This window comes from Botryllus schlosseri, chromosome 10 (assembly GCF_051294905.1).
Source record: "Botryllus schlosseri isolate E-star chromosome 10, Bs_hap1, whole genome shotgun sequence".
Classification (NCBI taxonomy): Eukaryota; Metazoa; Chordata; class Ascidiacea; order Stolidobranchia; family Styelidae; genus Botryllus; species Botryllus schlosseri.
Genome location: NC_137245.1, coordinates 18,822,477 through 19,042,969, shown reverse-complemented (window position 1 = coordinate 19,042,969; position 220,493 = coordinate 18,822,477). Strand labels below are relative to the sequence as shown.

The window sequence follows — 220,493 nt, the reverse complement described above, 5'->3', positions numbered from 1 at the left end:
TGTTGGGACGACTCGAGTCAACTAGCTAAAATGACTTGAAATGACTCGGACTCGTAGTTTCACAAACGCAATTGGACTCGTGACTCGAAGCAAAGTTTTCTAATTTTTCAGGTCATCAACCAAGCATTCGGTGTCGACTAATTCGCAGTATACCTGTACAGTGCTCAAGCTCAGTACTCACCGTAACGAACTTCTTGTATGGTTTTATAGCCAACCGTTCCAACTTAAGCGTTTATGGCACTCGTCAATTGCACTGGTTAACAACATGAAAAATATATTCTTAGGCAGATCATCTTTAGGATTCGTTCCTGGGGTTTTCAAGGTTGCCGATTACGAGTATCACATTAGTTTTTCCAGATTGACTTTAGATTAGAAGATACGTATACCCCTGATTAGCCCAAACTACTGTATTTGCTCCCTAAGTTTTTCACTTGGTAGGAAGTAAATCGCAGCTTTTTTACTTTATACTGCGAATATATAGATAACACTGGTCAACACATATTTTTAGGCAGACAACGTAAGAGTGGTTTTGGGTTTTCCGAAGGACACTGCTTCCGAATATGACCTTAGTTTTTTCAAATTGACTCTTGTTGTGGAGATAACCCACGGGGCTATTTTGACAAAAATCTCCCATTTTTGCGGTAATAACTAGATATTAAATTGGTTCAGTCGTACTATAAAGTTTAGAAATTCAATCTACTTGTTATTTTTACTCACAGAAGACTCTTTTAAATCACAATACAGCATCAGCACTATATTTAGGGGTAATAGATTTTTCATAGTTACAGACTTTCACGGATATCACATATCAGGTACATACATAAACTCCAGTCATGTATATAAGTATACCTAGATACTCAAATAACGTGGCATTAATTCAATTAGTTTTACGTCAACCACTTATTGCAAATTTGAAAAAATCAGTTGGAATATAATTTTATTAATTTTGTTAACGCACAATTGTTTTTTGTACGATTTTCGCCCGTAAGCTTTTTAGTGCAGTTTGTCGAAAGGTTCCGGCAATGGTCTGCAATAATATGTTCAATTGTTCATCTCATCTGCCCTGATATCTTTCTTTTGTTGTTCTGATGTCTTGGTGGAACCTCTCCCCTTGCTAATGAACAAGATAATCTGGAAATATATCAAGATGACTGAACAGGGAGTGAACTTTTATGCTCATGTTTGTGCTCAAGTGTATGATATGCAGATACGAATTTTCGGACCAACTGTTTTTAGTTGGGTGCTTTGTGATCATCTGAAAAGTTTTATTTACTACATCCTAGGAGAAATTACATGCAGTGAACTCTTTCCTAATGTGAAACTGGAATCTTTCATTTTTATTCGAATATACCAGATACCAGATCTAAGATTCTCGTTTGATAGGGTTACTTGGTATACCCACTTTGTTGACTCAGCGGAAAATTATCCATTTACCAGTCAAAAGAAATGAGATGCCTATGAGTATTGAAGTTGAGCTTTTCAAGGACAAATTTTATAGTTTTATACTCCTCTTTAATTTTGGTAGAATGACCAATTGATATAGGAGGATATATGTTTTCCGTTGTGCAAAAGTACAATTTTTAGGCTGGACAAACTGCTTTTTTGACAAACAAATATGTCGCATCATGTCATGATAATATTGATAGAATAACTGAGAACGACATGACGGTTCTTCATAGTCAATTAACTATTTATGTGCAGTAAAAAAATTAGAAAAAACTACGATTTTCCTTCTACCAAGCGAAAAACGTAAGGGTAAATACAGCGATTTTGGGCTTTTTAGGGGTATAGATATCTTCTGACAAAGAGCCAATCGGACAAAACTAATCTGATATTCGTAATCAGCAACCTCAAAAACCACAGAAACGACTCTTATATGTTCTGCCTAAAAAAAATTTTCATATTGTTGACCGGTGTAATTGACTAGGAAGAACCACCATGTCGTCATCAGTTGTTCAATCAATATTAACATGAATGATGAGAGATCTCTGTTCGTCAAAAAAGCAGTTTGTCAAGCCTGAAAATCATACTTTTGCACAACGAAGGTATATTTTCTCCTCTACCAAGTGGTCATTCTACCAAGATGAGAGAGAGGAGTATAAAGCGATCAAATTTGTCCTTGAAAGGCTTAACTACAATACTCAGTCATATGCGTCTCATCCCTTTTGACTTGTAAATGGACAATTTCCTTGCTGTTTCAACAAAGTGGGAAGTATGCCTATCAAACGAGAAGCTTGAAGCTGGTATCTTCGATGGACCTGAGATTCGAATGCGGGTGCAAGATTCCAATTTCGCATCAGGAAAGGAGCTCACTGCATGGAATTCCTGCTAGGATGTGGTAAATAAAATTTTTCGGAGGATCGCAAAGCACCCAATTGCAAAGAGTGGGTCTAAAAATGGGTATCTGCACATGGAAATCATCAATTGTATTGTCACTACAAACTGGACGCTGTATATTAAACTCGCGCCTCCATCGCATGAGTGGTCACGGCAGTGGTCTTTGCGAGACGTGCAGCGTACCAGAGACTGTCGATGATTTTTATTGACGTGTTCTCGATACGATCACCAGAGACAATATTTAAAAACCGTAGCCGAACATAGCAGAGTGAGCTTTAACTTGGAATGTCTGTTAACTGATCCGCACATGGTTATTTCGATCTTAGAATTTGTTGTATTGAGTATAGACATATCTCATTTAACTATCGCTCCTCCCGGCCTAGTGCACAAGACCTTAGTAGTCGAACACCATAAAACCCCTTATACATACATACATACATACATACATACATACATACATACATACATACATACATACATACATACATACATACATACATACATACATACATACATACACACACACACATACATACATACATACATACATACATACATACATACATACATACATACATACATACATACATACATACATACATACATACATACATACATACATACATACATACAAGGGGGAAGGTTCCACCAAGACATCAAAACATTAAAAGAACGATATCAGGGTAGATGAGATGAACATATTATGCCAGAATATTGTTGGAACCTTTCGAGAGACTGCACTAAATTGCTTACAAGCGAAAATCGTACATGAATCAATATGCGGAGTCTTACACTTGTTGGAATTGAACCAAATTTGGTGTGCAGCGTTCTTTAGGGTAACCTGACAATATAATCAGTGACTGGATGGAATCCGGGAAAAAAAGTTAATTTTGAACAGCCCTACTGTTCAATAATAACTTTTTTACCGAATTCCAGCCATTCACTGATTAAATTGTCAGGTTACCCTAAAAAACGCTGCACGCCAAATTTGGTTCAATTCTGACAAGTATAAGACTCCGCAGATCCAATTAAAAATTTTAATTTATTAGGGAAAATTAAAAAAAAAATTCGAATATTTTCTGTCAACCCCATAAAATTGTTGAGCTGTCTTCAAAGATTTCGAACTTTTCCTCTCTCTTCAAAGACGATGCAAAACAAAGTTGCCTCGATTCCAACTAGTAGAAGCGGAGTTATTTGAGATTTTTGTTGATAATTCTCGGATTATCACCGATCAAGGATACGCCTACACTTGTACCTACCAGTTATCCCCAACCTTTTTTGGTGTCGGAGCCGCATTTCAAATTTCAGAGTACGGTTGGAGCCGCACGAATACACTCATTAGGTATAACAAAAATTTTAAAGCATGAAAGCACATACCAAAGAATAGCCTCACTAACAAGAAAAAAATACACAAATCAATTTAATGTCCAACTTGGCATTGGCTTTGAGCTTCAAGAAGGGTATCAAAGCGAGGCGTAACTGCAGAGAATGCAGTTCGCAAAAACTGCTTGAGGTGGTCATCTGTCAATCTATTGCAACATTAATTTTTGATTCTGGCCATTTTGCTAAAAAGTGCTTCACGTGTACATAAATTGATCACAATAGAGAATCGTTTATCTGGGTATTGGTTATCAAGTCGGGATACTTTGCCTCGGAACTTGACTTCAAAATTCCAAGTAAGTCTTCACTCTTAAATAATTGCTTGAGCTCGATATCTGACTGCATGTCTCGCAACTCAAGTTGAAAATTACTAGGGGGTGGTGGCCACATTATATGCGATAGCATTTGAAAACATTTTCATCATGGGCAAGCAAGCATTCATTCCGTCAATGCGTCGATTTTTGAATATGAAGTTAATTTTTGTTTGTTATAAATTGATTTTTTATTATTTTTGTGGGATTTTCAAACGTCAATGGGAGCCGCAAGAAGGCTAGCTAGGAGCCGCGGTTGTGAATCACTGATCTATACTTTAAGTTGCATTTAAAACAAACATGTTTAGAACAAGGCCCTTGCTTAAAACATGTTTTTTATTGTCTTTTTAAGCGATGACGTCACGAATATTCAATTGTGACGTCATAGGGGATTGACATTGACAATTGAAAATATATGGTAAGTATAGCTCCTTTGACAAAATATCTACGTACTATAGCTGTTGAACTGACTATTTTGAGGGTTCCAACCATCCCATATCGTATATGTCGGCTAAATCGGGTGATAATCATCGTCCGTAGGCTCATACAACATGTTTTTCGAAAGTATTGACACAATTATGGCATACAGCTGAACAGTATATTCATATTGAAATGAAACCGAATATTTTCGGCTGACACTCGTCAGGGGTAATCGTCAGCAACTAGTAGAGAATTGGAAAGAACATTGTATATCAACAATCCTATCAACATCGTATTATACAGTGCTCGCGTACCTTCTACATAAATTACGCGCGCTGCAGGCAGTCAAAAAACATTTCCGTCACTCATGACGTCATAATGACGTATTTGACCTATTCTAGCCGTAATAGCAAATACTATTAAACTAGGCATTATCAGCTAGGGTTAATGGGATGCATGGAATTGTTTTTTCACCACCAATCGCAAGAAGAACAACATAATAAAATAGCAGCAAACAAAAAACGTCAATTGTTTTAATGCTGCAATGGCTGCATTTGCTTATTTTCCACTAGCTCAGCGGTTCTCAAACTTTTTTAGACACGTCTCCGTTTATGATAGTGGAAAATTTCTCGCCCCGCTTATCGTCATATCACAAAATGCAACCAGAATGCTAGCAATCCCAACGAATAATTTGAAGGCATGGAAGATTATGACAGTTGATAAGAGAATTCTCAAATATGCTATTAGGACTATACACAGAGTAGAAACAATGAATTGGAAGTAAATCGCGCGAAGCGCGAAAAAAATTTGCAGTTGGCCGCAGCTTCGCGCCTCCCTTCAAATGCTTTCACGCCCCCCAGTTGGAGAACCACTGCACTAGCTGGTCGATGGGTGGCATATGTTTGCTCACAGCGCATCGAAAGTCATGTCGCAGTGATGCTACGATTCAAGTGCAGTTTTACTATTTTTTGCGTTCTAAATGCGAACACATTCACATCGCGATGACGTTACATGTCGACTTGGTGAAAAAGTGATATTGTTGCGAGTGAATATTGTTCTTGGGTTCGCCCTAACTTCGAATGAAATCATTGCACGACACCCCCGGAAACAACGAACACCTTGAGAACAACGGGAGTGCTATATCTGTGATTTTTCGAGTGTAGTGATTTTAGTACTTGCTTAATGATTAATGAATAATACGATACGCTGAATGGAAAATGATGAAGCTCTTTACCTCCAAGAAGCTCTTCGAATACAAAAGTGATAAGTTTCATCATTTTCATTTTGTTTAATAAAGTCCGGCTGGCTGGTGCGAATGAATTTTTTTTTAAAGTGCGAATGGAGCTCAAAAAGGTTGAAAAGCACTGATATAGGCTATCATTTCACAGAATTGGGGTTGAAATTGACAATATGACGCCACGTGACGTCATGAGGTTCACACCATCTCTATTACTTAGTTTAGCAGCTCAACGTATGTGAGGGTGATACATCGCGATACTGCGTGCATTCTCTACTTTCGTATCTCGATTCACAAGCGAATCAATCTGTACTTCAATTATACCTTGATTCGAAAACTAGTTTTCGCTTGACTCGAGTCACTTCCAAAAAATCGATTGACTTGACTTGAATTGACTTGACTCGAGTAAAAATTAGCAATGTCTCGATATGATTTTGTCTCGAAGGTATATTGTAGTGAGTGGTTCCCAAAACTGACTGTAAAAGAAGGCGACATGAATGAAATCTAAGGGGGAGCGAAATTTTTTAAATCATTGAGTGACATCAGAAACATCGATTGTGATGTAGGGGAATCGAATTAAGTCATAATCCTGATTTGAAAGTTCGTACGGACATTCGCGTCCTTCGCCATCACTCTGGCTATGCGTCCACGTCCACCTATATTTTTTGCTCTCTCAAAAACCGCAGGCTTTTTAAAGTTACAATTGAATAGTATATATTCATGTTGAAATGAACCCGAATATTTTCGAGGGGTAATCGTCAGCAACTGGAATTGGATAGCATTGTATATCAACAATCGTAACACTACACAAAATATGACGTCACCGGCATGAAATTTCGAATAACCGGGCCGAAGAGAGCGCTTAACCACAATGTACTATTTTTGGATGGTATGCGAGTTCGGTAAGAAAACTTTGTGTTGCGAATTATGACAAATTTCCTCGTGCCGTACCATTCCTTACGAGTTCGCGTGCCATCTAAAAATAGTGCATTGAGCTTATAAGCGCTCTCTTCGCCCCAATTATCTGAAACTTCATGCCTGTGACGTCATATTTTGTGATACGCTTGTTGATATACAATGTTCTTTCCAATTCTCTAATAGTTGCTCCCGATTACTCCTGGCGAATGTCAGCCAAAAATATTCGGGTTCATTTCAATTCTATATTGAAGTTCTGTACCCCGAAGAAGCTCTTCTGAAAGTTGTTTGTTTAGGGCTCAATGAAATTTTTGTAATATTGCAATCAACAGCTGGGCAGATCAACCAAGTACATAATCAATAGGCACTATGATGGTCGCACATAGTAAGCAAGGATCTCTAGAAATCCCTGATATTAGGGTTCCATTTTGGTGTCTGCTGGCTTAACACGGACTCTACATAAGACGAACCATAATGCATTTCAATTCCGTAACGCGTCCCTTCTGTCTCATCTACTGAATCACGAGCTCATTGAACAGATGTCATGGTTTAATCCAGTGCCGTATGCTTAGAATTAACGGGGCAGTTTTACCAGAATTCTGATGTGCGGCATTATCATATGTAAACTCATGGGAGGGAAACTGCTGGTGTATTCACGCCAAATATCTAAATGCCAAAAATGACCTTCATGCACGTCGAGAAACACTAAACGGCAATTAGTAAATCGAAATCTATAAGTTGCCAAAAGGACTCCATTGCATTTTTTCTAGCATGGCTTGAAACTCTCTATGTTGTTAGCCATTCGGGGTGAGTCGTGAAAATACTAAAGAAGTTATTCGTAAACAACTTCAGGCAATTGCAGCAAATTGTCTAAATTTCATTGCAAAGTAACTATATGTGTTTCTATACCAGAACAACGGGATTACGTTTGAATACTCCTTCTTTCCGCCGGGATATCTTTATCTCCGCTTATACCGCCTTAGGCCTAAAACTCGCAATCCTGAGTTTCATACTTGAAATTCAGATGTCAATCGCGACCGTTTCCAAGGATAGAACTGAGGAGAAGAAGAATGGATTTGTGGCGGATTTGAAACTAGATTGTAATTTAGAAGACCAGATGCTTTCGACAATTAGAAGACCCAATGTTTTCGAAGCTTGATATACGAAAGAGATGAAGTATATGCGGCCGATCTTAGGGGGAATTCTATTTGCCGCGACCTACTTCGTGTTGACGACGCTAGACTTTATCGTTTGTAGACACCAAATGAAATCAACGATCACTCTGCCTAAATCCTACGAAAGATCCAAATCGCCATGGATCCCAACAGAGTCAAGTGTTGGACAGTCAAATTTGGAACTCGACAAATGCATGGATGCCGAAGTTGACTGGACCAGTACAGTAAAACCCAAATACGAATTGGACCGGAATAAATTTCTAATACCAACTCTTCTCGGTGGACCTAACAATCAAATGATGGGGTTCCACCAGAGTGTTCTTTTGTCCTTGATTCTCAACAGGTAATATAATAGTTCGGTAATAATATCATCTAGTGTATACGCGCAATGGTGACATGATATTTCAATATTACGTTACTGAGCATTCAGTATATTGTATCTAGTGCACGGGTCTAACGACTACGACTAAGAAATCAAGTAACGTTATTCCACGACCGACCGTAAAACACAAGAAGGGAACAAAATTGGAGGTCCATATGACTATACATAGCCAATACTGAATAAGCAAATAGTTTTAAATATGCGTAACACATTATGGTAGACGGCTGTCCGCGTTTCCGCATTATGAACATGAACACTGAAGTAATACGTGGTTGATGCAGATGGTTGTAGCCACAATAATATGATTTAATAAAGTGCAACAGATTATATACAATAGCAAGTCGAGATCGGGGCACTGTCATGTATAATTGTATATAGTTACGTCTCACACACCTTTAAGCGTATAAAATATGCGAGGAGCGGCAACAGTGAACAAAAGCATTCTGGTACCTTGGGGCTACAACAATTATGTCATTTCCATTGCTAATTAATTCATAGTAAACTATTGTCACTTTGGAACTCCTATATTCGATGAACTCTAAGAACTAAGGCTATGAACTCCATATTATGATTAGCGATAACGGTTGATCGTTGTTTCGGCAAATCCTAGAATAGTAGCGCGATCTTGCTTCGAACAAGACATTGGTACGATGCGAAATTACGATATTTTTATGGTACCGCAGCGTAACTTTTCGGACTTCTTGCTAGGGATTTGGAAATGTCAATCAGTATTATGATGCAGAAGTGAAATAATACAGTCTACGTTGCTGACTGCGCCACCGCATAGAACAACTGTTGTCATAGGACGGCATAGGCAGTTTGTTTATTCTTTTACAGTATATCGACAACACTGAAAACTCCTTCGAGGTGTATTTGTAGAAGGATGTACGTTAGAAACTATTCTAAAAAGAGATATGCTATTCCACATGCATATACCTGCGGTAGAGCATTTTCATTCGAAGTCGATTTTTTTATTGGCAATGTAGTAAACTCATTTGAAGTGCTTTGTAAAAAGAATTTGATCCGAATTTATATTTTCGGGAGATATGCATATCACCGCTCTGAGGACATATTGTAGGGATGGTGTGAACCTCTGAAAGTTTCAGGTTCGTGTGAAAGCGAAGTTTTTTGAAAGGTCCTGTGTGAACGCGAACGTGAACCTCATGACGTCACGTGACGTCACATTGCTAATTCCAACCCTACATATCAGTGAAGTGATAGCCTATATTAATTTACGCGATACCTATAGCGACGACTCGGGCCACATAATGCTGAAGTACATATTGACGTATTAAACGTCGTCAAATGTATCAACTGGGGCAATCAAATGATATAATAATCCCATAAAATCAATAACTTCCGTCGCTTTGCCAACAATTTCGACGACGACTTGCAAGGGAATATAAGCTTAGGTCTTAACGGTCTAGACCAGACCGGACTATGTATTCGGCGTCTGAGTATTGCTACGTTGATATTGAGCAGAGTGTAAAACGGGTTTCTATACGTGTTAGCGATATTACCCCATTAACAAGTTATACAGCCACGCACGGATTTGGTTTTTTATGATACAATAAACATATGAAATCAATATTGACCCCGTACCCCTGCTAGATTTTTTGTATCAGACAACGATATCAACTTCATTGATTGGTTGAATAAGCACCATTCGCTGACTAGCCACATGACTGTAGCGTATTCGCCCTTGATATTGTGTGATTGCGGGTCAAGCTCCCAGCAAAAAGTCACTCAATATTCGAGCAAACTATTGTAACAAAGCAAGTAAAATTTTTGAGGTTGTCAAGGTGCATGCTCGTTTCGTGTTAATTTTTTTATGCTGCCAGCGCCATTCATATAGTGGCCCGCAGTTGAAATGCAATAAATTTCAACCAAAGATGTTATAATGAAGTGAAAATTGTAATATGTGAAAAGGGTTCACACTGCAGAACCTGCCAACGTTCGTTTGCGAACGTGAACCTCTAAATTTCTGAGGTTCACACACAGAACAGAACGCGAACATGAACCTCACGTTCACACCATCCCTAGTATATTGATTATAAGTTGGATTAAGTCGCATATTCCACTCGCGAATGATTTGCAGTGGGACCCTTGTTCCGTCAACATGTGTTCGTGCTCATTTTTACTTTTAATTGATGCATTGGGAGCGAAAATTGAATATCCATTCGTTATTTTGCTGCCGTGTTGCTGTACCGTGACCAATGTGCTCGTTCATCCGAAATGCGTATAATGTATTGCATGGTACGATAAAGATACGAAAGTACGGTGCGATATTTTATAATAACGTACCAGTCCGGCAAGAAAATAAATCGTGTTACGAATTAGGATAAATTTTATCGCGCCGTACCAATTCCCTGCCAACGAATGGTAGTATAATAGGCATGAACAATTATGGAGCGGATGTACGACTTTCCCTTAAGTTGGAGATTATGCGCTTAAATCGGTGACATGACAGATCATACACTGAGTTGCACATAAGCCATACAAGATAAAACAAAACCAGCTAAAACGTCATATGAAGTAAAAATTTGGTATCGAGGGACTAGACCGATGGAAACTTCATTGTCAATACTATGATATAGAGTGGGACAACTAAAACATTTTCAGCTTTTCCGAATTAGATTAGAATTAGCATTATAGCTACACAGTGTTTTCCAAATTCAACTAGACTTAGAAATATAGCTACGCGGTTTTTATAACTTAGATTCGAATTATCAGAATTATTAACTACACGAAAACTTGGAGATTGAATTAAGTTCAGTTCGTATCAAATCAGAGTTCTTTACCATCAGCATGAAAATGGCGAATGTTTGTACATCAAGCTTGACTCGTTTTGCACTGTACAGTTCTCCTATAGCATACTCAGGAAAACTAGTAATTAGATTAGAATTAAAATTAGAGCAAAGGAACATTTTACGAATTGGATTGGAATTAGATTTCCGGCGTTTCGCTCTAATTACTCTAATTACACAATCAACATTATCTAGTTGTCAAAGTCTGCTATGAGGGCTCCTCTTTATTCTCAGAACGCTTGTGATTCCTGTGTTTTACGAGCACTCAATTGACAATAAGTTCTACCTGAAAGCCGTTCCTGCGGAACACCGGATCAACATAGCGAAACTGCGAGGATTACTGTCAGTCATAACTCTGCGAGAAGCGGTAAGGCTATGCCGCTCCAGGATCGACACGATCTTCGCCGACAAATATTTCAACGTCGGGGTAAGTCTGAATTAGATGTTTAAAATATAGAAGGTTTGATTTCAGTGTTGTCCTTGGCTGATTTCGCGTTACAAATGTTTCGACGGGTGAGAGAGAGGGAGAGAAAGAGAGATGAGAAAGAATTTTTAACCGCGCGACTACACCAAACCTTACTTAGGCTAATTTCATTTTGGTACAATCTGCCAATGTTCCCATTTCGATTTCTTCAGCGGAAGGAGATTGCGCTACTGATGAGAGTTTACATGCAAACCGGACTTTCCGGAGTTAAACTAATCGACGGGGTCGGGGACGAAGAGATTCGAGCAATATCAGAATACATATACGGTGAAAAGGGTTACACCAGAAACGGTACGTGTATGTAATTTGGTATAATACTATAGGAAAAACTGCCAAAATCCGAATTGCCAAGTCTAAGGTATACTTTGTATCACTTCATACGTCGTTTGGAAATCTATACCGACAGATATGCGGGCATGTTAGCGTCTTCAGACAGCGTGCGAAAATCCGCGCCGTGATTATGAAGTGACTGCACACAGCGCGCTGGGGTCGGTATAGTGAACGTCGATATTCCGATTCGGCTGAGGGTTGTATAGGCTATATAATAAAGCAGGCAAATTTACCAGTCATTCCAAGGTTGGGTGGTTTCCACCTATTGTAATCTTATCTGGGATCAATTGGTAATATCATGGAAGATTTAGGGCTACTAGATGTGATCCAGTTGATCTATGCTGGAAGCCCAACAGCCAGCCACATCATGGATGGAGGATGTTTTGACAACGCAATCCGGCTCACCCCATCGATGCAGCTATCTATCGAAAAAATTGCCTTAACTGAGGATGAGCCTGGTGACATGAAGTCCTTCATGGAAAAGGCGGCTGATGGGGAAATGGGAGCCAGACACACCGAACCAGTAGTGCGAGGATTTGAGCGAAGGTTTGAAGAAACGTTCTATCGATTCGCAAAAACGGAAAGAACACCTGCACTTCGGGTGGAGTACCACTACTTGGCAGAAATGCCCAAGGTCTTTATCATGACTGAGTGACTCGCAGACCACAATGGGAATTTGTCCTGCATTGTTACCGAGATGCTTGACACCTGCAGGCCATCATCAGTGGTTCTCAAACTTATTTCCGCACGCCCCTAGATGATAGTCAAAAATTTCGCTCCCTCGCTTATCGTCACATCGAAAAATATTAAACATAGCAAGCAGAATGTTTGCATTCCCAATGCATTGTTTGGTGGTATGTGAAGTCGCGATTTCAGACTTCAAGAGCCATAAACATCACGGTTCAATAAACTTTGTACAGTCTGTGTGACGTAACTGTTATGTATCTGATCGCTGTTCAGTTTCGCCCTCGTTGCCTGCTTTGTATCAGTTGCTAATATTTTGACTATCAATCTTATTCAATCGTATTTACATCGCAATTTTTATAGATCCTAAAATAATTATTATGAATAGTCTGATTCGAAATTTGTAACTGTCCTCAAGGAAACACCGTCAAGTAAGTATATATTGATTTATCCGGTACTAAACAATTTGTGTTAATTCGCTGTGTATTAATGCTTTCAGAAAACCGTTTTTCGTCTGTGTAAAATAAAATCCAACGAAGCAGGCAGAAACGCGTCATCTTGGGGTGTTGGATAGGACAGTTATATATCCATTGTGTGTACGTGGAAGATTCCACCCCTCTTTCGCGGTTACATAAAGTTTTTTGACGATTCCACTCAACAAGTGCACCAATCAACAAAGAAAAACTCAACTGTTATTGTCATGGATTTCAACAACCAAACCAAAGATCCTGATCTGGATGTGACGCCGAGATGCGAAGAAGACAACAAAGTCACCAAAACAAAAGACAAACCAAAGTCTTCAAGGTCTCATGGTGCCAGATCAAAATCATCAGTTCAAACAAGATCCATGTCAAAGGCTTTAGAGCACAAATACTTGAAAGCAAAAAGTTCAAGCAAATCAAGTTCAAGTCATCGGTCATCAACAGGTACCGGTACTTCTACATCAAATCATTCAACTAAATCTCGCTATAGTGGAATGAATGTTGAAAATGTCGTAAATTATCACCGGAAACTGCAAGAAATAAGCTCTGCACGAGCAAAACAGGATATTGAAGATATTCAGGCTTCATTGAACACTGAAATACAATCAATTCAAAATCAAACTGCTTTGGCCCGAGCCAATCTACAAGAACAAAAAAAGAAGTTAGCAGAAGATCTACGAAAGAAACTAGACGAAGAAAAGAGGAAGTTGGAGGAAGAACAAAGGAAGTTGGAGGAAGAAGAACAAGAACTACAAAGACGGCAAAATCAACAATGTGAAATGATTAAACAAAGGATGCAGCAAAATGCTGACGAAACAGCTCGCCGTGTAAGACGAGAACATTTGCAAAATACATGTGAACTAGAACTAGAACTCACTAGACGAGGTGTATCAACGCAAAGTTCACCTCAACTGACAGCGGCAGAACTGCAGCCATCTGAAAACAGGAGCCTGGCTCCTCAAATAAGCAATGTTCCAGAACAACTACAGCAAGCAAGTGCTACTATTCAACCTACGAACAATGTAATAACTTCAACTGCTGAAGCGTCTACAAATGTCACTCCACCGATATCTTCAAATACTTCATACGCAGGTGTGGCTATTCCTTTTAATAGCATGTCTCACAGTTCTCGCCAAATGTCTAATGTTGTAGGCCTAAATGAGAATGTATGTGTGCGTGAAAGATCTAACAGTAATTGTGTGACTGCTCGTTTGAACGCATGCATTGCACCCAAAAATCAATCGCCTGTAATTGATGCCAAAAATAGTTGCCTTATTGTAGCACCTCCCATGATTGATACACGAATAACTCCTAATGTGCCTAGTTCCTTTGCATCTGGTAGCGTACAACCCTTTGTGCCAGCTTATTCAAATCAGGCAGCAACAGCAGGCTGCGCAGTTCAAACAACTGCAAACTCTGATCTCAATGTAAAGCCTAACCAACCGACAAACTTAATTCAATGTGAGAATCCGTATGTCATTCACCAGGTTAAACCCAGTGATCAAATTGTTCCATTAAAGTTGGAACCAAAATGTTTTAGTGGCGACCCAATTGAATTTGATACATTCAAGGAAATGATAAATGCTACTTTGAATCGTCAACCATGGTCGCAAAAGCAGAAGTTGATGCATCTTTTGCAATATACCCGTGGTATTGCCAATACTTTTGTTAAAGCTTGTGAGGATATGGAAAACTGCTTTGATGAAGCTCTTGCAGTATTGAGAGACAATTTTGGTCAACCGTTCCAAATAAGTGACCGCTACATAAACACTGTTATAAATGGCTCGAAACTCGTAGAAGGTGACAACGATTCTCTCCTCTTATTTCATGCATCGTTAACCGCCTGCACAAATAAGTTAACCAAATTTGGAAGAATTTGTGATGTTTCACGCTCCATGGTTGAACAAATTGCCGAGAGACTTCCCCCTTCTTGGCAGCCTGGTTGGAGAACCTTAGTGGCGGAGGTCACTTTTGACCTGAAAACCGAACTGACTGTTGAGCATGTAAATGACTATGTTCGCCAGAAAATTAGAGAAATCACTAGTAAATATACCAACCCTAATCATGAAATATCCAAGAAGCAAGTTACGGGTGTATTCAAAGCTGGCAAGCCAAAGGCATCATTCAGCACACAAGTTGTGACTCCAACATTGGAACTTTGCTTCATGTGCAACGAAAAGCATTTCTTGAATCAATGTACCCAGTTCCGCAAAATGCAGTATCCTGATCGCATTGAATTCGTCAAAACCAAAGGGCTCTGCTTCAAGTGTCTAAAGTCGGGACACTTCGGAAAAGCATGCAAACGCATTCAAGCTTGTATAAGGCCTGGTTGCAAAGGCAATCATACAACACTTCTTCACCCACCTGAAGAAAAGATAAAAGAGGTTGCTAACAAAACCTTGGATTCGGCAAATGAACAAATTGAAGGCCAAGGCAAAATTTCTGATTCAAAAGAAGCTACCTCTTTCTTCAGTGCTTCCTGCGATGACAATGAATATGATGATGATGAATGTGTGACTTTGAATGTAGTTCTGGCAAGACTACGGATCGTTGGCACTGACAAGTACATCGTCACCTTGGCATTGATTGATAATGCAAGCAATTGTTCATTCATATCTGAAGAACTGTTGAAACTACTCGGTCTCGCTGGGCCCGAGCGAAACGTAACTTTCCAAACAATCGAACCATCTAAAAATACCAAGAGGTCAACCATTGTTCGTGGTTTAGAGATTTCTGATTACGAGGGATCAGAATACGTACCTCTGAAGTCACTGATATCTACAGAGAAAATCGCTCTGGACAACGACCTGCGGCCAACACAAAGTGATGTACATCAATTTCAACAATTTGAAGACATTCCAATCCCAGATCTTTCTGGAGACATCGGTCTGCTGATTGGTAAAAACAACCCCAAAATTCATAAGCCTCTGGAAACTATATATGGACCTGAGGATTACTTCGCAGTGAAAAGTGCCATCGGATGGATGTTTACATGCCCAAAACAATCCGAACCTTTCAAACCTCACTCCTATTTCATTCAAACCAATCCAAACCCTTTGTGCAGGATGTGTCACGATGATGTCAATTCCATAGCAAATGACAAAACTGAACTCTCTGTAAATGATAAACTATTTATGGAAAAGGTGTCATCGACAATCCTACTTGACTCGAACGGGCACTACCAAATGGAATTACCATTGAAACATCCGGATTTAACACTGCCCGACAACAAACATCAAGCAAAACAAAGAATCAATTATCTGCAGAAAAGATTCCAAAAGGATCCAAAGTTCTTCGATGAATACAAAGTTTTCATGTCTGACATGATCACAAATGGATATGCCGAGAAGGTTCACAATGATGGGCCAGTTGGTAAAACCTGGTACCTGAGCCATCACGGTGTGTATCACCCTGAAAAGAAGACTATCCGCGTTGTTTTCGATGCATCTGCGAAATTCAATAACCTGGCGTTGAACGACCTTCTGTTACAGGGGCCAGACCTAACAAACAACCTTGTTGGTGTTTTATCGCGCTTTCGCAGAAATGAAGTTGCGATCCAAGGTGATGTTCGATCAATGTTTCACCAGGTTAAGGTTGATGAGTCTGATAGAGACCTGTTACGCTTCCTGTGGTGGAAGGATAATGACCCAAACCAACAACTTGAAACGTACCGCATGACTGTGTTTTTATTTGGGACTGTGAGCAGCCCTAGCTGTGCCAACTTTGCTCTACGAACTGTCGCTGAAGACAACAAAAATGCCTATGACATTGATGTCATAAATGCGGTTCAAAAGAACTTCTACGTTGATGATTTTCTTGATTCCTGTGAGGATACTCCTGCTGCAATTCGTCGTGTGGAAGATGTCAGCTCTCTGCTAAGCAAAGGTGGATTTGAACTGACAAAATGGGCAAGCAATTGCAGAGAAGTACTGGCAGCAATACCGGAATCAAACAGAGCCAAAAACCTGAAAAATATTGACTTGTTAACTGATGAGCTACCGATGGAGAAGACATTGGGGCTTGCGTGGAATATAGAAGATGATTCCTGGTGCTTCCGCGTCAAAGAAAAACACAAACCTTGTACCAGAAGAGGAATTCTGAGTATCGTGAACTCAATTTTTGATCCGCTGGGAATGGCGCAAACTATAGTGCAACCAATGAAGGTATTGATGCAGCACTTATGCAAAAATAGTTACAATTGGGATGACCCGTTACCTGAAGAAGCCAGAAAGATTTGGTGCGACTGGTTATCTCAACTACAGAAGCTTGAAAACTTTACGATTCCAAGATGTTTCAAACCGTCAAAGTTTGGACAGGTGACAAGAATCGAACTTCACCACTTCTCAGATGCCTCCGAGTTGTGCTATGGTGCAGTATCTTATCTGAGATATGTGAATGATGCAGGGGAGATTCACTGTTCTTTTGTCTGTGGAAAAACAAGACTCGCCCCCATCAAAGGTTCTACCATTCCGAGAATGGAGTTGTGCGCTGCAACAATATCTGCCAGTAATAACAAATTTCTGCTAAAAGAGCTGGACCTGCCTATTGACGATTCATACTTCTGGACTGATAGCACAACTGTTTTGCGATATCTCACAAACAAAGACAAAGCTTTCAAAACCTTTGTTGCGAACAGAATCAATATGATCAAAGAGTCTTCAGAATCATCAGACTGGAGATATGTACCTTCAAAACAAAACCCTGCTGATATTGCTTCTCGGGGCCAGACTGTTTCTGAATTCTTGACTTGCGACATGTGGAAATTCGGTCCAGAATTCTTGTGGAAAGATTCTTCGGAGTGGCCTCAACAACCAACATTTCTAGAGGAGTTGTCTTGTGATGACCCAGAAATCAAAAAGCCAAACAAATTGTGTTTTCTTACAATTACCACTCCAAATTCTGTTCTTGATGAACTCATCTCCAAGATCTCAAGCTGGACTCGACTGAAAAGGGTGCTCGCATGGGTCTTGCGCTTCAAAAATAATCTTCTTGCCAAAGCGAGAAACAAACAACCAAATGCAAAGCTGACAAACAAGGCATTGACTTTAACCGAAGTTAAAGCTGCTGAAAAAATGCTTATACGTCATGAGCAAACAAAGCACTTCTCTGAAGAAATAGAAAGACTGAAGACTGATGAACAAATCAAAAGATCCAGCCCGATCTACAAATTGCTACCATTTCTGGATAATGGGACCCTCCGGGTTGGAGGCAGAAATCAAAATGCTCCTATTGGTTACGACTCAAAACATCCGATAATCATTCCAAAAACGAGTCCAATTGCAGAATTGGTCATTCGAGATGCTCATGTTTCATGTGGCCACAGTGGCCGGGAATATGTTATAGCCCAAGTCAGAGAAAGATTTTGGATTGTCACAATCAATTCCAAAGTACGATCCGTTCTGAAAAATTGTGTCTCATGTAGGAAACGTCAACGAAAACCAGAATCTCAACAAATGTCTGATCTACCATCTGATAGATTAACTCCGAATGATCCGCCGTTCCACGCAGTTGCGGTTGACTGTTTTGGTCCGTTTTTGGTAAAGCGTGGTAGATCTGAATTGAAACGATATGGCGTTTTGTTCACTTGCCTAACCACTCGCGCTGTCCATATTGAAATTGCGAATAGTTTGGACACTGATTCTTTCATTATGGCACTGCGTCGCTGCATTGCACGCCGTGGACAAATCAGTTTGATACGGTCAGATAATGGCAGCAACTTCACATCTGGTGAGAAAGAGTTGAGGCAAAACATTTTAACTTGGAATCAAACAAAAATACAAGATTTTTTGGTGCAAAAACAAATAACTTGGTTCTTTCAGACCCCTTGTGCATCCAATCATGGTGGTGTATTTGAAAGACAAATTCGTACAGTGCGAAAGATTTTGGGTGCTTTGTGTGATGAACAAATTTTGTCTGATGAATCGCTATTAACATTGATGTGCGAATGTGAATCAATTATGAATAATCGCCCCATTTCAACTGTGTCTAGTGATCCACATGATTTGACCCCAATAACCCCCAACAGTCTATTGTTGTTGAAAGATAAACCCATGCTACCACCTGGTGTGTTCAATGTCAAAGATGTTTACTCCAGAAAAAGATGGAGACAAGTCCAGTACTTGGCTGATCTTTTTTGGACAAGGTGGAAGAAACAATACCTTCCACTACTTCAGATTCGCCAAAAATGGAATGAAAAGAAAAGAAATATCACTGTAGGTGATGTTGTGCTTGTGCTGGATCAAAACCTACCTCGTAACATGTGGTTGCTAGGTCGTGTGATTGAAACCCTACCTGACAAGTCTGGGTTGGTGAGAAGCGTGAGAGTCTTTACCAAAACGAATATTTTGAAACGACCCATAAACAAATTGGTGCTTCTCTGTGAAGCTCGTGACTGTTGAGAGCTGAAATTTGTTACAGTTTTTTGAGTATTGTAACCTTTCGTTTCTTTGTGCTTTCATTGTGCATTTGCAGCTGTGTAAAAATTGCCAAACTTGCATAAATTCAAATTTTCAATTTTTAAAGGGCCAGGATGAAGTCGCGATTTCAGACTTCAAGAGCCATAAACATCACGGTTCAATAAACTTTGTACAGTCTGTGTGACGTAACTGTTATGTATCTGATCGCTGTTCAGTTTCGCCCTCGTTGCCTGCTTTGTATCAGTTGCTAATATTTTGACTATCAATCTTATTCAATCGTATTTACATCGCAATTTTTATAGATCCTAAAATAATTATTATGAATAGTCTGATTCGAAATTTGTAACTGTCCTCAAGGAAACACCGTCAAGTAAGTATATATTGATTTATCCGGTACTAAACAATTTGTGTTAATTCGCTGTGTATTAATGCTTTCAGAAAACCGTTTTTCGTCTGTGTAAAATAAAATCCAACGAAGCAGGCAGAAACGCGTCATCTTGGGGTGTTGGATAGGACAGTTATATATCCATTGTGTGTACGTGGAAGATTCCACCCCTCTTTCGCGGTTACAGTATGGGAGGTATATTATGGCTGTTGAGACACTTCACAAATACGGAATTCCAGTTTCATACTTTATTAAACATAGCCACGTGTAATGATAGCACGTCGCTGCAACACACGGATATTTTAACTCCTTCTATTACCCCACTAGAGCTTAGCTCAAACCTATCTGATCATAACCTAATTCAACAACCAATGACAGCTACACGCATTTACCAGTTACTATTCATTCGGGGACATTTTTTTATTAGCGCAAGGTTCGGCATCACTCAAAATCTATTATCAGTGTTTGGGTGGTAGGGCGGAATAATGACACGTGAAATCGAAATATCGGCCTCATTAGGATAATTGCCATTGGTGAAACTTGGAAGTTTCAGCATGAATTCAACTCATTCCGAAGTTCAATAAAAATCATTTCTCTCAAGCGGCTTCGCGCCTCCCCTCAGATGCTTTCACACCCCCTCAGTTTGAGAACCACTAGAACGTCTGTCTGTCCAACCGCCCACGAGAACCATATTGGTGAGCTGAGCAGAGGAAGCATGAGCAACTGCTTTTAAGGCCACAGATGTTGGGTGCTCACTCTAGGTCAGGGGTTCTCAACCCGCGGCCCGCGGGCCGCATGCGGCCCGTAGAGGCTTTTTCTGTGGCCCACGAGATCTTTCAATATGATCGCAATTACTACCGGCAGAGTATTGTTGCATACGGTATCAATTTAGCTACTAAAGCTCTCTTATCGCTCCGTCTGTGTTTCGTTTGATTTATTCTCATTCATGTTTTCTGGTTTCATGATATGGTCGAGTTTAGATTCTTATTTTTCTGAATAGGTCTTCGGACAGCTCCATCTCGAGTTACACATATCACCTGATCTTAGAAAAAAGCGTTGCTAGCTAGGTCTCAGGCTAAGCAATCCATATTTTGAGGCATTGTTGAGATTGCCGACGACGTTAAAAACGCATGGTTCAAAATTGCTTGGTATATCGCTAAACCCATGAAATAGGTTAGAAAAGGTGTTTCTGCAACAAAACGTTACTATACTGTGCGAATCGCCGCTGTTTCCGGAATTTAGCAGCAAGGACAACTTCACCTAACAAATTTCGAAGCTGCAGTTGTCTGATTCAACCGTGACAAGAAGAGTAACAGCAATGTCAGTTGATCTTTTGTCGCATGCTTTGAAACACGTTGCCCCGTAGACTACTTTAACCTAGCATTGGACAAAGTCTACGGACATTGCAACGCTAATTGTATTGGGGTATTCTATCAGAGTGGATATATTTGTACACGTAATGCTGGCTGGGCAAACGTGGGGAGAGCGGACTAGCAAACAACATCAACCTAACAAAGCTGACTTCTGTAACTATTGGTGCAGGGCATCAGCCATGGAAGGAAAGGAGAATGGTTGATTGGTTTGCTCAGAAATTACCCCGGACATGAGATTTCTTCTCATATCACTGAGAGCCCAAAGTGACAATGGCCTCTGTAAAGAAAAAGTTACCGTAGTTTTATACTTGCTCGCTCACGCATTGAAACAGAGAGTTCAGTTCTCTGGTGCAAGGGTTTGAAGGTGCACATACCGACTTGGGAACGAATGCAATGCACGCTTCATGAAGGGATTTACTTGTTCCGTCGGAAGATGACACAATCACTAGAAACAGCAACTGAAAGCTTACGAACGCTGTCCATTATGCTGTAGAATGCATACAAACTAAATGCTGGGCTATATTAGCCTAAATATAATAGTATAGTCCACAAATATACGGTAATAATGTTCTGCGGCCCGCAGCGCTTTTTGCTGTTAAAATGCGGCCCGTTACGCAAGGAAAGTTGAGAACCCCTGCTCTAGGTCATCTGTCAGATGTCAACCGGAGAATAGAGGAGGACGTCAGTAGACATGTACCCGTTCACAGAGACCTTACCAGACACAGATGAAGCGAGATGCAGGGGCCATTGAACCTAAAATGGTTAGAGGAAATGAAGCCATTCGTCAACGATAAAGAAAAGGGGTTGATCGTGTATTCTTGAACTGGATTCACAAGTACGGGTGATGACGTAGTCGAAATGCCGAGGGGAAGCTGAAGTTAGGATGGCCATGCAGATCAACCTGGATGGAAAGTCAGTGACGTCGGCCATGGTTGTCATATCCAAGGGGAAAGCCCTGTCATCGCTAAGAAAATGTCCTAAGGTCAACAAGTAAAACATTCACATTAACTAATTGAAGTTGTACAACCGACTGATCATCTTCACCCAGCGGATTATGGCAGTTGATACAAACTTACAGTACGAGTTCACTCCTTTCCCGTTGTCGCTGTCCAGCAACAAAGATCAGAAGATGAACAAGGCAGAATTTTCAAATGCAACCATGAAGGCCTGAACTGATCAACTTGACTTGACTAACCAGCCATGCTGTACCCTTGTAATTGATGGCGAATGGCTTCTGTAGGCCTACATGGTGAAGTGGGAACAACGTCAGACATAACCGGCAATTGTCAGGAATAACCTGAGATACGTGCAGTATCTGGGCTGTTGCTTTCATAATGTCATTGTGGTCTTTGATGGTCACAGCAGCTCACCAAAAGATACTACATGTTCTCAAGGAAGACAGCGGCAGGAGTGATCAAACCAGAGACACTATACCCCTAATAGAAGGTGCAGATGCACAACGTTCACTCCGCGCGCACCTGCAGACCCGGGATTTGATTCTTTTACAGAACATGTCTCTGAACCTCAGCGATTACGGATGGACAATCGGCGTATATGGGTATGAGCCAGATCCAGTGCTGGAACCCATGGCACCTGATGAGCTATTGCAGTTCACAAGCTGTAATTGTCAAAAAGATTGCAACAAGATGCAACTGCAAGAAGAATGGGGTCATGTGTATTTCGCCCTGTGGAGTATGTAAAGGCGTTACCTGCAAAACTGCAGTCACGATGATGTTGAGTCTGAAGAAGGCTTAGACAATCTCTGTTGAAATGTCTGACATTGTGCATGAGAAATAACACTTCAGTAAACATAACTTGTGAAATAAAGTCTATTTTGCGCATACATATAGAAGTGGGTGTGGCGTTTTTCACAAACCAGAGCCTGTAGTGAAATATAAGTGTTTAAAATCAATGGAGAATTATGGAAAACCAATATTAAACCCGTCAAGTTACTTATAGGCGATAAATATACATTTTTTAATTTTTTAATTTTTTTTTAATTCGTCAAATTTAACAGCTTCTTTTGGAAGTTTCCCACAAGAGTTGAACTTCAACATTTTAACAGACGTTATTACACACCCTAACAAAGATATTGGTGAAGGAATTTTTTGGTAACAATATAGTTCACAGATTTTCATAAGTACTATACAGATAACCGCTAAAGTCACTATTGAGCTCTAAGGCTCACCAACACAACCATTTCTCGGGTTACAATGTGAACCGCCTGAAATAGCCCGTGTTGCACGGTAACAGAGTATCTGTTCGAAGGTTGTACCCATTTCTAATGTCGTTATAGTCATTTTACGTTAGCAACGTTTACGGTATAGACCAATGGTTCCCAACGTGGGCGATATTGCCCCCCAGGGGGCGATTTGTCGGTCCAGGGGGGCGAGAATAGCCAAGGGGGAGATAGGGGGGCGAAAACGGACGAAGGGGGCGATAGGGGGACAATGGCGCGTTGAAATGGCTATATTGGCGTCCATGACCGTAATTGCCACACCCAAACCCCCAATTGGGATGGGGGCCCGAGCTCGAAGGAGGCCCAAAATTTTTTCGTGAATTAACATTATTTATTTTGGAAATTTAGGCAACTTTTTCAAGAAATTCTCGCGCTACGCACCATTTCGTGGTCACATATTTCTTGCTTATTGGATACCCTTCCTCCAAGAAATAATACGCATGAGTTATAGAAATGGGCATCTCGGCGTCAGCCATTAACACACCATGACGCACCAAGACGTATGTAGTTTCAGGCCATGTAACATGCGACTCCGAAAAGTGTGCCAGAACGAGAAAATCTTGGCGAAAAAGGACTGACTTTATGCTGACCGACTTCGATATATATACGATATACATATATATTTAATTGTCCATAGGCGCCTAAATGGCTGGCGCCAAATGTTTCTGTCCTGGCAATCGGAACCCCACAACAAAATGCCATCTCGCAGAGAAAAAAATAATTGCCAGTGCAGAAATAATAATTGGAAATCGTGTGCGTCGTTTAGTTTAGTACGTATGGGCGATTTGAATATCTTTCGACATAGCAGACAGGCCACGAAATGTCATTACTTAACGAACTCATTATACCCACGGGTCCGCCCGAATATGTTCATTTGTTCAATTATTATTTACGGGCCATGCATTTTCCAAGACACCTTACTCAGTTTTACCGGTAAATCTTAATACATGAGCAGAGAGAGGATAAAAAAATTGACAGCAATACATATGCAATTCCGGATCATATTGACCGACGCAATCATGAATGATAGAAATTTTTCGCGCTTCGCGCGAATTAAGCCGTCTAACAATTTGTGTTGAGAAGTAGCGGTATAGAGGTACCAGGGGGTTGGTCTGAGGGGTGCAGAAGTTTGCTTTATCGCCGTATGGAGATGGGGGACAAGACCAACGTATTGGGGGGGGCTGACTAAGTGCTGTTACGGTCCTTTGGGAATCAAGTCGGAGAAATAACCTTTTTTGTTAGTCAACTCACCAAAATCTAGCTGGAAAAGTGTAATTTCGAGGTCGAGCCATAAAGTGGACCTTTTTTCTAAGTCCTCTCGCCGGTGATTTCAGTCTGTATGGCCATTTTTCGGTTCCTAATATTTGGGGGGCGATGATCGGTGTGGAGTTTGAAAAGGGGGCGATGAGTCGAAAAAGGTTGGTAACCACTGGTATAGACTATAGATACATCTTGCCATTTCGGCAGTATGCACTTTAAATTTAGAAATGTTGTTCACAATCTACGTTTTGACACTATTTCATTACTTTTTGACCTGACATTCCCTACTTCCACTTGAAGCAGTTTTGACATTTTTTGGGAATTGCTACTGCTACTTGTAATTGACTGGAAATTTCCGGCTTGACTTTTACTTCTACTAGATTAGCAACGCAAACTACTTTCACCATCTCTCCTTACTTCGCAGATTCTTTACGTAACCGACGATGGTGGCCAAAGAGCAAGTGGGGCAAGAGTTGGATTTATAATATCGTCGATAAAGGTATAACAAGCGTCTCTTAACTGTGAACTGCAACACGCCTACAACGTTTGCTAACTCCGCTTTCAGACAACCAACCAAACTTGCCGGTTCATCCGCAATCGGCACCCTCATCAAAAGTGTCCGACGCAAGGTCTAACTACGCATCAAATGCGAAATGCGCTCTGCACTGGTTCCCGTTCAGACAATACGGCTTCCCGCAATCGAAAATCAGTAAGTGCGTGTCGCTTCTCAGGTCGCAAAAATTCCCGTGATCCGGCTCCGTTTCAGCCACGAGCAAAGCCAGCGAACGCGTGGATCTGCGACATTTTACTGCCGACGATGGATGGAAGTTGTTCTCAGAGGTACTGCTGAACACGTGTGCGCCGGAGGCTGTCGGCGTTTGGTCCAAGAAGTTTCAGCATACATACCTGACTGCGGCGGGAGGAAATTACCTTGCATTTCATTGGAGATACGACACCGATGTGAGTAGAGTGGATATATTTGTATCGTGTATTAGGCCTAAAACTACATGATGATCGCGGGTACAATCGCTAGTGCACTATGCAAATACATCGGTGGAAAATACGGGCTCGTGTATCTATCAGATTTACACCATAGCGTAGGCACCATAGCGTAGGGTGCATATCAGGCTATCACCAGAAACGGAAACGACTCAAATGCACCTATAGTTTTGGAGATATATCTCAGGGGTGTAGCCCAATCAGTTTTCTTTGCGAGTGTCACAATTCTGTGACTTCTTGGTGTTGTTCACGAAAACAGATCCACTGCCTCCCTAGGACATATATACATAATAATTGGTGTATTTGACTCGTATTCACCCATTTGAATGGGTGTAAAAGCTAAACTCGGTACTGTAGAGAAATAGACAGAGGTGGTCAGTAACGAAGTACTTCAACTTTTTCGAACTACTCAAGTAGCTTTCTACTACTTGCGCTACTTACTCAAGTAATCCCAATTTCTCGCTACTTCTGTCTATTACGTAATATTTTGAGATCTACTTACTTACTTTCGCGATTTTCAGTTTGTCAAGTAGAAGTAGCATAATCATCCGATTAAAAAGACAGACTGAGGATACATTTTCCGCTTTACAAAAGTAGTATTTGTATTTCTCTTTTAATTCGTAGTATCAATACTTTGAATTCTAACTATAGTTCCAGTTCCTTCGTCTGGAGAACATACTTGTTGAAGCATAAAAGCAAATTACAGTATATAGCATTTTTACGATTCGCCATATCTTTTTATTAACTCATACTAATCGTGAAAAGTGTTAACACTGTATCCGATACAACTTCTCCTTGTTACTCTTCTACTAAACTACTGGCGTTGTAATACGGGGGACAGCGCCATGTCATGACATTTTCTAATACGGAGTGTTCGAGTAAACAAAAGATTATTATCGCATTTCCATAACAATACTGTCAATTGCATCCTATGATGGGGACGAATGCTTATGCTGTGGAAAATTTATACCTCCTGGGATGTATCAACATGAATCAAGCTCTCTGCACCTTTCACATTGCTCAACTCTCAGCTTTTGACAGTCCATGCGAACGTGTCATAACCGTTTTCAAAACAAATTACTTATTTACTTGAGTAGATGTAAAGCCAACCAATTCTACTTTTAGTTCAAGTAGTTTAGTTTACTTTTAAAAGTACTATTTCTCCTCATACTCGAGTAGATTTTTGAGTCGCTACTTCTACTTCTACTTGAATAGATTTCTTGACTACTTCGACCACCTCTGGCAATAGCTAGTGCCATTAATTGATTTGCACCATACGCTATGCATGGTTGCGGTTAAATACACGATTTCGGTTTAAAGTATGGTGGGTATCCTTTATATATATATAGCAATGGCGGTCTGCTTCAATTCATTTACCGTTTTAAAAAAATCATGAAATGGCAACTATATCGCCGCTAGAAATTTCACATGCAGTTGAATCATAGTCTCGGAAAGGAAATGCCAGGCTGATGCACACGACAACAATGTCGAATACGTATAGACACCTCCTATCTCACCAGCGGTAAATACAGTCGTATCGTGATAAAATCGCCAAAACAGGATTCTTTCCTTCGCAGGATTTCATGGGATACATCTGCAAGAACGGGGTTCGGCAAGAATTTTGTGAATCAGTGCGACAGGCCTCCAACTCATCGGCCATCGCAACTGCGATTTTGTCAAGAATATCTGAATTGGACCGTCGCTTCAAAGCGAAGATAGAATCGGTCTATGTAGCGGCTCCAGCAGCATTGGCCAATTTCACGCTGGAAATCGTGGGTTTATTCTCGAATGAGGATTTTGCGAGACGGACACTCCCCGACGACTTACCAATTCCGGCAATCGTCACATCAACGCAGTTGAAAGGGTTTGTGCTCCGCGAATATCGGTGAGTGATGTGATATTTCAGTTTTGATGTACATTGTACAGTTTGTACACTAAGAATGCATTCAAAGTTAATATCCTCTTTTATCTAATAGTTGTATAAGCCTTACATTATTACAATATTCGAAGAGCTTCTTGGAGGTACAGAACTTCAATATACAATTGAATAGTATATTCATATTGAAATGAACCCGAATATTTCATCTATTTGTAGTGTCGTAGTGTCAGTCGTGATAATACATGTTATTATAATTTCGAAAGTATGGTCCCCTATCTGTTAAAAGGCATGCGACCCCTCCGCCCAACTACTTAGTGCAACCACTTCAGACCTTTCACTTTGTGCTTCCACTCGTAGTAGTTTGAATATGTCTTGGAAATCTCAACAATACTATAGTTACTGGAGTGTTAGTAGAGAGTTTAATATATTTCCGACGAATATGCTATTAGGCGTAGCTAGCAGAATGAATGTTTTTTTTGTGGAATAGGAATTTGTTTTAAATAATGACATGACGGGATGACTATCGGTAGGACTATATCCGTTGTGACACAGTGGCATGAATGATGTCATAATATACATATCAAATATTTGAAGCAGTAACGGCAGATTGCGCCCTTGACTGCGCCTCCTGATTATACCAACACTTTTAAATGCGTGAGGTAAAATTGGTTTCTAGCTGATTATCACAACCATACAATCAGTGCCAAATGCGTTCATTCTATCGCATGTAATTCCACGCATTGCAATGCCGCGGGCGAAATGAAACCTCGCAAACCATGCTCAACACAAACAGTGACAAAATTGGCGAAACCATTCAACTTTTTTTTGTCACACGTTCCCACTCAGGGTTACCACAGCGGATCAGAGATTTGCCTGATAGTTTCGCTAAGTTTCACGCGGGGTGCCCTCCCTGGGGCAGCCCAACTCATTTTCTAATGCTTGGGCCTACGGTGATATGAATTTTGTGGATGGTTTTGTATGTGACAGTCGTCAATGCGGGTTGAACCCGCGCCTTAGGGATGGTGTGAACGCGTGGTTCACGTTCGCGTTCTGTGTGTGAACCTCGGAAATTTAGAGGTTCACGTTCACAAACGAACCTTGGTAGGTTCTGCACTGTGAACCTTTTTCATATATTACAATTACCACGTCATTATAACATATTTGGTTGAAACTTATTGTATTTCAACTGCGGGCCACTCCACGCATGTCGCTGGCAGCATAAAAAAGTAACACTAAACGAGCATGCACCATAGCAATCTCAAATATTTTACCTGATTTGTTACAAAGTTTGCTCGAAATATCCAGTTTTCTGTTTGTGAATATTTAGTGACTCTCAGCTGTAAGCTTGACCCGAAATCACACAACATCAAGAGCGAAATATACGCTACAGGTAGTCAGCTAATGACGCTTAGTCAACCAATTAATGAAATTGATATTGTTGTCTGATGCTAAAAATCTAGCAAGCGCACGGGGTCCATCTCGATTTCATAGGTTTATTGTATCATAAAAATCAAATCCGAGCGATTGGGGAGTTGCCCGTGTTGGCTACCGCTGTATAGCTTGTTAAAGGGGTAAAATCCGTTTTACACTCTGCGCAATATCAACGTATCAACACTCAGACGCTGAATACATTGCCCGGTCTGGCCTGGACCGTCATGGCGTAAGCATATATTCCCTTGCAAGTCCTCGTCGAAATTGTTGGCAAAGCGACGGAAGATATTGATTTTATGGGACTATATTATATCATTTGATTGCGCCAGTACACATGACGACGTTTAAAAAGTCAGTATGTACTTCAAAATTTTTGCATTATGTCGCCCGAGTCGTCGCTAGGTATCGTGTACATTAATATATTTCACTTCACTGAAATGGAGGGTTGGAATTAGCAATATGATGTCACGTGACGTCATGAGGTTCACGTTCGCGTTCACACAGAACCTTTCAAAAAGGTTCGCGCTCACGCGAACCTGAATCTTTCAGAGGTTCACACCATCCCTACCGTGCTTGCAGATTGCTCGGTGAGTTAAGGCAAAATTATTCAACGACACACTTAAAATTTCAGAAACTGCCCCCTGACAATTCCAAAACAACTCTCCGATACAATTTCCCAGCTGGAAATGGACATTTGCGTGGACAGCTACTCTTTCATGTGGTCGAGACAAAGCACGTGGTCAGGCAACGTGAAACAATATCGATTTTTAAATAATAAAGCGAAAACAAAAACTGACACCCCAAATACGGATTATGTTATTAGGATGATGCAAAGTGATCAAATGCGGAAAGAAGAAAGTTGAGTGATAAGGTCTACTGATGCTGCAGAACTGAACTGCTACTGACAGACTTACACACTGTTAGCGAGTAGAATGCGTATTGCACCGCCGGAATTTAATATAGACGTGCATGTGTACTTGGCTATTTTACGTCCACTGGTATGAATGCGACAACTGAATCCTGTACTATGCAAGATTTTTATTTTCAGCTTGGCCCACGAGTGAATTTCATTAGACCAACGTTCATAGGCTATCATACATGCGGCACCGTCTGTAAAACAGCGTAAAAGCTATGTGCCATCTTGCCCATTGAAATTAGGACCATATTTTCCGTCGTTGACGTCGTTTGCTTAGTTGGATTGTTAACTTGTTACTAAGTTTACCGAGAATTTGATATTTACCGTGTCTTTGGGTAAGAGTTGAAAAGTACTTGTGATAGAATATCTTCAACCTATAGAATTTCTTCGCGCAATACAAAAATCGGATTAATCACCAAAGTATGCATATCATTTTCAATTTAGATGGACAAACATGTTATCTATTTCAAACCACCTATTAAAGTGGTTCACAACCCTTTTCATCTAGTGGACTCCTTCGGCCGATATTTGGGGCGAAATCCCCCTAAAAATGCAGTCCAATGACTAAAAAAGGTCGTCTCTCCCGCGCAGGCATTGATGGCAAAAAAATCAAAGTATGCGCCTTGGCTCTAAACTTTAGAGTCTAAAGCAAGGCGCAGATATGCTCAGACTATTTCGGATGCGGACCGCAGGCCACTTCCGTTTCAATTGTTTATCACTCAGTGTACTGTTGTCTAGCTGGAAAGGTAAATTATTTTAAATAGGTCGTCACTTTCTGTTGTTGTAACATTGCGGTAAATTTGGTATGTATATTTTACGATCAAACTAACCGAAAAGCAATCGCATTTGATGACATTGAGTTAAATCGATTAATTTGGCATGTTTGTTCTCGATCGGGAAGATGTTGACTTAAAGCAATATATAAACACTTTTACTGTATCGGCCTCGTTGTGATGAATTTTTCCCGCTTATTAGCGATTTGGCCGAGAGGTTGTCGCGGACACAACAAAATCGTGTCGCGAACATCACATTTATCAAATCAGAGGGCGGATAAATTTTTACGAGAACGGAATATTTCAAAAAGCATTTAAAAATAGTTCTAGCATCATATCAGGCAAAAGGACTTTACATCTGGAACGGACTATTTTCATACTTTTCAGTTCTGCCATAATTAAGAAGTGTGGTGAGTCCAGGCTTACCTTCCTTGAGAATCTTTATGCCCTATTTCCCCGACAGATGCAAGATTTCCCATGGTTGGTAATTCCCCCCTGGTTGGGAATCACTGATCTATTACTTCGCTCCGTGCAGGAATATCAGACTATATTAGGGAGTATGGCTGGCCGTCGCACTTGATCGCCGCATGAGATTGCGAAACGGTGCGATATTCAGTTTTCCTGTTCTCCGGATCTCATGAAAAGCATAATCATGGATTTTTCTGGCGTGGCATTTCATTCTCCGGTATCTAAGTTGCATGCAGAACGTCAGAATAGATATATTTTGCATAAAACGTATTGTCTTGAATGATTTTCGTATTTCGTATTCCAGATACTTCAGTACTACACTGTATTGTCATGAATATTACAACGTAGGCCTATACGTCGTGCAATACTTTATACCGCAGTTGTTAGTACTGGGAGCTTTTTCAGTTCGTTATTTACGAGTACTGTTCAGTACGATAGACAGACACCCAAAAGCGATAACGAATTGTCCTTTTCCTTGTCAATAGCAAAGGCGGGTGAAGGTCATTCAGTGCGTTCACAAACGAATCACATTAGGCCTCGTTATTGAAAATGGCAAAGGCGTCATCCACGGTGCGATAGTACGTCAATGGTCGCTTCGTACTGACCATGGAAAACTGAATGGGATAGAACGGTAACTGCGTGGCCTGTCAATCATTTACGGTTGAATAACAATCAGTAGATAACGATCAATCAACCCCGAATTTTCGGTGGTTTGCCGTGATACTACGGCTTACGTAACAGCCATACATCGGGTGAAGCAACTGTCATTATTATCGTTAGCGTGACTAGTCTAAATTAATTTCATATAGTTACTGACTGCACGTCGCTATCAAGTTGAACATCGACGCCAGTGTCCTTTGTAGTTTCTAGTATGCTATAGTGCTGTGCAATGTGTATAGTATTTAGGCTACAATGCTACATGTTCGAATAGCATCATAAATTGGATAGTAATTGGTATGTATATCTAATATCCGACCAGCTTATGCCAACTCCGATCACTTTTGATCCATCAATACAGGATGGTGTTCAATTATATCGCTAGCAGCTAGAGCAGGGGTTCCCAAACTCTTTATGGTCGCAACCCCACCTCTCAATTTGGCGTGCTGGTTACTAAAAAAGGCTATAGTGAAGCTGGCGACTATATGTGCGCAGTAACTCGACAACCTCCCTCCTTATATTAAAAGAATCAATCAAGAATGTAGCAACGTATATTAGTCTTTTTAAGCGATTTCTATCTATATCCAATCGAAGTAGTCCAAGTTAAATAGATAGAAATACAGATAACGATCTATAAGTTATTATTCCACTGCGCCGAGCCTGCATGTGTGTATTATACTGTTAACTCATCTGCATAGCACTACCGGCACTTAGTTCTTGTTGAACGTCATATTGATTCTTATTATGCTCTCGACACTTAGTAGTTTCTGATATTCTCTTATATTTTTTCTGATTAACACATTCTATCTGCCCTATTAACTGTCTTCCTGTGCATCTTACACCGTGCCAAGGAGTTTACAAGTCATTCACTACATAACGTTATCAAGGTACATCATCATCATCATCATTGGTTTATTAGCAATTTTATCAGTTCCATACATCACAAAAATGCGATACAATGAAAAGATAGGCAGTTGTCGAAGCGACTTGGAGTAGTCTATGGAATCAGACACCCAACTTGCCCTAGGCAGGGGGTTTTCAACCCGCAGACGTTTATTTTTCGGTCCGCGACGTTTTTCGTTATGAACTCAATTACTACTGGGACAGTTATGGTACATATTGATTTAGCGACTTAGCTAAATTATCGCACCGTCTCTGTTTCATTTGATTACTCATTCCTTGGTTTGTTCTGATTTCTTGGTAGATGCTCGAGTTGATTGGTATTGTTTTGAATCGGTGTTCGGCTGGACGCTTTTTGAAGAGTGTTTCACTCACCGCGAATGGTTTGAACAGAAACGAGAACAAGGAACGGGAAATTAAACAGCAAAAATTGGATTCGTAACTCTGCGTGGAGAAATGAATCTGCTTGCTCAGATATAAATGGAAAACCAATGTGTCATATTTGTCGAAGAACAGTTGTCGTACTGCAGCGTAGTAGCTTAAAATGATACCACAATAGTTTCTTCTGCAGTTATACATATCGCCTGATCTTAGAAAACGTAACCAGCTAGGTGTCAAGCCGTAAAGGCGTTGTTAAAATTGCCGACGACGTTACAGACGCATCGTTCAAAATTGCTTGGTATATCGCTAAACCCCAAAAATATGCTACAGAATGTGTGATTTCAATAAACCTTTGTGTGAATATTCGCTGTTTCCGAATCTTAGCAGCAAGCACAACATCACCTGACAAATTTCGAAGCTACAGTTATCTGATTCAACCGTGACCAGAATAGTATCAGCAATGTCAGTCGATCTTTTATCGCATGTTCTGAAACAAATTGCAGCGTATTGACTCATTTTCGCCGCCTAGCATTGGACAAATCCACCGACTCCACGGACATTGCATAGCTAATTACATACTAATACACACTGAAAGAAAGGTAAAAGAAGATGCCACATACTGTCAATAATTACATTCAAAGTATTTTAGACAAGACAAGTTACTTACGATAATGATAATAGCACTTAAGTGACCCGTTGTACGCTGCTACGTAAGCCGAAGAATAACAGCAAACAATCGAGACATTCTGGCTTTACTGATTGGTATTCAACCGTAAATGATTGACAGGCCACGCAGTTACCGTTCTATCCCATTCAGTTTTCCATGTACTGACAAACAATATATTTCCGTGAAACCCCACAGAGATTACAGCCAGTATGAATTACAGACCCAGTGGCAACACCATCAGTTCGCTGGTACATGACGTTATTGAAACGATTCGATATCGCAGGTCGCCATGCGCAGCAGTTTTGACGAACGTTGATTAGGAGAAAGGGTGGAGATGGAAGATCACCACCACACAGTGCATTGTCACAAATGCCCGCGGTTTCTTCTACTGAGACCTTGGTGGACAGAATGAATCAGATGAGCTCACCACAAACACAAATACAGAAGAGACTTATTGGTTTTACTTTTGAATCCGTTTAAATCCCGTTAGTTTGCCAATAACTATTGAAAAGAGGCCCCCGAAAAGTCTTCGAGTTTAATGAATGTTTTATTACAATGGATGTTGTATTACCTATTAATTGATATAAGTATGTAAATTGAGAAGTTTACAATTATTATGATTTTGAGAAAGGCAGTGGCTACTCGTCCGGTACCGGACGAATAATTTTCTCAGGCTATTCGTCCGGCACCGTATGACGTAGGCCCGTTACTATGGAGACTGTATGCGTTTTGACAGGTTTCGGTTTTGTACATTATTTATTCGCATTTCTGGTTACTGATTTGAATGGTTACTGCTACTGATTTGAAGAGCTTCTTGGAGGTACAGAACTTCAATATACAATTAAATAGTATATTCATATTGAAATGAACCCGAATATTTTCGGCTGACACTCGTCAGGGGTAATCGTCAGCAACTAGTAGAGAATTGGAAAGAACATTGTATATCAACAATCGTATCACAAAATATGACGTCACCAGCGCTGGTGACGTCATATTTTGTGATACGATTGTTGATATACAATGTTCTTTCCAATTCTCTACTAGTTGCTGACGATTACCCCTGACGAGTGTCAGCCGAAAATATTCGGGTTCATTTCAATATGAATATACTATTTAATTGTTACTGATTTGTATGCTTATAATTATAGCTCCGAGGGAAAGTTTACGCCATACTAATAATTGCAAATTGCTGTCGTGACAGTACCAGAACTTGACGCCCACCTTTACCTTTACAAGAGATGTTCACCTACGCTTAATGAAGTAAGAACAAGTAGGATACTGATTTGTATGCTCATAATTGGAGCTCCGAGGGAATGTTTGCGCCATACGAAGAGTTCCAAAGTGCTATCGTTAAATAACCGGATGCAGTCAGAACACGAACGATTCGCTGAAATTCTTGCTGCCTCCACCTATTTCTGAACCCATGCAAGCGTCGTTGACCTAACCAATTGTACGTGAACTTGTACAGCTAAGACGGAATTGTCACCTCTGCTGTACTACGAGTACTCATACTTGATGTTGCTGCGCAGTAATGATTGGAATACCAACTGAGAGAGACTGTGCGTCTTTATTTTCATACAACAGAAATACAGAACAAATGGACAGCAGCATAATGATCATACAGAAAACATGTGCATGCACAGTATTTGGTGTCGGATAGGAGAGATTGATACAGCCTTGGAAGTCAAGTGGTGTGATAAAACCCGCATGAAACAAGTATATGCCTACATTGTCTCTGCATCATCCGTCTGTAACGAATTGTAGTTGAAAAGATGAAGAAAAATTAAATGATAGCAAATGAATCAATGTCTGGGCGAAGTAGGGCAACAGTGTTAATACGACTATCAGAGGTAATCAGGTAGGTCAAGAGTGTTATAACGGCGACAAGAGGTAATGAGGTATTTTTTTTATAATCTGCCATACAGCAATTCAAAGGTGGTAATCCATTCAAAATGATAGGTCAGTCGATAGATCTCTTGGTTAGGTCACAGCTATTAAATGGGCCCAAGTAGATATTTGCCTTCGACGAGGGTCTTGTATTAAGGGAGTGAACAACTTAAGCAGGTATGAAAAAGTCATCGAACACATACGACAAACTGTTCGAAAAATATTTGTGTATAACTTTCAATGTATATATGATCATTGGGTGTTAATCTGGTATGCATGCTGGCATTTCCGCACATTCCATATTGCAAGTGACAGTAAATGCTGTGCATACAATTTGCTGCTTCCAAGATATTTAAGCATTGATAGCGTGTTTTCACTGGGAACATCAATCATGAAAACTAACATTGAAGTACTTTCAATGTCAAAGTTGCCGCCACATATTTTTCTAACAGAGGCATCTATTATATTTTGCAGCGGCCACAGAACCATTTGTTTTGTTTCGGGGAAGTGTTTAATCCAGCACATAGGAGATGATCCCGGCTGAGACAGGAGTCGCAACGAATTGAATTGCTCTTTGTAAGTTGAAGGTCGCATACTCCACAGTACCAGTCCTTCTGACTATATTTACTTTGGAATGCCTTCATCACAGCAGCCCATCCATCACATGCGAAGTAATTCTTGATGTGGAGTATATTCACAGTCTCATCAAGGCAGCTGTTGGGGATGAGACGAGTGTCAGACGTGACAGACTTACTGCCCAATTTCTTTCCATACACTGCTTCATTAGTGTCAGATGGTGATACAAACCATGACAGCATCACTGTGAATGAGGCAGAAGTGAAATTTGCTGAGGTTCTGCATGAAATAAACTTACATCGGTCTCTGTTTTTAGGGTGTCTTTTTTTAAATGGAACTGGAGCGTCACATTTCTTCTTCTTCGGAAGGCCAAACACAGTTTGTTCCAAGCCTTATGGGCGTCCTCTTTTTTTTCAGTTTTGATGGCAGCTGAATGTTTGAAAGATCTGAAACAGCAAGATCAGTTTTATTATAGTGTAGCAAGATAAAGTTTGGATTAATTTGACACCAACCCGTGAACTTGTCTGGTGACATGGTGATTTTGCTACAGACTACGGACACTGCTGGTGTGCTATTTTCTGCATCACAGACTTCGGACACTGCTATAGCGCAATTTTCCGCATCTGAAGGTAAACAAACATGCAAACATCATGAAATTGCAACATACATCTAAATCCAGTGAGTATAGTGACCTGGTCTGTGATTTAAGATAATTTCTTTATTGTAATGAAATTGCAACAAATATCGGAGTTTATTGATACTGATATTTCCGCGAAAGCAGTCCTAATAACATGATGTCTGGTAGCTTAATTAACCTGGGATGTTGCTTGTGAATAGTGTATGTATGGTTGATTGATTGAATGAATGACTGATAGGCCTACATTACTTGGTGATGTAGTGTTGTCTGCAACTAATAGACTAGAATAACATTTTAAGTAAAATGCTAACTAACCTGACGTCTCAACAATCACCACCGTCTTTTCCTTCGCAGAGGCATGAGATCCATCTTTGTTAGAATCAACACAACCTACCAGAAACGGAGAGGATACAGAAATAAATATCAAGTGTTAATGAGTGCACAATAGACGTACTTGCTGTAGTGTTATTGGTCCCAGGTACAGAGGCAGTACCTGCTGTAGTGTTATTGGTCCCAGGTACAGAGGCAGTACCTGCTATAGTGTTATTGGTCCCAGGTACAGAGGCATGAGATCCATCTTTGTTAGAATCAACACAACCTACCAGAAACGGAGAGGATACAGAAATAAATATCAAGTGTTAATGAGTGCACAATGGACGTACCAGTACCTGCTGTAGTGTTATTGGTCCCAGGTACAGAGGCATGAGATCCATCTTTGTTAGAATCAACACAACCTACCAGAAACGGAGAGGATACAGAAATAAATATCAAGTGTTAATGAGTGCACAATAGACGTACCTGCTGTAGTGTTATTGGTCCCAGGTACAGACTTTCGTTGAAGGTTTATTGATTCAGTTTCTGTTATAAAAGTCGGTGTTATGAATTATAAATTTTTCTAAATTATCTATTAACCTTGTGTTTCAGCTGGGTTGCTGGTATACAATGCTACTGCACGTCCACTGCCCCATTCCTGCAGCAGTAGTTCCAACACTTCGATTTTGCTGTTGAATTCAGACATGGATGACTCGGATACGATCGAAGCTAATTTTTGGGCTATCAAATTGGCTCTTTTGAACTTTTGAAACTGTGACGTGATTGGCTTCGGCTTTGTGACATTAATCCCAAAGGCCCCAGCATGGAATTCAATTTCATGATCGGAGAGAACGTTATTGTTTATCCTGTAGTATTCGAGTGTCCACCGCACTGCACATAAATCTGGACAGAATAAGCTTCGAGAATATTGTCGACGAAAGCGGAAAATGTGATGGCAAGGTAATTTCATCGCAGTGGCGGCTCGTGACAATATCAGGTGGTGGGGCAAGGGCTGCAAGCGACTTTTTATCAAGATGACGTGACAATGGCGTTTTCCAACGTAAACAAGTAGGTTGTCAAGTCAAGGTTGTCAAGGTTGTCAGTAGGTTATCAAGATGACGTGACAATGGCGTTTTCCAACGTAAACAAGTAGGGTTACCATACGTCCTCTTTTAAGAGGATTTGTCCTCTTTTTTGACTTTTTTGAAAGTGTCCTCGGAGGACGCCCTTTTGTCCTCTTTTTTGAGATTTTGTCCGCTCCGGCGGGTATTTCGGAGTGAAAAACGGTTATTTTAGCTCTGGGTGGAAAGATGACCTTTTTTTAGTTATCCACCTAGCAATGCGGGAAGAAAAACGGTACTTTGAGCTCTGAGCGGAAAAGATGACCTTTTTTTTTAGTCAACCGATCACAAAGTGGGAAAAATTCACCGGTTTTTGAAAATTCTTCTCCGGTTTTGCAAGTCTCAAATTTCTGGAAAAGTGTCCTCTTTTTAGATTTCCAAAATATGGTAAGCCTATGTTACGGTAACATGAATTTCCCGACAACAGTGATTTTAACGTCTGTGCCACGAGAGGTCTGCCGGTGAGCTGTGACTTGAAGTGTGGTAACTGCGTAAACGGCGTACGGAACAAAGATTCAACACGGTTCATGTTCGCACTAGACCTGACTAATTATCTGCAGAAATGGAAATGACTATAACTCGAGAGATTGCGTAAGCCTAATTGGAAAGGTCAACGAGTTCGGACACCAACGCAATTGTTATCTCATACATTGGGCCTGTCATATTGAATCCAAAGCACCAGTCTGAAGAACTAAGAATAGCAGCCTCGGAAATTCGGTCTCAATACAGCATAGGAGATTTTGGCCTTGAAACTGGAGACTGTAACACGACACATATGGCTTTATTACTGTCTATAGGTCTGCTGCGAAATCGCATTTGAAAAATATATTACCGAATATATACGTGGATGAAAGCCGTAAACTTAGTACACTGTTACATGACATCATCGAGAAGTAGCCTCTGCCTCATGGCCCTTTTCGGTATGGTACACTGTCAAAATTAATGCGAATAGACCGAATTTTGCGTAAAATTTACTGAGGAATAGGCTGATCAAGTGATCAGCTGTTAGCCGCCATCGAAAACGAAATAGCTATCGCGCTTGACAGGGCGTTGTAAGCAAATGGCTTGAAGGCAACAATTTCACGGTGAAATTGACATCGGAGAATATAATATCAAAGTAAATATTTGAATGCAAATGAGAATGATATCATCATCTCGTCACCTATCTCAGTATGGAACACAGTTAACGTTACCACAGATACACCGGCTTTTGCGTGAAATCCGCAATGCGTTGTAGGCTAAAGTGTCAGATCAGAGCGCATCTCTACCATATTCGACCTTGATAACGAAATTACTGCCCTAATCATTGAGTGTCAACCTTGAGACTTGGCACAGCGTTCGATACTAAAATCAAAACACACCGTGCAAAAGCTCATGACAGATCTAGGTAAGGAGCATCGTTAAAATCAATAGAGACCAATACCGGCTTTGCGTAAAATCTGTTCGCGATAAATGACGAGTCGGCTCTCACTCGACTTAGGAAGCGAAATTACCACTAACATAGTTCAGTGACAAACTTAAAACTTAGTACAGCGTTCGATACTAACATTAAGACTTACCGTGCCAAATGTCATAACCTATCTCAGTATTGAACATCGTCAAAATCAATGGATACCAATACCGGCTTTTGAGTAAAATCTGTTTGCGATACATGTCGGATCAGCACACACTCAACTTCGGAAACGGAATTACTACCCTAAACTTTAAGTAGAAACCCTGAAACTTGAGGCAATGTTAAATAACACCATCACGACATGACACACCAAGTTTCAAGAGTTTTCATGGTGTGAAACACCATCAAAATCGACCTATACCAGCAAAGGTCGACTAAACGCATATGACGGTAACCGAGTTCAGATATAGATAAGATTGTTACATCACACCTTAGGGGCACAGACCTATTGTGCCCCGGTTGCTCGGTAATTTTATGAATAGGAGAGAGTAAATCCCCGTTTCTTTATTGTGCGCGGCTTTGAGAGAATAGACAGTGAAAGCTTGTTATGAGCGCTACCGGGGCATGCCCCGGCTAGGCATTCGCAAAGCGAAAACACAGAAGAGAATTCGATTTTCGCAGAGACTTCGCTATACATGGGCATTTACAAGCGAAAGGACAAGAAGAATATGATTTTCGCTGTGATTTCGGTATATATAGATTGTTGTGCGTCTATAAATGGTAAAGAATTGTTATTGAACAGAATTTTAGGTGGGGCAATGCCCCAGTTGCCCTATAGGACGAGCCGCCACTGCGTCAACCGAATATCTGATCATGTCAGATTGTTCGAGCGCCCTGCCCTGGCTTGCAGTCGCAACTTCAACATGTATCCTCGCCATAAGCTGGCTTATGAGATATTATTCTCCCTGTCTCGATTGAGTGAATTCGACGTCAACGTGTCATTCCTTTGGATACCCGTCCATGTGGGCATTCACGGCAATGAAGAAGCTGACAGATTGGCAAAGAATGTCTCCACCACCCCGCCAAGTTCCGAAGATATGCCGGCGCTCTCCGAACAAGAAGCCCGGCACATAGTACGTGGCCACTGCATGGCATTGTGGGACCAAGAATACCAGAGATCCGAAAACGGCCTTCGTTACAAGTCCTTCAACACTCAACAGTTCTGTTCTTGATCCTTCCCCTGGTTATGGTAATCGCCTTTATGATAGTGTAATCCTTCGATTGCAATCAGGTCATTGTCGATTAAATGGCCATTTATTTAAACTTGGAATGGTAGACTCTCCTGCGTGTTGTTACTGCCGCTACCCCAAAACTGTGGATCATTTCTTAATTATTTGCCCTAAATATGACTTTCATCGTTCATTTCTTATTGATAAACGTGTTCAATTAAAAGTGAATTTCTGTATTGATGATTTGCTCACTGATTCTCGTATAGTCGCGTATGTTGTTGAATTTGTGTTATCGTGCAACCGCTATTTATAACCGTAGTCTGTAATTTATTTCTGTTATTCTATTCTATTATGTTCGTACGTGCATCAATTTGTGTAATCGCCTTATCTCACCTGATTGATTCTACTGAATTGTGCTATTGATCATTATTTCGTGTTACCTCCTTTATTTGTGTACTATGCTTAATGACCGTGGTGCAAAAGGCCGTCAGGCGATAAGCGCCAATTTTTCTGTTTAATTAACAACAACAACAACCCTGATGATTGTGTGACAAACCTAGACCGTCAATGCATAAGCATATATTTCCTTGCAAGTCCTCGTCGAGAATGTTGGCAAAGCGACGAAAGATGATTTTATTGAATCGTTGGAGCATTTGATTGTTCCAGTTGATACATTTGGTGACGGTTAAAAAGTGCAAAAAAAGTGCATATATTTCGGCATTGTGGCCCGAGTCGTCGCTAGGTATCGTGCGGTACATTAATATATTACTTCACGGAAATGTAGAATTGAAATTTGCAATGCATATATTTCGGCATTGTGGCCCGAGTGTCGCTAGGTATCGTGCGGTACATTAATATATTACTTCACGGAAATGTAGAATTGAAATTTGCAATAAGACGACATATGACTTCATAGATTCGTGTTCACGTTCGCGTTCACATATAAAACCTTTCAAAAAGATTCACGTTCATACGAAACAGAAATTCTCATCCCTATTCACTTCCCAGGATTTGAATGAGCTTCGATAAAACGGAAGTTTGCGTTCGGCAGGGAGTCGGAGTTGGAGTTGCCTGTGGAGTCGGAGTTGGAGTTTCAACTAATTTTCGCTTAATGGAGTCGGAGTCTCTTTTTAACACGACTTGAAGTCGGAGTCGTTGAAAAGTATAGTGGCTGGAGTCGGAGTCGTGGAAAAAATGCTGACTAGAGTCGGAGTTTGTGAAAATGACCCTGACTCCGACTTCTTTATTATGAAAACAATTGCTTTCAAAGCTTTCAAAGCTATCTTTAAATTATTAATAATAACTAAAATAGTATTTTATGTACCATCAATCTCTGGTATTAGTGACAATATAGATAAAATTGGACATTATTTGCAAATTACAATTCAGTTGCATAAAGGAAGAAAATCGCAATATGCATCTTCGCGATGCAGGCACAAATTAATGCATTTTTTGGGAATGGTAGTGCTGTAGCTGGTGACCAGAGCGCTGAAATTTAATATACTTGGTCTTAATCGAAAGCTAGTGTCACACTGATTCCGAGAATATGGAATAAAATCTTGTCAGGGCAATGGAACCACCCCTAAACAGCTCGCAAAGTCTGAAAATCGGGATTGTTTCGACAATGGCAGCGCCGCGACACAATGAACATAACGATGGTCAATTTCATCAAGCGATTGTTTAGAACAATGCCGATTTTCAGACTTTGAGGGCTGTTTTGAGGTGGTTCCATTGCTCTGACAAAATTTTAATTTGTATTGTCGAAATCAGTGCGACACTAGCTTTCGATTAAGACCAGTTTTAATAATTTTCAGCGCTCTGGTCGCCAATTTCGTTTCTCACGAATGTTTAGTAGTGAGAGTGTGTGTGCTCGTATAATCAGTATAGTGTGTAATGAGAAAATTAGTAAGTTACATCTCTGTATAAGTTGCTGACTCATACACAAGAGCTATACTTCGATTGTTTTATCTACATTTTAATTGTACAAGATTGGATATATGTCATCTTTGAATGATTCATAAATATTAGGATATTTAAGAGTCCATGTTATAAAAACTTATAAAATATGAAAAAAGAAGGATATTTAGAAAGGCATTCTTTCATGCTAATTGCATAGTCAATAATTCAAGCTGTGGCACAATCAAACAATTTTGCATGCCATCGTTAATCATATGTTTGCATATGTTAAATGTTTGATGTTAATGGTTATATGATAGTCCTTTAAACGTCACTGTGGCATATCATTTTTGAAGTAAATTGGTAATACTGTTGGAGTCGGAGTTCTCTTAAGAAAATAGTCGGAGCCGGATTCGGAGTCGGTACGTTTAAAGACTCAGGAGTCGGAGTCGGTATATTGAAAATGTGTGGAGTCGGAGTTGGAGTCGGTATAATGAAAATGTCTGGAGACGGAGTTGGAGTCTGTGGCAAAGTTTACCGACTCCACAGCCCTGAACACGGGCCTTGTTAAAGTGACTGCCCAGTCAATCAATCATATCAAATACACGCAAATTACCCACAGTTATGTACGTACTTTGCACTTATATGAATGTATGGTCAACTTCATGGTCACTACACTACCCTGATTTTAAATAAGGTCATTGCAACACCTTCGTATTTTCCAACGGCATGTATCGCATTCTTCTTTCGTAGACTAATCGCATTTCTCTTGCCCAACAGCGGAATCTTGCATCGCGGCTTTGGACTTGGTCGAATCTTCTCCAGTTGCGATTGAACTGCTAGAAGCAGAATCGTGAAGAGACACGCCTTGCGGTTGGCAATCAACTGCCGCCAATTCGGCCGCAGATTTTTGCGAGAGAGAACTTTCTTTCCCAGTAGCAGGGTGTTCTATTGGCACATCTGACTTGACGCTACTCGCGGATTTCAGCGAAAGCGCGGGTTCTTCCGCATCTTTACCGGGTACGGTATGGTTGAGCACAGATTTTTGCGACGGAGAACGTTCCACTTCAGAAGAATCGTGTTCTATATGTACTTCTGACTTGACACTACTCGTGGATTTCAACGAGAGCGCGGTTTCTACCACATCTTTACCGGGATCGGAATGGTTAAGCACAGATTTCTGCGACGAAGAACGTTCCACTTCAGCGGAATCGTGTTCTCTATGTACCTCTGGCATGACGCTAGTCGTGGATTTCAGTGTGAGCGCCGTTTTTAACGCATCTTTACCGGACTCGGAAAGATTCTCAGCCGAGGCTGATTTCTTGACCTGAGACGCCGGAATGGAGACGTACGTCCAAACGGATTCCTGAGAAGATCTAACCTGAGCTTCATGACACTTGTCTTCGATAGCATCATATTCCTCGTCGTCCAAGTACCAATCGCTTATTGCTATTTCCCTGCTCTCGTTCATGGCCAGACATTCCAGTTCACTCCCGTCGTCGCTGACGTGATGTGCTTCAAACAGCTGCGACAGTGATGCTTCCTGGCTCGAACTTTTAACACTGTTATTAACATCGTGCCCTGATTTTGACGTTACGGTGACCTGCGAGAGTTCGCGTGCGGTTTCTGAAATCAAGCTCGCCTTCTCTCCGACTGTCGAATCGTCGCGACCGTTCTCAACCGCCTGCTCTGATGTTTCTTTGTGAAATTCGTGCGCGTATACTTTGCTGAAAGCGGACAATGAAAGTCACGTGAATGCGGGTATAAAGTAAGAGGTGGTCAAAGTAAAAGTAGAAATAATGCCGAGAAACTCTTCTCAATTACAATTAGACATAGCTCTTTAAAGGATACGTCAAGACCATTTCAAATGGAAGGTGAAAATGAAAGGGTCTGAAAAATTACTCAAGTGTATACACTAGTCCAGTGGTTCTCAACCTTTTTGGCTTCGCGGACCCCTTTTGGCCGTCACGAACCCTCGCGGACCCCCTCAAGTATTAGTTCAAATTTAGCTCGATTATGGTGCAATCGTCATCTCTCTTGTGCAAATATAAACTGTAGGCTTGTGATAAACTGTAACAAAACGACTTATTTTGAAATTAACATACTATTTATGTAGAAATTGGGTCGACTTTTATTATTTCAAAGCTAATTTTACAGCTGTATTTCTTGAAGTACGTGGTCGTGTCTTGAAGATCCGCGTCTTCGATTTGATATGAGCGATGAGTGATAAAAATCCATTTCAAAAAAGATAGAGGCAATGTTCCCTCTAAGCTACGCACGTGCGCAGTGTTGACATGGTCTCTGTGCACAGAAAATCTAACTTGCGCACAAAAAAATCCGAAAAGATGACCCTTTTTTTAGTCGTTACACACTGTTGTGCAAGGGTCTGCGCAGTGACTTGGTGAATGTGCGCACGACTCGTCGAAAATTAGCTGGAACGTTGGATGGAGGCTACTGCAATATTAACGCGGAACGCTTCCGACGATAGGCTACTTTTGGTGTGATCGCAACATTTATGGCACCAAAATGAACAAAAAATATTAATAATGAACATATTACGTCCAGCCTAGTCATTGTTATGTGGCATCTCATCTTGAAGTTATTCTGGAATAGTGGTTATGTAAATCACAGGATAAAAATCAATTTCGTGGCGAGGTTCCAATCCCTTTATCGGGACAAATAAGACGAAATACTTCAGAAATTTTCATTTCAAACGACTGTTCACTAATTAGATGAGACTGACAACTTCAAATCGAAAAGGGTTTGCAAACATTAACGAAGTCACCCTATTTGACCTTACTATCTCCATATTTTCATTTTTTTCCACAAACCCCACCAAAACGCCCCTAAACAGCAATATGTTCGTATCAGTAGGTTATTGGCAATTTGGCAATTAAAATGAATTTGCACAGTAGGATATTTCATGTGAGGCGATTATTATGATGATGTGAGTCATGAAGTTTTAGCGGTTGCGGTGCGAAACTACCTCATGCTTTCTCAAGCTATTAAAAGTTAAAATTAGGTTACCAATCATTTTGAAAATTTAGAGGTCTCGCGGACCCCCTGAAATTGCTTCGCGGACCCCTAGGGGTCCGCGGACCCCCGGTTGAGAACCACTGCACTAGTCTATGACTCACGATTGAACATGCAATGGTCAATAATGTATTTCTTCTATTATTTTGTAGTAGTCAAGTATGAGTATTGCATGCCTACTTGCTCAACACAATCGGGTGGTTATGTTTTAAACTAATTCCACTTCGTAATAACGGAATACATATTAGAAAATTGCACCTTCAATATGACGTGTCATTATAATCCTTTTGTATTAGTCGAGAAGGTGCCCATTGCAATTTCGAACAAAGCCACCCAAAATCTGCTGCCAATAATGAGTATGCTAATTGAAACTACTTACTCGGGTACTCTTGGCACCTCTTTTTCCACTTCAGAGTAGCAACACTAGGGCTACATTTGGGGTAAAAAATCAATTTAAAACAAACGTCTTTAAAACATGGCTCTTGTTTAAAACATGTTTTTTATTGTTTTTTTGTTTTGTTTTTTAGCCATGGCGTCACGAATATTCAATTGTTACGTCACAGTGGGTTGATATTGACAATTGAAAATATAGGGTAAATATGGCTCCTTCGACGAAAAGAGTTTCCAACCACTGTCTTAAACAGACCAAAAATATCTTCAACTAGGACTACATCTTTATGCAGCATTTTTACGGTCGGCGTTCTTCATCATCAGAACACCCATTCCGTACCAATGATCTATACCAGGGGTCGCCAACTCAAAACGGGTCGTGGGCCGCAAGAATGCAATATCGAGACAAAATATATGTCACCCTTTGAGCAAACGCGTATTTATTTAAAATCCTTAGGTCAGTACAACTCATTGCTCTCCAACATGAGCGACGGGCATAGTTACTACAAAAGAAGTAATCTTTTGATAAAGAAATAGCCTACATATAATCTACAACAAAAAGATCATTATCATCAATTTCATTTTATTTTGAACTATGAGCTGCGCAGCACAATACCTGACATTTACAACGCTTTTCAGGGACTTAAGGAATCGATATCGGGGCTAGAGAGACACTGTACTAGCTGATATACTGTCTCTTTGTAACGCTTGATCGTGTGGGTATCAATGTTGGGATGACTCGAGTCAACTTTTTCGCATAACTTGACTTGACTCGAGTCACTTTGCAAAAATGACTTGACTTGACTCGGCGCTTCAGAAATGTGGATTGACTCGCAGGGCTGTGGAGTCGGTAAATTTTACCACCGACTCCGGCTCCGACTCCACACATTTTCAATATACCGACTCCGACTCCGACTCCTGAGTCTTCAAACGTACCGACTCCGACTCCGACTCCTGGGTCTTTAAACGTACCGACTCCGACTTTCGACTCCGAGTCCAGCATTATTACCAATTTACTTCGAAAATTATATGCCGCATTGTCGGTTGAATGACTATCATACAACCATTAAACATATGCAAACATATGATTAACGGTGGCATGCTAAATTGTTTCATTGTGGCACAGTTCGAATTATCCACTATGCCATTAACACGAAGTTTTTATAACATGGACTCTCTAATATCCTGAAATGTATGAATCATTCATTCAAATATGGCAGATATCCAATACTGTATAATAAAAATTTAGATAAAAAATCCAAGTGTAGCTCTTGTGTATGAATCAGCAACTAATAAAGAGATTGAACTTACTAATTTTGTCATTGCACACTATCCTGATTACAAGCACACACACTCTTACTACTAATAGACATTGGTCATAAATGGAATTTAGTTAAGTAGTCGAAGACCATAGCCTATGTCTAGTCTACATGTACTTAATCAAGTATTCAAGGATTGGGACTCGCAGTCTTTCTTAATCATTTGTTCGACCCAAATAGCTAAGCTACACTACAAATATTTTTAATTTTGTCTAGTGGGAAGCATCGTTTGGTCATATTTACATCATTTTTTACAATTTTACAAAACCAGCCGATGCATTTGCTCTGTCACAGTATCATGGTATAATTCCAAAAATTGCATTAATTTTGACTGCATCGCGAAAACTCATCTTGCGATTTTCTTCCCCTCTGCAACTGAGTTGTAATTTGCAAGTAATGTCTAATTTTATCTATATCAGGGGTGGACAACTTTTTTGGCGAAAGGGACACCTGAGATTTACGAACCATTGCGTGGGCAACTGGAATGTTGATAACATTTTTTTAGTCGTCGATAGGAGCGAACCGAATTAGGTTATATTGCAAACAGGACTTATATTAATACGCTCTAAATTGATAACAATATCTCATGCAACTGTGCAGTGCGCAATCAGGCCCTGGTCGCGCGAAGCGCGAAATTTTTTTGCAAGATAACGACTGAATTAGGCTATATCAATAAATATGTCGCTAACATACATTGGGGGTCGCATCTGTATACTACTGGGCTCATTTGGCAAGGACAGGATTTTTCGACGTTTAGACGTAGCAAAATCGACGGTATCAGTGAACATGCCTCTATCATTTTGTGCAAATGTTTTGTCGACGATCTCGCTGCGAGTGCACAAGCGAAGCCGCATGTTGGACGACACGTTATCTCCTAATTGCGAATAGTTAGACTCAATTCGGTGAATAATATTATTCATAATTTTCAGAACGGTGCTCAAATACTGAATGCAAGATATCTAGTGACAATGAATCATGCGAAGTACCGAGAAAAATTTCAAGTCAAATAAATCTGCTATGAAATATTATACTTTATGGTCATCCACCGAAAATTACCCCGACTCCGACTCCGACTCCGACTCCACAGCCCTGTTGACTCGTGACTCGGAGCAAAATTTACGAGTCAATTTCAAGTCATCTAGTAATCGGTGTCGATTAAATCACTGCATCTTTTTGATGTTTGGATTGTTCGCGATACGCCGGTGTGACTTGTGAGAGCAATCAGTCATTCACTTATTGTACTTTTAACTGATCCTCCATTGTTGCATCACAACTAAATTGACCGAAAATGAAATGATCACAGCTTACGTTTATGTACTTGCTGTAGAATAATCTAATAGTAACCTATCTCTGTTTGTTAGACGGCTCAGTGCTTACATCGCGAAGTTCCCACCTTAGCCAACCTTCTTATATTATTTGAATCGAACGAATACAGTTTATGCGTTTATAATCTCACGGATGTGTAGATGGGTAGTGTATTGTACCATATCAATTTGTTTCAACTTCTCGGCGCTTCGTATTCGATCCTCTATTTTATTAGCAGCTTCAAGCGTGCGTGAGCGATACAACGCCTTTTTGCACGTATATTTAACTGAATACTTGTTATTTGATTCAAGATATATCACCAATCAATCTGTCATTCACACAGGTAGCAAAATGTAATGACTTTGAATCATCCCTCATACTTCGACAATCCAATTTGACTTGAATTGTGACTTGACTCGTGACTTGACTTGACTCGACTTGACTCAAGTCACCTCCAAAAACGAGTGACTTGACTTGACTCGAGTCACCTTCGAAAATTAATTGACTTGGCTTGACTCGAGTCAAAATGTGCAATGACTCGAGATGACTCGTGACTCGAAGGTAGTGACTTGATCCCAGTGACTTGATCCCAACACTGGTGGGTACCCCCTATGCGTCTCGGCCTTGTCAATTTCTGGAACATTGTGCGTCACGGCAATATGCCTATACATATCAGCTGATTCTCCCTTGATGGAATGCTGTTGCCATCGCCGAAGACGTTTCAATTATTGAGGAGTATGGACGTTGGGCACATGAAATAGCTTAGTTTCAAACAACAAGAGCAATATTTTTGAACTGAAATCAATTTCAGCATTTCAAAATGCTTGACTTAGCGTTTTCCTGAAATCTGAAATCAGATCGCGGACCGCAAAATAGGACATCGCGGGCCGCATGCAGCCCGCGGTCTGCGTGTTGGTGACCCCTGATCTATATTTACGTGCTGTACCTGTTGTACCGACGACGATTTCGAGGGTTCCAGCCACCCCACGTCGACTATATTGGGTGCAGATCGTCCGTGGGCTCATACCACATGTTTTTTCGTAAGTATTTGCATTATGGCATAATTAGACAGCGTTTGAAAAAACTGTTGTTTTGGAAAAGGCGTTTGTTTTGAACACTGTTTTAAGACATCGTTTGTTTTAAATGCAACCCTAAGCAAAACTGGCTACTTGGGTCAGATCTGATTAAAACTACAGCCATATCAATGAACAGCTGCTTAAAATTTTCTCAATAATGGTAGTAAGTCAACTGCACAAAGATGCTGAAACAGCGGTAGAGGCCAATCCTACATCGACTACATATAGAGTCCCAGTTCATCCAGTCAGAATATGCGAGCCACTTTTAAAACACAGCTGCTAGCGAAAGACCCCCCCCCCAGAATTGGGGAAATGACGTTTCTGTTTTGACTGGAATTAAATGCTGTGCACGAGAGAGACTTTTGAATTGAAATCAACGAACAAATTAGGCGTGTTGGTCAACAATACAGCCTCGTTTCAGTCGTCTATCTTGGACGTTGGTATAAATAAGAACCCCCATCGCAATAACACATGGAAATAGTTTTTTTCAACAAACTTTTCTCGTGTAGGCTACCACAAGCTGAAAAGGTTTGGGAACCACCGGTTTAGAATCTAAACTTTTTATGCATAAAATTGGCCGCGAGAAAAGAAGTTCTGGGAGCCCTTAACACTGTATGCTGATTGCTGACACATTTGTAGAACGCTATGCGTAGGATTGCGTTAATGTTTCAATCATTGGAATTGACAATAATCAGCTAGGAATATCTTGTAGATTTTAAAGATCACAAATATCAGTGGCGGCTCGTCCTATATGGCAACTGGGGAATTGTCCCACATAAAATTCTGTTCAATAACAATGATTTACCATTTATAGACGCTCAGCAAACAATATATACCGAAATCCCAGCGAAAAATCGCATTCTTTTTGTGCTTTCGCATGTAAATGTCCATACATAGCGACGTCTCTACGAAAATCGAATTATCTTCTGTGTTTTCGCTTTCTAAATGCCTAGCCGGTTTCCAAAGTTGACTGTGTGCTGATCCGTCATGCATCGCAAGCAGATTTTACTCAAAAGCGGGTTTTGGTCTCCATTGATTTTGACGATGTTCCATCCCGAGATCGGCCATGACATTTGACATAGTAAGTCTTAATGTTGGTATCGAACGCTGTACCAAGTTTAAAGTTTATCACCGAACTATGTGGGTGGTAATTTCGTTTCCTAAGTCGAGTGAGAGCTGACTCGCCATTTATCGCTAACAGATTTTACGCAAAACCGGTATTGGTCTCTATTGCTTTTAACGGTGCTCCATACCTAGATCGGTCATGAGCTTTTGGACAGTATGTCTTGATTTTAGTTTCGAACGCTGTGCCAAGTCCCGAGGTTGACACTCAATGATTAGGGCAGTAATTTCGTTATCGAGGTCGAGTATGGTAGAGATGTATACGCTGATCTGACACATAGGCCAAACTACCGCATTGCGGATTTCACGCAAAAGCCGGTGTTGGTCTGTGCTAATTCTAACTGTGTTTCATACTGAGATAGGTGATGAGATGATGATCTCATGAAACAGTTTACTAAGATTCTCGGTTTGCATTCAAATATTTGCTTTATTTGGTATTCTCCAATGTCAATTCCACCTTGAAATTGTGGCCTTCAAGCCATTTGCTTACAACTAGCGCGATAGCTATAGTTCGTTTTCGATGACGGCTAACAGCTGATCACTTGATCAGCCCATTCCTCAATATATTTGACGCAAAAATTGGTGTTTTTGCGCAAGACTCGGCCCTTATCAGCCTGGAAATTGTCCATTGATCTAATCGTACGCGGGAGGAAAGCACACTCTTACCTTTTTCCCAAGGTATTTCGAAAAAAATGAAAAAGCTGACGTATAAGCGATGATAAGGACCCCTTGTTATACACTTTTACCCAGCTGGTGCCAGGGGTGGTGTCTCTAGTTAGACCAAAATTGGGTATATCGTGATCTGAAGCATGTGGTCTACTGCAAACGGTGTGATAGTACCCGATGGTCGACATTGCCCGGCTCGAGTTGACTTGTTTATATTCCAATACATCTTTTTCCGAAGTATAGTAACCACTAATGAACTTCTAGTTGAAAAATCGCATTCTATCAACTTTGCTGTAGTAATTAGGTTCGATGCGTTAGATGTGCTCACGATTCTCAACGCTCTCATTCTGGGTATTCCAGATTTCAATGAACTCGTCATTGGACAATGAACGTTTTGCAACTATGATATCACGCTGCGCGCAATAGGCCTACTGCTACAAACGTTAAAATATGCAGGTATGAACTACTGCACTTCATATTTTCTTTCGAATAATTTGAAATACGTAAGCCTTGTTAACCGTGCCTAATGTCTCTACCCCATACAAACTGTGTGTGACCACCACGAAGTCACATTTTCACGTCGGAATACATATTGTGACGTCATTTAGACAATTAAAATCGCGTACACCCCTTGCCCCACCACCTGATATTGTCACGAGCCGCCACCGACAAAGATATAGAGAAGTCGAAACAATAGGATGGAACGTATAACGATACCCGCGAGAATATATCAGGCCAAACTTACTTTTTCCTAAATAACAGTACCAAAGCGATCACGACCAGGACAACAAAGATTCCAACAACAAGGCCACCCAGAGACGCACTCGACATTGCCGCACCAGAGCCTGAAATGTAAATGAAGGATAATAACATGGCAGAGCAGAACATGAATTTCCAGATCGTGGCCTGGATATTATTCCAGGGGGATTGAATGTAAAGATAAAAAATAATTCAAGACAAGCGGTTCAACCTATTTCCGAACCAAGTGCTGTGATAGCCTCCGTATGGTTGACTGTGAGCCCGTTGTAAGTGAAGATGTCTGTAGAGTCCTTGGCAACGCTGTTTTCATTGCAACAGACTTGGATTAATTCAAATAGACACGCCGTCATTTGGAAATTATTCATAACATTCATCAGGGAGATATCGCTCACTTTCACAAACGAATACGGTTTTTCTTGCAGTGACGTTCATATTTAGAATTTAGGGTGTCAAAATCCATACATGTGGCATGACAATCTTGAATCAACAGAAAATCAAGGGTGTCAAAATTACGGCTCAAGAGTCAATTCTGAAGAAGCGTATGATGGATCGGTAGTGTGATGAAAAATTCTCACCGGCTGCTTCTGTAAATTCCAAAGTTGTAGCTCGCTCTTTCGTGGTTCCTGATTTTGCAGTTGGTTCTACGACGGACTGTGAATTCATTACGGGGATAGCAGTTGGTTCTGCGATGGATTGCGTATTAGTTACGGGATAAGCGGTTGGTTCTGAAGTGGATTGCGAAGTGGTCACATGTACATTAGTCGATTGCGCAGTGGATTGCGGAGTAGTTACGGGACCAGTAGCTGGCTCTGAGGTGGATTGCAGTTTAGTTACAGGAACAATCGTTGGTTCTACAGTGGATTGCGTATTAGTTACGGGAGAAGCGGTCGGTTCTGCAGTGGATTGCGAAGTGGTCCCATGTACATTTGTCGATTGCGCAGTGGATTGCGGAGTAGTTACGGGACCGGTAACTGGCTCTAAGGTAGATGGCAGTGTAGTTACAGGGACAGTAGTTGGTGCGGCAGTGGATTGCGGAGTGGTTACAGGAACAGTAGTTGTTTCTGCAGCGGATTGCAGTGTTGTCGTGAAATCAGTTGTTGGTTCTGCAGTGGATTGCAGTGTTGTCGTGAAATCAGTTGTTGGTTCTGCAGTGGATTGCAGTGTTGTCGTGAAATCAGTTGTTGGTTCTGCAGTGGATTGCATTGTCGTCACGGCAGCAGCGGTTGATTCTGATTCCGTCGTCAAGGCAGCAGTAGTAGTAGTAGTTGGAGGACCTAAGAACCGAAAAAGTCATAATTAGAGGCAAGGTATGTTGACGCGATTCATTACTAAATTGCAACACTGCACCGTTCTTCCGCTTACATGAAGACTAAAATACCACCCTGAAACAAGTTACTTACCGGCGACGCATTCATAATCCATCATGAGATACTCCTGTCCAGAGGGGCAAGGAGTGCCAAAAATTGCGGTAGTAGCGCTGAGGAAACACGTGTTCTTTCCTTGACAAAATGACTTCACAAGAGACAAAGTATTGGAAGAGCCGCAAGTGGAGCTGACTGCGTTTCCACCACAACTAAAAAATAATCGGTCATTGGGGCGATTTTTCTTTACCTAAAAAACGGACGATTTTGACCTAAAAAAATTCTGGCGGACCGGTGGACTTTCAAAAATTGACATCAACCAAAAATCTATGCAACCGTTTTTTCGCAAGTATATGGTGCTAGAGCGTGACATTTTGAGGGTTTCGGTCGTAATTATTGATGTTCATGATGGTATTCATGTGATTTTACGGTAGTGAGTCTATGCTGAGTCGACCACTGAGAGTCGTGTATAGTCTTTCGCCGTGGGTAAACCGACTAAGTCAACTCGAATAATATTCTTCTCTTCGACAATATCGAGAGAAGAAACGTTTCGGTGTACAACCAAGTATCACCTTCTCCCGAATAAAGGCGAACGACCCGCAAACGGACTCAACCAACTCTAGGAATATACCGTTCTCCTTTAATTGAGATTACATATAAACTTATTTCAGTAAATGGTGGTTATTTTGATTTATTTTTTATTGTAGTTTTGCGAGGGTGGTGGTCCCGATAATAGAATCAATATACATAACACTAAATGGCACTGCGCGCGAAGAAAAATTTCAAATATTATAAATCTGCAAAAAAATATTAGTGTTGATGTTGATTTTCGAAAAATTTCTCAGCCTACTTAAAGCCTTCAAAATTCCGGACATTTGGGCATATTTTAGAATTTCCTCCCGGAGACAGTATTACCAATTTATTTCGAAAATTATATGCCACAGTGACGGTTAAATGACTATCTTATAATTAGGGAAATTCTTTTTACCTAAAAAACGAAAGATTTTTTCCTTAAAAAACATAATTTTGACCAAATTATGACCTAACGTGTGCAAATTAGGTGTTTTCCCACATAATGTTAGAATTGTACTACTTATCTTCATTTCTTGTTCGAACCGCCTGTCCTTTCTGGTTCGAACTGTCTATAGATAGATAGATAGATAGTCTTTTATTCGTCACATCAATAAATAAACAGTAAACGAAAACAAATATTGCGGAATAGACTGGGAGACGACGAGGGGCCGTTAGGCCTTCAGAGTCAGTCGCCACCCATTGGGAGTGTTTGATGCATATATGAATAATTTCGTGAAACATATATATTAAATCACACACATATATGCAGAGTCAAGATTCGGTGAATATATGACTAACGACACGATATTAAGCTTTAATAAAGGATAACAGAACACATGCATTGTATCCTTACAAAGTAGTTCGGCCTGAAAAAAAACTGGCCATATGAAGAATTCCAGTAGTTACATCACGTATTATAGTAGAAGTAATTAAAATCTGTTGTAGACAACGAAAGATACTTTCCTACATTCTCGGGTAGAATGTGTCTGTCCTTACTAAGTAGCTTGCCAAGAATAGATAAAGCACGTTCAACAGTAGCTGTTGTTGGCTGACAACACTGGAGTTGTGCGTGCGGGCACTGCTGGTGACATACCGTGTTACTTCATTCTGACAATGGTGTCTACATTACAATTTTTCATAATGCGCTTCTTGATATAAGAACCATGCAATGCCCGCACAATCTTGCTTCGGTTAGGATATTACGGTACGTTGAGCATAACACCATGTCAAGATTGTCAACCTATTACTTTTATTTGAATGTTTATGATTCACAATGTGCAGACAATGGGCAATCCACGACGGTGGGCCTATAAGGTAGGCTACAAGCTTTAAAATGTCAAATGATAAGTTCCCCTACAGTGCAAAATCTACAATACTAGCGAAATGAAGTTGTAAATTTTTTTTGACTCTGTCTACAATTTTGAAATGTCAAAAAAATTGGCCTACTTATAACCATTAAACATATACATACATTTGATTAACGATGGCATGCAAAATTGTTTCATTGTGGCACAGATCAAATTATTCGCTATGCAATTAACATGGGAGAATGAGTTTCTAACTATCCTTCCTTTCTCCTATTTTATAAGTTTTTGTGGCATAGGATATCCAATCCTGTATAATTAAGATGTAGATAAAACAATCGAAGTGCAACTCTAACGTGTATGAGTTAGCAACCAATACAGAGATGTAACTTACTAATCTCCTCATTACACAGTATACTGATTACAAGCACACACACACTTTAACTACTAATAAACATTGGTCAGAAACGAAATTCAGGAAGTAGTCAAATAGAAAATGTCTATTGTCTAGACCAGGGGTGGCCAACCTGCGGCCGTATAGAAGGAAGTTTTGTGTGGCCGTGGACACGTAATTCAATCAGTACGTGTTGGCGGTCGTTGACATGCAATTTGAATTTACGAAGTGACTCCCGATTTCTTGAGAGATTTTGATTATTCCCGAAATTTTCTTCGCGCTACGCGCGATTCAATGGTACGCCGAATAGGCCTACATTTTCCGGTCTGGCCTAAAGCGTAAGCTTATATTCCCTTGCAAGTCATCGTCGAAATTGTTGGCAAAGCGACGGAAGATATTGATTTTATGGGATTATTATCTCATTTGATTGCCCCAGTTGATACATTTGGCGACGTTTAAAACGTCAATATGTATTTCAGCATTGTGGCATTATGTGGCCTGAGTTGTCGCTAGGTATCGTGTACGTACATTCATATAGGCCAGGGGCGGGCCACTACTCCAGTCGGCGGGCCGGATATAGAAAAATTAGGCACTTGGCGGCACTGGCGTAGCAGCATGTGCTGCCGCCCCTGGCTCTCGCATAAAATGCCCCCCCCCCCACCCCTAAGTAGACCGCAGCGAATTTCGACATAGATTCATGTTCAAGCAATCTTGTCAATAAAAATAACTACAAATAATATGCCGCGTCTCAGCCTCACCATCTCAACGTTAATAAGGCCAAAATTATAAAAGACAAGACATAGCGAACGAATGTATTGTGCAAATCGAAAATCAATAGCCGCCTCAAAACTTAACTTTTCGGGCTTTCGCCGAAGCAAAATCAGCGATAATATCCTCAAATTCAAGTTTTTGAACGTAGTCTCTTTTAATAGACAGAATGGATAGAGCTGATAGCCGATCATCATTCATGGTAGAACGTAAATGAGACTTAATCAGTCTGAGCTTTGAGAAGCTTCTCGTACTGTTCGCAATTGAAACACCAATGGTCGGATAAAGTTTCAGACACGAGCATAAATGTCGTGTGAATGTCGAATGAAGTAGTTTTGCATTAACTAACCAAACATTAAATAGGCTTTTCGAAGTACAGAACTTCAATATTGCAGCAAACAATACGTTCATATTGTTAAGTTTATTCCACTGGAAGCTTTTCGACTGGCTCTCTTCAGCAGTGAACGCCAGTAAATGAGGTTAACCAAGTTCGAAATATAGAAAGAATTTTGTCGTTGTGACGTAATAATGACAAGTACACAAGTCGCGAACGGCAGTAAACAGCGCACGGTTACGGTACAGCACACACAAAATCAGCTGTACAACAGCCGAATGACAAAACAACACTAATGGAAGATTCCCAGCGTGTAGAGATGTTCCTTCTGGCGGCAGAGGATCGGCTTTTGCAGCTTTATAATGGTTGATTCAAGGACCTTTAAATGAAAAAGAGAACGACCACGAGCAACTATGGAAAACTGATTGATATTGTAATGTTTTGCACACTCTGGGTGTTTCAATATGTGCTGTCCGATGGCAGAATTACATGCTGTTACTTGGTCATAATCATGCATGGTAACTAGAGACTGTGATGATGAAGCAGACATGTCATCACCATGCGAATTCCTAATTTGACGTGGGACGTGTTGACGAATTCTTTGTTGCAAGCGTTGAGATGTGCGACCCACATACCGGCTGTCACATCGGCACGTATATTGGTAAATTATGTTACTCTGATCAATCGCAGGAAGCACATCCTTACGCGTTGCTGGTAGTAAAGATTTCGTAGTAAATATGACACGGGGTTCCACTTGTGGCAAACAATGACTCACGGAGGACTTAATCTGTTTTTCAAACCTGTTGCAAGCTGTGCCTATCCACGGGAGATGCAAAGATCATCGCTACCAAGAATGAACGCAACATTAACTTGCTCATCGCTAACAGGTTTGGCGGTAAATCGTTATGCGGTAAGAAATTGATTACAAACTTATCTGACTATACCCTCAATGCCACCGAGGAGTTTGTGTTATCACTTGGGCTCGATTTTGCCATCCCTTCGAATGACGTGAGTCGCGAAGATATTTTCGCAGAGTTTGAAGTGCTTCTCGGTCAATTACATCATCACCGGCAAACGTATGATGATGAAACTGAAGCTAAGGAGTACTCGGCTAAACTTGCTGCTCTTAAAGCGAAATTAAGTAGTTTGGTGCATGGATTCTGTGGCACACCGGTAGACAAGAGCGATTTTTTGATGAACAAGGACTGCTATCGTATCAGGTCAATGAAGACTAATGCGTCCATTCACATTACGAAACCTGATAAAGGATCCGGGGTTGTTATTTTGAACAAATCGGACTACATTTCCAAGATGAATACTATTCTCAACGATCGAACGAAATTCCAAACTATCGGTCCAGCTTGCGATCATGATAGCACGGCTAAAATCGAATCGCGTATTCAACGCGCGCTCCAAACCTTGAAAAAGGCTGGAAAGATTTCATCGGCGACGTATGACGAAGTTAGACCGACTGGTTCACTCCGTCCACGAATGTATGGTCTCCCGAAAATCCACAAACCAGACGTGCCCCTTCGCCCAATATTATCGATGGTTGGATCGGCGTACCACAAACTCGCGAAGTGGATGGTGGAATTCCTTAAGCCGGTGAGTGCGCTCTATGATGACAACTGCATTCGGGACTCGTTCACGTTTGCTAATATTATCAATAATATCGATCACGATGCCTCCAAGGTATACCTCAGCTCCTTTGATATATCAAGCCTCTTTACCAATGTCCCTATTGAAGAAACCATAGAGATCTGCGCCAATGCACTTTATGATGGTGAGCTTCCATCTCCGGCATTTTCCAAATCAATGTTCGTAAAACTTATGCGAATGGCGACTTGTGGTGTTGAATTTAGTTTTAATAACACCATTTACAAACAGACAGATGGTTTGGCTATGGGTTCTCCACTCGGCTCCATTTTGGCTAACATCTTCGTGGGGTTTCATGAAGAGAGATTGTTGGATAGTGCCGATCGGCCATTGATGTACTACCGCTATGTTGATGACACTTTTGTCATGTTTAATAATGGAGCTCAATGTGATTTGTTTCTGGAAAAATTAAATAACCTTCACCTTCTTTGAAGTTTACTGCTGAAAAAGAGAATAATAATTCGATACCGTTTTTGGATGTCTTCGTTGAGAAGATGAACAATAATTTTGTTACATCTATCTACCGTAAGACTACATGCAGTGGTCAGTATCTTTTATGGGATTCGTTTTGCCCTGTGAAACGTAAAATCAATTTGATAAGAACCCTGGTACACAGGGCCCTGATGATTTGCAGTAATGACAAACTGGATTGTGAAATAAATACTATCAAATCCATTTTCCTTGCCAATGGCTATCCTGAGCATATTGTCAAAGTAATTATTGAACGTAAAATACAAGATTTCCACAAAGATAAGCCGCTTGGACCGAGAAGGTGCCCAGTTTATTTGCATCTCCCGTGGATAGGCACAGCTTGCAACAGGTGTGAAAAACAGCTTAAGTCCTCCGTGAGTCATTGTTTCGCACAAGTGGAACCCCGTGTCATATTTACTACGAAATCTTTACTACCAGCAACGCGTAAGGATGTGCTTCCTGCGATTGATCAGAGTAACATAATTTACCAATATACGTGCCGATGTGACAGCCGGTATGTGGGTCGCATATCTCAACGCTTGCAACAAAGAATTCGTCGACACGTCCCACGTCAAATTAGGAATTCGCAGGGTGATGACATGTCTGCTTCATCATCACAGTCTCTAGTTACCATGCATGATTATGACCAAGTAACAGCATGTAATTCTGCCTTCGGACAGCACCTATTGAAAAACCCAGAGTGGGCAAAACATTACAATATCAATCAGTTTTCCATAGTTGCTCGTGGTCGTTCTCTTTTTCATTTAAAGGTCCTTGAATCAACCATTATAAAGCTGCAAAAGCCGATCCTCTGCCGCCAGAAGGAACATATCTACACGCTGGGAATCTTCCATTAGTGTTGTTTTGTCATTCGGCTGTTTTACAGCTGATTTTGTGTGTGCTGTACCGTAGCCGTGCGCTGTTTACTGCCGTTCGCGACTTGTGTACTTGTCATTATTACGTCACAACGACAAAATTCTTTCTATATTTCGAACTTGGTTAACCTCATTTACTGGCGTTCACTGCTGAAGAGAGCCAGTCGAAAAGCTTCCAGTGGAATAAACTTAACAATATGAACGTATTGATTGCTGCAGTAACCAAACATTGCTAGGAACAAGCGGCCTTGACGGCTATTTTGGAGTTGTTCCATTGCCATGTTAACATATTAATTCGTGTTTTCGAAATTGGCGTGACACTAGCTTTCGATTGAGACCAGTTTGATTAAATTTTAGCTCGCGGGACGCCAGCTATAGGACTACCAATTACGCTGCTTTTAGCCGGCTGTGCACACTGTGCAGCCTCATTTTTCCGCCCCCTTGGAGTCTGCCGCCTCTGGCGCAGAGCCAGAACCGCCAAGTGGCTGCTACACCACTGCTTGGCGGGCCGGATTGCTGAATCGATACAATATTCGCCCATTAAATCGTATTTAATGAATGTATTTCAACGACAGCAATGTCACCACAAAGCCATTTCTCGCCGAAAATGACGAATACAAGGTGGATTTAAGAACAGCATTGTCATACAGACGCCGCCATGTCTGCTTCTCTCTGATCAATTAACACACGGTGCAATCCCTAATTAAGATTTCAAGGCGTTCGATAAGCCCAGTACCCAAATTTACCAAGATATCAATTCATTAGGACTGAGTACACCGTAAATGCCGATAAATAATGCAAGTCTTCTCGCCTCGACGAACTTACGCGTAAGCTCCACTCTCGCACGCTGCGCACACACGTATATAATAACATACAAACGCTAAAATTTGACGTAGTGTGCAAGCAGTGGGGAATCTCGGCAGACTGGGGCTGCGGGCCACATTATCATGTAAGACGGGGAACTGTCCACGGGCCGGAAAAATCCTGTCGCGGGCCGGATCCGGCCAACATCTGGGCGATCTTTTATACATAAATTCCCTTCACAGACATAATGCTAAGTTATAATATTATTACTGGCGATCTTTCTGGGGTCGCACTTCGTGTTGGTTTAAACCAGGGGTCGCCAACTCAAAATAGGTCGCGGGCCACTTTTCCAAATTCCTGGAGGCCGCGGGCCGCATGACATCAATATCGATATAAAAGTAGGCAACGCAGTTCAACAACCACGTCTGATAACTCTACGTTATTACAACGCTGTGCTTTCTAACATAGGCGACGGTTATAGTCACCACAAAAGAACTAATATTTTATTGAACAAACACAAATACAACAAAAAGTATCATGATCATCAATGTCATTATATTTTGGACTATGAGCTGTACACGATACCTGACAATGACAACACTCTTTAGCCGCTAAAACAGGGGTGGCCAACATTTTTGTAATTCACGGCCGCATTTCGCGTACTCATGTAGCCTGCGGCCGCATACCGGTGGTTAGTCGTGATAAACTAGCTGGGGCCAAATACCCACGTTATCATGTCCATGTCCATTGCCGGTACACTCCGAACTAATCTATATGCACATATCGGCTTACTATGCGCACCAAATCGTTAGTAGTTATGTTTTAAAGAGCCACAGAGAACCAATCTGTAGTCGCGCGAAGCGCGAAAAATTTTTCATGTTCATGAGTGAATTTCGTCAATAAATATTAATATAGTTTCACATATTACTATAAAATATTTATCCTTTCTCGGCCAATGTGATCAGATTCCCAGATACAGCTGATGCAGGGGGTATCTGTGAAAACTTAGGGTTGTTATTACAAGTGCCGACAGCCGCATAATTTTCCTTCTACTGCTGCAGATTGGCCACCCATGGATTGAAGAATCAATATTGGGGTTAGCTATACACGGTAGGCCTACTTGCTAGACAACTATCTCCTCGTAAAGCATGGTCTTTTGGAGCGCCCGAAGTCGTTTTGCAGGCGTCTCGGTCTTGGCAGTGGTGGGCCATTGCACGTCAAGGCAATATGCCCATTCGTACCAGCAAATTCTTCATCCATGGAATGATATTACCATGCCGAAGCCGTATCAACTAGTGAGTAATAGTGATAGTGGGCACATAGAATGGCTCACTTTGAAAAACAACAACATTATGTTTCAACTGAAATCAATTTTAGCGTTTCAACATGATTTACTAAGCGTTTTTCTGATTTTTTTTCAAATCAGGTCGCGGGCCGCAAAATAGGACCTCGCGGGCCGCATGCGGCCCGCGGGCCGCGTGTTGGAGACCCCTGGTTTAAACTTTATCGGCCTTGGTGTATCTTTTTTGGCGCCAATTGTTCCTGTCGGGTCAATCTGAACCACACAAGATATATGCTATCCCGCAGGGTACCAATTTGAAATCGTATGCGTCTTTTACTTAGGTACGCTTAGGCGATTTCAATATCTTTTGACATAGCAGACATGAGGTCACGAAATAACATCAGGTAACGAAGTCATTATACCAACGGGTTTCGACCGAAAGTATATCATTTTCGGGCCCTACATTTTCCAAGATACCTCACTCAGCTCTACTGGTAAATCTGATTACGTGAGCAGAATGAGGATAAAAATTGATTGCAATATACATGTGACTCCCGATCATATTGATTGATTCAATCATGAATTATGGGAAATTTTCGCGCTTTAAGGCGAAATAAGCTGACTCACTAAAAAGCTGGCCTACAACAAATCTCGCTGATAACTATAGCGACCAAAACCTATAGTCTGATGGGAGGTCAGCGATCTTCCCAGAAGGGGCCCGGAAGTTTGGTTTATCACCATATGGGGGACCCAACACCAACGATTTGGGGAACTGACGAAGTGCTGTTTCGGTCCTGTCTGTGCATGATGCGTATTTTCATTTAGGCCTATTATTTCAATTCTTCATCGGGAGGCGGGTATACGCAACAATTGACAAAATCTATATATTCGGAATCAGTGCGACAGTAGCTTTCGATCAAGACTAGATTCAGTAAATTCTGCGCTATGGATGGGATATTAACTTTTGGATTGGAAGAAATCCTATTAGGGGTCGGGAACCTTTTTTTTGTCGGAAGAGCCATATTGACCCTATTTTTTCATTTTAACTCCCAAAGAGCCATACATGCCAATCAGCTGTTACGTCACAATTGAAAATGTGTGACATCATCGTAGCACTTTTTCGAACTCGCTACATTGGATTCGTTGTGTGCGCCACATTTTCTCTGTAAAAATTGGTATTTGTTGTTCGAAAACCAAGCTCGAAACGAGAGGTAAGTCACATACGGTCCAAGCCTCACCATTGATAACGCAATTCATCGTATATAACTTTCAATTCAATATAACTGATATTAATCGAATGTAACTGTAACACTGATTTTGAAAATCTAAATACTGATTGACTTCCAAATTCTCAAAGTATTCGGTAACATGGCGTTGCGCTACACGCCTGCATTTTATCGCCGGTACCATAGAGCTACTTCCCAATCAAGGCGCTGTTTGTAATTCGAGTTTGTAATTGTGAATGTCACGTTAGGGTTGTTCAAACATAACTTTTTTTCCAAATTTCACTCGCTTAGTGATAAAATTGTCATGTAGCCTGAAAAAACGCTATACGCCAAATTTCAGTCAATTCCGACCAGTAAAGGCCGCGTAATCTTGGATTGTAATTTCGACCATTATTGAATTTATAGTATTTACGGTGACAAATTTCGACACATCGATCAGACATGGGTGATTACTTCATGAATGTAACCGATTGCGATTACGATTACGATTACAGCAAAATCAGGAAGTAGTCGATAACGATTACGATTACATTTCAAAAGTAATTACGATTACTCACGATTACATTGATTTTGCTTTTTAGAACTAATCTTCGAAGATATATTGAATACAAGGATTGCGTTGAAAAGGCCTAATGAGATAACAACTTTCTCAATAAATGATGCGCTATTTGATTGTTACGTCATAATGTACCCATTGCCCAACTTTACAGGGGACGATTTATCGCATCCAAAGATTTGCATTCTTGCAAGGTCCGTAAATGCCCCACCCTCGAAGGGCGCTCGAAGGGGACTCAAAATTATCTGGTAAAACCAACCTCAATTATAAAGTATTTTCGAGAGAATTATTTAACTGGAAACTTTTTTTCGGGCTTCGCGATTTATATGTCTCTTGATACATTGATTTTGAAATGCATACCGCTCGCCCCCATGAAAAAAGCATGCACAATTTATAGGAATCGGCATTTCGGTGCCGGTCATTACCGCGCCACGACATACCAGAGGAGAACGGCAGTTTCGGCCAATTTGCGACTCCAAGAAGTGTATTACGAAAGAAAGACCTTGGCCAAAACTTTGAGCATTTGTCAATAGCCGCGCTGGGTGGGCCTGACTAATAGTCCCAGCCTTGTAATCTGAGCTTAAAATACGAATGCCACCCGGGCCACTCACAGAGGAATAAAGACATGACAATTATTTGTGTGTGCGTCTCACGAAAGTATTTCGTTTCGTCTGCTACGTTTGCACTACAGTCTTTTGATTTTATAACAGACCGGAGGTCACCAATTCACAACATACAATAAAGTAATTACAACATACCAGATGTTATAATTATGAATTACGTGATATATATCAGGAGCTGTTGATTTAATGCATCGTGTGGATATCGTAATCAGAGCCCGACTGATTATCGGTTCGCCGATAATATCGAGTCGATATCACACTTTGAAAGAATTATCGATACCGGCCATTGGAGGTGAAAAAATATCGGCCATTTTCGTGACGTCACAACATGGTTGTAGGAATTCCGAAAACTATAATACTTGACCGCTAGGCTGGGAATATTGCTATATTTCATATAGCTTACACTTTCTAGGTGTCCAGATCAGACATGGGGTAATCGCGATTAGTAATCGTAATCGATTACGACGATTACATCATTTTCAAGTAATCGTAATCGCAATCGATTATATTCGAGAAAATTCCGAAGTAATCGTAATCGTATTCGACTACTCCCATATTTAATCGATTTATTTGCAAAAGAACGATTACTTTTTATTTGTACAGGACTATGAGATAAACTGAACATTCGTGAACAAGGAAGAGGTATTATACCAGTTAGTGATAGCACAAACGTCAGATTTTCAAATGCCACTGCTCATTATTACGTTAGAAGTGGACTATTAGCTTTGCTCGTCATTGCCTAAGAAGTATGCAGCTATCCACACATAGTGAATAGATATTCGATGTGCATTAGTGTGATTGTAAGAACACTCACCGTGCTGTATATCAGGTTATCAATACACTCCAGACGCCACTACCTCGCAGCAGGATAATTAACCACCACTCTGCCTAGTTTCAAATAGTAACTTCTGTATTGATGTTTGGTTATGCTTAGTTAAACGCGGTTTGACCGTTGCTGCTTGACAGGCAGTGGGCCTATGTAGTACGAACGTACACCGGGCAAAAGTTTGAAATTTTGAAGCCTACTCATCAAATAAAACATTACGGTTTCCACGACGAAGCATTAAAATCAACAGCTGCTGATATATATCATAACCGAGCTGGTTCTCGTAATGGCCGCTTGCATTACATTATCTGTATTAAGTTGTAGGCAGAATTTTATGTTTACTTTCTCTTATTCTCATATGATTCTACTTGAAACGGGCGCTAATCGTTATTTCACAATTCTTTACTCAACATTTGGGCCTGCCGCCATAGCCATCGGCTTATATACAATGTTAGCGTGGCATGTGGCTAAATCAGGACAAACGCAGCAATTCGTCCCCCACTCCAAACGTTGCTCTTGGGCTCCCATAGGGTAGGGTTGCCATACGTCCGGAATTTCCCGGACATGTCCGGAATTTCACTGTAAAAAATGCGTCCGGGAGGAATTTCTAAAATATGCCTAAATGTCCGGAATTTCGAAGGCCTCATAATATTTTCGTAAATCAATATAAACAAGATTATTTTTGGGCAGATTTATGCTACATGAAATTTTTCTTCGCGCTGCGCGCGATTTAGTGTCATATACACTGTTCACCGCCAATCATCCATTCATTGTGACTTTGTTTAGTGACACAGCTTTTGTCGCCTAAGCGCGCGAAGCTCGGAAAATTTCTAGAATTCATGATTTCATCGGGAATTGCATATATATTGTTATCAATTTTTATCTTCTCTCTGCTCACGTAATCAGATTTACCGGTAGAGCTGAGTGAGGTGTGTTTGAAAAGGTAGTACCACTCGATAATATAATTAAACATCTTCGGGCGTATACCCGTTGGCAGGAACAAAACGACACCTCGTCAGGCCCACAACAAAACGACACCTCGTCAGGTTCCCTTACGGTGATAAAACGACCCCCCCCCCCCATCACGTTGTTCGCGTTTGTCACGAAATTATGTGTACTGTATTGTGAGCCAGCGCCATGCGCGAAAATTTTCGATAATTTATGATAGAATCGGTCAATCAGATCTGCGATTGCATATATATTATGCTATCAATTTATTGTCCTCTCTACTCACGTAATTAGATTTACCGGTAGAGCTGAGTGAAGTGTCTTGAAAACGGGAGGGCCCGTAAATAATGATTTAACATCTTCGGGCGGGCGGACCCGTTGATATGACTTTGTTACATGATGTTATTTCGTGACTTCCAGTCTTCTATATCAAAAAATATAGAATCGCCAAACGTAGGCTTCTAAACTAAGAGAAGCACACGATTTCAAATTGGTATTTCTTCGCTGGCATAACATTTTCCCCTGCAGGATGGTATTTGTCTTGTGAGGTTCAGATTGCAAAGACAAGAACATTCGGCGCCAGTCATTTAGGCGCTTATGGACAATTAAACCTATTTGTATTTTGTATAGCCTATATAACGAAGTCTTCGGTCTGCATAAGGACATAGACCTTTTCGGTCAAGCTTTTCTCGCTGCCGACCGTTCTGGCACACTTCTTGGAGTCGCATGTTATATGGCCTAAAACTTGATTGTATGTTTTGGTGGGTCGTGGCGCGGTAAAAGCCCAATACCCAACAATATAGATAAATGGCTACTTGAATTCGCGCGCAGCGCGAAAAAATTTTGAAAAAATTGCATAAATTTTGAAAAAATACTCTATGATTTATGCTAATTCACGAAATAATTTTAGGCCCCCTTCGAGCTCCCCCCCCAATTGGGGGGTTTGGGGTGCGGCAGTTACGGTGCTGGTAGCCATTCCATGTTAACATTCGATGGTGTGGTGGTTGGCAACACTGAGCCATATAAACAGACATGCCATGTCGTATCGCCTACATGCGGAGTTTTGATAGCATTGAATCAAGTCGGCAAAACAAAACTTGTCAACCGATATTGCATAAACAGATGAGCTTCCAAGCACCGTTGGTATTGTTATACTCACAACGTACTTCGACGAAATCTTCCCCAGTGGGCCCACGAGATGTCTAGAACGTCACTTCCACTGCACCTATCTGTCGAGCCATTCTGGCCACGGCATATTTCTAGACCTTTCATAATACCGAAACCAGCTTTTATGAGAAGTCAACACTTAGCCGCTTTGCTGGAGAAGTCGGTCGTAAGATTAACACTGTATGCCGTGTACCATATTGTACCGTTACGGCACAAGGCGATGCAGTCCCATCGTAACTTGATAGCAGCCGAAGAATAGCGGCCAGACAAAGAAGACATATCATTAACTGATTTCGTTGCTAGGATACGCTAGTGACGTCATATTGTACAGTAAAGAATGGCTAAATTGCTAATAAACCAATGATGATGATGAATGAAGTGAAGAGCTATCTTGTTTTTTTGTTTGTTTTGCGGTATTCATGGTGTTTGTCGACTGCTATGGTCATTTACACCAGGCCGATATTCTTCATATTTTCCGTAACTGCCGACTTATAGCGCGGCCAACCTCTAGGCTTTTGTAAGACACCGCTGACGCGGATGAGGTGGCGAGGAGGAGCCTAGGTAAACCTCCAACACTTAGGTATCTACATGTCGATTATATTTACCCGACAGCCATTATTACGTAAGGGGACTCGCCAAATTGCAATTGCTTACCCGACAGATTCGCCGTTTTATATGTCACAGGTTTATCTATCCAAAGTAAACATTGCATTATGTTCGATAGTTTATAATCAGTTTATTAACCCTTTTGAAATTTGGTCAGTTTCCGCGAAACTGACCATCACTTTTCAAATTCATACCGTGACCTCAGCAAGACTTACATTTGGGCTGTTTCAGTTTAAAAGTGGGCGGACTATATCCCTCTACCGTTTCCGCCATCGATCGACACCCCAAGACCTGTCTAAGGTTTTTTATAAGACTAAATAAACAAACTTTTTCTCTAAAAAAGCTCTTTCTTTCTCTCAATTTTCAAGACTGACCCACAAGAAAGCGCCAGAGAGCCAAAAATGATGCATGAGTGCGTAGCCACCGTTGCCTGGTTTCAAACAAGCCGTCAACCATGGCCGTCAACCACGCCGCTCGCCAGTTATCGAAAAATCAAAAATAATGAAAAATTTACATATGGGCGTGGTCAGTAAGTGGTCACAATGGTCAACTTCAAGACCAATACCGAATCGGACCCTTGCCGCCCAGTTAATGGCATGAAACAACGTGGTATATGTAACGTACTTTTGATCGTAGCCTAGTTACGATAGTACGTTATATTTGGCTCGATTAGAGACTTGGCTGTATCAACTTAGACTGATCGAGTAGCTTGCTAACTCGATTCCAACCACTACCTAGTTTCTATGCGTCCTATTATCCGAGCCTACCCCTGAGACACGGTCAAAGTAATTCAAGCAATTACAGAAATAGGAACACAAATTTATCAAATGAAAGTCCACGTCAACTTCAAGGCAGCGGTTACAAATCGGTTAACAACAGTTAACTCTCTAGGCTAAACTGATAATCTAAATGAATAACGACAATTACCTCAATGATGCACCAAACGTCCAAACAATACAATAATCGAATCCCTTATACCCCTAATTTTGACTAATTTGAATCACTGACAAAAACTTATCACCAGCACCAAGCCTCAAACTGATTAACAAATCACGCGGGTACGGATGACCGCTAAAGTCACTATTGAGCTCCAAGGCTCATGGACACTCAACATTTCTCGTGTTACATACCCCCCCACAGATGTAGGAATCACATTGAGTACATCGAAATTCAACATCAAACAACGAGAAATAACAAATTCACAAAGAAACAACTTCATCGAAAGCTATTCAGCCTTACATATCAAACACAACTTTGTCACTGGCCTACGCAATAGACCTTGAGAAGACATAACCCAAACTTGGCGAACGCAGCCGAGTTTGTCTTTGATAGTTTCAGTTACCCTTCCTGTGAGCCACTTCCCTCTTGGCTGTGTATTATCAACTATGAGGACAATATCATTCTGTTGAAGGTTCTCTTTGGAAGAAACCCATTTCTGTCGCACTTGCAAAGTTTGCAAGTACTCTCGCTTCCACCGCATCCAAAATTGTTCGGTCAAGAATTGGACCTGACGCCAACGACGCCTTGTATAGCAATCTTTGCGATTAAACAACCCCGGAACAAATTCATCACCAGATCTTGCGAACAGTAGATGATTTGGTGTCAATGGTGTATCGCTTTGTGCGTCCATAATCACGGGAGTAAGAGGACGTGAGTTGAGTACCCCTTCAACTTCACAAAATATAGTAGACATTACTTCGTCAGTAACTATTTGATTACTCAGCAAAGAAGAAAGTATCTGCTTGGCTGATCGGATCAGTCTCTCGAAAATCCCTCCAAAGTGTGACGCAGTCGGTGGATTGAATTTAAATTCAATGCCTTCCTGTCGATAGAACTCTCCCATCTTACTCGAGTTCCACACTTTCATTTCCTCGCGTAGTATTCTGTTGGTCGCGATAAAATTACCGCCATTGTCACAGGTAACAGACTTGAATCGACCACGCCGAGTCATGCAACGTCTCAACGCATTTATACATGAATCTGCATCCATTGAATGGACAATCTCCAAATGAACTGCTCGAGAAGCCATGCAGGTCACAATTAAACCCCAACGTTTTGGAGTGCTTCGTCCTTGTTTAATGATATAGGGTCCAAAGTTGTCTATTCCGACGTGTGAGAAGGGAGCATCATCGGACATCAACCTTTCCTTAGGTAAATCAGCCATAAATTGAGTCAATGTAGGTGCAGATCGCTTTTTGCAAATCACACATTGACCGAGAACCCGTTTCACAGCTGTTATTCCACCAACAAGCCAATATTTCTGACGAAGCAACGTCCAAGTGTGACTAGGCCCACAGTGGTGAGAAGTTTCATGATAATACCTGATGAGTAGGTCAGCCAAATGTCCCTTGGGAATGATGATCGGACACCTTGTTTCAAATTTCAGAGTGGAGTTTCGCAGACGGCCAATCACTCTTAGTACGTTATCGACAAGGCCAGGATTTAACTTCAATAAAGAAGTAGCAATTTTGTGCTTCCGTAAAACTCTTTTCCCTGGTTGGTCGGATAACGACGAAAGGGCAGCGATTACAGAGTTGTATTGCTTACCCTGGACATATCGTATCAGCGACATCGCTGCTGCTTCCATTTCACTGGGTGACAGATTGCCGTTTAGAGACGTTTGACCTTTGTCTTTCAACCATTTTTTGAAGCGTATCATCCAAGCAGTGGCCTTCAAGAGTTTATACCACGATGAGAATCTGCCCAAGAACCGATCTAGTGGCTCTTGTGTTGCCTGTACTGCACTGGCAACGATAGTTTTTGTTGAAACCAATTCATCTGGTAACTGAGGTAAGTTGATTGGCATGACAGGCCACTCACTCTGTTCTTCATATAGAAATTCAGGTCCATCGAGCCATACCTTGGAAGTAACCAAATCTTGAGCATCCATGCCTCGTGACGCATAATCAGCTGGATTCAATTTTGTCGGCACATAGCGCCATTGCTGCGGTTTCGAACCTTCCTCAATTTTAGACAATCGATTCGCTACGAATGTTGGGAATCTTGCGGAGGTATTGTGAATACTCTGTAAAACACATGTAGAATCGGACCAAAAATAGGATTCCAAGCCTTCCATATCCAATTCCTTCCTTAGACATTGGTCCATTTTCACCGCCAGTGCTGCTGCCGTTAACTCCAGACGTGGAAGGGTGCATGCTGCTTTCAGAGGGCAAATTCTGGCTCTGGCCAATAAAAGAGTGCAGCGCACTTTTCCAGCACCGTCCTTTACTCTGAGATAAGATGCTGTGCCATACGCTGACTTTGATGCGTCACCGAAATAATGCAACTGCTTTGATTTAATCCCACCCGCGGTATCTCTTAGCATGTAACGATGTACTCGCAATTCAGATAATCTTGACAGGGAATCCGTCCACTTGCTCCACTTGACTGCAATGTCATCTGGAATCTGTTCATCCCAGGAGATATCAATCCGACATAAGTTCTGAAAAAGTAATCTTGCCGTCAGTATGACAGGACTCACCAATCCCATTGGATCATAAATTGAGCATAAAATGCTTAATACGCCACGTTTGGTTTTTGGCTTCGATTTCAACTCTATGCGATACAAAAAACAATCTTCTTGCACTGACCACTGCACACCCAGAACACGTTCTGGTTTATCCTCATCCAAATCAATGTTAGATTGCAACGGAGCTCTGTCTTCCATTGGTATATCCTCAAGAATATCGCTGTGATTGCTTATCCACTTGGATAAGTGGAAACCCCCTTGGGCTACCAATTCTTGAGTCTGTCTTGCCATTCTTCTACCCTCCTCTACCGTGTCAGCCGTCAAGAGAAAGTCATCAACATAGACGCGCCTTTCCACATTCCTTGCAATTTCCGGTGGGTAGTTTTGACCATAGTCAATAGCTGTTTGCCTTAAGCAATAGTTTGCACAAAATGGGCTGCAACTGTTTCCAAAGTTCATCACCATCATATTATATTCAACTGGTGCCTTTGTAAGGTCACCTCCAGGCCAAAACAGAAACCGAAGTGTGTTCCAATCTTTTTTACTGACTTTAACCATGAGAAACATCGCAGTGATGTCTGCCAAGATGGCATACTTCCCTTGACGAAATCTCAGAAGAACACCAAGTAGGCTGTTTGCCAAATCCGCACCCTGGAGTAGTTGTTGATTCAAAGATGTATTCCGAAATTGAGAAGCTGCGTCAAAAACTAGTCTCACTTTCCCCGGCTTTCTATCAGAAAGCACAGGTTGATGTGGCAGATACCAGGTCTTGTCTTTCGGTGCATCAATTTCATTTTCCGGCACAATCCGGGCGAAACCTTTATCGATGAATTTCTTCATTTCCTCGCAGTATTTTTCTTTCAAGACGGAGTCTTTGGACAGTCTTTTGTGCAAGCAAGACAGACGTTTCTCTGCAACTGGTCGGTTGTTTGGAAGCTTGGGACATCCTGGTCGCCACGGTAGTGGGACCTCATAATGCCCATCCACTCTTCTTATACCGTCTTTTACACAATTGAGTGCATAACGATCTTCTCTAGACAAGACGGGTTGTGGTGTCAAGGCCACATCTTTGAAGTCTGTATTCCACAAATCTTCAATTTGTTCTGTCAGTACGTCTTGAATTTGAATAAAGTTGATAACATCGACTTCAGAATCACTTGTGGTTTCCGGCTTTGGTCCGACTAAACTCCAACCCCATGGAGATTTCTGTGCAACAGGTTCCCCCGAACGACCTTCCCTTGATTCTTCAATCCACAATGATTCACTTACATTAGAACCAATTAATAAATGAACTTCATCACATGGAAGACTGGGAAATTCAATCCCACTCAAATGAGGGTAGCGTTCAATATCCGGATTTTCCTTATACTTGTTGGCTGAAGCAGGGATTTTGTCAATTGACAGCACGTGCTTGAGATTGACTCGACTGTTGCCTTCCAGTGCTTCAATACTTAAATCAACAAACTCACCAGATTGAGTCTTTGTTCCGTGTATTGTCATTGAAGAGTAGGACAGTTTCCGCGTCTTGGCAGACAACATTTCTGTCAAAGCTTTGCTGCAAAAGCACACACTACTGCCCGGGTCCAAAAAGGCCCAAACTTCGAGAAGTATACCGCTCTGAGAATGAACTCTCACCGGAACAACATTCAAATATACTCCCCGTCCAAGGATCGTTGAGGCGAAGGATCGCGGACCAACAACAGAGTTTTGAACCCCTTCTTCATCGGCGGCATTGTTCTCACTTCGATGCAAAAGGGTATGATGCTTTCCAGCTTTGCAAGACTGCACAGTACAAGCGTTTGGCCATCTACATGTTTTCGCGATATGTCCTGGTATAAAGCAATTCGCGCAAATATTACTGACTCTGATCAGTTTATATTTATCCTCCGGGCTTTTCTTTGAGAATGAAGAGCAGGTTTTAAGCGAATGACTGCCATTACAGTCGGGGCATACCATATTAATTTCTTTAGGAGCGATACAACCCTTGTTATCTGTCGCCTCAAATTCTGCAGTTGTAGCATTGGCGTAATATTTGTTCCTTGTACCGGATGCTCTTTGAGTGGATTGCTCCTTATTAATAGAATTAATCACCTTGGCCATGCTCGAATTTGAGCATTCCACTGCATCGGACACCATGACAACCAGATCATGGAAGGACGGTGCAACATTTTGCTTTTCTTTTGTGGCTGATAATTTGATCCAGTCATTTAACAGGTTTGGTGGTAACTTAGATGCAATTTTTGCCAAATTGTCGAAATTTTCCAATTCTGAGTATTGATCCAAATTCTTCAGTGTTATATAACATTGCTGTAATTTCCTTGAAAACGCTATTAATCCTTCATTATCCCCTCGTTTCAGGTTAGGGTTGGCATTCAATTCTTCCATAAATTGACGGCCGATAGTAAAGGTCCGACCGTACACGGTTTGCAGTATATGTTTTGCTGTTTTATAGCCCTCATTTCCATCTATAAAGGATGCACAATGCAGAATTGATTCCTTGGCCTCTCGTTTACAGTATTGTAACAGATACGTCAATCGGGTATAACCATCTGAAACCCTGCTTTCGATATTTTTCTCAAAGTTTCGAATGAATCTTGTATATTCCTTTGGTGAACCATCAAACGTCAATAGTTCTAATTTTGGCAAATCTGAAGCGTTCCGCAGAGCCGTGGCAATCTCCATCAAATCACCACGATCTTCAATTTTTTGGGTGTGCCTTTCATTGGGCCTGGTTATTTCAGGCTGCGACAACGTTTTCTGAAATTCTTGGCCTTCTCTTTGAGTCATGTTGCATCCCGGGTATTCGAAACCCTGCCCTTGTAACAATGAACCTTTCTCGTGCCTTCGTGATGCTACCAGACACGGTCTGGTTTCAACGACATCCTGTTCTTTGGGATTTGGATAAGATGGCGTTTCAAGAATGTCAATTCTGTCATCACCCAATTCCCAAGCCTCAACTTCAGCGCAGGCTAATTCATATTGGTGCGCATTTTTTTGGCGAGCCAATTTGCGTTCCACCTGTATACGCTCATCCTCCAGAGACTCTCTTTCTACTTGCTGCTTCAATTTCAAACGAGCCTTTTCTCTCAAAGCTATAGCTTTAATACGTCTCGAACTTTCACTGTCAATACTCTTGAAGGAGTATGAGGTACCTGATCGAATAGATGAGCGACCGATTGACGGTGCTAAAGAGGGCTTGATACACTTGTTACAGCATTCTTGAAGTTTGTATCGAAATTCTTGATAATACCGAAGCTCCCTTTCATAATCCTTGATGTGTGTTGTCTTTACAATATCATTCTCTATTCCCATAGTATACAGTCGTTGGACTGTAACATATTTCTCAAATGCCCGTTCCAACTCCTTGCGGTACATTTGCAGGGTCTCATCCGGATTTAACATTTTTTCTTCAATAAATTTATATTGTTCTCCCAAACAAGCGAGCGCCTCGTCCAGTTCATCCTTTGCAACAGGTTCCTTCATCGCCATGACTATTTAACTATAGTCCAACCCTTCGAGTGCCGCTGAAACCTCAGTTGTAAACAATGCCTTTCAGTCGACGTGAACACTACAATAATTAGGTATAGGAATGAATGGAATACCGGTACTCAAATTGAAGACTCACAAGTATTGGGGCAATCAGTTTTGCAGACACTATATAACTGCAAAATACGGTATAAAGCTAATAAGAAGCTTTTAACCACAAACGAGTAGTGTTGTTAACTTAATGTAACGTACTTTTGATCGTAGCCTAGTTACGATAGTACGTTATATTTGGCTCGATTAGAGACTTGGCTGTATCAACTTAGACTGATCGAGTAGCTTGCTAACTCGATTCCAACCACTACCTAGTTTCTATGCGTCCTATTATCCGAGCCTACCCCTGAGACACGGTCAAAGTAATTCAAGCAATTACAGAAATAGGAACACAAATTTATCAAATGAAAGTCCACGTCAACTTCAAGGCAGCGGTTACAAATCGGTTAACAACAGTTAACTCTCTAGGCTAAACTGATAATCTAAATGAATAACGACAATTACCTCAATGATGCACCAAACGTCCAAACAATACAATAATCGAATCCCTTATACCCCTAATTTTGACTAATTTGAATCACTGACAAAAACTTATCACCAGCACCAAGCCTCAAACTGATTAACAAATCACGCGGGTACGGATGACCGCTAAAGTCACTATTGAGCTCCAAGGCTCATGGACACTCAACATTTCTCGTGTTACAGTATACTTTCTCTCGTCGTATCCAGCCATTTGCAGGCATAGTGAACCAGTTTATGACTCATATTCGGTCACGAACTTAAGTATGTTCTGGAAAATCACCGAAGCGTGACCACAACTGCCAAACCCCTTTAGAATACTCCCTAGAACAAGTTTTGATGTTTGAAACGGTGAAAAAATACACAGAACACCGTACAAGTCGACTTCTGATGTTCTGGCAGAATGTCTGACAAGATTTCCCACTCGGAAAATATCTGGAAGTTTTTGGTGATAACCACTTTTTTTTCTTGCGTATTTTCGGCCGAACTCCTTATGTAAGATCGTCGGTGCTCGAAAATTGTCATGCCTTATACCTTCTAATTAGGTATCATATAAATCAGAAGATTGCTAGCTTTCCCTACGAACAAAAATGAAGCCTCTAGGACGTAGACAAATAAAGATATGGCCTGATGAAGTTGATCGATTGCGTATACGCAATCCGATTTTAAAAGGGTTAAAGGTCAACTGCATCTTCATAGACAACTTTGCGGAATCGGTTGCCAGTGAACTCGGCACTTGGTGAACTCGGTACCTTCAACTCGGCAATTGGTGAACTCGGCACTTGATGAACTCGGCACTTCGTTTGACCGTAGATGCTGTGCGATCTCTATTGTTTTAAGTTTATGACAATACAGTGTTCCCCATGAGACCACTAAATGTTTCCCATGAACACATCGAAACTTATGAAGGCCAAAATAATCATTTTTTGCCTTCAAAGAAACGGATATTATAAATTAAATATCGCCCTTTAACTATATTTTGTTAGCAGGATGTTTCCCTCATGTCACCCTTCAACCTGCTCCTTATAAATTAAATATCGCCCTTAAACTATATTTTTTAGCAGGATGTTTCCCTAATGTCACCCTTCAACCTGCTCCTGACCAGCTACCTGTGACATAATCACACCTTCCTATAAGTAATCAGCTAATACAAAATCAGTATTGTTGAACTTATAAAATCTCTAATAAACCTAACAGTTGAACTTATCAATAACTAATGAACTAATAAATAAAAAAGAGATATAAGTTGCGAATGCAAATTACTTATTATAAAATCTCTAATAAACCCAACAGTTGAACTAATAAACTCATGAATAAAAATAGATATAAGTAGCAAATACAAAATGAGGATTATCAGACGGAAGCAAGACCGTTCATCTTCGCAATCTCTTTCAACAACCGAACTTGTCAATAACTAATAAACTAATAAATAAAAAATAGATAAAATTTGCGAATACAAATTAGTTATTATAAAATCTCTAATAAATCGGACAGTTGAACTAATAAACTCATGAATAAAAATAGATATAAGTAGCAAATACAAAATGAGGATTATTAGACGGAAGCAGGACCATTAATCCTCGCAATCTCTTTCAACAACCGGCGAGGGGTCTTACTTCCTTTTCTAAATTCCCTCCAGAGTTGGTATAATTGGCCATCAATCAAGCGACACTCCTTGCGGCGTCTTTTCTTGATCTTGCCATCTGAGAGGAGTGCCACCTGTTCGTACGAGAACGACGCTTCCCCATTCAGGAGAAGAATCAGGCTATACAATGGCATGTTGAGCCGTCCCCTCCTGTTTAGGCGATTGTGCCACCCCTCTACATCATTGTTGGTGCGGATTGCTGTTTGATATACACTCCAACTATGTGGCTTCCAATTCTTGGAGTTTATCCATGCGCTCTGCATATAGTTAAATAACGGTTCCAGTTTTGGATCGCTATGTTTGCGCCACAGTGTGGAGAAACTCGGATCTATAAGTTCCGCGGGCAAGTAGCAAAGACTCATCAACTGCTTCATGACAAGATGAGTGGCTTTCCTCGCATAATAATATTTGGAAAGCCCGAACTCCTTAATTTTTCGAAATATACATTGTGTGAAGTGGAAGGAACATCCCTGCACATCGACCCCAGGAAGAGTCACATACAACTCTTTTCACTCGACATTCACCTATAGCGTTCAAAACGTTGTCAAGGACAGCGACGAAGTCTGTTTTTCGTCTTCGTGACATGAGGGCAAATAATAGGGGTACCTGCTTGTAGCATCCCCAGATCGTATGAAGGATGGATCGAGAAAAGTTGGTAGAAGGGTTTCCTAACAACTTTGAAGGTTGCCTCCACAAACCAAGTTTTTGAATTTTTTAGGAGATCTATCTGCTGCTCAGATGCCAATAAAAGGTGACGGGCCCCTTTGATTGTAACATCTCCAAGCAGAAAGTTTGAAGGAATATTGTCAAAATTAAGTTCAAAGTCAATAGTCTTCGGTTCCTTCGGCCTTGAACTCGCTCGTGCATAGTTGGCGTTCCTAGCTAAATTGTCAATGGGCATCAATCCCGGCATAGGGCGCTTATTATTGAGCAGGTGTTTACTGGAGACAGCTTGAGCAATCCGTGCAGCCGATTCAAAAGGATTGTTTATAGCTGTGGAATTCGTCTCTTTAGAAATCAAAGCACTCTTATAGACACCAGGAATTGCAGGGTGATTATGAGGATGCTTGCCCTTCGTAAAATTGGTATGGTATCATCTTCAATTACCGATGCTCGGCATGATGCTTTTGTGCGATTCTTGCATCTCCAAAGAAATGAGCCATCTTTGTTTTTCTTCTTCCTGGTGTAAGAATGACCTTGGCCGTCAAACAGCATATCACATCCTCTTTGCGACACACCCTCCAATATTTTATAGCTTGACTCGTCCGAGCAAGACATTTCGGAGCTGACCTGAGCAGCGGACACATCGGATAACGATGACTCAATGAGATCATCATATTCCTGCAAACAAAATTAGTTAAAATCTGATCACTCATATCGAATTAATTAGCACTATTCAACTTACCTGGTTGTTAAAATCGGCTACCGGTAGCGGCCCCACTTCAATCTCAACGGCATCTTCCTGCAAGAAAATTTAGTTAAAATCTGATCACTCATATCGAATTAATTAGCACTATTCAACTTACCTGGTTGTTAAAATCGGCTACGGGTAGCGGCCCAACTTCAATCTCAACGGCATCTTCCTGCAAGCAAAATTTAGTTAAAATCTGATCACTCATATCGAATTAATTAGCACTATTCGACTTACCTGGTTGTAAAGATCGGCTACCGGTAGCGGCCCCACTTCAATCTCAACGGCATCTTCCTGCAAACAAAATTTAGTTAAAATCTGATCGCTCACATCGAATTAATTAGCACTTTTCGACTTACCTGGTTGTAAAGATCGACTACCGGTAGCGGCCCTACTTCAATCTCAACGCATATGTCCATGTCCATCGCATATATCAGGGGTCGGCAACCTTTTGCTAGTCGCGGGCCAAATTTCGGGTGTACAACTTTTTGGCGGGCCGGAATTTTTTTAGTACTATATTTTACGCTCACTTCGGTATATTATCCTACATTGCTGCAATCTCAATCATACCAATCAGAAGACACATGTATTTACACTTCAACAACACAGAATAAATGTGACAATTGACGCAGCTTGCATTGTGAAAGGTTTTCAACTTCTGGTAACAAGTCAGATGAAACAAGAATCAGACCCTATTCAAAATGGACGTCCGAAATACGTCATCTTAACTTGCTCTTCGTGCATTTCATTGTTCAAAACTATTGTTCACATGCGTACGTGCTTCCAAAAATCGATGCAATTTCTTTTGCATTGTTGGTCAAGCTATGGGATAAAGACCAATTTCAAGAACGTACTCTTTGTCAAAGTCATGCAGCAATATGCTCTTTGAATGAAATTTTTCATTCAATTCAACTACATCGCATTTCAGAAAGGCCCATTTGAAATTTTCAGGCAATGGTATTGGCGTCCACATTAAACGGAGAGAGAGAGAGAGAATTTATTCGGTCCATGAACATTGATAATACTCAGATAGATAAATATAAAGCAATATAATTCAGAACCAGGCGAAGGGATCGGGAGATGATCAAGTCAGCTACAGCCTGAAAGGATGGTTGTAATATAAAACTTATAACATAATATAACACGTTCGCAAAGCAAAAAATATAACATATTCGCAATGTATCAGAACAGTGGCGGCTCGTGACACTATCGGGTGGTGGGGCAAGGGCTGCAAGCGACTTTTTATCAAGATGACGTCACAATGGCGTTTTCCAACGTTAACAAGTAACTTGGTGGTACAGTAACACGAACTTCCTGACAACAGTGATTTTTACGTATGTGCCGCGAGAGGTCTGCCGGTGAGCTGTGACTTGAAGTGTGGTAACTGCGTAAACGGCGTACGGAACAAAGATTCGACACGGTTCATGTTCGCACTATACCTGGCTAATTATCTGCAGACAGAGCCGTAACAGCACTTCGTCAGCCCCCCCCCCCCCCCCCAAAAAAAAAAAACGTTGGTCTTGGGCTCCCCATAGGGTGATAAACCGGACTTATGGGGGGCTTCGCCCCCCAGACCCCCCTTGTCTGCCCGCTCATTTGGAATACCTGTCATCATTATTGGGTGTCCGTTTAGTGGGCCTCCCACTCACGCCTACACGCGCCAACCGCGAAAATTTTTAAGAATTCATAATTGAATCGATCAGTATCATCGGTGATTGCATATATATTGCTATCAATTTTTATCCCCTATCTGCTGACATATTCAGATTTACCGGTAGAGCTGAGTGAGATGTCTTTAATAAGGTAGGACGTCCCTCAATAATATCATTAAACATCATCGGGCGTATGCCCGTTTGACAGGAACGAAACAGCACTTCGTCAGGTCCCAGAAAAACTTGGGTCTTGGTCTCCCATAGGGTGATAAACCGACCCTGGTAACCGACCCCCTCCCCATCTTGTTGAAAGATCCACGAAATCAGCCGTACCGTTCAGTGAGCCAGCGCGAAGCGCTTAAATTTTCGATAATTAATAATAAAATCGGTCAATAAGATCGGGAATTGCATATATATTGCTATCAATTTCTTGTCCTCTCTGCTCACTTTATCAGATTTACCGCTAGAGCTGAGTGAGGTGTCTTGGAAACTGTAGGGCCCGTAAATAATAATTAAACATCTTCGGCAGGCGGACCCGTTGGTATGACTTCGTTACATGATGTTATTTTGTGACATCCTGTGACGTACTAAACTAAAAGACGCACACGATTTCAAATTGGTTTTTCTTCGCGGCTAGGCTATGGACAATTAAAGCTATATGTATTTTGTATATATAACGAAGTTTTCGGTCAGCGTAAGGGCAGTCCTTTTCGGTAAAGGTTTTTACGCTGCCGATCGTTCTGGCACACTTATTGAAGTCGCATGCAATATATCCTAAATCGTTATGTCTTGATGCGTCGTGTCGCGGTATTGGCAAACGCCGATATGTCCATTTCTAAAAATCTTTCGTGTTCATTTCTTGGGGGGAGAGTACCAAAAAATCATTATATTTGACACCTTGAAATCGCGCGCAGCGCGAAATTTTTTCAAAAGTTGCATAAATTTTCAAAAAATACTCTATAATTTATGCTAATTCACGAAATAATTTTAGACCCCCTTCGAGCTCGCCCCCCCCCAATTGGGGGTTTTTGGGTGCGGCAGTAACGGTCCTGTCTGCAGAAATGGAAATTACTATAACTCGAGAGATTGCGTAAGCCTAACTGGAAAGGTCAACGAGTTCGGACACATACGCAATTGTTATCTCATAGATTGGACATGTCATATTGAATCCAAACCATAATTCTGAAGAACTACGGATAGCAGCCTCGGAAATTCGGTCCCGGTACAGCATAAGAAATTTTGGCCTTGAGACTGGAGACTGTTACACGACACATACGGCTTACGGTCTATAGTGTCTATATGTCTGCTGCAAAATCGCCTTTGGAAAATATATTACCGAATAAATACGAGGATGAAAGCCGAAAACTTGGTACACTGCTACACGAAATCATCGAGAAGTAGCATCATGACCGTTTTCGGTATGGTACACTGTCAAAATTAATACGAACAGACCAACACCAAATTTTGCGTAAAATTTACTGAGGAATAGGCTGATCAAGCGATCAGCTGTTAGCCGCCATCGAAAACAAAACAGCTATCGCGCTTGACAGGGGTTGTAATTGTAAGCAAATGGAATGAAGGCCTCAATTTCACGGTGAAATTGACATTGGAGAATATAAAATAAAAGTAAATATTTGAATGCAAACCGAGGATGTTAGTAAACTGCTTCATGATATCATCATCTCATCACCTATCTCAGTATGGAACACAGTTAGCGTTAACACAGATACAGCGGCTTTTGCGTGAAATCCGCAATGCGTTAGGTAGGCTAAGTGTCAGATCAGCGCACATCTCTACCATACTTGACCTTGATAACGAAATTGCTGCCAACCTTGAGACTTGGCACAGCGTTCGATACTAAAATCAAGACATACCATGCAAAAGCTCATGACGGATCTAGATAATGAGCATCGTTAAAATCAATGGAGACCAATACCGGCTTTGTGTAAAATATGTTTGCGATAAATGACGAGTCAGCTCTCACTCGACTTAGGAAACGAAATTACCACTAACATAGTTCATTGACAAACTTGAAACTTGGTAAAGCGTTCGATACTAACATTAAGACTTACCGTACCAAATGGCATAACCGATCTCGGTATGGAACATCGTCAAAATCAATGGATAGCAATGCCGGCTTTTGAGTAAAATCTGTTTGCGATACTTGACGGATCAGCACACACTCAACTTCGGAAACGGAATTACTACCCTAAACTTTAAGCAGAAACCCTGAAACTTGGAACAGTGTTAAATACTACCATCACAACATGACATACCAAGTTTCAAGAATTATCATGGTGTGAGACACCATCAAAATCGACCTATACCAGCAAAGGTTGACTAAACGCATATGACGGTAACCGAGTTCAGATATAGATACGATTGCTACATCACACCTTAAGGGCAACCAGGCTATGTTGCCCCACCTGCTCGGTCATTTTGGGAATAGGAGAGAGTAAATCACTGTTTCTTTATTGTGCGCGGCTTTGAGAGAATAGACAGTGAAAGCTTGTTATGAGCGCTACCGGGGCATGCCCCGGCTAGGCATTCGCAAAGCGAAATCACGGTAGATATTTCGATTTTCGCAGAGACTTCGCTATATACGGGCATTTACAAGCGAAAGGACATGAAGAATACGATTTTCGCTGTGATTTCGGTATATATAGATTGCTGTGCGTCTATAAATGGTAAAGAATTATTATTGAACAGAATTTTAGGTGGGGCAATGCCCCAGTTGCCCTATAGGACGAGCCGCCACTGTATCAGAAACAGATGAAAAACTAAGGGGGAACATTCACAGTATAGGTAACCTAAATAGACGAGATAACACAATGGCACTGGCTACAGGAACACAAACTAGGCAAAGAGATGCTGATTGACAAATTTATAAAGAATTTTCATAATAGTCAGAATTCATTTTGTAGAGAAAGAATGTCGGAAAAGCGGGTGAATATTCAGTAGTTAAATTTCGTATCACGGTTACAAAAGTGTTGGTACTAGGTTTTCTCTCCTCCAGTATAGGAAAGTGAGCATAATTTTCTTTGTACTGTTGACATTTCCAGAGTCACAGATTTGTTTTGAATGCGCCTCAACATCTTATGTATTTAGTTGTTTTCCCCCTGAAGTTGCAAATTCAATTTGATCAGATGTGACGTTGAATGTACCAAAAAAAGAAAGATGAGATACCCATTTTCGATTACAAGATTATGAGTCGGCGATATTTGTGTTTTCGAGGAAAGTTGCTATTTCATTTCTCAGTACATACACTCGTGTAAGCATAGCTGCTCGACTTAATGCGCGAACATGACAGATAGGCCTACATGACATCGCCATATTGATTCTCTGCTTGTAGTAATATCTGGCGTAACTGATTCAGTTAATGAGAGAAAAATCATATTAACAGTTTTCACCATTGTGGCCAGAACACTATTCAGGTTTGTTGTCTTGGCACACAATGCCTTCTGGAAAATTAACTATAGATAGGCTAACTAACATACGGAGGCTAGTTATCTACAATTGAACAGTTTGAGATTCCGTCATTGCGTCTGAGATGTTCCAAGCGTTTTTGAAGCAAAGGAAGGACACCTTTATTGTCACACCCCATTAGAGTGGTAAACCCTTTAAAAAAGTATGGAACACCTTCGGTTGCGAGATACACCCGATTGATAAGCACTGATCCAGTCTAGTCTATTTCCATCTCCTATACTTCAACCACCTTCGTTTTATGGCGTAACAATAGACTAATACGATGTAGGCTACTATTACATCGTAGCAATGCCGCATTTTTTCATGCAGTGCTGCACTGCAGATTGAAACTCATTTTGAAACGGTGGGCCGTATTCTTGTGATAACTAATTATTATGTCGCGGAGCGGACGATTTCGCTTGGCGGGCCGGATCCGGCCCGCTGGCCGGAGGTTGCCGACCCTTGGCATATATCAATATACACTTACGTGACCTTTGACACGGACCAATCAGATTGCAGTGCGATGTAAACAAACAGCGATGTGGGGCAAGGTTACTATTTGTGAGCTCTTATGGCGTTTGGTGGTTGACGGATGAAGTCACAGTTCAGTCACATTGTATCAGGCATATCTGATTTGGATGAATGATAATAGCATAGAATATAGAGCTAGTATCTATTTACAGTATTCTAAGCCAAAATAACCAGCAATGGTGGCAACTGCGCGGTATGATGTGTCCTAAAATACATACATTTTGATAACATTGCGGACAAAGCAAGCATAGCTGTTTCTTGTTATTCGTATACTGTAGGATTGCTGTACCGCATATTTCGACTATTTCATGGGCTAAGGCAGTGGTTCCCAACCTTTTTGACCTCGCGGCACACTTCGAAATTAAAAATAGTTCGCGGCACACTAGCACAGTGGTTCCGAACTCTTTTGGCTTATACGGCACAGACAACTACCAGAATGCGTACAGCAGCAACCATAGTTTTACAGAGGTGGTCACTGACGAAGTACTGCTACCTTTTCGGAGAACTCAAGTTGGCGTTTCTCTGCTTGAGTTTTCTTTTATCTCTGCGGACATCTCACAAATACGTCTACGAATGGTATCATTTGACATGGGACTCGTTTTCAATTCTTCCCAAACATTTTTTTACAATTTTATTGCAGGCCGGAAGAAGAGCTTTCTCCGTTTCCATGTGAGGTTTTGAATTATCAGCTATTACCTCTGTTACCACACAACTGGCCTGCTGAGATATCGTTCTAACTTCAGGTTCAGCTTAATTTCATAAGATTGACTTGACAATGAAGTCTGCCCACTACCGCATTGTCGATGTAATAATTAACCGTCGCATCGAAGAGTCCATCACGATCGCCACTAACAAATACTGAGGTGTATTATACAATATAGTATATATATAATATATGTTACCACATAACTGGCCTGCTGAGATATCGTTCAAACTTCAGGTTCAGCTTAATTTCATAAGATTGACTTGACAATGAAGTCCGCCCACTACCGCATTGTGGATGTAATAATTAACCGTCGCATCGAAGAGTCCATCACGATCGCCACTAACAAATACTGAGGTGTATTATACAATATACATGGATGCCAAACGCATTTCTACGCAGATAGTGTAATAGCACCTGTGAGGATAGTATACCTCAATAGTTTTACTGGCAGCCCCCCGCAGTTCAATTGCAGTTCCAGCAAATCGGGATAATAAACCTCAGCGGAGGGGAAATTTGTAACTGATATAATTTGATCAACTTTACTTCTCAATTCTCGAATTTGTCGCCTGCAACATAACATTGCGCACTGAGCCTTCATTTTAACTGCAGTGCTGGCACGCTACCTAACAATCGAGATTTGAATGGCTATGTTGGCAATTCTAATTTTTAAAGGTGAACATCACTTTCAAATGAGTTCATTTCTCGATGGTGAGAATGCCTTCATAGGTGTTGGAGGTTTATGTAGTCTCTACTCGTCCTACGATCTGCAAAAGCAGTGTCTTACAAAAAGTGGGCCGTGCTATAAGTTGGCATCTCAGGAATCAAAATATGTAATATCGGCATGGTGTAAAGTGATCATCGATGGCGAAGACATGGCAAGAATACGACTACAAATAGAAGCATAAAAAGGTCATCAACCTGCTTCATGTCCCTGTTCTGCCTCCGGTTGTGATGGGGGTGACAAGTAAAAGCTGAACACTTCGGCCACACGTCAATATCACGGTCCAATTACCCGAGTTTAGTTATCACCGTCCTAAATGCTACTGATGCTACTATGTGGGCAAACTAGCATATCACACCCATTGACGGTGGAGGCCCCAGTTTGATTCACGGCAGTGCAGTAGCAAGTAAAAAGCGTTGCATATTTATTAGATTATCCGCCCCTATACGTTGCTGTGCTCAGAGCGTCTTTACAATAAAAAGTCCAGAGAAAGACTCAATCCATGACCTAATGGGGATGCCAGTTTGAAATACTAGATTGAGATACCGTAACTACGGTCGCCTCGGCATCCTTATATCTGTTCATTGCATCGGATTGTGCATCGCGGGTCTTGATCGGGTAAATTCAATACAAAAACCAACAATGACACACATAAAAATTGAGATTTTTGTTATACTTCGACATAGTTTACCACATTTGCTCGCGGCACACCTGAGCAGTCCAATTGACACACTAGTGTGCCGCGGCACACCGGTTGGGAACCACTGAGCTAAGGTCTTGAGCAAATTATGCAGGCATATATTGTCTTCAGAAATTTATGATGTACATTGATTTGATTGGAAGCTATAGAGATACTACCGGTTTTTTTTTTATTTGAGTGATATAACATTTTCTCCTAACGACGCGGAAAAAGCTACGAAGTATTTCATGGAGTGCTACGTACACAACTAGGGGATAAAGATTGACGAGGCGATCCACTCTTATTGTCGAAGTAACATTCTGGTGAGCGGGCGATGTTATCGCAGTATGCGGCAAAGTGAGGTGCCACATTCCATGGAAATCAAAGTTTTCCGAAAATCCATTATTGATTCGTCTTGCACTTGCAAGGCAGGGTAAGTATCGAACTTAACGTTTCTTCGGAGAATCTTGCAATAGATATTGATTTCTTTTCAGACTTGGTTCTGACATATGCTCTCATGCATATGCATTAATAAAGACAATTCAGTACCTGCCTGAAGCTAAATGGACTGAAGACATCCAAAGAGATTTGTCGTGCACAAGCATGCCGCAATCATGGAATGATCTACATGGGGTAAAATTCAGACGGCACCATTGAGCTCAATCGTGATTGCCTAGCCATCTTTTCATCGTAATCGCAACCCATCTACTCCGTCTGCCTCAAGGTAAATTTTGCTATATCTGGAGCCTTCACCTTGCTAATACTCTATCAAACACAGAGAATCCTAGGACATATGCACCTGGAGAACTGTTCATTCAACAAATTGGACATCTGAATGAGCTTTAAGGCACACCACTGGGATACATTGTGAACAATGATGCACCGTTGGTACCCAACGACCCCGGAATCGCACAATTGGATTCAGTAGCATGTTATCAGGTGATCAAAACATACGTTTACGATCTTTACAATGGAACTTGCACAATTGCAGAATTATAATTGTCATTTTATTTAGTTTTTAATCAACTTATCTTGAAATAGAGAGAGCATGAGCAAAGGCACAAATAGTCCGTATTTAGTCGAGTTGATATATAATTCTGCATGGTATGACACCGGTCAAATTTCGATACTCTTTTGACTTTTATTCTTGTGTTCTTTCCATCAATTTCCTCTTTCTGTCACTAAATCTGGACAGCTTCACATAAGACTTCCAATGAGCCTGTAGAAATATATTTTTATTTTACAGAGCAATTCCGCTGTGCGGGCACCTGTCAAGGCATACTCATCCAACTCCTGCAAAAGCATCAACTATCCACCCTACTGAATATAACGGTCTCAAGCAATTTCAAGCCATTACACATCACCAATCAACAGCACTAGAGCGGGATACTAGGATGCAAACATTAAGCCGACTGTGGCACCACGAAAGGAAGCTACGTGTAACTGCATCTCAGTTTGGACTTATTTTGAAACGCAAGAGTGTGCCTTCTAAATTATTCATAGATTCCATATTTAAGGCAGAAAGTTAGTGCTGCATCAATCAAGTATGGCCAGGCCAAGGAACGAACACCTCGGCAACAGTACTGCAGATTGAAAACTGTCATATTTTGATCATTGGTGCCCCTTGGTGCGACCTTGCGTGTATACTAAAGTCAGCTTGGAAGTAATCAGAATATAGGCCTACCCAGATATTCCTATTATTCAGGACATGCTATCTCGCCTATGCTACTTCTTTAACTACAGCAACATTGTTTTCCACTTTAAATGAATACACATATTGCTTGTTGAATGATTCAACTGACTGACTAGGCTGATACTGTGAATGAGCCATCTCGACCATCTCCGCTGCTATCTTTAACACTTCATTAGGCTCGTCAGGCATATCTTGGTTCTTGCTCGGAAGATATGTACTGCTGAAAATGGAAGGTAAAAAGTGATAATTTTAAATCACTTGAGGAAACAGATATGGTGTGTCTTGCAAAGAATTTGGACACATTCGACAACAATATGGTAGGGGATGGAGATATATACTCTATCTCCTGTTGCCCGCTTTACGCTTCTTCCTTGAACGTATTTCCTTACCATCATGTAGTACTGGATAGGGATACTACACCGTAGGACTAATCTGATTGTGAAAATGCTAAGGAAAGGAAAACTAGACCGATAATTCAAACATTGGTTTGGTTTTTGGACAATGCACCTTGAAGCATACATGAGAATCTTTTAAGTAAATCAGGATTCGGCTGACTATGAGGACGTCCGCAGACCTTTATCCAGATTTACATTCTTCCGTGCATGTTTTGGCTTAGGAAAATATATGAAGTGCACATCAGGATTACAGTCTGGGTAGAGACTGTAACTGTTACAACGATCACAGGAACAGTGTTTATGCTGCATTTGTCTTGATCGATTCTATAGATAAGCTAGAAAAAAATTAGGAATTATATACATATGATGTGCCGTAGTGGTGTACCGTGTAGGTAACCCATAAGATTCCTTAAATATACACCAATTATTTTGAGCCGCATGATGTATATCACAACCTATTTCGACTCAAGCCACCACTAACATATGCTATTCAGTACCGCTATCCTGCAGTACGGTATCCGGATAGCCAGAAATAGCAATGCTTGCTTCATCCGAAAAGTTACCGCTGCGTAATTGCCATCATTGCGGGGTATTTTGAATAGAAAACTGCACATACATACTAGATCTATGTTGATACCATTCATCTAAATCAGATATGCCCAGGCCTGTTTATTTTTGGATTTCTCCAAAAATAACAAAAATAGCTTAGTTTTGAATGTTTCCAAATTTTATTTTCGGAGAATCTCCAAAAATAAAAAATGTAAGTGTTTTTAGTCCTAATACTACAAGAAAACGTCACCGAAAGTATGTTATTATCATGTTTTCATGTCCTCCAACACATCGACATCATCTGTGATCTTGATCTAACTTTCCAATACGCTCATAAATAATAAGTCCGAAAGTGACGTCCATTTTGTATCAGAGAGACATGGTTTGGAATTGGTCTTTGATATTATGTATCTCATCGGGTGTCAACTTTTTCGACAGCCGACCCTGGTGTTTGTCAATCAATTCACTGATCTGTAAATGAAGTAGTCTATACATATATATGTATCACTGTTGTTTATATTATTAGAGTCTACAAGAGAAAGTCGTGTTTGTTGTGTCCTCTCCCCTAGTGCCCACGAAGTTGCACCACTTGGTGTGGTGGACAGAGATTGTCCCTTTCATTGTCGGCAACTTATATTTTCTCTATGACGTCGATGAGCCCTGCAATGAGGTTCCCGGCTGCCTCGAACGTGGACAGCTTCTCGTATTCGTCGATGTTCCCGAGAAGGCCGAAGACTGCAAACCCCTGATCATCCACGAAGTTGCGTGCCTCAGGGTACTTGACAGCCCCGCACCCTCTGACATTATCCCAGTCCTCAGCTGCGAACAGAGATCGAAGGCGTTCGACCAAGCGATCAGAAGGCCAAGTCCCTGAAGCTTCGTGACGGTGGTGCTCAGCTCTCCAGCTATGTGACCATGCGATCGAGGGCGATCACTTGGATCCACCACTGCGGCGAATTAGGTGCACAGGCCGGACCTATCCCGTTCATAACCTTGAGGAGTGTGGTACGGTGTCCAGTCAACCAATTGGTCACCTTCTTCATTGGCAACCAACGGGTGTCAACTTGGGGCACGTACTTTTCATCTGTTGCCGTCAGAGGTTGTTGCCTGAGGTCTGTTGCCGTCTGAGCCATTCAGTCCCATGATCGTATGGACAAAGTGATTGTTGTATAGAGGTCGCGGTATTTGACCTGCGTTACAAGGTCCAATGGTGCAGCCCGCACGACACTGGCACGATTTCAACAGTGCCTCTTCTTCAACCCTTCTCGCCATGCCTCTAATCCGGTTAGTGAGTGGAAGTATTTTTAGCGTTTTGGAGACCCCCTTCCTCACATACATGCTGTTTTGTGTGTGTGTGTGTTTATGAGTTTCCAGGTTGTTTCAAAAGTATTTACACTGCTCTGATTCGTATATTTCACGAAAAAAACTTGATGAAAAACATCATCCAAAAAAAGCTTATTTTTGGATGTTTTCAAATCTTATTTTTGGAGAATCTCCAAAAATAAAACCCAACATCCAAAAATAAACAGGCCTGGATATGCCTGATACAATGTAATTGAACTATGACTTCATCCGTCAACCTTTTTGTCATAAGAGCTCACATATAGAAGCTTGCCCTACATCAGTGGTTCTCAACCTTTTTCACCTCGCGGACCGGTAAAATTTTTAAAAATATTTCGCGGACCGGTGGACTTTCAGAAATTGAAATCAACCCAAAATGTAGAGTATGAAGCCGTTTTTTGCAAGTATATGGTGCTAGAGAGTGACATTTTAGGCTTTTGATCGTAATTAATTATGTTCATGATGGTATCCATGAGATTTTTTGGTAGTGAGTCTGCTGCGTCAAGGTAAAATTGCCTTGCCCAGATAAACGTGCTACCGCGAAGAGTCATTTACAGTCTTTCGCCCCGTATGCCCTGGATTTAACCGACCATGTCAACTCGAATAATATTATTCTCTTCGACAATATCGTGAGAAGAAGTGTTTGGGAGTCGAACCAAGCACCTTGTCGTGCTACCTTGCTGAATGCTGATTGCTCACTACCACCAGACGTAAGCTACTCTGGCTACTACGGATACAATGCGCCGCAGGAGAACACCTGGCAACAGCTATACCTGGCCAATGGCCATACACAAAACCAGTGCCGAAAAGGCACTTCATCAGTCAACCCCCCGAAAAACGTGTTGTCTTGGGCCCCACAGCTAGATGGATGCTCTCACCACTGCTTGAGAGCACATCCGTTCTACTAAGTGCCGGCAGAGAGTCTATACGTTCCCTAATCGCTAGAAGCGTGGAAATGTTTTATAATTCATGACCGAATCCGTCAATAATATTGATAATTGCGTACATATTATACTATATTTTATTTTATCCTATCAGAATTAGATTCTCCGGTAGAGCTGAGTGAGGTGTCGTCTTGGAAAATTTATGGCATGTAATTAAATTAAACATATTCGGGCTGGACTGTTGCAATAATTACTTTGTTGCATGTCATTACTTCATGACCTACTGTCTGTTATATAGTGAATAGATATTGAAATCGCCCAAGCGTACTAAGCTAAAAGAAGCACACGATTCCAAATTGCTATTTCTTTACTGGAAAATAACTTTCTCTGTGGGATGGCGTTTATCCTGTAGGGTACATATTGCCAGTACAGGGAAATTCGGCTCCAGTCATTTAGGTGCCTATGGACAATTTGACATATTTATATCGCGGTTTTTGGTCTACAAAGGGCAGTCATTTTCGGCCAAGGTTTTGTCGCTGTCAAATGTTTGGCACACTTTTCGCAGTCCTGTATTAGCCCAAACTTCATCATGCATTGGTGAGTCGTAGCGGCAATGGCTGACGCCGAAAATGCCTGATCACTCGATATCCAATTTATTTAGTGACAACAAATCGGACAAAGTGTGAAATTTTGTTTTTTAAAAGTTGGATAAAGAGTCCACTCAAATAATCTTTAGTTTATGTTCATTCACGAAATAACTTTGGGCTCCTTCAAGCTCGGCCCCTATCAATTAGGGGTTGTAATGTGGCAGTTATACTATAGTTACTATACTGCACAAAATGAATGAATGGAAAACGAATCATCGTGCAAACTGCGCATTTTAGCAAGTAAGCTTGTACTGGTCGCTCACATGTCGTCAAATGACACGGCTTGAACTTCAAGTTAAATGTTTCCAGACCTAATGCTACCTCACGAAGTTCTCAATCAGTTTAAGTTTTGATGCTTTATTGATCTTATCAATGGACAAGCCTTCAACATATTGCGCCTTGAAATTAAGGTATAAAATTGTAAAATGCCTGGCGGACCGGCAGGAAAGTCGTCGCGGACCGGCACCGGTCCGCGGACCGGCGGTTGAGAACCACTGCCCTACATCGCTTGCCCTACATCTTGCAATCGTAAAACATATTGGCCAATCCTATAGAACTGTAAATCGTATTCGTACACATCTCATTTGCTTTGAAATTGACACTGTAACCATTTTTTTTGTATGTGTCTGTGATTCCTAAGTTTATGCTATTTGTTGCCTGTTTTGTTATTTTGCGATGATGAATAAAAAATTCTCTCTCTCTCTCTTACATCGCACTGCAATCTGATTGGTCCGTGTCAAAGGTCACGTAAGTGTCTATCATTCCCTTTATCCGTCAAATTAGCAATACATGTACCGAGTAGACCAACACCGACAGACGGCATCGTTGCGTCACAATACAAGTGCCGATTTCACCAGGTGCCGAGTTCACTGGCAACCATTTGGGCATTATTGGTATGTTCACAGAAAAAGCGGAATGTTCATTGTGACGTCATGTAGTTGACTTCTCTTCTGGTCGATGCGGAAGTATGCGATAGGATTGGTGCTCTTGCAGTAGTAGGGCGATTATTTTGGTTAGTTATGGCGGAGGTTTCGCTTGTGATGGATTCACCAAGTGAGTCCGAGTACTCAGATGTCAAATGTAAGTATGCTTTTTACCCTTACTTATGAAAGTAATGTTGAACTATCGAATGTGACTATGGAACGGAAACTCCCGTTTTCCCGTTGTTAGGTTACGCTCGACTGAATCTGTAGCGGTTTTGGTCAATAGCAGCGCAACAATCGCTGCAATTTGCCATAGTTTAGATGGCATATCACACTTAATCGACTTCGATAACGAAATTACCAGGGTTGTAACCAAGTCACAAGGCTCCGAGTCACAAGTCAATCTCACTTTTTTAGTTTTGACTCGAGTCAAGTCGAGTCATTTTCAATTCGCTACCGAGTCAAGTCCTAGTCCAAGTTATCGAGCAGAGGTTCGAGTCCGAGTCATGGTATTATGACTCGAGTCCGAGTACGAGTGATTGGGTTGACTGCCCAGTTTCGTGATAAAGCCTTGTTAAACCCACTGTTATAACTCTGTCTGGTGATATCGAATGGTTCGCATTTATAATATACTAATTTTCCTAACTTTTAATAGTTTCTGGTCGCAACACGTTCAAAATCTATAGAGCAATACCGGCTTTTGCGTAAAATCGAATGGTTAGTGTAGTGATTTCGTTTTAAAAGTTGCGCATATTTGTATATTGTATAGATGTGCGCAAAGTGCGCTATCGCATAATAGATTTTACGCAACTGTCGGTATTGCCCAGTCAAGAGTTTGGCGTTGATCCATACGCCCAATTTACGTAAGGCAATTGGGGCGACGTGGCGTAATTTGATTGGTCGGCGCCAAACGAATCCCATCTCACTACTGTGAGAGTGACGAAAATGAATGATTTCCATTTTCCAAAACTGGCCATGAGGTCAACTGTAAGACAAAGCCAGGGTCGTAACTGCCGTACCCCCCCCCTTCCCCAGAAATCGAAGGGGTCCAACATTATTTCTTAGGTTAACATAAATTATGCAGTATATTTTGGATATTTATAGAACTTTTTTCAAATATTTTTGAATTTATTGTCGCTCTGCAAAGTGTAGCCTACTGCCAACAATGTCGGCGGCGAGGAGACCTTGATCCAATAGGACCGCCTTATGTTAGCCGAAACAAATATATATATGTATAAGACTGTTGAAACGGGAAGGAGGTCTATATATTTATATTGTCTTAACAAACATACGTTAATGTCCGAATCTCCACGGGGTTCACCGTTACAATTATTGATCCATAGGAATATCGATTTCAATCTCTGGGCTATCGCATATCGCCATTGTGAACGGGGACAATAAGCAATATTACAAATAACCTACATGGCATACGCATAGCGCTATATTTTTATATCAACTGAACAGTTATTATATTTTATTATATTGTAATGATGAAAACGTATCATATGTTACGCGCGTGTTTTCACACAATGGAATATCTTTGGGGTCACTGATTTATGCCAAATGACGGAATACCACCCTGTGATTCCTATACTTTACTGTGATATCCGCTATAGCTTGTTTCGTCAGATTAGTATTCGCTTATCGGCGCAGTCACATGTATATACATGTTTTATGGATATTTTTGTAAGACTCAGCTTTCCATTCGACATCGAAAGCCATACTGCATTAGAATTGCATCATATATGATAACTTCCGTTTTGATAGACATTTGCTTTCAGTTATACATCTTATAAAGCTATAGACAATGAGGGCAGAGTATCAGCAATACTACGGTTGAAACAGGTATCCTCTAACTAGCCTTACTGTCAATGGCCGCGTGCAGTCAAAGGCATATCATTCTATTTCATTGAATTTATTATTTGCAGTCTAGCGCATCATCGTAAACTCCTGCTGGAGTTATGGCTTCCAGGAAACACGCATTTCGTTTTTCTGCGGCCGATCGCGTCCAGGACTCGAGAAGCTGTTCAGAACCCTTCACTCAAATGAGAATTTTACCATCAGTGGCATTAAGCGACTTATCTAGGCGAGGGTCGCGAATCTCCAGCCGTGTACCACCCGTCAATCCCTGGCGTTCCTCCACCGCAATAAGCCACGATTACGTTTCGTCTTTGAAATCCGTACCCACATCGAGCAAACGGGGAACGAGAATATTAACGAAAATGGAACGGCCCACATTTAAAATGGCGGGATCTGAGTTAAACGAATTACCGAACACCGTTTTCAAGATGGAGAATTTGGAAAATCTAGTTCTGAGTCCGGATGAAAATTCGTGTTTGCACGTAAGTCCATTTGAAACATCGCGCATACATAAGATAATATTAAAGTCAATTTCAGTCGAAACTGCAGTATTTGCCGAAGGAAGTTGGTAATCTTTTGAATTTGAGGCAGCTTGTTCTGGACACCAACGAATTAGAAGAAATACCTAACCAACTGGCAGACCTGAAACATCTCGATACTCTGACCCTCAGCAACAATCATCTCGCAGCTCTACCGGAAGGATTTTCCAAACTGACAAAGTTACACAGTCTACACCTCGCAAACAATAGGTATATCTAAATTTGATCATCTATGGTACGACGCAATAAGCATATGATACGATAGTATAAACCGCTCGGGTTTCTTGCTGATTTGAGTATATTTCTGTAGAAGGAGATAACTCGTTTCGGGAATGCAATACCTTACGCAATATTTTCTATTTTACGACACCGATCCAAAATTTAGTACGATCGTTACTCCTTCAAGTCGGAAAAGAGGTTCGCGACCGTTTGTGATGTCGGAATGCGGGGGCCTCTATAACTTCTGGTATTATTTTAAAAAAAAACATAACAGAGAGTTGAATGATTCATAGTTTTATGTTATGGAATAAATAACTCATATTACTTCTTGCCCTATAGTAAAAAGATTTGATCAACGGATAGAACATCAAGTATCATAGTGGATTGATATCCTTCGGTGTGATGCGATTAGTTTGAAGAGCGGTTATTTGATTATCATTATGTGACTGATGCGTCTGCAATGTGTATGAAATGCTGTGATGTCACACAATTAATTGGTTAGGATTGAAGGGCAGAGATCGCGCCGTAAATGATTCCGAATATTAGTGGAAAGGAGGGCGAGTGTCATATAATGTAGCTGAACTTCCACTTGAATTCTGATCCAGATTCACCGCGATTCCTGTTGGTGTTTGTCATCTGGAAAACCTCACATTTTTGGATTTGAGCGACAATGCAATCCAGGTGATTCCGGAGGAAATATGCCTTCTTGCGGATAAGCTTTCAACTCTGATCCTCTACATAAACGACTTGGAAGAACTTCCAGATTGCATTTGCGATCTGCAGACATTGACAACACTATGGCTAGGTAAGCACTATGGCAAATGAAATCTTATTGAAAAAGGTGCATGGATACTTGCAACGCCGATTTGTGTGCTTCTTTGATTCTGAATCTCCCAGCCTCGCAGGTATTCCTAATCCGGATTATCCAGAGTCATGGCGACAGCTTTGAACTAGCACTACTAAACTTGTAATGTCCTTTTAACAGTACAACCAACTGTTACTGATCGGTGTCGATCGATTGAGTGATTAGTTTGAGTTAGAAGGTGCAATTTGCACTGCAGTCATAGGAGCATTGTTTTGAGTGTTTCGCACGTGGCAAGTTCTAAACTTTACAGCAGAATTATTTTCTAAAGGCTAGGGAGTATCAAGACATCGTATATTTGAATTTATTTCGATTGGTAAACCTCAATTTTATACGCCGTACCTGTATTTCTGAACTTGGTTTCATGCAATCTGCTGTCTGGCCCGAGTCGGTCGTACGGTTTGGGGTTTAGCACAGGAGTCGGCCACTTGCTGGTTTGGAACCGCTTTTTATTCCGCCACGCCTATATTCACACTCCACAAGAAGTTAATAAGTGTTTGTCACGAAATGACGTTTCTCGGCGTTGGTCTTGGTTGCAAGTATAATACATTTGATCTACAAAACGTTGTACGTAATGAATCGCCGGATCACCGCACTTCACGTTGACGTGAGGTCAGACGCCAATATTGTTGCGTCACATTACAGCAGTGGTTCTTAACCTTGCCCCCAGCGCCCCCCCCCCCAGGGGGCGCTGGCGATCTTGAAGGGGGCGGAAACGCTCAGGGGGCGATATGGGGGGCGCTGGGATCAGGGGGGCGGTATGGGGGGCGCTGGAGAAAAATGGCTTCGCAGTAGATGATGATAGGACATATCCTTAATGAGTAGGCTATTCAGAGCAAATTAACACCGAAAACTTCGTTACATATAGCCTTTAATATACATATAGGTTTAATTGTCCATGGGCGCCTAAATGACTGACACCGAATGTTCCTGTCTTGGCAATCTGAACACCAGAAGACGAATTCCATCTGGCAGGGAAAAATTATATGTCAGTGAAAAAATACCAATCTGAAATCGTGTGCGTCTTTTAGTTTAGTACGATTGGGCGACAGGGATATTCCTGTTGGGCGATATCCCCGTTAAGCGATTCTATATTTTTTGATATTGCAGACAGGGGGTCACGAAATAACATCATGCAACGAAGTCATACCAACGGGTTCGCCCGCCCGAATATGTTTAATTATTAGTAACGGGCCCTACAGTTTCCAAGAAACCTCACAATGTTCGCTTTAAGTTTTGATGAGTCTGTGCACAGTGCACACTCAACAACTCACTGCGCTGACCCTTGGACAACAGTGCGTAAAGACTAAAAAAAGGTAATAACTCCGGATTTGTTGTGCGCAACGTAGATTTTCTGTGCGCAGAGACCGTGTCAGCACTGAGCACGTGCGCAGCTTAGAGGGAACATTGCACCTCACTCAGCTCTACCGGTAAATGTGTTTAGGTGAGCAGAGAGAGGATAAAAATTGATCTCAATTTACATGCAATTCCCGATGATATTGACCAATTCAATCATTAATTAGTGAAATTTTTCGCACTTCGCGCGAATAGGCGAGAATAGCTGCCTCAGTAAATGAACACCCAATGTATATACCTAATAGGCTATCAGCAAATAGCGGACAGCCTAATGGGGGTCTGGGAGTGAAATCCCCCGGAAGTTTGGTTTATCACCCGATGGGGGCCCAGGACCGACGTTTTTTGATTTTTTTTTGGGGGGCTGACGAAGTACTGTTACGGCCCTGGTAACGAATAATTGTACCTGCGGAAACGCCCGAATATGTTTAATTATTAATTACGTGCCCTTTATTTTCCTATACAACAGCTCACTCTGTGCTACTGGTAAATCTGATTACGTGGGCTGAGAGGATAAAAAGTTTATAGCGACTCATATATGTAATTACCACCTATTCATTCATGCATTATGGAAAATTTTGATACCTAGGGCGACCAGGCCACACAAAATTTGCTGACCGTCAAAATCACGATATGGGGTTCGTGGGGGCGAAGCCCTCAGAAGTTCGGTTTATCACGCTATGGGTGCGCAAGGCAATCGTTTTTAGGGGGTTAACGAAGTGCTGTTACGACCCTCCCTCCTACTCATTGTCTTTATTACATTCCTTACAATATGAAGTTGGGGGGGGGGGCGCTGGAGCACGATAATTTTTGAAAGGGGGCGCTGGAAGAAAAAAGGTTAAGAACCACTGCATTACAGTTAGACCAACCTAAGCATCATCGCCACGTACGAATGTTTCACTAGAAGCGAGTTATGTAGCTGCTCGCGGTGCTCCGGCGAAGTCGCAGAAACACCGCATTACAAATCTCTGATTCGCTATAATTACATGATTGTACAACACTGTGTACAACATTTGACATTACGAGTTTTAGAGGATATTACTGACCATGACATTTCGGAGATCATTCCAAAACTGTATTTCATCATGCCTATGTTCATGAACGATGCAAAAACGGTAGATTTAAACATGCATATTTCAGGTAAAAATCGTCTCCGCAGGCTACCAAGAAGGTTTGGAGAGTTGGAAAATCTGGACTGGGGAGAATATCCGTCTGATACAAATATTAACGACAATCCTCTGACCACCCCTCCGCTTGAGGTCTGTCGGAAAGGAGCTGTCGCAATAAGGAATTTCTTTTCGAAAAACGACAGAACAGCAGATTAGCCCGTGAATTCTCGTCAACGCCCGATGCCATGCAGAACTGTTGACATTATCAACAACACCGTATACGCTGTGCATCTCCGGATGAACCGCGCCCAGAGTCGTGAAATTGGCTACTGCAATGACAAATCTTCGGGTCACGCACAATATTGGTTACTGAGCTACACCAACACTCCAGTGATATTCTCACATTCATCATGTTGAATATTTGGTCATCTGATAGCTAAGACTAGCTCAAATGTCTTCGTGTACAATGGACAACGTACATCCTTACTATGAGACTCGTAATATATACTGGCTATACGTTGAACGGTAGATGTAGGCCTACTTTGCAGCTATATAAGATTAATATGGAGCAGTTATGCCGGTCATCTTCTGTATAATGTGTAACGACGTCACATTGTAACTGTTCATCCCGATGAACTATTGTAAAAAAACGATAATACAATCATATAATGTGAACGAGAGATCTGCTTTCAACAATTTAACGAAATGTCGGTATATGTATCACAAACGACGTCATCGATTTTGTCATACATTATTTGCAAATACAGATGTCGTGCACGGGATAGCTGGTTCTTTCCTGTCGTTTGTTAGAAATAGCAGAAGCGTGCCAGAGACTTGGCAAAACGCAGGCACGAAGACTTACTTCGTACGGCAGAATGCCGAATGAGACACGAATCGAAATGCAACCCTCCGTGAAAATATACGTAATGGATACTAATTGCGTAAGTCAAACGTATACTCCGGAGGTGCGACCGTGCTGTTCACGTTTGTGTTAAGTTAACTAACCTTGGAAATTCAGAGGTTTACGTTCGCAGACGAACCTTAGCATAGGTCCGACCCTGTGAGTGTCCTTGAGAAATATCAGAATTTTACAATTTCGTGAATTTCAACTTACCATCACAGGATGCACGTATGAAAATTCGTCACAAAACTTGGGTAAACCTTGCATTGCCAAATGTTATGATCATTTCCTAAGAATATATGGAAATATGTAAAGAATACTCCGGTTGTAAAGAATCCAAGTTCGTATTGTTGGGTACTTGGTGAAAAGTGGTTTTGTGATAACCAGGTCGCTTCATATTAACTACTGCTCCCGCCGCGACACCACAGAGTCCGAATACACGGCTGGATTAGTGCGGATACACAAAATATGGCGCACACGACAAATCCCATGTAGTAACTTTCGATGTTCTACCAAAATGACGTCAGAATTCTCATATTGTGGCATCACAGTTGATTGACATTGTTATATGGCTCCCTGGGACTTACATTTGAAAATATAGGGCCAATATGGCCCTTATAACGAAAGGGGCTACTGTCGCTGAGGTATGAATGATTGTAAATCCAAAGACAGTCACTGTTACTAGGATGCGAATGAGTTTCGCAAGCTGTAATTAGTACTAAGTGGGTTTCAAACTCTTCGCAGTTTCCCTTCATGAATTTATAATCCACATTGTTAAATATTAATTTTGCGGGTCATGCCAAGTGTTATTAGAATGCTATTACTGTTATACAGTATGCTTCTGCGTCTCTGTGAAGCACAATGTCAAAAATCTTCCAATTGTGGCAGTCAGTTTAGTATAGAGTGTTGGATGCGCATAAATTTGGCAGCTTGCAACAGTCATTGTGTGTCTGGTCTGGTACGACTTGATTGATTACAGGAACGTGAGGTTTAGATATCGCGGATGCTTTTTCTGGCTTAATCGATCACGGATGTAAGTTTTAAACTGTCTGGTGCGGAACAGCTTCAGTGTATGCCGGCCGTCTTCTAGGCGTGACGCGCTTGAGATTAGGAAAGGGCCCACCGTATTGGCGCCTAGAAATACGGAGTGCTAATGCGGTATCTGTTCATATTTTCAGATAAGAGTATCGTTAAATACACGCAACGTACCAATCGAAATGTCTTGGGATGAACGAATCGTTACGGCCGTAGGTTCTAGCTCAATTTTGGCCACATGTCAATTACATGTTTACAATAGGGTAAGTGGATAATAAATCGTGTACATACATTGAGATCCATCGTTCGCTTATTACTAGGAAGGTGTTTTCTGCGGTAGCGCCGGTAAATCTGAGCTGCCAAAGCCTGATGAAGAAACAATCAAGGCCGCCGCCAAGGCTTTTTGTTCACAAGATGGCAAGGACGCAATTCGATCTGGCGGCCTGAATATTGGAGGAGATAAATATCGTCTCATTCGCGATGATGATCATATAATATTGAGGAAGAAGGAAGAGGGTGCTGTGTTCGCAAACACAACAAAAGAGTATATCATCGTCGGGATGACCCCGAACCTGAAGACCCAACAGGGAGAGCTAATCGGTCTCTGCGAAAAAGCGCAATCCTGGCTATCGGGTTAATCAGAATTCTGTGGATATCATTAGCATATATTTGGACTAATATATTGACTGGCACTTCATTACGTCTTATTCTATTCGGCAAGCATTGGTAACAGTTGCGCTAGAAATCATGTTACGTTCCGTTGCATCCATTACACGACCATTGGTTTTGATTCAATATAATATTTGCATTTGGTATGAAAAAATGAATAAATGTACCTTTCATATGATATTTGAAAGATGTTGGCGTGCAATATACCAGGTGGCCTAGCTTTCTGTGTCGAGGCATTTCGTTCGGCAAGTGACCACGAAAGAAATGGTTTGCGGGGAATTGATAAGGTATCGTATAGTTCGTAGCACGAAGATGTTAGCTATTACAAAATATCGTACCGTCACAGTACGGAAAAATTATCGTACCGTAATTTCGTATATGTACCGTACCAGGGCTGTACCTGGCGCATCCCTAATCTGCCAATTGGGGGCGGCCAAAGCTCGATGTGGGACCAAATTACTCCCTAAATCAACTCAAAATGTAGTATTTTAGGGCAGATTTATTCGACTTGGAGTCACCAACGCATGTTGGCCGACACCTTCGATATTGATATGACCACTTGTCCAGACATCGAAATGACAAGGGCGGAGGAGTTGCGCCCCGTGAAGATATACGAATTTGAAATCGAGTGCGTCTCACGAGAGGAGTGTTTCTTTTAGCTCGGCCAGGCAGTCTATGTGAGAGCTACTAGAACGAAAATGCACACCGAGTTTTCATATCATTGATACTGGGTATGTCGACAGAAGTGTATGTATAGATAAGTCTCGTGTTCCGACGACAGTTTGTCAATCGCGTAATTCTGGATTTAGTTCGCTACGGAAAGGGTAAGCGAGTCTTGCGAATCGTAGTCATAAAGGGCAGTGATTAAATTACTCGTGTAAAAAAGGGGTTCTGCTCCCCAGAAGCTGGGTTGATCACCCTGTGACAGGCCAGAGCCAGCGTTTTTTGGGGGGCTGAAAAAACTGCAGTGCAACGTATCACATCATCCAAAACAGGTATAGTATGAAGCTACGCAAGATTATTTAAATGACATACCTATGAAGTTGTGATCGATCCACGGTATTATAACAAAGATCATTGAAATCGAATCAGTAACAATCAGTTATCTTTCTAGAAGTGAAGTTTGTGGTCGAGCACTCGAGCAGTAGTTTTTAATAGGTATCTTGCCCAGTAAACCGACAAGAGAATCGCTGTGAATAATTAGAAACAGTGCATTAAAAGCACGAAGTGACTAGAGCACAAAGCAATGGCGTCTGGACGCGCTTTGAGATGCCATCATGTAAATCAGTGGTTCTTAACCTTTTTTCTTCCAGCGCCCCCTTTCAAAAATTATCGTGCTCCAGCGCCCCCCCCCCCCCAACTTCATATTGTAAGGAATGTAATAAAGACAATGAGTAAGATGGAGGTTCGTAACAGCACTTCGTTAACCCCCCTAAAAACGATTGCCTTGCGCACCCATAGCGTGATAAACCGAACTTCTGAGGGCCTCTCCCCCACGAACCCCATATCGTGATTTTGATGGTCAGCAAAGTTTGTGTGGCCTGGTCGCCCTAGGTACCAAAATTTTCCATAATGCATGAATGAATTGGTGGTAATTACATATATAAGTCGCTATAAACTTTTTATCCTCTCAGCCCACGTAATCAGATTTACCAGTAGCACTGAGTGAGCTGTTGTATAGGAAAATAAAGGGCACGTAATTAATAATTAAACATATTCGGGCGTGCCCGCAGGTACAATTATTCGTTACCAGGGCCGTAACAGCACTTCGTCAGCCCCCCCCAAAAAAAAAACAAAAAACGTTGGTTCTGGGCCCCCATCGGGTGATAAACCAAACTTCCGGGGGACTTCACTCTCAGACCCCCATTTGGTTGTCCGCTATTTGCTGATAGCATATTAGGTATCTACATTGGGTGTCCATTTACTGAGGCAGCTATTCGCGCGAAGTGCGAAAAATTTCACTAATTAATGATTGAATTGGTCAATATCATTGAGAATTGCATGTAAATTGAGATCAATTTTTATCCTCTCTCTGCTCACGTATACACATTTACCGGTAGAGCTGAGTGAGGTGCAATGTTCCCTCTAAGCTGCGCACGTGCGCAGTGATGACACGGTCTCTGCGCACAGAAAATCTACGTTGCGCACAACAAATCCGGAGTTATTACCTTTTGTTGGTCGTTACGCACTGTTGTCCAAGGGTCAGCGCAGTGAGTTGTTGAGTGTGCGCAGACTCATCAAAACTTAAAGCGAACATTGTGAGGTTTCTTGGAAACTGTAGGGCCCGTTACTAATAATTAAATATATTCGGGCGGGCGAACCCGTTGGTATGATGTTATTTCGTGACCCCCTGTCTGCAATATCAAAAAATATAGAATCGCTCAACAGGGATATCGCCCAACAGGAATATCCTTGTCGCCCAATCGTACTAAACTAAAAGACGCGCACACGATTTCAGATTGGTATTTCTTCACTGACATATAATTTTTCCCGGCCAGATGGAAATCGTCTTCTAGGGTTCAGATTGCCAAGACAGGAACATTCGGTGTCAGTCATTTAGACGCCCATGGACAATTAAACCTATATGTATTTTGAAGGCTATATGTAACGAAGTTTTCGGTGTTAATTTGCTCTGAATACTCATTAAGGATATGTCCTATCACCACATCATCTACTGCGAAGCCATTTTTCTCCAGCGCCCCCCATACCGCCCCCCTTGAGCCCAGCGCCCCCTGAGCGTTTCCGCCCCCCTTCAAGATCGCCAGCGCCCCCTGGGGGGCGCTGTGGGCAAGGTTAAGAACCACTGATGTAAATGCAATCAATCTTTGCCAACACAATTATCTACACCTCCACGTTGTCAGTAAAGCAGTTGCTCACTGGACATTATGACTGTTAATTTTTTCAGAACTTCACTTGCATCGTGATAAATTGTTATGTTGCTGATAAAAACGGTGCACACCAAATTCGGCTTCATTTGGACCAGTAAAATCCATGCAAACCCGATTTGAAATTTCCATCATTTTTGGAAATAATTGTCTCTACAGTGGCAGATTTCGTCGCTACCCCAAGACCAAACATCTTGTTCCGGGAATGTTTGAAGTAAGAGTGGCGGTGTTTTTGCGCGTTTACATTCTGAGAAGGGCGGGTCCGTGATCTGGTTTGAAAAACGGCACTGCTAGATAATAAACAAGAAAATAATATGCTTCGACTTTGATGCCTTCGACCACGAAAAGGAAATGAACTAATATGAAAATAAAATTCAGGAGAATATATACGCCAGCTTGTTGTTATTTGTGGTATTCGTGGTGTTTGTCGACTACTATGGTCAATGGTCATTTACACCGCAGGCCGATATTCCTTATTTTTGATTCCGTATCTGCCGACTTGTAGCTAGGGTTGCATTTAAAACAAAAACCAATTTAAAACAGTGTCTCCCAAACTTTTTTGAGCTACCGCCCCCCTGGACAACGAATGAAGTGCCACCGCCCCCCGACACCCCTCTCACCACGCCTGATCATAAAACGAAAGTTGTTCTGCATTTAATACAGCTAATAATGAGACGAATGAAGCTGGCGTATCATTATCTTCATTCTCGTCATATTGGGTTTGAGTTTTGATAGAACCAATATCACTCTAAAATCTCCCGTGTTCACTTCATGGAGGCCTACTGGCAGTTGGTTTCTGCTGTAAGTCGGGAACGTGGTCACGCCGCTGAGAACATGCTCTATCAAATATGAGCGGGGAAGGGCAATGACGAAAAAGCCAACCCGACTCCAGGGAGAGTGTTTATTTTTTATTCAATTGTGTATCCAGAACGATTGATTGGAGATATTGAACTTTTGGTTGAACTCAAAATTGTTCTATACACTACAACTAGGGTTACCATATTTTAGGAATCTGAAAAGAGGACGCTATTTCAAAGCTTTCAGACTTACAATACTGATTTCAAATTCGGAAAAATGGTAACTTTTTCCGAGTTAGCGGCTGGTTGACTAAAAAAATGATTTTTCTGGCTCACGTCCTAAAAAATCCGCCAGACCGTGCGCTGATTTCCTTTATACGAGTCCAATTACCACGTACATTTAACCAAAATTTGTAAAAAATAGGACACATTCTCAACAAAGAGCACATTTAGACGTCCTCCGAGAACACTTTCAAAAAAGAGGACAAATCCTCTTAAAAAAGGACGTATGGTAACCCTATAACTACAATGTAAACAGCTGCTCAAACATTTCATGCCTGGAAACTACACAGAATCTATTGATTATCCGGTGAGGAATTTCTAATTGGATCCAGGAACCAAATCACCACCCTCGTGTAATTTTGTGAGATGAATGATTCATGTTTTTCCATCAAATCAGGCATTAGAGCTGGAACGGTAGCTCAAAGCAGTGCCATGTTCACCTTTATCAGGTTTCATCTTTACTAAGAACGGATTTATTCTACCCTTAAATTTTGAGAAATACAACCGTCAAGTATGAGTGATCTCGTTTCTCGCAACCAGAACGCCGTGTCGTAGGCCACGGTGACAGCGCTATGGAAAATCAACGATCGTTTGAAACAGATAATAAAATCACAAAAGACAGTTTCTCTTAAAAAGCCATCACATCTTGCAGTGAGCAATAACTGCTCAAATATAGGCCTACTTCGTAGTTATCTAAGCAGCACACAATGAACCTCGCTTTTCGGAGATGCTGCCGACTGCCAAATTAGTCTATTGATGAGCAGGAATAACTTTGGCAAGTAACAATGGACTTTTCCGGCACAGCTGAATAAATAGACGGCGACCCTGAATTGCCTTTACTGAATCTATTTTGCATTTTTACTGATGACCTAGCTGCTTTATTAATTAGTCGTTTCAACACTATACGCAGCAGTTGCCTTCTAAACCTACACCGCCCGCATTTGCTCTCAGCGCCACCTTACCGCCCAATTTTTTAGCCAGCGCCCCCCAATCGCCCATTTCGTGGCCAGCGCCCCCTTCACGCTGGCGAACGCCCCCAGGGGGGCGCTGGCGCCCACTTTGGGAACCACTGATTTAAAACAAACATGTTTAAAACAAAGCCCTTATTTACAACATGTTTTTTATTGTGTTTTTTAAGCCATGACGTCACCAATATTCAATTGTGACTTCGCAGTGGATTGATATTGACAATTGAAAACATAGGGTAAATATAGCTTCTTTGGCGATATATCTGTACTATTTTGCGGGCTCCAATCATCCCATACCGATATGCGTCGGCTATATCGGGTGGTAATTGTCCGTAGGCTCATACAACATGGTTTTTGGAAAGTATTTACACAATTATAGGATAATTTTACAACTTAAAAAAAACACACCATTCTATTTTTTAAAACACCGTTTGTTTTAAATGTAGCACGGCCTACTTCTACGCTTTTTGTAAGACACCTCTTACGCGGTTGAGATGGCGATGAGGGGCCTAGATAAGCCTCCAACACTTAGGCAGAAATTTTGGAGTCGACCTCCGTCGGACTCGAACCCACACCCATCGGTGTTGTATAGCTGTGGACTATACCACTATCGCAAGTGATAGTCGCCAGGTGATAGTACACCTTCATTTTTGGCTCTAAACCAGAATGAAGCTTGCGGCTGTATAATCTCACCATTAGAAAAACTCGCCTCTCACTTCTCGACTCAAATCATTACAATTATTGCTTGATTCGGGTCCTATTTTCTAAGGATCGCTGTGCCCAGCCCTATGCTACCTACCGTAGATTCTGGCCACTTCAAACATTGCCTCCACGATTGAGGTTTATTGGCTGCTTGCTACGCTTTTTTTCGCGAGCTCGGACATGCGCGCGACCGCCCGCACCGCGTGCTATTGCATTATACTTGTGGTATAATTCCGATGGTTCATATTTTACAAGATCCACTATGCAAGATGCAGCTTTCGCTGTGCTAAAAACGTTTAACAGATGGTGCTGGTGGCGCACGGCGACAGCGTCGTGGGCAACCACTATGATACAGTCTTATTCACGAAACTCCGTTAGCTGGATCACCATTCACCAAGATAGTATTTCGAGAAGCACTTTACTCCATAAATCCTGCATTTTGACCAACTGATATGGGCCTATGTACGCACCGGAATCACAGAAATAGGCAGCAAACACTAGGTTATGACAGACAGTTGTTTCCTGATACTATATTCGACAACAGTCTCGTTGCGTCTCGCTGTGGCTGTCGAATTAAAACACTACTCCAAGTTGTTTCATTATATCGCAATCGTATGGTGTATTGATTTGATAAAAAATATAATAAAATTATCGTGATAAGTTCTGGCACCGGTAGGTTTGGTGTTGATACGCTCCTAGATGTTGATTACGGTGCAATTATCCGAATCGACCAGCCGTACACCAGCACAACCAGGTTGTCGGATACAAGGCTATTGCTACTGCAAATACACTGGTTGATAAATTCTGTATCCCATGTGCTCTGAGATGTGCGACCAACAAGAATACACCAGAATTGTAGGATGCAACAATGAATTGTATCAGCATCGAAAATGATAACAAAATATAAAAAAAATAAAAATATGTCACGAATAAATAAAGGATCGAAACAAATATGCTGAAATAAAAAAATGGGTAAGACGACATTCTTGGCGAAACGTGTGAAAGAAGTAACGTAGAAAAGTATGTCAATTCGTACGAAGACGATACGTTAAAATAAGATTCCCACGGAGTGGCATTGTGAATTATATGCTGAAGATGTACAGTGAAATGGTTAAATATATGCGTGAAGGTATCGATATAACGCCATTGAAAATATTCGTAGCAAGGTAAAGAGTGTAAGACAACGAAACGTGCGTAGCCGTGCCTCCAATATATAATGACTACTTTTCGATGTCATCCGGCGTGCCGCTTGCTTCGCAAGTTTCATTTCATGAATAGCGTTGATAAGCAACCGGTTGTGTGGCATATACGATGTCTGTTCGGAACGTGCCGATACACTGTGAAGAAACTCAGTGGTCCATCGGCTTACGTCATAATAATTCCGCCTTTACGGCTCATTGCACTCGGGTTGCGTCGCCACCGTGACGGCGCGTCTGTCACGATCGGTGTGACTTTGGACATGAATTCGGATGGATGCCCTTGTAGTCGAATACTTGCGAAAAATCGACGTTTTGCCCTTTGAGCTTCACCTTTCGGATGCATCCTCTGAATTTCGTCTTCGTCGTCAGTTGCTTCTGCGCGGTGGCTCGGTCTAAAAAGTAAGCTCGCGGTAATGTTACGGTTTTGACATTTTGAAAAATTTATGGTTAGGTCTTTTAAATGACCAAGTCACGCCGATTGTTCTGGACGTCATGAGATCACGAGGGCCATCTCGCCACTCACCATCTCGCCACCGGGAGGACCCGTCCTTGACTCCACATTACATTACTTTATTTCCAAATTTCACTGAATACCGCAACATATGCTCGGATGGCCTAAATATCTTTCCACGCCAATATTTGATCAATTTTAACTAGCATAAACCAAATGATTACAATTTGAAATATGAAACCAGTATATAAAATATTTATTTTCTGTAGCAAATTTCTTCATTTCGCCATGACGACATTGTACAAAAAATGTACACATCAAGGCCTTAGAGAGAATGGAAACTTCTACGGGAAAGAACAAATCAAGAACAAAGTGCCGTCAGAGGATTAGTTTCGTTCGCGTCATCGAGGTGATTGGGTGATGAGGATTCGACATCAGCAACAACATTTGTCTCCCCACGCCAGCCCGAAATATTTTAATCTCGGAATTAATCAGTGGCGTAGGAAATAGGCTGCCGCCCATTTCTTTCGTTGAAAATTCCGCCTCACCTCACATTTTGCCGCCCCGTCGCCGCCTGCCGCCCATGGCGCAGAGCAATGAGCCCCTACGCCACTGGAAAGAATACAAATGTTTCGACTCAATACAAACTCTACGAATGATAGAGTAGTCCTTTCACAGAAACAATGTCAACGAATAACAATTTTCCCCACCTGGATACCCTCCGATGTAAAGCGGATCGAAAGTATCAGCTGATTTCTGATCGTCTACAGAATTTCGCGGGTTTGAAAAGTAAAGGCCATCGACGGTAAGAGTAAGCTGCTGATGCTGTTTGGTAGCCTTGATTTTGTGCCATTCGCCATCGCATAGCTCGGCACCGTGCAGCTTCGGCGAGTACCTCGTGACTATGTCGCCACCACCGTTGTCGACCCGAAAGAAAACCTGTCGAGCCAAAAGAGAGATATGTTACCAATCGGGATAAATTTTAGGGTCTCAATCCTACAAGTTTCAATTCTAGGCCACACTTGGATACTCCATGTCGCGTTGAAGTTGATGTAAATCAGTGGTTATCAACGACAGGTCCGCGGCAACCTCCCGGTTGAACCACCGGTATTTCTCAATGCTATTGTCGATTCAACTTGTGAGAGGTTGAAGACTTTTCCAACAATTTTGGAATTAAAACACCAAATTTAAGACTGATTTAGAAACTTAGAATGGTTTCACGCGTGATATAGAGTTCATGGTCTAGTCCTGACTTATCCTAGGTCCCAATGTTGAAAATGTTGTACCAAACTGTTTACAAGTAGCCTACAACTTCTTCAGGCTCGATAATACAACTTGTTTAGGGCTAGTAATTTTTTAAGTATACGAAGACTTTTTAAATTAAATTCGAGAAGATCGACAGTATTATTTAGCGATATTTGACAACATTATTATCTAGCAAAACCGAAGTCGCAGCCAAAACCTTCAGAATCGAGTCAATGGTTTTAACAGGACATTGCCCTGAATAAACTTCGACAGAACCGGGCATGGCAGGGGTATTATCAAATATAGAGCAGGAAACTTCTCATCAATTTAAAGTCCGAACTTGTTGTATTGAGCGGCATACTTCTATCGTAACAACATTCTGGGATGATTTTGATTTTTGAAAGTTCACCGGTCCGAATAATTTGTTTTAAAGTGTTACCGGTCAGCAAGATGAAAAGGCTGTGAAAATGGGAACCACTGGTTTAACACAAGTGAAAGTCTAGCTCAGTGGTTCCCAACGTGGGCGATATCGCCCCCCAGGTGGCGATTTGGCGACCTAGGGAGGCGAAAATGACGAAGGGGGCGATAGTGGGGCGAAAATGGACAAAGTGGGCGACGGGGGGCGAAAATAGCGAAGGGGGCGATAGGGGGGCGATGACGCCTCAAAACAGCTGACCTTTTTTTTTAGTCAGCCCACGGAAATTTAGTTACAAAAGTGTCAAATTAGGCTGCGAGCCGTAAAGTTGACTTTTTTTTTAGTCAACCCGCCGGTGATTACAGATTGTATGCCCAATTTTCGGTACGCAAAATTTCTGGGGGGCGATGATCGGTGTTGAGCTTGAAAAGGAGGCGATGGGTCGAAAAAGGTTGGGAACCACTGACTCTAGCTCTAGATCAAGCATACCGTTCCGTTCACTAGTTCCAAAGCCAGTCCGTCGCTTCTGGCAGAATTTGAGATTGACACAAGTACGCCATCTAACGACCACGTTCGAAATTCCATCTCGATATTCATGGTCGGCCCGACCCGATATTGATTGTCTACGCAGAAGAGACCGAATTAATCTCCGAAATATGCATTTAAATTGTCATTATTCCACTTACTGTACACGGCGTACCCATCGCCGTCGAAGTATGCGCCTGCTTCCGAATTCTTGTAGCACAGCCCCACGCCACTGGAAGCCAGTGGTTTACGTAGATCCATTTTCGCCTTGTTAACCGATAAACTACGCACACACGCGTCCAAACTCTTATCGATCTAAAAAAACAATACATGACATAAGGCGCAATGCAACCTTATACAATGCTCGACTATACCCCGCGAAGTCTGGTCAAATCATGGCCTTTAGGTACTCCGCCGACGTATAAGGTCTTCTCGATGTCCAATCGGTTTGCTCCTTTCGGAGACCTGGCAATGTCATACCGGACGTTGTCGATTTTCAAGAACCCCTTCCGCTTCGACCTTGACAAGCGCACCTGTAACACATAATAATGAAAGAAATTATAACATAATATGCATGTACAGACGATTCATTACACACATACACATTACAACACGTGAGAAGAATAAAACACATCAGTCTAACACAATAAATACCGTTTCAATTTCACAATATATAAGGTTCAATTGGTTCTTTGTAACAAGTCAGGATGAAGTGAATGGATTAAACTCAAACTCACCGTGTGCCACTGACCATCGTTGAGCGACTTATTACCCTTCGCCTCTCCGGGCCCCTTGCCGCAGTCAAAACGGAAGACGGGCACTCCGTTGTTCAGTTGTAATGAGAAATAGTCCGACACGGCGTCGCTGGCACCGTACAGCAACAAACCATGCGAGGCATACGTGCGAAATTCGATTTGCATTCGGAACCTGGGCATCGGAAGATAACCATATCAAACACATGTTCAGAATACTCAAAATCATAATCATTACGATTACAAATATCGCATCCTTACTTATGTGAATTAACATTTTCCCGCGCTAGATCTATTCTCGGTACGCAATCACTTTGCTAATATTGATGACGTGTATACTATGTTCACTGGAGCGTAATGATTCACTATTTAGCATGACTTGGTATCACTCCAAGTCAGAGGTGGGCAATGGGCAGTGATCAAGTAGTTTTCGGTATATTATTGCAGGTTTCAAGCAGGTCAAGGATAATAGATCTACTTTCACGTATATGCTCCAGCAGTTATTTAGGGTGAGTTAGGTCAAGTCGAAAGTGTGTTAATTATATCTTAATACCAGATATACTCCTGTTTTATCATGTATGGGCTTCAAGTAGTTTGGCGTGCCTATAAAATGCTTACTATACTAGTAATTGAGTATTAATACCGACTACTATACGAAAGCGTCTGCCCAAGGGAAAGACCACAATGCAAAGTATAAGAAATCATACCGGGCGGATATATTGTCTTCGATGGCAAACTGCATGTGTGAGTAACGGCTCAATCCGAAGCGTTTGTTGGAACCGCGTAGAGTCGTCAGCTGTCCTTCTGCTACGCATCCCGCGGTATTCTAAATGAAAGTCCTCGTATGGTCATTCCGTCATAAAATAAACTTTGGAATATATTGATATTTACAATCGGCGGAGACGTTATATCGATGACGGACACGGACGACGAGGGTCGCACCAATGCTGACGGTGCCACAGATGCAGATGTGTAAGGGGGTATCGTTGATGTCACCGGGGATGTCAACAGTTGCGTTGCCGCCGTGTTTCTTCGTCGCCGTAAGAACGGAATTGTTGGAGTGTGCGCGCAGGTTCCCAAGTAGGATTTGGCGACGCGGGTAAAGTTGTGAAAGTCGATCGGTCTGCAAACAGAAAACTAAGCTGAACTATCTTACAGTCTATCTCAACTTTGTATAGTCAATCCTAATATTCTGTATTCGCTACAAGGCGATCTAGCGCAATTATTTTTGTTATACGAGCTAAGTAGCCAAGTACCAAATGTCGGTGGTACATAGAGATGGTCAGTAACGAAGTAGCCTACTTCTAATTTGTTGCACCACTTATTACACCAGTGGTTGTGATTTTCGACTACTTCCACGTTCCACTAATATGCTTACCAGTTTCCAGTGTTTAGGCAACACTGGGCATAGAATACATACTTTACTACTTACTTAAAAATCGCTACATCTATACTTGAACATAAGTAGAAGTTGATGGCGTTACTTCTACTTCTATCAGAGTACTAACAAATGACTACATTGCACCACTCTGGTGCTCTATACGCTTAAAGCGCAAATGCTGCCAGATTGTTGGGTGTATTGGATGCCGCCATACGATAAAATGTACGTGACGCGGTGGTGTAATCATGTAATGATATCACATACATACCATGACGCCACATATGTAAAACGTTAGCCTTAGCATATGGCTGGAATTGCTAAAGCCTTTCTTGGTCGCTAGTTAAGACACAGCAATTGCGCACAGCCAGTGATGGGATCTTAGTTATATTTCTTACCCGTTCGTGACCACTTCTCTCACACAGCCTTGAAGCGACGCCACACTACCGGCCATGTCTCTTACGCGGATCGAGTCCGGAACCCCGCCCACGTATAGCCTGCTGGTTTCGAGCTGAAGTTTACCGCCCCGCGCTAATTTACCGCTCACGACGCTGGCCACGTTGTCGTCCACTATCAGCTGAATCCTGAGAAATCCAGAGCGATATTACAATACATATTATGTTCACATGAAGGACGCAGAGTTGGCCTAATCGAAAGGCAGGTGCGACTTGCCTGGCGGCATTGAAACTAAATCAAAGGAAGTTGAAACACGAAAGGCTTTGACGGAAATGAGGATAAATCTGAACATACCAGACGGATGAATACTAGTCGGCGATCGATATTACCGGACCACCATCTCGGATAACTAATTCGTCTACCGACACATGTTTTTTTCATTTATGTTGTTTTCCGTTACTTTTAAGTCAGCTTACATACTTCTTGCTTACATGTTCTAGCGAAACCGAGGTGGCTATTTGATTGAAAGGCTACCCCAACCCGTTTTGATTCCTTGCTATCCTTTCATTTTATCAGAATCATATGGTGATTTCAATTGATGGAAATAATTGATATACGAGATCAACTGAGATGAGGTTGGATTTTAATTAGAATAAAATTAATTTGGTATTATCAGCCAGATTTCTTGCTAGACGTGAATTGGATTTGGACACAATAGTTTGAATAATTTCCAATCTTCGAGCAAATTTTGAATTCACTTGAGTCAGTTCGGGACATGGACTGGCATATATGCGTGATAAAAGATGTCTTCCGGATTTGGTTTTAGACCCGGATATGAAATGTCATTCCAAAACAGGATGTGGAGTAAAGCTCCCGTCTCTCCAAGATAACAAGAAGCCTACTCTCAAATCAGCTTACTGCGGATGATATACAATTATTAATTACTAATTTACACTCACAGATCGTCTTCGCGCTTCAGCAGCGCCGTGTGTTCCGCTCCGTCGCTGTAAGAATTCAAAGCGGACCTCAACACCAGCGGCTCGCCAGACACCGCTCTCAGGCGCGCTTCGATGTAACCTTCCCGCAACGACAGCGAGTAGAAGTTCTGTCAATGAAGGTGGAGGATAAGATCCGACACGCACACGTCAAACGCATTTTCAAGTTACCGTCTTGGTATGGCGCCTTTTACGCCGTCTTCTAGTTGGCGATTCGTCCGTTGCCAACATCAATATGGCGTCAGGTTCTCGGGAGTTGAAAGTGATCGACACCGAGCCCGCTACTGGTAAGGAATGTCCCGGGACCTCAACGAACCCGCCTTCGGTGATACCGATATCACGGGACACCTGCGAGAGAAAAGGTACCCCGATAGAGTCGCGAAGAAGTAGTGAAGTCACCGCATTTTTGTCAATGCTGCTGCTTATGCTCTCAATGACATCGGCGTTCGAGACACCATTAGAATACACATCATGTCAACCCCAAGGAAGGTCATATGAAAACAGTTGTTCGAGTGTCGAGTTGTTATCGAATCGTAAGCGTGATCGTTGGAATTCAACCGAATGGAAGAGGTGATCAGTAAGGAGATATCTCTACAATTTTACAATACTCAATTGCAGTTTGCCTACTTGCGCTACTGACGTTCTAACCCGTTGGTTTTAAACTATTAAGTATATAGTTTTTAAATAAGTTTCCATCATGTTTGGTGAAGTGGGTGACATTGTCTTGGTGACCAAACGAAGTAGCTCCGGTATCATTGGAACTGATGATTTTCGACAAGTAACCCTATTCGCATTGCCATCAGTCCTTTGTGTTTGCTGCTGGTGTATTTTTGAACTCGAAAGTAGCCAGTGCAGATATATATACTATTGAAAGTAAATGCGACGGCTCAACCAAATCTACTCTTTTGAAACTATTTACTTGAATATTTTTAAGGCCTCTTACTTAATACTTCTTCTTGGAGTAGTTTTGGCTTGTTTTGAAAATAGCTACGTTGACGTCTACTTGTAATTGAGCAAAAATTCACGGTATCATTTCTACTTGAGTAACAATGCTGACTCCTTTGACCAACTCTACCCATTCAACCACACGTGTAGTGTACCTTTATTTATTTATTTATTTAATTTACGCAGTGCACATTTCCAAAAAACCTACACTCACCATTTCCGGGCACGTTCTCTCGACTTGCGAAAACCTCAAGACATTCCATGCACCGGCTAGAAACTGGCGTCTGTTCCACAGTCTGAAGTCACGCAGACATCCGATGAAGCCGTCTTTCTGTGCGATCGGTCTACAAACAATAACGTCCGTCACAGAACTGTATCCAATGGAACAGTGGTTCCTGGATCAAAATGAAATTACTACAGTACCATACACATACATTATAGAATGAGTGGAACAGGCACTACAGACAGACACGCAGTCGGAAATAACACATAACTAGATTACTTCGGAAGACACCAACAATCAGGTCATACATAAAGGTTCGCACAAGCAGAACAGTTGAAGGTTATAGATTTCATTTGGGGTCACTAAAGCGCTCATATCAAGTCATTAAGAACAGCCAACAAACAGAAAAGGCTGGTTTTAGATCGATATCCCATGCTTAAAACTTGCATTACCGCAATGTTAGGTTAACACAAGCCAAAAAACGTTTATTTTGTATCGACACCATATTTAGATGTTGGTTAGTCTTGTAAGCAAGTAATGATTGAGAAACAGCATAAACGTGTGTAACTGACAAGGTATTATGTGATAGCAGTTAGTTACACTTGAAAGCAAAGATAACTTCTAACTAGTATCATGATATCGTTAATTGTTATTCACCAACCCAACGGACGCATACTCTCATACCTGATAGGAAAATGATATACGGTCCTGTTCAAAAATTAGCTCGATCAGGCAAATCAGATTGCGTTAAAACAATGAACATGCAAGGGAAATAGTTCCCCCTTATAAAACTATCGTATACCAGAGTTATATATCACTGCTCGTCCTTACGCCGATGTCTCTATGAAGTCCCGAGTGGGCTAAATTGGCTACTTTCGCTACGAAATAGACAAACCTACTTTTACCATTACGTTTATGATCGTACTTTAACAGCAATAGACTCCTCATATGGAAGGAATCTAATAATTACGAAACATATCAACAAATGATAGCGACGACATTAATATATAAAGAATCACAAGCTCTATCGTATATCCAATGGTAAATATGAGCCATGGGTAAATCTGATATCTCAGGGGAACGGAACCCATAGGCTGCAGTTTCTGCCACGATAAATGTAATACTTACGCAAGAATGCGATCGCTCGGACATCCTCCAACGCAAACCAGATCGTCATTCGACATGTTCAGGTGGCCGTCACTTCCGGTGATTATGGTTTCGTAGTGTTCCACCCGACTAATCTTGTCTCTCATGCTGATTCTCGCTGCAACGAAATGATATCAACTTCATCACGTTTCTAGACGGTATATTAGGGTTGCATTTATAACAAAAATCAATCATATTTAAAAAAGGCCTTTCTTTAAAACATGTTTTTATTGTTGTTGTTTCTGTTTGTTTTTAAGCCATGACGTCACGAATATGCTATTGTGACGTCATTGTGGATTGACATTGACAATTGAAAATATAAGGTAAATATAGCTCCTTTGACGAAATATTTACAAACTATATAGCTGTTGAACCGACTATTTTGAGGGTTCCAACCATACAGTATCGTATACGTCGTCTATATCGGGTGGTAATTGTCTGTAGGATCATACAAAATGTTTTTTAAGGCCCTTGTTTAACCATTGTTATAAATGCAACCATTCGGTATATAGTTGACACATAATTCTGTGCATAACTACCCACAATATCTTGTTCTATAGGCCCTCGTCCTATCCCATATGGCAGTTCTCACAGTAACGAAACGTGGTCAACATCATTACGTTTCTATACAGTATATAAGTAACACATTACTTATGAGGTATATATAAATCTAGACATAATGCTGTTTGAAATAGGCCCAAATCGTATTTATCCAATACCTGCCGAAACTTTACTACACTTATGAGAGGCATATATGCTTAGCACATCAAACACGACTAGCAAATCTTCAAACCTTGTTGTGGTGTGCCAAGAAAACTAGTTTCGGATGACGAATGTGTGAAAACACGCAACTGACCTCTTCCCAGGAAGCGGCTAAATCGCAAGCCAAACCACTCTCCGTCGTTGTATTTCTTCTCGCTCCGCAACGTGTTTATCCCGGTGCCGAGGTCGATGTGTGCTACCACCCGACCGTCCACTAGCTCGATGAGAAGGAAATCGCCCTGAAAAGTAAAACCCGGTTCACGATGACAAATTCACTATGCAAATTTATTGACTAAACACCGCACGAGCATTGGAATCCTCGTATCAATAGTCCAGTAGCCTACCATGGATTTGGGTACTCACTGCCGGGGGTTATGTTTAAGGTTGCATCTCTATTCTCCATTGTTTGCCAGTTTCAGAGATATGTAAAAACTCACTGATATTGAAGAGCCCATATAGACAAGGATGCCGTCCGCATTGACCGTTCTGATCGTCAAATCAACGATGTTGACATTGGTAGCGAACATTCTCGGGTATAATTGAATCAGCGAGTAGCTTTTTCCGTTAAATCCGTACACGCGATTTGAAGATTCTTCAACAGGCCTGCGCGATTGTACGGTGTAACTAAGGAAAGTGACGGAAAGTCAATGCGAAGTAACCACTCACGGAGAGCTGCAACTCGCGCAATGCGTATGATCGCTGATTTCGCGGAAATTCCATAAACCGATCGACTTGCGTTGAAGAGAGGAATACCCGAAGCAACCAGTGTAGGAATGTACCGGTATATCTTTCGGAAGCTACACGAAAGGCGGTCGTATGATAATAATATGGATGAAAATAGAGCTTCAATAGTTTGTAGTATCACATAACACATACAGCGATGTCACTTATATGTGATATGGATACTATATGGATCGTGCATGGTTATGGCCTTCCTGGGCAATATAATCAATGGGGGTATCTTTTGAAGACACTCATACATCTAAGCACGTGATTTGTTCGCGACCACTTCTCCTTATATGCTCAAACAAAATTGCAGCATTTGGGTCTTGCTTGTAGCATAAGAAAGCGACTGTTTAGTGTTTATGTATGTTGTGCTAACAATAGCGACCAAATTCTATTTACAATTATAAATTAAGTGGGAATCATCTACGATCATTTTCCAGATGAAAATAGCAACTAGGTTGCAAGTGGGGTTAAAATTGTTATTATTGCTTGTAACAATTTTATGAGGCTTTTCCCAGTCATGCTAGGAATTGTTCTTCCTCATATTGCATTGAGGTAATTATAGATGATATTACCTTCATCTCATCGGGAACACCCCCGACATACATCATATCCGATTCGTTAATATTCAAGACCACCGCGTCACCAACACTTCTTCCAATTGCAGACCGGACCGTCGCTGATTTGTTTGACATCGCAAAAACGGTGGCGTTCAATTCCTGATCTTTCCTAAAAATAACGAGGAAAACCGTGACATTTAGCAAATGATGTCCCGTTTATGTGACGAAATATGAATAATAGGTAAGATAATCTTCAATCCAAATGGGTTCGCCTCCGTACCTCACGATTTCAATCTGAAACCAGTCTTCGCTTTTCGTATCATTCTTCACCGCATAGACGGGATTGACTAGGTTTCCCTGGCCGGAGCCAAGATCCCACGAGACGTGTACCAGTCCATTTTGTGAATAGACCAATATGTAATCCCCCTGCTTAAATAAATCATGGTACTGATGCAAAAAATAAAAGTACAACAGGACGCGCTACCTGACGCATGTGGCCTGCGTAGAAAAGTGTGTTGTCTTTGGTTTCTGGCATCACTCGAAGCACAATTTCTGTAATCCTGCTCGGCTTCAATTTAGGCGCATACTTCATCACGCATTCGCCTTGGGATTTCACAGACGCGGCTTGGATCTGAAGTAAAACGGATTTTCAGATCTTGTAGCGAAACGGACATATAATAGGGTTGCCATAGGCAACGTCCTCTTTTAAGAGGATTTGTCATATTTTTTGACTTTTTGAAAGTGTCCTCGGAGGACGCCCAAATGTCCTCTTTTTGAGAATTTTGTTTAAATATTGGGTAAAATTCGAGTGAGATACAGTAAATGAGCACCGAAGTAACGCTCCGGCGACTATTTTGGGAGCTGAGCTGGAAAGTTGACCTGTTATTTTTTAGTCAACCAACTGATAATGTGAAATAAAAACTGTATTTTAGGAGCTCGGACAGAAACTTGGCCTGTTTTTTCAGTCAACCGACCACGAAGTGCAAAAATTTTACCATTTTTTCAGGATTTTGCAATCTTGAAAAAGTGTATTCTTTTCATATTTCCAAAATATGGTAAACATAACTTATAACCCATGAAGTATAAGCGTACATATCCAGCTTTCATACGCGATTCTTCAATCTGTCGACGGAGCTCCGTTATTTTTCTTCGCACGTGATCGCTCAGCACTTTCACATTCATTTGCTTCTTTTTTGCTTCAGCGACTTCAGTTGCAGTAAGGTTCAGAGTGTCAGGGGATGATTTAACTGCAAAAAACGTGGAATTAAACAATTGCAATAAAGGAGAGATCAGAAGGCATTCGAGAGATATTCAAATGATTGCGAGAAAATCACCGTTAAATAATGAAAAAGGATGCTGCTACGGTATCGAGACAATAATACGCATTGGAAGAGGATTACGAGAGTTTATACGCACTTTTAGAAGAAATGTCACCAACAATATTCTCATATTGATTAGCGGTGTTCAAATCATCCTGCAGATCGGACACTGTGCTTTCCTTTTGCCTAATGCCTTCGAGTACTTGTTCTGTAATTCTGTTCGCGTCTTTTCCAATGGTAAGGGCCGTGTTGATTTCGCTTTGATCCACATCTAAAATGAATAAGAATGAACAAATAAACTATCCTATCAATGCCAATGACGTATTCGATCGCATAATTATATAACACTGTGTAGAAATTGGCGTAGCACAAGTGAAGCAACCTGTAACTTATAGGTTGTTTCATCATTCTGATATCACGATCTAACATGAATCTTTTTCTGTTAAATTGTTGTTGCTTTGCCCGGTCAATTTCGCCCGAGTGCGATAGCCCCATTTCTTACTTTCGCCCATATTTTCCAATCGATTCCTGATGTTGGACACCATTCCGCGAAGTTGGTCAACGGTATCGTTTTTACTTGTGGCTCGGCTCTTCAAGATTTGTATCTGTCGTTTTTTCTCTAAAATAAGAAAGCATGATTAGTTTTTTAAACGCAATCTCAGATGTGCACAAACCTTGCATACTTTTCCGGGTACGTTTAGCCACTGCCTGAATTTCTGAGTATTCACGCAGGTCAAGCTCCTGACAATGCAAGGAAAAGATAGTAAAATACTGCTTATGTACCTAGGAAACCGCGGATATGATTTCTCGAAATACACTTAATCTATATCAGGTTGTTTATCAGCTACACAGTTATAGCAAATATAACTTGCTATTGTTGGTGTTTTAGTATGCACAGTGTGTTGATATCTATTGTTATAAGTATTGTAAAGTAGACCACTTTCACTTACTGGAAGGGGGGCGCTTGCAAGTAACTGTAGAGCCGCATCCGATTCAAGTTCAGCAGAAGTAACAATGCCGTCAATCTTCTCGTAGCGCGTTGCCGCCTCTGTTACGTCACGGGTCATTCTTCGTATAATGTCGGCGTTCCTGATCAACGACAAGTTTGCGAGTTACGGCGACCTAATACACTTGAGCTATAAACAGGCAAGTGGAAACTCACTGTTGGGCGTATTCAGATTCGATTTCGAACTGGTGTGTTGTGTTTTGAGCTGTTCGCGTGAGGTCTCCGAACATGATCAACTGCATTTGCGCCACGGCCTTCTTGTCGGACTCGCGTTTCAGCTCCTCCAGAGTTACTTTCAGCGCGGCGCTTTGCTCTTGAATTTCCTATCGGAAATAATTGGGCCAGTCATGAGTTTACAATAGTATGAATCTCTATTAGTACCGGCGTAGCGAATTTTCCTCGGATTTGGAATGGTAGACAATGCTCACTAGACAGTTGTAACTTCAGTCAACGACAAGTTTCATCTATATTTGTTCAAATCGAAAATAAATCCGAGAATGATGAGTCGTAAATATGTCCGGGTTTGGATATCCCAAATAGAAAACTTGGGGGTAATCAAACAGATGTCTATAGCAATGTTGTTTGATAAACGCAAATACGTTTCGATGAAAAAATAACCACATAATTTAGTACCTGAACTCTCAATCCCCGTACACTAGAGGCGAACATTGCGTGTTTCGACGATCAGGAACTCAGGTATACTGCGCTTTCTAGTATAGGATATGGCTTTCACTTCCATTACAACCAGTGAAACTTAGCCAAATACGCCGATGCATATATATATCCCACAGTGGGTGTGGGTTTTGTTACCGCGTGACACCGCAAGAAGGTTCACGTAAGCAGGGCTAGATACACCCGCGGGATATATCTCTATACGAATTGATTGGTGACCCGTTTTTACCCATTAGAAGGCAGAATTATGTACAGGAAATAACCGTTGGTCTGATTTGCACAATACGATGTAGTGATATATGATTAATATACCTACTTTCCACCCGTGGATTTACAGTGTATCCATCTTCATTACCAGTCAGTCTCATTTATCCTACATGCCTAATATACTTCGCAACTCCGACTTACCGATATCATGGTCCTCGTTCGTCTCATGGCATTCTGGGTCTCATCCACGGCTGCCACGCTCCGGTTCTTCATGTTGATCACGATAGAAATATTATTTCCCAGGCTCTCGATTTCGGCCTATAAAATTATAGATATAAAGGAAGGGAATCTTAAATTAAAAAGTCACACTTACCGATAACTGTCTGATGGTTTCGCCGTTCATGTCATTCAAGCTCTCGGTGTGTTCGACCAGCTGAGTTGCGATTCTTATTTTCCCTCTCAAATCCGCGAGTTTGCTCTTCACGATTTGCGTCGTGTTCGAGAGAATAGGAAAACTGTCGCTGCGTCGCCTCTCTACTTTTTCAAGGAAGTCGCGCGTGACGCGCTCCAGAAACTTGCGGGACAGCCTAAACCGAGAGGATTCAATGCAACGGATTTCATTGAAAGACGTGAACCGATAAATTTCTAACTGTGTGCAGGCCTATACATTGCGTTGTTATTGTAAAGTAGGTCAATTATAGGCCAAAAGGAGATATGATCATGATCAGCAAGAGTATGTAACTCCTCGAGGATTTCTACTTCTATTAGGTAGTTTCGGTATGTCTTGGAAATTGATACTTCTTCTAGCAATTCTAAAGAAATTTAGGTTACTTCTACGCGAGTTGCAACGCTGACAACTTTAACCACCTCTGGCCGACAGTCTCTGCCGACTCTACATCAATGTAACTAGCCAATATAGTGTTTAGCACATACTTCAGCTCTCTTTTGGCATTCGCAGCATATCGCGACAGCTTCCTGCTCTTCATCTCGGACACCATGCTAACCATTCGTGAAGTCACTTCCATGCCGTCGAAGTCGATTTCCTCTCCCATGCGGTCCACCAGACTTTGCATATTAGCGGACACTGCCTCGCTTTCATTGAACGCTCTGTCGAAGACTTTTACCTTTTTCACAAGGCTTTTTTGCCTGGAGTCACGTTCTCGAAAAGTTCCAATTCCTTCCAGGTAGCAAGCGTAAGACTACAAATTCAATGCACAATAATTCGAGATCTATATACGCATGGTAACTATCTAGTATAAATCATGTTACCTTGGCTACGGATTCATCGATGATCGCTGCGATGGGTCTCATTTTATCGTAGGCTGCGTCGACAGAGGTCATGCTGTCGACATGACGTGTCATTGCTTTATCGACATCCATCTGTGATTTGGTAAAAGTAACATATACACCTCTTGATCAAGTATAGGCGGTCAAAAGTGTATCAACATTTTGAATTAAAGATCAAAAGATGTAGATTAGCTACTAAATCCCTGGACTGGACTGTATTAAGACTACGGGATTGCGATCTGCCTTCGAGAGGACATTGAAAATATTTTGTTCAAACAACTGTCAAAACAATAATTCATACTAATTTCAGGTTTATGTGGTCAAATATGAATGGATTGAATATACAGTAGGGCCTACAATCTACATGTTACCGTCCGTAGGTTGACCAAGACCACTGAACCAGGAATCGAGAGATGTGTATAAAGAAAGGAGAAACGAGAGAACCTTCGGACGTTTCTAGTTCTCTCACCTGCAAGTCAGAAGATTCATTCCCAACACGCATCAGTTTGCTCCACGGCGGCGGAAGCATATTTTCAAACTTGACTGATCTGACCTCTTCCGTAATATTCTCAGCGTCATTGAGGAGATCACCAACGCATCCTTGGTCACACTCTGTACAAATTAACTCAAACATTATACGGTTTCAAAGTAAGGAGACAGGACGCTTCCCATACTTATACATCCATCCTCTGTGATAGCATGTTTCGGACGACATCGATCGCATATTTTCCCAGTCACCCCAGACACGCAGTTACATTGACCCGTCGAACTGTCACAGATTTGATCACGCGATCCCGACGGATTACACCCACATTTTTTACATCGATTACCCGGCACGTTTGGACTCCCGTAGTAACCAGGTGAGCATCTATTCACAACCGAAGAAAAGGCGTTAGCTCGCAGTTTAACATTATGATTCAGGACATACCTATCACAATGTGGTCCTTCGTATCCCGGAAAGCAGTTATCACACACGTAGGTTGCGCCCGACCCGATTGGACGACAAGTCCTACTGTAGCTATTCCCGGCTGATTGCTGGGGACATGCGCATTTCTCGCATACCGGACCGTGGCTGGTAGACCTCATATAATATCCACTTTTGCAGCGGTCGCATCGGTCCCCTTCGAAATGATCGCGACAATTCTGTGGAGGCGAAAGAACGAGTGAAAATACTCAACATACAACCGATATTTACACTCAACGCACCAAGCATTTTCCTGAATCGGCCTCGCAGGTATCACTTTTCCCGTTGCATGCGCAAGGTCGACATTCACCGAGGTATTTTCCGGTTTGGAGACGCGTGTATCCTCTGTCGCAGATCTGTATATCACATGCCGATATGCATTGAACTGAATTTTGAATAGGGCAGCGTGATAGCAATCAATATCCCTCCAAGAGATTTATTGAACAATTGACCGTGTACCATGAAGTGAATGCGCTAAATTCGATATCTGCTGTGTTGCAAACTTGTATTCATGTCAAGTCAGATGTGTTTTCATGACAAAATATCCAGAATACGGGCAGCGTGCACGCAATATACCTGACACGACAGTCCTGTGTATCCTGGCGGGCATGAACATTCCTCGACTCCGTATGCCATCGGTCCGTTCGATGAGGTCGAGGCGTCTCCACGCCCGTCACCGGAGCCTTCCATAGCAATGTCCAAAGTCACATCACTTAGTCTAAATATATAAATCGCTATAGAATATCACAGGGTAAAGTAACAGGTAACTCGGTAATCTTACCGTGACTGGACGATCATATTGCCATAGGTAGCCTTTATCATAAGATAATCGATGTCATCAATAGTCATCATAAAGTCTGCTCTCTGTACCGGTCGGTTGCTATCCACGTAGGTCCATCCACTCTGTACAGAATGGTACATCGTAAGAAAAACGAGAGAGAAATGAATATATTGACATGTTTCTCCGCCGAGTCGAAGGATACATTTTAAAACGAGAGAAATTAAAAATAGTGAATTCAAAACGAGAGAATCCAAAAATAGATTCAATGTTTTATCTCTATATTATGCCATGGATCCTACTCCCATAGTATGTGTTATCGAAAAGACACTGGAAAGGCCATCGGGAGATATTTCGGAGTGCAGTTGAATATATCGGCTGAGAAGCTAGTGATCAACTATAACACACGCACCTCTCTCATGGATACAGAAAACGCTGTGATCTGTCCAATTTCTGGTTCCGGTAAATGATACCCTATGGCCGAGCTGCTATGTTTTCCTCGCATGACCACAGATGGTGATCCAGCGTACGGAGAAGTACCAAGCTTTGCGATGAAATACACGGAGAATGAGAGCTTTCCTCCGTACGAGAGCAACTACAACAAAAGAGTATAACGGCATGTGCGAGCTGCATGCAAGAGAAAAGAATAAATTGCAAAAAAATCATTCATTAAATACAAATGAAGGTGACAAAGCCTGTCGGTTTACCTTGTTCCCGTTAAACTGCGGAGGTAATCGCCAGTAATAGAGTGTGTATCCAAGGCTCCGTTTGACGACTGTAGGATCCATAGACGCCGACGAAGCCGACATCAACACTCCATTGGTTGTTGATCTCGTGTTAAACCGATTTGCTAGCGCAACTCGAGTTAGTGCAGACAGCGAAACCTGCAAAAGCAATGAAATGAATCACATTGATACAGCGCAGCGAACTCCTTGACAATATGGGTACAAATACGCTACCGGATCATAAGCAACCCCGGTAAGGTGACAGGTCGTCGTTGCATTCAATTATAGTTCGGGAAAAAGGAATTTCCCCATGGTCTTATACGACACCCTCGACACAAACAAATATAGTAGAATACGTGCATAATTCTACGGCAATATATGTTTGTCCATACCACACCAAGGCCACCCAGTAGAGCAATCGTTCGGCATGCAACACCATTATAAATTACAAGACATTATATATTCATATTTAGACAGAATTTCCAAGTTTTGGTACATAAACGATGGATATAGCTGTGGTGGTTTGAATCCAATTTTGTATTATCCGGAACAAAGAATTCGTTGATACTTATATTGAAGATGATAGTGTCATAGAGTGTTGTGTAGAACATCCGAAGTTCGGCTCAATACAGTCTGTAATAACTGCAACAAAAGTCTAACCCGGCTCTGTGTGCAACCTGCATCTGAGCCCTACTCTATTCATCAGTGAACCAATGAACCATGCATATACGTGTAATGATAAAATACAGCCATGCTTTTATTCAAAGCATAGTGTACGTTGAAGAGCAATTTACGGGCCTAATTCCTCACCACGATTTCCATTGGATCTGACATAACAATCTATAACACGGAGGAAACAAAGAATGAATGAACGCAGCCACGGATAACCTGGTGATGTCAAACGGAATGCACAAAAACATAAAAATGCAGAGTAAATCATGTAGGTTATATTCCAGTGGAACGTCCTGGCGTATTAGCGTATATCAGGGCTTAATCAGAATATCAATATCAGTCAAAGTGTCTATACGGAGACGTATCGTGTCAGTTGACGGCAGTTAATTATTGCTACAAAAGATATTTACGACACAGTATTTGAACCCAAATATATAAGAATACGGGAGTAACCTATAGATATTATACCACCATACACATTACGGCGTAATGAAAAAGTGGTAAAGAGTGGTATGTATATGTATTACAAATGTAGTTGTGGATATTACTTCGACTGAAAATATGAACTTTTTCCGAAATCACGCACCAGATATATAATTTGCGCGTACAACGATTCAGCGTACTGTGATCGGCTGATTAATACTATATTGAAATTTGGTGCACGTCCACAGTAGGGGTAAGACTCGATTTTGACACCACCTTGAAACCGATATGATCATAGTTTTGAAAAATATTGATGGTCGTCACGCAATGTCGATAAGCATTAACAACGGAATACCGATGACTATTTTAAACTGTTTGTCGAGCAAAACATAAAGCAGCAGCTGGGCTTACCGGCGCGTCAAATAACACAGGGTAACACCGCGGGTATTTTACCATATTAGGCAAAAGAAACGCGGAAACCAGAATAAGTCTTAAATAACAGAATAGAATAGCATGCCAATCGCAGTTCGGCATCGGATAAAACAAGCCCGACGGCAGACGATATTACGTGGACGCTGTTATGACGTTTCGCGACTTCGCCAGTCGCATTACTACGACAAAAGTCATAGCTATTCGCTTTCCCATGACGACACGTCTTCGCGCTCGATTAAGCTTGCAAAGCGCAACGCGCGTGCGCGCGGAAGGCGGCCGTGTAATCTATCACGGATCTCGCCGACCGGCCTTTGGTATTCCGACGTAAATTGACTTGGAAGGTATTTTAATGTTGCGCTACATGAGGAGTGATGTAATTTATTGCGGAACGGAGGGAATGCCGTCACCCGGCCGCGGACGAGGGCACAGGAAGCGGAGGAAATTCCAGAACGCCGTCGGCGTAACACACGAACAGCGAATCGCGTCACGCCGGTCAATATCGCGCGTTGGTTCGTATCCAATCGATTGAGAGTGAAAACAGTTACAGTGTTACAATTAGAACTCGACCGATAATAATCGGTTCGCCGATACCATCAAGCCGATACCACACTTAGGGAATTCAATCGTATAGTTATAAAACTAAAATGAAATATGCAATCACTTTCAGTCTAATTAAACGCAAGACTTGATTAAACTACGTTTTTGACCACACAGTCTGGATAGGAATGTACAGCAATGTCCGCTACTAACCTTTTTACCCCAGTGATATCTAGCCTGCGCGCATTCATCGGTAACACCAAAACAAAAGCACTCAGTGCATCCTTTTGGGTTGTCGGCTTGCATAGAAAACGATTTCGGCGCACAGCTGTCGCATTTCAGCCCGGCGACATTGTCTCTGCACCGGCACTGGCCTTCGTAATCGCACGCGCATGCGTCGTCGTCACACGATGACGTCACAGTCCCTGAAGCGTGACAATCGCAAGAGGAACATTCCGGGAAACGGTGGAATCCGTCACTGTAATGACAAGCGAGTTAACATTCACGTAAATCGGATGACAAAACCAGCGGTGGTCAAAGTGGTCATCGTTGTACTAGTCATCTTTGATACTCAATTAGAAGTGGGAGCAACGTCGAAAATTTCTACTCAGGAACAAGTCGAAAAAGCTATTTCTAAGTAAGTAAAAAAGCAAGTATTCTATGCCTGGTTTTGTCTAAAAATCTAAAAACTGTGACGTAGAAGTAGGAACAATAAAAGATCATAACGACTTGAGCAAGTAATGAAAGTACGCAAAGACTACTCGGGTTCTTCGAAAAAAAAAAAACTTCCTACCTGCCAACCTGTGGGCGAAACTATGCTTATTACCTGCACTGGTCACATTGCTTTCCATCGTATCCATCTTTACATTGGCACATTCCCGTCATTAACCCACACTGGGTAGCTTTGGAGCCACGCAAGTGACACGAGCACTCCTAAAGACAATAAGAAACATATAAACACACATATATATAGTCTACTGCATAAAATGTGACAGAGGCTTCAACCGTACCTTACACCCTAATTCCGAGTCCCAGCCATACGAACCGGATTCACATTCCCCACATCGATATCCGGTAGTCAGACTCGGACATACGCAAGTGCCGTTTGCGGGATCGCAAACGCCGTTAGTGTGCGGACATAGACATTTTCGGCATCCTGATTTTCCGAAACCGTAATATCCTGGTAGACATCGGTCGCATTTCATTCCAGTTATTCCCGGTTGGCAGCTGCAGCGTCCAGATATATCGCATCCGGTAGAAGTAGACCCGACCTCGTCACATCCGCATAAGACGCATGCTTTCGCGTTGCGATCAAGATAATGATCAGGCTAGTGAAAGTTATATAGATGTCGTCACTGGTCAGTAACGAAGTATTTCTACTTTTACAGGCTACTCAAGTTCGTTTGCCTGCTTGCTCATGCTCAATTGGATACGTCTTTGACTACTTCTACTTGAAGAGTTTTTTAGGCAAATATACTTGCTATTGAGAATTTAGATTTGAAAAAGAGGAAAGTAGTTGTGGGATATGTTGGCACCACTTTTATGGATGGATTTCGTCACAAAAGCCGTGTGAAATAGCCCTTGTATCACGGTAATGAAATGTATTTTTGAATATCCTGCTTATTTATAGTGTCATTGGCCATTTCTGTTAATTTCGGAATTTTGAAAGTAGCAATCTTCGAAAAACTGTTAAAAATATGCGATCTCCCCACCAAATCTACTTTTTTAAAACTATGACTTACTCGAGTACACTAGGGGCCTTTCAATTTATACTTCCACTTGAACTAGTTTTGACACACTGTGTAAATTATTACGTCTACTTCAATTTGAGTCTACTACTTCGACAACCTCTTCATAAAATACAGAATACGTTATAAATACGGTCTACTATTGCAGCTTACCTCGCACTGGTCACAGCGGAGCCCGCGAACATTTGATCGACAGGAACATTGACCCGTTACTGGGTTACAATTGCGATAGACAGAACCGTACGTGTCGCAAGAGCAACGCCTGCAGTTCTTCGCAGTGATGGCATCGCCGTAGTATCCTATCGAAATACGAACATTGCGCGAACAAGATCTCAAATCGCGCGCAGAGTTCAAGTACCGATAGCGCAATGCTGGCAATGCGATCCAGAGCTGTTTTCTTCGCAACTCAAACACAGTCCAGTCAGCGCGTCGCAGCGATCCGAATTGCCGTTGCATTCGCATTTGCGACATACTTCACCGGGTACTGTGGGGTCGCCGTAGAAACCGGGAGAGCATCTGTAATATGGGGGCAAATCAAAGGTGGTCAGCAACGTAGTATACTTCTACTTTTCGGAGTAATCAATTATTTTTTTGCTTGCTTGTACTGCTTACTCGAAAGGTTGTGTTTTTGAATGTTACACTACAACTTTAACATTTTGATTTTGAATAGTATGAAGAAGATATCATCGCTTTTATGAGTAAAAGTCCGTTATATAGTTCCCATATCACGGAAACCCACTATGTTTTCCAAGATTCTACTAATTCGTAGTGTTATGGTCATTTTCGTTAGTCGCTAAGATGCATCTTGCAATGCAATTGCTACCTCCACTTGTAATTGATTATACATTCATGACATCAACTTCTACGCGAGTAGGAACGCAGACTACTCCGACCACCTCTGCGGCAAATACAATTAAATAGCTACATAACTGAAAAGGTTGTGTTCTAACCGTTCACATCGCTGGCCGCTGTAGCCTTCCGGGCAGCTTTGACACACAGTGACGCTATCCAGCACGTCGAACACACAGGTCGGGCTGAAGTTATTTGACGAGACGGTTAGCGGACAAGCGCATCTGAAAGTTTAAAAAAAGTGATAATATGTAGTGGAGTCACGCGGGTGCAGATTTGCAATTGTACAATTGTACATAGTACACGTTTGCTGTTAAGCAGATGAAGTAACGGCCCATCCTTGGGTACAAGTTGACCATCTCCGCTATTCAATGTCTGCGAGCATATCAATTGTAATCAGGTTACATGCACATTGCACAATGCACAATTTGCACATCGCATAAATTACATTACACGACAAGATGAGAGTTCTCTCTTGTTGGATCAAAAGAAGAAGTGTAAATGAGAGTGACATACCGTTGACAATCTCCAGCGGCGTCCTTGAAATACCCAGGCAAGCACCATTCGCAGTTCCTTCCGATCGAGCTATTCTGGCAATGCTGCAGAGGATATGGCGGTTAATACCATTGGTACATCCGTACCAGATCGCACCGTACCTCGCACACACCCGTTTCCAAGTCACACGTTCGAGATTTTCCGTTACATTGGCATTCCACGCAGCGTTTTCCTTTCCTACGTTTGAAAAGTATTATAGTTGTCACCTCAGTCAAACTACAAATCGCGGGCTACTTACCGGTAGAATCCAGGCGCGCAGTCTTCGCACGACAAACCGTAGAAACCCAACGGGCAGCGACAGTTCTCCACTGATGTCACAAGAGCGCCGTCACCGTCTGGTGTCGCTGTGTCCATTTCCACGTCTCGAATTCTGGGAGACATAATTCTGGCCTAACGAATCCGCCAAATCACTTCTGAATTTAATCATACCGAAACAAGGCCCGCCCTTCGTGATTATACGGAGCCCTTATGAGCAGCCGGTGTAGGCGCGATAAAACCTTGAGTAATTGAGTCTTCGTCGCTGGCGATCGCGTGTTAGCCTCAACCCAGCCCGTATCTTCTTTCAAAGTCACAGTGAACGCAGTACTGACAAACGGCTCGACTTGCGTGCTAGCGGAAAACTCCAGCACCAATTCCTCTCCCTATAACGGTCATATGTTACTTACGAAGTATCAGGGTGCAATGACACCGCGGACGCACCTCCAATATGACGTCAACCTCGTTAAAAAATGCCGATTCGTAGTCCAAGAGCGGAAGTTCATAGTAGATTTTGTACCGAATATCGCCGCCGTAGGAGGATAACTTGTTGCCTAAAATTTAAGGATTGCAATGACAAACTCACATCACATATCCACGTGTACATCACGAAATTTGAGATTAAAGAGTTGGAGCAAATCTTGTTTGCAATTGGATAGTTCCTAAATCCCAAACTCATGCTGTTATTGAATTAGATCCGCGCAAAGTCTGTTCAATTACAGATAATTTAGAGGTGTTTACTTGCCTAGATAAGAATCGGGCGCAGACCAGTAGTAAACCTCATTCCCGATATTGTCGGTGGCATTGCCGTGTTCTATATAGGGCTCGTTCAGAGTTTGGTCGTACAGCGGTGTCGTTTTATGCGCACCGTATCTGTCCGAAACGTCCCATCCTTGCGAAGCAGTTAGGACTTTCCTGTGAACACACGAAATACCTTAACATATGTACACCATAATTCGTGTTGCCTACATACAAAACACACTATATAATATACTCGCCACATATTGTTCGAAGAATGGAATGCAAGCAAAACGTGTGCTCATTCGCGTATTGTTGCAGACTCAAAGTCTCGGCATGTACCTGAATAAGCTGGCCGAAGCGCAGTTCATTGACATTCCGGAGCAATAACACTCGGAACAGCCTTTGTCCGAGCTTCTGGTAAGATCGTAAAACCCGCTTTTACATTCGTCACAATGGACTCCCATTACGTTCTCCTACAAATTACGCAGCAGGGTTGTTTAAATGTCTTTGCCCTCTGCCTTAGATTGTTTACTGACCTTGCAAATGCAATCTCCGAGACAAGGATCGCTGTTGACGCTCCCGGCTACATTGCACGGACACGGTTTGCAATTTGGGAATCCAGTGAATCCGAACTCACATCTATAAGAGAGAAAGCTGACGTATAACGAGTCGATACGTATCAGTGTAGTCATCATAGCGATATTAGATTTGAGTACTCTAATTTCTAATACGAATCAAGTATTAAAGTATTAATTGTAGTGATTCGAGCCGATAGTATAGTAAGGGACAATTTTTCCGACTGCTGAAAGTATACGCCCCTTTCCACTAAGAAATATTTTATCAAAGATAGTATAGTTTCGATGCAATTTCCCAATATGAAAGCCTTGAGACCTCAAGTGATCGAATCACAGCATCCAAACATGTAGTACCAAGCTACTTTCGTTAACGGGAATAACATTTTCATGAACTCGCGATCAAGCTACAGTATTGCCATAGAGTGGAATGAAATAGGCGTCGTCGAACAAATACAAAATTGTCCTTATATGAGGTAGAACTGGCATTTTTTTATCCCATAAAAGATTCAACTGTGAACTTAACACGTCATCTAGATGCTCTATTGACGTCATATTTGGGAATACTCGAATACTCATCTTGACTAGAATGCTCATACTCAATTCGGAATCGAATCACTCAGACACCGGATTTTGCCCGTCCGTGGTTACTATATGCTGCTATAGTTTATAAACATACTGATCGCAATTGGCTCCAGCGAATCCATCTTTGCAAAAACAGTCTCCCGGATGCATCGTCCCGCTATTTCTCCCGTCCTCCAACGATTTCATGCACATCACCACGCCGTCCCGTGTGGCCCGACTGCCAAGACGGTTGCAAACGCACCGCTGACAGGGAAACCGCCCGTTCGGGTCGACATCGGCCGGACGGAAATAGCCGTCCATGCAACTTGAAAATGCGCGAATATTTAGAAGTGTGGTCTTCCCAATGAGAAAGGTATATGCAAGGTGCGAAGTCAAGGCAGTAATTGTTGGTACTCAATTAGAAGTTGAAATGACGCTGTAAATTTCTACTCAATTACAAGTACAAGTACAAGAAATGTCAAAACTACTTCAAGTGGAAGCAGAAAATTGAGGTCTTGAAAGTACTCAAGATAGTTTCCAAAAGCTGATTTGTAGAGGTCGACGCGTACTTTTTAGCAGTTAATCGGATTTTATTCCTTCAGAAATTGCAAAGTGCATTTTAGCGAATACCGACACTAGAAATAAGTGCATTCTTCGAAAATGTATTCACATACCGTGATACAGGACTATTTCACGCGGTACATATACCAATTTCACTCACAGAAATGATGCAAACTTATCACCAAACGACTTTCTACTTCATCAAATCAAAGGTGTAAGATCTAAGTAGTTGTTCCTTAAAATGTATTCAAGTAGTAGTGGGAGTATTATAAAACTATAACGAATTGTGTCCAGTACACTCCAGTTCAGTCCAAGTATGCAAATTCTGGTTGAGTACTCCGAAAAATTAGTAGTACTTCGTTACCGCCCACCCCAGCTTTAACCAGACACAAATCATGATGTTTTGAATGATATGAGCTCAAAATATTTGGGTTATCAAATACCTACGCCCGAAACATGGGAATCAAACTTCTGGCGTGTTTGTACCAGTCAAATGCACAATTTTCCTTTATTCACCTTTCGCAATTGACGCCTGTTGTGTAATCACGGCACCCAACGCAAACCCCACCGCCTATCCTCATCCCTCTCCGGTTCAGGCTCCCTTTTCGTCGCTCCACGTTTTCGTCATAGTAGCAAGACGATGCGTGTCCGTGACAATTGCATTCTGAGAACAAGCAGCCCTTCCAGAGCTACCGGAAGATCGCAACCGCAGCAACAACTCTCACCTTCACACTCAAAGCCGGCGTTTCCCGGTCTCCAGCGATGTTGATTATACATCGGAAGACACTGCTCACAGTTGTCGCCGGTCGTTTGGTGCTCGCATTTACACACGAATTTCTAAACCGACAAATATGAAACTAAGTTTGAGTTTGAATGGTTGGAACAGAATGGGATGACTCACTCCGTCGAGAGGATTTGATGGGCAGTCGTGGGCGTGCCCGTGGCAAATACACATCCCGCCGATGCTGATGTCTTTGACGGAGTAAAAATACTGAAAAAATTTTTGAAAATTTCATCAACTGACTCTATTCAATTTCCGTTCATTCAATTTTTGAACTCAACTATCAATTCAATCAAATTAGTTCACCGACGTGAAGATGCTATTAAATATGTAGACATTCGCTGCAATAAACAAATGTTGCTCATATCGTTGGATGTGCAACGCATATACGTAGCTCGTGCACTGCCAAACGTATATTGCACATGTGCAATAGTTATTGCATCAAAGACTATATCGACCGAATGCACTTTTACCCTGCACAGCATCGTGTCTGAAAGTGGCTTTTGTCATTGAGCGTATACTCAATCGTGTTAAGATGTTATCTGCATGTCAATTTTAGGACTACGTCCAATCCAACTGGTCCTTATTTTCCGGAACGGAAAAAAATAGCATTGATGACACCATCGTCCTAACGGTTTAAACGGAACTCTAATTTTACTATTCCACGAAGAGTAACCGTAAACCTATTTATAGAACAGAAAACAACCTTATTTAAAATGGACTAATCGACAACTCATCTGAAATCCGTTTACGATCAAGGTCCAGCTCAACAGCAGTACGAAATTACAGCGTTGCCGACAGTTCAAAATAAAATGGCCGTTGCCTACCCGGCTACAAACCGCCGAGATTCGAACGCACATTGCAGCGGTAAAGATTAGTCGAATTATCGGCGTTCTTCCGTCTCAAACCATATACTTTCGACGCGAACGGTGGAAATTATGCGAAACCCGAGTGTCGGCGCATTATTTACTCCGGGTAAATGCGTGAGAACGGCAGATATCGTAAAGTAAAAAACCTCAATCAGCCATGCTAATAAGACGGTAGTAAGAATGGGATTATGGCGCTGTTGGAGTGTATTTTCAAGCTCAGGTGATGATTAAAACGTTAATCATGTCTTTAACGAAATTATCGATCCTAAACCACGCATCTTCTCCCACGGTGGCGAGACGATGGTATTGACCGGCTTAGTTTATCTGGAAAACAATTCTAACAACAATTCTATTACCGGTCCCTAAATAATTATTCGTCCCCAATTTACATATGCTGCCATGCTCGGACGTATAGGTCAATACCGGCAAGTCTTGGAATGTTGCGTTTATTTTAGTGTTAAATCATGTATTACAATTTCATTCGTAACAATAACAAATAACTTGCTACCATAAAAGGTTACGATTTTGTGGATATTAAACATTTAAATTCGTGGAAGGTGCGAGTCAATTAAAAACCAACAGAAAATACAGAACCGCGCAAGTAAAGCTCTGTGTATCATTAAAACATTAAATTAATGTCGCGATTTGGTAATTACCGAAATAAAAACTAAATTCAAGTGCAAAAATAACTTTTTGACAGTAAGTAAATAGTAATAATCACATAAGCAACAAAGATTATCACTGGCATCAAATTTTGGTACCATCACGGCCAGCGGAAGTACACCAATGTTTGGAATTTATACATTCGAAATGTTCACAAATTGACCCGACGACAAGTCTGTCACATCCGCGGTTTTCAATGAAACAACAGATCATCGGTGTGTTGCGGCGATTAATACGTGAACCCGCATTGACACGCGCCGGCGTAACGTAGACAGTCAAGTATTTTAGTCACAATATCCGGCAGAAGTACGCTTCCTTCAGGAACGATGGAGACACGGAGAAGTCTGGAGCCTAAACTCAACAACACCAACGCCGCTGATCCGGCCTAAAACCTACCGATCATTTGCGGATTAGTCTCCCAACACTCAATGTTTCGCCACGAATCCGCCGGGTCTTAACCCGTGCATCTCGAGACAACAAATACACAGGGAAACGCGCGGTAAACACGGACGAAAAACAGGAACATGTCAATCCGTACGATCGTGGCAATCGGAAACTTTCAAATTTCTCGAAGGTACCTTCCGAGATTCTGGGTGATTATGTACTTATGACAAGCGACATCCACTATACCAGCACGCGCTAATTAATGTCACAAATCTCGGCGTGCATAGAAACCAAGTAAATAACACTTACGTGTTCTCTATCAAAACGAGAAGACACGCCACACTGGCACACGCGCCTCGCTAATAACATCCTACGATCCCTGAAAGACAGCGCTCGTCCGAGGCTTGCATATCGTCCGCGGTTATTAAATCCAAATATACCAGTGGAATGAGACGCAGAAATATCGAATGATATCTCCGGTGCCGAAGTAGGAAATAACCCGGGATTCCGGCTATAGGACGGTATCCGGAACCGGGAACTTTCGACAAAAGGTGCGTGATGATAATAAAAGTGATTACGATCGTTCCTGCGTCCTGGACGTCCCTCAGCCATAGTCAACCACAGTATACAAAAAACGAAGGTAGTTTTGTAACAATATATCCTTGTCATGTTCGGTGATGAACTGAGTCCCCGCGCCCATATATGCACCCGTATCGTGTGCGCGATTCAGGCTTTAGCGGTGTGTGTTCATGAATATGATTTGTTGTAAATCTACCACGGAGCGACGTGAATAGGTAGGCGCTAATCCAGTATCATGTTTCAATAGATCACAGAAGTCACTCCATTCACAAACACGTATAACAATTTAACGTCTAGAAATGAGGAATGTATGAAGGTTAGTGAGATACACACTTGTATTCATAGATACCGCACAACAAACATGACCCTTCGGCTGTAGTATCATTCTCATTCCGAAAATGACCCTAAAACCGAGTAACATGTACGCATGAAGACGTACGAGTTCCACAATGACGACACACTTCAAACTGCGACAAATCCTCCCTTGTCGGCAGACGTATTATTATAATTAGTACAGGATTCCACATACTTCTATCCTATATTATTCGGACGTGAATACATTATACCTGATGATGTAATATAAGCGGCCGCAATGAACCAGCGTAATCTGCAATAATGTAACCACTTATCTACCTATGCGCTGAAATGATACTGTAAAGACAACAACTTTATTTAAAGGTCTCTTTGCTCTAATCCTATTAGTCTCAATTTGATATTGTTTAGGCAAACGATGTAATACAAATATTGTCTCTTCTCTCTCTCTCTCGTCCTCTGAAATAGCCATTCGAGTGTATGAATACCACCATGTTGATACTTCTCCACCTATTAAACATCTCATACTGCATATTAGTCAAGGTCGTGACCTGTCACTACAAGCCTTTGCTTCCGGCCTGGTGCGGTGGCCGTTTAGACGCTAATAGCCTTGATGTAGTCGGTGCACGTCACAAATTAACGGTTCGCACCGCTGATCAACACCAGAAAATAGGCGGATGCATCTGGATAAATGCGTCGGATTTATCAGTCGATCCGACCTACACATAATTCGCCTATAAATTAATGCGTCGCAATAATACGTTGCGATATTTTACGACCCGTGCAAACGCCGCGAGACGAAAGCAGGAAAGACATATGGAATAACAGAAAAAGATTTCGCGGAACTGTCGACTCGATCCGATCGTTCTGGTGGCCGGGTGCCTATTTTAACGAGCGCCCTTTTCCGTAAATTCTTTGTCATCCGCCAATTAACTCCAGCGGGCGACATGCGACCAGACGTGGAACTACAGAGCGTATACATCACCATATCATGCAGTTATGCTTTAAACTCCTATGTCCACGGCAATCAACCGATTACCTGGATGTTTTATGTTATCTTACGTTTTTCAAAGAGACACGACATGAAATCGGTCCCACCCGAGCCGATTTAGATTCACCCCGCGGTAAGATCTGACAACCGATGACAGCAACAGTACAGGAAACGTTGGAGCTCTTTACGCAACCACCCACGCCTATCGGTACGCGCCTGCGCCAACGAAATCAAACAGTTTATTCGTCCCGGTGTCTCTTATATTATCTTCCGCACACAGTGCATATGTACAATTGTACACAAACTTATTGTGGGAGGTATCGAAACTGCAAACATTTACAGCGACGCAAGCCGAGTACGTTCAACGCGCCTTCATTTTGCTGGTCGTATTAGACTTGGAATCAATATTTTGAGTTCACGACAGGCCATTCCGGTATTAACACCGGCCGTCCGACATCATATTTTGCGGTGGAAGACAATGCGATTTGAGAGGAAACAGTCTAAAACCAATCGACAGTGACTCAATGGTACACATAAACGCGTCCAGGGCATTCTTCGGCATGACAATTCGTAAGAAGTGTAATAGTTGCTCAGCCCGTGATAATCTGATAATATTCTATGAACGACAACGCGCGCCAGTACGGGATTCCGCTTGTTTTAAGGAACGATTAGCACGTTTTACAGCAGATTAAATCACCAGATCCGGATAATTCGACTGATCCACTTGTCAAACCAACGCCCTCCAAGTATATAACGGCACGGCCTGAGTCACGCCGTGCGCAGAGTCTATTTCCCGTGATGGGAAATGTATAAACGCGAAAATACTCAATTGAATTTATTTCACCCCTAATAACGTCGACTACAAACACTGGGAAACGTAAACCAAACAATGTCCGGCAACGCAATGATTCATCGAGCCATATAATACATATAGCATTCAAGCATATTCCCGCACCGCCAATTTTACTGGACATAGCCTTCATACGCATCAGAAACTGAACTAACCGAACGGAATTCAATTATTTCTCATAAGTATCTTAAATAATCTGTATTATTGAGCTACCTATGTTCACCAAATTGGAATGGGCACCTAACGTATTCGCTATTGGAACTATGCGCCTCATAATAATCCCTGCAATCCCCCGGCTTATCTGCAGTACCTTAGACAAAATCGCCATAATCACCTGTCGAGTCTGACATAATAAACGCCAACTAGATCCTTGTTTGTCTTTCCTATCAATTCCTAATTGCGAAATCTGAAACCGATTCTCTTTGTGGGGTAGCATATATAAAGGCGGCGACAACATGTTGCCATATCGTACCGGTAATGATCACTATTTTCAATCGCGGCGATGGAAAATTATATAATGTCCGCGCGTATACTATTCATTGTCTATTACAATTATCCTATGTAATCTCCAGCGCACAATCAAGCATTGAAACGACACCAGCGGCCGCGCGACCAACGTAAGCCCGCAATTACGTCGCGCGTACAGTAGCGCAAAATAGAGCAACAACACTCTCTCAATCGTGGTATAGTGGAAATAAAAGCGGACCAACCAGCGTCGTAACCCATCTCATTCTATTCCAACATCAAACGTATTCCAATTTCTCTCTTTAACCGAAAATTTTGCAACTGAACAGATTTTTTTTAGGCACAAAAGGAGAAAAAGACCGGTGTCGTCATCTCTAAGATATTAAAATTGTCAATTGACTCCAAGAGTGACGCTCTCGTCGTTAGATTCCACACAGGCTTACAATTCTACATGACAGTTTGCTATACACCGCGACGCGAGAGACTCAATTCCGTCCAATCGTCATTTTCTCGCATGATCACATCGAGTTCCATCCAAAAAAGCTCCACTAACGTTCCTGTGTCGCAGTCAGTAATTAACGATTGTCTAATGAGTTTAACGACTTGGATTTGAGGGAATAGCGATTTCGCCGGCCTGGATTGCGTCGCAATAAAAGTCGGCACACTTACCGCGATGTACATTTCCAACGGCAACTGACCATTTATAAACGTTAACGCGACAACGCGTGAAGATACTACAATACACCGCGACCATATCGCAAGTCTATCATGTACGTCACCTGGCCATAAACCCGCGCACTTCATTGATTTGTGTACAGCGCAGCGCCCGATTGCTCGATCAAAATACCTCGCACGATTTCAAAAGTAAAGAAATAGGTCGCCCACCATTTCGAAAACTCAAGTGCATCCTCGCCAACGCGGATTGGGCCGCATTCTTTTTCAAGACTTTGCCAAGCCAGGTCTGGATATGTCGAATGTACATGTACAATTGTACATTGCGCAACGTGTATTCGTACTACAGAAATACCTTTGTGCAGCGCTTGGTATTCGATGCCTGATAATCGTAGTGTGATTTACTTGAGCCAAGGTTCCAGTGGCCTATCGCCAGCTTATGACATTGAATTACAAATGTGAGCAAAATTACAAATGGGGGCAAGATGAGAGCGAATTCATTGCGGCAGTGGCAGCTGAGAAACTGGCCTTAAACCGAGGACGCATGTAGGAAATAATTGGGATAGAATAGGACGCCGTGTATGTTTGTACTTAATGTATATATGTCTGACCTACGACATAGTTTTGGATATTGTCATCAGTCCTATCAAAGTCTCGACAGGTACAATTACGTATTCCAAATGCAGCAAATCCCGCACGATCAGTTCGAAGCAAAATCAGATGCGAGTTCATGGTGGCTTTAAATGGCATGGGTGGCAGTAAGACGATTACAGTAAATTAGTGGTTGAATAAACACGATTTGGACAAGTTCGATTACTCATCTACACAGTTTTACATGAGTCCTAGCCAATGTGAATGATTATTTGAACAATGACATCACACGGTGCGCAGTTGACGTGGTCAGGTATAATGAAATCGAAAGCATGCCACAATCGCAAAAACGCCTTATTTAAACCGTGTAAATTGTTCGCAACGACCGCACGCATTGACGTTAATTCTATATACATCCAAGCGTGGTTAACAATTACAAATTCAATCTAATACCGCCTCTAAGCTGACAATTTTACAAGCGACGCTCGTAAAATCACGCCTGTAAAACTCGAATGTCTCATGTGGCATTGTTACGTCATATCGGAATGATGGAGTTGAATTGCGACTGTCGTCAGGTACGTTTCCTTCCATTTGTGCGATATCATTCCTCGTTTATTTAGCCGGCGGAGAGCCGCGTGTGGATACAGGTGTATTCTAGCCACATTTCGGATCATAATTACAATTGTGATCCACCAAGACACAAAGGAATGTCGCGTTTTCAAGCTGCTAATTCGCCTTAATGAAGTTCTTTTTAGAAGGGGATTAGATACGAATTGAGGAAGCGACTAGTTGTACTTAGCGCGCCGTCTCATACATTTAACGACCAAATCAGGAAATCATTGTTTCCTTGCCGACAGCGTAACCGAAAATTTGATGTCTGAATCCATACCGGCGAATCGTCGTGAATTATCGCAAACTCTGCCGTGTTCGCGTCCGGGCATGTCAATATAATTCTAATAAATACACGGCTTATAATATTTTAAAGACTATTTGCGTGTTTGTGAAGAAACCGATAATGGTGCAGGTACCGCAGAGACAGAAAGTGCTGACAATCCCAACTCCATAATGCCGGTACAGGCAATTTTGTGAAATTACGGCGAATGATTGCACTCACCGCAAACGATTTGATAAAATAAGAGTAATATATAGGATAGATCCTGGTCAATGGCAGTAAAACCTCATACGTGGTAGCTCTGATTTTGTTTTCAATATTTCCCCATTCAAGTCACGTATACATCACCCATCCACCGCAAACCAATGAGGTCCTCAGTATATTCGATAGATCGGAAATGCACGAGAGAAATACGTATTTCAATCCATTCAGGTTGATCAACACTTGAATAATAGGGAATAAGCATGCGGAAAGGAGCTGCTATTGTTAGTAAAACAGCAATTTACAATCTCATACGATAGCCATGATATAGTTTGAAATATCTCACAAGTACCCTAAATACACATCATGAGCTATATCAACTGAATTAACCGCCTCATATTCTTCGCTAACTATACAACGGGTCGAAATAACCAATAACATTGGTAGAATGCGAACAACCCCTTCAGACTTTACTGTGAATGTCGCTGATATCGACTGCAATGCATATCACAAAGCATGGTTCGGAATGTTATAACAATCAAAATAAATGAGCACCAAGTACAGACATATGGTCCGCTATATTAGCTACGAGTACAAACGTTGAGGCGAAATCATAACACTTTTATACGCATTGCACAGCGACACAAACGCATATAATGCCCGTTCCGTAGCTTTATGGTGAAGTTCGTTGTATTTGGTGTCACTTCGTATGACTACTGCCGGATAATGACGTCAGGTAATTGCCGAGAGAGATACAGAATAGCGGTTATACCGCGAGGTACATAGTCGCATATTCACGTCGAATGATATTAATTTCAGTCTGATTCGTTCAATAGCGGAAGTTCACTTGGTTACGTTTATGTTCCCTTGCTTCTTAAAGACGCGGATATGTCCCAACACAAAATAAATCAAAGCGACTTGAACCAAATCCGATTCGGAACAAGACCAGACGACATTGCCAATTAGAAAATTGTAACAAATTGAGCTGAGACGCGCAAATCACAGATGAAACACAATAGGATGTCTGCTTCGATACGGCAGTATCCTACTGAAAAATGGCATGACGATGTTAAAACAATCATACGCTGATAAAATATCAACTCGTGTGTCTTTTAAATCGATACGATTGTTCACGTTCGTTCATACTAAAATGGATCGCAATAATCAGCGAAGTACACCCTTTGAGGCACTATGAACGAACCTGTCACACTATATGTTTGCGTGTTGGAAGTCACGCGTTAACCGCATATTGCGTGCAAAATCATCGTATGTAAATTTACACTTTGGATTTGAAGTGAAATGCTTCATCGAAACTGAGGTGATACGATATTCCTAATTGAACATGTCGCGCTCAAGTGGGAAAGAGCGCCATTCAATCGGCAGCCTCAATAAGCCACATGTTTCGAATTCATAATTTGTCGAACAGTGATCAGTGAACAGTGATCGCCTATATGACTAATCCTGGATATTGAACGTATAGTAATGACGTAATCACGGAAAATAGGATTTTGAAGAGTCGTGAAAGCCAACGTGATCGGGTTCTGAGCCGATACTTGGGCGAATGCGATGATCTGTGACAAACCCGGTATATATAAGGGGCAGGCCGCAAGCACCTAAAGGGATTAGAGCGCTTACAATAGTTGCGAAGGACTTGTCTTGCCAAGCTCCGGAAACAAAATTATTCGTAGGATCACCTGTACACCTGGAGGGCGGAATTTGGGAGAGCACAGCCCCGATCGAAAATCCCTGAGTACAGGAACTCCAATATTTCCAAGTACAAACACACCCTTCAGCATATAAGCCCGCCGGTTACCGGTAATCTGTTTAGCCGACTGGTTAAAGCAGAACAAACGTGGGATTTGCAACGCGGGCATTTCGGTGACAATTCCTATATTCAAACAGCGGCTGTAAAAAGGTCTCTCACCATGATACCTAATATTCATACAGACATATTTACTAATTTCAAGTTCAATTGTCGCTATATATAAGGACGTTCGCCTCGAAAATGTTTAGTCCCAACTGTGCCTTTGGGCTCATTATAAAAACTAAGGCATGTTAATTTATACTGAATAATATCCATATATCGTGTAATGACGATAAAACTTTAGGTGACATTTCTCTTTCTGATGTCGTCAACAAATGAGGTCATATACATCAATAACAGGGATATCTAGTTCTAGTTCTAGTTCTAGATATCCCTGATCAATAAGCCCATTCGTTTTGCTGTATTTAAATAACTATCGTTGTTGTGATTGGCCAGCACGCGCCTTCTTACAACCACAGCGATAATACCATACATACATGCTCATTGCTCATTGCTCACTTTTGATCAGATTCTGATATTATACAAAACGGACAGCAAATAGACTTATCACAACACATCTATATTTCGGGAGTATGTGTATCTACGGGGTGTAGTATTTCGGCTTGACATGTATCTAACGGAATGACGCAATCAAAATTGGTTATTGCGCCTATTGCCAATTTCACTGTTCGAGTCCAAGAATTCTGCTCTTTGAACAGCCGTCGGGTACCCGATCTTCAAAGTACGAACTAGTTTAACCCACAATTAATATCGAGATCGCTCAAGTTCTCAAAAGCCGCACGCGATCGCAATTTCGGTGTTGGGTTACCTTGGGGTTAATTTCGGGCAGGAGGACGACAATTTCGCAGATTATCCCGGCCAATCCCATGCGCGCTTCACATTACCGTTATCCGGTGGCGTTTGATTGCCTGTTCTATCGCCGAAATTTACTCCGCGGATGACTGCCCGACAATGATTTGAGACGAATGTCTTCGCGCTCAGCAAATTCGGAGTCCATTCATATCAAGTGTATTAAGCGCGTTTGATGTGTAGCAAGGTGCTACTTCTCAAATAGGCGAATAGCCTTTCGACAGGCGCGCGGCCGATAATCCGTGCTTCGACGCAGGTGGCTCGGCGGCAAATGCCGCCCGCGTGCATCATCACGATATATGGAGTGTCCGAAAATCTGGATACGCTGTTCCTACTATAGTACGGTACAATCAACCTTCGAAAGTTGCAGGCATGTCAAAACTACTTCGTATGGAAGAAGAAAAGAAAACTCATGCTAATACTCATAAAAGTGAGGCAAACTTGAGCCCAAGTTACTTTCTACTTTTAAAAATCCAAAGCGTAAAGTGTAAGTGGTTTGCTCTAAAAAACAATGTTCAAGTAGAAATGGACAACTAAAACTTAACTACTTGGGTACGTAGCGAAAGTAGGCAAAACGTACTTGGGTGCTCCGAAAATATAGAAGTACTTCGTAAGTGACCACCATTAATTTGGGAATGGAGTCGGTGCTACTATAAGAGCTGTCCTAATTGGATCCAGCTGACTTTACAATGCAAATTTGCGTCCATATTTTGAGACAGCTAGTACACCCCGCGGGCGCAAGTGTTCATACACAGGAAGAAATGTCACGCCCTGCGTGTGTATAGCGACGAATTCACGCGACAATGCTAAAACCATTGCGATTTTTCTAAAGCCCAAAAACAGCCAACGAGACAACCATTACAAGGAAGTGTGCCAAGCTAACACGGTAAGTCCGACATCTCCACACACCATAAGTCATGCTACTTAACAGGATTGCTGTTAACACTTGTTCCGATAATAATCGGATCATGGCCAATCAATAATCCATACAAATGATTCTCACCTATAGATAACCTTTTGAAATCGTGGTCAGCAACTGATTCAATGTCTCACCTACTTAGAACGCTGCCAATATCGCCTCATACAGCAGTGGATGTAGAAAATGAAAATGGCTAGCCAGTACTACTCACTCGTTTCGTGACCATTGGGTCTATGACGTCTCTGGAATGGGTCATTAAATCCCCCAACAGTGTGTGGATCCTCTGGAAACGCAGTCTGACGTAACGCGCTGACATAAACCGGATCAACTCCTCAGAAGGATTCTCGGCAGAAGGTCGCTCGTTAATCAGTGAAATGTGGATCTAAAGACAAGAATATAGTCTATTTTAACGAAATCTATTTGCACACCAAAAATTATGGTAATCGGCTCTTGGTATGCCAAAACATGCCTAAGCCGCAGTAAGCCGTGGCCGAAGTCCGAACATTGTCAGGAGGATATTGACATCTAACAAGAGGTGGTGAAAGCTGTCAGTGCTCATACTCAAGTAGAAGTAGAAGTAACGCCGGAAAGTTCTACTCGGTGATAAGTAGGAATAGCGATTTCGGAAACATGTAAGAACTACTTAAGTCTTATGGCTTAACTATTAACACTTAAGTCTTATGTCTTTAGTAGTAAATGAAGGTATATGAGAAGTACTAAAATAAATAGTGTCAAAAAGTAGATTTGGTCGACTGGTTGCTTACATTTAGCAGTTAATCGGGGGGGGGCTAAATTCGAAATTAGAAGATGACCCAAACTACTTTCTACTTTTCACAAAGTTCAAAGTGCAACAAGTAACTATAGACTGGTGAAAACAATCTTAAGTAGAAGTGGAAGTAGTTGAAAAACATTTTTTTTAAAGCAGAAATACTTCATGACTGGTGTCACACATTCATCACCTCGACTGAATAACAACATGAACTTACTTCTCCATTCTTCAGAGGTTCTATCTTCGAAAAATAAGAAGTGCATATCACTTCGCTGTCGTATAACATCCGCGTAGCGCCGAAACTCGACACTCTGTTCCCCGGATATAGATCGCGACATTCTTGATTTGTGATGGCGAAGTACTGCCAGGGTTCGTACGTAATTCCGTCCATGGACTTTTCCAATATCCAATTGCCTGGGCGCGGGGAATCACCGGCTTTCAGGATGAAGTATGCCACTTGGAACACCTGCGAGGTCATTGCTAACTGTTGTAAATCATACAAGATGGGTTTACCTCAGGGACTAAGTGATCGGATTTTGTGTTTCGAGTAGTAATACTTGATAATTACTCTTCACCGGCCAAGCAAACCGTGAAATCGCTTGGTTGTTGAAATTATTTTCGCTAGTTCCATTACTATAAGTAGACAATGAACGCTGATAACACTTTAATAGAGACAATATGACGCACCTACGGTTGCATTTAAAACAAACAGTGTTTTAAACAAATGCCTTTTTTTTGAAAAACAAAATTGTGTTCTTTTTCAGACGTTGTATAATTATGCCATAATTATTTAAATACTTTCGAAAACTTGAAGTACGAGCCTATTCGGACGATTCGTACCCAATATAGTCGACGCATACGATATGGAGTGGCTGGAACCCTCGAAATCGTTGTTGGTTCAACAGTTATAGCAAGTAGATATATAGATCATTGGAACGGAACGGGGGTGTTATGATGATGATGAACGCCGGCCGTACAAATGCTGCATAACGATGTATAGTATAGTATGTGTGTTTATGGCAGTATGGTCGGAAGCGTTTTTCGTCGAAGTAGCTATATTTCTGCTACATGTCAACTGTCAATTGATGATTCGTGACGTCATGACTGAAAAGAAAACCGAAAATAAAAATAAAAAACATGTTTTAAACATCTCTGTTTTAAATTGATTCTTGTTTAGAATGTAACCCTATGGATGCACCCCACCAGTTAGTATCAGATGTGGCCACTGGTCCCTAACGAATTTTTCGAAGTATAGTCAAGTAGGTTTTGTCTATTAGCACTGCTTACTCAAGTGGTTTCGTTTTCAGCCTATACTTACACTTCTACTTGAACAGTTTATAGACACAACTACTATACTTTTACACTCTTGGATAGGGGAAATCTGTTTTGGGACAGGTTTCCGTCGCTTCTATGCGTGAAATGATCATAAGAACTGCGTGAAATAGCCATCACAGTGTAACTGCTGAATCTATGTTTTGAGATTGCGCCTAATTGTTATTGTTATTAGTCATATTGCGTTATAGTCGCGAAGATCCCCCTCGCAATTTCGGAAGTAGTAAAACTAATTTTCGCAACCACCTATTTGGGTACTTTTTGTGTTATTCGTTTTCAGCTTTGACTTGACGTAGTTTTGACACGCCTTTGAAATTGCTGCGTCTACTTGTAATTGAGTAGAAATTCGTGGCGGTAATTCTATTTCCGCTTGGGTAGCAACGCCAATATCTTTTACCACCTCTGGTTAGTATTATTTCATAACATTGGCGGTCTGAAGGTGGTCCACAAGCGCGTTTGATGACCAGGATGGATAGCTTGGGAGAACATCCGGGAGTTTATTATTTGTTTTGCTCAGTCACACAGTGGCGAAATATAACCGCACGTCAATACGGGGCTTCCATCGCTTCATTCCTCCGCCCCATAAAACTCTTAAAAAGCGGCCATATGAGAACGGTCAACGTGTGATGTGGCGTGGAATTAAGCCAACAGCTCTCGTCGTGAATGGAGATCAGTCTTCGAACGTGATCGGGCAACCCACGAATTCTGGCGAATTAGGCAGTAAATGGCCTTTTACGATTTCTTTTATGCGGAAAACGCGGCTTAGATCCGAAGCGGGCACGGTGTCTTTTATTGCACCACCGTGAGAACGATATTTTCGCCGATTCCAAACAATCGCGTTGACGTCATCTTAGGCCAAGATCGATCATGGTCTTAAATTATTCGAACTATATATGACTCGAGAACATACCACATGAAACCGTCACGAGACACAATAATGTTCACGTGCGCGTATATAACCCCAAGACTTAGACATCTTTTTGCAGGACTGAACATATCTTTCGTGGATATATTCGTCGAATCAAGGTCGGAGCATATTTAACTAAACAACGCAGAGCTTTCGGAAATACGTGGAAGTGCGGATGTGCGATCTTGCACACAAAAGCAAACATCAATTCCCGTATGCACCCGTGACATATCGTCATGCGTAAACCAGTCGACTCAAGTTATTTTCTCCGCACGCTACAGCATTAATGCGGATTTCATTGTATATGATATTGTCTGGCAGCAATGGAACTTCCGACGCTCATTGCTCACTTTTTTTATAATTTCCAACGCACTCATTCGCAAAGTTCGCCCGATTACCAATCGATTGCGTCTTGTAGACACAACTGTTTTGTGGACGATAGTTTATTTACGGTATCTAAAGCGATTTGTGTTTCAAGAGTACGTCACCTTGCGCGGAACGGGATTACGGATCACACACGATACTGATGAACGAATTGAAGCGATCAGCAGTTTGTGATATTAGACGGACAGCTGGCTCGAGTCATATTTAAAAGCACAAGATCCGCGTACATTTCTACTGCGAACTGGAATTAGTGGCGTGGCAAATGGACAATGCTTACAGCGCATCACCAGACTAAAGGAATCTACATAAATTGAGACGTGGTCACACTATCCAGCATTGGTTCTATCGTACAAGTAAAAGCAATGCCTGTTCAAAACGAGTCATTGCAGACTTTTGTTTCAAAAGCCCTGGTGCCAGTTTTCACAATCGCGAGATTGAGACTAACGCATAATGGCGAATGGCGATCAAAATAACCACAAGTCTCGAAGTTATAATCTGTCACTGTAATATAGGTGCCATGTAACTTTTTTACTAATAAAAAGTGGTGGAAATCGATCTATAGATACAATACCATGTACTTGAAAAAAATCTAAAAAACTAGAAAGTGAACAAAATCCACTTGATTATTTTGAAAAGGCAGAAGTATTTCGTCACTGACCACGTCCAAGTGAATTTACATCGCCAATTATACGTGAACCACGCACACCTTCAGAGGGGGTTCAGTAAATAAGTATTTCTACTATTGTGAAGTATAGTCAAGTACGTTTTGGCTTTGCGCAACTTCCTCTTCTACTACAGTTTTCAATTATTGAGACAAACCCATGCCCAGAATACTTACTTTTTACTTGTAAATCTACGTATCTGCTTGTACAAGAGTAGATATTTACGTCGCTAGTTCTACTTGAGTGCCAGTAATGAATACTTTATAAAACTTTGCACAAATTGCACACCGTAGTTGCGCGTCAGAAATAGTGCGCGACTCTAAATCGCGCATTTGAAAACGCCGAAGCGAGACCAGACGTATCGCGATAATTAAATCACCCGCACCCCAAAGAGTAAGACCGGAAAGTAAAAGGGAAAGAGATATTATAATAACTGCGCGCGTTCACGCTATTTACGACACAATAGAATTCATATTCGCGGCAACCGATTCATCACAAGCTTTTCCTAGCTTTGAAAGCAATCGCACGGATAACGAGAGCTGTTTCCACACGCGGTGATTGCTCAATACTCAATTTTGTAAGCGGCGAGCCGACCGTGACGAATGACATCACGTAAATTATATTTCAGTGCGCGCCGTGATTATCATGGCAATGTAGTGAATATGGGCAATCGCATTGGTCCATGACGGATCATGATTCTCTGAAATCAAAGTACGTTGAGGATTGCTATGATATTGCACTCAATTTGATCACTGATCAGCTATACTCACTTAGTAAGACCGCAATAGTGATATTTCATACTACTTACCTACTTTTATCGGTGTTAGGTTATGCATATATTGCTAAGTACTTTACGAGGCGGATATGGAAGTCACGGACGCAAACAGTTACCGTCACGGCAATACTCGAACTTTTTAGAGTCATTAAAGTTGTGTCCTGCGTCTTGTCATTATTGGAAAGCACTACGCTTCTACTTTTGCCTGGGCAGAATTCCAGTAATAAGACTTTGTATTGTTTTGGTGAGCTGAATTACTAATGTCTAAATATACTACTAATCAATTTTCCAGTTTCTATCAGATTATCTGACTCGCTATATGTTTTCAAGCGCAAAATCAAAACCGTTTTATTCACACGATCGTTCGAACTACAATAGTGTTCAGTTCATTCTGCCCTACAACCACGCACTCCGTCTTTTAAACAAATCGTTCACTCTTATATTTTATTGCTTCTTGTGTACAGCTCCCTAGTGTAGTAATGATATAATGGTATATTCGGCGCTCTATAAATTATTATATTATTATTATTAATAAGCTTCCAATAATTTTAAGCATTCTGGCGATAATTGTATTCCTATAGCGGTATGTTCAAGTCTATATCGAATCCTAGATTCAGTTCGTTGAGCAAGGTCACTTGAAACGAAATGAAATTTCGTCCATGGCCAATAAATCACAGAAAACCCGTCTTCATTCGCGGCCGAACATATGCGAAATTACGTCAGTGCAAAGTAAACTCATTATTATAACCCGTTGACATAATATCCAAATCCCCACCTAACAGATACATTTCTCGTCGCTTCGTTAAGTTTCTCTCCAGAGCGAAATTAAAGAAAATGTAGTCAGTATAATGTCGTTACACTCATTCCATACATCGTTGCGACTATCATCTATTAAGACGCCAGGAAAATTAAATTCAGCGACTCCAATCGCAAACGAATATACTATGCGCCGAGCACAGTCCTTAATTTTTGTGTAGGACGTCGTAATCCGTATCGGTGGCAATAAAAGCGAATTACGGTAACCAAAAAAAGCGATAATCGTTGGAATTCGTCCGAGATTCCGTTGCGATCCGCATAATCCCAACAATCTCCGATAGATTATTTCGGCGACAATTTGTAAGTTACGATGGATGGGCCCAGGAGATAGCCGATAAGAGGATTGTCACGGTTGCAGAAAAGGGGCGAGATTGTGATTCTCCGCTCAAAGGCATTGCCATTTCCAAGTCAGTTACGTCAATGTATTGATGCCATCATTACACCTATACACAGTATTCTAAGTGAGAGGTCGTCAATTATGTGGGAATTTGGTCAAGATTTATTATGCTGTCAGTAAGCTGGGTTTGTTATCAGTAGTTTCATCTAAGGCGGCCCAAGACGTTGACGTAGATGTACTTCGTTACTGAAAACATCCGAGTTTGCTGAATGTAGTTCTGGGTCAGCTGGTGACAAAAATGTCGCGCCCAGCACTGGTACATTTCTAAGGTGTTCCATAGTCGATAGCTCAACGTATAGTACATTTATTTGGGGAGAGAAAACGCATTGATACGATGATGACGTCATCGTAAACGCCATTCAGGGGTACGTAGCGGGTGGTGTCCGAAACTTTCTTTTCATCGCGCGAGTCACGGAAACCCGTTGACACGCAGTGTCGGTAGATTGTCGCCTGTTGGCCAAACAATGGCGCCTCAATCGCGTAACAATTATCCATCTGAGGAAATAGCCACCGTCTGCACTTACCGAGCGCCCTAACTCGGCGATTATTTTACCGAGGGGATCGCGTTACGTCGTGAATTCTTTGAAGGTGACCAATTTCGTTGGCCGCCGCGGTCACGTGACCTGACGTCAGATTCTCGGCGAGAATTTTAAGCAACGACACGTATCGGGTTTCGCGCTCGTGTTACAAACGACACGCGTGGAGATGAACCGCTCGCCGCGCAAATTAACCCCTAACACCCGCGCGAAAATGGGAACCGCTCACCCGCAAAGACCTTACCGCGGCGCCCCTGTTGTGATGGCAAACAATCGGGGATAATACCCAAAATAATTATTTGTAAAGGTATAGGATCAAACTTTAAATGATTAACAAACGGGTTTACTTGCGTCCAAAATGGGTTTTGTGTCGAGATTTAAAGGGACCTTCCCGTTACGTTATTACGTAATTACTTATTAGACTATAATGTCTACTCAGTTACAAGTAGAAGTAGCTACTTCTGGGACATATGGAAACTACTTCAAGTGAATGTAGATAGTGAAGGCGTGAACAGTACTAGAGTAATTAGTATGTATATTTTATTTTACTTTAAACAGTGAATGGAGCTTGCTGGTTTGAAAATCGCAAATGGATGTGTATTCGCGACTAACGCAATATTACCGATGGTACTGCAAATAGATGCTATTTTCGAAAATCTATTCAGTTTCCGCGGTTAAAGGAATTCTTCGTCCTGTTGTTACGATTTTACTCGTTAAAGTTCCCAAAAGTACTTTCTACTTTACAAAATCCTACGTGCCTAAAATTTATTCAAGTAGAAATGAAATTAGTCAAACACATAGCCGCTCAAGTAGTACAAGTAGGCAAAGTATATGTGATTCGATATCGACCACCTCTGTGTGTAAAAGACAATGACAGGGTGTAACTAGAGCGGTGAGATGTGATGTAAGGGTTATGCACCCCTAAAGACAATTCGCAATTCCGATTTGCTCAATGATCGTCGCCAAATTACGCGCCTCCTTTGACGTGCCGCGCAAATCGCGCAAACTCAAAGTACTCGATAGATGAAATCGCCGTAATCGGCTAAATTCTCGCATCTTGGGAATATTTGGTGACCCGCTGAAATTACCAACAATGGCATAATGCACTTTCGCGTTTAGCCTTTTAGGTAACCGCGTGCATTCCTCGAGCGGGCCTAATAGCCGTCTTCGCCACGAAAAGGGTCGGATATTATCCTAATACCTAACGAAGATTAACAGCCTTAAAATCGGGGATGGATCCCTCGAGCCGAAAGCGAGACAAACGCTACATTGAGCGCTATACAATGACAAATGTACGGGAGTCGGTTATTGCCGCATTAGAATAATCGGGATGAGTGCAAAATTGCCAGGGGATTCTAAAAATAAGACCGTTTCTCGAGCAAATCGTCAGTAGCCCAGGCGTAAGTGCTTCAATTTGCGCGATTGCTACGTTGCCGAGACCTGGAGTTTGTTTCGTCCGCTGCCTGTGCGGCTAACAACAATGTTTTGTCAACAATCCGAAATTGATGCGTTTTCGCCAACGGCCAGCACTTTCCGTAATTCTGATTTTTGTCGGCGGTCAACGTTTTCAAGGCTTTGCCGCAGCGATTACGTCATAGCGCCGCAGCGATAAATCCTTACACGGTCATTTCTAAGGATCTGTCTCCCCCGGAGTGATGCGTTCAAAGCCGTCACGACAGTCTCGCGTCGGGGCGAGATTGCCAAAGTCACCGCAAGGTCATGAGCCGCTGTACTTAAGCCTCACGCATCACTGTCACCATAATACTCCAATGTTAACCTATGCAAATAACTTAGGCCGGCGCGGCACCCGACACACTCAATTATGCAACGAAACCGAATTATACTTCGTGATCACAGTGCTTTCATCAGACCGAATATATAATAGTCAGACCGGGTAGTGCTGTAGTAGTGCCAAGGAAGGACTTTGAACACGACAACAATGCACACTCTAAAACCAACATCATAATAATTCATAATGTGTAACGTGTGTAACGGATACGTCTACAAAGGACATATATTATTTCATAGTTTTTAAGGATAAAACATAATGATGTGTTTACTGGAATGTACATTCCTTGTCAGTACACGCAAAATCAACCCGTAACCAGTAGCATTAACTCTATGTATATTTGCATAACACACCTTAGGCGCTAAGTAATACGAGTAAACATATATTATATATACACGGTTCTGAGTGTTTCAATGCGAAGACATGTGTTTATCGGATGATGCGCATCAAATCAATATGTAGGCTATTTGCGCCAACTAATCGTTTGATACAATCATAAATTACGTGTCAGTGGTATATTGGGTGTACACAACGCACAATGTTATGCGCAGATAATGCCATGAAATCATAATGTCGCTGGCAAGTACTATACATCATCGGACGTTACAATCTTTTCTAAAGACACGAATTGAGGGCACAGTTGCAACATCGCGGACTCCCAATCATGTCGCGACGATGGATTACTATCTGCGGCCAACGAAAATATTTCTCGGCGAACGTTGAGGTTAATTCAACAGCGTTCGGGCATTATGCGCTTTATCACAAAAGCAACAGTTAGATCTGTCAATCTGTTAACTCGATTCAGTAGCGAGGTTATTCACGTTACAAATCGGAAATTACATTCACGTCGAATCCTATTCATCGCAACAATAACACAAGTCTAATAACAAAGCATAGCGCAGATAATCACAATGGGACGTTGAGATAATATTGCAAAGCGCAACGAAATCGATTGAGACATTAATATGTTTTCAATCATATAAAAATAATATAGCGTTTATAATAAGCATCGGAGGATCTATAGTAATAAATGCCATCGCATCGCCCCCCAACGAAAAAAAAGGATCTGTGACGTCAATATTGTCATCGGCCTCGTCACTGCGGATTTGATAGAATACGGAATTCCGGAAATTTTTGGCGTTTTCAAAATTGACTTACTCTGCATATTCCCAGGCACACAAGCATGCATATGCAATATGCATACATCCCTATCGTCTTTTCTTCATTGGGTCAATTTCGGTAGGTATATGGCGCGTGGTTAAAAGCCACGCGGCAAGGTGCAACAAAGTTCCTAAACTGTGATATATTGTTATGTCTGCATCGAATGGTTGCGGCCATTTATTGGAGTTACTGCCACTGCGCATATGCAATGTATCCTATACAGTAAGTTTGACCATTTAACTTAACGCCATCGCATGAAAGGGCGAAATTATTCCACATAGCGGTCGTAATGTAAATCTTATACGCAGTTATGCTAATCACATGTTTTAGCATGTCATTCCATGTACAGGTCTTCCGACAATATCTGCCTTGACATCATACTCGCAGTCAAGATAAACCGCCATAAGGAGTGAGATTCACGATACTGTACACACGCGATGAAAAACTTTCATTCAAAAGTCTTACTTTCAATACAGGAGCAATGAAAATAGTCGATTAAAATGCCGTGAGGAATTACTTCCGAGTATCAGATCCGTTAAGTTCACTACAAAGCCTATCTGTACCACAGTGGGACAAAAGATATGTCAAGTAACACCGTCTGCGGGTCACGCTTGATGTCAGTGAATACGCTTTATATCGAAATATTATTCCACTCAGCAGACGAAAGGCAGAAGTACTAATACGTACGGTGATGACATTTCCCCGACAGCTACCTAGTACCAACATCTCATAGCGGGCCTATCAAAATAACTGTATCCAGCTCATCATGACATTAACGTCGGGGTAAGTGAAACATCAATTTGAGGCCACCGAGGACGAAACTGCGTCGCTCGTGATGTGGAGATAAGCTCATTTTAAAAGGCCTTTTAATCACATTGATTGCCCGATAATGTGTTACGGAACCTTGAAATCATCAAACTATGCTTCAGATATCGGCGACTTTGCTAGGCGGGCTTCATTTCAACTCGCTGATAGTACGCATTGATTTGGGTATAACACCCTTCGGATGATTATATTACAAGTGCAGTAGATGAATGTAATGTTCGCTTTAATGAATTTCAAGTACGCGCGTAACCTGTTGCATGAAAGGTCGAAAACTATATCCATTCTTACGCGATAGAAAAAGATGTGTGTGATTGAACCCAAACACCGAATTGAAATTAAGAATGAAATATACTAATAAGATACCTAACTGTTTTCGATCACCATCACAAAACTACGAAACTACTCAAATACATCATATTCTTTTTTGAGATGAAATATAATATTTTCACACGATACTTTTGGACGGCAATTTTCTCCTGCAACCTATAAGCGATTCATAAAATAATGTATAAATTTTGATGGAACGACTATAACTCGATATCACACTCGAGCCACTTGGTTTTAGCCATCAGATTACAATTTTCATAATATGTTGCGTCTGATCAGGCCTTAGATGAGTGGACAATTGTACATATTTCTGTAATTTTGTTACCTCACTGCAATTTTTGATCACTAAGCATATGAAGAGAATATCCATTTTCTGAGTCGTATCATCGGAGTATGCACTGATGAGAAAATGCTGTAGCACGCTACGAACCTGCTTCAAATCCAATGAAATCGTCACCCAATTGTAATTATAACCATTGTTTATTGTTGGACTTTGCCACCATCGACGGCCAATACCATCAATAGCGTATTCGATGTCGTGTCTCGTCTCCACATTTGTAGCGTCACATATCTGTAAAACACAGTGAAGATTTGTCAAATAATCATTTGACCAGAAGAACGCTGGACGTTTAGATACTGAACAAGAGCAGGGATATTGACAAAATCACGATTCCGATAACGTAATCACGGGAGCGTCACGGTACTCGCGGCTGCCCCTTACTTACGTCACAGTGACTTCGTCTTTTTTTACGCCTGAATAATTTCTCGTGGTGTTGAACCAGTCTGCAGTAACGCTCTGGCCCGTCTTGTCCACACGTCGCGTTGGCAGTGATTCTCGCCGACGCCGCTAGGTTCACTAGTGATGGATATAATCCTGCAATGCAATAGCGTTCGCAGGATTGGTAAAAATCCAAAGAGACGCGGACGGTGAGACCGTGCAAGCCGATGGTCAAAGAGGAGGAGAAGGCGGAATAACAGTGTGTGCTAGCGTTCAGTATTTTGGGTATAAGTAATAAACAGTTTGCATTCCAGGACGACACGTTCTCGCGCGCTTCGAGAGGCTATTATCATCACATGAAAGGACTTTGACACGGAATGCATTTTGCCAGCCCACTTTTTAATTTGAAGTTCACTGGGACCTAATTTCATTCAATCCGTGCCTTGCATCGTCGAGAGTTGAACAACTAGAAACATTTCAGCTTTATGGAACCAGATAAAAACTGCACAGGTTTTTCCTAAATTAGAATATAATTAGAATTATTGGATTCGCAAAAACTTGACATGGACATTGAATTACATTCACAATTAGGAAGAAATACAACAAAAACCAAGTTCAATTCATATAGGGTAACCATATTATGAGATCCGAAAAAAACTTTTCAGAAATTCTGAAAGATCTAGTACCGGAAAAGACAACTAGTGATTTTGAAAAATTTTCGACCAATGGTACTGTGTTGACTAAAAAAAGGTTATCACATCACTCGACTCCCGAATTACCCCGCTTTTTACGTTGCTTTTGTGGTGCTAACTGAAACTAATTAGTCACATTTCCCATCTCTAATCCCGAGATACCCGTCACGCCGTTTATTTTAGTTGATTGTCTTGCCAACTCTGGCGTTCACGGCGTAGGAGTCGAGTTTTTGATCGCATTTTATCACTTTTACTCAAAAAAGAGAGGACAAATTCCCAAAAATAGGGCTTTCAGGCGTCATCCGGGGATACTTTCAATTTATTGAAAAGAGAGGACTAATCCTCTTAATAGAGGACATGTTGTTATGTTAACCCTAAATTAATATCAAATCAAAGTTCACTGTCGTCAGTATGAGAAAGACAAGTGCCTGCACGCCGAGCCCGGATCGTTTCGCGCGATACAGATCTCCTGTAGCATTTACAGGGGAACTAAGAATTTGATTACAAGTGAAATTTGAGCATAGAAACCTGCCATATAGTAATATTAGATTGCATACATTTCGCTGCATTAAGTTTAATTAGACAACCAGAATTTTTTAGATGTTTCAATCCTGTACCATCATCTACCCCTCTATGGGAGTACCGGTATTTCTATTTCATGCCCCTTTGAACCCTAATTCTCACCAAGCCCCGGCAAATTACTTCGTCAGCATTTCTGTTGACCGCGTCATTATTATCGGATACCGATATCGGCCGTGACCAGAAATTTGAATATCGGATAAATGACCGCCATGCATGCGCTAGGCTATATCATAAACTCTTTACCAGCATGTTATTTACACATGAATGAGAGTATGTATATAGGATAGCCTATTTCAAAGATTTCAACGATCAACTAATGTCAGGTGCTCAAAATGCTAGGTGCGGCTGGCAAAGCAGAGTATAACGCTGACAGAATATAATGTAATTGAATAATTCGTTACAGATAGGCCGTAAATGGGTGAGAAAGCTTCACGGTCATTAGTGTCTATTAACCTTCAAGAATCGTGGGAAAGTATCTAATTGGAAATCAGAAGTAATTCCTACCATCTCAAATTTGTCGGTGGGTGATTGCAATATCGCGGAATCAATGCTGTGTGACGTATTAATCCCGCGAAACGTTCTCACGTTAAAATGCACGCAATGTCATGCCGTTTAAGACATAAAAGTGCGTGTAACTCAACGAACTACTTCAAGTTGACCCACGCGATGAAGCACTTTCCTACACCAAAGAGCACCGCGATTAGCATTACCGCAACAGATTATTCATTGTTTCACATTCACCGGTAATCCTTAAAAGCATAAGATATGACTATAAACGGCCATCAAGCGAAAAAATCTTCGTTCCGTCACAAATCTACTTCAAACTTCACTACCAGGCAGTAAACTAGCAGTATATCAGTTTTTTAAGCCGTATATAAGGTCGTAATGTGTGGTAGCGACAGAAAATACATAATTTTGTATTGTATCTTATTATATAAATATATTACTACTTTGATAAGGGATAACCAGTCTCGGTACGCATAATGACCATGCGCGGTAAATACGGGAAAGTATCATGATACGATATGAAATAGATTGAAAGACATTCGAAACTCTTGCTAACGGTTAAAAAGAAGGAAATGTAGACATAATCGCCGATTTTTACGCCTATACACATTGTGCTGTGCGTATGTGTCATAGTAAATCACGGGCTCTTGAATGAGGCTCATCATCCAATAGAAGCCTTGGTTATTACGCACGGAAATCAAACTTCGAGGAAGGAAATTATCTTTTTTCTATCACCAAGTCCCACCTCTCCGCGTTTTATGTACATATTGGGTACACAACGCTCAAAGACCTTGTGGCGTGCCGATATTTGGTCAACGTCAGATATATATCCCACGTGACAAAGAATTCAGCCGGCATGATACCATACAAAGGGAAAGATTCTTTTATGCCCGACTGGGACGTAGTGGCACCGAACCAAAATTATCACGCCCCATCAATCAATCAAGGATTATAAAAGAAACGGGCAGATCGCAAAGTCAAAGGCAAAATACATCACTTTGAGTAATCATTTATGACGATAATTGCATGTGTTTCATTACGAGGGATACAACATAGCGTAAAGTTCCTTTGTACCGATACAATTCCCAAGTATAACAAATGAGACGTAGATAACGGCTAAACAATGCTTTTGGAAGGGGTGACACGACACAAAGAACCATTACACATTGGACGCATTTGATACTATGTAATTCTTACCCCTGCTACTGGACCTAATAGTGCATCCCGTACAAGATCAGAATACAAATTTTGGGTGCCATATTTCGTAGGTAAATGTGTATACCTGGATTGGATCCGGCGTTGGGAAACATCGGCATAGCTACATCATGGTAACTTCGAGCCGACCCATTTGTCATATCCTTTTTTCTGCGCGATCTGTTAGCTTGAGCGGGCCCGAACAGAATCAACATGATGAAACCAGCGCAATAAATCAGAAGCCGTAGATTAACCGATCTATGTTTGTGCAATTTGCGCAGGCTTGTCGGATTAGCGCGCGGTCGCCGTTCGGCGCAGCTGAAAACACACGGACTTTCGGTGCTATCGCCGCTATCCGTATATTTAGTAACACGATACGGACGAAGACACTTTTCCGGCTTTGTAGCAAGTTGGAAATGCTGTCGCGCACAGTAGCAAGGGTTCGCGATACCTTTGTGACTACCCCCGTGAGTGATGTGTCGAAGAATGCGCGGAGTAGCGGAATTGCCATTCATTACGGCCGCGATTGATTTTCCCGTGGTCTGTTCTTTTCCTTCCCACCGGGTCAAAAGAAACGCTCTAATTAAGTCCCAATAGCCTGAACAAATTCGGCGCTGGTCCGCGACACGATCTGAGGTCTCACTGCCACATCCAGTCGCATTCGCGTGATGGCATGGCGACCTCCTGTCTCTAATTCGATCGCAAATCTGTGACATAATCGTCTAACGGTGTAGGATTTCGTCCTCGATTGCTCTTTTTGTCAAGGACAGTGCGACGTGGAGCGGCATTTGTCGACCCAGCTGCTCGTACATCAAAACTTAAGGTACTAACGTACTTAGTCGCAGACGCTAAACAAATAGCAAAATTTAACCTCCAACGCTATACTCCACCACAAACGTGCATTAATTCCATCACACCTCTCCTGGTATTCTACGTCCACCGAATACACTTCACTATTGCTTCCAACACAAACGATACAACTGACATAAACGTGGGGCAAGCAGATTTCTTCCGCCTCAGACTTGAACTCGCGTACGCACACGCACATCGGTTAAATCTCTCTTCCGCTACAAATTCAAAGTCGGCGAGATATGAATGCTGGCGTCGATCTATAATTTCGGAGTTATTTCGAGACCACCTGCTACAAATATGCCACGTCCCAAAAGTCAGGATTACTTCTGGAAAATATGCCTTCCAAAATGAGGTCTATATCAGATGTCTCCTCCACACCGCAAATATGTCAGCGAGGTGACAAGACTGTCGTCTCGGACCGCAAATATCCGTCAGGCTCGAAGGACAATGACCTCTTCAGGGCATCTCAACAACCCTTCACGGCGCATTCTTGTAACTTATAAAGTCTCATTAACAACCCTAATTGGTCTTCTACGCCCAACCACAACAGATCAATAATTTTAACGCGACATAACACTGCCCCTGCCAGTCATAACTGCTGCGCATTTCAGCGCATTCTACATTGCGTCATAGTTCTGTATTTATAGTGTCGTGACGTTAAGCCGTACGAAATACCCAGTTCCGAGCCATAGGCTGGACAAAACATCCGGCTTCCGCAGCGTTGCGCTATCGGCTGAGGAATTGTCACCACACCTTTACCCATTATTACCAACATATGAACAGAGTCCAAACATAAGAAACGGGAAGCCGTTTATGTCCCGATTCTTTCAACCGTGGCAATGGGTTTGTAAAGAACGACGGCGTATCCTTTGAACGCGTACTATAATCCGGACTTGTCGTTCCGTACCATAAATTCAATTCCAAGTCTACGACTCTGCTAAAAGAATAGCGTACCCCAAGTACGAACATACTTCAGACCGTCACCTTTTTTCAACCCCAGCGCTCACAGTCAAATAATACTTTATTGCCACTCTCCACCCTCGCAACAATATCCAAATAATACTCTTACTAAGGATGGAGTTAATACCGCTAAGACACGCCACGCTTCCAACATGAATTTATTCCAACTCGCCGTATACAACTGTATTCTATAATGACATGCCAATATACAATGAGTCCTATTCTTCACAGCACACGACACTTTTCGTACGGACATGTCGCCTCACCCCAGACAACCATTTATTTTATTATGGCGACATGAAAAGCAAGCCAAACGCTTTAATTAGGCGTAGGTTAAGCAAACATAAACTGATACCCCTCATCTTGTAAAGCATAAGCAATTCATTGTATGATATAGAGGTGTAAGGAAACAATTTCAGGAATGATTATAGCGTAACAGTTAAAATGTTGTAGTATACTTAAATGAACACGATGAAGACCGGATGCGGAAATAGATTCCTGTAATATTTTAATTAGAATTATACCAACCGCTATGTCGTAATGATACTTTTTAACTACTAAATCCTCGGATGCAATGAATACACAATTGCTTATTCCCATATCCATCAGGACGCGTGAGCCACACGTGCCGTTATATATATTGAAACCTTGTTATTTACACAAATATCTTCGCAAAGGTAATATCGGGTTCATTGCCCGGTTGTGGGCACACAAACCTAGGGCTAACAATTGCGGTATTTTAGGCTGTTTCATACTAAACCGCACGTTTGTCACAATGGAGAAACTCAACAAGAAAACGTGCGTATATTGAGGTAACGTTGAGAAACTGGAATACGATGTTGCGTTAGGGTGATTCTCGGTCAGAACTGTTACTGCTAGAGCTCGAAAGGCGACTAGACGTGACCGAACGAATACAAACATCGTTTACATGGCGAATCGGCGCAGGCTACATTCATGAGCCACATTTTGAATCTGATTCTTTTCCCGGGCCGAACGATAGTATAGGCCGGGGTTCCAAAAAATTTCAGACACATCGTCCCCTTATCGAGTTTCTATCAAACTTGTTTCACTTACTTAGGTAGTTTTGTTAGTATATTACTTCTACTTCAACAGGTATGCTATCTATAGTCATTCCGAAATCCGACTCGTTAATTCATATGAACTGTCGCATTCACGTATCGACTATTACACTTCAGAAGTGATCAAACTAGGCATTGGTGATATACAAGAACAAGAAGTGTAGAAGTATCGCTACCGCAAATTTCTACTCAATTTCAAGTATAGAATCACGGATTTTCAGGACATGTACTTGATTTCCTTATTATGAACGTTACAACTTTCCGTGTTGTGAATGTCTGCTTTATACTGCACTACACTCAACCATTCATTTGATGTGTCGTATAATGTTGACAAGCGGAGTCTGAAGCGAGAGTCTTGGGTCTTCCAAAAAGGACATGTTAGCAGCATTATTCTCGTTGCAGCAATCATTTGAAATACTTTTGTATTCCGAGCTGTTTATCGGATTAACCGTGACGTGTCGAGCTAAATTTGAGGAGTATAAATGTATCACGGGCAAAAAGTTTGGGAAGCTCTGGAATAAAAGATTCATCTTCAACTATTCGCTTTTTAATGGCATTGAACTTAAACGCTATGAAGAAGGTTTACTAAACAGAACATACTCAGCACTCACACCAATGTTAAATCCAGTAACACTCGTGGTTTTCAAAGTACTATTCAGAGGTGGTCAGTAACGAAGTACTTCTACTTTTTTGAAGTACCAAAGTAATTTTCCTCTACTTCTAGTACTTACTCAAGTAGATCTGATTTTCGCTACTTCTACTACGTAATATCGTGTGATTTACTTACTTACTTTTTGCTATTTTCAGTTTGTGAAGTAGAAGTAGTGTAATCCTCCAATAAGAAAGATAGCCTGACGAATTTCGGGGCTGTTTTCACGGAGTACCAACATTTAATTTTCATAAGAGTCAAGTAAAACCCACAACTTTTGTTGTGCTTCGCGCACAGTAGTTTTAGACTGTCAAAAATATGTTTTCACGAAGGTATCGGTGAATATAAATTAAGCACCGGATGGCGCGGCTCCGCTCACACAGCATTGTCGCCCGTTTCAAATATTTCATCACAGTAAATATGGCCCACCATAACGCTTGAAACTTCCGTTTCGCAATCTAGCAACTGCCTATAATATCGTACGCTAGCAGCCCATGACGTGTCCAAATCTGGAAAAGTGGACTCCGGCTTTTTTAAACGTTACACGTGTTTTAGCAGACCATATTTCTGGAAAAAAGACGAGAAAAATATATTTTCCGCTTTTTCGTATTTCTCTTTCAACCCGAGTATCATACTTTGAGTTTTAATTAATTTCAGTTTTTTTGTCCGCAGAACATACATCCTAAGGTATAAAAGCAAGTAATGCTTCTATTTTCCGAAAATAAACCTCCACTATATACAATCTTACGATCCACCATATTTTTCAACAACGTATAGTAATCGCGCAAAAATTTTGAAACCGTATCCGATACAACTTCTCCGTATTGCTCTTCGCCTAAACTTTAGGGGCCTTATACTAATTTGAGGTAGGGCGCCATGTCATGCTATTTTGTAAGACTGGGTGTTCGAGTAAACAAAGGGTTAGTATCTCATTTTCATATCAATGCTATAGTTTGCATCCCATGATGAGGACGATGCTTATTTTGTCGAAAATTGATACCTCCTGGGATGCATCGATACGAATCAAGCTCTCTGCACCTCCCGCATAGCTCAATTTGCAGCTCTTGACAGTCCATGCGAACGAATTGCGACCGTTTTCAAAACTACTTATTTACTTGAGCAGATTTAAAGTCAGTCAGTTCTACCTCTACTTCAAGTAGTTTTAGGTGGCTGATGGAAGAAATGCTTCTACCCGTACTTGAGCAGATTTTTTCGTCGCTACTTCTACTTCTACTCGAGTAGCGTTCTTGACTACTTTGAAAACCTCTGGTACTATTACGCAGTAGAAGTATAAGCAACATCGTTAATTTTTACTCAAGTACGAGCAGAAGCAGGTATTTGTATAAGTACGTAAATGAGTACGTATGGTAGGCCTAGGTTTCCTAATAAACTGGATACTGTTCTGTAGAAGTAGAAGTGTCATTCCACCTCTGGCAATGACTAGCTTTGTTTGGCTAAATAAAATACCGATAGTTTTAGTCTATTGTTCTAAACTATAGAATCCAACTTGAAGAGCTTCTCGGAGGTGAAGAACTTTATGTATACAATTGAATAGTATATTCATATTGAAATGAACCTGACGTGTCAGTCGAAAATATTCGGGTTCATTACAGTATGAATATACTATTCAATCAGAATTCCACTTGTGCTGCGAAATCATAAAATTCAGTTTTGACTGACTACATAGCGACTGAAGAAGTTTGAAATATGTCATCGCCATGGTCGGATTATTGCAACAGCAATTGGAAAACAATCCACTACATCGTAAAACTAGTCGTTGGAGTGATTCTATTTCTCATTCAATTTCATTTTATGCTTGATAAACTTTCGCGTACCGCACAAAATATTGTAACGGGCCGTAGTTCAGCGACATCAAGTGTAGCTGCTTCATGACGGCAAGAGAGTAACATTTCGCCCATTCAAGAATCGAGATCCCGTATACGAAGTTGCGACATGATAATTGTATAATGTAATTTTGTCATACTGCGTCACAATAGACATTCGTGACGCCATGTCAATATGTAAAAGAATGCGCACGTCTCCAATTTCCATCCTGACCACGCCTATTTCTGATTGGGCTACCATAGGACACCAATGGAATCAACACATTCGCATCTTAATGAGGTAAGCTGTTGAATTGGCGAAAAGAGGCAATCAATCAGAGAAAACTTCTCTTCGAACGATCTGTCACGTCCTGACAGTAACCAATAATGATTAGAGGTGGAATCTTCAAATGGGGCGAAGCGACACAGAGCCTTATTTGTCGAGTGTCATTTTTATCCGGCTACCCAGACATCCCCATGTACAAAAAGTAACATAATTGGATCGCGGAACGCGCGACAACGGAAATATTACGTGAACAACCCACAAATACGTCATCCTACCGACCCCATGGGACCATAATCTCGCCAGCGGAATTTCGTTTGATTTGCGCCGCTACGGAAACAAGGAATCGCTTAATCACATGATAATATCGCCGAGCGCGATCGTTAATACATGATGACAAAGTGAAAACATATAACGGCACGCATCAGATTTTCTTCGGGGTGTTGATGTTTTTAGAGGGGCGCTACTTGAGTCGCTATGGTTGACGAAAAGTAAAAGGGACCAAAACATGTGCTGGTTGAACAAGGAATCGGATAATCATCCTCGCAATTTTTATTGTCAACAAGTAACGCTAATATCAAGGTCCGCATATATTTCATGATGTGGGCTATATATCAGGTTTTTGGAATACTTTAATATTGGCTTCACCTAATTGAGAGAATGCCGCTCTGAAATAGATAAGCGTTTTTGCGTCGACGTATCTGTCTTGTTCAAGTTAGCAACGGTTGAAATACTATGAGCAATTAAACTTTAAGTCACCACTGATAAGCCACATTACACAACTAATTCAATCTTACGAGTGACTTGTATTCCCTGTGCGAACAGATAAGAGGAATACATTTCAAGAGAGCGTACAGATACACTGTTTATATACAATCCTTCAAAGACACAATTATTTACTGGAAACAAATACGGCTCGCGATATGACAAGTCCGCCGGAGTGTCAAGTCTTCGAGTGACGTTAACCACACGCGGTTTAAGTATATCGGATTATGCTAGAATGAAGTCCACACGTTGTGAAATGTCACAACAGGGTGCACTTATGCGCCCTCTTGAATATAGCGCGGCGATGCGATATTGCGTGGCCTACAACAGATTGATATCCTTTCGAAATTGAGAATGGTAAAACCACAAAAAGACAATGTTATGCGTCGATAGGCGCACAGTTTACACTGTAGCGGCGATTGTCCGATGTATTTCAACCACACTCGTATCTTCAAACCTGAGAAGCGACCGCACACAATAACAAAAATGACACGATTATCCCTCCCAAACTTGGATCCCCATTTCAATGGCATTCCATATTGTCTATCCCATAAAACGCGACCAAAGTGTTTTCTTTCTTATTAAATTCGCGGAGCGCCTTAATTCCGACAAGCGATAATCCGTTGGTCTTAGAAAGATCACATGATCCCGTGAATGGCGCAATCTAAATAGTTGTCAAAGGTACAAAGCCGGGCGCCACGTTCAATATCCTAAAATTTTTCAACGAGCCTCTTATTAGGATGAATAAAAACGACATGGTCGCTCATACAAAGCAGCATCAAAATATTCATTGCCATTGATCAAACACAACCGCATACCGAGCCACAGATAGAACACGCCACGCGAATTACACATCCCGTATACGCACCACAGGCGAAGGGGCGCGAAATCATTTGAAGGGGCGCAAAGCTGCGATCAACTGGTAATTTATTTCGCGCGCGACGCGATTTACCCCTAAGTCATACTTGTTGTTCTGTGTATAGTCCTAATTTCATATTTGAGAATTATCTCATCAACAGTCCCAACCTTCAATGCCATCTACTATCCGTTGGGATTGCTAGCATTCTGGTTGCATTTTGTGATATGACGATAAGGGGGCGCGAAATTTTTCACTATCATAAAGAGGAGCGTCTCTAAAAAAAAGTTTGAGAACTACTATTTTAAATGCTTCGCAATAACGTTTCGTAGCATTAGCAACTGCATAGTGCATACGCAGATGAATTCGCATTCATTTACTCAAAGGGTTCAAAGTCGCAATAATTCAGTCACATGTATGAAGCCTGGGAAGTTTCCTTGACCTTGATTTCCTCAATTGATGCAGATGCGGTCAATGCATCGAAAATTTGGCCCATTTACGAAATGACCAATTCTATTGAGATTGAGAGAATCGTAATATCTGAGCAATCTATAAGCATGTGTATCTCTGTACTAAATGTGCGCACACAATATGATGCCAACCGTGACTAAATGCTGTCGGTAGCAAATTGAGAATCACAATTTTCCGAAGCCGTTGCTATATCAGAGCCGGCTTGACTAGAAAAAACCGCTATTGTAAATACCCAGCGCCGATGGTCAAATCAGGGACTGAGTCGACGGCCAACGATACTTCTTTACGGCATAGAACGTCCTGGTCCACGTACTCGTTATAGCGTTCACTGCTGGAGGTGTTACTAGGATTTACGAATCAAATCCTCTCCAAAAATTACGCGGTGTCTGGATTCGTTCGGTGATTTAAATCACGCTGCGGCACCACGGCAAAGCTCATTTGTCATTTTCACGATAGTCGGCGACATAAAAGCGTTATTTACAACTCGCGTAATCAACCATCCCTTCAGCAAGACAAAACGAAAAAGAGCGAATTGAATGGCACCCCACTCCCGCCCTAGTAGAGAAAGAAATGCGACGCATTGAAACCGTGTGTCGCGGGATTGTTATTTCTTGTACGCTAACCATGTAAAAACTCGGAATAAAGACGTTTCAGATTAACACGACACGGCGGCGCTTGGGCAAAACACTGTTCACACAGATCTGCAGAACCATTTGGGAAAAGTTGTCGGCCGAAAAACACGCGCAAGATAGTTGCGACATATGCGAAGTACGGTAAAAGCAAACCTGTCCTGTCCATTGTCCAAACAGCATCGTAGCGCGTACTCATTATTTATAGCGGATATTCTTTATTGATATCCTTGCGTTAAAAAAAAGACGCGTCAAATGCAATAGCATAATATCGACTCACCCAGACGTTTTGCAGGTGGGAGTTGTAGAAGATCTTCGGAAATCGCATATCCGTTGCATAGCAATAGTATCAAACATATCAACGCCGGCATCCTTCTCCAACGTATTAATCCTCCGTCTGTATCCGACAAGTACGGTGCTGCTCACAATATCCCCATCGCGATATATCTACCCCGCGTTACTTCCTCAATCATATTTTTAATATTGCTCGAATTACACTAAATTGTAAAGCAACGTGACATCTCGCTGGCAGTAACTGCTCGTATTCGTATCGGCGCGGCACGCCAAGATTGCATTGCGAAAACAGGGGGCTTTGTCCATGGCGATCCGGAGAACGCCACGGGAGACTTATTAAATTGCAATCTCGCTGATTTATCGTCGAAACTTCACAATAAGGGCGATCTTTCAACAAGGGAAACATTTTATTACATCATTACGCAGTTCACACGTTCGTTGAGTGCGCTTGGCCGAAGCGCGATCAGTCGAACTCGTTTGGATCGTTTGCTCGCCTGTGTCGTTCAAACATTCTTACCTCCATTTCATGTCACCGAGAGATATGACATGAGCAATGATCATCCCATGTAACCACTTAGCGTTATCACCCTCGCGACGCGGTTGGCTGATCATAATATAATAATTCTAATACGACCGCTACACATTTGGAACTACAGTATAGAGTAAAGACTCAGCAAAGCGGACTGTCCCGTAGTTCGGTCCTAAAGTCGACAGTTGGAAACTTTTTTGCGTGGTTATCGAATGAGATCGAGGGGTCCAGCCAGAAACAAACGTGTACCGCCCCCTTTCATCTCATTTTCTTTTATGGGCACACATTGTTGTGAGGCGTGGGTCCTTATGTCCCAATAGCCGCGAATGAAAGGCGGTTTTCTGTTGATGAAACGTATTATGTGTCAACATTTCGCTCGTGAAAAGTTAGCAGCTGACTGGAATGGTGTTGGCGCGAATTTGAGAGCAAGATAGAACAAGTGCTGGTACATTTGATACCCGATGACGAAACGCGAAGTTATAACAGAGAGATGAAAATACCTGAACACATTTATACGCATCACATTTAGGCATACTCCTCTCTTTTCCTTGACTCTCTCTCTCTCTCTCTCTCTCAATGTTAAGATAGGCTACATACACCCAAATCCACAAATCTACAATTCAATACATATATAAATATACATAACACTGTTAATCGTAATTTATATCACTGACCTGAAACGTTTGAATAGCAGCGCTTCCGATACCATAAGTGTGGGTATCGCTTAGTATCGCTTAATATCGCTTAATATCGCCGATATCGCTTAATAACCATAGTATATATTATTCCGATACAACTTCCAATTAGAGGGAGTAATGTGAAAATATATCCTGTATACATATATATTTCTATTATTTACCATAAAACTAAAAAACTAGTACTTTCAGGCCAACAGAAGTATTGTAATTCAGGGCACAATTATTCAGCAATTTCATCTAAGCGAGCTCCTGAGGTCATCATAACCAATCCAACAATACTGAAGACCTTCTTACTCGGGACGATTAAAAGCGTGATGACATCGTTGGACAGGCCGATTCCTGTATTTTTCTGGAGATAGATGTCGGTCCAGTCGTAATATAGCAAGCCCACATCGAAAATACGATATGTAATCGTTACATTTAACAATTCTGATATAAGTTTGTTTCGTATATACCACGATGAAATCACCCTTGTGCAGATTTGCGGTCAGAATGACTATGCTCCGACCCTAGTCAGGAAACCGTCGCTACAGTTTCATAAATGTGTCTTGGTTTAAACTACTTTAAACGCAAATACATAAAGTTATATTTGCCACTTTATATGAGTTAGCACACCTTTTACGCCGCCTTTGTTTAGATTGCTGCCATTTGTTGAACCAAATTATATTACGAGTGAGAGCCATTGTCTATCGTTGTATGAAGATCGTGGCAGTTCATATTTATCATTGATGCGTAATTCCACGATTAAATTTGCGAAACCCTTTCGAAAATACGCGTCATTGTAATCTTTAACGGATGGCATTGCAATAATGATGTTTAATGCTACTTGATAGAAACAAGCCGCATAGCTTATTTCTGCATTCATCTGCTCTCAATGACAACATTCTTGGTTGGAGAAAAAGTGGACAATGGGCATCGAGAATTTGTGTAGTATGGTCACTGGGGATTATGTGACCACATTTACTATTTTGTTATAAAGTAGTGACTCTGAATAGTCGGGAATTCTGGATCGTCGGTGGCAAAGTTTAAATTTGGAGTCACAGGCCTGACTAATATTCCTGACTCGTTATGGTGAAATCGGTGTAGTGAGAAGTAACCGGATGTGCCCTGTATTGGATGTTGGTAATGATAGTGAAAGGTTGAAAACCACCTTACCTAATTTGTTATTTCTTCACTAATGCCGCATTGGTGTGTCAATGTGCTTGCGATTGTGTTCTCGACCAATGCTGCATCATTGTTGCGCTGAGATATGAGATACACGAACAATTTAACATTAATCTAACTAACTTACCACTATCTAACTAACTTACCACTGTTGCATCATTACCAGCAGATATATATACACTGTACAACAGGGTCGGCCACCCGTGGCCCGCGAGAAGGTTTTGAGTGGCCCGCGACCTAATTTCCGAAATCAGAAATATTTTCAAAATTGGATGCACAAATTGTGAACTTGCAAGACCAACCAAAAATATGATTAGTTGTTTGCCCTCGCAGAAAGACCGTCGACGATGAAAACCCCATGGGCACAAAATGATTGGCGCATGTTGACCGAAGCTTTTGATATCGATATGACCAGGCGCCGAATAGTTCGGTGCTTGTAAACTGAGAGCCCAGCGATATACAGCACACCCGCAATATACTCAAGCAATAATATTATTGACCTGTAAACTTCGAAAAAAATACGCGCTTCGCGCGGCTAGTGGCCCGCGAAATGGTTCGTCAAGTGCATGTGGCCCTATGACCGAAAAGGTTGGCCACCCCTGTTGTACAATGTCCTGTGCATACACCTGAGAACGTTAAAAATCTATAATCTATTTTGCTGTTCGGCTCGTGACAAGTTCAGAAATTTTGTCAACTTCGCTGATCTGCCATTGCTAATCCATCATCATATCCTGGTAATGGTAACCACCGTACACCTAGAAACTGTACAAAATAGCGAACTGAAGAAAGTACACCGTTTTCATATCCACTGATCTAATGCAGTAATTTTCGTTGTTAATTTTTCTACGAGTGTCACAGCCTATTTCATCGCGAATTCGATTGTGCGCGATGTGGAATATTTTACGAAAACATGGAAGACAGACAGATTTTTTATTTCGCTACATTCAAGTTTGAACAAATATTCAGGAAAGACAATGAAAGCGATACCACCACATTCAAGAGGTGGGGCATTCAAGTAAGCTGCAATCCAGGCGTAATGCTGGTATGTAGCAAATAAATAAATGTTCGTCTATATCAGTTTAACAAAATGGCAAAGAAAGATATAACTAAACGCACATACGCCTACCTCCGGCACCAGCAAGGCCGTAACAGCACTTTGTCAGCCCTCCCCCAAAACGTTGGTCTTGGGCCCCCCATATGCCAAGACAGGAACATTCAGCGCCAGTCATTTAGGCTCCTAATTAATCCCATATGTATTTTGTATATAAAACGAAGTTTTCAGTCAGCATTAGGACAGTCCTTTTCGGCCAAGGTTTTCTCGCTGTCGATCATTCTGGCACACTTCCTGGAGTCGCATGTTACATGGCCTAAAACTTTATATGTCTTGGCGTATCGTGGCCCGGTAATAGCCAACGCCGATATGCTCATTTCTTTAAATCTTGGGTATTTTTTCTTGGGGGAAGAGTACCCCAAAATCAAGATACTTGACAACTTGAAATCGCGCGGAGCGTTGCATACATTTTCAAAAAATACTCCGTAATTTATGCTAATTCACGAAATAATTTTGGGCCCCCTTCGAGCTCGTACCCCCCCCCCCCAATTGGGGGGTTTGGGGTGTGACAGATACGGCCCTGGGCCCCAGTTACTATATAAATTAGCACTGCCGACAAGGCAAGTCCCTATATAGATCCCTCACATCGTAGTGTAGTCGTTCGGAGTATTACGATAATATTTATGGAATTTGAAATAGCCATCTAGCTTTCCATTTGGTCACAAATTGTTTTTCACAACGACTGCCGCAGTAGACAGGGGCACTTGAAGAAGTCACGACATTGCGATCACATGGTATGCAGGAATCGGACCGTCTTCATTAGTAAGTTCGATCCGAGCGACTGTGAGTTGCTCCACTGCTTGATCGCCTTTCAAAATGTGGAGCCCGAACAATTTAGACGCCACTTGGATAAAATGCCAAACCAATGATATATATACAATGATTGGAAACTGCCACGCCCCCTAACGCTGTAAGGTTTACTCCCGCCGAAATCAGCGTGTGCGCGGATAAGGCTGACTGCATACACTTCATTGAGTAATGTTAACCGTGGTGGGGTACTGCTATCACCTTTGCTGGCAGTTATTCCACTGTTTTTTCGTTTGTTGGTTGATTGTTAACAGGTTTTGCGAGCATAGTGAGACAGTACTGCATACTAAGGTCTAATCAAACTTCCGCCAATGCGCAATATTCAGGTACTGACTAGCTGCTTAGGTTTTAGTACCTGTGGATGAGCGTAAAAAAGCTTGGAAAATTAGGACAGATTGAGATTCGAACATTTTAAAGCATCAATTACGCCATCTGATTCTTGAAAGCGAAACTGATTAAGATGCTTTTGTGAATAATCTTATTGCTGGTGGGTGGCCAACCTGAAAATTCGATGAGACCCATTTAACAGAAAGCAATTTTATTGAAGGCTACTATAATATTTATAACTCTTTTTTCTCACTAATAGTTGATTGATGAATAGTTGGTTGCGTCAGATGTGAGATAGTGTTGCATACTAGGGTGTGCTAAAACCTCTGCCAATGCGCATTTGTTTAAAGTTTCAGCTAAACGTTTTTGTACTGGCGCCAAATATGAATGGGCGGAAAACCTTGAGAAATTTATAAGGAGCATGCGTCAATATCGTGGCTGGATCAATTGTACAAAAAAGGCGATTTGAAGATTTGCGAACTTCATTCGCGACATCTGATTTGTTGAAAGGTGAGGAAATGATTCTATACTGTAGCTTACTCTTCATCATTGCATAAGCACTACAGAGTGGTGGGCTACCTTGGCTATATATTTTGATTCCTATGGTAGTTGACTGGTAAGCTGTTGAAACGAGTTTCGTTTTAATGTCTAATGCATTTGCTCTTGCGTATAGGACACAAATCGATAAAATTGCAAATTGGAGCAATTCCAACCTTGAATTTGCCTGTAAATTGGCTAGATTGTGTTCTCATGACTTTATAGCTGTGTCGAAATCTTCACCGCGAATATTTCAGCAATGCTGTTCACGGTGATGTTTCATGTGTCTAACTACTTCTGATTTTTTGCATTTTCAGTGAAAGAGAATATTGTATTCAGTACAACGAAAGACGGAATGGTAGGATTCGTTGATCTTGGGGAGTCAAGACCTGTAGATGATGATGAACCATGCAGCTACACACGCTCTTCAAGTTTATGCCAGTGGTCTGGTAACGTCCGTTTCCAAACCCTTGGCATACTGCGCAACAAAGTCGGTGGCTTCATTTCGACTTTCGAGTAGGCCTATATTCTGGAAATGTGTCGGCATCCTGGAGGATTGTGGATTTCGGGTATCTGCGTTTGTTGCTGATGGACTCAGTGCAAATCGCAAGATGTTCCAAGAGCGTACGCAACAACCTCTACGCCAGCCGCACTGGTGGTACGAAACTTCTCAACAAGGATGGTAAATTTATTCGATGGCGGCATTTTACGGCTGTTTGAACTGACGGAATTGAGATGCGGCAAATTGACGGATGCACATTTTCATATGCAAAGCTTGGCAAAGATGCGGGAGATTTTTGCAGCTCAGCTTCTCTCTAATAGTGTTGCGCGTATTATGCGAGCAGGAGAGGTGAGGCTAAAGAAGCTTCTGCATGGTTTGCCGGTATTTACAAGTGGTTCGACATTATGAATACATCAACCAAGTTCAGCTACAACGCCAACTTGAAGCCATATTGCAGTCCAGACGATTCACGCTTGGACTGGCTGGAAAATGATTTCTTGCCTAAAATGCGAAAATGGATAGATTCTTGTGCTGAAGGAACAGCAACTTGGGAAACCAAAAAATTCTTGAGTCTCGATAACCATTTATGCGTTTACTAACCATGGACAAGTACGGTCAAATAGCCGAATCCTTATTCTGCACTTACAGATATTAATGAATTTGGTGACACCTTGATATCATGTAAAATTACGGAAAAAGAATGTTCCCCATCCTACCAATGATTCGGGCAAGAGCAAGCAAAGATGGACAAATAGCTAAACAAGGCAGATTTCATCAAGAGTAGATACGGCATCATTCGGGTCGTATTTGGCCATTCTTGAGCCAACGAAAGCGAGTGTACTGCTGCATTATTAAGGACATCATCCAAATACTTTTCCCAAGTTGAAGATGACAAAACTTGGTATCTAGCACTGTTATTGCTTAACAAATCAGGCATAAACTGTTTTTGTTGTCCACATGGTTATTTTTGCATTGGTCTAGTTCTGTACAGTTGCATATTAATGTTACTTTTTTCAAATGCCTGCATCATTATTTCGGTCATATACACATGAATTAGGGATTTGAGGATTAAATTATGTATTCGTAAATGTTCTATATCTGTGAAGTGTATGTATTTCTTTACATAACATGATGGAATCCTGAAAATTCAATTCTGTATTGTAGGGCATCGAGATTTTGTGGAATGATCATGGATAGGTGACTTTTTTCAGAGGTGGGTGATGTATGCAGCGTTGCTACTGAAGTAGTGGAAGTATTGCTACAATGATTTACTCAGGTTCAAATAGAAGTAGCGAAAATATAAATCGGTATAGTACTTTTAAAAAGTTCTAAAAGTAGATTTGGTTGTTCGCTCTGAGTCAGTTGGAAATAGTCACTTTTGAAATTGCAGGGTTAAGCTTAGTGACTGCCGCAAAATGGCCATTAAATATGTGCGTGCTATTTTCAAAAACCTTCAAAACTCAGGAGATCTAGATATCCCCGGAAAAAAACAAGTTGTGATGTTTTTGTTTGGTGAGTAGTATGAAAACAATCACCTGCGGAAGTAGGCAAACCTACTCGAATACTCAAAAAATAACTAGAATTACTCCTTTAAAAACTACGTCTGCTTGATATTTAGTTATATATAATGTCATTGATTTAGCAAGTTGGAATGAAGGATGTGTCACTTGCAACAAAGGTTGAACGACCACGACTGTGTGAACATGAGCCTCTTTGGTCGTCACAAGGCTACATCACGGGAATTGCGTATAATTGCGAGTCGTCAATGTGTGAATTGGATTTACGATACGCGCATGACGCGCGAAATTTATCTTGTGAACTAGGTGTACGACTGTACCAAGTACGTGTACGTGAATCAACGTTTATATGGCAGCGGTCCGCTAGCATAATCAGAAGAAAAATGCCAGACGCGAGAAAGAAATGCACTTTTAAAGCTATTCAACACGTTAACGTTAATTGCCACTGATAAATATACCCAATGAATTATATATCATCGCTAGTTCCTCAAAGAAGTATTGCTGAGGAAGCCTTTGTTTACAGCACAACTGTGTATGCGATGAAGCGTGACCAGTAACACGCTGAAACGCAGATCTCACGGTAGTTTCCAATCATTGTATATATATCATTGGCCAAACCACATACATAAATATACTGCCACCCTGTGTCAAAAAATTCCCGAGACAATACAATAGTATTTGGGCAGTTATCTATTCTTCAGGGTACACAGTTACTGTGTTTACCGACTTGGGTAATTGCATACTTCGTACAAAATCCAATATCTACAACAACCAAGATCGGTAATATTACAGTATGGATACTAACTACTGATGATATCCTAGAGAGCAGCAGCCTGTATTGGTCAATGAACGAAATGAATAGTGGGCCTACAATATTCATATTTCCATCCAGGGTTGCTGTGATAACACCGTCACGGTCATCTTGTACGATTTTGACACTAGCCTAAATAAACGAAAACCTATGTAAAGGAGGCCTACGTTGTAACAGGTTCGTAACCATGATCATTGTGGCGATTATGCTGCAGCATATTTAAACCCATTCCGATAGATTCCAAATAAAATATCAACACAGGTTGACGTTAAAGCGACTTATAAAACCCACTAAATTCAGTCAAAATAAATGTAGACCATGGACACCTCGTAGGCAATAACTACTTGCCCAAAAATGGACACCCGGATTGGAAAATGTTCGAACACTGTTACATTGGGCACTAGGCCGAGCTGGGTGTTAAATTTGGAGACCGTAGGCTAGGCTACTTGTCGTTTTCACAGTCTAATACGGGGGTCACCGACACGCGTCCCGAGAGGTCATATTTTGCGACCCGTGATCTGCTTTCAAATTTCATAAGGACGCTAGAAAACATTTTGAAATGCTGAAAATAATTTCAAAATATTGTTGTTGCTGTTTGAAAATAAGCTAATTTCCTCTGTTGAACATCACTAATTCACTATTCATGCCTAGCTGAAATGGCTTTGGCGATTGCAACAGCATTCAAACGAGGGAGAATTAGGCCTATCTGATAAGAATGATCAACGGGCAATTGGGCAATGGAAATATTGCCTTGACGTACGATGACCCATATGCCCCAGATAATTCCGAGACCATTTAAAAAAAGGCTTGGGGATTCCCCAGAATATCAAACTTCACAAGGAGATAGTATTTCAGGAATTTTAGTTTTTTGGTATTCATGGTGTTTGTCGACTACTATGGTCATTCACACCAGGCCAATCTTCTTTATTTTAATTCCATAGCTGCCGACTTGTAGCACGGCCCACTTCTAGGCTTTAATGAGACACCACTTACACGGAAGAGATGGCAAGGAGGACCGTAGATAAACGTCCATCACTTAGGCAGGAATTCTGGAGACGACCTTGGTCAGACTCGAACCCGCAACGCATTGGCGTTGTAGCGATGAATTACACCACTACGCTATCTCGCCACGCCACAGTATTTCAGGTAGTACCGTGTAGTGCGGAGCATGGACCGGGGCCGGATTTTTCAATTTTGGCCAGAATCTAAATTAAAAAGCATGACTTTTGTAACTGAATAACTACCAACCACACGTCAAGCCGTCAAACCGCCAAGCCAGCGCGAAAATAAACGAGTCACATTCATAAATTTGGGGAACCACCGTACCGTCGTAGGGCGGAGCATGGACCGGAGCTGGATGGATATCCGGCCAGACTTTTTCATTTTTGGCGGATCAGTAGGCTACTTTTCCTGATACGGCCGGAGCCGGATCATAGCCGGGGCAGAGAATTGAAAAACATGATCGGAGTCGGACCAGAGCATTTGTCGATCCGATCCGCACCAGTACCAGTACCGTGTCTCGCCAGCACCAATGCCGATTCTTTAGTCGTTGAAAAGCGTTGTCACGTATCGTGCGCAGGTCATAGTTCAAAGTGACATAAAATTGGTGATCATGATATTTTTTGTATTGGTATTTCTTTAATAAAATAATACTTTATGGTACTATGCCAGTGGTCCATGTTCGAGAGCACAGCGTTATATTGACGCAAAAGTGTGGACGATTTTATCTCGATACTGCGTTTTGGCGGCCTCTACCATATTTGAGAAGTGGCCTGCGAGTCGTTATGGGTTGGCGCTTGGCGACCACTGCTCTATTATCTGCTCATTACATCGCATTGTACATGGCGTGTCTTGAGCGAACAATTTAACAAATCCGGTGATTATGATTATAAAACTGTCAGGTCGTGAAGACAGATGGCGTCACTATGCTGTAATCGAAAACTCAAGTGGGGAAAAGCACCATTCGCCCATTCCCCCTGGCTACATCACTAGCCTGATGAAGGACGAAACTATGCACCTCTGTTCTAGGATCAAATTCTGGTAGCAACCCAGCAATATACCAACGGGAAATGCACGCAAATATACTAGCAAATATACTTTATTCACATATAAAAAAAAAACAAGATTGCAACCGCAGGGATGCAGAAATACAGTGGTACAGTGACAAATTATTACACAAGCTCTTAAAAGGAAAATTCTAAATGAATTCTAAAATGGAAAATAAATCGAGATGGAGCGCGGTCTCATCGCTGACGCCTGAGATCAAAGATAATACTGCATTCATGATGGTCCCTAGGCGACAGTCGGTCCCGTTTCTGGTCTGAGCCAGGGCTCCGTGTCCAGAGTGTTTACGGACGGCGGCCTGGTGTCAAGTTGCGCCTGGTCATAGTCTCGATATCTGGAGGCGCCAGCCCCGCGCATACCTTCGTTGGTAGGCGGTCTGTTGCCCTTTTGCTTGATGAAACGGTCCAGGATATCGTCGGGGTCAGTCAGAGACACGTCGTCACCTTGAAAGATCGCGACTTGATAGTGTTTTTCGAATGAGACTATTATCGAGCAGAGATGGTCAGTAATTCTCAAGTGGCTATGTTCTATACTACTTCCACTTCTACTTGAACATTTGACACCCCCGGTTCACAGGAATTTTCACGTACCTTGTATGATACGCAACTTATCGAGTCTGTTGCTGTTTTTGTTCGCGATGCGGTCCACGTCGAGGGTGGCCAGCGAACTGATCGAGTTGAGAGAGAAGTTGTCGGACTGGGTCCTGTGTAGAGGCACCTGGCCGGACTGCGACGACGGGGCTCTTCTGTTGTTCCGGCGCCGGTCCCTGGCCGACGGACGGCTGCGAGAAAGGACGCATATTAAATCTTGCTTCGTAAGGGCGGCACAGCACCCAAGGAGAATGATGCCATGGATATATAGAGGCAGCATATCGACTAGATGGCAGTGTTGGGATGACTAGAGTCATGACTTGACTCCAGTCAGACTCGAGTCACCTTTTTTGTAGGACTTGACTTGACTCGGCGTATCAGAATTATAGATTGACTCGTGACTCGGAGCAAAATTCACGAGTCCATTTCGAGTCATCAAGTAATCGGTGTCGATAGAAATCACTGTATTTTGCATTTGTTCTGATTGTTCGCGACCAATCATTCAATGATGGTGCGTTTTACTGAGCCGTCATTATTCTCTCACAAATAAATTGATCACAAATGAAGTGATCAAAGCTTACGTTCTGTCGTAAACTAGTAGTAAAGTAATTTAATAGCAAAATATCTATTTCTAATATCTGTTCTTACATTAACCAACCCTCTTGTTTTATTGAAATTGAATTCGAATATAGTTTGTTCAACTCCTCAACCATTGGCGCAGGTTCGAATTGTATCATATCGATATGTATAAATGGGTATTGCATCTTATCAATTCATTTCTCTATTCTCTATTTTGGCTTGTAACTATAAACTGAGGCTAGGCAATTACTTACTTAGTCTAACAGTTCTGCGTATATTTGCGCGATACAGTGCCTTCTTATGTATATACTCTATATTCGTTCATCGGTTCAAAATCAATGACCACTCAATCTGTATTTCAGACAGCTAGCAAAATGCAATGACGTAATCATGCCTCATACTTCGACAAGGCAACTTGACTTGAATTGTGACTTGACTCGTGACTTGACTTGACTTGACTCGACTTGACTCGAGTCACCTCCAAAAATCGAGTGACTTGACTTGACTCGAGTCACCTTTGTAAATCGAGTGACTTGACTTGACTCGAGTCAAAATGTGCAATGACTCGTGACTCGAAGGTAGTGACTGGATCCCAACACTGATCCATCGCACCTGTCCGTTAACAATCCTATTTTGAGTGAGAAGGACAGTAGCGGTGATGTCATTAGCAGGACAGAGCACAATTATTAGAGTACTCGCGTCCGAGTCGATTAATAATTCCAACGATTCGAGTCGATTAGTTTCAGATAATTTTTCCGAGCACTGAAATTACACGCTCCTTGCAAGTAGGAGTTAATTTACTGGCGGAAAATATAGTTCCGATAGAATTTTCTACTGTGGAAGCCTAGAAACATTGATTAGTCGTATCGCACCCCATCAAACATGTAGCATAAAGCTACTCGGGTCACAGAGAATGACATATCCTTAAATTCGTGATCAATCCACAGTATTGTCACATGCAGCAATGAAATAGGAATGTCGAAAAAATACCACATTATCTCTAACGTGATGTAAAACCGGCATTGTATTCTTTGAGGTGGCATACAAGATACGTATTTGAAGTAGAATTTGCTGGCTTCAAATATTACTCAAGAACTAGGCAGTTGTGATTTGTGAAAGACAGTAATAAATGTGCGATTGCGGAATGTAAAGTCCTGGCAACTGACATATAACTACGAATGGGGAAAATAGTACAAATAGATGAGATCGCAACCAAACCATTACCGGTTCTGTCTGGATTGCGGCGGTGACGACCGGTTCGAATCGTAATGATATCTCCCGTCCGTCGCGTAATCTTCATCATCCCGAACTGGAATATAGGCCGTTTCCGCCTCGAGCAACGAAGCACGTGACTGCGCGACGCTCGGACCCTTAAACACGTAAAAAAACGGCGTCGACAAAGAGCCAAATCACATATACAGATAATCCCACCAGCGAAGATTGGACTTTCGTTGGCTTTCTACGTTCCGGCTTGCGTTTCACGACCTTTTCGCCTCCCATAACGGCTTGATTTCTGTGGCAAAATTCGATTCGGTTTCGGCGGTAGTTATATTTCGTATTTGGTACTCGGTAAAAGATTCATTGTCTAATTTATTAATACTTTACTGATGTACAGCTTTCCAAATAATAATAGTTATTATATTTCTTATGCCAAATTCATTAGCAACTATTTGCATTGTATGAAGAAATAACCGACAAGCGCATATGCAGAGTTTCGTCATCGAACGTTCGCCAGTTGTTAAAGTAATGCGCAGTGTACTTTGCGTGGACACGCCGCATCGTGCGAGACCCTCGGCTCGTTAAGCCGTGCTCTACCGCTCTGTTATCTAGACGGTAGCAGCGTCCAGTAGCAGGTTGACCAGCAGCGATTGGCATGGATTTTGACTGGATTGGGATCAGATTGAAATTTACCATTACCATACCAAAAATCAATAACGAAACGTAGGACCACGTCGCCAAGAAGCTATACACGATCGACGCACTGCACCTTACCTGAGATCTTCCAACTTGCGGTCCTGCTGCGCTAAAAGCGCCCGTTGCTGCCTTTCCAAGGTCGCCGCGTCATCGGGCGACTCTGGATACTCGGCTCGGAACATCCGAATGGACGCGGTATCGTCCGGCCTGACAAACAGAAATTACTATTCACAAACGACAAAGCCAAAGCAAAAAAAACAATGCCTACAGACTGGCATACCAACTCGCACGTTCAGATCTTGGTTTTTGAATACCGCGACACAATGAGGACTACATACCGAGTCATCGAATTGCAAGCATGACACAAAATTGCGATCAACCACAAAGATGCAGCTACCGTAAGCAGCGGCATTGTGGCGAAATTGCAGTTGCGTGATCAAAACTGATTCAAACCTGAAAATTCTAGCTGTACACCCCAGTTTGGTAAGTACACCCAACACACACGAATACTCGTATCAACAGATCAAAGGTGATTGGTAACATAGGGCTTCTACTTTTTCGGAGTGGTCAATCAGGTTTCGCCTGCTTGCAGTAATTAGTCAAGTGGTAATCACTACTTCTACTCAACAGCTCTTTGGTTTTAAGGCAAAACTATGCCTGGACGGCATGCATAAATGTCCTGTGCAGCCCGTTCTCAGGAATGCGCAAGTCAAAAAAGAGGTCTCGGTTTCACAGGCACTGAATTTCTAACATACTATACCTGTGCTTGTACGCCGTGAATTCGTCCAGAGCGGAAGAATCAGGCCTGTCTCGATCCACGGTAGGAGGCCGCCTTACAGTCACCGGTTTTTGTCTGGCTTTTGACAGGTCAATCAAGTAATCATTGTTCCTGGGATCAAAGAGAATAAGCTATGTACGATGCGACACGTTCACATAAACAATATCGGGTTGCGGTTCCACTTTTCACACGTCGGAAATGCTTTGATCGGGCTGCCGTACGTTCATTACGTGTTGTATTCACGAGCACCGTAGTGTCGGATGGAAAATATCTCGTTAACGATACATATTCCGCAAAATGAGCCAGTCAAACGCTTATAGTATCCTTGATCAAATACTAATCACAACAATAGAGGAAGTTACGATATCGAATTGAACACAGAATACAACACATTTCCCGTGCTCACAATAACAAACGTTTCTTCATTCGACCAAGTATTGATTGTTGTTCGCGGTAAAAACAATGTTATCCATTTCCGTGAAAGGTGGTCATGATATACAATGCATAGGGAAATTCACGTTAAGCATAAAGGATAATATAACTAATCGGAAGGCCGTGATAACGTGATGTGTGACAAGCTTTGGATAAGATAGGATTATTTTTTTGACATGTCATGGAATTCATCAGTTCTACTTGCAATTACTTCTACTTCTACCAGAGTAGCAACACTGATTTGCAAGCTCAATAAAAACCTTTGCACGGTCATACAAAATAAGGACTAACATCTTCATAACGCAATAAACTTTTCAGACACTCACGGTTTCGGTGGCGGGCCTTCATTCGATTTCAACGCATCTTCCACCCTTCGCTGTTCGCTGCGCAATTGCTTCCGCAACGCCGACAGCTCTCTGGAGATCCTTTGTGAATCTCCTGCGAATAAAAATATACAAATAAAAAATGTTCCAAATTGCCCGCGAAAATATTGAAGTAACTAATTTTTCGAATCACTTGCAAGAAAAATGAAAATGAAAAAATTTTCGAATGCCTACGACGAAAATTATATTACAAAAATTTCTTATAGTCTGCAAAGAAAAGTGAAAAAAATTTCGAGTGGATTTGGGCCAAAAAACAGTCTCTCACCTTTCAACGGTGTGTTCGGGGGGCGATCTCCGTTTCGCGGCCGTGGCTGCTCTACACGGTATGTGTCAGGCCGCGGTGTCCTCGGAACCTTTTGATTCGGCCTGTTAGGTGACAAAGGACTACGAGTCTGACAAAAGGCAATGATATCGCTCCGGGTGTCTTACGTGTGTGCCACGCGTCCTTGTCCTTCACGCTGGGTGCGGTTTGTCGGAATCGGGCGGTCGGTTTCGTTGCCTTGGGGCAAGTTTCTCAGAGCGGGCACGGGAGGGGACCGGGTCTAAAGAGAAATAGGGTGGCTCGTTAAAATGTTTCATGATTCGAGAGACTTACATTAAAATCTTGGAACAAATCCAAATAATCGTAAATCTAAATCCAATCTTAAGCCTAGAATGCAATTGTTTGAAATCCAAATCCAAATCTAAGCTCATCTATGGTAAACGGGGTGCTTACTGCATCCAAGTAATCGATTGCAATTACGATTGCCTCTGAATCGCGCCATTACGGTTACGATTACAGCAAAATCCCAAAATTGCCAATCACAGTGACATGGAAAAGTAACCACAATTACATTTACGTAGCTGCATTGATCTTCAGCCTTGAACACATTGGAACACAACATGATGATTGCGACGAGTCAGGGTTGGTATTGTCTAGGCTTGGACTCGAGTCATAGTGCATCACTCGAACCAAGTCATATGACTCGAGACTCGGACGGTCAAGACTGACATTTCAATATAATTTCGAATAATGGTAAAGCAACCACACTATTGGGATTCCGTTTGATGGGACTGGTACTTGAAAACGCAACCAGAAACTTCTAAAACAAAGGAAAATTTGTATACTATAAATGTAAATCATTCGATATCACCAAACAGAGTTATAAAAACTTAGTTTAAACGAGACTTTACTTGAAAACAGAGCAGTCAGCGCAATGACTTGGACTCGGGCTGGAGTAAAAATACCACGACTCGGACTCGACCCTCTGCTAGCTGACTTGGACTCGGGCTTGATTCGGTGGTGAATTCAAAATGACTTGACTTGACTCAAGTCAAAACTATACAAGTGAGATTGACTTGTGACTCAGAGCCTTGTGACTTGGTTACAATACAACCCTGCGATGAGTAAGATTCACGAAAGAACAATTTTATACCGTAATTCAAGGTGACGTCATTTACTTGTTATGTCACAATATATCCATTGCCCAGATCCGACGTCTCTACTATCAATAACCAGCTAGCACAATCTATTCCTTGTTTTCAAATGTCCAGTTGAAGTCCACATAAAAGTAAAAAGCTGAGTTACCATTCTTTTACAATGAAATCAATTATATATGTGAAATAATTGATTATGATCACCTCGGACTGTTTTCAAATGCAAATTATTGAACGTACGGTGATCTTAAAATGCTGTAATTGTTGTAATCCATCACAATATCCCCACGTTAGGCCACAGTCAATGTACTAATATTCAAACCGAGCTCAAATTCAAATCAGCTTTTACAAAACGTAAATCCAAACTCAGTCCGAATCCTCAAATACAGGTCGGTCGCGAAATCAGAATCCACGCTAGACTGCGGTCACTAGGGTTGTTCAAAATTAAATTAAAATTAAAATTAAATTAAATTCTTTTCGTTTTTTTAGTCAACTTAACAATTTTATTGCACAGTATGGTATTCAAAAATGACTTTTTTCTCAAATGGTACTGGCTACTTGATAAAACTTAATTTAAGCCTACACACCAAATTTGGTTCAATTCCAGCCAGTAGCCGCATTGCTACAGGAGTACAAAGTTTCTATTTATTATATAAAAATACCGTAATTTTCCATGTATAATCCGCAAAATTTTCACGATTTTTTGCCCTAAAATCGGGGGGTGCGTATTATACATGGGAACAACACGCTTGAAAAAAATCTCCCTCGATAAAAAACTTGAAATCACACCTTTCTTCGTGTTTGTTTCCAATCGCGCATCACTTTCAGCCATCGTGCCCAGTAATTCGTATTATCAGTGCAACGCGCTACCAATTAGCAAAGAGCGTGTTGCCAATTAACGAGAGTCGTCTGCACAGCACACAATCTCCTGCTGAGTTGGCTTGCCGTTTGCACGCGAGCGAAATTAGGTCATTCATTGATTGCTAAACGCGCGCGGCGATCCTCGCAAATTCATCGACAGGCCATGTGCGCAAAATATATTCGCTTGCACAATCAGTCGCCCTTCCAACATGCGTGGTGTGCACGACATAACCGTTGGCCTGAGCAATCGCATCTGACCTCGTGCGCAAGATGTTGCGTCGCCGGCCTCGCAGGCTTTGGCTGCTATCTACTATCGTATAGAGGCAATTTAGCATCTGTAATAAGCCTTGTGGGCAAGACGTCGTGTCGCTGGCCCGAACTATTGCCCCGCCAGCCTCGCAGGCTTTGGCTGCTCTCTACTATCGCTAACAGACAATGCCGTTAATTGCATAATGATTAGCAATGGTTATGTCATGATTGTTCGACAGTGACATCGCAAAGCAGAACACCGTCATGTACTAAAACACAGCTATTCATGTACTGCGAATGCAGGGTGCGTACTATACATGGGTACAGGCTTTTTCCCAGAATTTGCATGCCGTTTTAAGGGTGCGTATTATACAGGGGGGCGTACTATACTTAGAAAATTACGGTAAATGAACAAAACTTTCAAAATTTTCTGTTCACCCCATGAAAGTGTTAGAGTGTTTACAGGTCCGATGTTCACCAATTTTGGCTCAATTCCAACTGGTGGAAGCGGAGTTACTGAAGTCGAAAATTTTTGATTCAAATAAAATAGTATTTACGGTGGGCAAAACTATAATAAATAATTAAAGAATTGGTCACCGTAAATACTATTTTATCAAGTAGGCAGTACCATTTGAGAAAAAGGGTCGTTTTTGAATACCCCTAGCGGTCCAGGCCAATGTAATAGGATGAGCGGATAGGATATTCAAAAGCAAAATTTAGTCCAAGAATCAAGATTCAAAGAAATACTTGCGTAGTTTAACCCCGGCCAACACTCACCGCTTTTCTCAACTTCTCGTCCAGCTCTTTCTCCTTCTGCTTTCTCACTTCCTCGTCCTCTCGCTTCTTTCTCTCCTGGTCCTCCTTCCTCTTCTCCTCCGCCTGAAGTCTCAGCTCGTCGTTCTTCTGCCTGGCCGCCTCCTTCTTACGTCTCTCTTTCTCCACCTCGGCGTCCAGCTCGGCCTGTATACGCTGCCGTTGCGCTTCCAGTCTCTTTTCCTCTTTCTCGTCTTCGATTCTCTCCTTTTCTTTTCTCTCCGCCTCGAGCCGTTTTTTCTCTTCAATCTGGATAAGAAAAAAGAAATCTTGACGGTACTGCGGCGTATACACCAGGGTTGCAATGACTCGAGTCATCATTTTTGGTGACTCGACTTGGCTCGGGTAATGTTTTCAAATGCTTAAAATGACTCGACTCGAGTCAACTTTTGTATAGAATCGATTTGTACTCGAGTCATTGTCCATGACTCGAACCAACTCATAGAACTCAAGACTAGGACGGCCAAGACAGACATTTCATTGTAACTTCGAAGATTAATAAAGTTATCACATTCTTGGTATTTCGTCTATCAGTCCTGATACTTGAAAAATACAGCCAGAAACTGTTAAAACTGAGGAAAATTACTATATTACGACTGCGAGCCATTCTATATCACTCGAGCACAGTTGAAAAGAGTGGATTGAACCTGATTGTACTGAAAACGGAACATGTAACATAATGACTCGGACTCTGCCCTCTACCAGCTGACTTGAAGTCAGACTTGACTCGGCGGTGAATTGAAAATGACTCGACTTGACTCGCGTCAAAACCATAAAAGTGAGATTGACTCGTGACTCGGAACCGCGTGAATTACTACTTTGACTCCGACTACTCTTTGGATGGAACGCAAATGTCTACCTGTTTTTGGAGATAGTCCTTGTAGGTGTTGCTTTGATTTCGTTGCTCGTCAGAAAATCTGGCTTCGAACGGGTTGCTGCGACCGAATTGGGGCGACAGAGCTCCCTGGAAATGTGACGCTCGAAATGTAAAACAGTGGTTCCCGAAGTGTAGCGCGCGAGGGCATTTTAGGTGGTACAAGTTTGTCGCTTTTCCATTGTATCTATTCTAAGAGACTCTTATGGGTACAGAACTTCGATATACAGTTGAATAATGTATTCATATTGAATTATACCCGAGTATTTTCATAATCATATTTATCAGCAATTGTGGAGAATTTAAAACAGACTATTACCACAGAAGGAGTTTGTGTGTAATCTGAAAAAAGTACATCGAACTTGAGCCATCTGTTAGTCCCGATTAGTCGAATTTTCATGACTGTAACGCCATATTTGGTGATACGATTGTTGATTCTGATATATAATTATACCAGTGATCGGGTGATTGCGATCGATTTTAAGCAAGTTCTTCGGATTACGGACCAGTGCACTAACCGCCGAGCTACTGAATAGCAAATAAACACTATAATAGTGGCTCTCAACCGGGGGTCCGCAAAACCTCTAAATTTGCAAAATGATTTACAACTTTATTTGTGCTTTTTTTATTAGGGAAATTACAAGGCAGTTTCGCTTGATAACTGCTACAACTTCACGACTCCCATCATCAGACACATCCCACTGCGCAAACTCAGTTTATTGCTAAATTCGCAATTGCCTGATACAAAACAAACATATTGCGGTTCAGGGATGTTTTGTTGGGTTTGTGAAAATAATATAAAATTGGAGTAAGTAAGGTCAATCAAGTTAACTACGAAATCATTGGAAAACCTTTGGGATTAGAGGTTATTAGTCTCGGCGAATCGGTGAAGAGTTGTTTGAAACACAAATTCCCAAAGACTTTTCCGAATCTTACTCGATAAATGGATTGAAACATCGCCACGGAATCCATTTTTCTCTTGTGATACACATAAGCACTATTGCAGAAAAGATTTAAGGTCAGCTGTAAGATAGATACGAATAGGCTGCGTATTTCAAGAAATGCAGCTACAGAATTCGCTTTGAAATAGTAAAAGTCTACCCAATTTTTATATACAGCATGATGTTATTTTCAAGATAAGTCATTTTGCTGCTGTTTATTACTATACCCTTCAGTTCATTTTGGCACGAGACAGATGTCGGTCGCACGACAATTGAGATAAATTCTAACTAATACTGGAGAGAGTCCGTGACGATCCAAAAGGGGTCCGTGAAGACAAAAAGGTTGAGATCAAACCGCACTAGAAGTACCTCATTTTTACGAGGCGACAAGTCAATCACAGGCCTCTCTTCGGCACGGTAAAGGTTGGTTTGCGGAAGCTTCTCTCTGTAAAGAAAGTAACACGTCCATCACGCTTAAGATACAAGCTCAGACGTTTCAACGGCGATGAACCATATCGACTTACTGCATGACCTGTTGCGATTTAGTGGGGTCCCGTAATACTTCCTCGTTTTCCAGATGCATTTGTCTCAAGTCGCCTTAACGAGAGAACAAAGTAAGGAGATTGTTTCGTCTATAGACAACTTTGCACCCACTTATTAGATTCCCTTGTCTGTCCTTCATCGGGGCGCCGCCGCCCCCCTTTCCCCAGGGGTTGTAATTCCTGGCTTCCTCCTCCATCTTCATGTTGTATTGCTCGAGCTCGTTTTTGGCGGCGGCTTTCTGCCTGTTTTTCTCGTGAATCTACAAGAGAGAAATTTCAAAATTGCAACGTTTCAAAATACGATCTGTAAGATAACAGACTTCGATGGATGCTATTTATCATTGTAGATTCGACGCCGAGTCATCCATTAATCAGTGGGTAGCACATTTGAGCACCCGCTGTGGAAAGCTACAGTTATACCCTGGACAGGCACAGTATGACCATTGACGATTGACCAGTGATTCTTTATCCAAAAAAATCGTATATTTGCCTGCTTGCACTACTTGCTAACAATTTTTTATGGAAAATTATTTTGGACTTTGTAAAGTGGAGATAGATTTTACGATCAGTTAGCACAGGGGTGGCCAACTTTTTGCTATTCCCGGCCGCATTTCGATTACTTATGTAGCTTATGGCCTCATTCCAGAACACAGACGCAATGAACTAACTGGACTTTTGACACCAAATACCCGTGTTAAACTATCCACGTCTTATGTCCATTTCCGGTGAGCTACGGGCTAATCTACTTTTACATATCGTCTTACTATACGCATTGAAATCGCTAGTGGTCATGTAATGAATGGTTACTGTATGTGGTTATGGTCACGATTCACGAATAAATTCCGTCATTAACATTAATAGTTTCACATATTGCTATCAAATATTTATCCTTTCTCAGTCCAAGTGATCAGATTCACGTGAAAAGTTGACGGAGGGAGTGTTTTCGAAAATTTACGGCAAGTTAAAAATGATAATGCATATTCGGGTGGGCTAACTGTTATAAGTCACTTTGCTGCATGCAGTTATTTCTTGACTTCCTATCGGGATCGGTATAGTGGTGAGGTATTGGAATCTCGCAAACGTACACGAAACAAATTTATTTCGTGAGGAGCACACGATTACAAGTTGGTATTTCTATATGGGGTGCATCATTTCCCTCCGCTGTTCGCATCTGTAGTGCGAGGCTCATATTGCAAAGGGCGCTACTATATTAAAATCGAAAATGAAGTCGCATCGAATCGCGTGAAGAAAATTTCAAGAGTGATTAAATCTTCCAAAGATTAATTAATCTATCAAAAATTCAGGAGTCACTTCATAAATTCAATCTCCATGTCGAAGGCCGCCAACACATATTAATTGAATTATGTGTCCACGGCCGCATAAACTTCCTTCTACGGCCGCGAGTTGCCCAAATGCCCACCCCTGAGTGAGAGAAACTTTCATAGCAACTGGCGCTGCCACTCAATGTAGTTTGAGCATATTTCGGAAATCATTATTACATCTAGAAATTATGCCATGACTTCTTCTACCCAGGCTACTTTGACCACCTCATGGATAGAGGGTTATCCCTGCATTTTCCAGGCACTGACCGTGATAGATCAAAGTGACCGCCTCGCTCGAGAGCAAAACAGTCGACTAACCTGTCGTCGGAGTTCCTCCTGATATTCGATCGTCTGCAGTTTCTTTCTCTCTTTATCTCTATCTTCGTCGGCAATGAGGCTCGACTCGTTTTGGGATAGTCTGCGAGTATTCACCATCGTACAGGTCACAAAAGACTAACTCAAGGTAATGGCCGAACCACGAGATATCAAATAGACAGTGCCCAACATTATTCTGCCGGATTTGGATCGGATATGAAGTTAAGACTATTCTGAATATGGATTTGGACTTTTCATCTTTTTCGATAAAGTTTTGAAAATGCTAAATCCACTCATCACTGGCAAACACATATAACAACAAATTAAAACTCATTTCGTACCTTGTGGGAACATTCAGTTTCACGGATTTTTTGCTTCTCTGAGGAACTTCCTCTCCCGTGTCTGAAATCGCGGACATCAAATAAGTAATTACAAAGAGCGAGTCAATCGATTACGTACTCAAAATTCCCGTGGCTGCGAGTAGGGGTGACACGCCGGGGTGCGTCACGGGCGGGGCTCCGTACGCGGCGTTCGGGTCCAGAGGGTTGCGAGCTCCGTAAAACGCGTACGGGTCGCCATACGGCCCCGGGTACGGTGACGGGTAATATCTGGTATTCAAATTTTCATGTAAATTTGCGTTTTTGCGATATGAAGAAATTTGCGTACCCGACTTGGGGGGGATGCATCGGGGGCGGCATTTGGGGCATGTAAGGCGCAGGAGGGTATGCGAACCGACTTCTTCTGGGTCTATCATCTTCCTCGGACGATTCATCAGAGAATGTAGGCACTCTGCGATTAGCGGTTTCAAACAAAAAAATCTTGAGCTATGAATACATGCAAAATGCACCAAGCTACATTTCATAGTTTGCGCTCTGCCATATTGCTTTTTAACAAACTTCGGTCTTCCGACACATAGAATACAATCGACTTTTCTTATCAAAGTCAATTTGACTTTATCATCAAGTAATGGCGTCAAGTTGCTTCTACAATAAATTTCTTTGTAATTGCCTCCAGTTGACAGTTACATATCATTTTCACCTTGCAATTTTTGTCACGTCAATGATCAACTAGAATCTAATAAAATACAACCCAACACACGCCAAGAAAAAGGAAGCGCTACCACTAGGGTTGTCCATAATTTGGAAAGTCTCACAAATGCTGCGTATCCATGTCTCATTCTATAGATTATTGATAAAAAACGTCAATGAGCCTGCACTAAGCTCACAGGGAAGTCCTTAAGATTTGTCTAAATGCGTTTGAAAGTAGCTGCTGTAGAGTGGGCGTGCCAGCGACCATAGAACGGCGAGAAGACTAGTAATCACGAAATCAGGGTTCTCGATTGGTGAATCAGTTATGCTTGAATGATCACGACCGCAGCGGCTTGCTGATTACGTGCTTCTACTCATTAAAGAAGTTTGCTAACGACGATGATTCTGTAAGGGCATTGTAGGTTGGAGATTTAACAATAATATGTGACACCTGGTCATTGAATGTTTTAGTTTTAAAAGTCGGTTACGATAGGTTTACAGCAGCAATAGCCTACTGCAGACATGGCAGAGGTGTAACAGCGGATGATTGTGAACTTGTAGAACTAAGTATAAATCCGAGAAATATCTAGTCTGATATGCTGGCGATTACGTCGAGTCCTCCTGCTTTTCTGGGAGCAGGTAAAGTATTAGCCATCGCCAAACTGGTGCAGCACAGCATGTGAGATGGATGCTGCGGGGCACAATCCTGTATGCTTAGAAGATGATATGTGGACCGACCAGGTAGTTTACATTGGAATTCTGAAGAAGTGTAACTACCGCATCGATTAAATGCATTTATGTATCCATGTCTGGTTTGATTCAAGCATTAGTCGTGATGCAGCCAGTAATGATCTATGATTCATTTGGGACAGGCTAAGCTCTACACGCAAACTGTAGTTTTGGTGGCCCTACCAGCGTAGTCCGTGCATACCTTTAGATCTCTTTCTGTGGTATGACTGAGGACTTTGACAGCACTTACGGGTAGATTCATTGTGCTGTAAAGTAAAGCCGAGAAATTTTGTTGCGCTTCGCGAACAGTAGTTATATGGAGTGAGAAATATGTTTTCACGAAAGTATCAGTGAATATTATATAGGTACCGGATTGGTTGATTCCTCTCGCACGTATTGTCGCCCAGCATATTAAATATTTCATCACAGTAAATATGGGCCACCATACGATTTGAAACTACCGTTTCGCAATCTAGCAATTAGGCTACCTATCATATCGTAATCCATAGCAGCCCATGACGTGTCCTGCAAATCTGGAAAATGCTGCCAGTTCTTGTGTCCGCAGAACATACATGTTGAAGCATAAAAGCAAGTGTAGTAATGCCTCTATTTTCCGAAAATAAAGCTACACTAAATATAAATTTTACGATCCACAATATTTGTAATTATTGTATACTAATCGCGCAAAGTGTTGAAACGGTATCCGATACAACTTCTCCGTATTGCTCTTCGCCTAAACTTGGGACCTTATAATATGGGGTAGGGCGCTATGTAATGATATTCTCTAAGACGGGGTTTTCTAGTAAACAAAGGGTTAGTATCGCAATTTGATATCAATACTATAATTTGCATCCCATGATGCGAAAGAATGCTTATTCTGTCGAAAATTGATAGCTCCTAGGATATGCATCAATACGAATCAAGCTCTGTGCACCTTCCGCATAACTCAATTTGCAGCTTTTGACAGTCCATGCGAACGAATTAAGACTGTTTTTAAAACTACTTACTTACTTGAGTAGACTTAAAGTCAGTCAATTCTACTTCTACTTCAAGTAGTTTTAGGTGGCTTACGGAAGAAGTACTTCTACTCGTACTTGAGTAGATTTTTTTGCCGCTACTTCTACTTCTACTTGAGTAGCTTTCTTGACTACTTTGACCACCTCTGATTATATCCCACGACCAGAGCCTGATAAGATCAGACAAAGTATTATCACTGTTAAGATTTATATCTGTATCAATGATGGTACATCCCTTCTGAAACTAGAAATTCGTACGCCCCTTGCATAAGTGCCATTGCAATGTGTCTTTGTGTGTTTTAGTGCTTTCCCTCGATGATAGCAAGGTACCCAGACTACAACGGCTACCTTCCCAACAAGCCAGTCCTGCTTCAAGCGTTTTTGTGAAGCAGCTGTCTTTTGTTCGTCACGTAATATGTTACTAAACATATCCTGAATCAATCTCAAATCATCATCTGCGGACCAACCTACAATGCGCTTACAGATTCACGGCCGTCAGCAGACTCCTCGAACAGCTGATCAGCAAGCCGCCACCGTCGTAATCATTCAAGCATAGCCGCTTACCCAATCAAGCGCCGGGATTTCATGATTACTAGTCTTTTCGCCGTTCTATGGTCGCTGGTACGCCCTCTCTGTTGCAGCCACTTTCAAACGCATTTAGACAAATCTTAACGACTCTCCTGTGAGCTTATTGCAGGCTCATCGACGTTTTTTATCAATAATCTATAGAATGAGACATTGATACGCAGGATTTGTGAGATTTTCCAAATTATGGACAACCCTAGCTACCACGTTCAGTTTGATACTGGTACCGTTTCGTAACATAGGCTGTGACATAGAAGATGGGTAACTCACACCCAAGTCGCCGGAAAACTCTAGTAAATCAACTTTTGATGGCATATCACATGAAATAAAACACTGGAAAACCAATGAAATTTAACTCTTACCTATATGAGACAAAAGAAGGAGAACATGACAAAATCGAGTCTCATAACCAGCGATACTATTGTGAAAGAACTAGAATTTTGGGAGTGCGTGATACACGTCAATGCTTCTTACCTTTTACCAACTTTCCTGTTCTTGGGAGTTTGGTCCGTCTCAGCCCGGCGTTTCGGCGGGCTGGCGTCCTTGCTCTTTCTGACGTTGGAGCTCTGTTTCGAATTCGCATAATCCACAGCGGCGAGACCCGTAACTCTATCGAGTTCCTTTGCCCTGCGTCAAAAAGACAATCGAAAAATAACGACCGGGGTTCCGGAAAACACAGATCAAAACAGTACTTCTGTTTCTGTCTCTTGTTCGCTTCCATTTGCTCCAGAAGTTCGTCTCTGTACTGCGCTTTCCTGCGCTGGACCGTGTTTGCGCTTGGCACGTGACCGACGGGCAAGCCTAAAACATAAACATAGTAGTCACAGAAAATGTGTTGATTGGGCTCTATCAAGTATCTGGGTGAGCCGGAGGGTTGGAACCATGTCACAAGGTTCCGTGTCACAAGTCAATCTCACTTTTATAGTTTTGACTCAAGTCAAGTCGAGTCATTTTCAATTCACCACCGCGTCAAGTCCGAGTCCAAGTCAGTGATCAAAGGGTCGAGTACGAGTCATAGTGTTCACTGTTCAGTTTTGAGTTCAATCCGGCTCAACCCACTTTTTTTCAACTCAGCCCGAGTGATATAGAATGGCTCGCGTTCATAATATCGTCATTTTCCCCAGTCCTAACAGTTTCTGGCCCTGTTTCCAAGTATCAGGACTGGTAGACAAAATACCAACAATGTGGTGACCCTACTATTCTTCGAAGTTACAGTGAAATGTCCGTCTTGATCATCCTAGTCTCCAGTCATATGACTTGGTTCAAGTCGGGTCAATACACAAATTGACTCGAGTCGAGACATGTTACGCATTTGAAGAAAAGACTAGGGTAAAATTGAGTCACCACAAAATCATGAGTGTCAAAGTACTATGACGTCGTTATTACAGTAGTCATTAACTTGAAATGATCAAATATACATCTTATTTGCGGCTGCAAGAATAATGATGCCAGCCTCACGTCATCCCAAATAATTTCGTAATTCAAAAACAATCACTACTAGACAGAACTGCAGTTTCATGAATATTCATAGCCTTGTGCAACACATTGTTCGATGCTGAGATACGACCAATTGAGGTGCCAAGGCTCCAATGGATGGAAATATTGTATTGAAATTATATATTCAGTTGATAAATGATTACTCTCGCAAAAGCCAACTCGTCATTAGAATTAATAATCGTCTCGGATTTGAGTAACCGAATCGTTGTATCAAGCCCTAGCGGACACCAATAATCATTTCAAAATTACGCGACTCCTCCCGATTGCACAAACAATGTCGTGAACAATGGAACAATACGCGGTCACAATGGGTCAGTGAAGACGTGGGAAAAATGCCAGCTGTTGGAATATGTAGCGGATATATCAAAACGGAAGATTGACATGGGTGGTGAAATTAAAGCCAACCATGCGCCATTGCAGGCAAGCTAGCAGTCATCGAGATTATTTAGACAATGAAGAGTAATTTCAATACAGGATATAGAGAAAATACCTAAAACGTTATTTGTTAAAATATTTGGTAACATTTTGTGCGCTAAAGCAGCGGTTGCCAACCTTTTTGTGGTCGCGACGCAATTTCAAATTTGAAAATCTTCTGCGACCCATTTCTAAATTTGGTAGCCTGATTACTAAAACCACAAAAAAAATCTTGGGTGACCCCCATCAAAAAGGCAAACGACCCCAAGGTTGGAAACTATGCTCTAGCATAAAATTAATGACTCCACAACTAACTAACTTGATTTGCTTGAGACCAATTTGACGAAAGTTTTATAAGCTACCTCTAACTGGCACTCGATAGGATATTAGGAAAAAAGAAGCCTTTAAAAATAATATGGAGCAATATATACGAAAAGTCATACCAAATCGAACATGGAAAAGCATGCGAGAATCTCTGACAGATCATAATTAACAAGCATGGTTTCAGCATCAACACATGAGCGGCACCATTCTAATCCATAATCGTTCGATAATCTCTTACAGCCTGCGCGCGATTAACGCTAGATCAGCAACGCCAGAGCGACTGATCAATGCTGCCCGCACGCTTACTATGATGAAAACTTGCCTGTATATTGTTGGAAGTCATTCGGAGGGACGGATCTGGACCGGACGTTTCCGATCTGTATATTGGGCTTTGTCACCGGCGCATCCAGCGACAAAGTAGTTTCCTCTCTTTGATACGAAGGGGGTATCGCTTGTCGCCTTTCGATTGACGCGTTCTGAAGTGGAGCGTGTTTCAGACTCAAAGACTGACGACATTCCAACTAGCTCCCGCAGCGGGGAGGAGTGAAAAATGATAAATCACTTATACAAAAGAGGTCCCCAAACTAAGCTTTAAAATATTTTCATGAGAATTTTTTCTGACGCCTAGGACTGGCAGGGGTTGAATCCAATAAAAAAATGCTATAACTCCGTTACCGGATGTGTTAAAGAGCTAATTTTAATGCCAAAGAAGCGGAATATGCACTTCCCTATACGTCTCAAAAGAAGAATTTTTTTCAAATTTCACTAGAAACATGAGTATTTTCTCAAAATGTAATTTTAGGGTCGAATATGCACAGTTAATATCATCGTAACATAATCACTTCGTAAGAAATCGGCACAATGAGTATGATACATCTTAAACCAATGAAACACATATTTGAGTGGTTTTACATCGAAACAGGACGGTAACAACAAACAAGTATCAAATTGCGTCCCATGGTATTACAACAGCTTAGCCATTATGAGAGTTTTACCCATTCATAGAATGGCATCAGCAGGTGAAACTAAGATTGAAATCGGAATTGCATTTTGATATTCTACCGCAAACACTCAGAATAAAGTCGGGCGGGACGAAATCAAATTCTTGATTTCGCCCCAATCCTATCATGACATTAGAGAGAAATCTAACCGGCCGCCTTCGTGCTATTCGTTCCTCTTCCTCCTCAGAATCAAACTCGGAATCTTCCTCCTCGCTGTTGCCGTAACGTCTCTCTCTTCTCTTCTGTCTGCCGCGTCTCCGGCCGCGACGCGACCTGTATTCGAGATCTTCATCTTCGTCATAGTCGACGTAATCATCCGATCTGCGACGTCGGTCTCCTCTGCCTTCAGACCTGCGAGAACCAGGGTTGTAATGGCTCGAGTCATGACTCGACTCGAGTCACGATTTTCTGATGACTCGACTTGACTCGAGTCATTTATTCAAAATACGGAAATGACTCGACTCGACTCGAGTCATTCTGTGTATTGACTCGACTTGGACTCGAGGCATTGCGCATGACTCGAACCAAGTCATTGACTCGAGACTTAGACGGCGAAGACCTACATTTCATTGTAATTCCGAAGCCAACACACTATTGTGATTTCGTCTGTTGGTACTGGTACTTGAAAATGCGACCATAAACTGCTAAAGGTGAGGAAAATTGGTGTATTATAAATGCGAACCATTCGATATCACCACACAGAGTTATAAAAACTGGGTTTACCAAGACTTCAACTGGAAACTGAGCAGTCAACACAATGACTTGGACTCGGACTCGAGTCATAATTCCATGACTCGGACTCGGCACTCAGCTCGCTGACTTGGACTCGGACTTGACTCGGTGTTGAATTGAAATGACTCGACTTGACTCGAGTCAATACTATAAAAGTGAGATTGACTTGTGACTCGGAGCCTTGTGACTTGGTTACAACCATGGCGAGAACCCACCGATATTTTTACAGGTAGAACCGGTGCGTTTTGCACCGAGATACATTGAGTTTCAGACAAAAAAATTTGAGTTTTGCATTTTTAATCTGTTCATTGCAAACACTATAATACCGAGCCTGAGAACACAGACTTGTGTGTCACTGCCTTGTACTCGTGTAGAACTCAGAGTTTCAAAGTACAACGTGGTGAGGATTACCAGTAAATCAGGCAGTTCAATTTGACTTTAGAAATGTAATCTACAATTATTATAATGGCGATGCATCAAAATTGCATTAATAATTCGAAAGAGAATGTTTCACTGAATATGAGCGTAAATTGTTGAATTCGGCACTCGGTATCTATGTATTATTGTATTCCGGTTAGGGTTAGGGGCTGACAAGTGTCGAATTCACTGGTAACTGAGGTGATCATCAAAGCACATACAAGGAACGGGTATATATCACATTCCATCACAACCTGACATAGATATATGCTGTATAAAATTTATGGCTATCCTAGGTATCAAACCCACTCTGCAATATTGTTACGTTAGCAATTATGTACCGGACGAAAAACACTGTGTGCAACATATAAATTAGATCTCATCATTCCAGAAACATGAACTATAATAAGATAATCGTTACCTCCGTTCTTTTCGTGGGAATCGGACTCGTCTGTTTGAATAATAACCCTCGTCAGGTTCGTCGCGGTGTCGAGGAGCCGGTTTACCTCTGTTAAGATGATTATGCGTCTTGATAGTTTGAAATCGTTCGAAATGCTCGCACCATGCACAACATGCGTTAGCCGCTCAATGGTTGATGCGCGGATCTGATTGTTTGCGAGCAAAGTAACCAAAGACAAAGTAGCCAGATCATGCAATATGCAGGTATTTTTCAGGTATGCTACAAGACTAAACCTACCTAACATCGTCTTCATGATCGGCGCCACGGTAGGATTTCTCTTGCTTTCTCTTCCTTGCGAGCAGTTCTTCGTAAGTCTCAGTGCCTGCATCTTTCACCTGGTAATATTATGATGTATTTGTCAGCAATCGAAAACAATGACTGAACAGTGCGCTACCGAGCTGGAGCTTTCATAGATAAGGAATCACACTCTCACATAGGTGAGCAACTTTTTTGGGTAGGTTCAGGCATGAGAACTACGGTATATTGGCGGATTTCGATCCACATTTAATTACTGACGTTTCTTCTTTAAAGAATGCTCATGTCGCATGCATGCAGTCTCCATAGCACTGGACACATGCTACTGGATTTAACCTGGGAGTCCACAATTCATCGGAAATTTTCACATCGCATAATATTCTCATTTGCTCATGCCTGTCCTACTAGTTCTTTTCACAATTGCATAATCATAGTAGGGTCGTACATCGCACGTTCCTTATAGTAGGCTATCATTAATTTACAAAGAATCAAAATATTCCAAAACAATCTTGTACACCATATTTTTATTACTTGTAGGGAAGATGTGTCAATAACATTTCTAAAGCAAAGAAATTACAACTAAGTCCACTAGATCGATGAATGAAAAGTAACAATTGAATCAGAATTTGAACTAAATGCAAATTACATTTGTGTGATGTAACAAACAGATTAGAATCTCCACTACAAATTACAAAGAAAATGATTGGTCTACATTTCAACCATGACATCAGAGGAAATGCAAATAAAGCTTCAGAAGATATTCCACAGTATACAATACTTTCAAGTTGCAGAGGAAGAAATGACCTTTACTAGGCTTAACCACTCGGAAATCAAGTGGCAACTTCGCTTCGCAAACTGTAGTCCAGATAGGAATACTGTTAATTAATCAAGTACTGTAGAAGAGATAAAGTCTGAAAAACAGGCTGCTAGATGGAATCGCTTTGGTAACCAAACGGAAGTGATATTGAAATACTCAGGTCCTGATTTGGTATCGAATCATCTAACGACAAAACTAATGCTTGAAATTACCACCACACTTTGAGCGCTACAGGTTCAAGATGAAGCCGGTAGAACTTATTCTAACCCAGTCACAATGGTAGCGAAAGGCGTATGCCTTTGACAGTACGGCAGCAAACTACACAGAGATGCGGTCGAAGCACTATCATGCACTTGCTAATGACGACCACTCACAGATGGACCTTGCCGCTGTACAGCATCATGGGCACCGGATGATTTTGATACAGTATTAAAATCGGTGGCATTAGTGGTCGGAGCAGCAAAATATTTGGTTACGGGAGTCGCTTCCGGTGCCAATCGAACAGGGGAACGCGACAGGCTTCTGGCAGCGCGGCGTTGACGTTCCAATTCTTCTTTAGTAAGGAGATAATTGTTGTATTCCCGATTTCTCTGCAGCCGCATCCGTTCCTTTTGGGTTAATTCAACACGTACAATGAGCTTTCTGACGTTTTCGCCGAGGCCGACGCAAATTATTGTCTGGGGAAATCCAGACGACACATCGGGCACAGCATAATTGAAGTAATCAACAATTACCGTGTGAAATATATTGACCTTTACATGAAAGGGTGGCACTGTGATAATCTTTTTATCTAGTTAATTTTAGTTACAGCATTTAGTTGACTTGGATTTACATGAACTTGAAGCATAGCTTGCTTTATGATCATACTGATAAGTAGTCTACGCAGTTTGATGTCCCTATCGAAAGCTTCAGCATTTTTCTCCAATACTTCACACTCTATCCTATCTATCCCATCCTATCTAGATATCAACAACTCAACATGGAGCGAAATAGTACCGTAATTCATTCCAACCTAGGCACATATCGATATATTAGAGGCCATCAGGCAGATTATCTTCAATTAGATCCTGTTTATATTCACATGAGCTGGAGAAAATTCACAAACCCTGTGACAATCTAGTGTTACAGGAAAAAGTGGGTTAACGCAAACAGTAAATAGATGATAATAAAATAATTTAGAATATGTAGTGCTTTAGTTACCGGTACATTAATTTCGCATTAGGAAAATATCACAAATTGTAAGAAACAATTTCCTATTAGGATTTATGTTATACTTCATTCCATCAATTCATTTGGTAGGTATATTCGAAGTAGAATGTTGTACCACAAAACAAACATTTCAAGTCTTGTTAACGATAAGGCACACGATAACACATACCAAGATTAATTCAAATACGATCAATCTTATACCACTATATAATTAGTACAGTGATGTGATCTCATGAGTGTCTGAAATAGCATCCAAAACTGTGCAGTGCGTATATGAAATGAGAAGTGCTCGGTGGTAAGTGAGTTCAGTGAGATTACATTTTGGAGAATCAAAAAGGAACAGCTAGAGAGTTAATTTCAGGTGCCAGTGGAATTTTCAAGTACTGCTTGAGACTTCAGAGTACTTCGACAATTGATAGGCCTACATACCAGAAAATACAAACCAAATCTTGCTAAATTCCCAATCACATTATGCGCCAAATATATCAACTAATCGGTGATCACTGTACATTCAAAGTGAGAATTTGTGTCATTAGGCATCAATTGATTTACAGGTATTCCAACTGGGTCATAAGAACATATCATTTCCGACCATCGTCAGCAAGGAATAACACATATTATTTCTTCAACAAAAGCAGAGAACTGCCACAATTTATCATGAATCAAGTTTATTTATGCAATGTAACCGCATAATAGACTTGGATAATTCAATGCCCATTGTCTGAAAAAATAATTCCTTATAAGTCACGGAAAACAATGACAAATGTATGTTATTGTATCACTTTCAAGTGACAGACATTTCAATGTAGTATTCAATACTGCAGTATTCAATCACACTGTGATAGAGCTCAATGTATTCAATTCAAATACATTACGGTTTACGGCTAACAGTTGACTCTGACTCAAACATCCAGCTTTCCACTACAATCAATAATTTTAAATATGGTAGGCCTACGTGTAGAGCTACTTGTTATATATGATAGCAGCAATAATAGGCCTACTGGGAATACCATATAATCTATATCCATTCTGTGACGAAGCACTCCAGTTTGTCATTTTAATATTATATTGATATGAAAAAGTTTACCTTAGCGCTTAGTCTATCTTTTAATGGCAAGCTTAGTCCAAGGTCTGAGTTGCTTCTTGCGCCGATAGGTAAGTTATCTCCACCTGGCTGTCGTCTGCCAGTTCTGATGTTTTTCTGGAATTAGAACACAAGAAATAAACATAACCGCTAATATGGTTTTGCTGATGTGCCAACTACTTATTTCGTATATATTTATTTTAGGTAACGCAATAATAATCATACATGTCATGTCATTTTCTAAATGGATTCTACATTGTCACTGACCATTACAGAATTTATTGCTACATGATTTACATATGCCCTACTAATACAGAAGCATTAACATATGGCAAAACACAAAAATAGCAAAAAAATGACATGAGGATTCTCACACTCTCACAGCAGATACCATGAAATACCATGACTAATCACATCACCAACCAATCAGACTTCAAACCTGGCAATAAAAAAATACCCAAATCAGGTTATGAATTGGCCCTGTGGAGAATCCAATGTGTCTGGTTGGCCTGTAACACAACTACGGTATAATAAAATCGCATGTTGGGGATCAAATTTTTTTTTTGGAGTGCAAAACAAAACGAGCTAATACCAGCTAGCATACCAGCTGCCTATTTCTGATACAATGAAATCGTGAAACAAAGACGCCTCAAAGGAAGCATGGAATACTGATGAAAATATTCCCACCTCCGCCATTGCATTGCGGTAATCTTCGCGAAGTTCTTCTTTGAGTTTTTCCTGCCTTTTCTTGTAATCATCACCTAGTCGAAATATCCTGGGAGTAGACGGCGGTCGTACAGCAGTTTGGATCGGCATCGGATTTCTGTCTGCTTGAGAACGTGATTGAGCCTTGGCGCTTGTGTCACTGGGCATTTGATTCTCTTTGTCCAGTGCCCGTACCTTCAAAAGTAGATGACAGAAATCACTTGGAGGTTGGGCAACAGATTTCTGACACAATGAAGACTGTTAGAGTTAATTTCACTGGGCTTTCTTTTCAACACTACATACCTTATTAATTTGCGATTGAAAACATGTTACTCTAATGACAAGTCGATAAAAAATCACTTATTGTTTCCTGGATAGTGATTAGTGAGGTCTGCCCAATTATCATCTTATGGAATGGACAGCGCAGCATAGCCATTTCATTCAAAAATACCGGTAGGCCCTAAAAACATATCGTGGGAATCCGGCGAAGCAGCCCGGTATCCAATTCCTCATAGGAGAACATGTTCAGATATTGCAAATTTCAACTTCACACAAAATTACCTGTCTGTTGAATGAATTGTTCGTGATAGAGGAAGGTGGGTTGTTTTGCAGTCTGTCCCTGTCGTAGGCTAATTTTGCCCGTTGTTCCTCGATGAAGCTCGCTAAATCCTCTCCTTCTTGCATCTTTTTGTGGTTATAATTTCCCAATGTCGCAATAAAATGTTTAATTCAATTCTCGTATTATGATTCGTAAATACTGACAAACCCAACGAATACACAGCCGTTGCTTCTGGGTTAGCAACGTCAAAACAGCTTCCCGGGATACACCACTAGATGGCAATCAGCCGTGAAATTCTTCTGTTTGGCCTTTCTAACGGCAGTAGAGAGTAAAGACGATTCCTAGCTTTATTTTACGAAAATAAAATCCTTTCCAGTAAATTCTCCTTTTTCCATCCAACGAACGGTTCAACATTTATTCTCTGCACCATTTATGGCAAAAATATTGATTAGTATAGCGTGGTTACGTTGTGATGTTAGCATAGACTTTAGAAGTACACGATCGGTTCGGCTTACTAGCAATTTTTATCAGTTCAATACACCACAAAAATTTGCGATACAACGAAAAGATAGGAAGGCTTCGAATCGACTTGGAGCAGTCTTTAAAATCGACACCCACCTTGGCGCATACTATGCTGGTTTATTTGAGCACTCCTGGTCATTTGTCAGGTGTTGATACAATTACTTATAGGGTATTTAAACGGGCATTCTAATTGTTGATCTCGAAAATGTAGTGTCTGAAACATTGCCATTCTTTATCGAGAACAATGGCTCCCAAACTTTTTTGACTCATCACCCCCTGCCCTTACCAGGCTCAACATATCTTTGCCGCTCCGTAAGGATTAGAAGAAATCGATTAGGTTTCCTTCTACTTTTCCGTAGTATACAAGTAGGTCGTATCCACTGAAGTTCTTTTGCTTCTATATACTGCGGCTACTTTTTTTGCCCTTAGTGAGAATTTATATCTCCTCTATCAAAATCGCCCACTCTGTGAATCACTGATCTGACACTAGACCAGTGGTTCTCAACCTTTTTGGCTTCGCGGACCCCTTTTGACCGTCATGGACCCTCCCGGACCCCCTCAAGTTTTAGTTCAATTTTAGCTCGATTATGGTGCAACCTTTATCTGTCTTGTGCAAATATGAACTGTAGGCTTGTGATAAACAGCAAAATAATGATTTTTCTCGAAGATAACATCATACTATTCATGCAGAAATGGGTGGACTTTTATTATTTCAAATCTAATTTTGCTGCTGTATCTCTTGAAGTACGTGGTCGTGTTTTGAAAATCCGCGTCTTCGTTTTGATGTGAACGAGTGCCGAAAACCATTTCCGCAAAGACAGATGGAAGCTAATGCAATATTAATGCGTAACGCTTCTGACGATACTTTTGGTGTGATTGCAACATTTATGGCAACAAAATGAAGAAACACATATTTTATGAACATATCACTTCCAGCATCATTGGTTTATTAGCAATTTTATCACTTCAATACACCACAAAAAATGCGATACACTGAATAGACAGGAAGATGTCGAAGCGACTTGGATTTGTCAATGGAATCGGACACCCACCTTGGCCTAGGCGTAGTAAAGAGGAGGCATGCACACTGAATGAAAGTAAAGAATACAGTATAGAAAAAGAAAGCGACATCTAGCGCAGGGACGGGCAACATACGGACCGCGGGCCGGATACAGCCTACAGAGAGTTTCTACCGTCAGAGTGAAATCCCAATCTAAAAGTAGCGACAAATTTTATGCTCCAAAGCAGTGGCGGCTCGTCCTATAGGGCAACTGGGGCATTGTCCCACCTAAAATTCTGTTCAATAACAATTATTTACCATTTATAGATGCCCAACAATCAATATATACCGAAATCACAGTGAAACCCGCATTATTCTTGTGCGTTCGCTTGTAAATGCCCATACCTAGCGAAGTCTCCGCGAAAATCGAATTCTCTTCTGTGTTTTCGCTTTGTGAATGCCTAGCCGGGGCTCGCCCCGGTAGCGCTCAAAACAAGCTTTCACTGTCTATCCTCTCAAAGCCGCGCACAATAAAGAAACGGTGATTTACTCTCTCCTATTCATAAAATTATCGAGCAAGTGGGGCAACCTGCCTGCTTGCCCTTAATGTGTGATGTAACAATCGTGTCTATATCTGAACTCGGTTATCGTCATAAATGCGTTGAGTCGACCTTTGTTGGTATAGGTCGATTTTGACGATGCTTCGCTTTATGATAATTCTAGAAACTTGGTATGTTATGTCGTGAAGGTCGTATTTAACACTGCTCCAAGTTTCAGGGTTGCTACTTAAAGTGTAGGGTAGTAATTTCATTTCCAAAGTTGACTGCGTGCTGATCCGTCCGGTATCGCAAACAGATTTTACTCAAAAGCGGGTATTGGTCTCCATTGATTTTGACGATGTTCCATACCGAGATCGGTCATGACATTTGCCATAGTTGGTCGTAGTGTTAGTATCGATCGCCGTACCAAGTTTAAAGTTTATCACTGAACTATGTGGGTGGTAATTTCGTTTCCTAAGTCGAGTGAGAGCTAACTCGCCATTTATCACGAACAGATTTTACGCAATACCGGTATTGGTTTGTGTCGATTTTAACGATGCTCCATACATATATCCGTCTTGAGCTTCTGGACGGTATATCTTGATTTCAGTATCGAACGCTGTGCCAAGTCCCGAGGTTGACACTCAATGATTAGGGCATTATAATTTCATTATCGAGGTCGAGTATGGTAGGTCTAACGCTGACTACCGCATTGCGGATTTCACGCAAAAGCCGGCGTTGGTCTGTGCTAATTTTAACTGTGTTTCATACTGAGATAGGTGATGAGATGATGATCTCATGAAACAGTTTACTAAGATTCTCGGTTTGCATTCAAATATTTACTTTATTTTATATTCTCCAATGTCAATTTCACCGTGAAATTGTGGCCTTCAAGCCATTTGCTGACAACCCGATGTCAAGCGCGTTAGCTAGTTCGTTTTCGATGACGGCTAACAGCTGATCAATTGATCCGCCTATTCCTCAATATATTTTACGCAAAATTCAGTGTTTTTAGGCAAGACTCGGCTCTTATCAGCCTGGAAATTGTCCATTGATCTAATCGTACACGGGAGGAAAGCGCACTCTTACCTTTTCCCAACATATTGCTATAAAAAATGAAAGGCTGACGTATAAGCGAGGATAAAGACGCCATGTTATACACTTTCACACTGCTGGTGCCAGGGGACAGTGTCTCTAGTTCGACCAAAATTGGGTATCGTATCGTGATCTGAAGCATGTGGTTTACTGCAAACGCTGTCTCGATATTACCCGATAGTCGACATTGCTCGGCTCGAGTTGACTTGTTTATATTCTAATACATATTTTTCCGAAGTAGTTACCACTAGTGAACTTTTAAAATTCCTATAGTTGAAAAATCGCTTTCTATCAACTTTGCTGCAGTAATTAGACTCGATGCGTTAGATGTGCTCCCGATTCTCAACGCTCTCATTCTGGGTATTCCAGATTTCAATGAACTCGTCATTGAACATTTTGCAACTATGAAATCACGCCGCGCGCAATAGGCCTGCTGATAGAAACGATAAAATATGCAGGTATGAACAACTGTACTTGATATTTTCTTTCGAATAATTTGAAATACGTAGGTCTTGTTTACCATACTTAATGTATATACCCCATACAAACTGTGTGTGACCACCACGAAGTCACATTTTCACGTCGGAATACACTATTGTGACCATACGCGCCGACTTTTATTTTTATACGAGGTGGCGAAGTCTTGTGACGTCATAATTGTTCCATATCGATGACGTCATCGTCGCACTAAAACGCCATTTACTACATGCCGCTGGTTTACGTGCAGCGTTAAACTATTCGTGTGGCGTTTTAATACCGGCTGGTCATTAATATCAAACCATGCGGTCGAGTTATTAAATGTAATCTTAAAACGGTACGAGTATGATCATATGAAAATATAACTGCGCTACTAGTCCGTCCGACGGAATGCACCGAACAGAAATCAGAATTTACGTCACTGAGAATTCAAGCGCAATGCGCTGTGGTGTGATTAACGAAATACGCTACGCACTGGCCTGGCAAATTCGCAATTAACACACAACTCTCGAACATGAGGTTTCAAGCAGACAATAATGATGATTACAAACGCGAAATCGCGCAGCCAATCAATAATTGTCTCTTGCGATTTCTAGCTTCGCATTGATTAGCTCGCATCGCGGCAATTGTTTACAGATTAAAACAGCGATTTTGGCGGCATTGGTACATTTCCGATTTACGTTCGCGAAGTATTTTGGGAGTACATCGGTCAATTCGCAAATTCAATTTGCATGTCGACGGCCGCCAACACATACTAATTGACTTATGTGTTGACGGCTGCACAAATTTCCTTCTACGGCCGCTGGTTGACTAACCCTGGACTAGAACTAATTCCACTTCCCGGTGCATGCCGCGATCTTATCAATAGAAATTCACTGTCTACCAAATGCCCAATAGTTTAATATTCGATATTGTTGTTCTCGATACGAGTACATCTAGCAATCAAGTTGATCGGAATATAGGTTCCCGGCTCAAACGAATCGAATAAAATCAGAATTTGCGCCACCCAGAATCTCGTTATGCATCAATATTTGACAATGGCATGGCATCGCCTACTGCACTTTAATAACGAATGAAACACTGAAAAATGACTTTGTGCGGCAATTTCGGAGTACGAATATATCAAGTAGGAAACAAAAAATATGGATGGTTGCAAATGAGAAAGCGTGTATTCTAATCAGAATCGTTATGAATGGGTTTTGAGTTTGACATAGTATTGAGTAGCTGTCGTTGCGACAGTTGTTTTCTCATTATATCGGTGTTTAAGCTGTATTGCTGCATTTCCCGATTAATCTCACTGGCAAAGCCTTCTTAGAGAAACGAATATGCGCAGAAATGAATTCCAATTTGGAGGCACACACCAACACATCCTCCAATTTCGCGCTCCGATTACGAAGACTATCACACGAAGCTAGCTAGCTCAAGAATGGTTTTGTAAACGAATGTGGGCGTACATCATTTAGATTTTAAAAAAGCAGATCGTCTATTTGGGCGGATGGCCGGGAGAGGAGATCTAGGATGGTGTTCACGTTGACGATCTTACGCGTATGATGAGCTTGCCAAAGAGTCCGGTAGTGCAGTCAATTAGAGAGTCCCTGATCTCTGGTGAACAATTAAATACGCGCGCGTATTACGCAGTCTCGATGACAGTTTTCGCAAATCAAAATATCCGAACTTGACGGCACCGATTTCAGGTGGTTCAGACCTGTGTCGTCTTTTAGAGCTCAAACCATGATACACATCTTCTGATCGTTACGTTTAAGTATTAGCGGGAATCAATTACGTACGAGTCTCTTTGCATTCGATGTTATTCAGTTTCGTGATGTCGCTCTTTAATCAATGTAACATAAAACAATCACCAATTAGCGTAAACTCGACCGCATTGTCTCCAAACCAGCGAGAGATAGGAGCCAAAGCATGCTAGGCCCGAGACGCGATAGTTAAGCCAGCAATGGTATCTTTCGCACCAGGCCTATCGCAGATGCTCAATTGCTCATTGCTCATGTATAGCCTATGCCAGCGATGATATCGTGTACGCCAGGCCGAAGACGCCAATACAGATGCGATTGCGCAGGCAATCGATAGTATAGAGTGAACCGGGCCTATTTCAGATGCAGGCTTGTTCGAGACGCGATAAACCGGGCTAGCGACAATTGCCACGCGCACGGGAATGAATGACCTAATTTCGCGACCATCTCAGCGGGAGATCATCACAGAATCTTCTCATTAATTGACAACATGCTTCTCGCAAATCGGCCCGGCGGAACAATGATAATACAATTATTGAATTGCAACTGAATATTAGAGTTTGAATGGTCGTTTCAAAATGACATGGTTCCGCGTTTCAAAAGGTTTCGGTCCCCGAAAGCCCACTGGCTTCGCGCCTGGCACACGCGCGTATCGAACTCGCCGATTTCTCTAACGAGGTCGCGTCGATTCGCCTGATTAATAATTAATTATTGGTCACAAATCACTTGGGCGTTTGAGCAATTTGTACGAGGTGGCCGCCACCTCGTAAATATGGTCACGAGGTGGCTGCGCCACCTCGTAACCTCGTAAGTCGGCGCCTATGATTGTGACGTCATTTGGACAATTAAAATCGCGTACACCCCAGGCCCCACCACCCGATATTATCACGAGCCGCCACTGCTCCAAAGAATGGATCCACGTTCTCCAACCTGAGAAAGACTGTCATGAAACGACTTGTTCTGTTCGGGTTTACATATATATTTACGAGCAAACATTTTCGACCATGAACAATTGAACATTTAGAAGACAAGTTTGCATACCAATATAACTGGTGATATGAATTTCAGGGTTGGAGCGTGCTTTGATAGCAATGAAACATTCCTTGTTCTTAAAAAAATCAGCCTTGTCGATATGGCATCGGCAATAAGAATGCGCCAAATCTGATAGTCGAGCTTTAAGAGCAGGTACGCTATATCATTGTCCGATTTATGACGAGTGTCAGCCGAAAATATTCGGGTTCATTTCAATATCAATACTATTCAATTGTATATAAAGTTCTGTTCCTCCAAGTAGCGGTTCCTTGCATTGGGACAAATTGTGGAAATACTTCTGAAATTTCCATTTCAAACGACTGTTCACTAATTTGATGAGCGACTGACAACTTCAAATGGAGGTTTCGCAGACATTACGAAGTCACCCTGATTGACGTTACTATCTCCATATTTTTATTTTTTCTACAAACCCCAACAAAACGTCTCTAACAGCAACATGTTTGTATCAGCAGGTTATTGGAAAATTGGCAATGAAAATGAGTTACCACACTACAATAGTCCATGTCGGACGATTATTATGATGATATGAGTCATGAGGTTTTAGCAGTTGTGGTGCGAAACTGCCTCATGCTTTCTCAAATTAAAAAATAAAATTAAGTTATCAAAAATTTTAAAAATTTTGAGGTCTCGCGGACCCCCGGTTGAGAACCGCTGCACTAGACCATTAACGCGCCAATAGTTAGGTATATCTATCTATGTCAAATTGTCTATGCTCAAAGCGTTTAACCTTTGAAAGACTCACACATCGCTGGTAAGAATTAATCATACTACATACGAATTTAATCTACATATCACAAAAGGGTGAAGCTCATATTTATGCACCGCCGTGCTGTCGAGTAACAACTGTTCGCAATTCTTACGTCATTCCACCCACGCGGTCCTCCGAACTAAACTATACGACCGCTAATGAAATAATGGCATAAAAAGGAACTTTGCCAAATGTGGCCGCTGGCCATGCTGATAGACATTGCAATACTCATCACAGTAACGACAGACGAATCGCATAAATCCCATTTATGTGCGTGAAAAATTTGATCGAGGTTGTATGAAAAAGCCTACTAAGTAGGTAACAGTGCTCAAACAGTACGAATGCACTGCATGGAAGGCATTGAAATATTCAAATTTGGACTATAACCAGCACACCAGGTGCCGAGAACTGATGGCTATTTCAATGGCGCATACAGATCAACTGTTTTGCTTCAAACGAACGTTGTCAAGGGCTTTCTGGTTGGGCGGTTTGCCCCAGACGCTCGCCAAAACATCTTTCTCCCGTCTCAGATTGAGGTACAGCGGGTGGTCATCGTCGTCACTGGTTTTCGATATTGACGTGGATGCCTTGATAGCAGCAAACACAGTCCCGTCAGTATCACTCAAGTGGAAACTGTTTTCCATCCATTCCAATGCACCATGAGCTGCAGAGAGGTCAGGAAAGTCTGGAAGAGACACGAGACAGATTATATATTATTGCAATGTAATGACCATTCATATTGAGCCATGCTTCTTCATACCCGATGCCAGTGCATCAGCCAGGCCAATCAGCAACGCGGACTTACAGTCCAGCGCCTCGCTGGATGCAAGCAGATGCATTGCCTTTCGTCTGCCGATAATCTGTCGTAGTCTGCTAGCACCACCCCACCCTGTATTAGAGGCGATGATGTAATAAATAAAAATGACATATCTGCTCTACCTCCACAAGTCAACATGCAGTTTCAAATAGTGTAAGCGTGATAATTATAACGTCCGTTTCACATAGCAATTCACTGGCTTGTGGCAACTAATTATGGGTATGCGTTAGGGTTGCCATACGTCCGGAATTTCTCTGTTCAAATTTGCGTCCGGGAGGAATTCCTAAAGTATGCCAAATGTCCGGAATTTTGAAGGCTGGACGTAGGCTCATCATTTTTTCGTAAATCAACATAAAAACATTATTTTTTAGGAATATTCATGTTACACGATATTTTTGTTAGCGCTGTGCACGATTTACCATCACATTTATTGATTTTAATATGTGTACTACCGCCCTCGCAAAGACTACAATATAATATAATTAAAAACAACCTTCATTTACTGAAATAAGCCTAAATTGTAATCGCAAATAAAGGAGAATGGTATATTCCTAGAGATCGTCAAGGCCGTAGAAATGCTTTATTCAAAGATAGTGGTTCCAAACGTGGGGGTCGTTTGCCTTTATTCTGGGGTTAGCGAAGATGTTGAACGTAATCAGCTTCCAAAATAGCCCGTGAGTAAGTCCAGGCAAAGATGCAGACTTCTTTTAGTAATCAGCTCTTCGATCTGCACTTTTAAAAAAAAATTACCTGGATACTTTCGCACCTCTCGTTTCTCCGTCTAGTCTAGTCTAAATAGTTAGGACTTTTCATGGACATTGCTGCTACAATTTGTAATTGATAAAAAAATTCAGCAATAGACTTGATGAGACATATTGAACAACTCGTAAAAGGCAGTAAAACTGGAATTTTTCTTCACCTGGAGTTATGCCCATATTCTTCTGCACAAATTGTATCTTTGAATCTGGCCACATCAACCTAATGAAGTAGCAATCAAATTAAGGCAATGTTTCATTCACTACCTGTGTCTGTAATCGATTTAAAACCTATTAAATTAGTTATTTGTACTTCTGCGGTAAATTTTCAGATAGACAGTTCGGGGCTTTGACTGTTGTATTTGGACTTCACTGAATCACTGTTGTAAATTTACAATTCGCAAATCGTCATATTTATTAGCAGCAACCCAGAACATTGCCACAAAGTGCAATAGAACAGGTGCGGTCGTAAAAGTAGCAAATTGTTGATTTTAATGCTGTGGGAGTGGGCTAGCATTATTTTCTATGTGGTCACATATAAAAGGTCAACTTATCATGTCTTCCATACTCTTATGACTCCACGTCACAATAATTGATACTCGAACAGACAGGCGCCTAATACCCAATAATGCCAAGCACTAACCACAGAGGTACAGTGGCTGTCGGTGCCACCAACACACGTACAATACTGTACCTGAAATCGGCCGCTGTGACGATCTCAGCTCCACCACCCAGGGCAGGACCCCGAACAGCAGCAACAGTAATTTTTGGTAACAACTGGAACGCAGTCAATGTGTTTTGCATATACATACACATGTCCATACCATCCTTAATTGAAGTGGACATATGCTACAGAATCCGTATTTAATCTACATGCAACTGATATTCCAACCTCAAGACTCCCCAATTTCGTTGCTAAGCCCAAATCAAGCCCAGAGCAGAACGCGCTACCCTCGCCGCAAAGCACCACGGCCTTCGATCTCTCACAGTGACGTAGCTTATTCACAACCTCTCTCAACGCTACGATCATGGTTCCTGTAATAGTTTGGCTTTTTAGTGACTTCTAGGCATTGTAAAATGGTGTCGCGAACCTGTGAATGCATTCCTCTTTGTAGGATTCCTTATCGTAACCACGGATGCATCCCCTCTCGTGTCAAGATCTACGGAACCTCCTGCGAGAAACCAAAATCAATGATCCATCAACTGCACTGCAGAACAGGCGTAGAATTAGATGAGCACCTTTTGACAGACGAATGAATTTCTCCTCCATACGTTTGTTGTCATATCCAGATTCCCCGTCTTTGTACACCCAGTGATACTTTCGACTCAAGGGTGCCACAGGTATCCTACCGTGTGCTTGGCGACAAAGCATCCTCCCTAGGTGTGCTACATAATGTAACACTTAACAAATGCTATCGAAAATACAATGCTCTGGTGCGCTATCAGTTTCTAAATGACAAATATGGCTGTGTTAGTGTATATATTCAAACCAACAGCAGATGAGCTAGCCTATATATGATTTCACAGAAATGAACACAACCATTATCAAACCTATGCTATATCCCATGTCCGTCAATCCACAACTGTCCAGTGTTCAGCTGTTCCCGTACAGCAAATCATCATAGCACTCGAAATTTCTCTAATAATTACCAATCCCAAACCGCACATCAAGTATCGATTCACATTTTATCCACGGGCGTAATCCCGAGAATACAGAAACACTGGTTCATAATCTCAGCGGTAGTCTCGCATAACGCGAGCCGATGTAGATTAACTTTAGTGATAGCGCCGGTGTTTCTGTCCTTTTCGATGCAATAACAGACGTCATAAAACTCCGTGAAAGTAGTGGCCAACTCATAGAGATAGTCGCACAGAGTGTGCGGTGTAAGTTCCTCCGTGACACGGTACAAGACTTCCGCAAACCTGCAGATCACTTTCGCCAACTTCAATTCTTTCGGGTGGTCCATTTCGACACCTCCCTTCTCTGTAACAGCCTGCTTGATGGAGCCCAACTTCACATCGGCGTTACGACGAATTGATCGTATCCGGGTGTAAGCATACAATAAATACGCGGCAGTGTTTCCTCGGTCTTCTAACATTTTATCGAAGGAGAAAACATAGTCATTGACATAGCTGTGGCAGAGATCTGCATATTTGATGCAGCCGTAAGCCACAGCTTCTTCAGCAGCTTTCAGTTCCTGTTCTGTCAAAACTAGGTGCCTTTCTTTCTGAATTAGCTTTTCACGCGACCGCTTCAAGCCCTCGTCCAAGAGGTCAGCCAGACGGACCGTGTCACCAGAACGGGTTTTGAATTTCTTCCTATCTTCGCCAAGCACGACACCAAACCCTATGTGTTTTACGGTCTGTTTTTTGGGATCGTACCACCCAGTTAATTTGGCAGCACCGTAGATAGCTTCGAAATGAGAGCTTTGCCCCGAGTCAGCGACGTATATCAGCACGTCACCTTTCTCGTCAAATATCCTTTGCTTTATGGTCGCCAAATCGCTTGTGTCGTAGGTAAACCCACCGTCAGATTTGACGACGGTTAGCGGTGCCTGCGCGCCTGGGACAAACATCAATGTTCGTCCATCTTCAACTATTAGTAAACCTTTTTCTGTCAACTCCTGAACCACGTCGACCATCATGTCTTGATAAAACGATTCGCCCCGTTCGATCAAACCCTTTATTTGCAAGCGGTCGTAGATTTTCTGGAACTCGTGTCGCGACACGTCACAAATCAAATTCCACGCTTTAATGAAGTCGGGCTCTTTCGATTGCAATTTCACGACACACTGATAAGCTCTCTTCTTGAATTCCTCATCCGAGTCGAATCTTTTTTTCGATTCCTTGTAGAACGCTTGCAAATCGCCGATGGGAGGAGCTTCTCGACGAAAATTTGGAAATTTATCGTTCAAATGCGCGATCAGCATTCCGAACTGCGTGCCCCAATCGCCGATGTGATTCACCCGGAGTATGTCATAACCTAGATATTCGAAAAGTCGACTGATGCTGTCACCGATTATAGTTGATCTGAGATGTCCGACGTGCATTTCTTTTGCGACATTCGGTGACGAATAATCGATCACTAATCTCTTTTTTACCACAAGAGGTCTCGGCTTGGGACCGTTCAACAGTATATCGCCCACCGATTTCCTTATAAATTCTTCCTTCAACCTAATATTGATAAATCCAGGTCCTGCAATATCCACACTTTTAACCAGGTGATTCTCGGGAAGGTTTTCGACAATTTTCTGAGCAATGTCTTTCGGGGCCATTTTTATACCTGATTTTTTCAGTATGCCAGATATCCCCATTGCACTGTTGCATTGATAATCTCCAAACTTGTCATTCATATTCAACGTAACATGAGCTTGCTGAGAAGATATTTCCGGCAGCGCTTTGCTGATGGCCATTGAAAAGATCGTCACCAAATCACTACACACATTTGTCAAATACTTGTTCGACTGATACTCCATGATTTCTTCTTTCAGGCTTTTTTCTAATTGATTTCTTTGATACAGTAACTTCTCGCGCTCCTTCGTCATTTTATCAATATCTTCGCAGTTCAATTCTGTATGGTTAAATTGATAGGTCCCATTTTTCAATTGCTCAAGTTCTTTCATCAATTCATCAGTGCGTTTCTCCTGGGACGCTACCAAATTTTCAATACTTTTATGTTGACCATCTGTTTCATTAGACATCATAAAGCTTATGCTTACACAGGGTAAAACCTTTCAGCGAACTTTTTGCTGCAATCAGAACAGGTAGTTAGGCAAATTCAGATTGCATCACACAAAACTTCCAACAAAACACGCGTAATCACTCAAGCGAAGCTCGACTTATCAAACCATAGCCTTTACAAACATAACATGTCTCGGTAGTGTGTGCGAACGACCGAACGTTTTTAGTAGGATAAAACAATAAAACGACATAGGTATTGATATTTATTGATTAATGAATGTATATGATCATTCAATGAGGTAATAACGCTATCCAACAATTGATTTTACTGAATCCATGAACTGAATAAACTCGGTCAATGGCTGCAATCAGGAAATGAACCCGAATATTTTCGGCTGACACTCGTCAGGGGTAATCGTCAGCAACTAGTAGAGAATTCAAAAGAACAGCGTATCTCAACAATCGTAACACAGGAATTACGAACTTACATCAACGAACGTGGCAATTTTCACAGCACGTTGGTTCATCCTGTAACTATTCATGAAATATGCAATGGGTGGCTGACTTCGTTAGAATAGCATCTTCTCATAATAAAAATAACAATACGTCGAGATAACACTTTCTTTGATAAATTTGTGATCCGTCGAATTACATTTTCGGTAAATTTCCATCAACAATTTCGTTGTGTCGACTAAAACAGGTCATTTTGTGTGTAGCCTATGTGTATCATGAGTCGGCTTGCCGCAAAAAAAAACATCAAGGACAAAAAAATAAACTACGTCCTTTTCCGATTTGACTCCCGAAATACCCGTATTGTGTCGTTCAGGCCAACATTTCGCCATTTGTCGTGGCTTTTTTGGCCATTTTAGGCTAAAATTGAGGACCAATTGCCAAAAAGGAGGACATTTAGGCGAAGGGAGGACATTTCTTTAAAAAAAGAGGACAAAATCTCCTAAATGAGAACGTAATTGGTAACCCTATCGTTGGGATGCTTTAGTCTAGGGGTGTGAAACATGCACGTGCGCGAATATTATACACAGGCATTTCGGAGCTGACCCTTTCGACACCGGTACACATGAAGACACGAAGTTTTTGCAAACATACGGCTGGGCAAAGTGCGGTACCAAAAAGATCCGTGGCGAATAAAATGATCGTCGCTTGTTGCCCAAAACATTCGATATACCCTATTGCTAGATTTATCCGGTTGTCGAAATGGTCGGCGCCGAATACTCCCATCCTTGCAATCTGAGACCCGCAGAGGAAAATAATGCACCCCAATTTGCAATCCCGTTCATCACATAGGATTCACAGAACATGCGCTGGTTAGTTGCACATTCTCCATATCACACATGCCCGTAGAACGTAGCATATACTAACATTACAAATCCATATAGTATATTTCGTTGTGTTAGGCATGGGTCGCGAGATGCCAACTACTACAACTCAGATTTGGGTCACGCTCAAATAAGTTTACAGCCACTGTTTTATCATTACAATAATTATTAGATCAAGATATCGTATACTCCGTGAAGTTTAAAATGTCCGCGACATCCGCTCCACCATAACTCTACCGGTGGAGTTCGGTATATATCAGGGGCGGGCAACATACGGCCCGCGGGCCGGATCCGGCCCGCGAAGGGGTTTTGACCGGCCCGCCGAGAGTTTTTACTCTGAAAGTGGAATTTTATTCTGAGATTATCGACAAATTTTATACGTCACAGAATGAATCCAAGTTTGCCAACCTGAGAGAGATGGCCGGACGTTGCTCTGTTCGGGTCTACCTACATTGTCGACCATGAACCAGTGTTGGGATGACTCGAGTCTCCTTGAAAAAATGACTTAACTTGACTCGACGCTTCAGAAATGCAAATTGACTCGTGACTCGAAGCAAAATTTACGAGTCAATTTCAAGTGATCAAGTAATCGATGTCGATTAAATCGCTGTATCTTGTATAAGTTCGAATTGATGATGATGATGATGATGATGATGATTGCCAACCAACGAATCAATGATTGTGCCTACATTGTTATATCACAAATAAATTGATCGCAAACGCAGTGATCGGAGCTTATACAACAGCTTGCATTGTCGTAAACTTGCTCACCTCAACCAACCCTCTTGTATATAATTTAAATCAAACGAATATCGCTCATTCATTTATAATTGTATATCGTGGATAAGTAGCAGGGTAGGGTATTGGACTACATCATTCTTAAACTTTCTGAGGTTTAGTATATTATCCTGTATTTTGGCTGATATTTAAAGACTGAGGCTATACAGCTATACTTGCGTAGTTGAGCAGTTCTGCGTATGCGTGAGCGATACAGCGCCTTTTGCACGTATGATCAACTCTTTATTCGTTCCTCACCATCTGTACTTGAAACAGTTAGCAAAATGTAATGACTTTGAATCATTGTCTAGTACTTTGAAATTCCAACTTGACTTGACTAGTGAATTGACTCGTGAGTCGTGACTTGACTTGACTCGACTTCACTCGAGTCACCTCCAGAAATCGAACGACTTGACTTGACTCGAGTCGCCTTTGAAAATCGAGTGACTTTAACTTGACTGAGTCAAAATGTGCAATGACTCGAAATGACTTGTGACTCGATGGTAGTGTCTTGATCCCAACACTGCCATGAAAATTAACTAGGAAGGCTGCGTTCCAATATAACTGATGTTTGCGTGCAGTCTTTACTGAGGGTTTTCGCATACGACATGTAACCAGACTTAAAAAAAACTAGTTGACAATATTGAAAGACCACATAGATGTCTGATTGAGTTCAATAGCTGTTGTAAATAAATTCATTAAATAGGCCTACTGTTTTTGCTTTAAACTTGAAGTTTACATTAAATACAATCGATTCCTTGTATAGGTGGATAAATACGCGATTAAGGTATAATGTATATATTCTGTAATCCGGCCCGCCAAGTGCTTCATTTTCCCATATCCGGCCCGCCGACCGGAGAAGTTGCCCGCCCCTGGTATATATGGTTGTGTCTGGTCACAATACCAAACTCGCCGTTACAATGCATCATTCGAGCGAGATAGTGTAATGGTTATGCGTCCGGCTTCTCGAGCGGTAGGTCATGGGTTCGATCCCCGGCCGGGTCATACCAAAGACTTGAAAATTGGTATCCGCAGCTATCCTGCTAGGCGCTCAGCAATCACGGATAGCATGGAGGAGAAAAAAAACGGGGGCGCAGACTAGATGACCTCATGGGGCCGTATCGCAACTCCGTCGTCAAAGCACCTCGATGGTGCAGGCGAAAAAGAATATCATATCTCTCTCTCTCTCGAGACTGATTTTGGGGGTTCCGGGGCCACGAGCGGAATAAAATTTATATTTTCGCAATCAGTACCGCGGTACCTCTCGATTGATATACCCGGTTTAGAAAATTTAATGCTCGGCAAACCGGTCAAAAATTACCGTCAAATTGCCTTCAGCCAAATGGAAAGTGTGACGTGAACCAATTTCACTGAGCCGTGAGATTTGCTTGTGTCCACAGCTCCACATCATATAGGACACTATGATGACACTTTGCAATGCGAGACCTCGCCGTTTTGAACTGGAACAGCAGAATAGTCACAATGATTTGCAATAAATATTATTCATTATAATGTTTGGTGTGAAAATAACATTTTATTGGCGTGGGTTTTTTTAACACTCTTTTTTGATGCGCATTCCATTTTGTACACCAACAAATACTCTATAGAATGTATTCGATGTTTACATAGCTAGTTAGATGTGTATTGTGGTGGATTTCTGTTTTTATAAATCAGTGAAAATGTTGGGTTCGGCGAAGGCTTGAAGACTAGCGTAACTGTTCCGCAGGTTAGGAACCGCTGATATATAATAGACATGTAAAAGGGTTGTCGCGCAATTGCGCATTAGGCTACCGTCAATTTAAATATATATATATATACATATATATCCAGGGCCGTAACAGCACTTCGTCAGGCCCCCCAAAAAACTTTGGTCTTGGGCCCCCCATAGGGTTATAGACCGAACGTCTGGGGGGCTTCGCCCCCCAGACCCCCCTCCGGCGATACACTGTTTACCACTATTCATCATATTCATTGGGATTTTCTTTAGTGGATCAGCTTTTGTCGCCTAAGCGCGCGAAGCGCGCAGAATTTCTAGTATTCATGATTTCATCGGTCAGTATGATCGGGAATTGCATACGTTGTTATCAATTTTTATCTTCTCTCTGCTCACGTAATCAGATTTGCCGGTAGAGCTGAGTGAGGTGTGTTTGAAAAGGTAGGACCACTCAATAATAATTAAACATCTTCGGGCGTATACCCGTTGGCAGGAACAAAACAGCATCTCGTCAGGCCCCCAAAAACGTGGGTCTTGGGATCCCATAGGGTGATAAAATGACCCTCCCCCCATCACGTTGTTCGCGTTTGTCACGAAATTACCCGTACCGTATTGTGAGCCAGGGCGAAGCGCGAAAATTTTCGATAATTTATGATAAAATCGCTCAATCAGATCGGCGACTGCATATATAATATATGCTATCAATATATTGTCCTGTCTACTCACGTAATC

General features: G+C 41.6%; 12 protein-coding genes and 3 long non-coding RNA genes across 33 annotated transcripts; 7 read left to right on the top strand and 8 right to left on the bottom strand.

Moving 5' to 3' along the window:
* The first annotated feature begins 7,599 nt into the window (after positions 1 to 7,599).
* LOC145447785 (uncharacterized) lies at positions 7,600 to 34,251 on the top strand. Of its 2 annotated transcripts, none has more exons than XM_080326057.1 (8): positions 7,600 to 8,118; positions 11,199 to 11,391; positions 11,601 to 11,739; positions 25,042 to 25,116; positions 25,183 to 25,326; positions 25,384 to 25,577; positions 27,194 to 27,501; positions 33,972 to 34,251. In XM_080326057.1, exons 1-8 carry the CDS (start codon positions 7,772 to 7,774, stop codon positions 34,006 to 34,008), a joined length of 1,437 nt encoding a protein of 478 aa, XP_080182183.1. In that variant the 5' UTR covers positions 7,600 to 7,771; the 3' UTR covers positions 34,009 to 34,251. The 2 variants fall into 2 exon arrangements, with proteins under 2 accessions (XP_080182183.1, XP_080182182.1); XM_080326056.1 differs by lacking the exon at positions 33,972 to 34,251 and adding an exon at positions 29,558 to 32,254 and having other exon boundaries at positions 7,604 to 8,118.
* On the top strand, positions 11,747 to 23,499 carry LOC145447794 (uncharacterized). The gene is made up of 3 exons (XR_013917706.1): positions 11,747 to 12,641; positions 19,941 to 20,506; positions 21,762 to 23,499. It is a non-coding gene; the product is annotated as an uncharacterized LOC145447794 (long non-coding RNA).
* Positions 12,639 to 19,848, top strand: LOC145447776 (uncharacterized). 3 transcript variants are annotated; one of them, XR_013917702.1, is made up of 2 exons: positions 12,639 to 19,730; positions 19,799 to 19,848. XR_013917702.1 is itself a non-coding variant. In XM_080326040.1 (2 exons), the coding sequence occupies exon 2, from the start codon at positions 13,163 to 13,165 to the stop codon at positions 19,340 to 19,342; it is 6,180 nt and encodes a 2,059-aa protein (XP_080182166.1). In that variant the 5' UTR covers positions 12,639 to 12,893; positions 12,962 to 13,162; the 3' UTR covers positions 19,343 to 19,848. The 3 variants fall into 3 exon arrangements, 2 of the variants coding, with proteins under 2 accessions (XP_080182166.1, XP_080182168.1); XM_080326040.1 differs by having other exon boundaries at positions 12,639 to 12,893; positions 12,962 to 19,848; XM_080326042.1 differs by lacking the exon at positions 19,799 to 19,848 and having other exon boundaries at positions 12,639 to 16,870; positions 18,648 to 18,827.
* Positions 34,252 to 35,236: 985 nt separating the features above from the next.
* Positions 35,237 to 38,070, bottom strand: LOC145447786 (uncharacterized). 9 transcript variants are annotated; one of them, XM_080326061.1, is made up of 8 exons: positions 37,701 to 38,070; positions 37,587 to 37,646; positions 37,451 to 37,522; positions 37,243 to 37,386; positions 37,104 to 37,178; positions 36,664 to 36,774; positions 36,450 to 36,597; positions 35,237 to 36,395 (listed from the first exon to the last, which is right to left on the bottom strand). In XM_080326061.1, exons 1-7 carry the CDS (start codon positions 38,068 to 38,070, stop codon positions 36,497 to 36,499), a joined length of 933 nt encoding a protein of 310 aa, XP_080182187.1. In that variant the 3' UTR covers positions 35,237 to 36,395; positions 36,450 to 36,496. The 9 variants fall into 9 exon arrangements, with proteins under 9 accessions (XP_080182187.1, XP_080182184.1, XP_080182186.1 ...); XM_080326058.1 differs by having other exon boundaries at positions 36,450 to 36,774; XM_080326060.1 differs by having other exon boundaries at positions 36,450 to 36,774; positions 37,282 to 37,386.
* On the top strand, positions 36,293 to 37,313 carry LOC145447791 (uncharacterized). Its single transcript, XR_013917704.1, has 2 exons — positions 36,293 to 36,412; positions 36,468 to 37,313. It is a non-coding gene; the product is annotated as an uncharacterized LOC145447791 (long non-coding RNA).
* Positions 38,071 to 43,351: 5,281 nt separating the features above from the next.
* On the bottom strand, positions 43,352 to 67,855 carry LOC145447783 (uncharacterized). Its single transcript, XM_080326053.1, has 5 exons — positions 67,570 to 67,855; positions 53,810 to 53,982; positions 52,985 to 53,683; positions 52,396 to 52,495; positions 43,352 to 44,466 (listed from the first exon to the last, which is right to left on the bottom strand). The coding sequence occupies exons 1-5, from the start codon at positions 67,680 to 67,682 to the stop codon at positions 43,494 to 43,496; spliced, it is 2,058 nt and encodes a 685-aa protein (XP_080182179.1). The 5' UTR covers positions 67,683 to 67,855; the 3' UTR covers positions 43,352 to 43,493.
* A 1,126-nt stretch (positions 67,856 to 68,981) lies between these two features.
* Positions 68,982 to 75,894, bottom strand: LOC145447777 (uncharacterized). Its single transcript, XM_080326043.1, has one exon. It carries the CDS (start codon positions 75,139 to 75,141, stop codon positions 69,409 to 69,411), a length of 5,733 nt encoding a protein of 1,910 aa, XP_080182169.1. The 5' UTR covers positions 75,142 to 75,894; the 3' UTR covers positions 68,982 to 69,408.
* A 1,227-nt stretch (positions 75,895 to 77,121) lies between these two features.
* LOC145447788 (uncharacterized) lies at positions 77,122 to 85,943 on the bottom strand. 2 transcript variants are annotated; one of them, XM_080326069.1, is made up of 6 exons: positions 82,489 to 85,943; positions 79,124 to 79,864; positions 79,002 to 79,058; positions 78,880 to 78,936; positions 78,759 to 78,815; positions 77,122 to 78,694 (listed from the first exon to the last, which is right to left on the bottom strand). In XM_080326069.1, the coding sequence occupies exons 2-6, from the start codon at positions 79,187 to 79,189 to the stop codon at positions 78,371 to 78,373; spliced, it is 561 nt and encodes a 186-aa protein (XP_080182195.1). In that variant the 5' UTR covers positions 79,190 to 79,864; positions 82,489 to 85,943; the 3' UTR covers positions 77,122 to 78,370. The 2 variants fall into 2 exon arrangements, with proteins under 2 accessions (XP_080182195.1, XP_080182194.1); XM_080326068.1 differs by having other exon boundaries at positions 79,124 to 85,943.
* A 1,381-nt stretch (positions 85,944 to 87,324) lies between these two features.
* Positions 87,325 to 88,307, top strand: LOC145447793 (uncharacterized). The gene is made up of 2 exons (XR_013917705.1): positions 87,325 to 87,457; positions 87,765 to 88,307. It is a non-coding gene; the product is annotated as an uncharacterized LOC145447793 (long non-coding RNA).
* Positions 88,308 to 94,539: 6,232 nt separating this feature from the next.
* On the top strand, positions 94,540 to 99,674 carry LOC145448771 (uncharacterized). The gene is made up of 5 exons (XM_080327227.1): positions 94,540 to 94,795; positions 94,879 to 95,292; positions 95,348 to 95,559; positions 96,174 to 96,373; positions 98,924 to 99,674. The coding sequence occupies exons 2-5, from the start codon at positions 94,912 to 94,914 to the stop codon at positions 99,106 to 99,108; spliced, it is 978 nt and encodes a 325-aa protein (XP_080183353.1). The 5' UTR covers positions 94,540 to 94,795; positions 94,879 to 94,911; the 3' UTR covers positions 99,109 to 99,674.
* A 1,258-nt stretch (positions 99,675 to 100,932) lies between these two features.
* LOC145448863 (uncharacterized) lies at positions 100,933 to 101,675 on the top strand. The gene is made up of 2 exons (XM_080327311.1): positions 100,933 to 101,091; positions 101,149 to 101,675. The coding sequence occupies exons 1-2, from the start codon at positions 101,011 to 101,013 to the stop codon at positions 101,464 to 101,466; spliced, it is 399 nt and encodes a 132-aa protein (XP_080183437.1). The 5' UTR covers positions 100,933 to 101,010; the 3' UTR covers positions 101,467 to 101,675.
* Positions 101,676 to 107,984: 6,309 nt separating this feature from the next.
* On the bottom strand, positions 107,985 to 169,262 carry LOC145448862 (laminin subunit alpha-2-like). 6 transcript variants are annotated; one of them, XM_080327309.1, is made up of 62 exons: positions 168,580 to 169,262; positions 156,965 to 157,113; positions 156,670 to 156,810; positions 146,546 to 146,794; positions 145,771 to 145,941; positions 134,618 to 134,707; positions 134,442 to 134,553; positions 134,233 to 134,380; positions 133,271 to 133,480; positions 132,556 to 132,658; positions 132,359 to 132,492; positions 132,024 to 132,193; positions 131,723 to 131,832; positions 131,453 to 131,664; positions 131,262 to 131,393; positions 131,125 to 131,200; positions 130,985 to 131,067; positions 130,570 to 130,692; positions 129,978 to 130,135; positions 129,773 to 129,918; positions 128,882 to 129,199; positions 128,698 to 128,804; positions 128,085 to 128,349; positions 126,618 to 126,647; positions 125,790 to 125,966; positions 125,495 to 125,677; positions 125,086 to 125,207; positions 124,881 to 125,022; positions 124,547 to 124,660; positions 124,269 to 124,483; positions 124,015 to 124,208; positions 123,810 to 123,952; positions 123,323 to 123,433; positions 122,987 to 123,252; positions 122,427 to 122,640; positions 122,255 to 122,371; positions 121,331 to 121,497; positions 121,119 to 121,257; positions 120,843 to 120,909; positions 120,671 to 120,787; positions 120,266 to 120,439; positions 119,942 to 120,096; positions 119,334 to 119,480; positions 119,130 to 119,278; positions 118,865 to 119,018; positions 118,230 to 118,360; positions 118,001 to 118,166; positions 117,658 to 117,802; positions 116,784 to 116,919; positions 116,340 to 116,363; positions 115,647 to 115,776; positions 114,659 to 114,835; positions 114,452 to 114,597; positions 113,495 to 113,680; positions 112,610 to 112,841; positions 112,426 to 112,544; positions 111,704 to 111,893; positions 111,341 to 111,499; positions 111,128 to 111,281; positions 110,931 to 111,064; positions 109,492 to 109,720; positions 107,985 to 108,722 (listed from the first exon to the last, which is right to left on the bottom strand). In XM_080327309.1, the coding sequence occupies exons 1-62, from the start codon at positions 168,668 to 168,670 to the stop codon at positions 108,568 to 108,570; spliced, it is 9,408 nt and encodes a 3,135-aa protein (XP_080183435.1). In that variant the 5' UTR covers positions 168,671 to 169,262; the 3' UTR covers positions 107,985 to 108,567. The 6 variants fall into 6 exon arrangements, with proteins under 6 accessions (XP_080183435.1, XP_080183430.1, XP_080183432.1 ...); XM_080327304.1 differs by lacking the exon at positions 168,580 to 169,262 and adding an exon at positions 160,021 to 163,466; XM_080327306.1 differs by lacking the exon at positions 168,580 to 169,262 and adding an exon at positions 160,021 to 163,466 and having other exon boundaries at positions 119,130 to 119,275.
* Positions 169,263 to 178,678: 9,416 nt separating this feature from the next.
* LOC145447779 (centrosome and spindle pole associated protein 1-like) lies at positions 178,679 to 203,787 on the bottom strand. Of its 2 annotated transcripts, XM_080326048.1 has the most exons (28): positions 203,504 to 203,787; positions 202,925 to 203,137; positions 202,241 to 202,354; positions 200,319 to 200,552; positions 199,110 to 199,207; positions 198,834 to 198,920; positions 197,413 to 197,614; positions 196,585 to 196,738; positions 194,720 to 194,828; positions 194,502 to 194,654; positions 191,336 to 191,458; positions 191,129 to 191,277; positions 191,011 to 191,071; positions 190,673 to 190,772; positions 189,145 to 189,292; positions 189,015 to 189,087; positions 188,860 to 188,935; positions 187,535 to 187,639; positions 186,640 to 186,924; positions 183,766 to 183,878; positions 183,602 to 183,702; positions 183,280 to 183,391; positions 182,504 to 182,632; positions 181,822 to 181,950; positions 181,261 to 181,342; positions 181,054 to 181,199; positions 179,251 to 179,441; positions 178,679 to 179,103 (listed from the first exon to the last, which is right to left on the bottom strand). In XM_080326048.1, exons 1-28 carry the CDS (start codon positions 203,624 to 203,626, stop codon positions 178,889 to 178,891), a joined length of 3,825 nt encoding a protein of 1,274 aa, XP_080182174.1. In that variant the 5' UTR covers positions 203,627 to 203,787; the 3' UTR covers positions 178,679 to 178,888. The 2 variants fall into 2 exon arrangements, with proteins under 2 accessions (XP_080182174.1, XP_080182175.1); XM_080326049.1 differs by lacking the exon at positions 200,319 to 200,552 and having other exon boundaries at positions 203,504 to 203,784.
* Positions 203,788 to 210,934: 7,147 nt separating this feature from the next.
* On the bottom strand, positions 210,935 to 213,719 carry LOC145448392 (ethylmalonyl-CoA decarboxylase-like). The gene is made up of 7 exons (XM_080326773.1): positions 213,495 to 213,719; positions 213,347 to 213,427; positions 213,148 to 213,290; positions 212,950 to 213,083; positions 212,420 to 212,478; positions 211,444 to 211,572; positions 210,935 to 211,368 (listed from the first exon to the last, which is right to left on the bottom strand). The coding sequence occupies exons 1-7, from the start codon at positions 213,625 to 213,627 to the stop codon at positions 211,121 to 211,123; spliced, it is 927 nt and encodes a 308-aa protein (XP_080182899.1). The 5' UTR covers positions 213,628 to 213,719; the 3' UTR covers positions 210,935 to 211,120.
* On the bottom strand, positions 213,702 to 216,054 carry LOC145448390 (arginine--tRNA ligase, cytoplasmic-like). The gene has a single exon (XM_080326772.1). The coding sequence runs from the start codon at positions 215,957 to 215,959 to the stop codon at positions 213,935 to 213,937; it is 2,025 nt and encodes a 674-aa protein (XP_080182898.1). The 5' UTR covers positions 215,960 to 216,054; the 3' UTR covers positions 213,702 to 213,934.
* Positions 216,055 to 220,493: the final 4,439 nt, after the last annotated feature.

What these genes read in the sequence shown, in the direction of transcription:
- LOC145447786 (XM_080326058.1), bottom strand. Translation starts at nt 38,070, where the DNA reads ATGAAATTACCTTGCCATCACATTTTCCGCTTTCGTCGACAATATTCT. An exon ending in GACCAATAACACTACAGCAG is followed by an intron (nt 37,523 to 37,586) that starts GTACGTCTATTG and finishes CGTTTCTGGTAG; the next exon opens with GTTGTGTTGATTCTAACAAA. An exon ending in GACCAATAACACTACAGCAA is followed by an intron (nt 37,179 to 37,242) that starts GTACGTCTATTG and finishes CGTTTCTGGTAG; the next exon opens with GTTGTGTTGATTCTAACAAA.
- LOC145448771 (XM_080327227.1), top strand. Translation starts at nt 94,912, where the DNA reads ATGGCTTCCAGGAAACACGCATTTCGTTTTTCTGCGGCCGATCGCGTC. An exon ending in CTACACCTCGCAAACAATAG is followed by an intron (nt 95,560 to 96,173) that starts GTATATCTAAAT and finishes ATTCTGATCCAG; the next exon opens with ATTCACCGCGATTCCTGTTG. An exon ending in ATTGACAACACTATGGCTAG is followed by an intron (nt 96,374 to 98,923) that starts GTAAGCACTATG and finishes TGCATATTTCAG; the next exon opens with GTAAAAATCGTCTCCGCAGG.
- LOC145447788 (XM_080326068.1), bottom strand. Translation starts at nt 79,189, where the DNA reads ATGGACATGGACATATGCGTTGAGATTGAAGTAGGGCCGCTACCGGTA. An exon ending in TAGTCGATCTTTACAACCAG is followed by an intron (nt 79,059 to 79,123) that starts GTAAGTCGAAAA and finishes TTTTGTTTGCAG; the next exon opens with GAAGATGCCGTTGAGATTGA. An exon ending in TAGCCGATTTTAACAACCAG is followed by an intron (nt 78,816 to 78,879) that starts GTAAGTTGAATA and finishes ATTTTCTTGCAG; the next exon opens with GAAGATGCCGTTGAGATTGA.
- LOC145447777 (XM_080326043.1), bottom strand. Translation starts at nt 75,141, where the DNA reads ATGGCGATGAAGGAACCTGTTGCAAAGGATGAACTGGACGAGGCGCTC.
- LOC145448863 (XM_080327311.1), top strand. Translation starts at nt 101,011, where the DNA reads ATGTCTTGGGATGAACGAATCGTTACGGCCGTAGGTTCTAGCTCAATT. An exon ending in AATTACATGTTTACAATAGG is followed by an intron (nt 101,092 to 101,148) that starts GTAAGTGGATAA and finishes GCTTATTACTAG; the next exon opens with GAAGGTGTTTTCTGCGGTAG.
- LOC145447785 (XM_080326056.1), top strand. Translation starts at nt 7,772, where the DNA reads ATGAAGTATATGCGGCCGATCTTAGGGGGAATTCTATTTGCCGCGACC. An exon ending in ACAAATATTTCAACGTCGGG is followed by an intron (nt 11,392 to 11,600) that starts GTAAGTCTGAAT and finishes CGATTTCTTCAG; the next exon opens with CGGAAGGAGATTGCGCTACT. An exon ending in ATTGGAGATACGACACCGAT is followed by an intron (nt 25,578 to 27,193) that starts GTGAGTAGAGTG and finishes TTTCCTTCGCAG; the next exon opens with GATTTCATGGGATACATCTG.
- LOC145448392 (XM_080326773.1), bottom strand. Translation starts at nt 213,627, where the DNA reads ATGCTTTGTCGCCAAGCACACGGTAGGATACCTGTGGCACCCTTGAGT. An exon ending in ATTCATTCGTCTGTCAAAAG is followed by an intron (nt 213,428 to 213,494) that starts GTGCTCATCTAA and finishes GGTTTCTCGCAG; the next exon opens with GAGGTTCCGTAGATCTTGAC. An exon ending in GAATATGGGCATAACTCCAG is followed by an intron (nt 211,573 to 212,419) that starts GTGAAGAAAAAT and finishes CCTCTAATACAG; the next exon opens with GGTGGGGTGGTGCTAGCAGA.
- LOC145448390 (XM_080326772.1), bottom strand. Translation starts at nt 215,959, where the DNA reads ATGATGTCTAATGAAACAGATGGTCAACATAAAAGTATTGAAAATTTG.
- LOC145448862 (XM_080327304.1), bottom strand. Translation starts at nt 160,648, where the DNA reads ATGTCACAGATTTGCGATCGAATTAGAGACAGGAGGTCGCCATGCCAT. An exon ending in ATGAATCTTCTGACTTGCAG is followed by an intron (nt 123,434 to 123,809) that starts GTGAGAGAACTA and finishes ACCAAATCACAG; the next exon opens with ATGGATGTCGATAAAGCAAT. An exon ending in ATATAACGTCTCCGCCGATT is followed by an intron (nt 112,545 to 112,609) that starts GTAAATATCAAT and finishes ACTTTCATTTAG; the next exon opens with AATACCGCGGGATGCGTAGC.
- LOC145447779 (XM_080326048.1), bottom strand. Translation starts at nt 203,626, where the DNA reads ATGCAAGAAGGAGAGGATTTAGCGAGCTTCATCGAGGAACAACGGGCA. An exon ending in TGACTTCCAACAATATACAG is followed by an intron (nt 194,829 to 196,584) that starts GCAAGTTTTCAT and finishes TTTATGTTTTAG; the next exon opens with GCTTGCCCGTCGGTCACGTG. An exon ending in TAAGTTGCGTATCATACAAG is followed by an intron (nt 179,104 to 179,250) that starts GTACGTGAAAAT and finishes CGATCTTTCAAG; the next exon opens with GTGACGACGTGTCTCTGACT.
- LOC145447776 (XM_080326040.1), top strand. Translation starts at nt 13,163, where the DNA reads ATGGATTTCAACAACCAAACCAAAGATCCTGATCTGGATGTGACGCCG.
- LOC145447783 (XM_080326053.1), bottom strand. Translation starts at nt 67,682, where the DNA reads ATGAAAGGTCTAGAAATATGCCGTGGCCAGAATGGCTCGACAGATAGG. An exon ending in GGAATTTACAGAAGCAGCCG is followed by an intron (nt 52,496 to 52,984) that starts GTGAGAATTTTT and finishes TTTACATTTCAG; the next exon opens with GCTCTGGTGCGGCAATGTCG. An exon ending in GTACTGTTATTTAGGAAAAA is followed by an intron (nt 44,467 to 52,395) that starts GTAAGTTTGGCC and finishes GTCCGCTTTCAG; the next exon opens with CAAAGTATACGCGCACGAAT.